The sequence below is a fragment of the Vicugna pacos genome, chromosome 13 (assembly GCF_048564905.1).
Source record: "Vicugna pacos chromosome 13, VicPac4, whole genome shotgun sequence".
NCBI lineage: Eukaryota > Metazoa > Chordata > Mammalia > Artiodactyla > Camelidae > Vicugna > Vicugna pacos.
In genome coordinates, this window is record NC_132999.1 from 47012793 (window position 1) to 47256585 (window position 243793).

At 49.8% G+C, this 243793-nt stretch overlaps 2 protein-coding genes, 1 long non-coding RNA gene and 1 other non-coding gene across 10 annotated transcripts; 3 read left to right on the forward strand and 1 right to left on the reverse strand.

The window, feature by feature from the left end:
* Positions 1–41203: 41203 nt before the first annotated feature.
* Positions 41204–44137, forward strand: LOC140700947 (uncharacterized). The gene is made up of 3 exons (XR_012079708.1): positions 41204–41351; positions 43114–43560; positions 43871–44137. It is a non-coding gene; the product is annotated as an uncharacterized lncRNA (long non-coding RNA).
* An 87575-nt stretch (positions 44138–131712) lies between these two features.
* On the reverse strand, positions 131713–210353 carry PTPRU (protein tyrosine phosphatase receptor type U). 4 transcript variants are annotated; one of them, XM_072974928.1, is made up of 31 exons: positions 210155–210353; positions 194750–194881; positions 191477–191748; positions 190856–190937; positions 190636–190751; positions 190057–190231; positions 189159–189452; positions 178592–178900; positions 174383–174492; positions 173839–174040; positions 173450–173552; positions 170722–170995; positions 169918–169954; positions 169067–169205; positions 165102–165131; positions 162064–162221; positions 151872–152062; positions 151097–151172; positions 150525–150601; positions 145341–145377; positions 144659–144747; positions 144451–144567; positions 143523–143677; positions 141337–141472; positions 140657–140806; positions 138945–139118; positions 137013–137153; positions 134783–134908; positions 134492–134649; positions 133172–133307; positions 131713–132925 (listed from the first exon to the last, which is right to left on the reverse strand). In XM_072974928.1, exons 1-31 carry the CDS (start codon positions 210225–210227, stop codon positions 132863–132865), a joined length of 4332 nt encoding a protein of 1443 aa, XP_072831029.1. In that variant the 5' UTR covers positions 210228–210353; the 3' UTR covers positions 131713–132862. The 4 variants fall into 4 exon arrangements, with proteins under 4 accessions (XP_072831029.1, XP_072831028.1, XP_072831031.1 ...); XM_072974927.1 differs by having other exon boundaries at positions 144650–144747; XM_072974930.1 differs by lacking the exon at positions 165102–165131.
* A 5332-nt stretch (positions 210354–215685) lies between these two features.
* MECR (mitochondrial trans-2-enoyl-CoA reductase) lies at positions 215686–243512 on the forward strand. 4 transcript variants are annotated; one of them, XM_072974931.1, is made up of 10 exons: positions 215686–215906; positions 227396–227493; positions 227947–228078; positions 234067–234210; positions 236815–236917; positions 237970–238072; positions 239220–239293; positions 241468–241528; positions 241690–241762; positions 243148–243512. In XM_072974931.1, exons 1-10 carry the CDS (start codon positions 215731–215733, stop codon positions 243303–243305), a joined length of 1122 nt encoding a protein of 373 aa, XP_072831032.1. In that variant the 5' UTR covers positions 215686–215730; the 3' UTR covers positions 243306–243512. The 4 variants fall into 4 exon arrangements, with proteins under 4 accessions (XP_072831032.1, XP_072831034.1, XP_072831033.1 ...); XM_072974932.1 differs by having other exon boundaries at positions 215710–215898; XM_072974934.1 differs by lacking the exon at positions 215686–215906 and adding an exon at positions 225991–226069.
* Positions 217163–217269, forward strand: LOC116282988 (U6 spliceosomal RNA). Its single transcript, XR_004192536.1, has one exon. It is a non-coding gene; the product is annotated as a U6 spliceosomal RNA (small nuclear RNA).
* Positions 243513–243793: the final 281 nt, after the last annotated feature.

Here is a 243793-nt window from a genome sequence, read left to right on the forward strand (position 1 = left end):
CACACTTGCTGTTATCATTATTCTCAGCTCTGCGGGACAGGTTGGGTGCAGTGGGGTGGGTCCAAACTGCCATCATCCATGGTTGGACCCCACCTAGGAGCAGCACCCCTAGCCCAACTTTGAGCTTACCATGTCCTCTTCATGCTCCTCTGTGCCCTCCCTGGGAATCTCAGGCTCCAGTCTCCGCCCCCTGCCTCACATTCTCCCCTCCTTTTCTGGGAACCACACATCTTCACCCAGTCTGCAAACCTAGAGGCCTGCCCGTGTAGAGATACCACCATCCCTGCCAGCAGGTGCCAGACTCCCTACGAGGAGATACATGTCACCTACATTGACCCTCAGAATAACTTCTCTGACATGGAAAGTTAGTTCCAGGGGTTGGACTTGTGTGCACGTGTGCGTACGTGCATCACACATGCAGGAGGGCGGCATTTGCATGCGTATGTGTGTATATGTGTGCCTGCATATGGATGTGTCTGTGACAGTACATGTTTGTGAAGGAACGAGGGGCATATGCAGTGTGTATATGTGTGTGTGTGTTGTGTGTGTATATGTGCATGTGTTGAGGAAATTCTCAATGCTGTGGGGGCCCCCATGTGCCAAGCGGGAAGGCCCCATCTGTGACCACAGCTGGAAGTACTAAGTTACAGTACCAGGAAGGACTTCAGACAGCAGGGGAGGTGGTGTCACAAAGCAGCAAAAAGTACAGGCTTTGAAGTTAGATAAATTGGAGGTTACACCCTGACTTGCCTTCTGAGATCTTTCGCAATTCACATGGCCTCTGTAAGCCTCAGTTTTCGCACCTATAAAATAAAGATAGTGGCATTTTACCCTCACTACAGCCCCAGGGTGTAGGCATATTATTATCCCATTTTATAGTCAGGTAAAACTGAGGCTGAGATACGGGAACTTATCTAAGGTCAGCAAGGAGGCTGAGTCCAGTCTCCAGGGCTCCATTCAAGCCCTGTTTGACCCTGCACAAGGAGAAGAGCTGAGCTCCACCCAGCCATGAAAGACCGTCAGACCAGGTGCTCTCTAGGGTCCTTGAGAAACACTGATTCCAGGAGGGGAGCAGCAGGCCCAGGAGACAGATGGCCTGGGTTTCTGCTCAATGTCAGTGTCGCTCACTCTCACAAAGTAAGCTTGGCCAAGATCTCGCTTTCTGGACTTTGATATCTCCATCCATGAGACAAAGCTGACAGTCCCAGCCAAGTGTCCCTCATGAGGCTGTTAAAAGACCCATATGCCTCATTCCTCCTCCTACTCCCGGGAGATACTAAACTCAGTCACCCCAGTGCTGGATGTGGAAGAGCAACATGGCCCTGCTGCCCCTGTGATAAAGACACAACATGGATGTCCGACCACTGCCTGCCCTTCCTTATCTCCACCAGTGGAGACCCCAACATCTACATCCATCTGACCTTGACTGATGTCAGGGCTGTGGGCAAAGCACATACTAGGAACCCCCAGCCTCATCTGGGAAAATCCCAGGGACTAAGGAAGTGGGGCTGAGGACTCCGGGGACATCCACTCTGTGCCCCTGTCCATCTCCCTTGGGAAGCAGCCTGTGAGGTGTCCCCTCCCCTCCACTGCTCTTCCATTCCGGGCCTCAAGGCCAGCTCCCCCTTAGAGGGCCCCTCTGCGCATGGGGGCCCTGCAGGTCTCTGAGCTGGGATGGGCAGGTCATGCTAGGGCTCCCTGGTGCTGGGTGGAGAAGCTGTTGGAGTCACCCAGCCCCTTCCTAAGGTCCTTGACCCCTGATCCCAGCCACATGGGATCAGCCCAGGAGCCAGGAGGGCCTGATTCTCAGACCACTTGTCAGCGAGGGGCCAGCTGGGGTCAATTTGGGATGGTCAAGTCTGCAGGGAATCCCATCGGGTGCCTGGGCCTGAGTTTTGGAGCCTGGCCTTCCCTGGCCTCGGGAAGCTGCCAATCAGCCTGCATCTGTGCCTGCAGAAAGTCTCGGAAAGGGGGAGCTGATAGGTTGGGGAGGGGCCTCTCATTTCTCTGCCCTATCCCTTACAGGATTACAAAGGGCCACTCAAGGTTTGGTCAAGGTGCAAATCCAGGTCAAGGGCAGAAGAAGCCAGACAAAGGCCAAGGCTCTGGGGGCCTGTGCCAGCCTCTTGGGTCAGGAGGAAGGTCAGGCCAAGGGATGCGGTTTTAGGAGAAAAGCATCAAGAAAGGGAGGGGGACATAGACGGGAGGGGCAAGGCAGGTCACCAGGAGGAGACGGGGGCTGGAGCACTGATGGGGAGAAAGCAGGATGCCAGCCCCCTCGAGGACAAGGTCAGGCGTGGGGAGCAGGCAGTGCCTGTCACTGTCTGGAAGCCTGGGCTGGGGTCCCAGATCTCCCCAGTCGTGGAGTTGGAAGGAATCCAAGAGATTTGTTCATTTATTTCAACATGTTTATTGAACCCCTGCCAGAGGCTAGGCACCGGGGACACTGAAATGAACAAGACAGGCAGAGCGCCCAGCTTTCCTCGACTTTACGTGGGGGATGGGCAATAAACAGGCACGTGTGGGATGGAGTGTCAGCAGCTGGGCAGTGCCTGAAAGAGCCATCAGGCAGGAGAAGTGCTCATGGGGCTCCCCCTCACCAGCTATGAGGCTCTGCATGAGTCAGCTGCCCTCTCTGGGCCTCTGTTTCTCATCTGTAAAATGGGGACAATCACATTAGGATTGTGATTAAGTGCCTTGCATGGTGCCAGGCGTGCTGAAGGGGCCCTGTTTACAAACATACAGTAGAGACCCTGAGTAATATGCCCCTGCTGGGGATAGTCGTCCAGTGCCCTGAGTCCAGCCCATTCCCGCCCCAGGCTTCCTCAGGGGATGGAGCCAGAGGAGGACAGGCTGGGTGGTAAGGACCCGAGTCACTCCTGGCTCTGTCACAGACTTGCTCTTTGGCCTTGGGCAAGACGATTCCTCTTTCTGGGGCTCAGTTTCTTCAATGAAGACTGGCTCTATTATGTATGGATTCCATACGCACACGGGCTGACTCTCTTTACCTCAGTTTCTCCCTTGGCCAGAGGATTTGATTTATTCTAATGACTTTAGGAAGCAACATCCTTTTATCTGAATTAAGAATCTATGGGAGAGTGTGAACCACCAGCTTGTTGCATTGACACCATCACTTCCCAGCAGCCCGTGATCCTGGCGTGCCCCTCTGGACCTCGCTCATGTCAGCTGCAGTCCCTGCCTCCCGGAGCCTTCCATCACACAGACCCGCAGCATCATTAGCAATCACCCCACTGGGGAGACGGGCTCTACAGGTTTGCAGATGACAGGCTCTTGGAAGAAAAGCAATCGTGTTGGATCACGGTGGGAAAGAAAATCCCTGCAGGTCAGAGCCACAGATTGAGACTCACACGATGGGATTTAATACGCGCAAATGAGTTAAGCATGCAGTACCAACTAAATCAACAGCTCAGGGACAGAGGAGGGAGACAGGCCTTGAAATGGAACTGTCCGTAGCTGTGTGAACCCACCAACTGACACGTCACTCGTGTCACCTGTTCCTTCATTGCTGTCCCCATCCACCCCACTCAACTCAGCCAGCCCAGTCTCAACCAAGGCTTTCCCATGAGATAGAAGGGCCCAAACCTGGTTCATTTAATAACAACAGTGGTAATCACTACCAGTCCCCAAATGCTTACTCACCCTGCACTCTGCGCTCACGTTCGCAGTTTCTCCCCTCACAAGATCGCAAGGTTGGTATTAATAACATTTTACACAAGAGAAAACTGGGGCTCAGAAAAGCTAAGTAATGCAGAGCTAGTCACTGGCAGCGCTGAGATTTGAGCCTCATTCTAGCTGACTCCAATTCAACATACATCTTGCAGCTTTTTAAGCCATGTAAATAGAGATATGGAGTCTAGAAAAATGGAGGAGAAATTTCAGTTCAACTGGGAGGCTCAGTCCCTTGTGCCATCTGAGTCACACCTCAAGTGGGTCATGAATAAGCTGAACTTTGACTAGATACAGGGCCTCCAGGCTTAGAATGGTATGGGATTAAGGTCACATTGATTAATTAATTAATTTAAGAAGTGCTTATTAAAATCCTACTAATTATTAAGCTCTCTTCTTAAAATAAAGATATAAAGGTGATGGAGATATAAAGGTGAAGGAGATGGACAAAGTCCCTGCTTTCCTGGAGCTATTCCAGTAGAGGAAACAGATAATAACCAAATAAATATATATTAGGAAGTGATAATTTCTGAAATAAAGGAAAAAAGTGAATGGAAAAAGACCAGAGATGAGGGAGCTGTATTAGAGAGGGTGATCAGAAAGGGCGTATTTGAGCAGAGACATAAATTCAGTGAAGGAATGAGCTTTGTGATAATTATCAAAAAAATGCTCTATTCATAGGGAGCAGCAGATGCAAAGGCCCTGAGACAGGAAGAAGTATGATGTGCTCAAGGACAGTGGAGAGGTCAGTGTGGCTGAAGCCCAGCAAGTGGGGGAAGTCAGGGAGGAGATAAGGTGTAAAAGATCAGCAGGAGGAAGATCATTCAGAGTCTATAGGCCATGGCAGAGTTCAGATTTTTATTTTTCGTGTTGAAGGAATTCGCTACAGAGCTTTGAGCAGGAGAGTGATGTGATTTGATTAGTTTTGAGAAATTCACTATAGCTGCTGGGCAGAAAAAAAGGCTGTCGGGGTGAGCATAGAAGCAGAAAGACCAGGGAGCAGAAACACAAGAGCCCAGGAGGACCCAGGCTGGGGAGGAAAGGGAGGTGGAGGGAGGAGCAACAAGAGGTAGTCATTCACATGTGGAGTTATTGAAGGAACAGAATGTTCATCCTAAAAAAGAAGAAACTCAGATGGACCCAAGAGCTGATCTCCAACTTCAGAAAGGCCATCACATGGACCAGAGGTTGAGCCCATTCTGCAGTCCCCAAATGTCAGAGCCAAGACCAATGGGTGAGGCCACAGGAAATCTGTCAGTGCTGACCAGAGATGGAGCAGCTTCCTGGCAAAGGCATGCTCCCCCCACTGGCAGTGCACAGCAGAGGTCAGCTCTCAGGGCTGCCAGATGGAGTGGACAGAGATCAGCTTTTGGAATTAGACAAATCTGAATTCAGATCATTTTCCCTCTTCTGCTTATTATCTGTGCTGCATTAGGCCACCTTACCTTTCTGAATTTCAGTTTCCTCATCTGTAAATTAGAACCAACACCTATCTTATTGGATTGTTCAGTAGAGAATGTAACGTACCCAGCACTGTGCCTGACACATAGAAGTGCTCAATAAGTGGCAGTGATGATGATGAAGATGGTGTTGATGGAGATGATGATGGCAATGATAAGAAGAGCAGTGGCAATAATGACGATGATGATGCTGGTGATGATGGTGGTGGTGATGGTGGTGTGATGATGGTGACTGTGTTGATGGAGATGATGATGGTAATGATAAAGAGAACAGTGATGGTGATGATGGTGATGGTGATGGATATGGTGATATTGGTGATGTTGATGATGGTGGTGAGAAGGAGGAGGAGGATGGTGATGACGACAAAGATGGTGATGAGGATGATGACAAGGTTGATGAGACTGTTACTGATGACAAAATTATGTTTTTGTTTGGTAGTGGTTTTTGTGGAAGGAATCCCAGCACCAAGCAGGGGATAGAATTAGAAGACCACTAAGGTTCTCTTCAAATAGTAAGATTTGATGAGAAAATGCTCTGCAAGGCAGCTCACTCCCCCTACTGACATCATCACATCCTCTGCTGATTGTCCCTCCCTGGGAGTGCTAGAGTAGGTTGGAGAGTGTTGTGCCACCAGAATCCCTGATCCAGCGGGGGGTTGACACTGTGCTGCCTATGTTCTGGGTGAGTTACATACCCCAGAGACAGACTGCTTGTCATCTCAGAAGGCAAGAGAGAGAGACGGCAAGGTGCGGGGTTGCTAGTTTTTATGGGCTCAGTAACTTCGTATGCTAACAAATGGGAGGATTATTCCAACTACTTTGGGGAAGGGGCAGGGATTCCCAGGAATTGAGCCAGAGCCCACTTTTTTACCTTTTATGGCTAGCCTCAGCGCTGTTATGGCGCCTGTGGGAGTGCCATTTACCATGCTAATATATTACAATGCACATATGATAAAGTTCAAGGTCTGCTGGAAGTCAAATCTCCCACCATCTTGACCTCAAGGTTTACTGAGAGTTGAATCTTTCACCATCTTGGTGCTAGTTGGTGCTAGTTGTCATTCCTTTAATGGTTGCATCCTGTCCATTCCCTCCTGTCTCAGGTTGATGACTGAGACTCCTGAAACATAACGCTGTTACCTCATCATCAACTAATCAGAAGAAAGTCCATGAGCTGATCAGGTATTCTAACACTGTCTTTAAAAAACGTTACCTAAAAGCCATTGGAGACTTTGGGGTTTCGAGCATGAGCTGCCTGTTCTCCTTGCTTGGTGCCCTACAGATAAATGCTGTACTTTCCTTCATCACATCCCAGTGTCAGTTGATTGGCTTTGCTGTGCATCCAGGAAGCAGAATCTGAGTTTGATACAGGAAAAACGGATGTGGGGCGTGAGAGGGGCTGTGTCCCAGGCTTCGGTTGAGCCCCTGCGATGTGCCCTGCCAAGTGTGGGTCCTTGGCTTCACGCAGGAAAGAATTCAAGAGCAAGCCACAGTTGAGTAAAGGTAGATTTATTTAGAGAGATACATTGAAAGGCAAGAGAAAGGCCACAAGGTGTGGGGGTTGGGTGCTCAGATTAGAGTAAAAGTAGGTACACACTCCATACACAGAGTGTGGGCCATCTCCGAATGGGAGAGAGAGAGAGGCCGTGAGGGGCAGTGTTGCCCATTTTTATGGGCTTTGGTAGCTTCATATGTAAATAAGTGGAAGGACCAGTCTAACTAGCCTGAGGAAGGGGCTGGGATTCCCAGGAAGTTGGCTATTTCCCATTCTTTGACCTTTTGTGGCTAGCCTTGGGACTGTCATGGCACCTGTAGGCATGTTAGTCACCATACTAATACATTACAATAAGCATATAATGAAGCTCAGGGTCTACTAGAAGTTGAATCTCCCATCATCTTGAGCCTCAAGGCCTACTGGGGGTTGAATCTTTTACCATTTTGATGTTAATTGCTGTAGCATTCCTTGAATGGCTGTGCCCTGCCCCCTTCCTGTCTCAAGTTCAGTTGGATAACAACTTTATCCTAAAGGTTACTTCATGGTTACCTGATGGCTGCTGGAGTTCCAGCCCATGAGAGTTGCATTCTAGGCAGGAAAAAAAAAAGAGGGGAAGAAGAAGGTAAAAGGGACTTCTTCCACCTGAATAAACTTCTACTGAGGAACTTCCCTGGAAGCAGCATCCATCACCTCCACTCCTATTTCAATGGCACCCCTATCTGCAAGGAAAACTTGGGACACAAAGCCATTCACAACAGTACTGGCCTCTTGTTACTAAAGGAGAAGGGGAGACTGGATCCCAGAGCAGACAAGGACCATCAGCTTCTCCTACAACTAGCAACCAAGACATTTAAATACAAAGAGAGCCTGAGATTGGAGCTCCAAGCCCAGAATCTCCTCCAGGAATTCCTCTGAGGGAAAGGAGAGAAGAATCCTTTCTCACTGAAATCTGCTCAAAAAATAGTTAAACATGATAAAATATATGAAAGCCATAGGGGCATCTTTTGCTATAATATTTACTTCTGTTCCTAGTTCCTGAAATAGCTCCAGATAAAAAAGGTAAAATGGGTGTCTTTTGTTATTCATAACAAGCCCCTTTCAACCACGCCTGAGTTTATGTTAGTGAGGTGACTTTTGGAAAGCCCCTAAGGATGGGGGCTGGTTGCCAGGGAAACCAGTCACATGACAAGAAGATTGGAACTTCAGCCTCCTGAAAGGGGAAAGAGGGTAGAGATTGACTTGAGCGCTAATGGCCAATAATTTAATCAATCATGCCTACATAATGAAGCCTCCATAAAAATCCCTGAACTACAGAGTTCTAAGAGTTCTGGGCTGGTTGGTGAATGCAAACACGTGCTGGGAGGTAGCTGCCCTAAACTCCACAGGGACAGACGTTCCTGTGCTTAAGACCCTAATAACCCTCAAACCTCGCCCTATGTCCTTCTTCGTCTGGCTGTGTAATTCATGTCCTTTGTAATAAACCAGTAATCTAATAAGTCAACTGTTTTCCTGAGTTCTGTGAGCTGCTCTCATACATTAGCCAAACCCAGGAGGCGGTCGTTGGAACCTCCAACTTATAGCCAGGCATCAGAAACACAAGTGACAACCTGAACTTGTGGCTGGCACGGGTCAGGGGACAGTTTTGTGGGACTGAGCCTTCAGCCTATAGGATCTGACAATATCTTTAGTAGACAGTGTCAGAATTGAGGGAAATTGTAGCTCACCCAGCTGGCGTTGCAGAATTGTTCTATGTGGGAAAAACCCACACTTCCACCGGGTGTCTGGACTAAAACAATGTTGCAGCAGAAAAAGGAGGGCCAAGGACCCGCACAGGATTGTGCTCCTCCTTTATGTTAAAAATTAATTGAAAAATGTGAGTATTCTTGCACACTTCCTCCCAGGATTTCTTTTTTTCTGGGTATGTTTAGAATATACTTTATATCCAAATCTATATATCACTTTTTCTCTCGCTCCGATTTTATGAGCATTTTCTCAACTGACTTGCTTTTTGATTGTCTCGTTTTTAACAGCTACATTCCCTCATGTGGTTGTTCCGTTACTGAGGTAGCTAATCCCCCAATGTTAGGTTCCCATCTAAATGTGTTTACTATAAATGGTGCTGAGATGACTGACTCCCCACGTAGATCTTTGTTACCATCTTATTGTTTCCTTACAATAGACTTGTGGATTTAGAACAATAAGAATGGATATTTTTAAGGCTTTGGAAATATTTTGCCCAACTGCTCTCCCAGAGGCTGGCCTGGGTCCCACTCCTTATCCTCAAATGGATTTCTGACGCCTCTCTCCCCATCTTTCAACATTGTCTGACTCCCACCTCAGCATCCTCTCCTTTGTTTCTTTCAGGAACACAATGGGAAAGTTTCTTTTCTGAAATATCTTATCATGTATTTATCTCTAAGTACTTTAAAAAGTCAACATGATTACTCTGATCCCATTAAGTTTAATTTGCAGCAAATTGTGCCTTTAGCGTGAAGTTGGGGTTCTTTGCTGGTTGGAGTGGAGCTAGGGTTTGGCTGTTTATAACAGGAGCCAGAGATAGGAGCACAGGTGGATAAACAGTGTCAGGTCCTTTCTTAGGAAGCTGTTATTCCCGGGGGGGGGGGGGGAGTCTCGGTGCCTTGGCTACCCCACCTCCCGTCCCCTGGGCCAGCTCTGCTCTCCCCTGCACCTGTGGTGGGCGGTTCCCATTGCGATGACCTCTGCCCCCGCAGGCCCTGCTTCCCTCTGCTTCTCCACCTGGTTCTCCAGTGTCCTGGGGGTTTGATCAGCCATGAGCAGGGCAGCCCAAAAGTGCCAGGAATTTAACACCCCGGGGTCTCAACCCAGAAGGGATGGGACAGGGTGGACAAAGAGATAAATAATCAGTTTCCCTCTTAGGGACACGTCTGAGGCACATCCTAACACTTCCTCAGAGGGGCCCCTGCAGGACTGCCCACAGTGTGACCTGCTCTCTGATTCAGCCTTTAGGGCTTTTCTCCCTCCTGCCCCTCCCCCCTCCTCACTGCGCCTTCTGGGACCGCCTCCCACAAATCCACCTGCACTCTTGGAGGAAACCAAACTCAGAGAGCACTGATCCCTCCAGGGCAGCAGCAGCGGGATGGATGGCTGTGGGTCTGTCCTCCCGTGCCCTCACTCCCATTCTGAGCAGCCCACACTTGCCTTCCCCCGAGGGCACATTATCCCTCCTAGTATCCGAGGCCCCTCTTCTCCATGCTCAGAGCTCCTCTAATTCCCAAGACTCTATCTGGGGCCCAGAGCCTGCTGGGAGGTCTGCCTGGTATCACCTGCCAGCGAGGTGGCTGGGCCAAGACAGCGGCCTCTACCTCACCGGTTCCACGGCCAGGCACCAGGTCATCCTGGGCAACCTTCTACCCCCTGCCCTTGCCTAGACTTTCCCTCTCCTGGTTTTAAGACCCCAGCCCCCATATCCTGCTGTGATGTTTAATTTTATGTGTCAACTTGGAGAGTGTTTGGGGGTGACATTAGGGTTTAAATCAATGAACTCTGAGTAAGCAGATTGCCTTCTATAATGAAGGTGGGCCTCATCCAATCAGGTGAAGGCTTGAATAGACCAAAAAGACTAAGAGGGAATTCTCCAGCAGACTGCTGGCCCACACTGCAGATTTTGGACTCACCAGCTTCCATAATTGCATGAGCCAATTCTTTGTAATAAATCACTTTTTGTATATGTGTACACATCTTACTAGCTTGTTTCTCCAGAGAAGCTTGAAAACACACTTGCCCAGACCGAGAGCCCAAGGTCCCAGGGCTATTGTGATATTGAGTGAGTAGTTTCCCAAAGCTGGTTGTCCTGTGGTCCAGAGACCACATCTTTGCTCAGCTCCTTCCCTTGTCCCAGCCTTCTCCTCCCACCCCCAATCCCTCAGTGAACCACTTTCTCAAGAATCTTTATCTCAGGCTCTGCTCCTAAGGAACCCAACCTCAGCTAACTGGTAGTGGAAATCGTCCTAGGAAGCAGGCTCTAAGACGAAAGAGTGGAGATGGCAGGGAGGACCCCATCACTGGGCATAAGAGAAGTAGAGACAGTTCCCAGCATGTAGTTAGTAACGCCATGGTTAAGGCCTTCACCCACAGGGAACAGGGAAGGATACAGGTGGGGATGGGGGGAGGTCACTGGCTGGTGCGGGGCACTAAGTAAGTAGTATGGGATGAAAAGTAAATACAAGGAAACTGGAATCAGGAGCTGTTCTCAAATGGTTCTGACACACCGAAGGCTGAAAATATAGACTCCATTACTCATGGCAATTGAAGCAAAATGTTCATCAGAAAAGCCACTTGGCAGCATACGAAGAGACATCCCTCCATCACAGCCAGAGACCAGATGCAAGCCCTCACTGTAAGAGGAGCAGAACTTCAGAGAAGGGCAAACTCTCTGTCTAGGAAAGCCTTCTGCAGCCAAGTCGAGGCCCCAAGAGTGACACAGGAAAATGAATATGGGGTGAGAGGATGGCCATGTCCCAGGTCTCAGTTGAGTCCCTGGGATGTGCCCTGCCCAGTGAGGGTCCTTGTCTTCATGCAGGAAAGAAATCAAGAGTGACCCACAGGTGAGTAAAGGCAGATTTATTCAGAGAGAGACATACTCCATAGACAGGGTGTAAGCTGTTTCAGAGGGCACTAGGAAGGCCACCAGGCGTGCTTAGTTTAAAGTAAAAGCAGATCCACACTCCACAGACAGAAGGCGGGCCGTCTCACGCAGAAGGGAGAGTGGCCACAGGTGTGGGGGTTGTTAGTTTTCGTGGACTCGGTAACTTCATATGCTAACAAGTGGGAAGGAGCTGGGATTCCCAGGGACTGGGCCGCCACCCACTTTGACCTTTCATGGTCAGCCTTAAAACTGTCACAGCGCCCGCGGGAGGCCCGTTTGCCATGCTAATGTATTACAATGAGCGTATAATGAAGCTCAAGGTCTGCTGGAAGTCAAATCTCCTGTTGTCTTGGGCCTCGAGGTCTCCTGGGAGTTGAACCTTCCGCCATCTTGGTGTTAATTGCTGAGTCATTCCTTGAATGGCTGTGCCCTGCCCCCTTCCTTCCTGTCTCAACAGGACAGAAATAAGTGCCTGAGTCTTGGGAAGAGGTTCTCTGGATGGATGGAACTTGAGAACCCAGATTCCCCAGAACCCCCAGGCCTGCAAAGTGACCCACTTCCCTTGTTGGAGGAGAAAAGCCCCCTTTCCTAGAAGATGCTGCGGAAGCCGCCTCAGTGAGGAGGTCTTGACAGAGAACACCTGACTTCTTCAGGGTCCGCCTCTATGTCCCCTTCTGGCCACCAGAGCCACAACCACCATAAACCAACTGCCGAAGCACTGGGTCTGCCAGGGGAGGAGAGAAATTGATTATATATATCCAAGGAGCTGCAGGACCCGGCTACAAGGGTCAGCAGGAACCAGGAAAATAGGCCTGGAAATGAATCCTGGAGGGGCCAGATCTAGGACAGGCTATACAGCTGGAGAGAGCAATGTGTCAACACCGGGGGACTGTCCTGTGACACTGGATTTAACACTCGGGGAAGGGCCTGGACCAAAGCAGGGTTCCCTGGCAGCTCTGGGGATGAAAGGATCCCGTAGTGGCAGATGGCATCACTATCGTCATGGGCAATAAGGTTGGAACAGCAGCCTCATTAAATCTAAAAAAATGTTAAGCTTCAAAAGACACTGGCAGAGATTGAAAAGACAAGCCACAGACTAAGAGAAAGATCTGAAGATCCTATATCTGATAAAGGACTTGTTTCCAGAATATATAAGGAACTCTCAAAACCTAATCAATGGAAAATAACCCAATTTTTCAAATGAGCAAAAGACTTGAGCAGATACAGATGGCAAATAAGTACATGAAAAGATGCTCGACATCTTTAGGTATTAGGAAAATTAAAACCACAGTGAGATACTTCTACATACCTGTTAGAATGAAGAAAGTTAGAGACTGATGATTCCAAATGTTGGGGAGGACATGGAACAACACAGCTCCCACACACTGAGGGGGGAGAACATGGTGGACAACAGTCTGGAAGTTTCTTCTTAAAAAGTTAAACATGCAACCTGCTGTCTGACCCAGCCATTCTACTGCTAGGAATCTACCCAAGAAAAATGGAAATACAAGTTCACTCAGAGACTCATACATAAACGTTTATGGTGGCTCTATTTCTAATGTCAAAAACCTGGAAAGAATCCAAGTGTCCATCACCAGATGAATGGATTAATGAACGGAGATACATCTATGTAATAGATTACTATTCAGCAATAAAAAGGAAGAAACTATACACACAACATGGATGAAACTAAAAATCATTTCTGAGTGAAAGAAACCAGACCAAAAGTGCAAGCTCTATAATTCTAGTGACATAAAATTCTAGAAAATGTAAGCTAATCTATAGTGACAGAAAGCAGGTCACTGATAGCCTAGAGAAAGAGGGGGCAGAGAAAGGGTGAAAAAGAGGAAAAGGTGGTGCTGGCCACGAAGGTAGATGGCTGTCAACTTGTGGTCCACTACGACTGGGAACTCTCTCTTGTGCTAAACAAAGCCCCAGCTTGTTTCAGTGTCTTTCCAGACTCTCCTCTCCTGAAGTGAGTGTCAGAGGGACCAGGCAGGATTTGCTAACGGCAGGAATGAGAAGACCCCTCCTCCACTTGGGCATGTCTCTGGGAAAGTGATTCCAGCTGCCAGCACAGACCATGCGGGGTAATGGATGGCCTCTCTTTCACGCACTCTGGGAGATGGGTCCCTCCTCAATCTGCCGCAGTGTCATTAAGAGAGAACACACTTGCTCCGTGGGGCTCCTGACAGCCTTTAAAAACTGCAACTTAAACACCAAACCCTTCCCAGCAAAGGCCAGGGCCTCGGCCAGATGAGTCTACAGATCACTGGCCTTGACTCCCAGGGAGCCCCTGGGTCCCCTTTCCAGGCTCTTCTCAGCCCAGTGAGCCAGTGGGTGTGAGGGCGGAGGGAGGATGAAGGGAGAAGAGGAATCCTTGATACCTGAATCACTCAGTTCAGGTGTTCATAGACAAGGGGCCCCTCCCCAGGCTGGTTAGCGAGCAGAGCACTGGTTAGAGAGCCCACGCTGGGGGCTGGGTGACTCTAGGATACTCTCTTAACCTCTTTATGTCAGGTTCCCTGGAGGGGCCTCCCTGGTCTGAGGTTCTAGGGTCTGTGTGTCAAGGCAAGTAGAGTCTGGCAGTCTTCCCTGAGAGGTGTGGTGTGTCCATGGTCTGCCTGCTTCCTGCACTGAAGCCTGTTCCTCCCTGTGACCATATATGATCAGGCAGGGAGGCCGCCTCTGGGGACAGAGGGTGACCTGGATGATCTGACAGAGGGTAGGGAGCCCCTGCTACCAAGCACCCTGTGGGAGCCCGGCATTGTGCCAGGACTCCCCCCCCCACACACACACACACACACAATAGCCTATGCCAGCTTCCAAACATTAGAGAGAGGTCTCACCTTGACCCCTCCCCTTCCCTCCTCACTGGTCCTGCACATGTAGTCTCCCCCTCCTAGCACCCCTTCCCTCCTTTATCCAAGTCCTACCCAGCCCAAGGCCTGCCTCCTCCAGGAAGTCCTCCCTGATGTCTGAGAGCCAAACTTCCAATGGTGCCATCTAGCCAGGCCTCTAGTCATTTGATTTCTTAACACCATTTTAGATTTTGATGCTATGAGGCCCAGATACAGACATCAGCTCATTTCATTATCTCACTAGGTTAATCGATACTTAGTGGGTGCTGGCTTGGAGCCAGGCAATGCAGAACCCACAGAGGGGACGGGAACAAGCACCCGCTGAGCTCCTGCAGATGCCCCCCACCCCGGTGCCAGTGGGAGCCCTTGCGGGGTCCCTGCAGGCCCTCCACCCATTGGAAGATGAGGTACCGGAGGCCCAGAGATGGGAGTGAGAGTGGGGGATGCTCAGTTCCTGCACTGAGTCAGTGGCAGGGATTCAAAACCAGGCCATATCCACCCCATCTCCCTTTATCTGCCCCTGGAATTTCTTAAATCTCCTCGACTGGGGGAGGATTGGTCCCATGGCCTGGAGCCTGCTGGTCACACAAGTGGGGCTCAGGTGGCCACAGCTGTGCAGAGAGGGGGACGGGACAGGGAGCAGTAAGGCAGGACCCCTAGGCAGGATTGGGGTGAGGCAAGTGAGGCACCAGGGGTGGGTGCAGACTTTGAAGGGGGCACTTGCTCTCAGGGCCATGCTAGTGCCAGCTCTGCTGACACCCTCACCTGCCAGCCACTCCACATCTGTGGTCCACCTGGGACTCCAGGCTCCCTGGCTGTACACTTGCCCATCCTCGTTCTCCAAACTCTCCCCAGGGCCCGTCTATAGCCACAGCACATGATTCATTTGCCTTTAAAATCCTGGCTCCAGATCTTCTGCTCTCTTGTCTTCCAGAGCTGGTCCCCTTTGCCGGCGAAATTCTCAGAGAAATATTAAAGGAACAGATGGTGGTCACTGATCCCAGGTGGTGGGAGGACAAGACCCAGCCCTGGGACCGGCATGGATGATAAATCCCATCACTTGGAGCTGGTAATGACTTTCTGGCAGATGTGTCTCGGCGTGGAGGCAGGCTGCGCGGGCATCTGCGCGTGTGCACGCGGGGCTACACCGCCCTCTCCGTTTGCCCAGGCCCTGGACTCTATCTCCGGCTCCGCCTGGGGCTGCTGGGGTAAATTCCCAGTTTGTTGATGGAGGCGGATAATGAATGTCAGCTTGTGACCCCACTCTGAGCCGCCCCTGGGTCAACTTCAAGTTGAGAGCAAGAAGAAAGAGAAAATTAAATCTCAAGATGCTAAAGCCAGGAGGGTCCCCCAAAATGAGTCTAACTCTCATTACAGATGGGGAAACCGAGGCTCTGAGAAGGTGCCAGAAGTTTACACATCTGGGCAGTGCTGGGACTGGCACGCAGGACTCCTGAGTGTCCGCCTCCATGTGAGATGGTTTGTGCGTGTGTGTATGTGCCCGTGTGGGTGTGGTGTGCACCCACTTGTCTGCCCTATGGCTGTGCATACAGGCTTTGTTAGGAAGTGTGAGTGATGATCTCAGGGCACACGTGTGAAGGTCACCAGGACAGACGTGTGCATTAGTCTCAGGGTGTGGGTGTGTATGAGCGTGACTGGGTGTGTGGGAGAGACGTGGAGTGGCCGTGCCTGAGGGTGAGGGTGGTGGTCTTGAGATACTGCAGCTCTTTCAGAGCAAGTGGGTGCCTGTTCAGCAGGACCCCCTAGGTTGGGAATTCAAGGACTATTTACAGAATGCAGGAGGCATCAGTGACAGTGTGCGCAAGGTGCCAGGCAACGAAGACAAAGCTCAGAGTCCAGGGTTTGGTGCTGAGCCCCAGGGAGTGAAATCAACCCCCGCCTACCCTCTGCTGCTACAGGTCAGGGCTGATCCAGGGCTCAGGTATTGAGCCTGCAAATGGGGCCAAGTGACCTCAGCTGTGGTCGAGGTGGAGGCCAGCCTGCCGAGGCTATGCAAGCTGTGGCTGGCATGGCTTGGAGGGTGACCTATATCCCTAGATGTAGATCACACATACCTGGGGTGAAAGGGGAGATGGGCCAGGTGCCTCCCAAGATCTCTGTCCACTCCTTGGCTAGTAACAACTCCACCACACGCCTCCTAAGGTCCTGGAATTTTACCATCTCTGGTTTCCTAGAATCACTCCCATATCCCCTTTTATGGTGAAAGGGCCTCCATGATTTAGAACACAGCTGGCGTCTCAATGAGAGAGGGACACAAGGAAGAGCTTGTCCAATGCGAGAAGCCACATCCTGACGCTGGCTTCTGAGGCCTCCCTGAGTCCCATGACCCTGGGAGGATGCAGCCCGTTGTCCCCATGCCCACGTTGGGAGGCGAGGGCACGTCGTCAAGGTGAGACCAATAGTGTGATGGTAAACGTCTGGGTTTTGGAATTGGGCCGACCTTGCTTGCGGTCTGACCTTGGGCAAGTCCCTCTCCCACTCAGAGGACAGATGTCTTTCTTATCTGGGCAAGCCCCACGCTGGGCTCTGGGACAGTGATACTGTTTCGAAGACAATTCATATTCCCAGAGAAAAGAAATTATTCTCCATCTAATTAATCTAATTAGCAGTAATCAAGTTACGGAGATCTGTGCAGCAGGGTGAGTGATTAGGAAAAATTACCTCCCTGCAGAGAGTTTAAATTTAATTTTTTTTTTTCTGTTCCATCATCTAAAAGCCAAAAAAAAAGAAGAGTGGGCTCTCTATCCCCACCCCCACTGGCCAAGAATTCCCTGAGATGGGGGCACAAGCCAGGAGACAGGGTCAGTCTATAACCAGATGGAAAGGGGGCACAGCCGACCTGCTAAGACAGGCACCTGTCAGGCCTCTCCCACACCCGGTCACGTGCATACACATACACATATCCTGAGACAAATGACACATCTATCTTTGAGTGTCAGAGTATTCTTATGTTTAGACCCTTAGACCCTCCCTCAAGAGAACCCAGGATTCCTGAGAGCCAGAGATGGTTATATCAAGTGTGTGTGTGTGTGTGTGTGTGTGTGTGTGTGTGTGTGTGTGTCCAGGGTGAGGAGCTACACTTACCTCACTGATCCTGTCCCTGCTGGCTTGGGCTTAAGTGGAACGGAGTGGGTTGGTAGGACTTTCAGTAGCCTTCATCAGAAGACGCTTGAGAAAGCTGCCTGAGAGATGACACCGGGGGAGGGCAATGCTTAATCCAGAGGGATGATTCTCTGAATAGTGTGCGGTGCCTTTAAGGATCCCTTAAACCACACCTCCTTCTCCTCCTTCACTAAGGAGTAAGTCCTAGGGTTACAGCGGGACTTGGGACCTGTTTACTGAGAGCGGTGACCTGCACAGGCCATCCATCAATTAGAGAAGGGCAGAGCCTGGAAACTGTTATTTTCAGCTGTGCTGAGTCAGGCAGACTGGCCCTTCCATTCACATCCTTTCTCAGTTTGTCCCCTAGTCTGCATGGAGCACCTCGTTAGGCCTGAGGACCTGGGAGAAGGAGGACACGGGAGAAGGAGGGAAGGGATGGGAGGAGGGGCCTCCCTTTACTGGCTGCCTGCTGGTGGGGGGCGGGAGACAATGTTCTTCCACGGAGCTGGGAGCTCCTTCGCTTTCTCAGCATTTGCTTTAGGGTTTGAAAAGGAATAAACAGGCCACAGCACTTAGAGCCATAAAGTCCACAACCCAGAATCCAGAATTATATAACTGAGGATCAAGAATCTAGAATCCTAGTCCCTAGAGCTAAGATCATAAAGCTTTGAATCATTGAACTTAGAAGTAAAGGTTCCAGAACCAAAGAATTCTACGCTTAAAAATTCAGAATCCAGAGTCACAGAATCCTGAGCCGTGGAATCTAGAAAGGAGCATAAGGGACCCTGAACTCAGAATTATAAGGCCTGGGGCCCAGAATCACGGGCCCTAGAAAGAACCCTAGAACCTAGGAACTTCTGTTCTCGCTGAAATGCCCTCTGCCTTCTGTGCCACCCCAAATCCTCCAGCCCGCAGCACAAATGCTTCTTCCCACAGGAAGCCTCCCTGGTGCCCTCACCTTTAGAGGGCGCTCCTTCTTTTGAGCCGTCCAGGCCGCTCCCGGATCCTGTGATGCCGTCCACACCTGTTCTGTCCCGCTGTTCACACTGGATTCCCACCTGCAGCCACAAGAATATGTGAGCTATTATGGTGGTTACTGTTCTCTCAAGATTTTACTAAGTAAGACAGGGATTCTTGGACCCAACTCCCATTCTTTAAAATGAGGCCATTTGTTATTATTAGACTTTTTTTAACCTGATAATGTATTTATATTATTTAGTCAATTACTTAAAATAAAACAAAATAAGGATATTGTACTAAGAATTGTTTATGTTCCATAACTGTCCCAAGGTCTTTGATTCAAGACTTCCCACGAGTGGAAAAAGAATTGAGCGTGAGGCATAATGAGGAGTGAGGTGATGGGGGACACCAATTTTAAAGAATTAGAAGTTCTTATCAATATTTTTAGCTTCTGTGTCATTCCTGTCCACTCTTTCCAATGTGAACTCAGGCTTCTTGGCACCCTGAGCCATGGCATCCAGACACGCACCACTCTCCCTCCACTCACCACCACACTCTTTCTCTCCCCTCTTCTTGACATGTGGATCATCATTCAGATCTCAGCTTGAGATGCACCTCTTCAGAAAAGACTGTCCTGACTCCTGAGCGTGAATCATGACCCTCTAATCCCTTTTCTTTACTTTTTAGCGCTTTTATATTCAAAGTTGGAATTTACTGAGTACTGTCAAAGAGAGAAAGCCAACACTAGTTAAAGCAGTAAAGACAGATTTTATTCGGAAACCATTGCAGTAGGGGAAGGAGACTTCAGTATTGAAGAATTAAGCACAATTCTAACTATAACAAGGACAAGTGGGGACTTATAACCAAGGAGCAGAATGAGAGGGTCCATGGAGACACCAACAGTAGAGGATTTTTGCTAAACTGACTGAGATTCTTAGTGAAGACAGGCCAGGGTGATCAGATATCAAGAGGGAGAGATTCTCTCTAAACCAACTTAGCAGGATTCTTGCTGACACAGACTTAGCAAGGACAGATGTGCAAGCCCAAGGTCAAGGTCTGGTCAAGAAGAGGGCTGGAGGAAACCGTCTAGAGTTTAGTCAAGGAGGGTCATTACGTACCAGGTACCAAGCACCATTCTAAGCAATTTGCACGTAATAATTAATCTAACGCTCTCAATTTCCTTATGAGATAGGTACTTTTATCTTCATTTTAGAAATGAGGAAACTGCGACCCAGAGAGATTAAGTAACTTAAGTTCCTACAGTCAGAACATGGCAGGTCTAGAATTCAAATCCAGGCAGGCATTCTTCAGAGCCCACTCTCTTAACCACTCTGCCACACTCCTTCTTCTAAACATGACCGTGCAAATAATCACAAGTCTACCCATACTTATGTGTTTTCTTGATGTGATTATTTACAAAATGCCTGTCTCCTCCACCAGACTCTAAAGCCCCTGGAGGCAGAGATCCTATCTGTCGTGTCCCTGGTTGGATCCTGTCGCGTCTAGTCTAGCACCCAACACAGTGTGTAGCATGTTGAAAGACATCGTGTCCTCCTCTTTCCAATGGGAGCAATGAACCAATCCAAAGTTGCCCTCCCTGCAAGGGGCGTTTAGAGTTAAATCCAAACCTGAGTCCCATCGCATCTCTTCCCCTTCCTCCTTCCCCCACCTTCTTCCCTCGTTCCCACCCTCCCTCATCCTCTCTGCCCCTCCCTGAACTCCTCTCTCCCTCACTCCCCTTCTCTCCCCTTTCTCTGTCTCAGCTCCATACAATCTCCTTCCTCTCCCCACACCATCCCTGCTAATTAAATGGCACTGTGGAATGCGTTTCGTTTGCATTTGGCTCAGTGGTTAAGGGGGGCTGGCAGCCCTGTGTTCATCAAACTATTTGGTGTAGAGAGATGTAATGAACATGTTTTATTACAATCTTGCCTCATCCTTTGAGACAATTACGTATTCATTGAGAGTGAAAAAAAAGAACCACAAACCTTAGCCACAAATGCTGAAGACTCGGGGGTGGGTGAGGGGAGAAGGGCCCAGCTCTGAATCCAGGAAGAGCCTGGGCTGCTGAGTACTCTGCCTGAATGGGGGAGCAGGGGAGGAGACAAAGCTGGACCCAGGGGACTCCTGGACTTCTCACAGCAGCGCTGTCATAGCTACACAGTCAGAAATCCCCCTTGGATTGACAAGCTCCAGGTCAGAGTGTGGTTATTAAACTCTGGGGTAACTGCTGCAAGGGGTCCTCAAGTCCGTCTGTTGCACACTCAGCACCTAAAGCACCAAGCATTGTGTGTACATGGAATAACTGGCTTAGCACATAACAGACCACTATTTCATTGTGTGTGTGTGTGTGTGCTGCTGCATTACAATGACAGAGGAATTCATCGAAAGCATTTCTGAGTTCCCGGTAGCTTTTGCCCATTGGGTATTTCCTCAGTCATTGGTGTTGAACAGTAGCAGTTGTCATAGTGGTATTACAGTGGCAGCCACCATCTAGTGAGCACCTAGTGATTTAGCAGACAACAACTCTGGGAGGAAGGTGGTTATTATTATTTGTCTTTTGCAGATAAGGAAACTGAGGCTCAGGAGTAAAGTGCCAAGACCAAAGACACTGATCATTAGACCCTGGACGTCAGTGATCTCTGAGAGAAAGGACACGGAAAGCTGAGATCAGTGATTTCCCAGCTTCCTGTTTTGAGAGAATTCCCAAGCCAAGATGCTGGGAGGAGGAGCCAGCTGGAGCTGAGTTAAAGGGATGGCGCTGAGAATAAAGACAAACAAGACAGAGTTCACGGGGACCAAGTACCAAGAGGAGAGAGGAAGAGAGAAAACTCGGAGGAACTGCAGAGGCTCCCTCCCAGGTATTCAGCGAAGTGCCCCTACTGGAGGAAACTTCAAACTCTGGGGAAAGAACTGAGGCAGGAAGCCCCATAAAAAGACCGGCAGGAATCCCAGGCAGGGCCACTACTCTCCTGCCAGCACCATCCGGTTCCCTGGCCCAGACGCTCTATCTCACTTTTTGCCTCTGAAACTGGCTTACTTACCCCTAAAATTCTATTGGTTCCCTGAGCTCACTCCTGATTGGTTATTTCCTTCACTCCTGATTGCTCCACTTCCCTCACTCCTGATTGGTTATTTCTCTCCCTCCTGATTGGCCCATTTCTACAAAGCTTATTCCTAATTAGTCAACTTTTGTTATACTTCATTTGCATATGATGTTGCAAAGTGTAAACTGGCAGCCTATAAAAGCCAGTGTAAAAGTCAGTGTTTAGAGCTTGGAATGTTAACTCCTTTGGGCCTGATGGTGAAATACACCTGAGTTCTCCAACTCTCCGCCCAGATCCAGGTTGCTGTCACAAGTGAGGTGTAACACATTTTTCCGCAACAGAACCACCCAAAAGGATGAGCGTAACAGTGCCAGCACTCACACAGGATTGGGATTAGCACCTGATCTCACTAGCAAGACTGGAAGACCTCGTGGTTCACAGGGAATTGAGAAAAGCACATAGACGGGTCTTGTCTAGATAGCGTGAAATAAATCACCCGAGATTAAGCACCAGTTCAGTTCCTCCTAACCATTCTTAAAGGCAAGACCTGAAAGGGTCACGCTATTAACAAGTAACTTAACTACACCCCAGAATACAGCTTGAGAAATTTTATAGACCTACAAAAATATCCAGCATCCAACAAGGTAGGATTCAAATCAATGCCTAGGATTCAAATAAAACTAGCAGGCATTGAAAGAAGCAGAAAATGCAGTCCATAATGAGATTAAATGAATCAATCAAAACGAACTCAGAATTGACACAGATGACAGAATCCACAGACAAGGACTTGAACAGTTATTGTAACTGTATTCCATATGTTCACAAAGTGAAACAGAGTCATGGAAGGTGTTTAAAAGATCAAATGGAACATTGAGAGGTGAAAACTACAATGTGTGAGATGAAATATACCTTTAATGGAATTGACAGAAGATTAGAAATTGCAGAAGAAAAGCTCAATAAACTTGACACCATGGTGATAGAAATGATTCAAACTGAAGCACAGAGAGAAAAAATAAATTTTTTTTAAGTGGACAGAGCAGCAGTGAGTTGTGGGACAAATTCAAACCTTCTAATGTACCTGCACAATTGGGGTCCCCAAAGGAGGGAGGGGCAAAATATTTGAAATAATAATAGCAAAATTCCCTAATTTAATGAAAACTATAATTCCGTAGATCAAAGGAGCACAACAAAACTTAAGCACAAGCATCATGAAGAAAACTATGTGCTTTTTTGTAGAAATTAATAAATTGATTCTAAAATTCATATGGAAACACAAAAATTCTACAGTAGCCAAAACGACCTTGAAGAAGAAGGACAAAGTTAGAGGACTAACACTTAATGATTTCAAGACTTATTATAAAACTATAGTAATTAAAACAGCGTCGTGTTGGCATAAAAAGAAACAAATAAATAGATCAGTGGAACAGAATAAAGTCCAGATATAGACCCACAAACACATAAAGGCAATTGATTTTTGACAAAAGTACAAAGGCAATTCATGGAGAATGGATAGTCTTTTCATCAAGTGGGGCTGGAACAACTCAATATACAAAAAAACTTCAATCCATACCTCATGCCATATGTAAAAATTAACTTTCGGGGAGGGTATAGCTCAGTGGCAGAGCCCTGCCTTTAATTCATTGAATGACAGTCAGCAAATTCAACATGCATAATATGAACATCGGGCACCGGCCTGGGCCAGGCTCTGTTCTTGGCACCGGGGGTACAGCAGTGGACGTGGCACAAGCAGTTTCTGCCCTGGACAGGTTGACATTCCAGGGTAGGGAGAGACGTGTCTGGGCCCTAGTTGGCCTCAGTTTACCCATCTGTACAGAGAGGTGGCTGGGGTCTCGTGCTGGGTCACAAGCTAAAACATCAGCAGAGACCATGCAGATGATGAGAATGACTCCTGTAGGCCAGCAGGGACTGTGGACATCCCGGGCTCCCAACCACAGGGGCAGCTGCACCTCCTTTCCTGCTGATTTGCTGTGAGAATGCTGACCCGGCGTGTCTACGCTTCTGACTTCCAGGACAGTTCACAGTCTGGACTTTTGTATGAAATCTTCAAATTATTAATTATTAACAACTAGTTCAAATTTAAAAAAAAAAAAACAACACTGTGAATCCCCTCCCCCTTAAGGACTGCGTGCTCTTGGCTGTCAGAGTCCAAGTTCACTGAAAAGATGAGGCAGCTGGAGAGGAGATGGGGCAGGAGAGCTGGCCCCACCAAGGCTGGTGCCCACAGTATGGTGAGGACAGTGCTCTGGCCGGGTAGGGAGAGGCCTCCTTGTACTTTGTCGATGGGAATGAACCTGGAACAGCCCTGGTCTCGAGTCACAAGGTCGAGGGGGCTGTGTGTGTGTGTGTGTGTGTGCACACTTACTCACCCATATATGCACACACTCTGCTAGGGCAGAGCAGACCCCAGAGGAAACCATGGAGGTCTTTAATAGCCTGTGGGACACAAATACAGCCTGTAGAGGTCTGAAGAGGCCGGGAAGAGAAAAGGCTGGACAGTGATCATTGTCAGAGCAGCAACAAAAACTTAACTTCGGGCTTATTTTGTGCCCAGCTCTGTTCTAAACACTTTACACTTATCATCTCATTTAATCCTCATAATGACCCTATGAGAGAAGTCCTACTATTACCCTGTTTTACAGATGAGGAAACTGAGGTTCAGAAAGGTTAGGTCACTGCCTCAAGTCACTGTGCTGGTACAGGCCAGGCAAGAATTGAGTTTGGGAGTTAGCCTTCCAAGACCCCCCGACCCAACTCCATCCCTCACGGAGACAGGATATGGTTCGTGTAATCACAGCCATCCTCCAGGGAGGACCCACTATAGGTGGGGGACTGGACAGGGGCTTTGCTTACATTACTTAACCCTCACCACCAAGCGAGGGAGCGATAACCAATCCCATTTTACAGATGAGAAGACTGAGGCTGAGGAGACAGAGGGCTGCTAAGAGCCCCTGGTGGCCCTGCTGTGTTCTGACTGGTCTGACTCCAGACCCTCCCTCCTTCCAACACTGTACCCAGCTGCCTGCAGTAGTAACTTTGAGAATGGAGGGGGTTGTTTTGGGGTCCCACCCTGAGGGGCCCAGGGAGCCCAGAGGTCCCTTCAGAGGGAGTGGCGCTGCCTCCCACCACTCCTTCCAGGGGCCCGACCCTGGGTCATCAGCCCAATGAGGCCAGTGCCCACCACTCTACTTCCTTGTTAGAAATCAGACAGATCAAAGAATTCTGCTGACCCTTTGGGTCGCAGCAGAACTTTGGGCCCTTTCCAGACAAGATGTGTTAACTCATTAGCAGGGAAGCAACCACACTGATAACAATACCCGGGCGTGTGAACCGTCTGTACCTGGTGTCCTGGCAGCTGGGCCCGTCCTGCCCATGAGACCCCATCCTTTCCTTCCTGAGCCACAGGGATGTGGAACCTGACAGGATCTGCTCTCCCCAAGGACAGAGGCAGGTGCAAGAGGGCACTTAGAGGAAATCTGGGAGAAGACCCGAAGGAGGTGATCTAACAGGGAAAGGGGGACCTCAAATGGGCTAGAGGGGAGAATTCGACTTTCCTGAGCACCTACTATGTGCCAGGCCTTTATACACACCCCCTCGTCTAAGCCTCACCACCTTGGGTGGGGCAGATGTTGTCACCAACTCCACTGTGTGATTAAACCCATTTTGCAGATGAGGAAATTGAGGCCCAGAGAGATTAACTGACTCTCCCAAGGTCACACAGCTTGGCCATGGTGGGCAGGGATTGAAACCTGGCACAGTGCTGGAATTGAAACCCAGGCCCCTGGTCACCCTCAAGTCCATCTTCTTTCTAACCACACTGTCTGGGCTTGCTCTTCACCACATGGGGGTCCCCGTGGCTCCTCCATCTCTGTTGGCCCCCACCCAAAGCCACCAGGTGGGTCCCTGGGAAAGGGAAGCCTCAGTAAATCTCAGTCTTCAGCCAGGAGGGGCCAAGACAACCCCTCTGGAGAAGCAAGCATTTCCCGGCAGAGTAAATCACCGGGTCTCTCAGTCACTGCAGGTGCAGACGCCGCCCTCCTTCCCCAGGAAGTTTGCAGATCAAACCTTAGCCCTGATTTGCAGAATCTGCTGGGGGATAAGTGAGGCAGGAAACAGGAGGCTTTTCTCCCTCCCTCCTTCCTCTCTCTTCTCCCCCAAGGCCACTGGTGCCTCACACATGCTGGCCTGAGATTTCCCACGAATGCCTGGAACCTTGTAAAACATGTGATTAATTGGCTAAATGCATGACAGCTCTGGCCATCTCCCTGTCTCTCCCCAAGATCCATGCTGCTCCCCCAGGCCCACCACTGACCCTCCTCTTCCTAAACCCTGCCCTACCCCCAGCTGTGTGACTTTGGGCAAGCACTTCACCTCTCTGAGCTTTATTCACCTTCCCTGTTAAATGGGATGAGAATGCCTACCTCATGGATTTGTCCTTACTATTTACACATCTCTGTCATCATTAAGCAAACATTTCCTGGGAGCCTCCTGTGTGCCAGGCCCTGGTGTGGACACTGAGGACACGGAGGTGGGCAGTGGAGGCCAGGTCTCTGCTCTCTTGAGCTTCCATCATAGTGGGTTGTTGGGTGGCTGCAGCGAGGAGCTGGCTCGGAAGGTGTCTGTAAGTGGCCAAGAGCCGAGGCAATGCGGGGTACGTGGGTGACACACTCAGAGTCAGGGGGTGGGTCTTCCACAGAGCCCAGGCCCAGAGGGCTGCAGAGTGAACACGTGACACCTCCTGTGACAAGACCCACCATGTGGATTTCCAAACCCCCATGTGAGGTCACCTTCTCATGCAGGGACGGCAGGTCCCAGGGCCAGGCTCAGCTCACGATAGAGGCTGAGACCTCCAGGCTCCCCTTGTCTCCTCAAGCCTACCCAAAGGCTCACAGGCCATACAGGGTCACCTGGGTGTCACCTGGGGGTCACCTGGCCATGTGTGTCCCCCTGGAAGAGTGGTTCTCAGCTGTCCCTTCCTGAACTCTCTATCACCCTTCCCACCAGCTCTAGAATGTCCAGCCCACTTCCCCGGGCACCTGCGAGGTTTAGGGCTGGAATTTTGTTACTAGAACCATCTGCTTTGCTCATCAACCCAGAGCCGGCGGTGCAGGCAGCACCTTCCTCCCCACCAATAACAGAATTTTTAATTATTATAATTATCCCTTGAAATATTGCATTACGGCCACTGATAAATACAACGAGATGTGGCTCCTCCTTGCCTGTCTCTCCCTTCAGCTTTAAATCTGATGACGAGTTTCAAAGCCCAGAAACAAGAGCCGGTAAGTCCCAGAGGGGGATCTTTGGGCAGGAAGGAGCTTAAAGTAGTGAGTGTGAGTGTGGACGCAGAAACACCTCTGGGTTGCGGCCCCCTCGTGTGTGCCTGGCTGTGCACGGTTGTGTGTGTGAGTGCGGCCTGCGCTTGCCTGTGTGTGCGGTGATGGGCGGGGGCGGGCGGCACCTCGCGGGGGGCGGGGCCCGGAGGTGAAGGCGCCTGGGGCTGGCTGACGGTGCGGAGGTGCGAGTCTGTCCCCAGGGGCTGACGGCCAGGCCTTGGAGGCCGGTGGACCCCTGTGCCTGCTCCTGGTTGTTTATGTCGCCTCTCCAAGCCTCTTTTTCCTCATCTCCAACGGGGCACAGTGACTATTCTTCCTGCACTGGACTGTTAGTTGTGAGAATTAAGTGGGATGGGCTGTGCGCTCAGGGAGAGTGAATCATGAGCATTTGAGGCAGGGTGCAGGGACCATGTGATGACCACAAAGGTGACAGGGCATGACTGTGGGTGATGAGCACTTAGAGCCTAGGGTCCAGGCAGCAGGCTTGCCCTGGCTGGGCCCCCAGAGGCCCTCTGCAGAGAGACCTGTCCATCCTCCCCAGAGGTAGTCTGTGGGCTATGGCCAGGCCAGCCTCTTCTCCCTCCCCCAGCGTCCCTCAGTGGGAGCTTAGGATCCCACAGAGGGGACCATCAGGTCCCAATGCTGGAGCCCAGCCTGCTGGAGCCTCCGCCGTGGGATGGGAAGACACAGCCATTCCTGAGCAGCAACTATAGTCTAACATCCTGTACCTGCCTCGGCTCCCAACCTCCCAACAAGCTCTGCCATTTTACAGAGGAGGAGAGTGAGGCTCAGAGCAGGTGAGTGACTGGCCCAGGACCACAAGCCCGAGTGGCAGGGGGACCATGAGCCTGGGTCTGCCAGAGAACAGGGCCCACTCCTCTCCCTCGGTCCCTCCAGTGACCACTCACTCGGGGTCCTGGGGTAAGTCCATGAGCCCCTTCTTCCACTAAAAGGTCAGAGTGGTGGAGAGAAGGACAGGGACCTCCTCCCTATAAGGGTGCAGATTCCACCTCGGGACTTTCTAGTGTGACCCTGGGTGGAGGGACCCATCCCTCCTCTTAGCCTTGGTCTCCTCACCTGTCAAATGAGGACAAGGACCACCACCCAGGGGGTCGGCCGGGTCTACACAGAGACAGTACAGTGCAGTGGTTATGCACAGGGTGCTGAACCCAACGGCCCGGGTTCAGATTTAAGTAAATTGCTTAACCACTTAACCAATTTTCTTATCCATAAAGTGGGAGGACCAGAATAAAATAATAGGTGTCTTGTGGAGGTGTCATGACGATTAGGGAGCAGTTCCAGCAGAGCCTGGTGCAAGGTAAATGCTCAATAAATGGGAGCATACTTCAACATGATGATGGGTAATTATGAAGATTAAGCATAATAATAATAGCTGACACTTATATAGCACTTTGAAAAAAGGACATGATGGTGGTGAGCATTTTATTCAAGACAAACTCAGAGCTGTCACTGTCCCCATCAGTCCCCACCCACCCCAAGCTGACCTCTCCCTGGGCCTTAGTGCAGCCCACCCACCAACCTCCTCTCACAGGCTCCCACCCACCCCCACCCCCACCCCCAGCCCCCAGTGCTCAGAGCTCTGCCCGCCTCCTCCCAGGACCCACACTGAATCTCAGAAACAAAGAGCAGTTTCAATCTAACCATTCGTCCAGCCTTGCTGCCGATCAGAGAATTACTCAGTTCTGCGGGGCTCCAGCAGCCTTCATCTGCAGCATCTCGGAGCCCAGTGGCCCGGCAGCTACACAGCTGTGCTTCCTCACCTGGGCTGACGTCTCTCCCACCTCAGGAGAGGGACGGCAGGGAGGAGACGGACTGGGGCAGGCCAGGCCTTGCAGGGAGTGGGTAGCAGCTTGGCTCCAAAAGGCAGAATGTTTGCTTTAGGAGGAAGCATTTAGCTGATGGAATTCTATCCTGCCCTCCCTTCTACTTTTCAGATGGCGAAACTGAGGTCCAGGCAGAGCAAAAAACTTCCCCCAGCGGAACACTATACACCTGTTAAAAGCAGGGATCAAAACTCAGTTTACCTCTCAAGCCAGGGCTCTTTAGAACCACACTGACTGGGGGATTAAAAGATGTGTTTAATGGATCAGTTTTCTGCTGTGTGGGAGAGGACTAGGAAGGGAGGCCCCTAATGCCAGGGTGAGGCAGTTGGACTTTGTTATCTAGGCAGTCGGGAGCCATAGATGGTTCTTGAGCAGGATAGCGACATGGTCCAAGCTTGCTATAGGAGGCATCACCTCACACTGGCCATCATCAAAGTCTACAAATAATAAATGCTGAAGAGGAATGTGGAGAAAAGGGAACCTTCCTACACTGTTAATGGGAATGTAGTTTGGTGCAGCCACAGCCACTATGGAAAACAGCATGGAGGTTCCTTAAAAAACTAAAAATAGAGTTACCATATGATCCAGCGATCCCATTCCAATTTGAAAAGATACATGCACCCCAGTGTTCATAGCAGCACTATTTACAATAGCCAAGACATGGAAGCAACCTAAGTGTCCATCAATAGATGAATGGATAAAGAAGACTGATGTATATATACAACAGACTATTACTCAGCCATAAAAAAGAATGAAATATTGCCATTTGCAGCAACATGGATGGACCTAGAGATTATCATACTAAGTGAAGTAAGTCAGACAAAGAAAGAGAATTATCATATGATATCACTTACATGTGGAATCTAAAAAAATGAGACAAATGAACTTATTTGCAAAACAGAAACAGACTCACAGATGTAAAAAACAACCTTATGGTTACCAAAGCGGAGAGCTGGAGGGGAGGAATAAATTAGGAATTTGGAATTAACAGATACACACTACTATGTACAAAATAGGTAAACAACAAGGACCTATTGTATAGCACAGGGAACTGTATTCAATATCTTGTAATAACCTAAAATGGAAAAGAATCTGAAAAAAATATATATATATAACTGAATCACTTTGCTATACACCTGAAACTTTGTAAATCAACAATGCTTCAATAATAATTTTTTAAAAGCTTGCTCTAGGGATCTATATCAGGAAGCAACATGGGGGCATGATTGGAGATGATGAATCTAGAAGCAGGGAGACAGGTGAAGAGTCTGGGGCTGTGATCCGGAGAGTAGTGACCAGGTATGACTATAAAATAGTGATGTAACCCTAGTGACCATAGAGTGAATACTTCCGGGCCCCAGGGACTTCACATGCTTCACTTTATTTAATCTTCAAAACTGTCCCAATAATAGTCCCATTTTTCAGGACTCTGAGGCTCAAAAAGGTTAAGTTACTCCCTGAGGGTCACACATAATTCAGGGGCAGACCTCAGGCTTGCATCCAGCACTGCCTGCTTCACACAGGGCTGACATGTCTGGATAGCAGCAGTGAGGATGGGGACGAGGGACACTCCCACAGAGATCTGCTCCAAGAGGACAAACTGACCAGGGAGGGAGTTGGCAGAGTTGGATGAGACTTGGAGAATCAGCCTAGCAGTCTGAGCTTCTGAGGGCATGGCTAGAGTACAGCCAGGGTTTGGGGGGAAGATGGTGAACCCATTGGGAAATGTGCAATAGGAGAAGAAACAGAAATGTGTAATAGAGAAGGCAAGGGGCATTGATCTCCCTACTCACATTCCCATTATCTTGGAATCTAAAAAATAATAATTAATAATAATAATAATAATAAATGTTTTAAATCAATCACTGTTGACTCCCAAAATTACAGGAGCACTTCTCTGGGTTCTTGACTGACTCTGAACTTTGTATCAGTCCAGTTAGGTGAGGTTAGGCTGTGGTAACAAACATGCCCCAAATCTCAGTGGCTTAAAACTACAACGGCTTCTTCCTCACTCGTGCCACCTGTCCTTCTTGGTTGGCTGGACCTTCTGATCAACGTGATCCTCTCTCTAAGACTCCAGCTGATGGGCCTGAATGGCACACTTCTGATCATTCCAGCAGAAAGAGGAAGGAGCAAGGAGAACTGTGCACAGATTCTTTAGCTCCCACCCAGTACATGTTACTTTCACTAACACTTCATTAAGTAAAGCAAGTCAATAGCCTCGTCCAAGTTCAAGTGGGCAGTGGAGTGCAATCCCACATGTCTGGGAGGAGAAAAGGAAAATTTGGTGCACAGTACAAGTGCCCATGGCATGTTTGAGATCCCCACGTGCATCCAGGAAGTAGCCCAAACTCAGCATATCCAAAAGAGAACTTCCTCTTCCTCACACCTACCCACCCCAAGCCTTCCCCCTGCCTGCAAACAACACCTCCATCCACCAGTTCAGTCTGAGAACTTCAGTGTTTCCCCTTTTCCCAGCACCCATATCAAATTAATCACCCAGTTCTGTTGATTCAGCCTCCATGATGTGTCTGAGCTCCATAGGCTCCTGTCCACCCGCTCTGCCTGCACCCTGGTCCAGGCCCCCAGCTCCCTCCTAGACACCTGCAGTAGCTCCTGCAAGGTGCCCCTGCTCCTTCCTGCCCTTCCACCTTCCTCTACCCACAGCAGCGAGTGCAGCCTTATAAAAACATACACGGCTGTGTCACTCTCCTGCTTAAAACCCTCCAGGGGCTTCTGCTGCTTCCAGAATAAACTCGAGTCCTCACTATAGCCACGAGGTTGCACATGATATGACAGCTGTCTCCAGCCACTCCCACGGCCTCATCCTGCCCCACAGTCCCTCGGGGACCACTGCTCGGCCACCCCAGCCTTCAGAGGACCCCTAGATGGGGCCGAGGTCTTCGTATTCACCATCCTCGACACCTGGGAAGCCCTGAAATCCACAGATCTCAGCCTGAAGTCTTAAAGCCTCCCCAGACCCGCTGGAGAAAGGACCCCCACCCCGGGCACTCTGCACCACGTCATCCTGCTTTATTTCCATCATGGCATTTAATGCTTTAGGAAACGTTCTTGCTTGTTTGTTCACTGGTGTATTTATTAATAGGTCCCCCACCTCCCCGCCCAAGGGGATGCAAGCTCCGTGGGACAGGGTCTTGTCTGTTCTGTGCTGCTGCATCCCCAGTGCCCTGCATGGTGCCACGCACAGAGCAGGTGCTCCAGAAACACTTGGTGAATGAATGAGTGAGCTGGGCTGGAACCCAGAGCTCCTGCCTCCAGTGCTGGGCTCTCCCTGCTCTACAGTTATCAGGAAGGAAGGGGTTTTAAGCCTGCTCAGGGGAATGGTCCTGTCCCCTCCTGGTACCTCCCAGCCTGGAGGACACAGTGGGAGCCTGTCCTCATGATCCCTGGGCCCCTGATCCTCCTGACAAGGACCTTCCCCTGTATCTAAGGAGTCTGAGAGTCAGCATGCAGCCTCCTCCCCATTTCCACCTTCCTGCTCATACCCCCTCCACACGCCTGCCCGGTCTGCACAGAACCAGCCTGACTGCTGGGACTTCAAAAGACTCCACCCTCCAGCGGCCTGTTAAGAGGAATGAAGGCAGGATGTCCAAGGTGGGTGGCTTGTCCACTACCTTCAGGGAGGCCTCAGGCTGGTGGGGGAGGAGCAGTCCTGACTTCAGGAACCCCCACTGAGGGAGAAGACACACATCTGCTCTAAGGAGCCACCAACCCGTGGAGAGATTCAAGGACCTGCCCCAAGAAGCCCCCAGTCTGCTGGAGGAGACAGTCCTGCCTTTAGAAACCTGCAGTCAGCTGGGGGGTCCTGGCCCTCCCTGGTCAGGAGCCCTCTGAGAGGGCCCAGGAACTGATAGGGAGACCCGGTCCCTGCAAATTCACAGAGACACGAGCTCACGCTGTCCCGACAGAGACCATCCATGAGGTGGGCCCTCTTATAGGTGGGTACCCCCTGCCCTGAGGCAGAGGGGCAGCTGTGGGGAGGTGGAGGCTACCCTCCTCAAATGAGTGGGCCCTAGGTCAGAGCTTCCAGAAGATCCTGGGAGGCCAGACCCCTGTCAGTATCCTCCCCTGGCCTGGCGGTGGGAGGAGGGAGCCTGGACCCCAGCTTCACTGTTCCCCCAGCATCCTGCGTCATCACAGATGGGCCCCTGTCCCTCTCAGGGCTGGGCGGGTGACAGTAATGCTGCCCCCACCTCCATGCTGGACTCTCTCCTCTCTCTCGCCTCCCGATCCTTTGTCCCCACCCCTCTCCCCCTATCACCCTTGGTTCTTGATCCTGCAATTGTGGAAACAAACTCGGCTAATTTCTTGGGCCCGTAAATTGCCCAATGGGGAGGCCAGGTGGGCGGCCCCCGCTTCACTCCATTACCCACCCTAATGCATCGTCTGACAGTTTCAATTTATTTTTCAATTCCTTTACCATCAGAAATGACAATTAAATTTCCAGAATAAATGCCGCTTTACCAAACTAAATTAATCACAGGTGAGGCAGGGCAGACAGGCCCCAGCAGCACCATTGGAGCATTTTGGATGTTAACCCTTCGCACCTCGCCGAGGCCCCACCGGCAGGGGATGCTCTGGGGGCCTCCCTGGAAGCCTCGGCTCAGAGCCTCACTAGGGTCACCTGACCCAGACCCCTTTGCCCTCTGGCAGCCGTTCTGCTGTGGGGGCTCTGAGAGAAGAGTCTTGCCCAAGGTCACCTCCCTATCAGGGCAGAGTCAGGGATGCCAGCCCCTCATCCCCCCACCTTCCTGACCCCACTCCACCCCCTCCAGGGGTGAGCACTCCATGGCCGAGAGAGGAAACGATGTGGGGAGAATCGGCATTTTCCAGGTCGTATATGGGGCTGGGGCTCCCACAGACATGAGGGTGGGGCCCCTGTGATTCCAGAACCTCGGCTGACAGGGGTCCTGGAGGGATGGGGGCAGCTTGCCGCCATTCCCTTGCCCTCAACGGTCGCCATCGTCCACCCCCTCCGCTTGTCGCTCTTCTCAATTCAACCAACTGCATTTGACGTGCCTCCCCCTTCTCCACCTCCCAACCCCAACCTCAGCCCAGTCCTCCTGCCTGTGTGACTCCCACGGTCTCCCCACTGGTCTCCCCACTTCCACGCCTGCCCCCACCCATTCCCCATCCTTCTAAAGAGTCACCCTCCCACAGTGTGAACATCGCCCCATCATTTCCTGGCTGGAGACCCTTCAGCCCTTCCCTCTGCTCTCAGATCAGGTCCCCACCCTTCATGCCCCTCTCCCGTCCCCCTCCCCGCTCTGGTGGTTCCTCCACCTGGAGGGCCCTCTGCCTTCCTGATGTCACATTAGATGCCATCTCCTCAGAGAATCTCTGACCACCGTTCCCCATCTATATGAGTTTTTACCCCCTAAGATTCTGTTTCTTTTCCTTCAGAACACATAACATGAATGGTAATCGTGTATTTATTTGTAGGTTTATTTGCTCAATAGGCCCTTCAGTTAAGGGATTTTTGTCTGACTCACTCGGCGCTGCACCTAGAAGCGGCCTGGAATGTAGCTCTGGGTGCAGACTTTCAGCCCACGATGATGGACCATCCCCCATCTCTGAGCTCCCAGGTTGGGGTGACTTCCCCAGGCTCAGACCCAGGGGAACACCAAGCAGAGACATGCCCTAAGGGAGGGGCGGAGAGGAGCTCCTGGAGCAAGTTCAGGAGGCTTCTTGAAGGAGGCCTCTGGCCTTCTGATCTTCTTGGTCTCCTCACCTGGCTCCTGTCCCATTTCTGTACCTGTCTCTGCCCTGCGAGAAGGGCACTCTGCCCTACTGCACCCCACTGTTCAGCCGGGCAGCCAGGCACAGCCGTGAGCAGGGAAGTTAGCAGTGGCCCTGCCACGGGGACTGGAAAGCAGCAAGGGTGTCTGTCTGCAGGAAGCCCGGGCTCCGGCCACCTTCCTGCCCTGACGACGGACCGTGGGAGGGGGCAGGCAGCTGGGCCGCAATGCACTGTGTCTCTGCAGGCGGGTGGCGGTCTTTCTGGAGGCCTCTGTCTCACCGCTTGAAAACCATGAAGAGCTTCTAAAAGGCACCCTCCCAGCCCACATCAGCCCCAGCTGCGCCCAGGTGGGTCCATTCCTTCCCCTAAGCCTCTCTTTCCTCATCTGTGAAATGGCTCAGTGATGCTTATTCTGAAGTTTGTAAAACATGAGTTGGCAGAGATAACACAATAGACACATTAATATAATATTAACGTTAACAGTGAAAGGGCTTTGTTAACTGGCAGGTGCTGTACCCACATCAAGGGCACATCGAGGGTGAGGAGGCAGGCGTGGAACTGGGAGACCTCATTCTGATCCCTTTTGGTTGCAGGGCAGCTGGATTAGTCAACCTCCTCTCTCTTATCTATTAATTCACCAACCCATTTAAAAATAATTTTTAAAGCACCTACTGTGTGCTGTGCTTTGTGGAAGGGATTAGGACACCATGGTGAGCAGGGATTAGCAGCACTCTGGCCTGTTTCCTCCTCTGTGAATTGGGAAACACCTGAATGGTCCAAGGGCCCCTCCAGCCTGGCCCAAGCCTTTCATCTGGAATCACTCCGTGCGGCCAGGCTGAGGATGCAGCCGGCATAGCCAGAGCCTGGCAGTCAGTGGGTTGAGAAGAGGCTGCAGCAGCAGAGTGGCAGGAAGGACAAGGAGGGGGATGTGGTCCCAGAGCCAGTTTCAGCCCTTGGACAATGAGAGCTTCCAGAGAAGACGGGAACACTCCCCATCTCCATCCCTCCTGCTCAGCCCGGTGACCTCTGGTCAGTGGCTGCTGTGACCTCGTCCTCCTCTGGGAGTCCTGGGCTGGGGGCAGATCCCTGGGCCCTGCCATGGACATGGAGCCTGACCCAGTGTCTGAGTGGAGAGCCCCCTCCCCACTCCACGCTCAGCTGGGGAAACTGAGGACAGAGGGGAGAGAGGCTTGCCCAGGTCACCCAGCAAATCAGTGGTAATTAGTCCACCCATGTGAGTGCTACTGAGGAAGAAACTGAAAATGATAATCATAATAATAACCAGTGCTGGGCACCTACTGTGTGCCAGGCACCTGCTGAGCGCTTTACAGGTAAGACTGCATTTCACCCTCACACCCTCCCCTTGGGGTGGATGTATGACTGGCCCCTTTTACAGATGAGGAAACTGAGGTGCAGAGAGAAAAGGGGCTCGCCCAAGGTTACTCCCACTGTGGTCCCGCCAATCCCTCACCACACTGTCCCTGTGGGCATTTATTTCTGTGTTGTGGGTGGTTATTAATCCACCTCTGTCCTTCCAGCTTATCTCTGACCTCCAGGACATCCGTGCCATGTCTGTTTCCCTCCCCACAAGACCCCAGCCCCCAACAGGTGCCCATCATGTGACAGGGGCTCAACAAAGACTTGTGAGAGAGGGGTAAAGTGAGAACTCTCAGGGAAACTGAGTCTCCCAGAGGAATTGTGCCCCGACCTTGCCCCCCTCCCCCGGCGGGCAGACCTGACTCCTGGCTCCTGCTGGCACTGCCTCTTCCGCTCCATTTGCCCACATTTGGTGCTGCTGAGACTGGCTGTCCCCGGAAGGAGTTAACAGCTCGAGTCTCAAGATTCTGGGCCTGCCTGGCTGGCTGTCCCGTGATTAAGCCCTGCAGAGGGGAGAGGGTTGCTGGCAGATGGGTGGCAGGTGTGCACAGGGGAGAGTCACAGTGAGCGCCTCCCCTCCTGGAACCCTGAGCGCTGAGCCCAGGCTCAAAGCTCCGCTGCATCCCTCACCTCCCTTCATCTTCAAAGCAGCCAGTGACGGGGGAGGGTGGGGGAAGCAGAACAGGTTGCTGTTTACTCATGAAGAAGAGGCCCTGGGGAAGGTGACAGGCCCAGGGTCACACGGTTGTTTGGTGGTAGAGCTGGGACCTGCTTCCCCTCCTCTGATTCGCACCGCATCCTTCCTCCTCCCCAGCTCTGTGGGGCGGTTGAACACCAGGTGCTGGGTTTCAAAGCCCCTGAGCGCTTCCCTGCCCTCCGGCCACGCTGCAGGGCATGCTGCCTGTCCACCAGTCTGCCTCTCAGATCGGGCAGCTCAGCCCCAGCAACTGCCCTGCCTCCCCCAGGTCTGCGAAGTGACTGAGATTACAGAAGATTCCCCTGGACGAGCTATCACCCTGGCAAAGCCCACAGAGAGGGTGCGTGAACTCATAGCCCAGTTCCTCTACCTTCCCTAATTCATTCACTCACCCACCCAGCCAGCCAGCCTCCCACTCGCCCATCCTTTGATGAGCTGCTACAATGGGTGCAGCACTGCTCTAGACACTGGGGTGCAGCAGTGAACAGAGAAACAGGCACATAGTAGGTGCTCAGCACACAAGACCTGTGAGATCGTTATCACTGTTACTGCCACATTTAGGTTATTATTATCTGAAGATACCGCCTGTTCTGAGGTCTCAGAAGCCATCAAGGAGGGGCGTGGGCTAAGCGCTGCCTCCCCACGATGGAGTTGCCCCCACAGAGCAGCATGAGGGTGGGGGCTGTGCCCAAGCATGGAGTCAATCCCTCCCCATCCCCCATCCTTGCTGCAGAGGCAGGTGCTCCTGCTGACAGACTGTGGTGCCAGGAATCTGGGGAAGGTCTAATTAATTATGACAATTGACACCTTCGCCAGATGTCCGCCGTGAGACGCCGGCTCTGATGATAAAATGTTCGGGTGATTCTGTTTGAACAGCACTTTCCAAGCAATATGTTTTTCATTTAGGTCACCAGAAACAGGGTTTATTTTCGAGGACACCGCCCAGGGAGGGCTGGCTGGGCGCTTGCTCCCCCTGCTGGAGGGTCGCGGAGGGTGCTGGGGCAGACAGGGCTGGGCAGCAGACCGGCCTGGCTCAGGGCACCACGCATGTCCCCTGGGCAAGCCACGTCCTCCCTGGGCCTCATGGCAATTCAACTCAGTAACGCTCTCACCACTGCCCTGTTTTTCTCAAGGTCTGCGTAGTCATGTAACTGTGGCTTGGGGGACTTCACAAGTTTACAAACCCCCCTTCCTTTCCTCCTGCCCCCATCACACACAGATCTTGGTCTGTTCGTTTCTGATGTGCCCCCAAGCTCCTGGACCAGTACCTGGCACATAGTAATTGCTCAATCAATGAGTGCAGCCTCACTAAGAACAGCGCACACACAGTGAGTGCTTACTGGGTGCCCGGCTCCCACAAGCTCTATTTAATGCCTGCTACAGTCCTAAGAGTGACAATGGGTGACAAGCACAGCTGGTGTCTGTTAGAGCTACGGGCCAGCACAGTTCTAAGCACTGCAAATGGATTAACTGCTTAATCCTCACATAGCCCCAGGAGACGGGGCACTATTATTAACTTCCCTTTACAGGTGGCTTAAGTCCCTTGACAGAGGCTGCTTGGCTACTGAGTGGCAGAGCTGAACCTTGGGTGTCCTCTGGAGTCTGACTCTGCCCCCCCCCCGATGCTGTGTTATCTCCCCATTTTACAGATGGAATCCCAGGCTCACCCAGGCGTTCTGGTTCTCTACCTCCGTGAGACAGACCTCTCTAAAAGTCAGTGGCTTAAAACAGCCACCGTTATATTTTGCTCACAATTTTCAGGGTCAGGAATTTGGCACACAGAGGACAGCTGGTGTCGCTGCAGTGGCGGGTCGCAGCCGGGTGGCCCGCAGGGCTATCAGTGTCGCAGGGCTCGATGGGGCTGTGTGTCTGGGCCTTGGTTCTGGTTGTCAGCCAGCTTCAGTTCTCCCTCTGTCATGCCTGCTGGGGCTGCAATGGCCCAGACTCCTTCTTCCCTCAAATGTGTGTCACCTGGGATGGCTCAGCAGTCAGACACCTAACACTGACCTCCGCCAGAGAGATCATTACAAGAGGCAGGAAGGGGAAGCTGCCTGGGCCCAGAAACCAGCCCAGCATCACTTCTACCATATCCTTTGGGTCAAAGCAGCCAAAGACCACCCCCATCCAGATTCAAGGGGACGACTCACACAGAACCACAGATGATCCATGAATTATGCGTGACCAACATCACCCAGAGCTGGGCCCCACCTGCCCCTAGTCTTGACCACCTGTCCTATCCCACAGCCTTTCCAATAAAGCTCTCTTCTCCCCATTCCATGAGCTCTGCTCTCACTTTCTCCCGTCACCTGCCGGATCCCTGGCCCACTCAGTGTCCTCCAATTCCAGTCCAAGCCCCAAGAAGACACCTCGGGGCCTCCAAAGTGTGGTCAGCAACCTTCTGAATCAGGGAGGGGCTTGTTAACATGCAGATTCCCAGGACCTCCCCAGACCCAGGACTCAGAATCTCTGGGATGGGGTGGGGCCAGAGTATCTGTATTTAACTCCTTCCCTGGGTGAGTCTGCCAACTTCCAATGTCTAGGAACCACTGTCCCAGTTAATTCACTCCTTTCCAACCTCCTCCCTGTCTTCCCCGTCGGTGCCAGGCCTGGCAGACCTCCGCCCTCACAGCAGCCTGAACCACTGCTGCCCTTTTCAGGGGTGTCAGGTGAGACTCAGAGCTGGGGTGACTTGTCCAGTCTCTGCCCTTTGCTTGGGCTCCACCCCACCCCACTCCATCCCCACCGTTCCTCCCCCTGGACCCCAAACCTGGGCCGAGAGCAGAGATGGGTGCCGCCCCTGGGGGTTCCTGGGTCGGGAGGGTCCTGCTGACTCGATTGCACTGGTTCCTCAGTGAGACTGAGGGGCTGGGCTGGGAGCCCCTGGCCTCAGGCCTCAGCTTTAGAGTCTGGGGGCCCCGGGGAGAAATCTGGAAGCCCTCGGTGTTTGTGGCTCCGCCCACCCAGCAGGGCTTCACCGCCGCATCCACATTCCCCTCTGTCCACGCCAGGCCTCGACCCGGCCACCGGGCCCACGTCCCCACAGACCCGAGGGAGCCCGGGTCAGTCAGGGCCAGAGCCAGTGGCTCCACTTTCTCCCAGTACAGTTCCTGGACCTCACCTCTAGGCTCCAGGTTCATGGTTCAGTGAGAGACAAAATTACTGCCGATATTTGCTTCCTAACTTTCCATCACCAGGAGATCAGGGACTGATGGAAGGTTCCAGAACCCCTGAGTTCCAGGTCCCTGGAAGCTGACGTGTGCCAGTCACACAGACCTCATCTGCATCCCCTCACGGAACCCTCACCCCAGCCACACGGGGTGTGTTACTCCCCCACGTCCTGGATGGGGACATTGCGGCCCGGAGGGGTCTGGTTCCAGCCACAACGCACGGGGCCACACCGGACAAAGCAGGCGGTGCACCCTGAGCCCCCCGCCCACAGGCAGCACCTCCCGCTCTACCCGGGCCCTGGGGCCACCAGGAGACCCTCAGGCGGGCTCTGTGGGCTCACCTGGGAGACAGAAAGCACGGCCCACCCGACGCCACGTGTCTGCGGGGAAGAGCCAGTGGACGTGGGTCCAGACAGAGCCCTGAGTCAGCCCCATGCGCTCCGTCCTGAGCCCTGTAACTTACTCCACAGATCGTGTTGTGCCTACTCTTCGCTCTGTAAATTTTGAAGTGGCCTTTGGCCAAAAGCAATAAAAATTCTGACCTAGAAAATTCAAAAGGCCTTTAAATTAGGAGCCTGGGGCACGGGCATGATGTGCAGACGAGGACAAGGTGGCTGAGGCAGCAGAAGGGAAAGCAAAGCGGAGCCGCCGTTCCCTCCCCACGGCTCCTCCAGGTTCACGCTGAGGTCTGTGCGTCCAGAGCCCCGACCTGGAGAGGAGAGGAGACGAGGGGGTGCTGTCGGGGAAGGGGGGGGCGCCCAGCACCAGGAGGGGCCCTCGCAGAGTCACATTGCCCTGACAGCCCCCAGCCCCTCCAGCTGGGAGCTCGGGAGCAAAGGGACAGCTGCCCACGTGCCAAGGCCAAGATGGTTCTCAATACTGTGGGTTCACAGCACCTGGAATTGGCAGTCCACCTGAAGGGCTCCCAATAATCCAGCCACGACGGCGAGGCCACGCGGTGCCACGTCCACGGTTTCTCTTGCCCTCCGCTCCGGGGCTTTCTGTGCGGCCTGTGCTCTCTCACAGCCTTTCTAGCTCAGGCTCAAAGCTTGGATGGGGCCTCCTCCCACCTTGCTCCTCTGTGAGTCCTGAGGCTCGTTTACCTGTAGGTGACCACAAGCAGGAAGGAAGTTCAAGAAGGGAGGGGGGCCATGGGGCCACACTTGCCATCTCTGACCTAACTCACCCAGCCAGGGGTATTTGGACAAAGTGGAAAAGGAGAGGTGAGTCCTGCCCACAGCTGCCCACCACACGGCAGTGGCAGAAAGCATAAGGAAAAGGCTATATGGGCTCCGGCCTTGCAGCACGTAACCCTGTCCCCCAGTGACCGTGGCTCTGATGACTCAGATGGGCAACCCCTCTTTCTCTGTGGGGTGGGTTGGCCAGGAAGGCAGAGGGAGGCGAGGCTGGAGAGGAAGGGGAAGACTCCCTCCCCCTCTGTGAATCACACACTCAGCAGATGCTGCCCGGGTCCCAGGCACCTCTCCTCAGCCCTCCACATCCCAGACCCCACCACTAGCATGCTCCGGCAGACACCCAGAAGTCTCCGTCTAAGGCTTCCTCTCGGCTTCCATGTCAGGCAGCCTTCCACCAACGAGGGGTGAGGACCTGCGGGACACACCCCCAGCGCCCTGGCCCACGTGGGATAGCTGGGGGGCTTGTTCTAGAATGTCTGCTCGCTCCCCACTGTGACTGAGCGCCAGCTACCCGCCATGGTAACTGTTCTAAAAGACACCTCGGCTGCTGACTTTGAACCCTTCCTGGCTGTGTGCCTCGCGTAGGTCACCTCATGGTCTGACTTCAGTGTTCTCCTCCGTGAGGATGCCCACCTGGCGGCGTGCTAGTGAGGTTTGCGGTCATGGATACCAAGTTCTTAAACCAGCATCTGTGGCGGGAGGTAACGCACCCAGCCTGTGCTCTCTAGCGGGCATCAGTTCTTTGCTGCCCCAGTACTCATGTCCTCTTATTCCAACAACAGTCCTAGATTTGGAGAGGGATCAAAGGTACCCCTCTCCTTCTACTCTCAGTCTGCGGTTCTGGGTGGCCCCAGCTGGTCAGGGATTTACATTAACTTGGCCTCAGTTAGTGGCTCAAAGATGGCCACGTGGCCTGATAAGAGCCAATGAGGTGCAGTGAAACGCTAACTGGGAATGCTGGGACTGAAGCACTTGCTCTCTCCCTCTGAAATTGAACCTGAGGGGACAGAAAGTCTGCTGCAGCATCTTGCCACCACACTCGGTCTGAGGATGGAGCCAATGGGACAGAACCAGAGCAGGGAAAAAAAGACTCAGACCTACTGCCATTGCTTGAGCTCTTGATCAGGCCATTCCTGAAACCCTCCTCTTTGAATTTTTAGTTATCAATGACAATACCTCCCTTTTGTGCTAAAGTCAGTTTGATGTGAATTTTCTTCTCATCGTATGTAACTGAAAGCAATGATACAGGCTTTTTATTATTATTATTACTATTTACCTCAATTTCCACATCTGCACAGGAACAGGTCGAACCTGATGGCACCTCAGAGTCCAGCTCTGACATGCTGGGATTCTAAAGAACCTGAAGGCTTGGAGCTCTCAGAGGCAGGGATGGGTTTTCCTTGCTCAGTCCACAGGGAGAATGGCAAACAGTTGGAGGAATATGGATAAGGACAAGTCAATCATAGCTTTGTCTTACTTGCCTCCTGAGGGATTTGGATCATGAAAAATGGCACCAGGGGAGGGAAGAAGAGCTTCTTGCTGAGCTCCAGGATTGCTCAACGGTGACAATGCTACCAGGCTCAGGATAATCCCTCTCACCTCTCAGCTGTGTAAAATGTGTCCTTATCCACTTGAACCTCCCCATGGCACCAGGCAGAAAGCAGAGCCCAGGAGAAAAGGGCAGCCCAGAGAGGTTAACTAGTTCACTAAATGTCACACAGCCATTACAAGGCAAAGCTAGGACTTGAACCATCTCCAAATACTCAGTCTCCAATCTTCCCAGTCAGCTTTGCTGTCCCAACTTGCATGGTCAGATGTGGCTGATGGTAGACACCTCTGGATGACCACACAGGGCTATCAGGTGGAATCTTCCAACTGTCACTATACGACCTCCCAGGACCTGGGTGGTGGGAGGAGAGTGCGTGCAGGGTGAGTGGAGTGGCCATAGCATCATGGCTAGGAATGAAGGTGTTGGGGCCACAGCAGCCTGGTCCAGATCTTCAGTGGGACCCAGAACTAGTGACTTAACCTCCCTGTACCTCAATTTCCTCACCTGTAAAATGGTCACTAGTAAGAGTTCCTACTTCCAGGTCTGAGATAAAGTTTGAGTCGGTTCATATTTATGAAGCTGTTCAGCACAGTAGGTGCGGCATAGGATTCATGTACCACACACTTGCAGAGAGAACACACTCCAGGAGAGATAAGTCCCGAGGGTCTCAACCCTTAACTAAAACCTTGGCCCTAACTCGAAGGCCCCTTCCCCAACCTCAGATATTTCATAGTCCAGACGGAAAACTGCCCTCCTTCCTCTTGGCATTTGTACCTGAGCTCACCTCCCCCCTCAGTTCTGAGCTCCTTTCTCTCTGGGCCTCATCCTTTCAGTCCTCCCAAGACAGCCTCTGAGGCTGCCTCTTTCAGGAAGCCCACCCTGATTCACACCTTAACCTTCATCTCTGTCTTCAGTTTTTCTCCAGTGCTCTTGGGCTCTGCGGCCAGGCCCCTACTCCTGCCTCCACCAACCCAGCAGTGGCTCCAGATGAGTGGCTTCCCCTCCCCAAGCCTCAGTTTCTTCATCTGACAAGTGGGCCTGACCATCCCTGCCTGACACACCTCACGGGGTCTGAGTGAAGAACAAATGAAGGGTGGTTGGGTGGGAACCGCTCTGAGATGCTGGGAACCATCTGAGGACCGTGGCTGCCGTGAGCGCTCATGTGGCTGATGGTCTTGCTCCGGCTGCTGGTCCTGGGGGCAGACGTGCCCCATGGTCAAGGCTGCGTGAGCCTCGGGGTGGGGGTCTGATGTGCATCCCAGCTCTGGCATGTGAGCTGTGAGGCCTTGGGCCAATCATCCCAGAGGAGGTCCAGTCCTCACCGGAGCGGTGGGGAGAGACTTCGCCGCCTCTCACAGAAGGTGCGGAGATGGGGGGCAGGAAATTGGATACAGTGGGGGTGGGGGGTTAGAGGGGTGGTGAGACAGGGAAGAGCGTGGGGCAGGGCAGTGGAGCAAAGGCATGGGGGAGTGTCTGACGTTCCTGCTGTCTGGTTGGCTGTAACCAGAGCTGTGGGAAGAGAAGCAGGGCCAGAGGGGTAGGTTTAAGTCTGAACAGCCCTGAGCATCAGGATAAAGCGTTGGAGTAGGGAGCAGGAAATGGGGAGCCTGGGAAGGCAGCTTTCTGGCACATTCTGCCCACACTCCATTCCTGTCCTCTCTCTCCCTCTAGGCAGGGGAGACCAAGCTGAGCTCACGGGTTCTTCAGATGCCAAAGACTGCCATTAAACTAGCCGTCTTGCAGCCCTGCAAAACGTCTGTGCAAACGTGACGTGCATGTTGAGGAGGTGATCCCAGGAGTGAAGAGGGCTGGGTGGGAATTAGGCTTGTGTTTCTCCAGGGTCCCCCAGCCCTGCCTCCCAGTGCAAGGCAACAGTAATTTCCATCTGCTAAAGCCTGGGGTGGAGGAGGGACCCGGACCCCGAGTTGCCAGCCCCAGGCGAGCCAAGAAGCAGAGTGGAAGACAGGAGGGTGTGGCAGAAACTGCCCCGCCTACAGGACCACAGCATCTCCACCCGCTTGGTTCCTCTTCCGCCTCCCACCCCTTCCTACACCAGGCAGTTCTAAAAAGTCAATCAGATCACATGCCTCCTGGCTTCCTATCCTCCAGTGGCTTCTTCCTGCTCTTAGAATAAAACCCAGCCTTCTCACCATGGCCCCCCCAGCTTCCAGTCTGTCCACAGTCTAGAGCGCTCTTCCCAGCTCTCCATCCCACAGGCTTCCCCTCATCTTTGAGATCTCAGTTGAAATGGATTCACCTCCACATTGCCACCTACTTATCCTCCATCCATGCCCCTGTGATCTGTCTCCCTGGCTGGCCGGCACCCTGGGAGGAATCCCCGGGGCTCACAACAGGGCCGAGAGGGTATTTGATAAAGGTTTACTGAATATGTGAGTAGAAGAATGGACTAGCTAATTAATGCACTAGAGCAATCCTGTGTTACAGAGGAGGACCTACTGGAGGTCACAGGACTGGGACTCAAATTCTTAACTCAGCACTACCAGGCCAGGCTTTTACTACCAACAGCTCTTAATTTCACTCTGAAGGTTGGGCGTTGGGAAGAGACAAGAGAAGAGGCCAAAGGAGAGACATCAACTCCATTTCTCTCTTCCTCAGTGAAGCCCCCACAGTCCAGGCTTCTCCAGTGGGAGAGAAGAGTTGGGGGCTATTGAATAGATGGGGTGGGAGACATGACAGTCTTGGGACCTTGGTCTCTGATACTAAGCCCATAGACTTTGGAGCCAGGTGGACCAGGTTCAAAGCCGTCATCTTCTGGTTACTAATTGTGTGACCTTGGGCATGTGACCCAACCTCTCTGTTGGGCTGAGAACAAGAGGAACCCAGGGAAGGGTTTCGGCATGTGAGGGGAGCTGGATGGTATAACTGAGTTGGCAGAGAAATGGATTGGAAGGAGCCAGCTTGGGTGTGAAGAGCCCAGTTGTCATCTGTAATTACAGTCCAGCCCCAGACGGGCTCCTATAGTCAATGTTAGTTAACCTGGAGTTTGTGGGTCCCGTCCCTTGTCCCATGCTTGGATGGCAAAGATGGAGGTGGATACCACGCTAGTCATGATGTCCAGGCAGCCCTGGGCCCTCCGTCCCCACCCTCCCCTCCAAACCGAACAGCTGCTACTCACCCAGAAGGCCCCCTCTTCACTCTTCCTTCCTGCAGCTGTCTGACAGCTTCCTGTATTTCCTGCAAAGATAACCCCCAACACCACACTGTTGTCAAAACACCAGCTTTGATTTCATTGAGCCAGGCACAATCTGCAATCTGAATGATGCTGCCCAAATCATTTGAAAATAATAAATCTGGATTTTATTTTTTAAATGACAACTGTATAGTATAAAACACTCAAACAATACTATAACCCCCCAAAAAGTTCCATGTTTAATGCATCTCATTCTAGGCATCTCCATGCACATAGGTAGCATAGATGGAAAGACAGACGAGGAAAAATCAAATTACGCATGCTAGTTTTCACAAAAGGCTATTAAATATCATTTTACTTAAATTTAACCAATGGATTAAAAATTGAGATTAAACGGAAATAAGTATTCACTTCAGATAAATGTTGCTTCACAAAAGATATTTTTGTCCCTAAAAATAATTTTACAGTTAAGAAGAAAGCTTGTGGGGAAAAAATACTAAGATGTTGTGGTCATGCTTTGAAAAAAAAAAAAACTTTATGTTTTGATTTCAGACTGAATATATTAACTCCTTAGTAATAAAGGTTAGGACATTAGCACACTTATACTGCTCTTTAAAACATTATTATTACCCTGTCAGGGTTTACAACGCTTTGTGCTGTTATGGAGGCAGCATTCTAGCAGCAACTGTGAGGCAGCTGTGCATTTAAATAGAGTCAGTTCTAAGCCCCCATCCTCCCCGCCCCGCTTCCCGTCTCTACCTTTCTTCCTTCTTTCTTACTTTTTAACTGTATCTTTGCCTTTCCTTTTTTCTTTAACTTCAATTTTCTGTTAATATATAGAATTTTTTTTCCCAGAAAGACTCATGAATATTGTTTCCTGAGCTCTGCACCCTTGAAAATGTCCCTGTTATCTTTTTACTTGAAAGAACAACTTGGCTGGGTATAAAATTAGGGAGATGGATTTTCTTCCCCTCAGAATTTATAGACCTTGTTCCACTGTTTTCTAGCATTACCGTGGAGATCTTTGTGCCAATCTTTCTCCTACATTGTGATTGGGTGAACAGATGAATCTTTTATTCCTAAAGCTCAATTATTTCATTCAGATTTGTCTTAAAGCTGCTGTGTCTTCAGATTCCTGGAAGACCATGTGCAGATTCATGACTTTATTTCCAGCTTTTATTTTAGTATCTCTTTGAATATTTTATACCATTTGTCCCATACAAGGTTTATTTGTTGGAGAACATTCGTCTGCCTTTTATGCCTCTCTTCACTCTAATCTTTGACCCCCTAAAGTTCTTCTTTTCTATTTAACGTTGCATGACTTTCCACAGCTTAGCTACAATATTTCTCGTTGGAGTTTACTCATATTGATTTTATTTGTTGGTATTTCTAACGTGGTTTAATCTCTTCTGTTTCTTTTTCTCTCTCTATTTCATTCCTGAGAACCGCCAGCTTGATTTTCATTATCTTACACGCACTTCTTTCCAGCCGCATATTTCTTATTTGAGATTTTAAGGAGACACAGTGTCATTTGAAATTGATTAAGACTCTAAAGAACAATTACTTTTCCCTGCTTCTTTGGGCAATTTCTCTTGTGGTGTGTTTTCTTCATCTGCCACGATTTATGTTCCTATTCTCCCTTTTTGCAGAGTCTATGCCCAGTTCCTGTGTTGGTTTCTTCCTAACTCAGTTTTGAACAGGGCCAGCTTTGTGGGAGGGGAGCGTGGGAAGGGGTTGGGGGGTGGCCTCGGGGAGACCACAGCTTCCGTTTGGGTTTGTCATCTGAGCCTGTTTTCACCACATCAGTTGTTTCCTTTGCGTGGGAACCCTGCTCAGTGTTTGACACCCAGCAGTCAGTGTGGCCCTTGCAAAGCCTCTGGTGAGGCTGAGATTGGATCCCAGGGCTCTAAGCCAAGGATTTTGGGATAAAGTTTTCAGGTTTGGGATGTATCCTACAAAGCCTCGGCTTTCCTATCCACAAAACATAAATAGTAGGGATGTTTGCATAGACTCTGCTTCCTCGTCTCTGATCTAGATTTCACAGTATCTGGGCAGAAAGGCTTCAGTGTTTGTGGTTTGGGGCTACAGCCATTTCTGACTTTCATAAAAATTCAGGGGAAACAATTCTCCTGTATTCCAACTTTGGTTGTTCTTGTCTTTAGTTGATTTGGGGAGACGATGGTGATTCAAATGTCATTTTGCCATCATTTTTACCTGGAAATGAAATGCTTTTTCATCCATTATCTCTTTTAATTGTAACACCAACCTTAAAAGGTGAACTGTGCTGTACACCATGGGATGGGTCATGGTGGCAGCAGGGCTGACAACTTGAGGATGCAGGGCCTGAGCGTAAAGCAAGAATGTGTGGTCATCTTAGGTAAGATCACCCTGCTCTACCTTAGGAACAAATCCTGATATGTCGGCCAAAATTCTCTCACACTTTGGGTTTTGGTATACACAAGACTTACAGGGCAAATGTATAGCACTCACACCACTGCTTCTGCGTTCACCACCCATGGCAGACATCACTAATCAACCACAGTGATCTTTTTTTTCCCCTGCATCTTTTGGACACTACCTTATAGGCAGACATTACCAACTAACATCAGCAAGTGAAATAAAGCTTATTTGCCACCCGAGTGTTAGAGATTCTTCAACTACATCAAAAAATAACAGAGGAGTCAGAAAAATCTGGATTGGATAAACAACGAGGTCCTACAGTATATAGCACAGGGAACTATATTCAATACCTTGGAATTGCCTATACTGAAGAAGAATATGAAAAGGTGTGTGTGTGTGTGTGTGTGTGTGTATAAATGAATCACTATGCTGTACACCAAAACTAACACAACATTGTCAATCAACTATACTTCAATTTTTTAAAAATCTGGGTTGAATTTTAGCTCTATGATTACTAGTAGGATGACTTCAAGCAAGTCTTTACTTCTTTGAGCCTCAACTTTCCCATCTGCAAAATGGGGATTATTGTTATCACATGAAATTCTTAAAGGGAACACATTAGTCGTTCATATCAGTTCATATTAGATAGTGCATATTAGTCGTGGTTGCACTTTAAAAAAACCTCCAAATTTTACATCTTAGAACAGAAAGCACTTATTTAGTTCATGAGTCTGCAACACAGGGGTTCTTTTGGTCTAAACAGGCTTGGCTGATCTCACTTGGACTTACACACCTCTCTGTGGTCAGCTGGCAGGTCAGCTGGCAGGTCAGCTGGCAGGTCAGCTGGAGCTGGCTAGTCCTCGGTGGCCTTACTCAAGTGAATGACAGTCATCCGGCTGGCATCTGGGGCGATGAGGGTGATGAGGTCAGGGGGTCTGTCATCTAGCAGGGTAGCCCAGGCTTGTTCTCACAGCAGCAGCAGGATGCTGAGGGACTGGGTAGAAGAATGCAGGCTCTCCTGGGGCTCAGGCTCTGAAATGTCACACTGTCATTTCCATCTCAGTCTGTTGGACAAAGGAAGCCATAAAGCCAGCCCAGGTACAAGGCGAGAGAAGATCACCTCCACCACTTGGTGCGAGAGCTGCAAAGCTATATTGTAAAGGGCTTGATTACAGGGAGAGGCGGAGAATCAGGGCCATTCTTGCAGTAAAGTGAACCTACCATAGCACTTCACGCACTAACGGCCACAGCTGACGCTCAGTAGCGGGTTTTAGAAAAAAAAATTAAAAGTCACAAATCGCCCAGTTTTTCTCTTGGTTGATGGAGCTTATAAAGACTGGATATGGCAAATAGCTTTTATCTCATGAGTTAACTCCAATATTGGATAAGACTGTGAGATCCACACTTAGTGGGAACGGTACTGAAATCCATCAACCTGTCTGCCGTCGTATGTGGTGGGAGGTGGTGATAAGCGTGCCACCGTGTATATGCTGGGCAGTGGGACTCGAGCTGAGAGGAGGCAGTCTGTGCTTTATTATGCCCTCCCCACTGTGTCTGGCAGATCACAGGTGCGTGAAAAGAAGTCTTCTTTTGACAATGTGACATTTTTTGCTAACCTGATGACAGTCTGGTAGCCCACGTTTTTTCACCAAAGCTGATGGGGACCAGGATGAATTGGTACATTGGGAAGGTCATTGGACGTAGCATCAGAAAGTCTGTATTCTGGTTACAGTTTCCACGGACCAGCTGTGTGATGTCAGTGGGAGTTTTTTCCTTCCCGAGGATAGAGGATGGTAGGAAAGGGATGGTGGAACAGGAGGAATGTTGTCTGACCTGAAAAATGGGGTGAGCCCAGGTGAACTCTGAGATGTGCAATGAATCAATCTGTTAAGGAGGCACTGCCACCAAATCACCCCAACCCTGACTCCCTCCCCTATCCCACATCCCTATCTCCTAAACAAACCCTAGAAGGTCACTGTTTGTCCCCATGGAGTTAATGGTCAGGAACTTGCCTCCTAATTTAATGCAAATCCCAACCCACCTTATTTTGTGGGAGTTTCAGTTCATTTGTACTTTCCTGGTGACACAATCCATCTCTGTCTCCAGTAGAGTCTCTAATCCCTGCAATTTCCATGGTGCTAGTAATTAGGGGGGGAAAGTCTGAAGCACAGAAATTCTGCACCCTGTCTATGAGATTATACACTTTGATGGAGTTTATTAAATTTATTTTACAGGTACTGAGGAAATTAAACTCACTGTGTGGCTCCAGAGAGCAAAGCAAGGATCAGTTGGTAGAAACTTCCAGGAGGCAGGTTGAAATTGAAAGGAAGAAGCACTTTCTGATCAGCAGAGCTGGTTGGCCCCAAGTGAGCTGTCCCAGGAGGCCAGGGGTGAGGCCAGCAGGGTCCAGAGTCTGGTGTGGTTGCTGTGTGGGGCAGTGAAGAGCATAGACCATGGGCCACACCTGGGTCCACTTCCCGACTCCCACTTCTCAGGAGTTTGGAAGAGTGAGTTAACTTTCTAAGCCTCTGTTTTCCCATTTCCTCCTCTGTAAGAGGGTGACAGCCCTGCTTAGCACAGAGCAATGCTCAGTGAGTGGTCACACTATTATTTTATTATTTGGAGTTGGAGGAGGCTTCCTCCTCCATCCAGTTTCCCTGTTAACCGTGTAGAAACTGAGGCAGGGAGAGGTTAGGCAAGCCACCAAAGGTCACACAGCCATTAAGTGATGGAAGAGGGATTTGAACCAGGGAACTCAGGTTCTAGAGCCCACTACACTGTTCCTCAACAGCAGAGGGATGGAGTGGTTTTGCCTTTAGAAAGAGTCCTCAGTGGCCAGTCTAGGTGATTGATTCAGGGACACAACACTTGAGCCAGTGACAGGTTTAGAAGCACATGACCATTGTCCAGTGAACAAAGGCACTGGTCACATCGACTGGATGGGGGCCAGCTATGGAGCATTCGCATGGCACCCTTGCTGGGTTCAAACATTGACTTGTCAAATTCCCATGTTGGCCTTAGATCAAACTTCTGGGGAAACTGTCATGGGAAGCCCCCAAGCCACTGGTTAGTGGCCAACATGTCACAGAAGGCAAATGTGCTCATTGGGACTGCTGTCAACAAAGACACAGATTTGGGGCAAATACTGGAAAGGCCTGTGTGACACCTGAAGACAGAGCAGTATGAGCAGGAATAGCTTGGACTCTCAGACTTGAGGACCCATAGAACCCAAGCCAGCCAAGAAGAAAGAGAGGAACCGAGAGATCTTTGTTGGAGCCACACCTGGATGAAGAGTTTTCACTGGTTGCCTAGGGAACAAACATTGGAAAGTCAAACAGAGACATCCATCCTTCATTCACCGGAGACTTGTTTAGCAGCTTTACGTGCTTGTTATGTACTGGTGCCAAAGAGGTGAATAAGACAGACGGGGTCCTGCCCACGTGGAGCCTGTATTCTCCGGGAACCCAGTCAGTCGGGATACTGAATGCTGACCAGCACTGTAGACACACCCCCAAATCTCAATGGTTTAGTAAAAATGTCCTTTGAATCCACATCACAGTCTGATGTGGCTCTGTTGGCTCTTCTCCACCTTGGAGCTTTGCTGTCTGGAACAGGTGGCCCCTGAGGGCACCCTGAATGGGAAGAGAGGGATGGAGGAGTCACGTTACTTCTTGGCCACCTCAGTCTGGAAGAGACACATGACTTCTGCTCACAGTCCATTGGTCAGAACAAGTCACATGGTGTGGACTGAGCTGCAGGGGGGCTGGGAAATGCAGGGCAGCACCTGAATTTCAGCAGATCCAGAGCTAGGAAGACATTGTCATTATCAGAAGCATTGCCAGGTACTGGGAAAAGGGCCACCAGCAGTGAAAATCAGAACTCCACATCTACCAGAGTGAGACCCAGAGCAACCTCTGGGATGCCGTCAGTATTTTGCCATTCTGGCCAAACAGGGTTGGTAACAACAGCTCGGCAATGACTTGGCCACAGGCTCCACTGAGTATTATTCAAAGTTGCATTGAGTTTTAAATTACCTATCTGGTGAATTGTCAACAGTCTTCCTGTCAAGGGTTGACCTGTCTTTCTCAAGGAATCGTCCAGTCAGCGTCCTAAAGCTCTGAGTCTGGGAGGCCTGCGGGTCAGGCCATGCACAGCCCGATGAAGGGGTCAGAACTACAGGACCACAGAAAGGGCCACCCCACAAAGACTGCCCCTAGAGACTGTCACATCAGCAAAGCTTCACTTATCCTCTGGCTGGCAGACATAGCAAGGCTCTGCTGCAGGAACAAACAGGAAAGGGCAATGAACAAAACCAACCAAATCCTTGTCCTTACCAAGCTTGCATTTTTCTGTAGAACACAGACAATAACCAGGTAAACAAATGTACGTATGATCCAATGATGTCAGAGCAGGTCACAGGTGATAGAGAAGAAAGCAGGGGGTGGAGGGAGCGATGGGGTGTTCAGAGAAGTCTCTCTGGTGGGGGGACATCTGAGCAGAGACATGAGTGGGATGAGTCCTGTGGATCCACGGTGGATGAGCACCTGGGGCAGAGGGAAGAGCACGTGTGTGCCAAGGCTCTGGGATTGGAATGTACTGGATGTGGTCTCAGGATGGCCAGGAAGGCCAGGGGGGCTGAAGCAGAGTGATGGGGAGAGGGAGGGAGAAGAAGTCAGAAGGGATGGGGACTGGATCAGGCCAAGGCCTTGGAGGCCTCGGGAAGGGACTTAGACTTCATTCTGGGTGTGAAGTGACCTGGGGTGGGGTGGGGGATGGTAAGCCAGGTGTGGGGGGACCTTGACAGTATAATTTTAGCACCAAGCAATTCTGCTCCCAGATCCTGGCTCCGCCACTCCCCAGCTGGGAGAACTTGAGCAAGGGTGTCTCAGGTTCCTCATCCTCAGGGATGTCCCCACACCTACTTCAGGTGACATATGATTGGGGGAGAGCATGTAAATGACTCAGCTCAGGCCCCACACACTGCTGAGGCCACCTCTCACAATCCCATTGTGTCTTATTAGCTGTTCCTGACCATGTTTTCCCATCCCCCTCAAGGATGCCTGCCCTGACTTGTCACCATCGGGTGACATTCTCCCCACGAGGGGCTCCTGGAGGTGTCTTCCCAGTTACCCTCCCCCTCCCCACTGCCCCCGTCTAGCAATGGGACCCCACAGCCAGAAACATTCTGGGCATGACCCTGCTCCCCTGCACAGGCTGCTGGACCAAGAGTGGTCACGTGACCCGAGCAGGGCCAGGCAGGAGTTTGGTATTAGAACCATGAGTCAATTCTTGCCTTGGCTAGACCTGTAACATGTAAACAGCATAAACTCAAGGGGTCTGTGGTGGGGTTCTGCCATGTGGCTGGACAAGGAGGATGGGATGGGAGGCGGCAGGGCGAAGGGGGCCAAGGATCATGCTGAGTGAGAGGAACAGAGACTCAGGACCATGAGAGGGACCTCCAGCTCTGCCCACCTCCCGGCTCTCTGTTCTGGGATCAACTCACACTCTTGTCCTTGGATATGGGGGGCCGTCCTGTGTCCTGGACCCCTCTCTGTGTATAAGTTAGTCCAAGTGGGCTTCTGATTCCTGCTACCAAGAGAACTTCATTCACACCCCTCTTTCAAGGCCCCATTCACCTGCAGCGATCCCCAACTATGGAGCCCAACCTGACCCTCCCCTTGGTGGGCATCTCCCACCACCTCTGACCACAACACCTTGAACCTTCTTATGATCCTCTCATTCAACAGTGGTATTCATCTATATAGTTCATCATTTCTGCTGGACTGTCTCCTCCCAGGGGATGGTGAGTCCCATTTGCTGAATCAAACCCCCAGGCCCCAAGCCCCAGCCCAAGCCTCACATACGGCATGTGGTCAGTGCGAGTTTATTGAACTCAAAGTGAATCAGAGTAAAGGTCACTTCCCTGGGCACTGCCCCTGTGCGAGGCATCTGTACTTCCCGCCTCCATTGTCCCATTTAGTCCTCAGGCCAGCTGCCCTAGGTTCAAGTCTCAGCTCTGCCACTAACTAGCTGTGTGACCGTAGACAAGTTGTAGAATCTCTGTGTGCCTCAATGAGTCATCTGTAAAATGGGGGTGATAACAGTGCTTCCCTCATGAGGTCACCATGAGGATTAAGTGAGTTAATGCAGGGAAGGTGCTTAGACTTGTACGTGTCACCAATAGGTGTCAAGCAAACATCAGCTCTTTTCACGTTGACACAGATAAGAAGCCTGAGGCCCTAGGTTACTAAACAGAACAGCATAGACCCTGCCTAGGAGGATGTGGGGACATAGAGTCCACTGCCCCTGTCACTGGCACCTCGCTAATGTCCATCTACAGGGCTGGTGGCCCGTGGGGTCAGGCCGTTCTGAACAGTGGCACACACGTGTTGATAAAAACCTAAGGAGAAAGTGCACAGAAGCTTGAGGATGCTACTGTAGCCGTGTGCAGATGCTGACCCTGGAGAACAAGGTGGGTGGTCTGGGCAGAGCAGCAGTCAGAGGGAATGTTCACCTGAACACACCAGAGCAACCAAAGCAGTGGGTAAAAATGCAGAAATGTGTCTTTATTGGTGCCAGTTGCCATCCTGAGTATCCCATGTGCTCTCATCCCAGCCCCTCTCCAGGTGCCCTCCCACCTCTTCACCACCCAGCAACTAAAGAGTTAGCATCCAGCCCAGCAGGGGGGCCTCTGGGGCCCCGCCCATCTCTGGCAGCCTCCAACCCTATTGGTCAGTGCCCTGGGTCTACTGGCTGGTAAATATTTTCAAACTCACCCCTGCCCAAGAGCCTGTTTTTACCTGTTTGAAACCCACTCCCTCTTTCTCTGGAGTACCACCTCCTCCATTTTTTTCTTTGGTGACCCACTGCCACCACTTCCTAGGTCCTTCGTGATTTAGGTTCTAGGAGATGAGCACATAACTTCAGCCTGGCCGATGAGTCATTGAAAATACCACACACAACCTCTGGCCATAGCAATTAGCTTAGGGATGGGCACATTCCTTAAGACTGACCAGTAAAATTCTACCCTAAGACTTTCTTGGAATTAATGGGCTAGTGAAGCTCTCCTCTCTGCTGGAAATTCTTGGGGCCTCCAGGAAGAGCGAGGTTGTGTGGTACAGAGATGAAAAGGAGACAAACAAGAGTCAAATTACAGGGAGAGATGGATTCCTGAAGATTTCATCTGATCACCTGGATCAAGGCACATCTGAAATTCCCCTGGACTTCTCACTTAATAAGCCTGTTGTTCCTCTTCTGCATTTCTTTCCCTTATAATCAAGAGTCCTGACTGATGCAGTTATCTTCCCCATGAAGTATTGTCCCTGTGCAGCAAGTTATCTGCAGTCACACACCTGGTCATGCACAGATTCAAGCCCAAATCCAGCTGTCTGCAGTGGTGATGTTCTTTGAGGAAAGCTTTAAGAGTTGGACTGAGGGAGGCAAAGTAACAGGCTCTGCTCAAGATGCAATTTTCAGAATCTGAAGTCACTCAGCAAGATAATCTGATTTGAGGACTCCCAAATTGCAGGCAATCTCCACAATTTCCTGGAATCCTCACTGCTCACCTCCCAGGGCCAGACTGTCCATGGACCCTGACAGTTCTGTTATCAGGCTTGGCAGGACACAAGCTATTTTTGTGACTGCCAGTCCAAATAGGTGGTGAGGTGCAGTAGAAGGTAATTTTCCTTCTCTCGCTTCCCGGGGAGCAGCTCCGCGGCAGCCATCCAGATGGCCTGGCAGTGGATGGGAGAGTCTCCAGGAGGCCAAGGGCTCAGATGAACCTTGACAGGTAATCATTCCCCAGAGAACAGGTAAGTCGTGATTAGCGCTCCCAAGGAGAGAAAGAGGTGGACTTGTCTCTAGGACACCAGCCTGGAAGTTGCTGGAACCAGTGCAGATGAGGGGAGACCTCTTGATGCTGTGTCATCATCCTTCTGTTACAGCCCAGAATCCACCACCAAAAGACTCTTCTAGATTGGTCTCTCCTTGGGGACTTGGGTTTAAAAGTCAGAGACCACGATATATGAACAGTCCCATCACCTGTCTCTCCTTCTATATGATGATCCCTTTGAAGATGAAAAGGGTCTTAACCCACTATTGGCTCCTGAAGGCCTAGCACAGTGCTGGCACCTGGGAGAGCCTTGTTATGTAATTGTTAAATGATTGAATAAATGGAAAAACAACTGAACTGAGAGGCCCTCCCTTCATAGGCAGGGAAACGGAGACCTACAGACAACTCACAGCTCACTTGCAGCCACCACCAGCTATAAAACAAATGGGTAAGGGACATACACCCGACTTTGCCCAGGACAGTCCAGTGTATGCCTCCTGCCCCAGTTAATCATAAATAGTGCTTCTGCCCACTCTCAAAACTTTCCTCATTTGGATAATTTTTCAAGGTCATTGACAGGAGTGGTGGTCTCTTGAGGAGGGCAACCAGCACTGACTGGTCACCAAGAAATACCTGTGGTTCATCTTCCTTCATTGAATCCTCACAACCACCCTCCACTCTCTGTGGCTTTTCCACACCTTGAGATTTCAGGTATTCGTTCAAAGATACTCTGTTACAAAGATATTCTGTGTCCAGGTAAGTTGTGGAAAAGCTGAGCTCAACCCCATAGGCTGACTTCCTCCCCGCAGCGTTTCTCAGTGCCCTTCCTACACCAATACAAGCAGCAGGAAGAAAGAAGACACTCCCCAGCACCACAATGCCAGAAGGGAGTTGGTGTAGGGTAAGTCTTTACGCTATTCCCCTTTAGTTTATGTCTTTACCCAGACAGGTAGTTTCCTGCACCTCAGAACATTATTGAGTTAACAGGAAGGGGGAAAACACACGCAAGCATTTTATGAGGCTAAAGAGAAGCACAGAATAAATGGTTTTTTGCTCAGTCAAGCAAGACAAGGGTTTTAGATTATGCAAACATGAGCCCTAAGTTTAGTGTGGGGTGGAGGTGGAGAGAGGAGAACAGACATGGGAAGAAGATGGATAAAATTGTAAACCAGGAGAAGCAGTAATCAGCAGACCCAAAGCCCGGGGAGTTTGTAGGCCTCTTGGGTCTACTCAGAGACTGAGATGTGGTTCAAGACAGTTCACAAGACATTAAAAGAAAGGTGGCACCAGTGATCTGGAGGACTGGGAGCACCCCAGCTGAGCTATCTCAGGTCTGGGTGTTCTGTGATTCTGAGTCTCAGTGTTACCATGGTAGGTTGGATTTTTGTTTCCCACCTTTCACTCCCTTCCTGCCTCTGCCACATGGATTAGTAGAGCCCTAGCACAGGCAGGCTGTGCTTGCCTGCCTCATGATCATGGCTTGGTCATATGACTTGCTTTGGCCAATGGAATGTGGATGCAAGTGATCGTGGTACTTCCAAAAGTATCTTGGGAATCAGAAAGTGGGAGAAATGCATGGGGAAAGGGGAGCTTGAGAAAACCATCCAGTAATGTTGTGTATGAAGTCCTGGAAACAGGCTGGGAATGTATGGAACTGACCCAAAACTACATACTAAAGGCTTTGAGAATTGAATTATGATGTAGTGTGTCCTGGGGTTGGGGGAGAGAGAACACACAAGGGGAATAATCTAATAGTATTGCAAAGTCTTTGAAAATTTAACTGAAGTTGAAACTGAAGCCCACAGAAGGTGGGTGAGGATTTGTGGCCCACACTTTCCCAGGCTGCCTGCCTGCTTAAAAAAAAAAACCAAAGTTCTCCACAAAATTTTATAAGAACCCAAAGTTTCAAAATGTCCAGGATATACTCCAAAACTACTTAATATACAAAGAATCATGGAGGAGAGTATAGCTCAGTGATAAAGTGCCTATTTAGCAGGCATGATGTCCTGGATTCAATTCCCAATACCTCCATTTAAAAATAAATTTAAAAATAAACCTAATTACCTCCTAACCCCCCCAAATTTTTTAAGATGTTAATCAAAAAAAAAAGTCAGAAAAATCTCAACAGCTTGGAAAGAAAAAGACTATCAATAGGAGCCAATTCCAAGATGACAGAAATGTTGAAATTATCAGACAAAGATTTTTAAAGTAGCTATGATAACAATGTTCCATGAAATTAGGGGAAATGCTCTTAAAACAGATGGAAAGATAGAAATTCTCAGCAGAGAAATAGAAGATAAAAAAGAACCAAATGGTATTATTCAGCCTTAATAAAGAAGAAAATTCTGGCAAATACAGCAACGCAGAGGAAACTGAGGACATTATGCTAAGTGAAATAAACCAGTCACAAAAAGACAAATGCTGTATGATTCTGCTTATATAAGGTACTTGGCGTAGTCAATATCATAGAGACAAAAGTAGTATGATGGTTGCCAGTGGCTGGAGAGAGAGAGAAAAGAAGAGTTATTACGTAGTGGGTATAAAGTTTTACAAGATGTAAAGAGTTACGAAGATGGATGGTGGTGATGGTTGCACAACATTATGAATGTATTTAATACTACTGAACTATACATTGAAAAATGTTATGTTCTGTGTACATTACCACAACTATTAAAATGGAAAAATAAATAACAAAATGAAATTTTAGATCTGAAAAAAATAATACCTGAAATTTAGAATTTAATTGGATAGGCTCCACAAAGGAATGGATATGACAGAGGAGTGAGTCAGTTAACCTAAGGGTAGATCAATAGAAATTATCTAATATAAATAACAGATGGGGGGGCAGAGAATGACAAAATGATGAACAAAGCCTCAGGAACTGTGAGACAATATCAAAAGTTCTAACATTTGTGTCTTTGCTGTGTTTCCAGAAGAACAGAAGTAAGAGATAAGTGCAGAAAAAGTATTTGAAGAAATAACAAATAGAAATATCTCAAATTTGTAGAAAGAATTTTACGGATTCAAGAAGTTTGGCAAATCCCAAATGGATAAACTCAAAGAAAATCATGCCTTGGTGTCTCATAATCAAATTACTGAAGACCAAAGATAGAGAAAAAATCTTGAAAGCAACCGTAGAAAAACAACATGTTACATGTAGAGAAAAAATCACACAAATGACTGTGGATTTCTAACCAGAATTCTAGAGCCAGAAGACAGTGGAATATTTTTAAAGTATTAAAATAAAACAACTGTCAACCCAGTACTCTATAGCTAGTAAAAAAAAAAATCCTTCAGGAATGAAAGCAAAATGAAGACATTCTCAGATGAAAGAAAATTAAGAGACTTTGTCACCAGACAACCTTCTCTAAAAGAAATGCTAAAAGGAGTTCAGATAGAAAGGAAATGGTACCAGTGAGAACCTTGGAACTTCAGGAATGAAACTGAACAACCAAATTGGCAAACACCTAAGTGAAAATAATATACTGTTTTTCTCCCTTGAGTTCTTCAAACTACGTACGGTAGTTGAAAACAAAAATTATAACATTATCTGATGGGATTTTCAGTGTATATACATGGAAAACATATGACAACTGTAATACAAAGGTTGGAGAGTAAAAGAAATAATGGATTGTAAAGTTTCTAAATTTCTCTTGAAGTGGTAAGATATTAATTTTAAGTAGACTGTTCAGTATGTATATTGCATTTTAAGTGTATATATTGTAAAACCTAGAGAACCACACACACATGAAAACCTGTACAAAGAGATGTAGTAAAAAGACCAAGACATAAAGTAAAATGTTCAAATAATCCAAAAGAAGTCAGGAAAGGGAAAATGAAGGAACAAAAATAAGTGATAAACAAGTAAAATGTCAGTCTTAAATCCAACCATATCAATAATTACATTAAATGCAAATGGTCTAGACACTTCAATTAAAAGATAGAGATTGCTAGATTGGATTTCTTTTAAAGATCCAACATGCTGTCTACAAGAAAATCACTTTTTATGTAAAGATATAAATAGGTTAAAAGTAAAAAGCTGGTAAAAAGACATACCATGCAAACACTAATCAAGAGACACTTGGAGTGACTATTAACACCAGAAAAAACTAGATTTCAGAAAAAGGAAAGTTATCAGAGATAGAGCAAGACATTACATAATGACAAAAGGGTCAATTTACCATGAAGAGATAGCAATCCTAAATATGTATGGAGCTAACAAAAGAGCTTCAAAATACAGTGTAAGGGGAAACTGACAAATCTACCATTATAGTTAGAGACTTAAACATTCTTCTCTGTAACTTATAGAAAAAATTAACAGAAAATCAGTAAAGGGAGACCTCAGCCATGTGACCAAGTTAACCTAATTGTGATTTTTAAAACACCACAGTCAACAGCAGAAAACATATTCTTTTGAAGTGCACATGGAACATTCACCAAGATAGACAATATTCGGGGTCATAAAATAAAGGAAAAAATTTAAAAGAACTGAAATCTTATGAAGTATGCTACTGGCCATAATGAGAATAAATTGTAAATCAATAGCAGAAATATACCTGGAGATTCCCAAACACTTGGAAGTTTAACAACACACTTCTCATAATCTATAGGTCAAAAAATGTCTAAATGTAAATCGAAAAATATTTTGAGCTAAATGAAAATCTGTGAGATGTAGCTAAAACTGTGCTGGTAGGAAATTTTATGTTAAATGTTTATATTAAGGGAAAAAAGAACTATCTCAAGCCGATAATCTAAGCTTTCATATTAAGAAAGTAGAAAAAGAAGAGCAAAATTAAAAAGAAGGGAGGAAATAGTAAAGATAAAAGCAGAAATCAATGAAAATGGAAAACAAAAACAGTAGAGAAAGACAACAAAGTCAAAAATTGGTTGATTTTAAAAAATCAATAAAATTGATAAAACTTGGTCAGACTGATCAAGAAAGAAAGGGAGGACACAAACTACCAACATCATAAATGGAAGCAGGGAATTCACTATGGGCCTCACAGACATTAATACGAAAATGAGCAAATACTATGAATAACTCTACACCCATAAATTTAACAACCTAGATGAAATGCACCAATTCCTTGAAAGATACAAACTACTATCTCACTCAAGAAGAAACTGATGATCTTAGTAGCCCTACGTCTATTAAGAAATTAAAATTGTAGTTAGAAAAACTTCCAAAAAAAGAAATCTGAGGTACAGATGGTTTCACTGTCAAATTCTATCAACATTTAAGGAACATAGGATACCAGTTGTACACAATCTCTTCCAAAACGTAGAAAAGGAGGGAACACTTCCCAACACACTTTATGAGGTCAGCATCACCGTGATAACAAAACCAGACAAAGACCATATAGAAAAAGAAAACTAAAGATTCATATTCTTTGTGAACACAGATGCCAAAATCTTCAATAAAATATTAGCAAATCAAATCCAAGAATATGTAATAAGAATAATACATCATGGCCACTTTTGTTTATTCCAGGAATGAAGACTGATTGAAATTTGAGAATCAATGTTATCCACCATATCAACAAACTAAAAGAAAATAAATATATATACATACACACATATAAAATCATATCAATGGATGCAGAAAATGTTTTGACACTTGACAAAATTTAATATATGCTTATGATTTTTAAAAAATCTCTCAACAAACTGGGAATAAAAAGAAACTTCCCTAACCTGGTAAAGGGCATCTACAGAAAATTTACAGCTAACATCATACTTGATGGTGAAACACTAAAGGCATTTCTGCTAAGACAGGGAACAAGGCAACCCCATCCACTCTCACTGCTCTTATTCATCATTGTGTTAAAAGTCCTAACCAGTGTAATAAGGGGGAAAAAAGACATTCAGACTGAATTCTTTCACAACATATACATATATCAAAACTTCAAGCAGTGCACTTTAAAATACACAATTTTTTGTTTGTCAATTAAACCTCAGTAAAGCTGGAAAAGAAATAAAACTATCACTACTATAACTCAATTAAAAAATTTTTTTAAAAAAATAAAAGAAAGGAAGGAAGGAAACTATCCCTATTCTCAAGTGACACAACTGTATAGAAAATTCCGAAGAATCTATTAAAAAGGAAATTTTCCTAGAACTAAGAAGTTCTAGCAAGGCTGTAAGATACAAAGTTAATAAAAATCTCTATGTACTACAATATACAACTAGAAATCAAACATTTAAAAACAGTACCATTTACAATTGCTCTAAAAAATTAGAAATACTTAGGTATAAATGTAACAAAATAGGTACAGTATCTATATGCTGACAACTACCAAAAGAAAAAAAAACTGATGAAACAAATCAAAGACGACCCAAAGAAATGAAGAGCTATATCATATTCATGGATTGGAAGACTCACGACTATTAACATGCCAGCTCTCTCCAAATTATTCTATAGATTTAACACAACAACAATCAGAATTGTAACAAATTATTTTGTCAGATATAGACAAGCCAATTCCAAAACTTATATGAAAAGACAAAGGAATTGGATTAGTCAAAACAATTTGCTAAAATAAGAACAAAATTCTTAAGGACTCAACCTTCCTAATTTTAAGACTTACCGTATTCATTTTCATATTCTTTTTCACCAAAAGTTTACTACAAGATATTGGATATAGTTCCCCGTGGTATACAGTATAAACTTGTTGTTTATTACAGAAATTGACACAACAATGTAAACTGACTACACTTTAATAAATATATATATACAAAACATAAAAAATTATCTAGCAAAATAAATAATAAATTAATAAATAGAAAACAAAACAAAAAAAGGCTTACTATAAAGTCGTAATTAAGACAGTGTGATTAGTAAGAGGACAAATATATAGATGAGTGGAATAGAACAGAGAGCCCAAAAATAGACTCACAAGAATATGGTCAATTGATTTTTTTTTGATTGAAGTATAGCCAGTTTACAATGTTGTATCAGTTTCTGGTGTACAGCATAATAGTTCAGTTATACATATAAATACATACTCATTTTCATATTCTTTTTCATTATAGGTTACTGCAAGATACTAATTACAGTTTCCTGTGCTAGATAGTATAAACTTGTTCTTTGTCTGTTTTATATATAGTGACTTTTGTCAAAGGAGCAAAGGCGCAAAGGCAATTCAATAGCTAAGGGATCATCTTTTTAACAAATGATGGTGGAATCTATGCGCAAAAAAACTGAACCTCAAAACATACTTTACACTTAACACAAAAATTAATTCTAAGTGGATTGGGGACTCAAATGTAAAATGTAAGCCTATAAACTTTAGAAGAAAACAGGAGAAAATTCTTGTGAACTTGAGCTAGGCAGCGCTCTTAGATCTAACATCAAAAGCATAATCCATCAAAGAAAAAATTGATAAATTGGACTTCATCAAAATCTTAAAAATTTAGTCTCTGAAAGACACTGGTAATAGAAAGAAAAGACAAGCTACAGATTAGAGGAAAATACTGCACATTCACATACCCAGCAAAAAACTTGTATTCAGTATATAAAGAACTCTCAAAAACACAATACAAAAAATATGTATAGCACAGAGGACTATATTCAATATTTTCTAATAACCTTTAATGAAAATGAATATACATATATATATATATATATATATATATATATATATATATGCATGACTGGGACATTATGCTGTACACCAGAAACTGACACATTGTAACTGACTATACTTTAATTTTAAAAACGCAAAAAATGAACAATTCATTGAAAACATAGACAAAAGATTTGAAGACCAAAAGATTCTTTACCAAAGAAGGCATGTAAATGGAATATGAGCACATGAAAAGATGTTCAACATCACTAGTCATTAGGGAAATTTAAGATAAAACCGTAATAAGGCACCACTACACATCTACTAGAATGGCTATTAATTTATTTTAAATTGGCAATAGCAGATGCTGACGGGGATGCAGGGCTGCTGGTCAGAATGCAAAATGATACAATGCCTTTGGAAAAACAGCATGCAGTTTCTTATGAAGTTGAACATGCACTTACCATATGACCCAGGCATACTATTGCTCTGTACTTACACTAGAAAAAATAAAACTTAGCTTCACACAAAAACCTGTATATGAATGTTTAAAGCAGCATCATTTACCATTGCCCCAAACTGAAAACAAGCCAGGTTCCTCAACAGGTGAATGAACAAAAACCCCAGTAAAGTCAGCCCTCCAGATGCCTGGTTTCCACATCCATGGATTCAATACTGGTCAAAAACATTCAGAAAAAAATGTTTTCCAGAATGTTCCAAAAAGCAAAACTTGAATTTGCTGTGCACCAGCAACTTCTTACATAGCATTTACGTTGCGTTAGGTGTTATAAGTAACCTAGAGATGATAAAGAATACAGGAGGATGTGTATAGGTTCCATGCAAATATGACACCATTTTATACAAGGGACCTGAGAGTCTCAGATTTTGATATCCACAGGGGGTCCTGGAGCTGATCCACCTTGGATAACAAAGGAGGCTTGCACATGGAGTGGTTCCAGGACTTGTCACATGTAAGCCATGATCTCCTCCACTGCTCAGAGCAGCCTCATGAGGCAAGTGTCAGGTTGGGGTTCAGGGCAGGCTACCCCAAAATATGCCAATGTGGTATATTCATGGGTTTGCATTAAAGACTTGAGGAACCACCAGTGCAAGATGAACGCTCTTGCCTCCTCTTTGTCCCCTGAAGGCAGAAAGTAAATCTCCCACATGAAAGGTGCCCTCCCTGCACCAGGAAGTAGAGAAACACCCTTATCGAGCCAAGAAGGCTGTGTAAACACACTCCGCATAGATCCTTCACTAATTAGTACCCAAGCCAAAGTTTCTTTGTCTTGTCAGTTCTTCACAAATTTATTGTTTCTTTGTCTAAAAGATGTAAAAGCTGTCTGCTATGGTCATTTCTTTGAGTTTCACATTTCTATAAACTCTCTTATTACATAATTAAAATTTGATTTTCTCCTGTTAATCTATATGTCGATTTAATTACTAGACCAGCTAGAAGGGCCTAGAAAAGGAGAGGAAATTTTTTTTCCTCCTCAACTGTTGACGTAGTCAATAGGATAAACTTTCCTGGCTGGACGCTGCTCGCTCTGAACCTGCTGCAGCTAAGAGATGCTGGGACCTCTGACAAGTGCCGGCAGAAGGTTAAGAATTGCTAGCAGGCCCACCTCCTGCCTGCAGGAGCTGCTGCAAGTGAGAGTGATGAGAGTCCTGTTCTTTTTCTCAATTTAGATTATCAGGAGAAAATATTTGAGGTACTAGTTCCTTGCAACATAGCAACTCATAAAAACTTGGTAATGAGTGCCCTTGATTTTTATTGATCTTTCTCCTCCCAGAAATGGCGACAGGTTTTCTTTATCTCGGTTGTGTTGTTTGTCATAAGTCCTATGGCAGAAGGTGACATAGACCCTATAAGCTACTTACAGACTGGCGAGCCCAGAGTTCTCATCAAACTGGGGTCTGTTTAGCCAAACTCTGCTGTTTATCTAAAACAACCCCTACGTAAAAACTGAATGAGGTTTTTCTTTTCTTCTCGTTCTGTGTCCTGAGATTTGCTTTGTGACCAGTGGGAATATTCTTTCTGGTCTCTGCCATCTAAATAGACTGAGATTTCAAGACCTGAAGGCACAAGCAGCACTCTCTTGGTCCAGCTGTGCCAGGTGTCAGGGGGGTTTGTCATAAGGGCTCCCAGTCCATAAGAAGCTTTTGTCATCTCAACTTGTGTGACTTTGTTAGTGCTGGAAAAATCTCATTCCAGTAGCACCTGCCCAGTGTCACAGATGAGTGGGTTTGTAGCTAAAGACATATCAAGTTTCCAGGAGAGACAGGAGACACCATTTTCACTACACCATCCTTACCATCTGTGCAATGAGGGCCTTTGCCTTCTAAGACTATCTTTGAGAGTGAATTTTCTGGATCTTGAGAGGGCTGCACTTTCTTATGGGACTGCTCTTGCGTCCTTGCTTAAGCTAAAAAGGCTTATCAGTCTGAGTTGCTAATAAGATCCTCCTTGTCGATGGCCAGATGATGGATCCTTTACACTGAAAACCTAAATTTAAAAAAGAAAAAAGAGACAATTGATACGTGTGGAAAGACCAAATTATAAAGTATAATGACCAAAAAACCAAACAAACAAAAAATAAAGGCTAGCCTTAGGGACTCCCTAACAAGATGAAAGAACAGAGATTAAATTTAGAACAAAATTAAAGTTCACATGCCACATAAATTCCCTCTCTTAAAATCCAGCCCCATCTCCTCAACAAATTCCCTTAACTCCCCAAACTGCACCTTCCCCAGAAAATCCTTTAAACACCAGCTGCTTGTTTTAACTTCCCTTCCTCTGCAAGATTTACTAAGAGTACTTCAGCCTAATCTCCAGGCCTAGAGTACACAGGTTACTCATGGAAATGCTGAACTCCAGGAAATAAATTTAACAGGAGCATCCAGGACAGACATTAAGGCTTGTTCTGCTGGCCTCCATAATCGGGCTTTGCCGGCTCCAGGCCTTCCTATGCAAAGTCTTTTGTGTATGTTTCCCAGTACCCCACACAAAAAAATCATGTCCCCTGGGCCATAGAAGTAAGAAATCTTTTTATTTCCATCTTAGATGGAAAATTTCTCCCTTATATAAAAAGACAAATTCAGAATAATGTGATGGAGTGGGCAAACCAACTTCTAAGCACCATAGTGGAAATGGCTACGCAATTCTTTGAAGGTAGCTTGAAGAAATGCAAACAAAAAAAGTTTAAATCAATAACTCTTAATTTACAACTTGACTCTTTAAAAAAGCAAAAATATAACTCTGACAACAACTCAAAATCTACTCAGACCTTTTCTTATTTGCCTTCAGACACCTGCAGATACTATGAAAAATCAGGACAGTGAAAGTACAGTTGTCCTGCACTTAAGAAAAAAAAAGGAAATTTTTTAATAATAATGATCCTAGGATTCTAATAATAGATAAATATACCCCAAAACTCTTAGAAAAAAAAAAAGCTTGCATTCTTTCTCTGTCCCTTGAAGTTATATACCTTATCATGTCTTTGAAATGTAAACACAGCTCACAATCGCCTGAGACTAAAGGGAAGAAAAAGAAAACAGAAAACTTTTTAAAATAAAACCTGCCAAAAGTCTCTCTTGTTCAAACTCTAGACCACAGCTTCCTCAAGATTACTTCCAGAGACAAAAACAAATCTTGAAAGTCTCCTCCACAAATAATAAAAGACTTTAGCCATCTGAGCAAGTAAACTTAATTTATTCCAACTGTTATTTATAAGCTAGTGAGTTTTATATTGTTTTAAAAACAGAAGCTGTAAGATTTTCTGTTTGATGTATGTCTGTATGTGATAGATACAGTATTCTTCTACCTCCAGGTGGTATTGTCAAAATTAATTTGTGTAAGAGCTCTACTTAACTGACTTATATATATTCAGTATTTCTAAACTCTCAAAAATATAGAAACTAGCCCAAATGCTTTCAAGTTCACGTAATCTGAAAAAAAAAAATCCTTGGTAAATAGAAAACCAGTGTAAGTTTGTTGGTATAATTAATACAGACATTAAATATAATATTTTTATTCTACCTAGGTTTATTAAAAGTCAGGTAAGCATCTGTAATCTGTGTTACAAAATTTGTCAGCAGGAAAAATAGTTTTGAATGATGGTTGACTTTGTCTAATATCTCATGAAGTTTTCATGAGTAGTCTAAATGTAAGTGTTGAAAGCAAGTCATTTAAATAATGTAAAAGGGGTAAGAGTTTTTAGTTGGAATTTGTAACGATAATTAAGTTTTATTGTATGTATGTATCTTCCGAAATCTTTTTGGTACCTTAAAACTTTAGCGCTTTGTTAAATTAAATGATAGAAATTCACTGAATGTTCAGCTCATTTCCAAATAAGATAAAATACTGAAACAGTAATTGCTAAACAAATCTAAGTTTACCTACTTTTGATGCCTCATTACAGAGAATATAGATGTTTGGGTTTATGAATAAACATGCTTTGAGCCACACTGAAAGAAATGTGCTATGAGGAAATGTATGTTTCTGGAAATTATAAAATGTATTCATGAATTTGCCCATCTAAAAAGATGCTGGTGTAACAGTTCACAGTTGCTTACTTCTTAGTTTTCACTAACATCTGTAAGATTAAGAAATCTAATTAATACATGTAAGTAAAGCTACTAAAACTATAAGGATGAAAGAAATGACTAAGTATGAAAAACAGGATGTATGTTTTCAGTAAAAGAAGGTATGCAGAATGGAAATACATTTTTATTGAGGAAAATAAATATAACTTTGTCCTAAAGTAAAAGATTGTTCCAGAACAAATTAAAAAAAAAAACACTTCAATGGACATAGAAAGTTATAGAAGGTTTGTGAGGAAGGAATTTTATACATGGTCAGGACTGGCTAAGATTGGAATTAATGAGTTTTAATATCAAAAGTAAGCTGGTACAAAATTAGAATTGTGTTTTCTCTCTGTTAAAAGGATGGATTTTTATTGGACTTTTGATAACAGATTATGAAAGCTTTTTTACCGTTTAAGTATTATGCCTAGAAAATCCAGATTTTGTGTTTTGTCAAAATCATTTTCTGTGTTTGTTTTTATCAGACCTTTAATTACCTAGGAAAACTGAGTCTTCCTCATATTAAAAGAGCTAAGTCTTGTTCACAACTGTGTAACCATTTGTATCTGTCTTTTATCATCACTTTGGTCAGAAAGATAATTGAGTATTATTTCATATTGCTCTATAATCCTATTTAGTCAAGAGTCCAAATCTCTTGATACGTTTTTCAAACTTCTCAAAATCAAATTCTAAATGAGTTTTTTTTAAACCTCAAAGTAACTTTGAAATGTTCCAGAGGGTCCCTGGAACATTTCAAAAGATTTGTTCTCTCTCCTTATAAAAAGGGAGAGAGCAAACTAATGAGGTTTATTTGTCATGTTAGATGACATGGGAAGCATTGTCATATAAGACATGATATGAAGTCTTCTTTATGTTGTGTACATAGATATATATATATAAGTGTTATAAACATTATATAAAATTCCTAAAATCCTGATACGTCCTAGTACGTTATCAGTTATAATCCCATTTATTATCTTTAAATGTTTTATGTTACAGAAATAACCAAATTTCCATGTCAATTCTATTATAATGAACTTTCATCATATCTTTAATAATGTATGTTTTAAAGTCTTTTATCATTTACAGGCAGTACTGTTTTACTCAGATGCTTTTACTAAAGCTTCCTGCAAATGTGTTTCATCTTTGGAAAAATTCATGGAAAAGAATCTAACAAGTAATCTAGAATACAAGCTTCTAATAACTTTCAAATCATGCTACTGAACTGGGTAAGAACTGACAGAACCCTAATGAAGAAACTTATGGCTTCAGAAAACTTCTAACAAAAGATTAAGCAGAACAATAATTAATTACATGGGATTGAATAAACTGATAAAGATGATCAAAATTTTTATGACTTTTTATTTAAAATATTACTAATTCTTTAACCTGTTATTTTCCAGATGTAAGGAAACCTTTGTTCTTAAGCTAAATATGACTTAGAGCAATTTGGCAAATTGTGCTTTTATAAGCAGAATTGAAACATATATCTTCTTCTCCCTATTGGATCCCTCCAGAATTCAGAAATTCTCAATGAGTATTCTTATTTTCTTGGAAATATAGCTATTTGCATAAATTCAGTAAGAATCTGTTCTCCAAATAATAGGAGACAATCGGAAATATTGGTTATATTACCAAGACTTTGAGTGGAATGTCATATTGAGAGAAATATGTATAAACTCAGATATGATCAGACAGCTTTAAGAAATTAAGATTGACTTTATGGAGCCAATAAAATGCCTTGGAAAAACAGATTGGTACCTTGCTTATAGGGTTCCCAGCAGCCAGGTGAGTACGGGAGATCACTTCCTGGCAGATACAAAAACATCAGGATATTTGAGGAATGTTAAGAAAAGAGAAATTCACCCAAAACTACAAGTTTGGCAGACAAGTCTAATGGCAAGTATTTGACTTGCCTTCCTGGCCTCAAGTGGCATTTGAAACTTCAATCTGAGACTCCTTGCCAGAAGTTCAAGCAAAGCAGACTTAAAACAGCCTATTCCGTCACTCACTGTTCTTACTGTACTTATGGAAATAATCCAGCTACGTCCATTAAAACTGGACTCATTTTGCGAACCGATTAGTTTTAATGTGGTTGTCTTTGGTAAACACGGGGGTAACTTTAGACAGAAAAATTATGTTTCAATAATACACCTTGGTGGATATCAATTCTGATTCTGTTAATTGTCTTTGAGGTTTGTTATCTATTTGTAAACGGAACTGGCCCTAACTTCTTCTAGGTTCCTCCAATATCTGGCTGCAGCTCTCTAAAGCTTCCAGTTTTTCTCCCACATCTCTAACTCAAAATCACTGGGAACTGAAACTGCTCTTTTTCTGAAACCATGTAAACTAAAGTCAGACAGCTTAATATAAACTTCAGAGAAATCACCACAACTGCTCATGTACAGATAATCTTAGTGCCTGTTGCCGTATGGCCACTCAGAAAAGAAAAGAAAACATCACTGGAGACATTCAAACTATGAACTAACAGAATCTAATAGATGACCACAGCTTGCCCTCACTCCCATCAAAAGATGCTTCAAGTCTTACATTTAGAAATTTTGTTGACTGATTACCCTCTGAACTCAAATACTGGCTTATAACTTGCTCTGATAGTGAACCATTGTTCTTCTTTTGTTTCCATAGAAATGGGTCTTATTAAGTACCTAACTGCGTATGCAATAAAGCATACATCTAACTTTGGGAGCCCACCTTGACCACTACGTCCTGAAACGAGTCTAACTAAACTGAACTATTCTCAGGACTGGGAAACTGGTTCAGTGAGGTACGGAACGATCTACCACTCAGCTACTAACCTGATTCTTCTCTCCACAACCCCCAGCTCAGCTTTTAACATGTAAAACTTCCAGGGAGGTTTTAGAGGAGGCAACTGTTGGGAAGGAACGACCATCCCAAAATCTGCCAAAGTGGCATATTTATTAGTTTGAATTAGAGCTACTCAAGGAACAGCCAGCGCAAGACCCTGACCACTTCTTTGTCTCCTAAAGACAGAAAGTAAATCTCCCATGTGAAAGGTACCCTCCCTGCACCAGAAGGTAGACAGACATCCTTATCACCAGAGATAGGGAATTCGGAGCCGAGAAGGCTGTGTAAACACACTCTGCTTAGATCCTTCACTAATTAGTACCCAAGCCCAAGTTTCTTTGTCTTGTCAGCTCTCCACAAATGTATTGTTTCTTTGTTTAAAAGGTATAAAAGCTGCCTGCTTTGGTCACTTCTTTGAGTCTCACATTTCTGTAAACACCCGTATGTACAAAATTAAAATTTGATTTTCTTCTGTTAATCTATCTCATGTCATAATTTCTAGACCAGCTAGAAGAACCTAAAAAGGGAGAAGAAACATTTTCCCTCCCCAATAATCACATGTGGGGAAACTGAGGCTCCGAGGGGGAAGTCCATGTACAGGATTTGAGTTGAGTGTTTGCCTCCAAGTCTTGGCCCTTTAAATAGAAATCCCAAACTCTTTCCACTGGCCTCGATATGGCAAGTTGATGGCCTCAGGCAGAATCTTGCTTCCAGATGGAATTTGTTTGACACCGCCAGTATAATAAAAATCTGGAAATTTCCTAGAAAAACACAAGATCTCTGATTTCTCTTGAAAAAGCAGGGAATTGAGTGGGGGAGGGTGTAGCTCAGTGATCGAGCCCCTGCTTAGCGTGTGCAAGGTCCTGGGTTCCATCCCCAGTACCGCCATCGCCAGTGCCCGGAAATAGAGAGAATGGTCTGAAAGGGGCAGAGACCCTGGAGGACCGATCACTGTCCTGGGGTGACATCAATGTGACCATGAGGACAGGCACAACGCCTCCCACGTCTTCACACCGGGGGCTTCTCCAGGCTCTGTTGCTCTCCATACATGATGCAAGGGCTTCTCTGAGCTCCCACTGGGCTCTCCAAGCCAGGAGGGGAAAAGGACCCCTGCTCCACTATCCTGAAAAACATCCAACAAAACGGTATGAATGATCCATCAACTTCCATGAACACTGTCAGTGGAGCCAAGCAGGGAGTCTGGGTGAGCTTCGAGGGAGAGAGAAAGATTGATTTTCAGATTATCTCCCAATCCATAACTGTCAAAAAAGAAAAAAGACCTGAACAATCGTAAAATTAAATCAAACGACTTTCTGGATGCTGAACCGTTTCTCTCCCGCCCACGGACACCTTCCACTCGTCCCTAGGGAGGGGATGATGAACGAGCTTTGTATGTGTTTATTCCCTCACTGGTCTCTCTGACCATCCCTGCATCTCCACAACCAGGAGGGATTGACTGCTCCTACTGTGTGCCCGGCCCTGTGCTTGGTGCCAATAATCTGGGGGTGAATGGGCAAACACCATTTCTTCCTCATGGATCCACTGACCAGGGAGCAGCACGTGGCAGTGAATAATCAGTTCACGGTCAGAAACATTCCCTCTCCTCCTGAGAGTCTTCCCTCCCACGTCTCTTCAGTGAGCCCACCCTGACCACCCCACTTAAAACTGCAGCCCCCCAGTTCTTCCAACCCCTCTTTCTGCTCTTACCATCTTCAAACATACCGTATAATTTATTTATTCATTGTGCTTATTGTTTGTTGTCCGTAATACACACACACACACACACACACACACACACACACACACATACACAAGTCTAAGCTCGATCAGCAAGGACTTTGTTGTGATTTTGATCCATCACTGGCATCTGCAATGATCCATGGCACATAGCAGGTGCTCAGTAAATATTTGTTGAATGAATGAATGATCATCGACCTAGTCACCATCATCATCACCCATCAGAACTGTGACAGTCCCGGGACCAGTGCCTGAGGTCAGCCCCAAAGTCGGCATTCCCTTTCTCAGCTGTCACTGCAGGGTCAGTGCTAGAAGGCGGTTGCAGCTCCAGGAGGGAGGGGACTGCTGAGGAGGTGGCTTTAGGGCTTGAGAGGCAATTGGAGGGAAGTGTTGGTTTGGAGGAAGAGGGGTGAGTTTCAAAGAGTGCACCCGAGGTGGGGGGGGGAGCTGTGAACACGTGTGTAGCTTGATGGTGGGATGGATCCGCGGAGGTGTGAGGTCTAAACAAGGCCCAGCTTGGTTCCAGGCCAGGCCAGAGGTGGGGCCAGGAGAGCCAGCAGGAAACCCTGTGCCCCTGTGGGGTCCTCACTCACCCTGTGCCAGAACGTCGGGTAAAGGTGTTGCTGAAGCACGGCCTCCGTACCCCGCTCACCAAACTGAGACTCAAGGACAGAGTTTTGGGCGAAGTAGAAAAGGCAGCTTTATTTTTTTTTTTTTTTTTTGCCAGGCAAAGAAGGTCACAGTGGGCTAATACCTCTAATTGTGAGCTTGCTGGGGAGAGAAGGCAGAGGATTTTATAGTAAAAGTGCAGGAGCTGAAGGGGCAGAGCTAGTTTTCATGGAGTAACAGGGTAACAGGGTAACAAACTGTCACAAAGTTGTCCTTGTTTTTGCAGACGCAGTGGTCCCCTTCCCTCTGCTGGGTATGAAGTTCACCTCCAGCTTTGGGACTCTCTTAATATTCTTGTACCTGGAACAAAGGATGCATAGAAAGGGGCTCCATGGAAAAGAGCTCTAGAGCAATACTTGTGCAGCTTAAAGTCAAGTTGATAAATGCTTTAAGCCTTTTAAGCAGGCTGAGGCCTGCAGCTCCAACAACAGGATACAAGGAAACCGCAAGGGGTCAAGAGGAGGGCACTGGGGACAGGAGCAGGGCGCTGGGGTCAGGAGCAGGGCGCTGGGGTCAGGAGTAGGGCGCTGGAGGTAAAAGCAGGGCACTGAGCATGATCCCTGCAAGCAGCACCACTACAGGCGGTTGGGTAGACCACCCAAACCTCCCTTTTTTCCAGCAAAAGCGTGAGAAAAGCCCTCTAAACTATTACAGTTAAGCAGTTAACAAACACTGTTACAGATACCGGATGGTCACCGATGACGGTAGGGTCCTTCTTGGTTACAAAGGACTGCCCCCAGTCCTACACAGGGTCTGTGGCTCTGGCACAGCCCTTCTTCCTGCCCCTCCCCTCCCTTTCTGTCACCTGCCTCACTTGACCCTGGTCTGGTCTTGAGGGCCAACTGAGGGCAGTGCATGCATCACCTACCTTCAGACTCCCAAACTGTTCAGAGCAGCCAGGCCTTTGGGAAACCCTGCTCTACCCGACACTGCACCCAAGGGGAAGCCGAGGCCCAGAAAGGGCGAGGGGAACCTGGGTTGTTTTCCTCCCTTTCACTTTTCCTGCCTCTCAAGAGAGGACAGGCCCTGGATAAGAGGCCAGGAGGCCTAGACACTCTTCCTACTGCCTACCCCCTGTCCCCCTTCCCCTGTGCCATTGGGCAAGTCATGATGCTACCTCAACTTCCCCATCTCGAAACTGAGCCCAAGAGGCAATGTCTTCCTTGCTTTGAGCCTGCACAAAGCTGCATGCTCCAACTCCTGCTCACACTGGACAATAACTCATCTTTTGAACTGAACAGAACAAACCTCCTGTTTCTCCTTTGCTGGAGGGGTGGGGAACTCAGAGTTATTGAGCAGCTCCTGCATGCCAGGCTCATTCCTGTATGTTCTCTTACCCAGTACTCCCAACAGTCCTGGGATGGTCTCCCATTTTACAGATAGAGAAACTGGGGCTCAGGGATATGAAGCAACTTACCCAACAACCCAAAGCCAGCAGGTGGCAGGATGGAGTGAGACTGAGCTTACTGTCCTCTGCATCCACTGCCTCTGATCTCCTGTTCCCACCTCCATCCCTGCTTGGGGGACAGGCTGCCTCCTTTCCTGCACCCCTCAAGCAAAAGTGAAGGAGTTTAACACTTCCCCAACAGGCTCACCCTGGCTCAGTCCACTCCTTGCTGTGGTGAGCATTTCCTTCCTCTGACTGCGTCCCCAGGGCTTGCAGAGTCTTTACAAACAGAACTTAGAAATTTGTAACTTAGGATTTACTTGCTTTGAACTCCATTCATTCATCTGATCAACACTGCCATGGTGCATCCTATGAGAGAGACACCATACTCTGCCCTCCCACCCAGGGTCTCCCCCAAATTGGTGGGTGGCCCTGATTTAGAGACAAAAGGGAAGGAGGGAGCCCCAATTTGAGAGTTTCAATCCTGCCTCCAGCAGGACGTTGCTGAAATGGCATAGGCTTCACGCTAAAAGCAGGACCCTGATTACTAGGAAAACACGGCAGATCTGCCTTGATCTTCAACCCTCTGACAGTCACTCCCCTGGCCTCTGCTCTAGCTTACAGCTGCTGCCCCAGGAATGGACAGTTCTGGAGCCAGGAGAGAAGTGGCTTGGGCTGGAGGGGCCATTTGGTGCAGTGGCTACATGCTTGGGCTTGGAGCCAGCTGGGCCCACACTCAAGTCACAGTGGTGCCATTTGCTGAGTGCTCTCAGATGAAGTATTTGTTTTATACAGTATTTATATTATACAGTAAAATTTCCTTTTTGGCATCCAACTTGATGAATTTTAGCACATGTGTAAATGTACATAACCACCCCTACCATCAGGATACAAAACAGTTTCACAACCCCAGCAACATCCCTCACGCCATTGCCTCTTAGTCACACCCTCTCCCCAACCCTAGCCTCTAGCAACAACTGATCTGTTCTCCATCACTATAATTTTGTCTTCTCGAGAACGTCATATAAAAGAAACCATACAGTAATGTTTGAAACTGGCTTTTTTCACTCAGTATAATGCCTTTGAGAGTCATCCAAGTTGTTGCAAGGATAAATAATGCATTCCTTTTTACAGCTGAGTAGTATTCCATTGTGTGGATGGACAAACATTTGTTTATCCAGTCAAACAAACATTTGAATTGAAGGACATCTGAGTTGTTCTCTCTGATGATTATGAACGGAGCTGCTGTGAACATTCCTGAGGAGTAGAAGGATTCATCAAGAGTGGAATTGCTGGATCTTATGATGAGTACACAGTTAATGTTTAAGAAGCTACCAAAGTGTTTTCCACCATACTGTTTTGCATTTCTGTCAGCGAATGTGTGAGTTGTTCATGCATCCTTTCCAGTTGTTCCACATCTTTGTCAACACTTACAATTGTCAGTATTTTTATTTTAATCATTCTAATAGGAAGGCAGTGGTATCCCACTGTGGCTTTAATTTGCATTTCTGTTATGGCTAATGGGACAGAACAGCTTTTCATGTGCTTTTAATCCACCTATATATCCTCTTTGGTGTCTGCTCAAGTCTTTTGTCCATTTTCTAATTGTGCTTTCTTTTTTTAAAATCCTTTTTTAAAGTGGTGAAGGGGCACCCATTTTTACAATTTTATTTATTTTTATTATTTTTTTTTAGGAGAGGAGGTAATTAGGCTTATTTATTTATTTATGTTTAGAAGGAGTACTGGGGATTGAACCCAGGGCCCTGTGCATGCTAAGCATGCACTCTACCACTTAAGCTATACCCTTCCCCTACTAACTGTGTTTTCTACTGTTGAGTTTTGTGAGTTTTTCATGTATTCTAGATACAGATCTTTTGTTGGCTATGTGACTTGAGATATTTTCTCTCAGTCTGTGGGCTGTCTTTTCATTCTTTTAAGAATGCTTCTTGTATAGCAATTTTTTCATTTTGATAAACTCATTTATCACCTTTTTATTTTATGGATCATGATATGGTGCCATGTGTAAAAACACTTTGCCTAAACCCAAGGCATGAAGATTTTCTCCTATGTTTTCTTTTAAAAGTTGCATGCCATATGATCCAGCAATTTGAAAAGATACATACACCCCAATGTTCATAGCAGCACTATTTACAATAGCCAGGACATGGAAGCAGCCTAAATGTCCATCAACAGACGACTGGATAAAGAAGTTGTGGTATATTTATACAATGGAATATTACTCAGCCATAGAAAAGAATAAAATAATGCCATTTGCAGTAACATGGATGGACCTGAAGATCGTCAATCTAAATGAAGTAAGCCAAAAAGAGAAAGAAAAATATCACTCATATGTGAAATCCAAAAGAAAAAAAGAAAGAAAGAAAAGAGAGGACACAAATAAACTTACCTACGAAACAGAAACAGACTCACAGACATAATAAACAATCTTATGGTTACGGAAGGGATAAATTTGGGTGTTTGAGATTTGCAAATGTTAACTGCTATATATAAAAATAGATAAAAAACAAATTGCTTTTGTATAGCATCAGGAACTATATTCAATATCTTGTAATAACCTTTAATGAAAAAGAATATGAAAACAAATATATGTGTGTGTGTGTATATATATATATATACATATACATATATATATATATACATGACTGGGACATTATGCTGTACACCAAAAACTGACACACTGTAACTGAATATACTTCAATTTTTTTTTAAAGTTACATGATTTATTTTACATTTAGATCCATGCTCCATCTTGAGTTAATTTTCTATAAAGTGTGACATTTAGATGGAGGTTTACTTATTCGCACATGGATGTCTGCGTATTCCAGCATCATTTGTTGATAAGACTCAGGCAAAGTCTTTAATCTCTTTAAGCCTCAGGCTCCTCCTCTGTAGGATGGGGTTGGTAACAATAGCACCTGCTTCACAGGGTACCTATGTCATAATTGTCCCCTATTCCCTCCTGACTAGTAAAGAAACCTGGTTCTGGATATGTTAGGATTTTTTATGTTTTTCACGCTGTTTACTTCACAACTTCACATTAAGTCTATGATCAATAAAAGATGGTGTTTATTAACAAGTTCCTGGTATACAGTAGATGTGCAAAATATAGGAAGTGGCTGTAGCCAGACAGCCGAGGTTCAAATCCCAGCTCTGCTAATCTCTGGCTGTGTGACTTTAGGGAAGCTATTTAACCTCTCTGGGCCTCAGTTCGCTCACGTGCAGAATAGGAATGAGGACAGTAGCACCTACGTAGAGTGTCTGCGATAGGGCCGGGCACCCAGTGTGGATGACACGTGCTCAGGGTCAATTAGAGTTTCCAGACCCTCCTACCTGTGGCCAGTCCCTTGGATGCCAAACTCATTTCCTGCCCACATTTGAGTAATGCAAACACTTATGAAAAAAGTGAAAGGAAAAAAGGATTTAAATTTGTACGTGCAGGATGAAACTTGTTAAATACACAAACGGGTACTAACACGTACACGTGTCTGCGCATGCGCCCACAGGCCCACACACGGGCAGCAGCTGGACGCCTGGGTACTGCGCGGAAGGATAACCAGCTGTGACTATGTAAATAACTCCCTGCTGCTGCGGCTCATCTGCGTGGGGTTGCCAGGAGAGAAGCAGCTGATCACGAATCAGCGCACCTGCCCCTGTGACTTCATTGGGGGTGGGTGGCAGAGACGTGGGCGGAGCGGGGAAGGCAGGATGGAGAGAAAGGCAGAGGAGGGAGCGTGTGTGAAGAGTCCGCATCTGGGTGCCTGAGGCAGGCCCTCCTTCTCTGAGGTGTCCCCGGTGAATTTGGAGGTGACCTTACTGCTTTTAAGTCAGACCATCCAAATGAAGCCTCCACATTTGGTGAAAACCTTCAGAGCCATTTTCATCCACTGGGGTAACAGACAGAAATTTAATTTGATTTATAGTGAGACATAAAAGGAAACTTGCAGTATGCCATAATACAGTGATCACCTCTGAGCAGTGGGATTATGCGTAATCACTACTTTCTTCCTTACATCTTTTGGGTGTTTTCCTCAAGATTCTTTCAGAATCATCTCCAAGCAAACAATATTAGTTAAAAGCCTGCTCTGCTGGGTTTCCTCCACGAAGTCACGTGTTCATCCTCAGCAGGCAATCAGAAACAGGTGTGGTGGGTAATTCATCACTGTAGAGCGGTCAGGACTGGGTCGGTATCAAGATTGGTACCCGGGTCAGGAATTTTCCAAAAAGGCAGGTGTTACCTGCATCTTCGCAGCCTTGCTGCTGGCCTCTGCACATAAACTCCCCAGTTCCTGCCCAGAGGGCTCTAGGTGGGCCCTGGAGGAGAGGGGGTGGCAGCAGCCAAGGCCACCATGGCTGTAACAGGCCACCTTCTGCCAGGCCTTCGACAGACATTATCTCATTGCACCCTACAATAACCCTGTGAAGAGGACAGTGCTGGTCTCCTTTGTCAGGTGAGGAAGTGAAGGATCACAGAGGTGAAATGACACAGCTGAGGTTACACAACTAGGACATGGTGGGGTCAGGATGCCAACCAGTGGCGACCAAGACCTGATTTAAGGCTCAGAGCACCCCAGTAATCTCCATCAGCCCCCACAAGCCTTCTTAAATTATTGTGAAAGATTAAGTGTAGCTTTAAGGCAAGAGCTCTGCCCTTCTAAATCCCACCCCATGTCAGAATCCTGGAGCAGCCCAGGGCTCAGGTCAGGGGTGCCCTGCTCCAAAGCCCAGCTGCCTCCGTCCCCTCCAGATGCCTTCTCAAATTCAACCTTTGTGGGCAGAGGGCCCAGAACCTGGCTGTCCAGGACTTAATCCAACTTAGGTGAGGATGAGTGTGTATCCAGCTGTGGCTTCTCTGAGCTGTTCCCTCTTTGCCCCTCCAAAGACCACCTTAGGGAAAACAGGCAGCCCACCTCAGTCATCTGTCTTGTTTCCACCCTGGAGAGCAGAGCTGGGGTCCTGGCACTTCCAGTGAACTCTGTCCCCATCCCTTCTCCACGGCCAGAGAGCAGAGAACGTGAGAACACAGACCATCAGATTCCCAGTCCTCAGGGCTGGGGTCAGGCTGGGAAGTGGAGGAGACAGGTCTCCATCATCCCTTCATTATGGGACATTGATTGAAAATGAGGCCAAGTGCAACTCACTCAGGTGCTGGGCCACTGTAACCAAATCAGAGGCTGCTGTTTCTGTTCATCTGTGGTTTCTGCCCTAGCTTCACTTCCCACCCTGCTCTCACTGATTTGGGAGAAGCAGAGAAAAAAATCCTATCCTGACTCAATGGGTGCATCAGTGAAAACTCTGGAGTGAGAGTCACCTGTGGGTTTTGGATGTCCCTGGAGATCTTAGAAACTAGAGGGATGGGAGGTTTATGTTACCCGTGCTCTTGTACCTGCTGTCTCATTAAACCTCACCATGACCAGGGTGTGGTAGGGATTATTATCTTGCAGCTCTATCTTAAGGATGAGGAGCCTGAGGCTCCGAAGGGATGAGACCATGTCCGGTCACATCAACAGCAACAGAGCCAGCACTGGACCTTGGGTCAGAGTGACTCTGGTGCCTCCCTTGTTACCAGAGGCCATCTGCAGCCACCATCACCTTTATGTTCTCATGTGTCCTAAAAAATAGGTGGTGTGGGGACTGGGATCCCCATTATGCAGACAGGAAAACTGAGATAAGACAGCGTGGCTGATCTGTCCAAGGTCCTGCAGCTTGTTTGCTGCTGGACTTATTCTAGAGCACAGAACTCCAGCTCTTCAGCTGAAGATGCGTGCACTGAAGATGCATGTGATTCTCCAGTTGGCACTGCCCAGAGACTCTAAATAGAATCCCTTTTTGCCACAGATACTTCAGTATTATGGGATCTGTTGTATCATAAAGCCAAAGGGATAGAGTGGTTTGCACTACACCCTGGAGTTACTGCAGAGACTTCTCTTCCTAGGTTCCCACTCAAAACTGGCAACTTTATAGATGATCTCGCTGTTGGGTGGAAGTGGATCCGTGTGATGCTTTGTGAAATGTTAAGACAGCCAAGACTGCATTATGAGCCAGAGCAGATTTGCCATACCCTTAGGCAAGATTCTGACAGTAGACTGTTGGCCCTGCCAGGTCAAAGAAAACTGCTTCTGGTTGTCCTTCCAAAACTGGGATAGAGAAAAACGCATCAGCCAAGTCTATCATTGTATTGCAATTGTCAGAGGCCATGTTGATCTGCTCCAGCAAAAATAATACATCTGGGAAAACAGCTGCAGTTGGAGTAACAGCCTGACTACGTTTATAACAATGCACAGTCATTCTCCAAGATCTGTCTAACTTCTGAACCAGATAATCACTCCTCCCACTCCTCCACTCCTATATTGTCCCTCCCCGCTCTACTGGTAACCACTAATTTGTTCTTGTATCTGTGAGTCTACTTCTTTTTGTTATATTCACTAGTTTGTTGCATTTTTTATTCCACATTTAATGATATTACACAATATTTGTCTCTCTCTGTCTGACTCATTTCACTTAGCATAATGCCCTCCAAGTCCATCCATGTTGCTGCAAATGGCAAAATTTTGTTCTTTTTTATGGCTGAGTAGTATTCCATTGTATACACATAGTACATCTTCTTTATCCATTTATCTTTTGATGGACACTTAGGTAGTTTCCATATCTTGGCAATTGTAAATAACACTGCTATGACCATTGGAGTGCATGTATCTTTTTGATGAAGGTTTCTGGGGTTTTTTTGATGATGGTGTTAATCCTTGCAGTCTGCACCACCACCACCCTGCCCCCTACAGGGAACATTATCACTTAGGGCTTACTACCTTTCTAGGGAGGGAATGTTCCAGGACTTCTTCTTAACCCTTCCTGGGCCACAGAGCCAAAGTGGGAATCCTACCAATTGCAATATATGTCCATTCCAATGACATTTTCAGAAACTAGGGAAATAACAGACTTGGCCCATTGTGAGATGAACTTGAAGTAAGACCCCATCTATCACCTGGCCATTGTAGATCTCCACACTGACTAGTAGACCACAGTGGCATGTTGAGTCTCCAGGATTTAGCATCAATTCATAGTCAGTATCTGAAAATCCATTAAACGTCTGCATTAGTCCTTTTCTCCAGGGCACAGTCACTCCAGTACATTGATTGGCAAGCTATGTCCTGTGTGCCAAGTCTGGCCCACGGCCCATCTTTATATGGCCCATGAGCTAAAAATAGGTTTTACATTTTTAAATGATTGTTTAATAAAATATCATCTTTGCTGGTCTATATCCTGGGACCTGTTCCAGTCCCAGTAATGTATCAGTCGGGATCTAGACAGAAAATAGGATCATGTAATTTTATCAGGAGAAGTTAACATAAAGAATCATTGGCTAGTAATGGGATTAACTACTAAGAAGAGAACTCCGAATTAAACAGAAATGCCCACCTATGGAGTCGAGGCAGGGTGCTCAGGAATAACCAAATTTGAAAGAACCACTCCCCTTCAGTGCTGTGATACAGACCTCATTGGAGAGGATGTGACTGGAGCCACTGAAGTTTGGTGAAAAGTTTTTGAGGCCCCACAGGCTGAGTCTGGAAAGCCAGAAACAGCCCAATGCAGGGTGGAATCAACTCGCCAGGCATCTGCTCTCTGCTCTCTGAGGTGCCACCAAACCTCGCTGAGAAACCCACCCCCTCTGCAAGATGGGGATAAAGACAGAACAGACAGGGCTGTTGTAAGGATTCAGCAGTTCCACACATGGGAAAGGCTTCGAGCAAATGGTGTTTCTTGGAGTGTAGTGAGCCCTCGATAAATGTTAGTTATCACTGCTGTCATCATCATCGCCGTCATCACCTTTATTACCCCAATCCCCATGGGGAGAAAACTGCGCCTGGGAGAAGTGACCTGCCTAAGGCCACTCCAGGACACAGCAATGCTGGACTCTAAGCCCCAGCCCATCTGGTGCCAAAAACCATGCTCTTTTCATTTGCATCAGCGAGAAGCCCTTGGTCCAGTCTCTGCATAGATAAACAGGGAATCTGAGGTCCAGAGGGTGGAAGGAATATGCCTGGAGTTACATAGCAAGAGGGGCCAGAATTGAGCCCAGGTCTCCCTCTCAGCAGAAGCCTGGAAGCAACAGTAATCCTGCTCACCTGTGCGACTCTGGACCCACTGGGCTAACATCGCCCACAACTCCCGCTCCCCCCTCTCCTCCTTGTCTAATGTTGATTTAACCTGTGGTTTTATGGGTAATCATCTCGTAGTAAATCTCCATTTTAATCTCCCACTTGGCCACCCAGGCCGTCTTTTTATTAGAGAATAAAACAGCACAGGCACTTTGTGCCACACCGTGGCCAGCGCGGGCAGCTCGGCCGTGGGAGGGGAGGCCACAGACCCTGAAGGAGCCTTGAGGCCCTGGAGACAAATCGAGGTCTGAGAAGAATTCCCAGACTATGGGTGTGTGGGCGTGGTTTGTGCAAGACACAAAAGCTGTAATAAAATCTGTTTTGGCTCCAAAGCTCTAGGTGAGGTTTTAAAGGAAAGGATCAGCTTAGGGATCTGAGCTCAGAGACGAGAGCTCTTGACTGAAGTCCCTGCACTGCTGCTTCTGTGCTGTGCTATCTGACGCTAGCCAGGCCCTCTCTGGGCCTCCTGGAACCTGGGGAGGGGGGTTTGGGAACTGTCACTCAGGGGTGACCCACCCACTCAGAGTGGTGAGAAAGGCCAAGAGTCAGCTCAGAAGGAAGCTCCTTCACCACCTCTGAGAGCCCTGGGGGGTCGGTCCTGTCCCCACCCCCACCCCCAGCTTCCTCTCTCCCTGGCTGAAGACAAAGAGCACTGGACAGGGAGTCAGGAAACCTGAGGCCCGTCAACCAAAAAAATGCAGAAGGCCGCAAATAAGAAAAGAGTTTATTTGGGCTCTTAAGAACTGTAATTTGAAAAACAGAGATTCAGTTAAATCTGAAAGAGTGTTCTGGGGAAGACAAAGAGTTAAGGGCTTATTAAGGAAAATGCCACAAGGCTGTACTCTGACACAAGAGAAGAAATACCTGTCTTTAAGTGATGGCCGGCATGGTTGATTCAGGGTAGGGGCCCCATAATTATCCTGAGTTTCCTGCAGATGTGCTGGAGGTCTTCTGTCTCCGTTAGGACAGTAAAGCGTTCAGAAGGCCAGGTTCCATCCAGGCTGAGACGTGCATAAGTCACTGGTCCTCAGTGGCCCCCCGGCTCCATTTTAGAGATTTCTCTTAGCGATACTGACTGTATTTTGATTTTCCTTTCACAGGCCTCAGCCCAGCCTGTACAACGATTTGCTGTGTGACCTCTCTGGGGCCTGCGATATTGTGATTCAAAAGAAATATATATTTGGTCTTCACCCACTGTTCCTGGCACAGTTCCTAAAACCCTTGGAATTTCCTAAGCATTGAGAGCAATAAAGGTGTCTTTTGTTGTATGAATGAGGTGACTTTGGAAATCACCTAGATTGACCTCAGGATGGGGACTCGTTGCCAGGGGAACAAACCCAATGATTGAAGAGTTAGAACTTTCAGTCCCTCCCCTCATCCATCCCCCACCAAACTCCAGGGAGGGGAGAGAGGTTAGAAATTCAGTTCAATCGCCAATGGCCAACAATTTAATCAATTGTTCCTACGGAATGAAGCCTCTTCCCACACACCTTCGCCCTAGGCGTCTCTTCCATCTGGGCGTTCCCGAGTTACATCCTTTTATAATGAACCAGTAATCTAGGAAGTAAAATGTTTGTCTGGGTCCTGTGAGCCGCTCTAGCAAATTAATCAAACCTGGGGAGGGGTCTTGGGACTCTCCCATCTATAGGTGGTTGGTCAGGAGCACAGGCGACAACCCGGACTCGCATCTGAAGTGAGAGGGGCAGGGAGTCAGTCTCACAGGACTGACCCCTCGACCTGTGGGATCTGACACTATTTCCAGGTAGGTAGTGTCAGCATTGAGTTAATTGCTTGGTGGTGTGGGAAAAGCACTCACATTGGATGCCTCATCTGGAAAATGAGGACCTGCTGGACCCCAGTGTTCTTTCCAGTGATGCAGGTTCTGGGATCTGCTGCAGGCTGGTCCACTCAGTGGGAGGAAGTTGTGGGGACTGGACAGGACCTCTCTGCCCAGCTGCCTGTCCCCTCCACTCCCTCATCCCTGGGGGCGCCATGTGGTACCGTCCTCATTCCCACTCCCTAGACGCAATGGAGGTATTTCAGCGCAGCTCAGTCAGAAGCAGAGAATTGAGTCTCTCCCTCCATATGGTGATGTCCTCTCCTGCGCCACACCCAAATCTCAGACGTGTTCGGGATGAAAACCAGAAGCTCTAACTGCACCTTCCTGTAGCTGTCGTCCTGCACCCTGTGCTTCATAAAGTGGTGCCAGAGAAGAATCGGAAGCGGGTCTGGAAGAGCTCTCTGCACGCCCAACGCAGCCTTACTCATGACAGCTGAACCGCGGAAGCAGCCCAACTGGCCACCGGCAGATGAACAGACGAGCAAAATGTGGTCTGTACATACGATAGGATATACCAGTCAGCCTTAAAAAGGGAGGAAATTCTGACACATGCTACAATATGGATGAGCCTTGAGGACATTATGCCAAGAAACATAAGCCAGTCACAGAAAGACAAATACTGTTTGATTCCACTTAGATGACATAGAGTAGTCAAAATCATAGAGACAGAAAGTGGAACGGGGCAGGGGTCACCAGCCGCTGTGGGGAGGGAGGAAAGAGAGATGTGTAATGGGCATAGGTTTTCAGTAATACAAGATAAAGAGTTATGAGGGTGGTGGTGGTTGCACAACATTAAAAATGCATTAATATCACGGAACTATACACTTGAAAATGATTAAGATGGTCCATTTTATGTTATGTGTATTTTACCACAATAAAAAGAATTCAAAGATTAAAAAAACAGTACCAAATAACAACTCTGCTTAGTGCACACTGACCACCTAAGGACTGGGCACTGCTTTAAGCAATTCATCTGCAGGAATTTATTTACTGCTCACAACAAGCCTATGAGAAAGAAATTATTAGGCGCATTTTACAGATGAGGAAACCGAGGCAGAAAGAAGGTAGGTAATTTGTTGAAGGTCACGTGGCTGGTAATAGTCAAGCAGAACTGGACTAGACATTCAGGCTCTCGAATCCTCATAATGGCCCACATGACAGGCCTGTTAGCCCCAATTTCCTGGACTTTTCGTGGATTAGCCCAACAAGACCCCAGAGGAAGGCTCGGGGGAAGGTGGGAGTGAATAGATGTTGATTCCACAGGAGGACGAGGACCGTCCCCCATCAGCCCCTTCCCCACAGCCCCCCCAGAGCCTCCCAGGACATCCCTCGGGAGAGTGAACCACACTCAGCCCGGCTTCATGGAGCCTGCATCCTGCAGCGCAGGGAGCAGAAAGCACCTGGCACTGGGGAGTCTGGTGGCTGCTAGGCTCACCCGTGGGTGGGAAAGTGGGTTCTGCATCAAGTAGGGCTGGACCAGGAGCAGCGTGGAGACTCCATGACCCCGGAGAAGGAAAGTCACTGAGAGACTCAGAGACCTCCTGCTCTTAGTAAAGGGAGAGGCCAGAGCTTTCTGGGTAAGAGAAAGTTCTGGAGTTTGATCCCTTTCCAGGAGGCTGGAGGCAGCTCTGGCTGAGCCCAGGGAAGGCAGGTGTCAGCTCTTTATCTTGCCTCTCATCCTCAGGAAGGTCATCAACCCAGATGCTAGTCACCACCGCCTTCGAGAAGTGACCGCAGCAGGAAACCGCTTCCTTCCCTGTGCCCAGCCATCCCCACCCTCGCTCCAACCCAGACCTCCCCAACCTGCTCTGCAGGTCATTACTATCTTAAAAAAAAATCAAAACACACAGAGCTGATTTCAGAGCTGTCATGGGATAAGAAAAGGTGGGGCTGAGGTCAGTCTTGGTCACTTTCTAGTGTAATGAACTTGTGGCTTCAAACAATTCATGTCCCACCTCTGAGCCTTCGTTCCTTTGGCTGTGAATGGGAATAATGATCCGACCTCATAGGCCATGCGAGGACTGAATGTGATCACAGCCAGTGGGGGTTGACACACTGTTTGATCACCTCCTTGCTCTTGATGGAATGTCTTTTCATGACCTGGCAAGGGAGGAGTTACCAGCTGGTGAAAAGGGACAAGGAAACATTTAAGAGTAAAACATTCAGCACGCCTCAGCTTGGAAAAACCAAGCCTTCCCCCCAGGTTCAGGCCAGGACCCTCTTGCCGGGTCCTGGCTCTCTGCCCCCTTCTCCCCACACTCAAGGGTTTCTGCTTTGCTTCTGCACCTGGACCAGAGCCAGACAGATACCTGGAGCCCCGCCAGCCACTGAGCCACTGCCCAGAGAAGGGCCAGGCGCCCAGGCAGCGGGAAGGAGCCGGGAGAGAGGCCAGAAGCCAGCGGGGAAGGTGGTGTGCACGGGAGTGTGTGTCTGTGTGTGTGCATGCGTGCACATATGTGCGCATGAGACAGAGACAGAGGCAGAACGATGGAAAAGGGAAAGTAACAGAGAAGAAAGAGAAATCCGCACAGACAGAGATGAAGTGAGAAAGAGACAAAGAAGGAAAATAAACTGTGAATCCCTGTCTTGGCCTGGGGTCCCCCTCCTCCCTGACCTCCTTTCTGCCCCAGCCTCACTGAACCTCCCACTGCACCCCCACCCCCTAGCTCTGGTAGAAATTCTCAGTTTGTGGCAGCTGTTGGCATTATTATTCCCTGCCCCCCCTCCACGTTCACCCCTTCACCCTGGTGCAGGCTCCCTCTCATCTCTGTCCTTTCCTCCCCCATCCTCTGCCTGAAGTGTACCCCCACCCTGCCTGTCCCCATCCATCTGGCTCACTGCTCACTTCCTCTGATTCAAGACCTTCAGGGGCCCCCACTGCAAGGTTGTAACCTGGCACTCAAGGCTCTTCCTCTTGGCCCCACCAGCCACCGCCTGCGCTGCGCCGCGGTTTCTATCACTTCCTTTCACCACTGGTGACCTGTGCGCCAGGCAAACCAAGCTTGTCCTCCAAGGATCCCTGACGGAGATGCCCCATTGCCAGCCCTTTGCTCAGACTGTCCCTGGAGCTGAGCGTGCCTTGTGTTTATCTCCACATCTCCATACCCCACCCCAACGGCAAGACCCAGCTTGAGTCTGCTCTGATTTCTTTTTTTTTTCATTTTTTTTTTTTAAGTGGAGGCACTGGGGATTGAACCCAGGACCTCGTGCCTGCTAAGCAAGCATGGGCTCTACCACTGAGCTCTATCTTCCCCATGAGTCTGCTCTGAGTTCTTACTTTACTCCTGAACCCTGGGTAAGAATTCTTCCTCTGTTTCCCCATCACAACTTCCAGGACAGTTCCCTGGTCTTTCCTCCTTTACAGCACTCATCACATCTATTCAAATGCTCAGTTTACACACACACTAGGGTCTCTGCTTCAAATACCCTTTGACCAAGAAGTGGGCACTATGTCCCCTCCCCTCCAGTGTGGACTGGCCTGGCCCTGCTTTGACCACTTGAATTTGGCGGAGGTGACATTGTGCCAGCTCTGAGCCAAGCCTTTAAGGGTCTGACAGTCTTTGCCTTGGTCTCTCGGAGCCCTGAGCCTCCATGTAAGAACTTCACCTCTCAGGAAGCTGCCATCCTGTGAGGAAGCCCAGGGCACGCGGAGGGCTTCTGGAGGAGGAGATGCCGCCAAGACAGAGAAAGAGCCTGGAGCACCAGGAGGCCAGAACTGAAGTGAAGGCAGGAAGAGGCCATCTCGGAAGCATTGCCCCCCACCCTGAGGTCACCCCAGGCGGTCCCGCTGAGCCCTTCCCAAATGCCTGACTCACCAAATGTGAGCAAAATAAAATGGTTGCTTTAAGCCACCAAGTTTTATGGTGGTTGGCTGTGCAGCAATAAATGGCTAGGGCAGAATCACCGTCCCCACCTGAGCAGACCTTGACTCCTTCTCATCCTTCCCATTCTCAGCCCCAACGCCACCGCCTCAGAGAAGCCCACCTTGACCTCCAGGTGGGGTCAGACGCAGGGCTCTTCATCGCAGTCTGTGCTCCTCCATCACCATGTGCGTTCGCCCACGTGTCCCGCGGGTGTTGAATCTCCTCCGTCTCCCCTCTGGACCGAGCTCCCCTGCTGCGCTGCCAGCCCAGCACGTATCAGGGCGCAGTCAACACCTGGGAAGGGAGTGAGCCCGTCCATCTGAAAGGTGGTGCCGCCTGTCCCAGCCCCACATGCTGGGGCGGGGTTGGGGGGGCAGATTGGCGACCCCAGCCCGCTTCCCAGCACCAGGCCCTATTTCCTTCTGATGACGGGTTGGATCCAAGGGGCTTGGTCACTCTGTCAGCCCTGAGGCCTGATCCCTGGCTCCTATCTGCATGAAGCCCCTGGAGGTAGCCTTCCCTGGGGAGGGGACTGGGAGTACTGGAGGGTGTGGGAGGGAGATTCCCAGAGCCAGGCCAGGGAGACACCAGCTTGAACCTCCTGCTGCCCTCCTCTCACAGCACCCAATACCTGGCAGCCCATCTCGTCACCGCCCCCAGGAAGCCTCTGCAGCTTCTTTGTAACCACCAGCAGCTTCTCTGTCCAGTGTCCACCTGTGGGCCTGAGGTCACCCCAGGGCAGCCTTTGAGTCTTGAGTTATCCTCTATTTGTTGTGCTCCCTCCACTGTGCATTGGTTCTACAACAGCCCCATTTTACTAATAAGGAAACCGAGGGTCAGAGAGGCTGAGCAACTTGCCCAAGGTCACACAGGAAGTGGGAGAGGCAGGACTTGTGCTTTGATTCTCTGAGTCCAGTGCTTTCCCCACTACATCTGGACAAGGGGACTCAGGGCCCCTGTCGGATCTGCAACACATTCCTTCCCTGAGAATCAGCTGAGAGCTTCCTGCCTGCCAAAAACTGATTTCTCCTTCCTTGGAACTTGAAACCCTCAGGTCTGAGACCCAGATCCCCATGTTGGTATCAGCAACAAAATACAGCTGGGAGGAGTGAGCAAGTCAGAGAGAGAGAAATCAACGGATTAATTGAAAAATCACGACAGAGATATCGAGCAGCCTTTATGAAACACAGACACCAGGCTCACACACACATAAACACACACACACTCTCTCACATGAGAGCAAAGAGAGAAACGTACACAATGTGAGAGATGGGATGTGTGGCAATGAGGGAATAGATATAAAGAGGACAGAGAAGGGGGAAGAGAAAGAGGAAAAAGCAGATTCAGGCAAGGAAGGGAAAACAAAGAATAAGAAATATGCAGAGGAAGATAACGATAGAAACAGAAACAGGTTGAAAGGTACAAAAACACACAAACGTGGACACAAAGACACAGTTGCCGGTGAAGAGAGCGCACCATTGTGAGAGGATGCGAAACTTAGAGAGAGACAGAGGCTGGGAGAGACTAGAGACACACAGCCAGGTACAGGTGGACAGACAGACAACCATACGGAGAGACAGAGGCGAGTCACAATAGATGCAAGCAGAGGGATAGAGAACCGGATCAGGGAGACAGGAAAGGCCAAGGTGAGGCTGAGGAGAGATGGAGAAGAGGATAATAAACAGAGAGAGAGAGAGTGATGGGGAGAGGCTGGGGGAGAAAGCTGGAGGGGAGGGAGCTGGAGGGAGGCGGGAACTAGCAGCACCCAGAGCACCAGATGCTCGGCGCTCACCCCCTCTCCTCCCTGGCCCGAACTCCCCTTTCCTCCGCCGCCTCCTGACTTGGTTCCCAGGGGCCTGAAATGTCAGCAGGAGTGGAGACCTTAACCCTCCCAGGTCCAGCCGCCTAGACGTGCTCTCATCCCGCCCTGAGCCCTAACAACAAATTGTGTCATGGGATCCTCTGCATTGAGCAGGGCTTTCTGCTTCCCTCTTCACCTTGAACTAGACTCAGCATTTGCTCCCCAAGCCCAGGGCTCAGGGCCACTGGGTTCTCCCTGCTGGCTTCTGGACCACAAGGACTGGACATGGGCACAACTCCCCCCCCCCCCGCAGCAAACCTCTTCCAGGCGCCTACAGTGGGCAAGACGAGCCAGGGACCGCCGACCTGGGAGGCAGGCAGCCCAGCACATATGCCCCTCGCTGGCTGTGTGACTGTGATTTCACCTGACCTCTCAAAGCCTCAATGTCCACCTCTGTGAAATGGGGATAAGGGCCTAACAAGAAAGTCTGAGGTGGGTGCTGGGGAATCACCTGACACAAAATCTGGCATAAATAGCTGCTCAATAAACACTGGCTTTCTCTCATTGGGAAATAGAGATAAAGGCAGAAAGGGAGGCATAGCCAACAAGAGTGAGGGGGTCCTGGGAAGGGAGAGGTCATTCTAGTTAGGTGAAGGTAGACTTTGGTGGCATTTGAGCCAGGCCTTGGAGTATAGGAAGTATTTAAAAGCGAGAGACAGAGATGAGTCGGGAGCAGTGAGCATACACCTTCTAAGGAGGGTGGACGCTGATAAACTTCACTCTCCTGACCACCTGGCTAGGTTTGGATCTACACAGATTGGGTAGGAGCAGAGAGCTGGATTGCTCTGCAGGAGTAAGAGAGAAGAACTGAGAGCTCCCAGAGGCCACCACTGAAGGAAAGTGAGGGAAGGGAACAGTGATGGGAGGGGAATGCCACCATTGTCACAAATCAGGTCACTGAGTGTGAAATTGGCAGACTTGAGCCAATGAGTCCTAGATCTGAGAAAGACAAAAAGACCCCCAGAAGCTAGCTTAAATTTTATAATTATATACAAATGTACATTTTCTTAGAAAGAAGATGTCTAGTTTTTATCAGATTCTCAAAGGGGTCTGTATTAGTCAGGACAGGCCAGAATCATGCTTAGTAACAAACAGCCCCAGTATTCTCTGGCTGGGAGTTTATCTCTATCTCTTTATCTCTCACAAACTCCACTGTGGAGCAGGTGACTCTCCAGGGCTACCGTCCCGAGATGTTTGGGCTGTGATCTAGGCTGCTTTGAGCTTATAACCTTACCATCTCAACATGCTGCTTCCAGGATCTTCAACAAAGAAGAAAGAGCTAGAACATCTTCCAGGGGGCTTCTTACTGCTGCAGCCTGGATATGACACACATCACTTCCACTCTCTGTTCCTTGGCTACAACTAGTCACATGGTGCACATCACTGCAAGGGAAGCTGGGAAGACTTCCATGCACCCAGGAAGGGGAGGATAACTGGATACTGATGAGCTTCAGTTATGTTGGGGACCCTCAGAAAGTTAGGAATATCAGGGTTAGAGCAGTGAGTCCCAAACTCTAATTTATAGACCACCTGGATCAGAGAGTATCCTGAAAGCGCTGGGGAAATGCAGATCCCAGGCTGTGGTCTTAAAGAGTTATGTGCCAAGGTCCAGGAATCTGTATTTTTAACACATTCACAGGGAAATGTGCAGGTCAGGTTTGGCAACCCCTGGTGTGGAAGGTCCTCTGATCACAGGGCTAGGAGTTGCCTCAGAGGTCATCCTGGGTTAGAATCTTTGGGAAAAAACACCAACTGGCTTGCTCTCCCCTCTCTACATCTTCATACTGCTGGGGTGAAATCACAAAGCCCGCTGCCAAGGTTGATGCCAGCCATCACTCAGAATTCCAGAACCTGGGCCTGTGCCTCTCCTACCAACACTAGGATTGGGCCCATTTTACTGATGGGATAACTGAGGCAGAGAATACTATACTGGACCTGGGATTGCTGATCCATATCCATGTCTGGTATAAGGAAAAGCCAATGTCTGACCCCCCAAAAATGCCCCAAATTCCATTCCCAGTAGAGATAGTTACCTGGTATTTTCCAGGGCAAGTGGGCCTTTAAGACATAGGGTGGTTAAAAGTGTTCAAAAGCCCCCATCATGGCCAGTTCTCTCTTTGCCACTATTGTTTAATTCCCCCTGAAGAACAAGATTGGAAAGACAGTGCTAATTTAATTTGCCAGAATGAATAAAGATAAGACAGTAACCGAGGTGATGAAGCGCTGGGAGCACATAATTCACATCCCCAAAACCCGGGTTCCTTCCATCACCGCCGCCTTCCCCACACTGGAGCTGATTAAGCCAGAACGATGGCAGTTAATTATCTTCCTCCGGAGCTGAGGAAGGCGGGCTCCCCCAGCCGGGCGGTGGACGTGAGGGGGTTTATAAATGGGCAAATGAGATCAGGGGAAGGAAGGAAGGAAGGAGCAGAGGTTCGTGGATCCCTCCAGGGTCAGCACTACGTGGGAGAGCAGTTGGAGGACAAGTTCATTAGTCAGTGGTGCACCACTCGCCCCCAGGGCTTGGAGTTTGGTACTCCTGGAAGCTGTTGACTGGTTGACCTGAAAGTGGGGTCATCACTGAGCCCAACGATGGGCTGGATCCAGAACACAGGCAGCAGCATCCGCTGTGTTCACGGACGGCACCACTAGTGCTCATGTGGCAGTCACCTCCCTGTGCATGAAGAGGCTTTTCATGGATGCACACAGAAATGCTGCCCATCAGCAAAGCAATGAGTATTTTCCTGGTACATGTTGGGGTATGCATTGGCGTGAGGGCACGTGGGGATACTGGGGGGCTGGTTCAGCACTGCACACATGGTGTGATGTAGAAGCATTCGTATTCAGACAGCCCTGGAGATAACTATCTGCCCCACTGCTAAACTAGTTGCATGAACTTGGCAAAGTTTCTTCTCTAAGACTCAGTGTCTCCATCTGAGGAATGGGGACCATCATAGCACCCCCCATCTAGAGTTCCAGGGAGAACTGAGAGATGGTGCTTGGAAAGAACCTGGCTCAGCACCCAGCCCACAAGAAGGGTTCTGTGATCACGAGTTACCATCAGTGTCATTACCATGAGGATCACGTGGCTCCTTCCCAGGTGAACGTGGAGCACATACAGTTCACCTGTGAACGTCGGGGGAGGACACCACTGCGCTGGTTCACAGACCTCATGGGCAGTGGCATTTAAGACCATAGGGAGATACCTTTGTGTCACCTCCAAGGTGTCATGCCACCTTCCTTTGTGGCTCAGACAGGACTTGGTGCCTGGCCGAGAGGGAGGGAAAGCAGGTGGAACGTCTTCCTCCAGGACCCAGGAGTTTGGACGTTCTGCAAAGCCCGAGACCTACTTTGCTGGAAGCGAAAACAATTTGCAGCAACACAAAAGGAGGCATTAGAGAGAGAGCCAGGAGCCCCTGCAAAGAAAGGGAGGAACTGACTGTGGAAGAGCAATTTAAATGCAGCCAAAGCCTGAACACGTCTGCCTGGGACCCAAGCTTCTGTTCACAGGGAAGGAAGGATCCACGTGCAGGTGCCTTGGCTTCTAGCAGGGGGAGGGGGAAGTAACCCTCCCCTCCCTACCACAACCCCCACCCCGCCAGATTCGGAGACTCCAAGGGCTGAGTTTTAATCTCCTTTTGTGCGGAGCCTAAAATGAAGACAGCTGGTCTTGGGGCTTGGGATGGGGCGATCCTGGGACCTAGGTCAGATAAGGCTGGTATTTTTCTAGGGGGTGAGGGAGAGGGCAGAGTCACAATCAAAAGAGTCACAATCAAAGATGAAAGGAATCTGGGGCTGAGAAGGCTGTACCAGGCACGGTTCAAGGAGTGAACCTGGCTGTGAGTGGAAGGGGGTGCAGGTTGCGGGGAGCAGGAGTAGCTAGGACTGAGCAGAGCTGGGAGGCTCGGAGCACAAGGCTCAGGATAAGAGTGTGAACAGGGAATCGGTGGGATGTGGTGTCAGCTGTGCAAGGGGTCCAAGAGATTAAAGGAACAGGAGCCTGGCTCTTAGACCCCCACCCAACCCCAGCTTACTGTTAGGTCCTATGACTCCTGGGGAGCCTGGGGAGCCCTGGGTTGAGGAAATGGAAAAAAAAAAAACCTGTTATTGCAGGGTGTCAACCAGGAAAACACAGAAGGCCTCAAATATGAAAAAGTTTATTTAGGGGTCTTAGGAACTGCAATTCGGGAGACACAGATTCAGGTAAAACCAAAAGACTATTTCCAGGGAAGAGAAAGAGTCAGGGGTTTATAAAGGCAAAGCCACAAGGTTGAGTTGTCTGGCAAGAATTATGATTGACCTTGAAACAGGAAAGGAACTATCTGTCCTTCAAGGACAGGCTGTCATGAGTTATTTTAGGGTAAGGATCCGATAAGTATCTTGAGTTTCCGGAACTTTGGGCAGATGTTCCGGATGCCGACCGTAAGACAATAAGTGGTCAAAAGGTTGGAGTCCATCTAAACTGGGCCGTATGTAAGTCTCACTCCCTCGGTGGCCTCCCAGCTCCATTAAGAGAGCTCTCTTAGCAGTACTGACTCCATTTTGATTTTCCTTTCATAGAAAGTTGGGGATGGGAAAGCCCATGGAAATACCCCAACCCCATAACCAGACGTGAGAGACTCCCCGGTCTAGGGATGAGGAGTCACTTGCCCAACGTCTCTGTAGCCATTTGGATTCTTTTCAGCAAATATCCGGGGCCCTCTCCCTCGAAGCAGAGTGAATTTTTCTACCCTACTGATGCAGAACTGGCCATGTGACTTGTTTGGGCCAAGAGAATGTCAGTGGATGTGACAGGTGGCCATTCTGAGCCAAGTCCTTAAGGAGGGTCCCGTGTTTCTGCTCAGCCTCTTGTGCTTGTGCCATTTTTGATGAGCAGGACACGTCTTCAGGAGTCACTAATCCACAGGGGTTTGTCACAGGGCCCAGCAGTAAGGGCAGGTGGGAATCATGGGACTGGAGATACACAAAACGGGAGCCAATACTCAATTCACGAAGCCTTCATTCATTGCACACAATTAGCACACGACACAGGTTAGTCAAAGCAGGGTCACAAGCCACTCCCAGGAGACATCCGGGATGGAGGTGTCTCAGCCAAAATAGCCGGGGGTTTCATGACAGGTGTGAGTGGGAGCCGCCTTCTGCTCCAACAGGGCCTCCGGCAGCATCCATTTGAAAAGCTCTCAGCAGCGTGGAGTCGGGTCCTCCAGCGGAGAGCCTTCAAGTCACTCTGCTTGGTGGTCTCTCTTTGAAGGAGCGATGGTTACCCTGGGAGAGGGGGTCTTGGCTCGCTCTATCAGCTGCTCCGTCTGTTTGAGTGACGTACACGGCCCCTCAGACTTTATCTAAAGTAATACTCTTAGTTATCACTCTGAGACACTCGCAGTCCTACAGCAGACATTCCAAAACCACTAATATGGAAGTTCACACTGGCCACTGCGACTCCATTTTGAACTACTTAATGTTGCTTAACGTAGTGTAAGTCCTATAAATTTCACACAAGATGGGTAGGAGTCATAGCACATAAGAAATCACGTCAGAATGACAGGATGAGAGACACGTGGAACAGAACAAACCCAGCCCAAGACCTGGAGCCAAGCGTATCCAACTCACAACCTGGGACAGGCTGCCCAGCCGGTCCACAGACCCATGAACAGAAAAGCAAGTGCCCACGGCTGTAAGTCTACCCTTCGGGGGGCTTACACAGCATTAGGATGGCAGTGGCCATGTGAGATTGTAATTTTTAATGAGAAATACCTGTTTCTGGCACAGAGCTCCTAAAAATCCTTGGAATTTCATAAGTAATCAGAGTGATAAGGGGATCTTTTATTATGTTAATGAGGCAAGTTTTGGTCCTCACCCAAGGATGGGGACTGGTTGCCCCACAGAAACAAACATGTGATTGGAGGGTTAGAGTTCACCCCACCCAACCTCCCTAGAGGGAGAAAGGCTGGAGATTGAATCAATCAGCAATGGCCAATGATTTAATCAATTTAATCAATCCTGCCTACATAATGAGACCTCCAAAAAAACCCAGAAGGACAGGGTTGGGAGAGTTTCCAAGTTGGTGAACAGGTCGGGGTGCTGGGAGGGTGGCACGCTTAGAGAGGGCATGGAAGCTCTATGCCCCTTCCCACATACCTTGCCCTAAGCATTCCTTCCATCTGACTGTTCCTGTGCTGTATCCTTTAATAATAAACTAGTGATCTAGCGAGTAAACAGGTTTCTGAGTTCTGTGAGCAGCTTTAGCAAGTTAATTGAACCTGAGGACGGTGTCGTGAGAACCTCTGATGTTGAGCCAATAGGTTAGAAGGGACACCGGTAACAACCTGGACTTGCCAAGACGTTGGAGGTGTGGCTGTGTGGTTGGGGAGGGGTGCAGCCCTGTGGGACGGAGCTTTTACTCTGTGGGATCTGGTGCTATCTCTAGGTAGACAGTGTCAGAATTGACTTGAACTGTAGGGCACCTGGCTGGTGTTGGTAAATTGCTTGGTGTAGGGAAAAACCACACACACATTGGAATTGGGAGCAGAAGTAGAAGCTGACAGCCAGCCAGCCACACAGCAAGTCAAGGGCTGAGCTGGGCCAATTCGAGGCAGCCCGCAGAGAATAAAGGACTTGTTCTCCACCAGCTGTGTCCCCTCAGGGCATCACGCCTCTGACGACTTGAAAGCCCAGGTCTCACTCTTGAGAGGCGGTGTTTGGACACTCCCGCTGGGTGTGCCCTCCCCGGGAGGCCCTTGGTAAAGGCTTGGGCTGCCTGGACAGGATGTGCAGCCCCTCTCCCTCTCCCGGAAGCAGGGTCCCTCTCAGACCAGGCAGTGAGTGACATGGCAGGGTCAGCAGGTGGCTGTGAGGCAGAGGAGGAGGGCTGGGCAGCAGCCCCAGAGGTGCCCAGGGCTGAGTTGGTCACAGGAGGGAGGCACAGGGTTCCAAGTGGGCGCTGCATCACAGGGACCACTGTCCCGCCGGGACGAGCTCTTGCGTGCAGAGTGAGCAGACGGGACTGCGCCCTGCTCCACACGCACTTCTCTGGGACCCTGGGCCAGTGGCCTCGCTGCTCTGGGCAGGGAAATGGGGATAATAACACCCCCAGGACTGCAGGGCAGAGTAACAGACCCTGAAATATGCAGCAGGTTCAGCCCAGAGACTGGCAGGTGGATGGTCCCTGACAGACAGGCTCCCTCCACTCCCACCCAGCCCCCATGCTACCCCAGGCAGGGACATGGCTCCACCCTCACGCTTCTGGGACTTGTGTCGGCTCCCCTTCCTCCTGGCTGTAAGACCCTGGGCAAGCCCCTCCCCCTCTCTGAGCCTCAGTTTCCTCATCTGCAAAATGAGGATAATGATAGCACTGCCCTCAAAGTCGAGGTGAAGACCCAGTGAGATAATCCTCCCTCGTCACGGGCTGGCACCGGGACTACACAGAAGTCACCCTCCATCCAAGGCAGCCGGTGTCTCCCCAAGCTGGGGGCTCTGCAGGGGCCTTTTGGACGGTGAAGCCCTGGACCCACAGGAGGGGCGCTGTCCCCACAGGAGCCATCTGCTCCAGATGTTTTTCCAGAATGACCATGGCAGGTCGTGGCTGTCCCTCTCCTGCCCCTGGCACACCCTCTCTCCCTCTCCATCTAGCTTTGACAGAGCCGGTCCAGCTCTATGTGGAACAGGATTCTCTGTTCACGTGAAAATTTCCAGGGAAACAACGTTATCTTCTACCTGATTGATGACAAGAGCAAAACCACACTGGCTCTCTTGCATTCTGTCTCTATGAACAACAAGCTGTCCCCATGTGTGAGGGACTCAGTAAAAACTATTCAGGGGCACATGGTTCCTTCTTTTAAGCCATGTTATGCTAAAAGCAGTTTCCTCCCCACTGCACATTACCTTTTCTCCTTTATTTTCTTTGAAGTGAGAACAACCCTTGTTCGTGACTATGGACGGAATTATGTCCTGCCCACAGTGTGCATGTTGACGGGCTAACCCCCAGGGGGATGGCATGAAGATGCGGGGCCTCTCGGAGGTGATAAAGGTTAGACAAGGTCATGAGGGTGGCGCCCCTGTGATGGGCTTAGTGCCCCTGTAAGAAGAGACCCTAGACCACTTACTCACAAACTGTCTCTCCCCCTCACATCCTGTGAGGACACAGCCAGAAGGCAGGTTTCTGCAAGCCTCGCCAGAGCCCAACCACGTCGGCACCCTGATCCCGGATCTCCAGCCTCCAGAGCCATGAGAAATAAATTTCTGCTGTTTAAGCCCCCATTTGTTACTGCAGCCAAGTTAAGACATCCATTCTGGTGAATGATCCGCTAAGGGAGATGAATCTAGGAAATTCACGAATGGCTGGAAAGATACGGTTCTTTAAAAAAGCCTTCATTTGTGGCGTAAACTACAGCTGAGTGAGAAAGTGTAAATGCAGACGAGGTCCACGGGCCACTACGGCACAGGCTGAATAGTTCTGCTGTGGCCCTTCCTGAATCACCTGCTCCTAACTGGTGCTCATGGCTTCGGTTTCTAGTCATGACCTTCAGGGAGCTGGGAGAGATCTGGTGGGGTCTGTCGGCCCTGTAAGCCAGCCAGTAGGCCCCTCTCACCTGTACAGCTCCGTTGAGCCCAGGCCCTTTCTCTGGTTGACGCCACCTTGGGGCTCCAGGCCCGGTGGTCCTGTCTCAGGACCTTTGTCCGAGGCCTTGGTGTGGGGGTCTATGAGTCTCACTCTCCCTAATGGCTTGATCACCCCACACTGTCTCATCTACTCGTCACAGTTAGCCTGCGAGGGGGTAGGATCATCCTTCCCATTTGCAGGTGAAGGCACCCACCTGTCCCAGGTCACACAGTCAGCCTAGGCGCCCCCACCCTCTAACTGTCAGACCAGGGCCCATTCAGCAGTCATCAGAGTGTCAAGATAAGTGCCCAGAGCAGGAGCTAGGGGTGAGCAAGAGCTGGGGACAGCCGAGGGAGGTCTCAGCCACTCCTGTCTCCACCCCCAGGACCTTAGGGCCCAGCACAGGCATGGCACAGGGAGAGAATCCCTTGAGACATGAAGTTGGTGAAGGAGTGACAGCTGTGAGACCAGGGTAGGCAGGCTCCCCCAGATTCCCTCAGCCTGGTCTCTCCTGTTTCCCCAGCTTCCTTTAGTCACTGGCTTCCCCACTCTGTTCCCTCTGCCTTCGAGCATTTAGGGCCTCCTCTCAGTCTCCCAGAATGCACCAGGCTCTCACCCACCACAGGGCCTTTACACATGCCTTTCTCTCTGCCTAGATCACCCTCCTGGCCCCCCTGGCTCTTCCTCACCTTCCCTGAGCACATCAAGTCCTTATTATCATGTCTCTTTCACAGCATCAAAGCCCTTTCCTCCTGGCACCTGCCCCGGGTGTGATGAATTAATGATGTGGGCAGTAACTCATTCAGGGTGTCTCTCCTCCACTGGCTGCAGACTCCACGAGGGCAACCACCTGTCTCTCCAGCATCATAGCTTATGCATAAGAAATACAGAATGGATGACTGAATGGATGAACAAATGGAGGAGATGAGATCTGGGCTGAGCCCTGTGACTGCAGCATGGAACCTCCCCTAGTCCCACCCCGTCAACCTTCTCCCATCCCCAGATTCGACCTGAAGTCCTCCTCTGGGTTCCCACCCCAAGTCCACCCCTCATTGGAGCCCTTATCATTGTGCTTGGTAGATGGTCCTGGGTCTCCACCTGCCTCCCATCCAGACCAGAGACTCTGAGGGTGAAATCCCCTCTAGGGCCCCAGTGTCCACCCAGGGCAGGACCAGGGTGGGGACAATGAGCGTTTGTTGAATGAATGAAGGAGGGGCTCTCAAGAGAAGGGAGGCAAGTGGCTCTACCCAGAGGCAAAGGCTCTGGCCCTGCACTCTACAGACTGAGCTGAGGTACCGATTCTCCCCAACTCACACACACACTCACACACATACACACACTCACACACTCACATACACGTCTATGGCACAGATTTGGCTGCAGCCCTCAGAGGTCCCGGGGGAGATACAGGACACAGGATGGCGCCCTGAAGCTGGGGGGCGGGGAGCGGGGCTGTCAGGGTAAAAGCGTCAGTGAGCTGGGTCCTCCTCTCCCTCTGAGAAGCAGCAGGCATTGGCATGCCTGAGGCTGCTGTCTGTGCTGTCTGGGGTCTGGCCTCTGCCGTGGCTGTGGAATTGGCAGTATCTGAGAGGCACTGGTGGAGTGATGGCTTCTAACTCATCCCCACCCGCTGAGATCTGACATCTTAAAATTCATGGAATCACAGCATCTCAGGGCTGCAGGGACTCTCCCAGGCACTTACTGATAACCTGCTGTGGCAGGAGCGGGATTTATTATCGTGTGCGTATTTGCAACCATTTACACACACGCGCGCATACACACACGCATGCACACACATACAGGAGAATTATCTTTGCCCATCCAGCTTCTCCCCTTCCCCTGCTCTCTAAACGAGAACGTTATCTTTGCAAGATGGTTTTGCGCTCCCGCTTACGCGGCAGAGCCAGGAGAATCAGCAATGGGGAGAAAAACAAAGAAGAAACCAAGACTGAGGTGAGGGTTCCACACGATGCAATGGGGGAGGGAAGGAGAGAGGACACAGAACAGCTCTGCCGGCTGTGGGCTGGGAAGATCAGGAAGCTTCGGCTTGCGAGAGGCCCTGCAGTTCCCCGCAGGTGAGGAATGGGGCCTTGAGAAGGTGTTGCAGAGGGTACGAATTGTAGCCTTTTGGTTTTCTTCAGGAAGTGGAAGTAAAATAGGGATTCCTTTTAAATGACGGTTGGTTACTGGACTGTTTCTTTGGCTACAACGCCGAGTTGAGTCTGGGCTTCACAGAACCCCAGTTAGAATCAGGTCACACCATCGTGAAGGATGCAGGCGTTTCTCCAGGACCTGCCCTGGGCAGGGGAGACACTTCATAAACAAGCACTGAACCAGTGAAGAAAGCGGAACAAGAAAGAGTCCACTAGTAGGAGTTGAGTTTATAGTCAGAGAGTTTGGGAATAAAAGTAGTGAACAAAAGAGCATCTTTAGGGGGATGATCAAGGCAGCATTTATCAGGCACCTCATTGAGAGTCGGGCGACAGTCTGGTCCGTGGATGTCACCTCTCTCATCCCACGGAAGAGGAAATAGGCTCAGAGAGGGGAAGAGGCTTGCCCAAGTTCACACAGCCGAGCAGTGGGGAGCTGGGTGCAAACCTCACCTGCTTGGCTCTCCCTCCATACTCTTTCTTCTCACCACCCCCAGCAGAGGAGGGGAAAGCAATGTGCGATTTTAGGGGATCTGGGCAAGAGCCGGGGAGCAGTGGAAGTCACATGTGAGCTGGAGTTTGAAAGAGGCTAAGGGTTCTGTCGGACAGAGGGGATAGGGCGTGGGTCACAGGCGAGGGAGAGGCGTTCTAGGCAGAAGCAGCAGCCAGGAAGTGGGGAAGCCCAGAGCATCTCTGGGGCACAGAGACACGTGGGATTTGATAGGACCAGCAAGGGGAGATGCAACAGGAAAGGCAAGGTGAGCCTTCCCTGGGAAGTCCATCCAAGGTCACAGCTTTGCACAAATCTCCCAGCCCACAGGAGTCAAATGTGTGGACTCACTTTGAAAGTGAAGGCTGAGACCTATGTGTTCAGCTTCCCAACTCCAGTGATTTCCCTGGTCTACCAGGAGCCAGCGGCCAGCCCTCCCTGGCACCCTGACCTCTCCTCTGGACCCAGCTCTGCACATCCATGTTCAACAGACCCTTCAGACTCCACCTGCCCGGCCCTGAGCCTCACCCAGCCGCCTCGTCCCCGACTGCCCTGAGCTGAGTCACACCAGAGGTCGGGGACGAGGGTGGCTATTTGAGGTGCTCACCCCTCCAGCCTGTTGTCCAGATTAAAGCCACATCTTCCTAAAGCAGCATCAGAATGAGTCACTCCCTGGCTTGTCATTCCAATGTCCGTGGCCATTAAAGCCACATGTGCCCCTGCCACCTCCCAACACCGCCACATCTGTCCTATTACTTTCACTGTAGAAGGAAGTTATTTTTCAGGTTGTGCAGCTATTTAGTGACCACTCGTAAGCTACCCACCAGCCCCTGCCCTGGGGCACAGGCCAAGGCTGCAAACACTGCCTTGCCTGATCACCCCCTGGGCTTTCCATCTTCTGCGCTCCCCCAGACACACCCCCAGTGTCCCTATGTTTGTGGCCTCTGCTCGCAACTGGGAATCGAGCCTTGTGCTTTCCTTTAGAGCATCTGCTGGGGAGAGGCCCCGTTCAATCTCTGGGGGCCCAGCACAAGGTACTCCACCTCTGTCTGTGCCCAAATCGGGAAGAGTGTTGCCATCAGCTCAGGGGCCACACTCAGCATCTCTGGGAGGAGGGGGGTTCCTGGCTGGTCAGAGCTACCACCTGCCAGACGCCTGGGTTCCCACCATGATCGCAGTGAGCCAATGGGGAGGCACTGCACTTGCAGAAACCTGTTTCTGAAATGCAGATTCCCCGTGAAAGGAAACACACCAGTTCTGTTTCCCTCCCAACCAATGACCTGGGGTGCTGAGCCCTGGGGTCAGGCATTGTCGCTGGGGTCAAGGGCTGATGTCACCAACAGCACAGGGGCCAGATTCAGAGGGACCTGAGTTAGAGTCCTGTCTCCATCACTTGTGCCCTGGGTGACCTGGAGCATGCTCTTGATCACTCTGGACCTCAGCTTCTTATCTGTTTTGGGGGCAAAAATACAGAGCCTCGTGCCTGCATGTAGGAGGAGCTCAGCAAGTGTTGTCATTGTCGCTGTTACAGCAGCAGCAGGGCGGGATGGTGACAGGGTAGGCACCAGGAGTCAGCCTGGTTGGGTGTGCACCTGAGCTCCACCCTTTCCCTGTGTGTGACCCAGGTAAGCTACTTAACCGTGTTGGGCCTCAGTTTTTGCATCTACTAAATGGCGAGGGGGTGGTACCTTCTTCACAGGGTTGTTGTGAGGCTTCAGTGCGTTCACGTATGTAATGCCCTTGGCTCCAGGAACGGCATCTGAACCCTCCCCAGCATGTTCACAGTGGCTGCTTCTGGGCCTGTCAGCTTCACCCAACCCCAAGCTCCCTGAGGGCAGGACCAGTATCTCCATTCAGGTGACCAGCTCATCCCCTTCCACCTGGAACTGTCCCAGTCTCAGCACTGAAAGTCCTGTATCCCAGGAAACCCCTCAGAACCCCACAAACCAGGATGGCTGGTCACCCTCATTGCCATTTGTGCACCACTCCCCACCCTGCTGTCCCAGGTTTGTCCATCCGATTGCAGCTCACATGTCACCTCCTCAGAGAGGCTGGGCCTGACGAGCCACCCAAGCACATACGTCCCACTCTGGGTCCCTCTGTCACTCATCACATTAATGTCTCTACTTGTTTCTCACCCTCCTCCCCAACTCTGGAAGGGAAGTTCTCCAGGAGCAGGGGTCCTGTTCCCACCCCTTCCCAGGATCCCAATTGAAGTCTGGCATACAGCTGGTGCTCAGTACATAAATAAATGTCATTCATATATTAAGCACCTTCTATGTGCCAGGCCCTGTCCTAGGCACTGGAGACACAGTTCTGAGCAGGACAGATTCAACACTCAGGAATGCGGGCACCGGCAGTGGGCAGAGCGGGATGGACAGGAGCCTTTCTGGAGGAAGTGGTGTCAGCTGGGGTCAGGAGGATGAGCAGGGATACTCAGGCCACTGGAGGGGATGAGGCTCCTGGCAGAGCCATCAGCCGAACAAAGGCTGGGAGGCAGAGGAGGTGAGAGGGTCCAGCAGTGTCACTGAAAATTCCAGGAATGAGCCACCCAAAAGTTGTGCATGGCCAGAGCCATTTTACCCAGGAGGGATTCAGGCCTGGAGAGATTCACGGGAGTTGGCAATGGGATCACTGGACTGGAAGCCCATTACCCAAAGCCCCTGGCAGGCCTCTTTGGCCTCGGGTCTTTCTCTGCATCCCTGTCCACCCCAGCCACTGTCACGTGGATCTTTTCTCCTCTTCTCCAGCAAATCCTCTTTCACCTTGCACTGGTGGCTGAGACAATTCCTCAATGTCCAGCCAAAGAGGTAATACTTGTTGGTTGTGATTTAAGTAATAAAACATTTGCTGACCCAGCCACTCGGGTCAGAGAGCTGGGAACAGCGAGGCCTGGCTGCAGACACGTGCATCAATCTTGCTGCCTTCTCAAAATGAGACCTCAGAGGTGCTGACTGGGGGCTTTGGGGCCAGTGGCCCCTTTATTTGCAGGGTGTGGGAGCCTGGGTACATCTCTTCACCTCTGGGAGCCTCAGCTCGCTCCTGTGTAAAGGGAGGCAGCACCGTGCACCGTGCATCATGCACCGTGCACCCGCAGGAGTTGTTGTGAAGACTAGGGATGCTGAGAAGCCTGAGGATGGTGTGCAAATTGCCATCTTCAAAGAGCCCCAGGAGTTCCGAGCCCCAACAGGCAGGAGCACTGTGGCTGCAGCTGTCTTGATCCTGCCTGTTCCGCAGACAGAGCGCTCACTGCCTCCCTGTGCAAACTAGCACCTCTCACGGTGGTTCTGTGTGGAAACAGATCAGCACACCAGTCCAAGTTCTCCAGGCCCCAAGACAGGCCCTGCCATCCTCTGAGCCCCTGCCCTGCATGTGGGGAGGACGAGGCACTGGGCAGAGGCTCAGGTTCAAGTCCTGGCCCTGCATCCCTGCCCCCACCCCCACCACGCCCCAGGAGCCACCTCCGCCTCAGGTCTCAGCCTCCTCATTGTGCAACGGAGTCATTGCCCCTGTGTCTCAGGCCTTTTGGGGGAGCCGGACACACAAAGGAGTCTCGTGCCCCCAGTGCTCTGCCGCCCTGTGTCCCGTGAGTGCCGTCATCTTTGTAGGTTTTTCCCCACCGTCTCCTCTGCAGCTTCTATCGGAGCCAGGAGCTCATCCTCAGGGAGCCAGTCCTGTTCTCAAAATCCTCCCCTGTCTGGACTCTGAGTCTCCCTCAACAAGATTTAATCCCCTTTTCCAGCCCGAGGTTCATTTTTCTCTATTTATTATTCAGTCTGAAGCAGCACTCACCTTAGAGACCATCTGGTCCAATTCCACAGTTGTCCGATGGGGAAACAGAGTCCCGGGAGGTCACTCGGGGCTCAGAAGTAAGAGTAGAGCCTGGGACACCCAGTGCCGAGTCCAGAGCTGTCTCCCTCTCCAGGCAGCCCCCTTTTGGTGCACCTTCCTCTGAGACCCACACCTGGATTGGGGCGGAGGAGCTCGACACGCAGCCTCTCCCAGACCAGGAGAGGGCAGGTCGACTCCGGAGCCTCCTGGTTTCTCCATCTGTGAAGCGGTCCAAATAACCCCTCTCAGACATGCTGGGAGAGGATGCTTGCTTGGAATCATCCCAGTCAGTCCTCCCATGGCTGGATATGGAAATTTCGAGCATGGGTTGAGGGGGGCAGCGCATGGTATCTTCGAGGGAGCTAATACATAATTCACAACTCATGCAGAGGTATTAGAGGCTCATCCATCTTCACTGGACTGATGTTTCTCTCTGACTTTCCCTCCCTCCAGCAGCGGGTGCAGGTGAGGGATAAATATATAGCAGCGTCCTCCCCACCATATACACACATCGGCCTCAGTGCAGACATCACCCATCAGGGTGGCAGGGCCAGAATGAGGAACCCAAGCCAGCCTCCTCTCTGGGATCAGCCACAACCCTAATACCAACAGCGACTGTTTACTGAGCACCTACTGTGTGCCAGGCACCATGATAAGTACTTTCCAGATATCATCTTATTTCCGTCTCACAAGAAGACAGAGAGTTAACCTCTATAATTAGCCTCAATTTACAGAACGGGAAGAAGGCCAGACCGCAGCGCAGAGGAGAAAAGACGGGCTCTGTGGTCAAACTGACAAGAGTATGAGTTCCAGCTCCAGCACTTGAGCAAGTTATTCAGCCTCTCAGAGCTTAAGTTTCCCCATCTCTAAAATGGGGAGTGACAATCTTGCTGGGCTCTTTTGAGGATCCCATGAACAGGTGGGTCAGGGTCTGGTATGTAGTCATTATTCAGCAAATGGTGGCCTTGGTTATTCACATTATCATTGCCGTTTGAGCATTGGTCCTACCTTGTTTCTTTCCCCTGTGCCACCCTGGCTGCCTGTGCTGGGAGAATGGGGGGGCTGAAATCAACCGGAAAAAGAGCATGAACTTCAAGTGGCTACAGAGAGCTCAGAGTTCCCTGCTGGGCATACCCCCCCCCCCACACACACACACACACTTTCCCTCCAGCAAGAAGAGGCAAGGTGGGGACTCCTTCCCCACGGCAGCTCCTGGCGCTCTGCAGCTCCCGGTGGTTGCTGGCTCCTGGTGTGTTGCCCTGTCTGAGCAGGAACCCTATTGCTGGCACTAAGAGGAAGGTAGGTGAAGCCTGGGCAGGAAGGGGACTCTAATGAGGCTCTGCCTCTTGCGATCCTTCTCCCACTCCTGCTTTAAGAGAATCTCTTCTTGACCTGCAGAATTGTCTCAGCACCCAGCAGAGAGCCTGGCACAAAGGGGAGAACATTCAGAAAATAATCATTGAATGAATGAACAAATTCTAAGAGTATATAATTCTAGGTGTCTGACTCTGATTCTAAGATTCTATGGTTCCGTGATACAAGAATCTTAAACTGTTAGTACTTTTAACCAAGGATCCCAGTCTCAAATGCCAACAGGAGCCAGGCAGGGAATGGAATGGGCCAGGTGGAAGTGCAAACACACACACTGTGTGGGAGGGGCAGGCTGGGAGGGTGTAGGGACACCAGTACCTTCATGGCTATAGCCTACTGTGAGCCCAGTGTGGCCAGATCTTCCAGTTTTTCAGGGCAAGGCAGATAGCTGGATTTTTTTTTTCTTTCTCTCTCTCTCTCTTTTTGTTGTTGTTGTTGTTGAATAGCCTCATTTTTTTAACTGCCATGTTTTTAAAAATAATAATAGGAGAAATTGGGTGTGGAGCTTATGGGAACTCTCTGGACCTTCTTTGCAAATCTAAATCTATTCTAAAATAAAAATTTTTATTAAAAAAGAACAAAAAGACCAGGAGGGCCAAAAGGAATAGATCTGTGAGCTGAATCAGCCCCATGGGTGACTGTTTGTAAACTCTGTTCTCAGTAGCGGTAAAACCAGGCACTAAGCACGGAGTCGATGCCCAGGCTGTGAACAGCTCCCACGCTCCCACTTCCCAGTCAGGCTGGGGGAGGCGAGGCCCACACCTAGACACTGAGGCTGGGGGGGACGGGGAGAGGCAGAGAAGATCAGACGAGCTGCGGTGCGGGGCTGCAGTGGGCAGTGCTGGGCAGACACTAAGTTGAAAGGCCTAGTGAATGTGGAGAAAAGGGAACCCTCGTGCCCTGTTGCTGGGAATGTCAACTGGTACAGCCATTTTAGAAAACAGTATGGCGCCTCCTCAAAAAGTTGAAAATAGAGCTACCATGTGATCTAGTGATTTTATTTCAGGGCTTAGATCCAGGTTCAAATCCTGACTCTGCTCCTTACTAGCCGAGTGACCTCAGAAAAGTCACTTCCCCTCTTGAGGCCTCAGTTTCCTGATCTTTAACATGAAGGTAATGATGACCTGGCCTCAACTCTTATCCCCAGAAGCTACACAGTCCAGCACGTCAGGACAGAAGGCACAGTCCCTCAGGCCCAGTGGAGCAGTCTGGGCTGCCGGCCAGGCCTCTGCCGCCAGCCCCACTGACGGCTGGCCGCCCTCACCGGTGACATGGCCCAGGGTTCCCGGCATCTCAGCTCTGTGGCTTCTCTCCTCCAGGCCTTGCTTCCCTTTCAGAGTTGGGTTCTGCTCACTGATTGCAGAGAACTTTTTATCGGGAGGGGCAGAGCACAAAGAATTAAAGCAAAATGTATAAGGACTTAGTGACCCACATAACTGGGACATACAGGGCCTGGATCCTGCTTCACAGGGACCGCTGGAGGCAAAGGCTGTACCTCCGCCCTCCCTTCTCTTGGCTCGGCTTCCCTCAGGGTCAATGCCCTTCTCCTAACAGAGGGGAAGATGGCCACAAGTGACTCCCGACCCTCATGGTCCTTACAGTTTGTGACCCCAGAGGAAGAGGGCCCATCTCCCTCCCAGCTTCCCATCAGAGGATTCTGTTAATAAAAGAGAAGGGAAGAGCCTGGACAAACACCACAGAGGTCCTGCAGATGACCTGATGCACCCTTCATGTCACAGGACTTGGGGAGAGGGAGGGTCTGTCTTCCTGATGTGACTGTATCTCCCACCCCCCAGCCCAAGAAGGTGAGCTATGAGGTCCACAAAGACAGGTGTGGGGAGGGGGGCGGGGGTGCTGGCTCTTTCAAAGGGCTCAGAAGACAGTGCAAAATTCAGAAAGGTCGGAATCTGCTCCAGGGCTCTCTGATGGGAAACAGGAAGAGAAGGGAAGATTGGAGGAACTGGAGACCAGGACTTGACCTCCCGCCACAGTGCTCTGGGGCCCTGGAGGCGGTAATGCCCCTGGCCTTCTCCTGGGCTCTGGGCCTGGCCAGGCTGCCTCCCACAGCTGGGGGCAAATGAATGAGCAATAGGAAGGAGGATGCCTTAGAATAACCCAGGCCTGGGGAAGAAGTTATCAGCAGCCAATCACAAGAGGAACCAATCAGCAGGGACCTCCAGCCAGCTGGACCAATGAGATGAATTCATTTGTTCAGCCAATCACATGTTCAGTGCTGCCATGAGCTCCTAATAAGGGGCGGAGGGCTGGCATTGGTGCAGCCTCCGGATGCCTAATGACCTTGGGCCTCCGAGGGTCTCTCCACCTCCCCCACCAGAGGGCATATACTACCCAACAGGCAAAGGGCTTCCCTCGGCTGGGAGACTTTCAAGGCATGCGGGGAGCAGGGGCGCCTGCCTGATACTTCAGCAGTGCATTGAAACACTCATGTCTCAGGACCCTGATGATGTCAAAATGTTATGACTTTCCGGGGAGAAGTAATGGGCATCCGAGTGGAGAGGCTGGCTGCTGAGTGTGTAGCCATGGTGACAGCATCCTTGCTGACTCCTCACCCACCAAACACAGACACAGGCGTTGGGAGAGAAGGGTCCTGTTGGACCCTTCTGGGGACATCACCCCTGAATCTCCATCTCATTCAGGAGACTGAGGACCATCAACTTTGTTCATTGGTTCCCTCTCTCATTCCATATATTTTGTTCTGAACATCACAGGATGTTCCCTGTCCTCAGAGATCATACAGTCTAGCTGAGGAGGGAGACATAAATAGATAAACAAATGAATATAATTTGAAACTGAGATGCTTTTTGTGACAGGAGAAAATAAAACAACATAAGAGAGAAGGAAATGAGTGCTTAATTTAGGGGATCTAGGAGGGTGTCCCTGAGGGAACATTTGAACTGAGACCAGAAGGTCAGGAGTCAGACAAACAAGAAATGGAAGAGCTTTTCTGGTGGCAGGAACTGCCTATGCAAAAGCCCTGAGGCAGGAAGGGGCTTGGAGCATCCCGGGAACAGAGGCCACCAGTGTTGTTAGAACAAGGCTGGAAACCAACACGGACCAAGGTCAGGTGGGACGACGTGCACTGCGCCAAGGTCTATTAGGGGTCATAGGAGAGCTTTAGGCTGGGTTATAATGCCACCAGGCTCCTGTTTTTAAAGCTCTTTTGTCTGCACTGTAGACAGTGGACTCGGGGAGGGAAGGGGAGAGAGAGGAGTGTTCCAGGAAGAGGGTGCAGCTCGCAGGCAGATCAGGCCTAAAAGAGCAAGACATGATCCAGGAACTGCCAGGAGCAGGTGGGAGCATGGAAGGAGAGGGAGATGCTTAGATGAGGCTGGAGATTTGGGTAGGGCCCTGGCTCTGTCCTTCTCTGCTGTGTGGCCTTGGGTGAGCTCCTGAATCTGTCTGAGCTTCATCTCCTTCCTCAGGAAACAGGAACGGAGACTCCTCACTCCTTAGGGCTTCCCTGAGGGCCTGACAAGTTCATGTGTGTGACTCAGTCCTCGGTGCTGTCATCCATGTCACATCACAAGTCCATCTCCACCCGGGGGAGGGGGCAACACAACACCCTTGGGAGGCAGAAGGGCCAGGGATGTCACTCCCATTTTCCAGATGAGAAAATTGAGATCCAGGGAGGGAAAGTGATTCGCCCAAGGGTGGTAGTTGGCAGGTGGTAGGCAGCGCCCTGGAGACAGAGGCTGGGGACGGTAGTCAGTTAGAGTTGGTGTTCTCTGGAGCCTGATGGACGAGAGTTCAAATTCCATCTCTCATCACTGGTTGGGTACCCTGGACAGGTGGCCCAACCCCTAGGGGCCTCAGTCACCTCTTCCCCAGCATGGCAGAGGCTCAGACTGACCAAGACCGCCCCAGGTGCAGAGGCTGGGACTGGGGAGAAGCTTCTTCAACTGGCCAAAGGGAAGAGCATCTGGGAGGGACAGTGACACTGCCTGGGAGACTCACTCTCCCCTCCTGGGGAGCAGCTGCCCCGATTCCCCCCACACTAGAACTAGCCTTCTCCCACTCGGCCTTGGCAGGAGCCACTGTCACTTCTCCAAAGAGGTAACAGTAACGATCATTACACTAGTCCCGACTCTCAGATTCTCCCTCCCAGCAGCACTTCGCCCCGCACTCCACCCACCGCCCCAGAGAGAGGGGCACTGAAGGCAATCTTAGGGCAGGACATCCAACGCCAACACACCGCGTACTCTGCACAGGACCTTTCTCATTTTTCCCATCTGCACAAAACATGCATTGAACTAGACGCTTAGAGAGGTGGGAAGAGTCCGTCTCATTGGACCACTAAGTTCTGAGGATGTTCAGGGGTTGCATGTGCATCGACCCCTCTGACCCCACTCCCCTCCCCTCTCCCCAGCTCTTGAAGCAGCAGCCACCAGGATCTCCTGCCATTCCTCAAACAGGCAATGCCTGTTCCAGCCTCGAGGCCTCTGCATTTGCTGTCCCCTCTGCTTCTGCTTCCCTCAGATGTAACCAGATTTGTCCCTTCCTATCAATCAGGTCTCAGCTCAGACATTTCCTAAATCATCACCCACCCCAGCCTATCACCCCCTCACCTCCTAATTCATGTGTTCAGCTCTAACCCCCAGTACCTCAGAATGTGACTGTGTTTAGAGATAATGCCTCTAAAGAGGTGATTGAAAATGAGGCCATTAGTGTGGGCCCTAAGCCAATCTGACTCATGTCCTTGTAGGAAGAAGAGATTAGGACACACAGAGAGACACCAGGGATGTGTGTACACAGAGGAAAGAGCATGTGAAAACACAGCAAGAAAGTGACTCCCTGCAAGCCAACGAGTGAGGTCTCAAAGAAACCAGACCTGCTAACACCTTGATTGCCTTCCGGCCTGTGAAAGATTCCTGTTTAAGCCACCCCATCGGTGGTGTTCTGTTAAGTTAGCCCCAGCAAACTAATGCAGCCCCTACCCTATTTTATTTTTCTCTATAGCTCTTATCAAGTCTGACATTATTTACATATGTTTTCATTTATTTTTGTCCCCTCCCCCACCATACAACAGGCGATCCATGAAGGCACGGACTTGGCCTGTTTTGTTTCTTCAGCCCACAGGACAGCACCTGGCACATAGTAGGTCCTCAGTAAGTGAAGAAGTTGGAACCAGACAACCTTTTCTGCTGGACATGGAAAATCAGGCTTGGCTTCTGACCTACTTGTGCTCTCGGTTTAGCTGGGGAGACAGACCTGGGCATCGGCATTGCAGGGCCATGAGCAGGGACAGAAATAGGCTCTGGGGGAGGGCTTCACAGAGAAAGGAGAGTTGGGGCTGGGTCTTGAGGAGTGAGTAAGAGCTTGCAGGGCCAACAGGGAGGGGAAGGCACCCAGGCAGAGTAAAGGGTGGGTGCAAAAGAAGGGGCGGGTGTTTGCCTGGTATGTACCTGGCTAGTGTCCCTGCCTCTGCGTGGCCAGTGCAGGGTCAAAGAGTTTGGATCATGATCCAAGGACACCATGGATTCAGCAGGAGGGACCCAGTCAACTTTGTGCTGCAGAGGACCACTCTGGGGAAGAGCTGAGAATGGGCTGGAGGGGATGTGCTTGAGTGCAGAGACACTGTCAGTGCATAGAGCTGGGGCATGAGCAGGGCTCGGTCAGAGGACCAGGGAGAGGCCCAGGGGTGAGGACTACCCCAGGTCAGCTCTGGAGAAGTAGACAGGCCCATGGGCTTGACGTGGAAGTGTCTGAGCTGCAGAATGGGTCTCCCCCGTCAGGCAAAGCTGGGCTGACACGTAGGGCTGGGTGGCTGAAGGGTCAGAGAACTCAAGAGGGTCATTCGGGGCCTTATCTTCACAATTCATAGGACATCAGGAAGGAACATTCTGTCAGCCAGAACCAGAGCAGGAAACTTGACAGGACTAAAGAAGTTTCCTTCCACAAGAAAGCCAAAGGGAAATACATTTGTTTCCATGACACATGTTTTCAAGAGAGCATGTGATTGTTTTTGCACTGGAAAGCCACGAATGGAAAATTCCACCTGCTGAGACAGACAGTTCCTCCTCCAGGCACTAAACAACAGAGGAAGCTTCTGTCCCAAGTCTACTGGTGCTTGAAATTCTACCCTTGGAACCTGATTCCTAAAGCTTCAGGCTTTGTCCTTTGTTAAAATACAAACAACTTCACAGAAGTTGTGCCTTCAACACAGACTTGTTTTCATTAATTCAGCAAATATTTATCAACTTCTTGCTCTGAACCAGGCAGTACCTAGAGGCTGGGAATAAAGAGATTAATTAAGACTTGTTCAGGTCCATACTTTTGTTTTAAAATGATTAAAGACATTTTAGGTGATACAAACTTTATTTAACACTTCATGAAGCAAGAAGTCTCTGTTCCCAAGGGTCCAGAGAACTGCACAATGGGGCAGAAGGCAGGAAGCATTTATAAGATAAAGAAAAAGCAACGAGGAAAGAAAAACAGAAAATGAATATAGAACAAGGAAGAGAAAATAAATAAGGAACAACGAAAAATCTTAGAGCCCAAAGCTGGCTTGGCGTTTGGGGATTGGCTGACTAGATACACTGAATTCCTGGTCAAGTGGAGCATTTACAGGGACACAAAAGTTATCTAAGTTTAGTTATGCCTATGTGGCGTCCAGGGAGGAGCAGCTCCATCTTGGGCCTAGAAGACTTATTTCAACACCTTCAAGGAACTGGCAAGCTCTGTGTGTATGGAGGTGGGCAGGGGACAATAGGAAACCTGACCATAAAGGTGCAGCAGATGGTGGCAGGTGCTGTGGGAGCCCCCAGCCGAGGTGACTCATTTCGTAGTTGCAAAAGGTGAACCTTGACCTGCGATCTAATGGGTGAAGGGGCTTGGGATAGGGATGGAGAATCCAGCTGGGGGGCACAGCCAGGATGAGTGACTGGTGTCATGAGCCATTGTAGGGGCATGGGACTCCATGCCTCTCAGCAGCCTTGGACACAAGGCACGACCTGTGAGAGGCGGCTGGAGCGGCAGGGAAGGCTTCCCACTGATAGAATCTCAGGTGGTGGCGTCTGTCCCAGTCTTCGCTGCCTCCCCAGCTTCCACCTCACCTCCTCTCACCAAGTTCCCCAGACTCTCCTCTGGGGAACTGCCTGGTCGTCTTACTGTCAGTCACATTGTATGAATCCTTGGCTCCAGAGGTGGGACCTGATTGGCTTAAGACATCAGCTACCCCATCCTGCTGGTTCATGATTGGTTCAGGGAAAGGTGCATGCCCCAGCTCAGGCCAATGAGACAAGGTGTTTGCCCAGGTTTCTGGGGAAAAGATCCTCCCCTCTCCTCCGAGGGAGCTCCTGGGAAGGGACTCGCACTTTCCTTCTGGCTCCATGGAGTGAGGGAGTGAGGGCAGGGAATGAAGGCAGCACTGGAAGAGAGAATGTCAGAGAAACGGAGCCTGGCTGGACCTACCTATGCAGACCTCATTTCTCTGAGCCAGCAAATTCCACATTGTTTAACCTGTTCTTTGTTACTTTTAAGTGAAAAGTTCCTAACTAGGGCAGGGTATTTCTGAAGGACAGAATTGGATAGAGCCAGAAAAGCAGCAGCCAGCGATGCCTGGACCTGGTGTGAGGTAGGGTTGGCCAAGCCCTTTCTTTTGGTTTCATTTCCATGTTATTATGAGACAAGTTCTTTCCCCAGAAATCATCCATTTGACCCCCTAACACTGCCCTGGCTCCTGGATAGCAAGTCCTGCTTAGGCAGCCCAGGTGTCAGGAGTCCTGGGTTCTATCCTAATCCAGCCTGCTGCCTGACTGTGGGGGTCGGGGTGAGTCACACCCCCTCTCTGGGCCTCCATTTGTGATTCACCCACCAGCCCCCAGACTGAGCTCTCCGAGAGCAGGGGCAGTGTCCAAGTAGCCTCAGAGCTCAGGGCAGTCCTGGCACAGAATAGTTGTCAATTGGATTGCTGACCAGTGTGGGAGCTGCACCTTCCAGCTCTAACCTCCTATGGTCAGGGAGCAGCTACTCTTCCTCTATTTACCCAGAATGCCTCCTGGAGACCCCAGCCCCATGTTAGAGCAGCAGGAAAACAATTCACAGGAAGAGACTTAGCATGCAGGCTGCATGGTTCAGCTCACACAGAATCTATAGTGCTACTGAAGGCTCACTGAACCACAATTAGTCTGTAGGGTGAGAAAAAAGAAATCCCTCAAAAGCTCAGCCCTTTACTTTCCAGCTGCAGCTGACCTGGGCAGTCAAGCTCTAAGACTCCGTCCTCGGTCTGCTCACTGCAGGCAATGATGAGGAGCCCATGACTGGGGACAAGACTCAAAGAGTGAAATATATCAATGGGGGTCAGCCTAGGTTTATTCCTTAAAAACAGCAGAGCCACAGCTCTGCTCTGCTCAGTGGCATGGGTTGCATCTCAGCGTTTAGGACATGTGTCTATATTCACAGACAGGAGCAGAGAAGGCCGGGGTGGAAGGTCCCACCTTCTCCCATGAAGAAAAGAGCACCAAGGAGTGAGTCAGAGGCTCAATGGGATCCTATGTATGTGTGGCATGTGTGTGTGGTGTGTTGCTGGTTTCGCTCATGCATAAGATGTGAGGGTGGGACAGCAGTGGAAGTGGTGGAAGAAAAGGAGGTTGCAGTGGATGATGATATGAATTCCAAGGTAGGGATCTTGAACTTTACCCTGTGAGTACTGTACCGCATCACACACACACAAACACACACTTGCTGTAGGCATTTTGGCAGTGTGGCCAGCAGCACAAGACACCATAAAATAGGCATGGGAAATCCTTCCTCCGTGTCAATTTTACTCTAACATGGAAAATGGCTACCGTTTTGTATTTTATATTGAAAAAATCATGTGTTAGGTATCTAGATTGTGGTGGTGGTTTCATAAGTGTATACATCTATCAAATTCATCAAATTGTACATCTGAAATATGTGTAGTTTACTGTACAAGAATTACACCCTAATAAGGTTGTTTACAAAAAGACAATCACGGATATAACATAGAAGGCAAAATATGCATAGATTCGAAACATTAAATTGGAGAATTCAGGGAACCTGTGAGCTTGTGGCTTGGTGTCTAGGTGAAGAACTGTCTGCATGCAGACCTTTAGGTAACCTGAGTGTTCCCATGTCCTGATACCATTAGCCAAAAACTCCCAGTTTCTCCTTCCTAAACTTGTCAAAATCGAATCTCAGCCTCCTTCTAGAGTGAAGGACTCTGTCCATGGTGCTGACATAAAATTAAATCGTTTCAACAGGTGAGTTCAGACCTTAAAGTTTCTGGTCTATCTCCATCTCTCAGAAAGGGATGAAGAGGGCAGGCTCAAAGAAGACCCTCAAGAAATTGAGCAACCTTGAAGGCCAGGGAGTGAATATTCCTTACTACTTACCCTTCAGTTCAGAGGACAGAGTCCTCAGGGCAAGATAGGGATGGAGGTTAAGGAGGAAAGTTGGAGGAACAACATTAGGGCAGTTATTATGTATGGTATTCACAGATTCCAGGGAAAATATTTTCTTGAAATTGGAGACTTTTTTCACTTCCTAATAGCCATGTAGGTTTCTTGAAGAAGGAAAACGCCCAAAGACTTCTGTGTGTGTGTGTGTGTGTGTTGTGTGTGTGAACACATGGTATGTATCTGACAGACTGCAGAAAATAGATTCTCTATGTGATGATACATCTCTCATATTAAACAATTGGCATCTCATAATTCAGTTACTCAAGAAAGAAAATCTAGGACAAATATTTAGCTGGCATTTTATCCCAATTCAAACGTGTACATTCTGTGATCATTTTGAAATGTAGAGAAATAACAAACCACTATGCAGTAAATAGGAGCTAGCATAGTGTTGTACATCAATTATACTTCAAAAACAAACAGAACAAACAGACTTATAGAAAAAGAGATCAAATTTGTGCTACCAAAGGGAGGGGGTAGGGTTAGAGGAAATTGGATGAAGTTAGTCAAAAGGTACAAACATCCAGCTATAAGATGAATAAGTACTAGGGATGTAATGTACAACATGCTAAATATAATTAATACTGCTATAGGTTACATTTGAAAGTTGTTAAGAATTTTTTTAAAAAATAAAGTTATTAAGAGAGTAAATCCTAAGAGTTCTCATCACAAGGAAACTTTTTTCCATTTCTTTAATTTTGTATCTATAAGGGATGATGAATGTTCCTTAAGCTTATTGTGACAACCATTTCATGATGTATATACGTCAAGTCATTATGCTGTACATCTTAAACTTATACAGTGCTGTATGTCAATTATATTTCAGTAATACTGGAAGAAAAAATTAATTAAAATTAATTAATTAATTATAAAAATGTATACATCCTGAGTTTTTTTCAACTCTACCCATAGCTTTGTGATCATAACTACCAGGAGCTCTGTTAAGAAGAGAAATCTCTAGCATTCCTCTCTTGGTGGTGGATGCTGATGGGAAAGCCTCCAAGGATTACACAATCCAGGGAGCTGGAAAGGCCACGGCTTGGTGCATCTGTCCTTTTGGCCTCGCAAACTTAGTCCCTAGTTATACTTCCTGTCCAGCCCATCAGGACTGCAGGGAAGGTCCCCTCACCCCAGCCTTCTATATCCCTCAGTCTCTGGCTGCTCTGTCCCCTGATCTGGCTGCAAAGCCTGAGAAGCTCCAGTCTGAAGATGTGATGCTAGCCAACGTTGAAGGGCAGTCAGAGCCTTAGCTTCAGACACTTGGTTGGAGTCTGGACTCCACTCACTCACCATGGGATTTAGGGGATGGCGTTTTACCTGCTGCACCTGATTTGATGTCAATACCAAACCCAGTGAGTGCCCAAGGTAAGTGCCCCATCTCATCTCTCTAATGTCACACCCATTGTTTATACACGTGACAGTCACGTGGTCATGGCTGGCATTGGCATTTCTTCCTGATTGATCTAGTGACATGAAATTTGCCTTCTTATGATTTTAATCAATTTAGCCATGAATTGTTATCCTCACTAATATAACTGCTTTCACTTGATAAGAATAATTCCTGCTATAATCAATGCAATAAAAAAGTGATGTGGATTTCTTTGCATGTGTAATCTGGGTTTCTGGGCCTCTTTATGCTTCTGTCTACTTAGACAACCCACCTGCTCCTCCACATGGACAAGCCCTCTTGCCTTCCTGTATCCACACTTAGTGGGATGGATTCTACATCCCCTTCCTGAAGAATACACTAATTTTTAGCTTTACCACCGTTTTCTCTGTTTATGTGGTCACTGTGTTACTGTGTATTGAGAACTTACTCTGGGCCAGGCATAGTGCTTTTCCAAGATTATCTCTAAGAAAGAGGAACCATTCTTAGCCCCACTTTACTGATATGGAAACAGGTTTAGAACAGGTGAATGATTAGCCCAAAGTTCCCCATGTGATGAGTGAATGAGCCAACCTTTGATCTCAGGTCTCTCTAATCCTACAGCCTATACTTTCTGCTTGCATTCTGCACCACTGAATGGAGATAGTCAACCCCCTCCAGATGTTTCTTCTCCTGTTCTTTGTCCTCGCTCTTCTTTTCTTCCTCCTGACCCCTTGTAAATCACCTCTTTTGCCCTTTCCTTTCCTCAGCTCTTGCCCACAGCCCAGCACTGCCAAGGCCACTTTGGACAGACAGCCTGAGATCTGACATTTCATGTCACTTGCTGGGACAGCAAGAGGGAAATGGCTTCATAGACACCCTCACCCTATGGGAGGAACTCCAGACTTAAGCTCATCCTGAAACCCCTCCTCTGGCTCCAGAGCCACTTGGCTGGGAGATGACATATTGATTTCCCTTTACTCCTAGCAGCTCAGATGTGAAACTAGCTCTTCCCTCCGCATCACCCTGCTGCAGACATGTGAGTGATGATAGCACTGTTCCTAGGGTTACTTCCACACAATTGTGCCAAGGAGCTTCTTCTGGACCTCACATCCTAAGAAGAATCTTACATACTCATTGAATGGGGAAACTGAAGCTCAGAGTGATTTTTGAAGCTGAAGAACTCTAGGGATCATTAATCTTCTGTTTTACAGATAAATGAACTGAAACCCAGATTGTGGTCACCCAGCAAGTTAGGAGAAGAACCAGCATCAGATCCCAGGGTCCCTAATTCTCAGGCCAGTGTCTGTAACACCCTATCTGCTCTTCTGAGAAGCTGGGGAGGGTGGGGGGCAGATCTGTTTGTATTCAGAGTCCCAAGTCTGCCACTGACTCACTGTATGTGAACTTGGGCGGCTTCTCCTTTGCTTCCACACACACCTCAGATTTCTTATCTGTAAATGACCTTTCACAGGACCAGGTCACTGAGTTCAAGTCCCCCAGCATTCTGGACATGCTCAGAGAGTCCCATTTCCCCAGGGGTTTCAAAACTGGATGTGGTCTCCATGACTTCTTGGCTTGGCAGCAGCTGCTCCACTCCCCCGAGCAATGATTTTATTTCCTCCTGCTGGAAACTCGGCCCCATGTACTTGGGCTGAATAAGTTGATTTGGAGAAATTATCATTTCCTGGGGCTGCTCACATCAGAAGAAGCAGGTGGTTGTTCTGAGTGCTTCTGAATGAGTCCCAGAGTCCAGCTGGGACAAATCCATCCCTCCAAAGCGACATCTGCTGGACGTGACATTGAATTATGTCACATTGTAATAGCATCTCACCGGTTTCCTGTAACCTTTATTTAACTGAAATCGGAATCTCCTGCCAAGAGACCTCCTTCCTTGTCTTGGGGCTTTTCCTGACAGGAGGCATCCTGGGAGCTGACTGCATCAAAAAGGACAGAATGGGTGTCAATGACAGAGTGAGGAGCCTCAGGACCTGGTGGGGTCTGGGGGCAGGGATAAGACCTCTGATGGGAGAGAAGAGGCTGGGACTGACAGGGCCACATTGATGGGATAATTCACTTCACGGAGTCTGTCACCCAGTGTCGGTGCCCCTGGAGATCTGTTTCATCATTTGTCTGCTCACTGCCTCACTCCCTCACTCAGCAACACTTCTTGGCCAGTGATGGGCCAGGCGAGGGGGACACAGGGGTGATGAAGAGCTTGGCTTTATCCTCGAGGTGCTCACGGTCTGGCACAAAAGACACAAGCCCTACCCCAAGAAGTGTGATAAGAGACCCCAAGAAGTAGAAAGAAGGAGCAGGGAACTCCCTCGCGGGGCAAGTGGGGCAGGTATGAGTCTTGGAGTGGAGCCCCAGAAGCAGACCCTGAGACAAGGGTCCTGGTGCTGGCAGTTCATCTGGAAGGTGAGCTGAGGGGCGAGGACACGAAGAGACTGAGCAGGGCGAGGAGGAAAGCCAGCCAAGCATGGATTCCTGAGTGGGTTACAGTGATGGGCCACTGGGCTCAGTCCTGCTGGGGACCTGCTGAGGAAAGAAGAAAAGAAATGCAGGCACTTGAGGTGGGAAGCTGTCAGCAGGCCTGAAACTTTCTGTCCCCGCAGGAGAACTCAGAAAGTTGAGGGGGGATAAGGGAGGAATCCGCAGCATCTGCTATCACATCTTAAAAAGCTGACATTTGAGCTGGTTGAAACGTGAGTAGGAGTTCTGCAGCTGGAGCAGGCATGGGGAGTGGCTAATTCAGGCGGCTGGAACAGTATATAGATGAGAGGGGAAGAAATCAAAGTAGCTCAAAGGGCCAGAGGAGTTCAAGAAAATAACTTACGTTCAAACTAACTATAGGGGAGACCTGAGCAGCCTTTATGCAAGAAAGCTTTAGGTAGTAGAGTTGGGAGAGTTGACAAATGGGCAAGTGAGAGGCAGAGAATATTCAGTAAGGACAACCCCCATGCAAAGGCAGAAAGGAATGGATCCAGAGGACAGGAAGAGATTGGCTTTCTACCAGGAGCACAAAAATTCTGTTTCTGAGCTCGCTAGGAGTAGGGTTAGCTGTAAGAAAGAGGGCTGGATTCAAGAAAGTCAGTTACCTGTTGGGTGTGAAGGAATTGATGGTTGGCGATGGGAAAGGACTTGGGAAAGTGGAGGACTTAAGCAGTCCTTGGAGGTAAGGGAGTGGAGCAGACTACAGGAAGGCCAGAAGAAGGATGGGCGAGCAGCGTCATTGGCACTTACTCCCTGGCCATGTTGCCAGTCTTCATGGAGTACAGCTTTCCTGGCAGCTCAGAGCAGGAGTTGAGAAAGCAGATGGTGGCATTGGGAAATGCCCGGGGTTTGGCAGAGGAGAGAAGAGGAGAATGCCAGCCTTCTGCAGGTGTGGTATCCCTGGAGGCAGGACTCACTGGCTTCCTATCTCCTTTTCTATCCCTCCATCAAGAAGAAGAATGGGTGATAGGGAGGGTTGAAAAGACCCCAGCTGGGAGTTAGGGGATCTGGGCCATCATTTAAATTCAGCCACCCATTTTCTGTGTGACCATAGGCAAGACTTTTCCCCTCTATGGACCTCCATTTCCATATCTATTCTTTGAAGGCTTCTCAACCTCAGCACTATGGACATTTTAGGCCAGATAATTCCTTGCTGTGGGGAGCTGTCCTGTGCATTATAGGATGTTTATCAGCATCCCTGGCCTCTGTCCACTAAATGCCAGTGGCACAAACACACACCCATTGTTGCAACCAGGTGTCCTCTAAGAAGCAAAATTGCCCCAACTGAGGACCACTGTAATAATTGGAAGAAGAAGAAGACCTATCCAGCCAAACCATGTGAAAAGGGGTTCTCACGAGGAACACATAAAATAATGGGGGCTGAGGCTGGGAGAAAACGTTTGACAGCTGATTAGAGAGGCTTGTATGATTGGTTATTTATCACAACTTCTGCTCCATTTTCTACCTTTGAAATACATGGTTTAGAGGCTGAGCTGGATCTAGAATCCAGGCACCCTGCTTCCAGGTCCAGGATCTTTCTATACTACCAGCTTTGTAAAATTCCACCTTTTTACAAGCCATCCTTGGAGGATACCACATCCTTGTCCTTACACATCAACTGGATGTTCCCAAGAGGGATCTGAAAAAGGCTGAAGTGAGGAGAAAAAAACAAGATGATAAGAGGCCAGGAGACGGAGCCCAAATCTTCCAAGGACTGACATGGAGACAGCAAAGGAGATCAGATGATGGTGTAGAGAGTATTTGACTCAGGGTCTATTCAGGAGACAAAGAGCAATCAGTAATTTGAACATGGAAAATTTACTGTAAGCAAGTGTTAATTAGTAAAAGTGGGTTAACTAGGGAAATGAGTAAAAAGGGATACAAAAGAACACAGGAATAGCACATTTAGGGAAATGTTACTACCTCCAGCAATGGCTGAGGGTGTGGCTGAAGCTGGCCTGTAACAGTGGCTGGGAGGTGAGGAGGGCATAGCTGGAAGGGGCCGTGAAGCTTGTCCCTGGTGGCTGCAGAGGTGAGTGCCACTGGGCAGCTCCCACGCTGAAGGAGATCCAACACCAGAAAAAAAGGGCCTTCTGGTGCCAACACCTTGCAATATCCCTCCAGTGTCCTCTATTGACAGACATTAACATTGCATTAGCTGGCAAAGGAGAAACGTCTACAGGGTCCAGCTCCAGTATCACAAAGCAGGGCAAAGAAGGGTAGGAAGCTGAGACACAATAAAGCAACAGCTGTCACAGTCCTCACCTTGGGCTAATTGGGTTCCACATACACTTTCTATCCACTTTTGAACTTCCATTCACAACACAGCAACTCTGCTTTCACCTAACAAGATGCAATCATCTTTTGTACAAATCAAGAAGATCTGGCCCTTGCCTCAAAATGAGGAGATATGTAGTTCCAATGTCATTGTACCCATTTGCTGGCTATATGAATGACTTCTCAAATTCGATAAAGTTACAGTTCTCAAACTTGATAGTGTAAATACTCTGTTTCCTAAAGACTAAATTGTAAAGTTAACCTCCAATAACTCATATGTAGATAATAACCAGAAGAAGGGGAGAGGAGAAGAAAATGGTTAACATATAGACATAAATTTATAAACACAACAAGCAAAACTACTATAGTCCTGATTTCTGTGATTGGTCCAAGCCATCATTTTATCTATGGCTTCCTTCTTCCCTAACCGATGTCACATTTCCTCCATCCTCAACTAGAATCTTGGCTGGTTTGAGTTTTTTACCAGGAAGAGTGAAGCAAAACTGCATTCCTGAATGGTATGAGTCCTCAATTATTCTGCTTCTGGGGGGTGCTGAAGTTTTCAGGAACATTACAGTTGATCATGGGAGTATTAAGAAGTGCCCCAGAGAAACCTCTGAGTTCCATACTTGGTCCTCTGTGCCCCCATCATGTAGCAGCAACCTGATTTCTCCTTGCTAATTAGGATCGATCATTCTATCCAGTAGATCAGTCATTCTATCTAATCTTTTTTTGGCTTCAGTGTTTAGTGACACAGGGATCTCAAATGTCTACATGGTGGTCCCATCCTTCCGTTCACTAGAACCATTGTTGTGTCTCTGTTATGTCCTTTCAGGAACAAAGATCTCCAAACCAGCAGAGCTCAAATTTGCTATGACAAGAAGCAACAATTCTGCAAGTGGGTGATTAAGAATGATGTGAGAAGTACCAGCAGTCATTTATTGCTTCTTTGCTCCAAATCCACCCTGCAGGGCCTGCTTGTGGTACTAGAACATTTTCCCTTACAAGCATGATGTTAATCTTTGTCAATAGATGGCACTGGCAGGATGCTGGACACGCTATCTGATTCCAGTGCACTTTGCTTCTTCTTGCTCCTGCAGGACCGGATTTTGTGTGGGAGACTCAGCAGAGCACACCCCTAGTGGGATCAGCAGCAACTCCACAGCTGGCTTCCCAAAGGCAAGATTGATGGGAGCCCCAGCTCATTTCCAAGAATCTTCCCAATGATGGCTCCCTATTCCCTGTCCACACCCACCCCCAACTCTGTGGGAAAATTCTTGGCAGCCAGTGCCCCAGGTGGCTCCACAGCAAGTTCAACAGCAATCCCCACAGGCAGCTTCTGAATTTCATCTGCACCTTAACAGGTAGTTCTCTGCACACTAACCCTGGTCCACCAATAGACCATCTCTGTTCTGGACAACCCAGTGAACTTTTCTGCTGTCCAAAGGGCTACATCCACATTCTGTCCAATGGTCTGAATTCCAGCTGTGGGGAAGAGCCTCACTCCTTCCCAAGCTTTATCCCTTGCAATTGAAAGCCTACCTCATCTTTCAAGACAAGTAGTATAAATTGCAACAACTTGACTTCCCCCTTGGAGAGGATATCTCAACATGTTCTATACTACTGAACCCTCAGAAACTTCACTGAGATATTAGACCTCTGAAATTTTGTGACATTTATTTCCCACCCTCTCATTCACATACGTTGTTCTCGATACCTCCTGTTCTCCAAACGCAATAAGCTTGTCATCAGTGTAGCGCACCAGTGCGATGCTCTGGGGAATGTCAGGATGATCATATCATCTGTGGACTATATAATGGCAGAATGCAAGAGAATTAACTTAGCTCTGAAGTGAGGCTGTGAAGCTGTATTATTGCCCTTTCCAGGGAAAGAGAAACTGGTTTTGGTGGTCCTGACAAATTAGTATGAAGAAAAAGGCAGTATCTAGGTCAATGGCTACATACCAAGTGCTACACTGAGCTGTTCCAGTAAAGACGTCATATCTGGGATAGCTTCTGCAGTTGGAGTCACCACTCAATGAAGTAGATGAATAATCTAGTCAACCTCCAAGTCGTCAAATGTCTGCACAGGCCAACAGGCAAGTTAAATGGGAATGGGATGGGAGTATATTTCAGCCTTCATCAATCTCTGATATTTCCCCAGGGATAGAGAATTGCTTCCAATTTACTATCGTGGTAGAGAGAGGAAGTTCCAGGAACTTCCATTTAGTCCTTCTTTCTTCAGTTGCCCTCACCTCATGAGTCAGAGACCCAAAGTGGGGATTTTTCCAGGTTCCAAGCATGTCTATTCAATTTCACATTCAGGAACTGGGGAAGTAACCCACCAGATGCACTTGAAATAAGTCTCTATCACATGATACTTAAGTTGTCACTTTGACTGGTAGGCCTTGTTGGCATTCTGCTTCCCCAGGAATTACCATAAATTCAGAGCAGTGTCTAATAATCTCCAAAGATCCAAGCACCTTCTTTTCCCATGTGCAGTCATCTAGTAAATGGTCACAGGTCCCTTTGTTGAAGACTTGGAGGAAGATTTATGGTACATGATCATACCCCTGCTACAGGAAGTTTCTTCGAGGGGCCTGGCTTCCTCTTCAGTCAAGGGGCTCCGATCTGTCTCAAAACTGAGAAGAGGCCACAACTCTCCAATTGCAGTAAGTCAACTCGGGTTTTGGCCACCAGTTTAAGAGGTTGACTCGTTGGTTTTTCTGTTATGTACATTAAGCAATACTCCAGTAGGCGGTCCATCTATTTCCTTCCTGTGGATACACTGATCAATTAGTCACCACCAACGATCTCTATTGGCCAAGGCATTCTGATCACTGGTACACCCTTGCTGCCATTTATGGTAAATTCACTCCCCTTGTCTTTGGCTATTAAGTACAGCCACTTAGCCTCTACCACTCCAGGATCCTATCATCCCCATGGATCAGGGAGCCCATCTGAATGACAGCATACTCTCTGCTAACACCTGGCCTGCAAATGTGAACATCCACAGAGTATCTTAAGGATGTAGATTCTCACCTCACTAATATGTTTTTCAAAGCCTTTCATGGAAGATAGTTTGGGGGTGGCTGTGCAGGTCACACACGATAAATCCACTCCAACATCCTCTACCCTTAAAGCTTTGGAGTCCTTCTTCCACATTACTCCATGGAAATGCTAGCATCTCCACTTGCTAAATGTAGGCCACTTTCAAGTCCAAGTTTCAATCAACCAACTAAAATGTTAGAGCCACCTTCAGCTGCACAAGCTAACACATTAAATCCCAAATCCACATCCATGAATTCAGAATGATTTAGTATCATCTTCCACCCTTAGTAACAACCCCTGTCTATACTCCCCCGGATTATGTCAAATCTTGCCATTCTTCTGTTGTGTAATTAGTCTCCTCCTGGATTACAGTGTGCACCTGGCCCCACGGAGCATGCTGAGATTCAGCCTTCATTATGGATCTAATGGCAACAAAGGCTGCTTGTGTTATGTCTTAAGGAGAATGCTCAGCCCTTTCAAGTAATCTGGCCCACATCACAGGGTTTTCAAACAAAGAAAAACTAGTCTCTCCAGAGACAAGAGGGCAAGTTCTTTCCACGGGTAAAGGGAGCCTCGGAGTGGCTCTCCATTTCATCTGAGTCCAACCAGATGTCTCTACCAGATGTTGCAGGAGCCCATTCTTTCCTAACTTATGCCCAAACACTCATGTGAGAAACTTGGCAATGCTGTAAATTTAACTGACGTTTAAACTTCGTGACTCACACCATTAAATTTTACATTTTATTTTCAGCAATATCAGCCCTGTGGCTACACGAAATAAGATCCTTTTAAAGATGCCATGAAAGCTATATGGTTCTCAAACCATGATTGGAGCTGAGAATTAAATGACCTGAACTCATCATTTTCTTTCAAGCAAGTGCTCCGGTGCAGTCAAGGATCCGTCTCACACTCCAGTCTTTGCGGTCATAATTACCCATGTAACGGTCAAGTGCAGTAGTCAGCTGGGCTCCCCAGACACTTGCTTCCATCGGCATTGCATCAATGTCCCTCACAGGTGATAGTGTAATGACAACGCCAGTCTCCTGTGGATTCCTAGCATCCCATGTCCCAACGGCAAGGGGCTCAGCACTGAGCGCAAGCCCAAGGGCACAATGAAACCAACCAAAATGCCACCTTTGAGGGTCTGTCTCCTAGGATTATCCTTGCCCCCAATTCTATATCAACTAGAATCCAGTCGGGAGGCAGAGTAATATAATTGAACATGTTCCATAATTTGAACGTGGAAATTTCAATATAAAGAGTAGTTAACTTGCAAAGGGTAGCTAATTACCAACAGGGGTAAAAGAGGATTCTAAGGGATCGGGAAGCAGCAAGAAAAAGACACTTAGAAGAAAAGGTGGCCTGCGAAAATTTAAAAAGCAGCTAATATGTCTAGGCTGAGAGAGAGTGAACAATGATGGAGCTGAAAGACTGAGGAGAAAGTCCTCCCCCAAGACTGAGATTCAGACCTCTTCAGTGAGGGTGAGAGGACCACAAGAACATGCAGCCTCTAGTGGCTAAGAAACTTGCCAGGGGATGTGGGCTAGCACCCGTCTGTAGAAGCGGCCCTCCGGAGAGTGAAGCCTGAGGGTACACTCAGAGCTGGTCCACAGGGGCCACTGAGGTCGTGGCTCCTGTGCTGAGAAAGAAAAAAAATAAAATAAAAGGATTGGTGGGGGATCAGAGTCTGGAATAGCAGCACACGTCTGTAATCACCTGACAGTGTCCCTCTAGTGCCCCCTACTGACAAAGCCTAACATTGCTCCAGCTGGCAAAAGAACTGATTACAGGGTCCAGCTCCAGTATCTCAAAGCAGGGCAAAGAAGGATATACTTCAAGCTCAGAGACAAAAAAAAAAAAAAAAGATAACTGATCTCAGGGGAGCAAGAGACATGGAAGAGAGCAAAGGGTCTATCAGGAAAGAGGCTGGGGGGCAAAGGTTTCTCTGCCTTTGGCAGGGGAGGGGCAGGCAGGGACTGGAGCCCTGGAGAGTGAACTCTGTCCCCAGTGCTCTTCAAAAAGAATGCAATCATATAATAAACACAGTTCAAGAAAGCCACATTGTTCAGCTTTCAAATGAACAGAAAATACAATTCCTGGACGAGTTCTCTCTTCCCACCCCAGGCAGTTAGTAGGGAGTTGATATGCATTTCATTTTTCTTGAAAGGCCTTCTCATCTCCTTGGCTCCTGCTGACTCTGGCCACCCCCACCATATGCAGATTCAACACTCAAACATTCATTCAGCAGCATTATCAGCGGGCCTACTGGGTGCCAAGCACTGAGTCTGGGAGGCTGTTTGACTGTGGGCCTCAGTTAAGCCTGTCTACAGATGTCTGTGGCTGAGCCTGGCTTGAGTGAGTGTTGAGAGGGAAAACTGACCCATGGACAAGAGAAACTGCAAGTAGGTAATGTGTTCCGGTTCTGCTTTGCCAGTATTTCTGTGATGATCGCAAGAGCAAGGGCTTTGGAGTCAAGTGACATGGGTTCTAATTCGGTCTTGGTTCTTCAGTAGCTGTGTGACCTTAAGCAAATTGCCTCTCCTCTCTGAGCCTGCTTCCTCCTATGTCAAACGGTTTTAATATCTACCTCAGGGCTGCTGGGAAGGGATAATGTCTGTATTAAATACAACCCAAGAACCTGCCAGGGTAGGTGCTCAGGCCCATCAGACCAAAGCCCAAACCACGCCCAAGGTATCACCAGACTCAGAGAGCAAATGCTTACACCAGTGGCCTGACACTGCCACCAAGCAATGCCAGCCCCATTGTCACCAATGTTGGACCAATGGTGCCTTACCTGGTTCCCCCTCCTCACTGGACAGGTCAGGAGACTGAGCTCCAGAGAATGCAGGTGACTACTCAAAGCCACACAGCGTGATGCTAGCCAAGCCAGCTCTGGAACCAGATCTCAGATGGCATCAAGCCTTTGAACCATCTGGAAAACTAAAAGTAATGTGCTTCTGAGTATGGGCTTCGGACCAAGACAGGCTTGAGTTTGAGTCTCGGCTTTGCAACTTTCATTCATTCAGCAAATATTCACTGAGTGTCTGGCACATGGCAGGCACCATGCACCTGCAGGGGACACAGGAAGAGGGGTGCAGTGAACAAATAACCAATGAAGAAGCCAGCTCATCACCCACTGCGGGAAAGCAATGAGGGACACACAAGGGTGGGGCCCTGAGCAGGCAGGACGGCAGGGCAGGGGCCCCTCAGGGCAGTCAGGGAGGGCTTCTCGGGGCAGGGGGCATCTGAGTGGACCTGGCCACCAAGAAGGATCAGCCACACAGAGACAGGCGGAGGGCATCCAGGCAGAGAGCTGGGAGCCATGAGGAGAAGTCAGGCCCGAGAGAGCAGAGCAGCAGAGGAGGGACATGGCAGAGGGAGGGCAGAGCCCATCAGGCGGGGCCTTGGAGGTCACGGCCAGGAGCTCAGCTTCGCTCACCGAGCGGTGGGAGGTCACTGAGGGTCTGAGCAGGCCAGTGAGGGGACCTGGCATATTTTCTCAAACAATGACTCTGGCCGCTGTTGTCTGTCAGTCACTCAATGGCTCTGTGACCTGGGGCAAGTCGCTGAAGCTCCCTGGGCCTCCATCTCCTCACCTGTAAAATGAGGAGGATGAGGGTCCCTGCCTCACGGGCTTCCTGCGAGGCCAACAGGACCACCCACACAGAGCACTTAGCAGCGGGGCTGGGGACTTGCGCCACGCGTGCCAGGTCACCTAGTCCAAAGCCCTCAGCCTCCGCCGACAGGACAGAGCTTGGCCTGAACCTGTTGAAACCATAGGTCCCTCCAATCCCATCAACACCTCCAGCCTCCCGCTGCCCTGGGAGCCCCACGGCCCGTGTTTCTTCTCCCATTTCTTGGACGAGGCCTGGAGGCTCACTGAGGGTCAGTGAGCCTCAGTGCCCCTGCGAGGAGGAAGCCCTCGGACAAGGGCCTTGGACGCCAGAGTCCTGCTCTCACCAGCACATCACGGGGTAGGTTCTGCCCATTTAACGGCACCGTTACTTCTGCACGGCCCTCGGCCATGGCGGTGTCTGTTAAGCCCCTGTCCAGCAGAGGTCAGTGGGAGGAGGTCAGCGGGAGCCCAGAGACAGGGAGCAGCCAGGCCCCGCTCTCAGTTAGGGCCTTGCCAATGGCCTTAGCCCCCATCAGCGTCACGGCTCCATCTCCCGGGTGCCCAGGATATATAACACGTCCCGATCAGGGGCCGGCAGAGAGGTGGTGAGAAGTAATAATTGCCTTGGCAGGTTCCTGCAGCCAGATTTATTATGACATAAAGAAAAAAAAGTAGCTCCTGGCAGTTAATAGGCAGCTGGCCTGTCTACACTTATAGAAACCCTATTTACTGGGGTGGAGCAGGCGGGGGCTTCCACCCCACATTTGCTCTGCCCAAGGCCGTGGGCAGGGCCATCTGCCCCATCCATCTTCTTGTGCTCCAGGCCCCCTGGTCTGAGAGGCCACCTCCTCAGACAAATGTCACATTTGAAAATCAGTGCCCAGGCCACAGATGCCCATTTGGTGTTATATCAAGGGGTCCCCTGGCTTTCAGTGTCACCCAGACAGGCCACAGAACAGAGCAGTTAGACCCAGGCTTTGGAGTCAGCCTGGCGTGGGTTCAGGTCCGGGCTCTGCCATGCAATGGCTGTGACTCTGGGTAAGGAAACTGCCTCCCTGAGCCTCCATCTCTTCATCTGTATAGTGAAGGGTAGCGGCCCCTGCGGTGAAGGGCTGTTGTGCGGGTTAAGAGATAAAGGTTGTAGGTGCTTAAGGAAAGGTAATGGGACTCCAGGGACTTCAGCATTGTGACAGGAGGTGGCATTTATTGAGGGACAATGATGTCCCTGGGAACTCTGCTTGTTCTTTTTAAACGCTTCATCTCTAGACTTCACAACTGATCCCACAAGTAGGCATCATTACGTTTATTTTCTAGATTAGGAAGCTGAGCCTGGGGTGGTTTAGGGACTTAAGCAAGGCCAGCAGCTGGGGGGATGTAGAGCTGGGGGCGGGAGCTGGGCTTATTGATTCCAGAGCTGGCGCCCCTCCTAATACACAGCCCACCCTCCCAGCTCCTCTGAAAGGCCACACAAGGTCAGACAGACGGGGAGAACCACAACCCCCTCTTCCCTCCTCCCTCCCTCACGCCAACACTTCCTGAGCACCAGCTCTGAGACCAGCCCTGTGCTGGGCAATGGATACGATCAGATGAACACAGAAACACTTCCTGCCCCTGAGGCACTCAGCACCTGATGGGGTGAGGGGCAGGGCCACTGACCCACTGCACAGAACACATAGGTATCAGTTAGGTTTGCTTCATAAGAAACAATCCCTTAATTTATTGGTTTAAAAGAAAGAACAATTTATTATCTCTTCCAGTTCTGGGAGTTGGTTGGGCAGTTTCTGTTACGCTTAATCATGTAGGTACACTCACCTGACAGGTCAGCGGGGCTGGAAGACCCAAGATGGCCTCAATCACCACACGTTGGTTCTTCTCCACGTGCCCTCAAATCTCCCAGTAGGCAAGACAGGCTTCATTACATGGCAGAGTGCCAAAGAGGCAAAAGCAAAAGCTGCAATGCTCCTCAAGGTCTAGAAGCCAGAGCTCACCTGATGTCAATTCTGCCACATTCTGTTGGTCAAAGCAAGTCACCTTCTATTGCTTGGCCAGTATCTGTGACATACATTTATGGCCCATCAGGTAAGACTTAGTGGTCAGTTCAGAATGAGTGTGAGGGGGTCAGATTATGTCCTAGCTAAGTAGGATCCTAACTATCTAAATTTTTAAAATTCAGATTAAAGGATGTGGAATTGTGAGGTCATGAGAATGGATCATATCCTTTGAGCAGTGAAGAAACTGAGGCCCAGAAGTGGGAAGTGTCTTGCCCAAGTCAGACAGCAAGTTTGGGACTGAGCCAGAAGTGACTCAGGTCCTGGCCAGCCAGCCCATTCCTCCCACTCCTCCCAGAGAAAGCCTGAGGCTATGAATGGCTGGACTCGGGTAGCTGGATAATCCTGCCCAGAAGACATGTGTCTGCTCTGTCCTGTCTCTGCTGTGTTTTAGAAGGAGCTCTTCCAGCACACCTGGAACCACATAGGCACTTAATCACTGCCTCCTCTGGTCCTAATAGAATTGACCCCATTCTATAGATGGGAAACCAAGGCCGGGAGAGGCAGCTGATTTGCTCAGAGCCTCGCAGCTGGTGGGGACCAACTGCCTGACACCAAAGCTTGAACTTCCTACCCTGGCCCAGAAAGAGCTCAATCTGGATCCAGGCCCCCAGGGGGTTGAGAGGCAGCTCTGTGGGCCTCAGAGGTCTCAGGACAAAGGCCCCTGTCTAAGTGCTTCAGAGGCCTAGGTGAAGGTAGTAACAGCCAAGGTCCCCCGGAACCAGCTCTGCAAGTGGAAGGCCCCTTAGTGATGCTCTGGTCCATGCCCCCCAGCCCCCTTTTATGGATGGAAAACCTGAAGCCAGACCAAGACCCTCCCACTGCACTGGGTTGATGGGGCCCGTGAGCAAGCTCCAGCCAGGCTGGTTGGACAAACACAAGGCTGCTCTGTGGCATTCAGAGAGCACATTTATTTACAAAGCGCTTTACAAACATTAGCTTATGCCTCCCCACAGCCCCCTGCGAGGTAGGTCAGTAGTCATATCTACAGTTTACAGATGGGGAAATTGAGGCACGGAATGGGGGTGTGGCCTACCCCATTTGAAAGAGACCTTCCCACCCCTCCATCAAAAAATAACAAATTAAACAAAAAAGCATTGATCCTCCATCCCAAAACATACTTTCTTCTTCCAAACCCTAGGGGTGGTGAGCACCCCTGGTTTAACAGTGCCCCTTCCCCAGGGGGCGGCCTGATCAGGAGCCACAGGGACCTCAACCCCAGGGGCTGTCGTTCAGCCTTGCAGATTGTCACTGGCCCAGGCTGAGCAGGACCCAGCCAGTGAGGCCTGAGTTACAGGCAGAGGGGGCTGAGGTGAGTTCATTCTGCAGACATTGGGTCAAGCAGGGAAGGGACCCCACACAGGACAGGGTAGGGATGGGCAGATCCTGGTTCAGGAAGCTCAGAGCACATTCAGGGAAGCAGAAATGGGGGGATCATGAGCAAAATATCCCTGGGGCTGCAGGAAGGCAGCGAGTGGAGGAGGGAGCGGTAGTTCCCCCTCGGGGGACCGGTCTGATGTGCCTGCTGGCAAATCAGGGCAGAGCCCAGTCTCCCTGAGACCCTCAGGGGCTGCGCCAGATGGGATTCTAGATGCCAAGCCCCTGTGCACGCTCTACCTATGTCAAGCCAAGCTGGGTGGAAACCTCGGCCTGGCACGTGCTCTACCGGGCCTCACTCATCTCTGCCAAGGGCTGGGATATAGTCCAGGGGCCTGGGCCTGGGTCCCCTAGAGCCGGCAGTTCTGAGCCTGTCACCCTGCCAGGTAGTACCAGGCCTCTCAACACAGGCCTGCAGGACCCTGTGGAGACGGACTGAGCTGCAGCCTTGCTAAACTCCTCCTTGGCCCGCAGCCTGCCACTGACATGGTGAGAGGCCCTACCCACAGTGGAAGGGGTGCGAAGATGGCCCAGCGCCCACTCCAGTGCTTTCCCCGAGGGGGCTGCAGCTGAGCAGAGTTGAGGGCGCAGGTCTTCCTTGTCAGTCCAGGATGGTGGGCCTGGCCCTGAGTGTGCCATGGGTGCCCCCAGCCAGGGGCCCCTGCTATCTTGACTCCAGCCCCTCCAGGTACTCCAGGGCCACATCGTAGCAAAAGTGGTACTGATCCTGCGGAGAGGGGGAGGAGGAATCACCAGCCTGGTCCCTCTCTCGTTCTGGGGGAGAGGGGGCAAGCCTGAGTCATGACCCATCATTGGGGAGAAGGGGGGAAGTCGGGGTAACATTTTGACACCACAGGACTAGAACCCAAGGCCCAACTGTGGGGACCAGATATGGGAGAGGGGTGCTGAGGAGCCTGGCTGGGCATGGACAGGGAAGTTGGAAGTGGCTAAGCACAGGGTGCATGGCCCTCACCAGGGTCTCCACCATATTGGGTTTGTAGTTCCTAAGCGTTTTGGCAGCAAAGAAAACATCCACCAGGTTGTGGCAGCGGATCATCTCCAGGACCGTGGCGCAGGCGCAGAAGGTGCCGCTGCGGCCGCCCCCATTTCTAAAGATTTGGAGAGACACAAAAGATTTGGGGTGGGGCTGGGGGGCAAATCGGACTCAAAGGTGAAGGGCAGGGCCAGAGAACCCAGAAGGAAAGGGTCAGGGGACCCAGAGGGAGGGGCAGGGCCAGGGAACCCAAAAGGAAAGGGTGAGGGAGCCCAGAGGGTGGGGCGGGGCCAGGGAACCCAGTAGGGAAGGGTCAGGGGCAGTGAGATGAGCAGCCAGATGAGAAGGTTAAGGGGCGGAGTCAGAGGATAAGACCAACATCCAAAGTGGCAGGTATCTAGGAACAGAGAGCCTCCAGAAGAAACAGCAGAGTCTGAGAGAAAGCAAGCCAGACACACTCCAAGAGAAAGACTGAGACAAAGCCAGCTACAGAGGACAGCTGCAGAGCAACAAGCAAAAATCCAGAGAACAGAATGGAAAACAAACACTGAGAACACCAGTCACTCCCAGTAACACAGCTGCAAACACACAGATACACTCCCAGTCAAATCCACAGCCTCTCACACAGAGACCCTCCCATTACCCCCACCCCTACCCCCTGTTCCCTGTGACCCAGGCTGTGGGGTTTCCTTTTGGGAAATGAGGGACAGAGTAGGCCCTAAGCCCCGTTCTCAAAGGATCTCTCCTACTAGAACCAAAAGGCCTTGAGGATCAAGCCCTGCCTGATTCAGCTCCCTGTCCCTGCGACCCGTGTACCCAGCCTGGCACTGGGAAGGATCAGTAAGTGCAGAAAGCATGAAAAAGTGGGGGGCAAAGGAGTGATTGTACCCAGACATGAGTGAATAAATAAGGCATGTGAAGGAATGAATGAATGAATAAAAGAAAAAGTTACACACATGCAGGTATGAACAAAAACCAGAATTCTATTGGCTTAAAGAATATACTATCATATGGGCTAAACAGTTCTGATAGGACTCTCTCTAATTAAACTGTCAAAGTCAAACATCACACAGAGGGTGCTGGGCAGGTGTTCAGGATTGAGTCCACATCCTGGAAAGTGGCTGGGTTCCTCCAGGGAAGGCAGGGCCAACCTCGCCTGACTGGGCAGAGTCTAGGTTGTGCTGTCTGGGAGCCCAGAGTTTTGGTGTCAGCCCTGAGGCCCTCTCTCACACTGGACCTCTGCCCCTGGCCCCGTGGCGCCCCGACCCCTCCTTCTGCCCGACGGAGGCCGGTACTCACAGGCAGTGCACGACGGTGCGCCCGTCCCCGCTCTCCGCCTGCCACTTGTCCACCGCAGCCAGCAGATGCAGGAAGGCCTTCTTGGAGTCAGGCGTGTCCCGGTACGCGGACCAGCGAAGGAACTGGAAGTGTCGCACCAGGAGATGCCCCTCCTGCAGCTAGGGGTGCGAGCAATCAGCCAGGGAACGTGAGTACCAGGGGTTACGTGGCCCCCTGAGGATCTCAAGGGGGTCATTCAAGGCTGCCCAGCCACCATCCAGGTTCTCACCCTGGGGCTCCCAGACCACTCACCCGAGAGATGTTCTGCACCCGGAAAACACGGGCCACCAAGTCCTCATCCGCTGTGCCCGACACAAACTCCACCTCCATGAGGCCATACTGCTGCCGGCCTGGCTCAGGCCAGTACTGCAGGCACGGCTGGGAGCACGGGCCAGAGAGGAGAGCTGAGCAGAGCCGGCGGGCCGCTGCCGCTCATCCCCATCCCACATCTCCCCGCTTGCCCTGGGGCTTCCACGCACCCTGGCCCACCAGCACTCCAGGCCCAGCTTCAGTTCCCATGCACTCTACCACTCACCCATCAGACTGCAGGGCACGCCCGCCCCAGTGCGTTTTGTACTGAAGTACTCAGGTCAGCCGAGACAAACTGCCATGCTGCTAGCCAGCTACACCTAACACGCTCACAAGCACACATACCTACACACCACTGTCTTCTTCCAGGGAAAGGCCCCAGATCACCCCTACCCACCCTGAGCCCTTCTCTCTCGCCGCCTCTGCCCTCCAGCATCAGCTTACAGAGGTGGGGTGTCCCTGATGCTGGGACACAGCTCAGCACCCCAACTCTTGCCTCAGGACCCCTCCCTGGAGTCAGGGTCCTAAATCTACCCCCCCCCAGGCTTCAGGCTCAAGACAATGGAGGGACAAAGGAGGCACAGCCCCCCACACACATGCCTACATGGGTCCTCTGGGAAGTTAGTCTGAGGCCCCAGCCTCTACTAGCATTTTAGCAAGACTCCTCCTTTCTCTGAGCCTCCATTTCTCCATCTGTGAAATGGTCGCCAGGCTCCTCCCAGACAACACCATGCTCCATCTGCCTCCCTCTCTGACCAAGCCCCAGGAAGAGAGGATACTATCTTCCTCTTTTGCCTGGGGTCCTGGCAACTCCTTGCATTCAGGCCTTTGCACATGCAGCTCCTTCTCCATGGATCACTCATCCCCCATCTCTTCCCCTACTTAACTCTACCCTTCAGCTCAGATATTGCCTCTTCCAGGAAGCCCTCCCTGATACATCATCCTCCCAGGCTCTTCTGTGTCCCTATGCCAGCTCCATGGTAGCCCTCTCCCTCTGCTGTCATGATCAGTTTTTGTACCTGCTTCCCCTGGAATGTGAGCTCTGGGAGGGGCTGTGTGTTCTCTTTCTGCCTCCCCATCAGGCTGCAGGGCCTGACAGGGAGTGGTTCATGGGGAAAGGTGGTTGAATGAATGTGCAAATGAGTGACCAGTGAATGACATCTGTCTGACCCTCCCTCTGGGTCTCTCCCCTCCATCTTAGCAAGGGCAGGTTCTTGCCAAGTGGGATCCCCCTAGATCCCTGCCCGGGTGCTGGAGCCCATTACCCTGCAGTCTGAGGTCCTTTATAGCAAGTGCCTGGCTTGCAAAGAACCTAGTTAACCATCTTCTCCAGGCAGCCATTAAGAAGCTGTCATGCTCTTTTTTTTACAGCAAATCATCCTGGCCTCTTGGGACAGGGAGCTGGGGAAGGGGGAACCCAGAGATCAAGAGGAAATGGTCATGTGGAGCTGGAAGACTGGGCATCTGGACCTCCCAGAAGTTCCAGCCTTGGGAGCCCCAAAAGGAAACAGAGGTAGCTAACCCTAGGCTGAGATCACAGAGCCAGTGCCTGAACCAACCTCAGAAGCAACTGTCACCCTCATCATCTTCATCCCTGCCATGCACATGCTAAGCATCCTATGTACATGGTCCTGACAATAACCCCATGAGAAAACAGGTGCTGTGACAGTCCCCATTTTACAGAGAAGGAAACTGAGGCTCCAAGAGGTAAATTAACTCACCTCAGATCAAACAGTCAGAAAGTAAGGAGACTGGAATTTTACTCTGCCCCAAAGGCCCCTATGATGGGCAGCTGAGTGGCTGAAAAAGCAGAGGTTCTGGAAGGAGGTGCCCCGGGTAGGGGGTACAGCTCTGCCACTTTCCAGCTATGTGATCTTGGGAAGTCACTTCACCTCTCTGGGTCTTAATTTTCTCACCTGAAGCCCATAAGTGCAAAGCAGAGTCCCAGGCATACAGCAGGTGCTCAGTAAAGAGCAGTTATTTTTCTCCAGTCTGAGCCTCACTTTACAGATGAGGAAACCGAGGCTCTGGGAGGGAGAGTGACAAATCTAAGATCACTCAGCAAGGAGGTGGCAGAGCTGGGATCCAACCCCTGCCTTTTGAGATGTGCCCTTGAATACACGGAGGTCCGGGGCAGCAGGCAAGCAGCCTGCCCGGCCAGCAGGACCCTCACCCAGGCGGAGTTGGACTGGTGCAGCTGGTTGAGCATGACGATGGAGGTGCACCCGTAGTCGTAGACCAGCCGCCAGAAGTCGGGCGTGGTGCTCTGCAGCGGGTGCAGGGTCACGATGAAGGCTGCGCTCCGCGTGTAGCTCTGCAGGGAAACCAGGACTCAGCGGGGCCTGTTCACCATCCCTGGCACTGCCGAGCCTTTGCCACAGGCTATCCTCCCGCCCCCCCCCACCACAGCTCCGCCCCACAGGACCAGGCTGCCTCCAGGGGCCCAAAGTGAAAGTTGGCCAGCACACTGAGGCCTGAGTTGATAGAGTGAGCCCCCAGGCCTCTAACGCCCAAGCCCACAGCCCCCAGGTGCTAAATAGCAAAAGGTTCTCAATGGGCGGCATCGGGAGCTTGGGCATGGTAGGAGGCCGGCCAAGCTTGCTTCCCGCCTCAGGGCCTTTGCACCTGCTATTCCCACTGCCCGGAACAAATTTCCCAAGTGTTTACAAGGCACTCTCCCTCATTTCTCTCGTCTTTGCATAACTGTCACCTCCTCAAAGAGGTCCTCCTTACCAACTCATCAAAAATAGCCACACACACACACACATCGCCCCCAAAAACCTACATTAAATTCTGGTTGTTTTTGGTAGAAATTACCATTGACTGACATTCCATTGTATACTCAATCAGAGATTTTAGGGGGTGGCCTGTGTCCAGCACTTTGTAGAGGTTCAATAAATATTTTTGAATAAATAAATCTCTAGGTCCCTTCCAACTCCATGGATGAAGAGTCTAAGGCCCCAGCCCAGGACCGCAGACCAGTGACCAGCACTGACTCTGCTCCCTGCTCCCGACTCGCCCTGCCTGATGGGCTGCCACCAGGCTACCCCTTTCAGTGCTCCAACCCCAAGTCTCCCCTGGTGCCCTGCCTCATCCCACCTGTGCCATGTCCCCCTCCCTCTCCTGACGCTCTTCTCTCACAAGCCCCTCCCCAGGACTCACTGAAGGCTCCTGACAGCCAGACTCCAAAGTTCAGGCCTGGGCACCCAATGGGGCTCCCTGAAGATTTAACCACCCAAAGCAGACCCCAGCAGGCCCCCAGACAAGCTCGCTACAGTCCAAGAATTGGAGCCTCCTGGATCCTGCGCCTCCTGGTTCGTGAGCTAACAGGCTGCGCCTGGCTGGGATCAAATGTGTGAGGTATCACAGCCCCAGGGAAGCTTCCCCACATGGCAGGCCATTCCTCCCCCAGAGCCAGGGAGGCCCAGTGCGACCCCCTCTAGCTCAGAGACTCTCAGGACCTCAGAGAGCCCCCTTTCCATCCCCACCATGTGCGGATGGGCACACTGAGGCCAAAGAGGAAGCTGAGAGGGAGGTCATCTCCCTGCCACATGTAAAAGCCTGTCCCTGATGGGGAGGAGGTGGCCTGTGTCCAGGAGGACAGCTCTGCCCACCTGAGGCATGAAGGAGTAGCCCATCTATCCAGCCACAGTTAAAGTCACATTCTCCAGTGTCACTGTTTTCTTAAAAAGGTAACTCTGTCTTTAAAAGGTCAAGCTCTGGCTCGACCACCCCAAGACAGGCTCCCCTGGTTCCAGATATCAAATCTCAAGTCCCAACCCAAACTCTTTAAGCCTCCCCAGTCAAAGCCCCTGAATCACTCATCCTACCCCAGGCTGTGCTGGGTCTGATCCTGGAGACAGCCCTGCCTGAACTCCACCACCCAGACCCCTACTCAGGCCCAGGGTAATACCTGAGGAAGAGCACTGGCTTGAGTGCCTTGAATGGAAGATCCTTGAGAGGAGAGGGTCCCATGGGCCTGGTCCCTAGAAAGGTAGAGGGTCTCCCCAACCAGAGCCCTCAGCTCCATTCCCCTGGCTCCTTGACCTTCCCAGATGCTGCTGGGTGAGGGAGTCCCAGAGCCCACCCCAGCCCCGTGCCTCACATCAGTCAGGGCCGCGTTGATGTAGTTGTTGGGGTCCCCGTCAGTTGAGATGAGGAAGGGCAGGCAGCGGTCAGGAGGCAGGACGTCCATGCTGCGGTTCTTGTCCCGGTTCCGGGGCAGCAGGGCGATACTGCACTCCTCCACGTCGAGCGGTGGTGTGACCGAATTCAGTGTCTACAAGGAGTGGGGAGAGGAAAGTGAGGTGATGTCCCATGTTTGCCCTGTGAAGGAGACCGGGCTGGGTTACTAGCGCCATTTTATGGATGGAAAGACAGAGGTCCAGAGAGAAGGGAGAGAGGTCAGGGACCCAGGCTCCCTGTCTCCAGGCTGTACAGGGCTTGGCAGAGCTCTGGAGCCTGGGGTCTGCCTCCCCTCCACCTGTGTAACTTTAGACAAGCTACTGTATCTGTCAGCCTCATTTTTCCTCAACTGTAAAATGAGGTAATACTATGCCTACCTCAAAGAGCTGTTGGGAGGCTAACGTGAGATAAGGTCAAGCCTGGCACATGCACAGCCTTCAGTACACAGACGGCACCAAGAGAATCAGCACCAGATGCTTTCAAAGAGCTCAGCCCTGAAACCCCACATTGTCCACAGAGCGGATTCCAGGGACTTGGTAGAGGTGGTCACCTTCCTTGGTCATGGCCCTGTCAAGAACACCTGGCATAACAGCAAGCCAGGGACTCGGTCATCTCCCCTACCCTCCTGCCTTCGGGCCTCGTGCATCCCAATTCACTGGGTCTCAGTTTCTTTCTCTTGCTCTCCGAGTTCCCTAACAGGGAGCCCCAGTCTCTCATGATCCCCAGAACTCGACATCCTTCTCCAGGAATTACAGGCAGCATTTCCCGTGTCATCAATCTGTGCCGATTCTACAGCACCAAGTACCTGGCATGTGCCATCCTACTGAACCCCAAAAGGAACCCTGGAGTGGAGAGGACATCTGGAGTCTCTACCTGCTCTGTGCCCATGCTCAGACTTCACCCAACTCAGTCATGTGAGACCAGCCCTGCCCCCAGAACCAGGCCTGGGCCAATCAATGTGCTCCATCTCTCTGTGACCAGCTCAGAAATGGGCACATGAGAGTCTGGTCTAGGCCTTATGTTGGGACTGTTGGGAACAGGAAGTGCCTTCTTCCAGAGTCTCCTGAAGGCAAAGATGATATAAACCTGGCACTGTGGGGAGCCAGGGTGTGGCTCTGAGAGTGAAGCCAAAAGTAGAGGAGAGCAGAACCAAAAATGGACAGAGACTAAATCTTGGCATCTTTATTTGAGCCCCTGGATCCAGCCTTAACTGAAGCTGCACCATCCTCAGACTTTCCAGCTACAAGAGCCATTGAGTTGTATTTTCGTCACTTGCAACCAAAAGAATCTTAATGAATACTAACACTCCAAGGGCAATACCAAACATCTTTCTTTTCAGGATAAGAAAGCTGAGGCTTAGAGAGGTAAAGTGACTGATTCAAGGTTACTCACAGCTCTTAACTAGGTAAGTCAGGATTTGATCCCAGGTTTATCTGATTTCAAAGCCTGGGCTCTTAACTCTTAGATGCACCACCTCCTCCACTGTCTCTAAGTCCTTCCTAGTAGCCCAACTCTCCATCCTGCTTGGCCCTCAGTGACCTCTACAGCACTGAGGGCCTCCCAATATGCCACACACACGCACGCGCTCACTCACTCATGAACCACAATCATACACACACGCTCACGTCCCACCTGGAACTCCTCCCGCAGCTGGGAGGAATTACTCTGAGGGTCAATGCGGATCATTTCTTTGTAGGTGGCCTTGAATTCGCTAACAGGGATGGTGGTCTCCCCACACAGGCAGGCCTCCAGGATTGCATCATGGATGAAGATGTACTGCTCCTGGAACCAGAGTCAAGAATATGAGGAAGCAAGAGGGGAACAGAAGCTAGAGATTTTGGGGGGGTGGTGGGGGCGGGGGACGGGGGAGCGAGCTCAAGGTTGAGGCCAGGGTGCTCTGAGGTGGAGTCCAACCACATGTTACTACAGGTTGGACCCACCATACTTGAAGCAACCTTCCTGGAAGTGTTTGTTCACTTATCTCATATTTCACCTCTGTAATGACCCCATGAGAAGCTCTGAAGGCGAGGGGACAGCCCTGGGTCACACATCTAATGAGAAGACAAGCCTGGTACCTGGTATGTCTTATCTGCAGAACCTATGACCTTGGCCCAGTGCTGTCTGATCTCACCCAACTGAACACAGTGGAGCTGAGTCTAGGAGACCCTAAGAGGCTGGCAGACCCAGTTCAGGGATGGGAAAGAACAGGGAGAAATCCTAGGACCCCCTTCTGACACACTCCACCGTGGTGACCTTTGTATAGACGGGAACTGTGTCCTGGAGGGGCAGTTGGGAGAGGGCTGCACCCCCACCTCAGTCTGGATCATGTTGACGCGCCGGGAGCAGAGGGTCTTCACACAGTTGTAAATGTCCACGACGCCCTCACACTCTGCCATGTCCAGCATCACATCCAGAACGATGTAGCAACCTGTGCGGCCAGTGCCCGCGCTAGGGAGAGAACGGCCCGGGCCAAGTCAGGGCCCTGGGGAGGGAGCCCGGGACCAAGCAGAAGAGAAGAGGGCGCCTGGGGCCCCTGGCCATATCTACACCACACAGGGGAGGGGGGACACAGGAGCAGCCCGGGAGAAGGCTGATGGAAGTGTTCCAGTGAGATGTGATAGAGGACAGAGCTGGGGCTGGGCCTTGGGGAAGGAGAGGGAAAAAAGGGGAGGGAGACTGGGGAGGAGAAACCAGTCCAACTCAGCAACTTTGACTGGGGGAGAGGAAGAAAGGTGATGCTCAGAGCTTAATCCCAGAATGTTCTGGCCTCCTGGCTGTCCCCAAATCTCCTACACATCCTTCAAAGCCCCACACACTCATCCCCACTCACATACTTGGTGGAGCTTGCTGCAGATGCCATTCTTTTGAGTTCCCAGAGCAGTTTGGGTGGGCTCTTACCAAAACCCTCTTCCTGCTCCATGGTTCCTGTTTATGTGGCTGTTTCCCTATCTGACTGGGAGCTCCTCTAGAGCTGGGCTGGGTCAGACCCACCTCTGGGATCCTCACGTTCAGCACCAGGTTGAACAGAGTTGAGAGGTGGGGAAGAGAACAAAGATGACACCAAGATTTCAAGCTTGAAAATGACAGTAGCGAAGTGTTGGCCAGGACACACAGCCACTGGGTCTCTCATACACCACTGCTGGGGGCTTGAATTAGTGCAGCCACTTTGGAAAACTGTCTTGCAGTGTCTAGTGAGGCTGAACATTTACACACAGCAATTCCACTCCTGTGTACATTCCTCCCAGGAATGCATGTGTGTGTTGGCCAAAAAACACGTAATCGAGCATCTTTAGCAGCACTATTCACAATAGCTCAAATCTGGAAACTACCCAAATGCCTATTAGCAGCAGAATGGATAAATACATTGTGAATTATTCACCCAGTGGAATACAACACAATATGGATGAAACTTACAAACGTGAGGTTGAGGGAAAGTCAGGCTCCAAAGGCACCTGCTGTATGATTGCATTTATACAAAGTTCAAAAACATGCAAAACGAATCTATGGTTTAGAAGTCAGGCTAGTGATCGCGCTGGGAGGCAAGAGGCGGGTACAGACCGGAAGGGGGCTCCAGGGGCTTCTGGGCGCTGTTAATGTTCTGTTTCTTGATCCGGGGACTGCTGGGCACTTCACGGGTGTGTGCTTAATGAATTTTTGTGCAAATACATGAAGTTATATCTGCACTTATTATTTATGTACTTTGCTTTAAGTATATTTTACATCAATAAAGTTTTATTCTAAAAAGATTACCTTACAGAGGCCTCAAGGAATCAAAGAGAAGCTGGTTTGGGGGTGACAGGGCAGGGAGAGGAACGAGCCTGCCATGTGGCATTTGGGGATCTGATAAGAACCCAAGCCGAGGAGCCAGGACAAGAAACAGAGGCCAAGGACTTGTGGCCCAGGGGACCCCCCCCCAAAAGAAAGCCACAGGGTCAGAGGTTAAGTTCTTCCGCGGGAGCTGGGGCAGAAACAGGAGAGGGCACTGGGCTCCCACTTAAGAGGCAAGAGGAAGATGCGGAGCCAGGAAGGATGCAGAGGAGAGAGAGGAAGGCTAAGTGGGGTCATGGAGCCAACCAAGGCAGGAGCAGGAAAGGAAGGAGCGAAGGTCAAAGCTGCAGAGGGTGTGAAGACCGAGGGGTGAAGAGAGAAGGAGCGGCACTTCCCTGCACTTGGGCCAAACCCAACATGCCGGGGCGCAGCGCATACTCGCTGAATGCAAGCAAATGGAACTCAGCCCTGCCGAGCACCTCGTCAACACTTCAGCCCTTCCACGTCTCCAGTGCCTCCTTGGCATCTGGACGAGGGGCCTCCACTGGTCTTGAGGAGCACATGAGGGTGCCAACCTCAGAGCCGAAGCTCAAAGGGCAAAGGGCCCCTGGGTCTCATTCTCTCCCGTCCTCTGTCTCTGAGCAGGATGGACCCAAACCCAGGCTCCTTTCAGGACCCTGAGCCACCCCACTCCCAGCCCGTCTTCTCCCTGGGATTCCCAGCGCCCCACCTGCAGTGGATGACAATGGGCCCCGCATCAGGCGGGGTGGAGGCCTTCACACGCCGGATGAAGGCCAGCAGCCCCGTGGCGTGGTAGGGGACGCCGTGCTCCGGCCACGCTGTGAAGTGGAACTGGCGGACCTCGTGGCGGGCAGAGTAGCCTCTCTGGGGAGACAACAGTAGTAACAGTCAGAGGTGCTGCTGGCGTCTATTAGACACCTGCTGTGTGCCAGACTCTGCAGCCAGCAGCTCGCCACAGGAACGGTATTAATGACTCCTTGTCCGAGCGAGAAAACTAGGGCCCCACGAGGAGAAACTGCCTGCCCAACATCAGACAGGACGGATATCATGCAGGAGTGGGGCCAGGATCAGCCTGAGGCCAAGCCCGCGCTATTAAACACCCAACTCTGCCACCTCTATTACACAGCAGCCCGAAGAGATCCTTTTGACTCTCTGGGTCTTAGTCAAAGGGGGAAAACTGCCTCTCCTCTGGGGATTCTACTGAGGATCAAATGGGACCACAGTCAGGAGGACTTGGCCATCCCTGGACCTGTGTATTCTCATGAGTGATGTAACCACTCTAAGCCTCACTTTCCTTATCTGTAAAATGGGGCACATGGTAAAGGCCTAATCTCACCAAGCTTTCCAGGGCTAAAACAGTATGTGTAACAGGCTTAGCACAGCACCCAGCACAGAACAGGACCAACCCCTGGCAGCCATCCTCATCCTCATCCTCACCATCTCCACTCCCTCTTGGAGCTGCCTGCAAAGATGCTACCTTTCCATCTTTCCATCGTGCTCCCAGCAGTTACCGAGTAACTGCCTTGCTGTGGATGCAGTGGTGCCCTCCCCACCCTCTGCTCCTGGGCTGGGGGAGGTGGGCTCTGCCCTGCCTCTCAGGCACCTCTGGAGGGTCCAGGTGACGCCAGGAGACTCACCCGCTCCAGGGCAAAGCTGCGCACCACATACTCGGCTAGAGTCTCCGTCTTCACCAGTGTGATTTTGATGTCCCCGTACATGTCTGAGTCCTCCGGCCAGTACCGCGAGCATTTCACCTGGAGTCCCCACAGGGCAGGCTCAGTGGGCTCTTCACTGCCCCCTGGCCTGCCATGCCCCCTCCCCCACGGCCCCGCTTACCCTGCCCACCTCCACCAGCTTGGTGATCATGACAATGCTGGAACAGTGCTCCTGCCACACCATGCGCCAGAAGTCATAGACCATCTCGGGTTTCGGCCCTGGGGGCGCAGAGGGCATTCGTCCCTGAGGCCAGGTCTCTGCCGAGGGCCAGCACACCAGCTCCCTGCACCACCACCCCAAGCCAGGAGGGCTTCATGCTCACCCCACAAATATTCCGCCAAAGCCAACTCATGCCTGTTGAGCCCTAGGGGTGGACATTATCATAGAGGCCCTGCTTGGAGACCCTGGTTATCCTGAGTGGAACCCAGAGGGCAGAGATGGAGGGCCGGGGCACAGGCAGGAGAGACAGATGGACAGTCAGGGGGGAAAAACACAGCCAGAGAGACCCGGGCAGCCCCCAGACCAAGAGGCACAGTCTGCCCCAGTGAGGACCAAGCCTGGCTGGCCCTTTTGCACGCAGACAGACAGCTGGACCAGGAGCCACAAGTGGACTGCACACATCAGGGAGACACAGACACAAAGAGGGGGCGGAGACTGATGGCTGGATCCCAGAAGACCAGCCAGAGAGCAGGGCTCAGACAGAGACAGCTGGGAGGCAGACAGGGAGTCAGGCAGATCAGCAGGGAAGGCAGGGAAGCAGGCAGAGGGCACTCAGCACACTGGGGGGCGCAGCAGCAGCGGTGCCAGGTACCTTGAGTGGCTATGAAGTGGTTTGACCTGTGGTAACCCTGGAACAGGAGAAGAGGGCATGTTAAGACCCCAGAGGGCAGCCCCTCACTTGCTTAGGCCTCTCTGCCCTCCTCTCCCAGCAGCTGCACACCCCTCCCTCCCTCCCCAGGGAACTGCACCCTACTCCTGACCAGGGTGACCCTGTCCTCCCAGTGCCCAAGTAAGGATGGAAGCACAGCTTGGACACCAGGGTCTTGGGTTTAAGCCCATCTGTGCTCTGTGACCCTAGGGAGGACACTTTATGGGCCAAGAGGGTCTCTCCATCCATAAGTTGGAGATGATTATCCACAATCTGCTTACAACCTGGCTGCTGTTTGGAGACAAATAAACTGCAGGGGGACCCTGCCCTGTTCCCAAAGCCCCGGAGACCCTAAGCAACCCCACACCCCCGGCTGGGTCTTGTCAGCTGTCCCAGCCCCATCAGGACAACCAGAATGGGCACCGCCCCCACCACTACTTCAGCCCCCCAGAGCGTGGGGTAGCCAGATGAAGGCTTCAGGTTAGGAGCCAGTGAGCACAGGAGTTACCCATGGCCCTTAGAGAAAATGCCTTTTAAATCTTTAAAATCAGTAATGATAATAATAACAGGAATAAATCATTAAAATAATCATGTATTAAAATAATAATAAATCTTTTCAGGCCCTATTATGGTCACGTACTGTGCTAAGCACTTTACCGGCGTCATTTCTCACAAAAGAGCTGTCAAGAGCTACTTCCCCCTCCATCCCCAGGGCTCTCAGGCTGAGAAGAGGAACCAGCCAGACTCCACCCCGGCCCTGGGGACCTAGTGCCCAAGAGGTCCTGGCAAATCCCTTTACCTCTCTATGCCTGTATTTTCACATCTATGAAATGGAAATAACTATAGTATTTCCCTCTGAGGGCTGTTGTGAGGAGTAAATAAAGTAACATACACCCAGGGCCTGGCACTGGGGCAAACACACAGTCAGTACTTAACAGTAGCCAGTATTATCACTATCACTTTAAAGGTCGACGAGTATCCCTGAAGATCCAAATGGTGTAGATTCAAGAATTCCTAGGCAGACAGTGGTGGACCACAGGGGTTAAGAATCTGAGTCTTAGGGTCAAGTTGACCTGGGCCCCTCCTGCAGCTCCACCAAGTAGTAGCTGTGTGACCCTGGGCACTCAGCGGGCACTTCTCAGCCTCTCACACACACACAAATCTCCCTGGAGATTTTGTTAAAAGGCAGATTCTGATTCAGAAGGCCTAGGGCGGGGCCCAGGATCATGCATTTCCAACCAGAGCCCAGGCGGTGCTGAGACTGGGCCTCAAAACACACTGCGTAGCCAGACTCTCCACCTCCCTGAGCCTCTGTTCTCTGGAATATGAGGATAATTGCAAGACATGCTCCTCAAAGAGGCTGTTGGAGACCCAAATCCCATTCCCGTGAAAATGACCAAAGCATAGTCAGAGTTACCAGCGGGGGGAACGCCTCGCGGAGTCACTAGCCCTCACTGCTGGGACCTCTCCGGGTCTCGCCTAATTCCTTCCCGCTGTCTCCCCAGCCACTGTCTCTGCTCAAGTCCTCAGCAGAGCTGCTGGGCATCTGGGATGAGAGGGGGGCCCAGCAGAGGTGCTGGCAGTGCTGCCCTCCATCCCCAGCGTCGGTCAGGCTGGGAAAGGGCTACTCCACCTAAAGCCAGCGTGCCTGAGAATCCCACATGGGAGCCAGGGTCTCTTCTGACCCATTCATCTCTGTCCCTCTGGTACCCAGCCTAGTGCCAGCACCCAATCACTAGTCAGTCCCTACAGTAAATAGCTGAACAGGTTTCTAAATAGTTAGCCCTCAATATCCGCAAATTAACTTTTTAATTGCATGTGTGCATTATTGCACACTTATAACATACAGAGGGCAGTGAAATGGAAAGTTTTAAATGATCAGATGTTAAAGCAGAATAAGGAGACCACCCTGAGCACACCCACTTTACAGACCAGCATTAGCAATCACAGGTCCTCATACTCCGGGCCATCAGTGTGTCCCGGGACCCCTCCCTGGAGCCTCTGAGTGGGTGGAGCTGGGGGACTGACCACTTGCACGGTGACCCGATGCCCTCAAAGGGAGAGATCCACAGTCTCATATAAGGGTGGAGGGTTCAGGCTGGGCCTGAGGCTGAGCTCTGCCAATCCAGAGCCAGAGGGCCATGAGCTAGCCACTTAACCCTTCCGAGCCTGTTTTCTCATCTGCCACATGCAGGTCCCGACCTCACAGAGTGTGGTAAAGGTGACACGAGGTGCCTAGCACAGAGTGGGTGCTCGGCCAGCGATGCTCTTGTTAACAGGCATTTGAAGATGCATTAAACCAAGTCTCCTTAGGGCATTTCATAAGACTCTGACAATAACCAAATGAGTGGGGTAGTGTGTTGTATCGAGATTGAGATGTACAAAAATTGTAAGGAACCTATATGATCACCTCCTAATGAGGGTGCTAGGGCTGAGTACATCCACCACATTCTGTAGACCTAATATTCCATTTAAATTTGAGAACTTTACAAATCAACTGTTAAAACAAACTAGGAGCGTATCTGGGACACCTGTCATCTCCAGCAGATGCAACATTATATATTCAGTGTCTCTGTGTCTCTGTGTTGTCTGAGAGGCTAATAATGAACTGTATTTTTGCAATCTTAAAAAAGCAAGAAACGTATTTGTAAAAGAAAAAAGGCAGTAAAACAGAAAAGGTACCCACAAATGGCAAACAAGCCCACCAGGCATCAACTATTATGAAAATAATTTATATTAAAAATCAAGCCAGAGGATTGCTAGATGAATTAGGGTCTTTTTAAAAACATTCTCAAAGTCCCAAACACGACACAATTTTTGAAAACAGAACACCCAAACTGCTCCCTCAAAATACAACATTCAAATTAGGGCTAAATTGAGGACAAAGTGGTAAGGGTTGAGTTTCAAGAAAACTGACCACAAAGGGATTTGAACACCAGGGAAACCATTATTAAGAGGACTAGCCGGGGCCATCCTGGCTTCCTTGAAGACCCCAACCTCCAAGCAGCGGAGACAGGGCACCCAGGGCAGATCCCCTGCCCCACCCCTCCCAGGACCACAGAAAGTGTGGCTAGTGAGGACTCTCAGGCATGGGGAGCTGGAGACAAAGGTGACAGAGGTGGTGGCCAGTGGGGGACAGGGCCTGGGGAGGCACCCAGAACTGCCACCCCATCTCAGGGCAGAGGAGGGCGGAAGGAATTCTTTACTATAGAGGGCGTGTGGAATCTTCAACCCTGGGTGGCCCCTAGCCAGGGTGCTGAAATGAACCGTTGGTGTTGGGTGCCGGAGTGGAGGGGAGGGAGGACAGAGACAGAGAGAGAGACAGCCAGAGACTGTGAGAGAGTCTGAGATACAGCTGGTCAGACAGACAGGAGGAGGAGGAGGAGACGGGGAGAGAGATACTTACTTCACGGTTTATCCGAATCTTAATGATTCCAGTGAGGGAACAGTACAAAGCAAAAGAGACAGATATTAGGCCAGAGGCAGATGGAGGTGGACGGAGCACAGGAGTGGCCAGAATGGGCGATGGGAGCAGGGGAGGCAGAGCAGAGACCACTGGGCCAGGCTGGGCCGGAGAGAGCGGGGAGGGGCAGGTCCCTGCCGGGGTCCCAGGGAGAAGCCAACTGGACCTTGAGGAGACCCAGGGAGGGCCCCTGTCACCAAAGCTGCCCAAGTCTGAGAAGCCAGGCCCAGCCCATGCCCAGCCAGGGGAGAGGATGGGAGGTGGGGGAAAAGGTAAGGAATTCTGGAGAATATGGGCTAGCACATCTGGCCCCCAGGAGGAGGTAAAGAAGAAGCAGAGGAAAGCTCACCTCTCGAGTCCCTGGCTACCCCGCCTCCCAGATACACGCCTCCTCCTCCTCCACCTCAGGCTTTTGCTCATGCTGCTCCCTACCCTGGATGTCCTTCCTCCCTCTCCAGCCACCCAAAGCCAGCTCAAGCCCTCTGCCTCCAGGCAGCCTGCCACAGTTAACCCTGGCACTACTGCCAGCTTGCTGTGCATCCCTGAGACAGCCACTCCTCTTTTCCAGTCTCTGCCTTCCCGTCTAACCTAAATCCACTTCACCTGCATGTTTCTGTGCCTCCCCCACTAGCACCTCCATGCTCAAGGGAAGCAGGGACTATGTCTGTCTTCACTGCTATATCACTGGTGCCCAGCACACAGTAGATGCTCAAAATATACCTGATAAATGAATGACTCTATGCCAAATTTAGCTTGTGCTGGGCTGAAGAGCAGTCTGACCAGGGTCCCTGGGCCTGTCCTGTCTCACCATCACCCACACTTGGGGACCAGACTCACCACCTCTTCTTCATATCCAAGCCAAGAACTCCTGGCTACCTGCCCTGTCTCTGGCCCCTCCCCTCAAGTCCAGCATGACCCAGTTGCTGCTGTGGATGGCAGGAGAGCCTCGTGGTTAGCAGCAAAGGCTTTGGACACCCTGACAGGCTGAGATTTGAGTCCCTACTTAACCACTTACTTGCTGTGTGACCTCAGAGAAGTAGCTTCACCTCTCTGAGCTCCAGTTTCCTCATCTGTAAAGTGAGGCCAGGATGCTAACTACCACATAGGATGGTTGTAGGGCTTATACAAAATTAAATATTTGGTATAAAGTGCTTAGCACAGTGCTTGGCACACAGTACATGCTCAATAAACCTGAATAAGTATTCTTAAAATACCACTCTGATCACGGTCAAATACTTTTAACAACTCCCTGGTGCCCCTAGGAAAAAGCCCAAACTCCTCAGCCTGACATTTGAGGCCTTCACAGTCCAGCCCCTGCCTGCCTTTGGCCTCACCGTGTGTCACGGGAATCCCACCTCCGAGCTTCTCGGCCCCTCGTCGAGGGGGATCCTTCCTCACGTCTAGGCCTCGCTGCCTGCCTTCGTCCCTTCATCCTGCCTCACCAAAGGCCCCATCTCTCAGGTCAACCCCAGCTTGCCAGAGGCCTTCCTGACAGCTGCTACCCACACTGTCCTCCCGTCTTCTGAGCTCCCTGGCACTGACTGCAAGGAGTGGGGCTCTCAGAACCCAGCCGTGCGAACTTCTTGACAGATTCCCGCCCTGCCTGGACAGTGAGCCTGGAGCGGGTAGGGCCAGCGGAGGGATGGCGGGGGCAAGGCACTCACATCTATGTAGTTGGCGTTGATGTAGTCGGCGTCAGGGTCTCCCAGCATCGGGTGGAGTTTCACTCGGTGTCGATCATCTGGAAACACAGAGCAGGTGGCCATGGAGTGGGCAGAGGCTGAACTGGGGAGCCCAGAGTTGGGGCAGTTGAGGGAGGCTTTCCTGGAGGCCAGAGGTGGGGCACAAGCAGGGTAGCCAGGGAACCTAAAGGCTCAGGGTCGACCAGTAGGCCCCGGGCACCCCCCAGAAGGCAGGCCAGGCCAGTAGTTAAGAGCCTGGGCTACAGCATCAAGCAGGCCCGAGGTAATGTGCTGCTCAGGCAAGTATTAGCTGTGTGAGCTTGGGCAGGAGGCTTAATCTCCCAAACCTCAGTTTCCTTATCTGTCAAGTGGGGGTTATAATCCATCCCACTTCACAGGGTGACTGAGGACTAAATGAGACAATGGGTGTGATGCTCTCAGCACATGGCTTGGCATGTGATAGGCCCTTGATAGATGACTCACTCTGGCTGTTTGCCCCCTTCCCTATCCTTCCCACCCACTGCCCCAGACCCAGGCTCTTCCCCAAGACTCACAGGCAGGCATGGGCTCCTGCCGGCCGCCCTTGACTTTGTCTTTCTTCTTTGTAGCATCCCAGCCTTCAAAGAAGCTCTGCCAGAAGGGAAAGTGGTAGTCAGTGGGGGAGGGAAGTCCCTTCCTTCATAAGACCCCTATCCCCTCAACAGGATAGGGGTGGGACCACAATAAGGGCCAAGTTCAGGGTTAAACTTGGGACCTGAGATAAAGTCACTGTATATCCCTTTATCTGTGAGGGACTAAGTTTAAAACCAAGCAGTGCAGGGGAAGTGTGAAGAGGGAAAAAGAGGGTTAGAGTTCAGAGACATTTTAGAATGAGGGTCAGGTTTAGGGCAAATCCAGGTTTGAGTTGGGAAGGAGGTAAAGGTGAGGATCAAATTAAGTTCAGATGGAGGTAGGACAGTATTCAAGTCAGAGTTCAAATGGAGCTTAGGGGGAAAATCAGGGTCAAAGTCAGACTGGGTTTAGGTTAGAGGCCAGGGTCAATGTTGGTGGTCAGGTTCATTTAGGGTATAGGATAGGGATCCTAGCAGGGTCCAGATGGAGACAGATGGGATTGAAGGTCAGACTTAAAGTCAGGGTTAGGATGAGAGAGACCAGGTCAGTCTTAGATTATGATCAAAGTCAAGGTCAAAAAATTTAGGTTGAGTTGAGGACTGTCAGAGCATGGGTCCATCTGGGGCTGGGCTGAGGGTTGCCAGGGTCAAGGTCCACAGTGAAGCGAAACCAGACAAGGCCTTGGCAAGGAGTCCTGGCTGGACTGGGGCCATGCACCTCGTACTCCTGCTTGAAGCCGTAGCCCTCAGCCGTCTTCATCTGGTTGATGTGCTGCAGGAGGTCGGCCACACGCACTGCAGGATGCAGCTGCCCCGTGTGGTACGGGGAGCCTTTCCGGCCACATGGACGTCGCGGGGAGCCCCCCAGGAGGCTGCTGGCCTCAGTGACCCCACTGCTGCGCTGGTCTCCTGCAGTCAGAGAAAGGGAAAGGGTTCCTCACACACACACAAGCCTCAGTCTGGGGAACCCTAGATGGACTGGGGGTGCCAAGGGAGAGAAGGGAGCACAGTCATCATGGAAGATGCCTAAGCTGTTTGCTGGAGACAAGCAGCCTGGCTGGGCCCAACTTGTGTGACCCTGGGCAAGTCCCTTCCCTTCTGCGTTTTGGTTTTCCCATCTGTAAAATGAGCGATTAGATCACGTGACCTCTGGCCCAGCCCTGCTGGCTGGGATCCTGTGGTCCCCTCACTGTCCTGGGCTCCCCAGCTGGGCCCACCCCTCTGTGACTTCACCTGCTGCCCACAGGGGACAGCGCTCAGCAGAGCCCATGGCAGTCCCCCCTGCCTCCCCCTCTTCCAGGGAACAATCTGGAACATTGACAACTCCCAGCAATTACCCTATTCAAAGACAAGCCAATCCTGAAGTTAGCTGCCACCGCCACCCCCTCTGCAAACTGACTTGAATAGAGGCATTTCTCCTGCGCTGGCATTTCCATTGTCAGGAACAGGTGGAGAGGTTCACAGTGCCCCACACATCCTGGGAAAACTATCCCCTACCCCCAGACCACCTACTCCCCGGCTCTCCTGGTCAGTATCCTCCAGGACATCCCACCCTGGTCCCAGAGATCAGGTCCTAGGACTGAGCAAACAGCTCAGCCACACACTCACTCTCACGCTTTAACACTCATTCCCTCCTTCAGGCCAAGGTGAGCGGCAGGGGCTTTTCCAAGGCCAGCCCTCCACGCGTCTCACAGCTGTTCTCTGCCCAGCTCTGAGCCGGCAGGGGCAGGTGGAGAACAGCCAGCGGGGCCTAGATGCCAGGCCCCTCCCTTCCCTGTGCCTTCGCACACACTCTCTGCTTTGAACACTCCCCAACCGACCCCCACCCCCCAGCCTTTATGCCTGGTGAACTCATATCCATCCTTCTGGCCTCAGCCAAATGACCCTCCGTGGGGAGTCTTCTTGGGTGCCTGGCCTCTAATTCCTAGTCACGACTAATGGACAGCAGGAGTGTAGGAGCACCAGCCGGACACCACCACCACCCCCACCACCACTTCCCACCCTCTGATCTCTGCCTCTTCAAATCCAGGAGACCGCAGGCTCTGCTCAGGTTCTACCTCCTAAGCCTTGGGGTTTGAAAGCTGCCTCCAGGTAGAAAGTCAGTGTGAGGCTGGGCTCACCTCATTTTGTTTCTCTTCTCGCAGGAATCACAGCCGCAAGCTGTCTGGCACCCAATGTCTGAAAAACGACTGTTTCACGTATTTTGTACTAATTTCTAGTTGCTTATGTAGCTGGAGGGCAAGTCACGTGCAAGTTACACCATCGTGGTCAGATGCCCCAAACCCTTCATTTTTCAGATGGGGAAACTGGTCCAAAGAGCAGAGACTTGCCTAACGTAGTGGTTGCCAAAGTGTGTTCCAGAAAATACTGGGCATGCCAGATGACTAAGTGGTATTCCATTCAAAAGAAGAGGAGGAGGAAGAGAAGGGGTTCTATGTTTTAAAGGAGTCTGCGAAATACTCATTTAAGAAGAAATAAGTAGGTTTTTTTCCCCTGTGAGACATCTCAGGGCTTCTAACATGTTAGTGTGTATTTTAAATCTCCAAGAGATGGGTAAAAATAGCAGCGTTTCACCTCTGTCTTTCACCACAAAACAAAAAAGCTCTTTTTGTTTGTTTCATGAAACATCCTAAGGGGAACACAGTGTAACATGGTGATTGAGAGACAGGCTCTAGAGAAACACAGGCCTCAGATCAAATCCCAGCTCCGCATGTGACCTTAGGGATGGTACTCTCTGGAAATTTCCCTTTTTGCATGACAAAGGAAAATTAAGCCTGTTACTCTCCAGTACAATGATGTTAAATATTAAATAAGTGCGTGTAAAGCACCCAGCCCAGTGCCTGGTACACAGATGGGGCCGTTGACATGATCAGTGCTTCTAGGAAAGGGAGGAACCCCTTGAGTCCCAGAAAACTAGGGCAGTTGGTTGACTAGAGGTGGCCTTTCTGTCCTGGTACTTCTGCCCTGTAGGATCTTGGTCCAGGGCCTGACCATTCTAAAGAGCATCCACAATAAACACACAAGAGAAGCACAAAGATTTCAAGAGAAAAAGACCTCTGGTGGCTCCAAGAACTTGGAAACAGAAGGGTCCTAAGTTTTTTTGTGGAAACCATGCTGATAGCTCCATAGAGAGCTCTCCAGGTGGAGAGTCTAACAGCTCATCCCAGAGACCCTGAAGCCCTGGTACAGCCTCAAGAGTAAGCATGGAATCATCTTCCAATGGCCAAAGGCAAGCAAAAAACCCCACCCGGCTGAGGTCCAAACAGGAAGCCAGAGCCAAATCTGGACGGCTTGCAGCTAAGCATGTGCACAACACAAGACGTTCTACAAATAAGACCATCAGGAGACAAAGGATGATGAATGAGGATGTTGCCAAGAGGAGCCTCCATTCCTGGGCCCAGAGAAGACAGTTCCCTACTCTTCTCACTCATGAATTACCATGGGATTTTACACACACAAACACACAAACACACACACACACACACACTTCCCCATACACACCTCAAGAACCAGCCTGCCCACAGCTGGCAGCCCCTGAAAGGGAAAAGGAGAGGAAGGAAAGTGAGAGCCAGGCCTCGGCTCCAAGGTCACCACCCAGGGGCTCTCCCAGGCTTCTCCCCAGCTCCATCATGATTGTGCGACATCTTTTGGGAGTAACCACTGGACAACTGATGTCTTGGAGGGATAGCTAAGGCCCAGAGGAAAGAACGCTGGGCCTGGAGTCAGAGAAACCTGAATCTGAATACTGACTCAAGTCACGTGACTTCTCTGGACCTCAGTTTCCTCCTTTGAAAATGAGGATCCTCAGTCCTTATGTTTAGAGATACATACAGAAACATATGCACATGATGTCTGTGGTTTGCCTCAAAATAACCTTGGTAGAGGGGCCTGGGTTGGGGTGTGGATGCAATATAATTGGTTACAGATGGCCAATTATTTTATCTGGGTGATAGGGACTTGTGACTCTAGGATAAATTCAGTAATGGAATTGCTCTAAAAATTAGATTTTTTTCAGAAATTAACACAACATTGTAAACTGACTATACTTCAGTGAAAGAAAGAAAGAAAGAAAGAAAGAAAGAAAGAAAGAAAGAAAGAAAGAAAGAAAGAAAGAAAGAAAGATAGATGAAGATCCTCAGACTGTCCTCAGAAATGGGCACTTTCCCCGATTCCCACCCACCCTGAGACGAAGACAGGCCACCAGTTATACAATCCAGCAGCACTCCATACTTTTCCTTCACTGTTTGCAATTAGCAAATAACTTTAAAGAAACACAGCCTGTAATAATGGCTAACAATATCTAACACACTGAGTGCTTTCATACGTCTGCTGTGATTCTTAAATCATTCAGTCCTAAGATGTCGGCACTACTATTATCCCCCTATTAAACGAGAAACGGAGGCCCAGAAGGGTTAAGTTACCTGCTCATTAAGTGGCAGCATCAGGATTCAAACCCAGGTCCATCTGACTCAGATCCTTCTGTCTTTCTCTGTTTTATTCGTTCTGATAAAGGGGCCCTTGGGATGATGATAGAACCTGGCACTTACTTGGCCAGAACCCACTGGTTCCCAGATGGGTCAAGAGCTCCAGATGGACAGTACCCAGTGTTTTCAGAGGCAGGATCAGAGCCGATGGGGGCACATTCCAACATCTTGGGAACAACCCAGCTCAACATTTACTCAGCATGGTAAGTCCCTATTTAAAATTTCCACATTGAGGCTGCATCAAAATCAACATGGTTTTCTGTTCAAAACCACAAAAATCTGGCCTCCACTGTTTGGAAAAGAAAAGAAGGAAGTGGCGGCTAGACCAGCGTGGGGCGTAAAGAAAGGGAGAGAAAGCCTTGAGACTCAGCTCCAGACTCCTGAACACACCTTGAGCTTCCCAGCCATCACACCTTCCCCCAGGGCCTGCATCCTGCCTTCAGTGCCCACGCCTCTGGGCCATCAGTCAAATCTTCTCCATCTCAGCCAAAACCCTGACTTCCCCTGCCCAAAAGTGTATCTTCTCAAAACTGTGGCAGCACCAATTATCCCCACCATTCCCTAGCAATCAGCCTGGTGTGGGTCAGTCTCATCTCCCCAGGTAGTCAGTGAGTTCCTGAGGAGCAGAGCCCATGTTTCCAGCCTCTCTGTATCTCTCCATAGGACTCAGAAGCAAGGCAGGTGCTCACACCACCCTCACCTCCCACTGTCCCCAACACCCACTTGAGTTTTCAGCCCAAGCAGGCCTCTCCATGTTGTCCTCCCGTGCCCACCTCCATCCATTTACACATGTTCTGCATCCACAAATGCCTTTTCTTTCCCACCTCTGCTGGTCCAAATCCTACCCGTTCCTCCAGGTCTAGCACAATACGGTAGAAATAGCAATTGGCAATTCAGAAAAACCTGCATTTAAATCCTGACTCTGCCATTTTCTGGCTCTTTGACCCAGACAAGTGCTTCTCCTCTCTGGGCCTCTGTTTTCCTCATTTGTAAAATGAAGGGTTGGTAACAGCTACTATGCAGGATGGTGTATAAATTTAATCAGAGAGGTCACAAAGAGAACGTGATGAATAAGTGCATGTCAATGAATTTGAAAACATAAATTAAATGGACAAATTCTTAGACAACTATAACTTCTTAAAAGTGTCTTGAAAAACACAGAAAGCTTGAATACCCTTTAGTTCCTTAAATAAATTGAATGAAAAGTTTTAAATGTTTCCGTAGAGAAAACAACAGAAAAAGATGTTTTCACAGGTGAATTCCACCAAACCTTCAAGGAGCCAATTACCCCAATCCCCCATGATAAGGAAAAAAGAGAAAAGACTTCAATCCATTTCATAAGACTAACAGCATGTTGATACCAGAAACCAGACAAAGATAACACAAAAAAGAAAAATTATGGGGCAATCCTACTTGGGGAATACAGCTTTAAAATCTTAAACAATATTATCATTATGCTTAATCCAAAATTCATTAAAAAAATTATGCATCATGACCAAGTTGAATTTATCCCAAAAATTGAAGGTTATTTTAACACTAGAAAATCTAAAAATGTCACCCACCTGACAAACTAAAGGAGAAAGATATGATAACACGGTAAGTCCAGAAAAAAAGCATTTGGTAAGTTTAACTCTCATTTAAAATAAAAACCTCTTAGGAAACTAAAAACTGAAAGGAATTTAGTTAATCTGATAAGACATTTCTTCCAAAAACCTACAGCAAACTTCATTCTCAGTGTTTTAATGTTAGAAGCATTTTTTTAAAACCAGGAAAACAAGACAATGATTTCGCCTGTAACCACTTCCATTCAACATAGTATTTGAGGCTCCAGCCAGTGCCATGCAGAAAGTCAAGGGGAAAGGACAAGAAACAAGGAAGAAACAGAACTGTTAAAATTCACAGATCCTTTGTACTCAGAAAATGTGAATGATTCTACAGACAAGTTAGAATTAATTAGAAAGTTTAGACGCTGAATAGCCAAAGCAATCTTGAGAAAGAAAAACAAAGCTGGAGGAATCAAGTACCCTGGCTTCACAATACATGACAAAGCTATAGTAATCAAAACACTATGGTACTGGCACAAAAACAGATATATAGATCAGTGGAACAGAATAGACAGCCCAGAAATAAAGCCAAACACATATGGTCTATTAATCTATGAAAGAGACAAGAATATACAATGGGGAAAAGACAGTTTCTTCAATAAATTGTGCTGGGAAAACAGGACAGCTACAGGTGAAAGAATGAAACGACCATTTTTTCATACAATATTCAAAAACAAACTCAAAATGCATTAAAGACTTAAACATTTTTCCAAGAAGACATGTGCCAATAGGCACATAAAAAGATGCTCAGCATCACTAATCATCAAGGAAATGCAAATCAAAACCACAGTAAGATATCATCTCACACCTGTCAGAACGTCTACCCTCAAAAAGACAAAAAATAACAAGTGTTGGTGAGGATGTGGAGAAAAGAGAATCCTCCTGTACTGCTGGTGGGAATGTAAACTGGTACAGTCACTATGCAAAACATTACAGAGGTTTCTCAAAAACCTTAAAATAGAACTGCCATATGATCCAGCAATTCTACTTCTGAGTATTCACTAAAAGAAAATGAAAACACTACTTCAAAAAGATAATGCACTTCAATATTCTCTGCAGCATTATTTACAACAGCCAAGATATAGAAGCAACCTAAGTGTCCGCTGACAGATGAATGGATAAATAAGATGTAGTTTACACATACAATGGAATATTATTCAGCCATAAAAAAAGAATGAACTCTTGACTGGGACATTGTGCTGTGTACCAAAAACTGACATATTGTAACTGACTATATGCCAATTAAGAAAAAAAAGAATGAAATCTTGCCATTTGCAGCAACATGGATGGACCTAGAGATTCTCACACTGAGTGAAGTAAGTCACACAAAGAAAGACAAATATGGTATCACTTATATGTGGAATCTAAAAAATGATGCAAATGAACTTACTTGTTAACAAACTGACAGACACAGGAAACAAACTTACGGTTACCAAAAGGGAAAAGAGGAGGAGGGATAAATTAGGATTAACACTAGTATATATAAACACTATATATAAAATAGATAAACAACAAAGATTTACTATATAACACAGAGAAATATATTCAATATTTTGTAATAATCTATAATGGAAAAGAATCTAAAATACACACACACACAGACACACACACATATATGTATAATTGAATCACTCTGCTGTACATCTGAAACTGACACAACATTGTAAATCAACTATACTTCAAATTCAAAAATATTGTAAAAAATAAAATCAAATAAAAATCCACTTTTGTCTTAAAAACTTTTTTTAACATTTTGTGCATCAAAAGACACTACCCACAGAGTAGAAAGGCAACCCACAGAATAAGAAAAAACATTTGCAAATCATTTGTCTGATAAGGGATTAATACCCAGAATATATATGTGTGTGCGTATGTGTGTGTGTGTGCGCGCATGCGTGCGTGTATAAAACTCCTAAAACATCATTCATCGTTAGGGAAATGCAAATCAATGAGATACTGCCTCACATCCATTAGGATAGCTGCTATAAAAAAAATTTTTAACAGAAAACAAGAAGATGTAGGGAAAACTGGAATCCTTGCACACTATTGGTGGGAATGTAAAACAGTACAGCCACTGTGGAAAACAGCATGGCAGTTCCTCAAAAAATTAAAAACAGAACTACATGATCCAGCAATTCCACTCTGGGTCTACACTCAAAAGAATTAAAAGCAGGACTCAAAGAGATATCTGTGTACTCTTATGTTCGTGGACGCACTATTCACAATAGCTAAAACATGGAAGCAACCCAAGAGCCCATCAACAGACAGATGGATAAGAAAACTGTGGAGTATACATACGATGGAATATTATTCAGCCTTTAAAATAAGGCAATTCTGAAAGAAGCTACAATATGGATGAACCTTGAGGTCATTATGCTAACTGAAATAGGGCAGTCCCTAAAGACAAATACCATATGATCCCACTTGAATGAGAGTAATCACCGTCATAGAGACAGAAAGTAGAATGGTGGTTGCCAAGGGCTAATGGGGGAACGGGCAGTTATTGTTTAACGAGTACAGAGTTTCAGTGATACAAGATGAAAATTGATCTATAGATTCAATACAAATCCATCCCACAAAGTTTCCCCAGGAACCTAAAAAAATAATCCTAAAATTTACAAGAAAGGGAACGAAGGCAAATATAGCCAAGACATCCCTAATGAAGAACAAAGCTGGGAGGGCTTGATGTTTCAGATATCAAGAAAGATTTGGTACTGGCACAGGAATCGCCAACCTGGCCAATGAAAGGGAACAGGGAGCCAAAACACAATCCACATATAGATGGAAATGTGATGTATGAGAAGGATGGCACTGCAAATCAGTGGTGAAAGTATGAACTAAAATAACTGATGCTGGGGCGGGGGGAGTTACAGCTCAGTGGTAGAATGCCTGCTTAGCATGCGTGAGGTCCTGGATTCAATCCCCGGTACCTCCATTAAAAAAATAAATTAATCCTCCACCCCCCACGAAAAAAAAAAAACTAACCAATGCTGGGACAGTTGGTTTTCCCTATAGAAAAAAATAAAATAAAATCCTCAATTCATATCACATACAAAAGTCACCTACAGATGGACAAAGATTTAAATGTGAAATGCAAAATATTAAGTTTTAGAAAGAAGTAAAAAATGCCTTATGACCTTGCATAAGGAAGAATTCTTTAAGAAAACACACGCCAAAAAAAATAGAAAACAGAAAGGAAAAGATTGATGAAGCTGACTAAATTGAAATAAAAAATCTGTTCATCCAAAGACACTATAAATAACCAGCAAAGATGAGCCACAAATTGGGAGAAGATATTTGCAATTCATAAGGGATAAATGATCCTCATCCTAAATATATAAAGAACTCCTAAAAACCACTAAGAAAGCAACCGAAAACCCAATAGAAAATTAGGTAAAAGACATGAACAGGCATTTTATGGCAGAAGAAACCTGAATGGCCAATGATGACTCGAAAATATGTTCAACCTCATTAGTAATCAGAGAAATGCAAATTAAGACTATAGAGAATTACCATCTTATAGAAACTAGTTTGGCAAAAGTGAAGAAGTCTGGCGAATTTTGATACTGATGGAGAGCAATGGAGACTCTTATACCCTGCTGCTAGGAGTGAACACAGGCAAAGACACTTTGGAAAACAATTTGGCGCTATCTCATAAAGCAGAACAAGCACATACTTTATAACCCAGCAGTTCTAAAATCTGCTGTGCAGGTGCATCTGGAGATTCATTTAAGAATGTTCACAGCAGCCTCGTTTGTAATAACAGGGAAACTAGGAACAAATCAAATGCCCATGGATGGCAGAATGGAGAAATAAATTGTGATATATTCATACAATGGAAAGCTATACATCAGAGAAAATAAATGAACCAAAGCAAAACATCCACCTGGGTAAATATGAGAAACATGATGCTGAGTTGAACAATGGAGAGTGATTTCATTTCTATAAAGCTCAAAAATAAGCAAAATTATATAATGCACTGTTTGGAGACACATGCACACATGGCAACACTTTCTGCCCAAAGGCAAGGAAGTTAGAAACACAAATTTCAGGGGAATATTTATGTTTAAGAAGGAGGTAGGAGATATGGGAGGAGCACCCTGATGATGTTCAAAGTCAACAGTGGGATTCACCAGTGTTGGTTATGTTATTATGACTTTATGATTTTCATAAATATTATATCTGCTTTTGTACGAATCAGCACTAAGCAGAATAAAAGGATGTGTGATGAAGCGACTTGTGACAAGCTCCCAGCATATACAGCTGATTCACTGTACCCTTCCTGCAGGCCAGGCACAGCCCTCAATGATGCACACACATTCTCTCATTTTGTCTTCCAGCAGCCCTACCAGCAGAGATGATCTTCACCCTCATTTCACACATGAGGAAGCAGACATCCAGAGAGGTTAGGCTACTTGCCCCAGGTCACAGAGCTCAAGGGGTCTGAGATGCAAACTGAGGTCTGTTTGAGAGCACTTCCTCCTAGGCACTGGTCTGCCTCTCACACAGCCAGAAAGAGATGCTCTGATCCCAGAGCGGCGCTCCCTCCCCTGAGTTCCTGGAACACTTCACACAATTAATACTTGAACCTGTGCTCCTCTTACATGAATCTTAAGTCCTCAATTTTCCTAAGCTCTTCCAGTACAAAGGTAATACCTGTGCTTTCTCTGAATTGCGGTGCCCATGCTGGTAACTCAGCAGCAGCACAGGAGATGCTTCCATTTCAGTTCAGGATGTTACAGAACTATCTGACGCAGGGCTCTGTGCCGTTGGCTCTGGGGGAGGAGTGCCTGGGGGCCACAGGGAAGGGGCAGGCACTCACCCCGGGGGCTGTAGCCATGGGCATCCATGAAGGAGAGGCCCAGCCGCTCATCCTCTTGCAGGGTGCTCTGGTCTGTGAAGCTGCGGTCCACGGCGCTCATCATGTGGGTCTTCTCCTGGCGGTAGTTGACCGTGGCCTTGGTCATGTTCACTGGCTTCCTGCAGAGAGAGGTTGATGGGCGATGTGGGTGCTAAGTGCAGCAGGACAGCACCCAGAGGTAGATGAGGAGTCCGGGCAGTCAGGGGGCCTTGAGGCCGGGAGCCAGTCTAGAAGCAGCTCTGGATGCTGAGGGGGCTCTGCCTCCATCCTTCGCTCACCAGACCCAGGGAGCCGCTGCCTCCCCAGGCAGGACTGGGCAGGGTCCCTGCCTTGGGGACCTTTACTGTGGACAAGGGATGGAGCAGCAGTGACTTCAGGCTGGGATCTGTCTCCTAACTCTCCCTGGCCCCAGGGGCTCAGGAACCAGGAAGGAAAAATCACTCTGGGCCTATTTTGGTGTTACAGCAGACAGTCACCCCACCCCGACCCAGGAAGATGGCTGCCCCAGCTCCAGCCCCGCATGCCCCATGTGTTACCTTCCTTCCTCCGTCCTCACCAGACAGCTGCCCTGGGAACTTGTCCTCCTGCAGGGGGGATGGCCTACACTCCTTCATGGTTGGGGGTCTAGCTAGTGCTCAGCCAGACTCAGGAGTCTCCCCAGGCACAGAATGAACTCCAGCCATGACTTTCTCTTACCCTCAGAACCCCCGGGATGGTCCCACCAAACACCACACACCACACTAGACTTGTAAAGAAATTCACGCAGAGTCCATATTCCCAAGAGCAGCAGAGGGAGAAGGGGAGAGGCCCTGGTCCCTCCCTAAGAGAGCAGACATTCTAGAGAGGACCCTGGGCAAGGGCTCGGCACCACCCAGGCCTCCAACCCAGCTTTATAGATGAGTTTGGCAGTTTGCGACCCCAGAGAACTTGGAGGAAAGTGGGTGGGAGAACAGGGGCTGGGGAGGCAGGAGCCACAGCTCTGTGGCTGATGGGCTGAGCAACAGGCAAAGCGGAGATGACTGGGACCTGCGCTAACTGGAGAAGAGCTGGGGCTGATCAAGGGAAGGCTCAAGATGAGCAAGCCATTCACCTGCTGGGCCCAAAGCATGCAGGGTGTAGGGTAGACCTGGGGGAGGACTTCCAGGTTAGGCGGGCTCAGGGACACTGATCGTCCATGGAGATGAAGAGGTCAGTGAAGCAGTCCTCCCAGGCAACCTCCACAGGCCCTGTCCTGCCTCAAGAGCTGCCCGGGGTGGGGGTTGGGGCACAGGATGTCCTCTGGGTGCCCCTCCTGCCAGGACCACTGTGTTCTTTCTGTGCTAAGATGATGGCTCTGTGTCTACGCTGGGGACCAGGCCACTGTGCATGGAGGTGGGCAAGGCCTTCCCAGTCTGCACGAGAAACGGCTCAGCAAGCCCAGGCCTCCTACCCCCAGCCCTACTCGCAGGCTCTGGGCATCACCCTCACTGTGGCCCAAGTCAGAGCCAAAGACCCTTTTGGGGAAGGTGAGAAGAAGCCTCTGTGGCTGTGACCTTGACCATGAACATAAGAGAGAAGGTGGAGCAGGGAGGGAGGTGAGGAGGGAGAAGAGACGAGGCAAGGGAATTAGGAGGATACAGAGAAGGAGGCGGGGGTGGAGGAGGAGACACCAAAGGAACAATGACAAGGAGAGGGAGAGAGACGGGGAGGGGATGGGGGGTGGGGGGGAGGGACAGGTCAGACACCAGCAAGCCTCAGGGAGACAGACAGAGGACGGCTAGTCAGGCTGACTGAACAGTGGTGCCACGAATGGACAGTGGCCGAGAAGGAGGTCTCCAGCGGTTTGCCACAGGGCTCTGCTCCCGCCCAGCCTCCCGTCTACTTGGAAGAAGAACCACAAACACCACCCACCCAGATCCACAAAGACAAGACCAGGAGAGACACTCGCATGGCGGCCTCCACCTGACCTCAGGGTGAGATCAAGCAGATGCGGTGTAATAAGGACGCTCTAAAAAGTTCTGCATTTAGGTTCAGAATTAACTGAGAAGTCGAGGGGGAGGGAGAGCTGCCTTGTCAGCATTTCCTGTAAAAGCCGAGCTGGAGGCTCCACGTGAGTTGACGAGGGTGTGGTTGCTGGAAAAGCCAGTGTGACTGTGGGTGACATTGATGCAAGTCTAAGGCCCGGGGAGGAGGTGAGAGACCACTGTCCCCTGGGCTGGCCTGGGGCCACCTGAGCCTGCTGTGCAAGGAGGGAACAAGCACAGGGGCAGGGGAATGTTCTGGAAGGTTTGCAGAGGCAGAGAACACCAGGCAGAACACAGAGCAGCGTCAGCAGGTTGTGGAGTCAGACGGGGGCCTGGGCTGTAACCCCAGCTCTGCACGTCCCGTGACCTCTGACAAGTTTCTTCATCCCCCTGAGCCTCAGTGTCCTCATCAGTAAAATGGGGTGATCATCGTGCCTCTTCTCAGGGCTGTTGTCAAGGTTCTGTGGGAAGGACTGAGCCCAGAGGAGGCACCCAGGAAACAGTGGGTCTAAGGAGCTGGGCCCCTGCTGGAGAAGGGCTGGCCGGGCCCTGGGAGCTGCCTGCCCTGAGGGGAGGGCTGCCGGGGGTCTGCGCCCCACACGCACACACATGCACACAGCTGTGGACCCCAGCGCGGGAGCTGGTGAGGACTTCCTGGACGTGGACTGTGGTCTGACGTCAGGAGGTCCTGACCAGCAGGAGTGGCTCAAGAACACAAGGGGCTGCCTCCAGGGACAAGAGGACAGGAGGCTCAGGAAGGTTAAGTGACTTGCCTGGGGTGACTCAGCAGAGCCGGGTCTGAACCTGAGACTGACCACAAAGCCAGCGCTCGTGACCTCCACACAGGAGGACGACAGGGAGAGGAGACACAGAGCAGAGGAGGGACATTCAGAGACAGGGTACCCATGGAGGAGGGGCTGACCCCGGGCCAGGCAGGGGTGGGGGAGCCCAAGCCCAGCGGGAGGGGCAGGGCCCCGAGGCGGGTGAGCTACTTACGGGTAGTAGGAGTAGGCATAGTGGTCCCTCCTGGCAGCGTGCAAAGAGAACAGCACAGGTGGGCCGCGGTCCTCCCACCAGGCCGGGCCCAGGGCCGCAGCACCAGCGGGGAGGGGCCTGGTGCTTTCCTGCTGGGGAGGGGGCTGGCCAGGGGCTGAGAGGTCAGAAGGGCCCTCCTTGTCCCAAGGGCTGGCTTGGCTCAGTCATTGAGGACCAGGACCTGAGGCCCCTTCCAGAACCTTCCCCAAGCCTGACGCTGGAGGAGGAGGAGGTGAGGAAAGGGCCTGGGGGTAAGTAGAGCTTTCACTCACAGTCACACACACATGCGTTCACAAAGAGAAATACACCGCATGTTCACACACACGCAGACACACTCATATGAATACACACTTGTACACATAGAAACACACTGACACACTCATATGCACTTAGAGATACACATGCATGCAGATACTCATACACATGTATTCAAACACTTATTAACATACACAGATACACAGACGTATTCACAAACACACACTCCCACGCTCAAGGTAACAGCTGCACTCACCCCTGCAAACAGCCCCCACCTTGGTCCCCGTGCCCCTCACCCCTGCAGGCCCCCCTGCCCCTGAAAGGACTGCCCTCTGCAAGCACCTGTTCCTGGAAGGGGACAAGTAGCCAGGCAGGGAGGGGCTGGGCAGAGGGGACACAGACTGGACTCCAGGGCAAACTGGGGCCACTCTCCTGTCCTCCAGACTGCCCCTGGGTATGGGGTCCATTAAAGGACCCAGATTGCCCCCTCACAGGACACGCAGAGCACAGTTGGGCCAGTTGCCCTTATGGGACCTCAAGGCACCTGCAGTGAGGAGGTGGGGAAACCGGGTCCCCGAGAGTCATGATCTGCCCAGGGCCTGCTGGGGGTCAGTGAGAGTCCAGAGCAGGCCTAGGACCCTGACCCCAGAGCCAGTTCCCTCCTGAGGCCCCATCCAGGCCCCTCCAGGGTCCTCCATTAACCAGCCACCAAGACACTCCGTCCAAGTCAGCAGGGAGGGAAGGGAAGGAGAGGGGAGGGGAAGACAAGCCCAGCCAGGGCAGGAGATTGGCTCCAGGTCACACAGCACATCATCCATTCCAGGGACAGAGGGGGTGTCCAGGGCCTGTGGCTGGTCACAGAGGTCCTAAGGGGCTGGGGGTGGGCTGAAGGAGTGGCATTCTTCTGGTCTCAGTTGAAGTGTCATGACTTCAAAAGGGCCTTCCCTAAAGACTCCCTCACAATCACCAACTACATTATGTCCCCTTTTAGCCTCTCTGACCACCCCCCTGCCGACACTTGTGCTTTTTCTAGCCCCCCACTTACAGCCACAAAGCACAAGGGGGTAGCATCCTGGCCTTTTTTACCCACTGCTGGATCCCCAGGGCCCAGGACAGTGCCCAGCACATTATAAAGCCTCGATAAATATTTTGTTGAATTGAGCAATCAGTAAATGAGGGAAAACAAATAAAAGAATTCCGCCTCTGTGAGCTTCTATTTCATCCTCTAAACAAGCGAGGTTAATAATAATCCCCCTCAGCCCTTCTCTACCCCCTCTGCCTGCTGGGTTGGGGGTGGGGTTCAGGAAGACCCAAGTCCCCGTGCCAGACCCCGGGGACACACAGCCAACAAGACAGAGCTTCCTCCGCCCTTGTGCAGATCTCAGTCCAGCAGGGAAGAGAAACACTGAGCAAAGCGCTGCAAGTATGTGAACAAAGCACAGGGGGAGGGAGGTGCTGCAAAAGGAAGGAGGTGGGGGGGTGGTCTCTGGAAACAGAAGCATGGGATCCAGCCAGCCTGGAGCACCCCGGGGTCCCCCAGGGGCAGGTGCAGCCAGCCTCACTATCCACCTGCCCCCAGATGTCTCCCGTAATCCCCCCACCCCAGGTGCCTCCTTCCTCCAACAAGGACCTTCCCTCAGCAACCTCCTAATCTGTCCATTACATCCGCACCCCAAGTTGATCTGAACACCCCTATCCCTGCCAGAGCTGCTCAGTCCCACAGCACCCCCAGTGCAGACTCAGGGAGGCCTCAGGAGCACAGGGGACTCTGAAGGCCAGGTAGGATCCGTGGGGAGGCAGTGAGGTGCTACAGAATGGGACTGAATGACTTTAAGAGAAATCCTAGAGGCTTCCAGTAGCAGCTGTGTAAAGTGGAGGGTTTCCTAGTGGCAGCACCTCTGACCCATCCTCTCCTGGGCCCAGCACTCTCTTTGCAGGGGTGGGTGACATCCCCTACTCTGCCAATCTTCTCTCAAGGATAGACTTCTAGGGCCTCCAATACCACATGCACCCCCCCAAAATCTAATCCCTTCTTTACAGCCCTCTCTATCTTCCCTACTCCCCAGGCCCACCAGGGCCTTGCCACTTACAAGAACCTACTGTGCACCTGCTGTCGGGAGGCCCTTCACATGCCGGGCTGTGAGGAGGACGGGCTTTGCAGTCAGGCCTCGGTTCAGTCAGGCCCTGCCACTTATCAGCCGAGTGACGTGGGCAAGTCGCTTAATTATAGTTTCCTCAGGGACTCAGACCTGCTTCATGGGGAAGGATCTGAGAAGGGAAAATTCTGGTGGGTCCCAACTGGTACACAGTAGGTGCTCAATAACTGCTGTTCTAATGGGTGATGTGTGCAGAGCTCTTGGCACAGAGTAATATACATTAAATGACAGTTTAAAATATTTCATCTCAGGAAGCTGTGCAGGGACTAAGGGAAGGGAAAAAGCAGAGCCTAACACCCGGGACAGGTCGCCCCCAGCCCCGTGCCACCCCACGGCTGGCAAGTCCCACCATCAGACTCTCTGAAAGAGTCTCTCTTCTGCTGGTGCCTGGCCTCAGGCAATGGGGCCCTGGCCAGTTTTCCCTCATCTCCCTGGATCCTGCTTATCTCTTCTGGCAGCCCAGAGACCCAGAGCCAACCTGCCCACGTGTGCCCAGCCTGGCAGCAGCCAGGGCTACAGAAGCCAGAGCCCAGGTGGGGAGCGGATGGCGCAGGCTCTGCCTCGGGCTCCCTGGGTGAGCTTAGGCAGGTCCATTCCCTCTCCAGGCCTCAGTATCTCCATCCCCGACTCGGCTCCAACCCAAGGCTCAGCCTCCAGCTGCTCCATGCACTGGGCTCTCAGGAGAGGTGTATCTGGTGTTTCACACACAGGTTCTGCTGCTTAGAAGGACTGGAAGACCACTAGACTAGATGTCTTTGAACTACCTGGCAACTCCCAGCTTCTAGGCTCAGAACCTCTACAATTCCAAATTCTGAGATTCCTAGAATCTCAAATCCTGTATTTCTAAAACCCCAAAATTCTAAATTCTGGATTCTAAGATGTGCTGGGATTCACGCCACCTACTGCAAAATGCACTAAGAAATGCATCCGTCACAAACACAAGACTGGACTTTTGAGGCCTAGGGGATGGCAGGGGCAGGAGGGAGGCCTCTGAGTCATGGGCCAGGAGGACTCCTCAGAGATCAACTGTAACAGAGTTCAGGGCAAGCTGAGCCCAAGAGAGGGTGGGGCCCGGGAAGAGCCACGGCTCAGGGTCACCACCACAACCCAGTGTTTAGGGCAGACAAGTTGGCAGAAGGTCTGCAGGGGGCTGAGGATTCAAAGTTGGGTCATCTCCACACTATCCCCATCAGAACAGCCCAGCAGGCACAGGAGGATGGTGCCCATTTTCAGGAGGGCTCCTTGACAGGAGGCATTGAGCACCCTTCTCTGGATAGTGGCACCTGGCACCAGCCAGACCTGGGCTCCAGCCAAGCCGCTCTGGGGGAGCTCCATTTGCAGAGTCTCTGGCTTCCCACTGCCCAGCTTGGGTCCATCCACAGGCCTGATGCCCAGGCTGGCAGCCCTCCACATGCCCGCGAGGCGGCTGCCCTACCAGCCCGCAGCCTCCTCTCTGCCCACCAGGCCTCGCACGGGCAGGAGTCTCGGGTGGGCCAGGGCACCGGCCTCACTCACCCCTTCCGGATGATAATAATGATGGCCCCCAGGAGGAGGATGAGGACGGCAAGACCCCCTGCACAGATGCCCAGGATGAGCCCCATCTCCTCCGATCTCTGGGACACCTCCAGAGGCTGCTTGCTTTCCTTGCAGGCAGCTGGGGAGAACAAAGCAGGACAAAGGGTCAGAGGGGAGACAGGGACCGCCTTCCCCCTGTCTGCAGGGGTCTAAGCTGCACAAACATGTATGCACAAAGACAGCTGCCCCTTCTCCTCAGCACAGGTCCATCTCAGCACAGGTCCAACCAGATCCATCCTCCTCACCATCCTTCCTACCTTCCGCATTCCTGTGTCAGAGATTACTTGCCATGTGCGTCAAATTGTCCCCACCCTTCAGTGGATGGGGGTGGAGGATGCCTAGGCCCTTCAGAGGCAATGAGGGGAGAGAATTATGTACCTAGGGCTGGTTAGGGCCTCTCAGGATGGGTAACCAGCCACATTTTCCCTCTGGGAGCAAGGGCAATCCCTACACCACAGGGCCCACGTGGTCCCCCTCTCTCCCCCACCACAGGAAACAGGGCATATACAGACCCCAGAACCAGCGCCCAGTACCCACCACTCCCGTGGCCCAGCCATAATGGCTCACCTTCCTCCAGGCACCAGCCAAGGCCCCTTGGGTGACCATGGCAGGGTAGGGGTTTGTCCCCACTGCCCAGTCTGGGAGAAGGAGCCCTTGAGGTGGGCATAGGGACTCCAGGCCTGCCAGATCACCCTCCTCTGCTCCCACAGCCCTGAGTGCCCAGGGTCCCCATCCCCAGAGCCCAGCAAGTAAGAGCCAGCTGCCAAAGGACTGAATCCCGGGGGACTTACCTTTCCTGGCGATCCGGATGCAATTCAGACGGGTCTCCTGGAAGCACAGACGGAGGTCTCAGCACCGCTGAAGCCCGGACCTGACCCTCCCCAGAGGGACCCTCAGACAGCGTGTCTTGGACCTGGTCAGGGCTTTTCTGGTGTAGACTGTAACTAAAGACACCCTACCTGGCAGGAGGGCCTGGGGGAGCCAGGGAGGGAGGGGCCAAGAAGGGGAGGAGCCTGAAAATACACAAAGCCTTAGAAAAGGGGAATGAGATGGGCAGGAACAGGGACAGAAACCCCAGGGGACGAGGGACAGGGCCTCAGAAATGAGGGAAGGGCTACGTCTAGGGGTCTGCTTCGGAAGGGGGAAGCCTGGGAAGGAGAGATCCGAGGAGGGAGGACCCTGGAGGAGGGCAGGGCTTCAGGGACGAGGCGGGGCCTAGGCCTCAAGGTCTGGTGAAAGCGGGAACCTGAGATGGACTCCTCTGGGGAGAGAGGAGCCTGAGATAGAAGACCAGAGCCTTGGGAGGGGGCAGAGACTAGACAAGGGGCTTGGAGAGGGAAGAGTCTGAGGAAGAGGCTCAGGAAGGAAGTAGTAGCAGCTGGAGAGAAGGGGTCTAGACTCAGGAGGGCGGGTCTCAGATGGGTGGGCGGGGCTGGGAGGTGGGAGGAGCTACAGGCGCTCAAGACTCAACTAGGGGGCGGGATCAGGACGGTGGTGGGGCCTGGGGAGGTCTCTGCTCTCTGCAGCAGCCTGCTCCAAGGTTTCCCCAGCCTGCCCCTCAACCGCCCCCACCACGATCCCAGCCGAACCCTCACCCCCTTCAGGTGGCTCGTCGCCTGGAAGTAGATGAGGTAGGCCTTCCTGGGCTCCAGCGGTGGGTTCCAGAAGCCACGATAGGTTTGGTTGTCACCCACAGTGAAAGGCATGGCCTCAGGCAGGCTGCTGGCGGCCAGTTCGGCCCCGAAGTAGTGCACCAGGCCGCGGGCCAGCGCTGCGTCAAAGGTCAGCGGCACTGGGAAGCAGTCCTGAGCGCCGGGCTCCCGCCGGAGTCTCCGCGGCCGCTCCTCCTCCACAATCACCTGGTACACACTGGACATGGGGAGTGGAGAGCGCAGTGATCACGGGCCGGAGGACAGGGACAGCCTCCGGTGGCTAAGGGCTTGGGCTTGGGTCAGGCCCAGGTGAGGACTCATCTCGGCGCTGCCTCTTACTAGCTGGGCAAGTCATTTAACCTCCCTGGGCCTTGGTTTCCTCCTCTGTAAAATGGGAGTGATTACAGGACCGTTCTACCAGGTAGAGGTGAGGAAGGAGGCAAGTTCAGCAAGCAGCCAGTGCCTGTCAGCTGTTATCACTGTAACAAGGCCGAAAGAATGAGGACCTGCTCAAGGGTACCAAGGCCTAAAGCTCTACCCTGACTCCTCAGTGAGTCCCCCAGGGCCTGGGAATCCCAAGCCTCAGGCTCCATCCTGCTTCCCCATGGCTCCTCCTGGGCCTCAGCAAATTCAAGTTAGACACAATGCATTCACTCACTCAGAAAGTGTTCACTGCACTCAGGCATGGGCCCTGTGCTGAGCAACTGGGGATCTGGGCTTCCCAGAACTGTCCTCCAGTGGGGGAGCTGGTCACTGAGCAGGTAAATGAGGTCACACTAATCCTACATCTTAGTACCCTCCCAACTCTGCGACTCTGAGCCTGCCACCTCCCAGTCCTGACGGCTGATTGGTGTTCCCTGGTCTGTATTCCCTCTAATTTGTGTCCCCTGATCCCGACTTGTGTGTTTCTATTTATTTTCATCACTTTTCTGAATGGCCTTTTGCTGTGAGCGCCTCCAAATCCTCTGTGGAACAAAGCCGAGAGTGAATAAATGAATGCTGACAAATTTAAATATTTCCAGTCCCAGCCTCGGTCACGCCTTGGCATGTGACACCTCATACCAACAGCCTGCACTCTGGGAAAGCAGAAATGCCTTTTCCTTGCTCGCCAGCTGTTTCTTTTGAGCTTCCAAGTTGGGAGGGAATCACCCAGCACCCTTGGATTGGGGCCAGACAGGTTCATTCTACCACTAGCCAGCCCAGGCCTCCATTTCCCAGGCTGAGGTCAGGCCTCCCCTGGCCCAGGTCCCACCAGCAGAGGATGACAATCATTAGCTGTGAACAAAGCACATCTTGATATGGGATGATCCTCGTTATGCACCTAAGGAAAGGGAAGCTCAGAGAGGTGAAGGGACATGCCCAAGTTTGCACAGCCATCAGGCCTCTCCCCTCTCTCAAGTTCTGCTCCCGGCCTCCACCCAGCCTTGCCATCATCATCCCTGAGGGACACTGACTGGGCCTGCTCACAGGATCCCTCAAGAGGACAAGGAAAAGAGAAGGTGCCACTGAGCTTCCCAACTCCCCCCAGATTTGGCGGCACCAGCACCCTGAGCCTCTTGCAGAACACCAAATGCTCCTGAGATGCCCCGGTTTTTTCCTGGGTCTCCCTGAGGGTCTGGGAATCAGCCCAGGACAAGCTTTGCAGGGACAAATACAGGGGAGGAGGCAAAGCGGGAGAAAAGGGCAGGAGGGAGGAGTGAGGAAGTGAGGGAGAGTCGAGAGCACCTGGGCAACGCACCACCTTCTTGAGGGGCTTAGTAGGACCCTCCCATGTCCAAATGTTTGCTGTCACCCTCTCCAGTGCATGAATCTTTGTGGAAGGAGCGGGTGGACTAGAGGGGCAGGGAGGCTCTGTGACTTCAAGAAAAGGTACAGGTTTTGCAGACAGACCTGGGTTCCAAATCCCAGTGCTACCACTTATTAGCTACGTGGCCTTGGGGGCAAGTTATTCAGGCTCCCTGAGCCTGTTTCCCGATGTGTAAAATAAAGGTACTAGTACCCACCCTACAGGCTGCTGTGAGGAGAAAACGACTCTTGCAGGTGAAGTCCCTAACACAATGTCTGGCTGACAACAAGTATGTGCACATATTCCACAAACACACTCATGCTTTCTCACACCTCCACCCCACACGTCTCTCTCACACATACACACACACATCATCTTGTCTCCAGCATCTTCTCCCCAACAGAGGCAGCCACCATGGCATCAGCAGCCCCTGCTTTCCCTGAAGAGAAGGAACTGGAAAAGCCAAGCTCTTGGCCACTCCAGAGAGATGGCCCTATCTGGCCGGCTGCCCTAGCCTTCTAAAGAGCTCATTCCTACGTCTCCCTGGATGGGATACTCCAGGGGAAAAGCTGAGAAGAAATAAGGCCCCAGAGTTCACTTCTCCAAGGTCTCTGAAAGAAAGCCCTCTGGAGAGTCCTCCAGGCTGGACACTGTCCAGAGATCTCATGACAGTCACCATGAGACAGCCATTGCCTCAGAGGGGAGTGACTACAGGCTTTCTGCCTGCCCATGATCACAGAACATCGTCCTCCTGACACTCTGAACTCTGTGTGCGAGATCGACGGAGGATAAGGGTAAGCTGGCCTGGGTGGGGAGCTCTGGGTCAGATAAGGAACCTCTTCCTTTCGGCCCTGACCTCCCACCACTCCATGCAGGCATCCCCACCTGATGGGCGCACCGCGGCCCTGCGCCGGCCTCAGCAGCACGGTGATGGTGTTCTCAGACTCGCCCAGGGGCGACGGCATGTCGGCATAATCAAAGCTGGGAGCTGGGGAAGGGGACAGGGACATAAGCATGGAGCCTAGTCACTGGACCAAGAAGGCCAGGCTTCTAGTCTCCTTGACGCCCATCCTCAAGTCTCTTCCCTTCAGCCTTAGCCTCCTTGTTTCCTCTGAATTGAGCTTCCCTGACTGCTGACCTCAACCTCTAAATGGCACATTTAACTCAGCAGGAGCCCTCCATCACCACCTGCAGGAAGCCCCATCCCCTACCCGTGGAACCCTGGGATTCTGGGCCTCCTCCAAAGGGGCCAGGCCAGGGCAGGTGGGGCTCACCTGAGATGTTGGTGGTGATCTCGGTGAGCGCCGCCTGGCCGAAGCCTTTGCCCGTGCGGGCCCGCACAGAGAACAGGTAGGTAGTGCCTGGGTGCAGGTTGGAGAAGACGTGGTAGGTCTCATTGCGGAGCTTGGAGATGGTACGTCGTGGGCCCGGCACGTTCACCGCCGGGTCTGACGACTCGATGCTCTGGTAGCTGATCTGGGGACAGGATGGGTAGGCAAGTGGGCACGGAGATGGGGAAGGGCGTCACTGGTCCCGCAGCCTCCCACCCATCATGGTTCAGGTGAGCTAGGATTAAGGTTGAGCAAAGGGGAGAGGCTTGAGGGGATGATAGATGCCCCTTAGCCCAGGCCTCTGGGCACCTTCACCTCTCCCTTCTTCCTTCAGGGCCCCATTGCCGTAACCCACAGGGCAAGGACCTGGTCACAGATGAAGGAATCCCAGTGATCACCTCTGTCCCCTCACCCCATGTGCCTCCCTCTCCAACCTGTGGCCCCACCTTCCTCCAAGGGCCCCAGTCGTAATAGGGCCCAAAACTACCTCATACTGAGTGATGAGGCCATTGGGTTCCTGGGGCTCCTCCCACTTGAGGAAGATCATGTCCTCCAGTGGAGTGAATGTCAGGGACTCAGCCGCAATCCCGCCAGGCACTGCGAGGGAAAGGCGACACAGGGCAGGGGAAAGCAAGCTTTGGAACCAGATACCTGGGTCCAAATTCCAGCTTTGCTACTTCCTAGCTGGTATACTTGGACTACTCAGCCTCTCTGAGCCTTGGCTTCTTCATCTGTGAAATGGGATAATAACCCCTCCCTCATCAGAATTAAAGGATGTGATGTACATCAGGCCCCGAGGCTAATATCAGCACTCTCATATGGTTCAGCCTACTCCTGAGTCCTCGAAAAGGGCAGCTGGCATTTTCATCGCTGTGCAGGTTGCGTTCAGCACAGAAGAATGATTGCTCCTATTTTGTTCCAGTTAAGTGGTTTTCAGAAAATACAGACATTTGCCAGAAAAATGAAAACAACTGCATTAGGGTGGCAGGATTATGGGTGGAGATGTTTTCTTGTCTAAAAATTACTAATTACACAAACAATATGTTCAATGTAGAAAATCAAAAGAAGCATAAAGAAAATTAATGGCACCTATAATTCCATCACCCAGAGATAAATGCTGTTAACATTTCAGCAGAAACCTTCTCATGTATGGTTTGGTTTGGCTTGGTTTGGCTTTTGTTTTAAAATATCATCTTAATAGCAGGCTCGAGGAATTTCTTCTGGGAAAAGAATCATCTTCATTTGGGAAAACACCTTGATAAACCGTTGTGGGGAAGCTGAACTTGTAAGGCAGGGGAAAGCAGAAACCAAGATAACAATCAATGACAGCTCAAGTGCCTGGTGTCAAAATGAACAGTTAACAAGGCGACACCACTATCCAGCCACCAAAATGATAAAATGACAAAGACAATTCCAAGTGTTGCCGAGGATGCAGAGCAACCAAGATATTCACACACTGCCAGTGCGAGTGTGGACTGACACAACCACTTGAGAAAACTGGGTACATCTACTTATCATGAGTACATATCCTGTAACCCAGCGGCTCGGCTTCTAGGCATAAAAGCAGGAGAAATGTGTGTATCTACCAACAACAACAAAAAGGAATCTACAAGGATTTTGTTGCAGCACAATTTGAAATAATTGAAAACTAGAAATAGCCCAAATGCCCAACAACATTCAACAGGATAAATAAATATGGTATATTCCACAATGAGAATGAATTCTCTAGAACTGTACACACAACAGGCTGAATTTCTCAAGCATAAAGCTGAGAGACAGAAACCAGTCATAAAAAGAATACACACTGTATGACTCCACTGATGTAACATTTCAAAACGAAGCAGAAATTAATCTATGGCATTGCAGGTCAGGATAATGGTTATCCTTGGGGGTTTGTGAGTGGGAGGCCGCATTAAGGAGGGCTTCTGAGCTGCTGGAGATGCTTTTTCTTGGTCTGGGGGTGGGTTATCCTGACATGTGCAGTCTGTGAGACTGCACTGAGCTGACCACTTAAGATAAGCACCCTTCCCATATTATACTAAGACTTAGGTGAAAAGTAAAAAAAATGCTAAATAATAAGCAGTCATTGGAGCAAGGGGGAGAAAAGAGGGACAGAGAAGGAAGAAAGAAAGCCAATTGGCCCAAATGGCGCCTGGCCAGGGCGAGGGGTGTAGGGGTGGGGTGAAGCGGCCACAACAACATACCCCGCGGTGGGAGAGGGGAAAACCAACAGATTTTAAGAATGGAGTGGTCTGAGGTTCAACTTGAGGTTCCTTGTGAAGGGTAGCAGAATACGCCACCCCAAAATATGCCACTTGGTGTAAGTATTATTTTGAGCTGAACTGAGAAGGCAATGTAGGAGCATACACAAGAAAAAATTTCTCTGCCCTCCCTTTACTTGCCTAAAAGTAGGACATAAGTTTGTAAAGATGCCCGCCTCCCCTCTTGACCAGGAAGGACAGAAGTTAATCACTGAGACAACTCTAGACCCTCATTAGCCCAGAGGAATCCATATAACAAACTTTACTAACTACCATTAGTTTCCCCATACATTTGACTTCCCCTAATTTGCTACCCCTAGAAGCTCAAAGTCTTTTTCCTTTGTCTTGTCACTTCTTTAAAAATTCATTGTTCTTTTGTTAAGACGCTATAGAAGCCCAAGCTCTAACCACCCCTCTGAGTTACTCATTACTGAGTACTCCCCTGTGTATGTGCAATGCACATGTTAATAGACTTGTTTCCTATAACAGGGCATAGCTCAAGCGGTAGAGCGCATGCTTAGCATACACAAGGTCCTGGGTTCAACCCCGAATACCTCTTCTAAAAATAAATAAATAAGTAAACCTAATGATTTCCCCCCCCAAAAAAATACAATTTTAAAAATTAAAAATTAAAAAAATAAATAAACTCCTGTTTCCTATAATGGAAAATAATCTTCAAAAATTATTATCTGAATTATCTGAATCACTCTGCTGTATACCTGAAATTAACACAATATTGTAAATCAACTCTACTTCTATTTTAAATTTTTTTAAATAAAATAAATAAAAATGAACTCCTGTTTTTCTCTTGCAAATCTGTCTTTTCTCAATCTAATTCATAGGGAATCTGTATAAATCTAAGATGGGTAGAAGAAAGAAAGTTAAGTTTTTCCTTGCCTCCATTTGCAATGATTCAGGGTAAACCCCTCCGGTCCTCACTCCCACCCCCAGCAAATCCTCAGTGCATCAGTGCAGGGCATAGGGCATACACGCTCCCTCAGATGAGTGGGGTTTTCTGGAAATCAAGGAAGGAGTTGAATTTTGTGTCTGAGCCACTGCTATCCAGGACAGAATATTGCACATATGGAGAAGCAAAAACAAAAAACAAAAAACTATTAACCACGGAGCTTAAGGATACCTGGGGATTTACAGCCATCTGGGGGAAGGCTTTGGACCTGTGCTAGCATTAGAATGTAGCTGTTAAAAAGAACAACTCTCAAACAGATGGCCAGGTTTGAAACCCAGCTCTGCCACCCACCTATGCTATGTGACTTCACCTGTAAAATGGGAATAGTAATAGTAAATAACCACATGGGGTTGTCATGAGGATTATATGCATTAATATATGAAAAGCGTTCAGAATAATGCTTGACATGCAGTAAGTGCATAATGAATATTAGCTTTACATAAGTAGAACAGTGCACCCCATAATGACAGAATGTATATTTTTTTCAAGTAGATATGGAACATTAACCAAAATTTAACCAATGCTAGGCCATAAAGCAAGGATCAAATTTCAAAAGACTACTGACCACAGTGAGAAGTAGCTAGAAATCAATAACAAAATGGTAATTAGAAAAATCCCAATTGCTTAGAAATCAAATAAAGTAATTCTAAACAACTCTTGGGTCAAAGAAGAAAGCATAACAGAAACTAGAAAATGTCTTAAACTGAATGATACTGAAGATAGGATATAGCAAAATCTGTGGGATACAGGTAAAGCAGGGCTTAGAGGGAAATTTATAGCTTTCAAATGTATCTATTAGCAATGAAGAAAGGCTCAAAAGCAATGATCTAATAAGCTTCCATCTCAAAAAGCTAAGCAAACTGCTGATCAAATCCAAAGAATTTTTTTAAAAAGAAATAAAGAATAGAAAATAAATACACAATAAAGAAAATAAACGAGGCCAAAAGTTGGCTCTTTGGAAAGACTAATAAAATTTATACACCCCTACCAAGAATGAACATGAAAACAGAGAGAAGACACAAATTACCCATATCAGGAATGAAAAAGGGGTTAGCACTATAGATCCTACAGATGTTAGATATAATAAGAGAATATTATAACCAACTTTATGTCAAGAAATTTGACAATTTAATCTCTTAAATCTCTTAAAAATGCAATACATCAAAACTGATACAAGAATAGAAAATCTGAATTTTCCAGTATCTATTTTAAAAATTAAAACTGTTATTCAAAAACTCTGCCACAAAGAAAATTCCAGGCCCAAATGGCTTCACTGTTAAATGCTCCCAAACATTTAAGGAAGAAATTTTACCAATCCAAACCAAGGTCTTCCAGAGAATAAATACTAGTATCATTACTTTATTGTTACACAGTTGGTTTAATCCTAAGCAAAAAAATGTCCCATAGAAACTTTATGTAGTGTCTGTGGGAGGCCCTGAGGGCACTGGGGATTAGAGGGGACTCTTACCGTCCTCGTCCGTCTGGAAGGTAACCTCCTTGCCCTCCTTGCGCCCCTCGGGGTTAGTGAGGACGAGCCGCACGTGGACGTTCCGGTAAGGCAGTAGGTTCTTGATGGTGTAGCGGCTGACACCTCGCTCCATCTTCACGCACTCCCGGACAGTCTGGTTGTGGCTGCTGCCCAGGGTGTAGTGGTAGCACAGGGACACGGTGTAGGTGTGGCAACGCGTCACATTGTAGCCCAGCGGTTCCCACTGCAGGGTCAGCTGGCGCGCCTGGATCTCAGCAAAAGCCAGGCCTTTGGGGGCCCTCATGGGCTCTGGGGAAACCAGGAAGCAGAGAGAAAATTAGAGGAAATAGGAGGAGAAGGATGGGAGAGAAAACATCAGTCAACTGACTGAAATCAACCCTCCTTTGCCCCCAAGAGCCCAAGGGGCCTCTTAGAACAGTGAACAGGGAATAAAAGTGTATTTGGAGTCAGGCAGGACCATGTCTGAAACCTGACTCTGCTGCTTGTAGCTGGCAACCACTGGCTAAGCCACTTTACCTCTCTGAGCCTTAGTTTTCTCAACCGCAAAATGGGATAATAGGCCCTATCTCATAGGATGGCTGTGAGTTTTAAGGTAATGCATGCAAAGCATGTGCAACAATGTCTAATACTCAAAAGGCCCTCAAGAATATTAGCTAGAATTTTTTTAATAATATAGTTCACCTCCTGTATCAAGGTCCTCCTGGAGAACATCAAGACAGTTTGAATCAACCAACCGCTGTATTCTTCTTGATTTATTAATTCCAAACTTGTTCTAAAACAGCTTACAGTAACATATATGAAACAATAATATATAGAAATCAGTATGATGGGGTAAATGAGAGCAAAATAGTGAAATAATGGCAGAGAATGTTAGGAGAATAGAAATGCATGCCATTAGGTCCTATGTGGAGCTAAAGGTAAGGTTCAAATTAGGTGGTAAGTTCCCTGGCTGCCAAAGCAAAAAGGGAAATACAATCTGTTACATGATGATGATGTTGATAATGGCTGTTAACATGTATTCAGGGCCTTGTGCCAGGCATTATTCTAGAAGCTTTAAAATCCTTTATCTCATTTAATCCTCTCTGTAATCCAACAGACAGGTGCTATTATTAGCCCTGTCATATGGATATAGAAATGGAGGCACAGAGGAGCGATTAAGTTGCCCACAGTCACACAGATAGAAAGTGGTGAAGCTGGGAGCCAAACCTGGACAGGCTGGCTTCAGAATCCACACTCAAGCACCACTACCCAGTGAATCCCATAAGAAATTCACTGTCCAAAAAAATAAAATATAGATAAAACAGTAAATCGTGCTACTGCCTCAGGAGAGACAGCTACCCCAGCACACAGGTGGTGCATATTACTGTGCTTTACAGCCTCTTGATGACTCCATAGGACCAGAAAGTTATCCCCATTTTATATGTAAAGAAATCGAAGCTTCTGAAACAAAGCCTGGATGGAGCCCAGGGGCTTGGGTTAGTCCTACATCTGCACTGACCAGCTGTGTGATCCTAAGCAAATCCCTGGGCCTCAATTTCCTCATCTGCAAAATGCTGGAAGAAGCCGAGATTACTCATGATCCTTTTCCCTCTTGCACCCTGACTCTGTGAAATACAGTTTCATTACCCTCCGGTTCTGCGACACCTACAGAGCGTCCCCAGTTAGAGGAGTTCCAGGTGCACCTTAATGAACAGGAGAGAAAGTACTGCTACTTGGCCTCTTAAGATGATTAAGTATGACATTATTATCATTTTTGTATGATTAATTTGCCCAGGATGGTCTTTACAAAGAAGATGCAAAGAGAAACATCAGGCCGCTCTTTACTTGGGAGTGCATCGGTAGCACAGCTTTAGATGCTGGCCCCAAGGAGGTCACAATGCAAGTTTTTGTTTCTACCTGGGAGCTTTTTCATTCCCTGGACCATAGGCAAGCAGCAGTCTCCAGTCATATATCAGACCACCAAAGAGACATGTTAGTACCTGCAAGGAGCAAGGCCCACCTCTCGACTTCTTACAGAGTCTGCCTCCCTTCTCCCCACCAATGAAGCAGACCCAATCCCCACCCAACAAAAACACTGAAGGGCTGGCTCCCTGCTCACTGCAACCTGAGGGCTGCTGGCTGCAAGCCCACTAACCACACGTATGTTTTCTCTCCCATTCCTGGCCCACAGAGGTTTTCCTAATGTTTTTCTTTGTATGTTTCTTTTTTTTTTTTTAATGGAGGTACTGGGGACTGAACCCAGGGCCTTGTGCATGCTAAGCACGCGCTCTACTACTGAGCTATATCTACCCACTCCGCCCCGCAATGTAGTTTTGTTTTAACCCATCATTCTTAAGTGTTTGGAGAGGAGCAGGCAGATTCTGTGTGTACTCTCTCAGTCATTTTGCTCAAAGGTCCTCGCTTTATTCCCTGACTCTCTGGCTCTGGTCCTGGCCGCCCCATGTGAACTGTCCCAAAGTGTCTGCGGAAGCCCAAGTACCAGGGCTTTATTTGCACTAATGAGAGCAGATCTTTGTTCACTGTAGCTCTGCTCACAAATCCCCACCCCCAGAAACACATGCCCCACGTTCTGGTCCATCCTTCCAGGTTTGGCCCAAGCACATTTCTTCCTCACCCTCCTGCAGCATTTAGAGAAGGGCACAAAAAGTTAAATGTAAACTGGTGACACAGGCTGGGCTGGGACCATGACAAACAAGACAGTAAGTGTCCCATCCAAAAGGGGCAGCCGCCACTCAGCTCCAGGCGATGCCGTCATGCAGGACGACAGGGTGAGAGTTGCCAGATTCTCCCATTTTTTAAGAGAAGCCAGAAATTCAGATTTTAGTGTGAAATCTCCAGATTTTTAAATGCTGGCAACCTACTCAGGATTTTTAAAACCACTTTGCAGGGCACAAAATAGCAACCTGTAACTTGGAGGATGAAACTTCCGCCCTCGTGCTTGGGTACCTCATTCTCCAACAGCTGTGTGAGCCCCCGTCCACCCCGCTAGGCGGAGGGGTCTTTGAAAAGAAAGCTCATTTTCCTCTTCTCTCCCCACCCTGAACAAATCTGGGCAGATCCAGGGACTCAAATAGTTTGTTGACTACAGGCTGATATGTTGATTGAGGGGTGTGAATTCATGAGTCTCTCTGTGTTTCCAAAAACCATCTGGCACCCAGACACACTCTCTTCAGCTGCCAGCACACACTGGCAAAACAGAACTCGGGGACCTCAAAGCCCTCTCCCTCTAAATTCCATAGGGCTGTAGGCCTCTCGGAGGTCAAAGGTCAAAATGCACATTAAAACAAGAAGGCTAACAGTTAACATCTGTCAAATTAGACCAAAAGGTGTTGATTTTAATCATGCTAAGGGAGGAATCAACAACCCTGAAACAATCGTTTCTTGAGGAGGGGGCTCTGGAGTGGAGGGGATGGGATGCACCAGAGTTCAAATCCTACCTCCACCTCTCATTAGTTCTGTGATTTCAGGCAAGTGACTTAACCCCGCCTTTAGACATCAGGTTCCTTGACTAAAAACTGAAGCTGTAATAACACCTAATTTGAAAAGCAAGTGTGGAGTTACATGAGATGATGTGAGTCTAACCTATAGTTATTAATTAATGAACTAATATGTGTGTGCTAAGGGTGAGATTCACCCTCATATACAGCAGCACGCTTTTCAGTAGCAGTATAAATTACCGCAACCATTTTTTAAAGCAGTATCTGTCAAAGCCCTTTCTTAAACCACCCCTGAGTCTTTATCCTAAAGAAATAACTCACAGAGGAAATAAAACATGGTAAGCACTAAGTTTTTCAATAGAGTATTATTTACAATAACAGGAATCTAGAGACAAATAGTCCAGCAATATGGAGACACTCAGTGGCCTTCTACAGCCAACAAACATAATTACAAACAACATAACATATGTAATGACATCAAGCAAAGGAAGCACAATACAGAATGCTTTCTACATCTGATGACAAGGGTGTGAAATGTGTCCTGTAGGCATATGGGCAGGGATTTGAGGAAGGCAGGAAAAACTAAAACAGCTGTTGGGCTGGGATGATGAGCTTGAGGGTGATTTTTTTTTTTGAATGCCTTCTTCTGACGTTGTATTGTTGTTTTTACAGTAAATAATATTGTAGCAGGGGAGTTTCTTGGGGCCAGAGGAGATGACAACACAGCTGGCCAACAGCAAAACAACCACAGGCCAAGGCACTAAGCAAGGAGAGGGTGGTGATGCCAATGAAGAGAAGCATGGAATTAAGAGGGGCAGAGCGAGTTGTCTGGATCCCGTCTGTCTGGTCCCTGCCGCAGCTTCCGTCCTGGCCAGCCTAGGTAAAGTGCTCAGCAGTGCCTGGCACAAAGCGGGCACTCAGCCCATGAGGGCAGCTGTGCTGCTGTTCCTGGTGGTGGTGGTGGTGGTGGTTTCAAACCCTAGATTAGAAATCAGGATGTTCAAGCTTTGATTCTGACTCTGCTATGGACTCACTTTGTAGATTTGGACAAGTGACTAAATCTCTAAATCTCAGTTTACTTATCTGTAAAATGGGAACAATCAACCGCTGGTACCATGAAGTCCTGGGTTCTTAACCCATTGTATAATCACAGGCAAGTGCCTGCCCCTCTCTGGGTTTCAGTGCCCCCATCTGGGCACTAAGGGAAGTGGAACAGAGATTCTCTGTGGACCCCCTGGCTCTGGTTTCTTTTACTCTAAGTACCTGACCAGAACAGGCTTTGAAGAGTTAAAAACACCATCACAATGATAGTTGTCATTTACAGAGTGCTTACTGTGTGTTAAGCACTATGCCTCACGTGCATTTAATGCATTTACATGCAATTACCTGCATTTAACCCAAAATATTGGAGTGGCCCAGGTTCATGCGTCACAACTTGTCTTTTCCGTCTAAACGTATTCCCTAAAATCTAAGGACTAAATCACAGGTTCTCAGCCTCAGTATTATTGGCATTTTGGACTAGATAATTCCTTGTTGAGGAGGCTGTTTATACATTGTAGGATGTTTACCAGCTTCTCTGGCTTCCTCTACTCCTTAGATGCCATTAGCACCCTGCCCGAAGTTGTGACAACCAATACATCTCCAGACACTGCAGATGTCTCCTGGGAGACAAAATCATCCCACCAGTTGAGAACCACCAGCATAAAAGATCTCATCTAGTCTCATGACTTTAAATACCATCTACACCATGTCTATACTGACAACTCCCAAATTTATATCTGCAGCCCGAACCTCTTCCCTGAACTCCACACTCGTAAATCCATCTGCCTGATGGATGTCTCCACTTGAACGTCTAATAGGCATCTCAAAGTCAGCACTTCCAACACAGAACTCCTGATCTACAACACCCCATTACACCTGCTCCTACCACAGTCTGCTCCCTCGCAGTAAATGATAACTCCCTCCTTCCAGCTGCTCAAGCAAAACACCTTGGAGCCATCCTTGACTTCTATCTCCCTCTCTCACTGCATATCCAATCCATCAGCAAAAGCAGTTAGCTCTACCTTCAAAATAAACCTGAAATCTAACCACTTTTCACCATCGCCACCACTTCCTCCCAGCTCCCAGCCTCCACCACCTCCCAGTTGAACTGTGGCAGTAGCCTCCTCACTGGTCTCTCCTCTGGCCCTCTTGCCCTCCTAGAATCTATTCTCCACAAAAGAACCCAAATGTGATCCTTTGAAACATCGTAAGCAATGTCACTCATCTCTTCAAACCCATAAGGGCGCCCCAGCCCACTCAGCGTAAAATGGCTCCAAGTCCCACATCCCCAGCGTGACTTTGACCTCCTCTCCTGCCAGCTCCCCCACAGTCACTAGACCACAGTTATACCGGTCTCCATGCTGCTCCTCACACAGGCCAAGCACGCTGCAGCCTCCAGGCCTTTGAGCTTGCAGTTTGGTCTGCCTGGAACGCCCACTCCCCCAGCAATTCCTCCAGCTTCCTGCCTGGCTCCATCTATCACCTCCTTCAGGTCTCTGCTCAAATGTCACCTTCTCAGTAAGACGGTCCCTGAGCCTTTTCAAAATAACAATCATTCTACCCCCCATATCCCAACCCTTTCCTGCTTTATTCTTCACAGCCCTGACCATCATCTGACAAACTATGTATTTCATTTGTTTACTGTCTCCTCCCACTAGAATAGGAGTTCCATCCTGAGAATCTCACACACTAGCGGTCTTGGTCTGTCTTGGTCACAGCCTTATATCCCCAGCAACTAAATAGTACCTGACACATAATAGGTACTCAATAAACATTTGTTGAATGAATCTTCACAATTACTCTGTAGGGTGAAGATTATTATTATTATTCTCATTTTAAAAAACAAGATGACTAAAGCTCAGAGAGGTTAAGTAACCCGACTCAGATCCCTCAGCAAGAAAGTAATTTCCACTAGACTACCTACCAACCCAGGGTCTCTCCAAATGAGGCATTAAACTGTATTTTAGATGATTCCCAGATTGGTTTTTTTAAACATTTAAGAATATTGACTGCCAAAATAAATAAATAAACCTCTACCTACATCTTGTAACTTACCCAAAAATTAACTCAAAATGGATCATGGACTTAAATGTAAAATGTAAAACTATAACACTTTACCAAAAAAAAAAAAAGAGAGAAAATTTTTGGGATCTAACGCAAGTCAAGGAGTTCTCAAATTTGACAACGAAAGTACAATTCATAAAAGGAAATTTTGATAAATTGGCCCTCATCAAAATTAAAAATGGTTGCTCTGTGAAAGCCTAGGTGAAGAGGATACAAAGGCAAGCTAAAAGCCGGGGGAAACTATCTACAAACTACATACCCAACACAGGACCAGTATGTGGAATATGTAAAGAACTCCCAAACCTCAACAATATAGAATGAATAATCCAATTAGAAAATAGGCAAAGACATGAATAATTCACCAAAGAGGATATACAGATGGCAAATAGCATATGAAAAAGTGTTCAACATCACTAGGCATTAAAGAAATGCAAATTAAGACCAAGACGGGATATGACTACATACCTATCAGAATGGCTAAAATTAAAAAATAAATAAATAGTTACTACACCAATAAACAAGGACAAATGCTGGCAAAGCTGCAGAAAACTGGATGACATATACTGCTGGTGAGAATGTAAAACAACACCGCCCCCTGGCAGTTTCCGATCAAACTAAATATGTAGTTACCATATGACCCATCAATTGCACCCTCAAGCATTTATCCCAGAAAAAAATAAAAAATTATGTTCATGCAAAAACCTGTACATTAGTGCTCATAGCAGCTTTACTTGTAATAGCCCAAAACTGGGACCAGTTCAGACATCCTTCAACAGAAGAATGGTTAAACAAACTCTGGTATAGCCACACCGTGGAATACTACTCAGCATTAAAAAGGAATTAACTATTGATATACACAAGAAACCCTGAATGAATCTCCAGGGAATTACACTAAGCAAAAATCCAATCTCAGTGTCAAGACAATTCAATGGGAAAATAAGAATCTTTTCGATAAATGGTGCTGGGACAACTGGACATCCACAAGCAAAAGAATGAGATTTGACCCCTACCTCACACCATATACAAAAATTAACTTAAAATGGATCAAGGACCTAAATGTAAGAGCTAAAACTGTGAAACTCTTGGGGAAAAAAATAAGGGTAAATCTTCATGATTTTGGATTAGGCAATGTTTTTTGGATATGATACTGAAAGCACAAACAACAGAAGAAAAAAAGAGATAAATCATGCTTCATCAAAATTAAAAACCTTTACTACTCAGCCATAAAAAATAATAAAAGAATGCCATTTGCTGCAACATGGATGGCCCTGGAGAATGTCATTCTAAGTGAAGTAAGACAGAAAGAGAAAGAAAAATACCATATGATATCATTTATATGTGGAATCTAAAAAAAAAAAAAGACAAATGAACTTATTTATAAAACAGAAACAGACTCACAGACATAGAAAATAAACTTATGGTTACCAGGGGAGAAGGGAGTGGGAAGGGATAAATTGGGAGTTCGAGACTTGCAGATACTGACTAGTATATATAAAATAGATAAACAAGTTTATACTGTATAGCACAGGGAACTATTTTTGGTATCTTGTAGTAGCTTATGGAAAAAAAGAATATGAAAATGAATATATGTATATTCATGTAAGACTGAAGCACTGTGCTATACACCAGAAATTGACACAACATTGTAAACTGACTATACTTCAATAAAAAAGTAAAAATAAAAAAAATTAGAAACCTTTGTGCTTCAAAGGACACCATCAAGAAAATTAAAAGACAATCCAAAGAATGACAGAAAATATTTGCACATACATCTGATAAGGGTCTAGTATCCAGAATATATAAAAAACTTTTACAACTCAATAACAAAAAGATAAAAACCCAACTCAAAAATGAATAAAAGATCTGACTTGACATTTCTACAGAGAAGACATACAAATGGCTAAGAAGCACATGAAAAAATGTTCAATATCATTAACCATCAGGGAAATGCAAATCAAAACCACAATGAGACCAGGAAATGTTTGACTTTACTCCCTCTTCTTTTAGAGTAAAAGAAGCATGAATTCTAACTCAGGCAAGATGGTTCTCTAGGACATTAGTCCACCATCTTCTCAGTCTGCTGACTTTCCAAATAAAGTCACTATTCATTGTCTCAACAACAAAAACCCACAATGAGACACCACTTCATTCCCATTAGGAAGGTTATAATCAGAAGACACGATAACAAATATTGGTGAAAATGTAGAGAAATTGGAACCCCCATACACTGTTGATGAGGATGTAAAGTTGTATGGCTGCTTTGAGAAACAATCCAGCAGTTCCTCAAATGGTTGAACATACTTACTACATGATATATATGCTATATACCCAGGAGAAATGAAAACATATGTCCACACAAAAACTTGCACCTTAATATTCACATCAATACTGTTTATAATAACCAAAAAGGATAAACAACCCAAATATCTATCAACTGATGGATGAATGAATAAATTATGGTATGTCTACACAATAGAATATTATTTGGCAATAAAAAAGGAATAAAGTACTAATGCATACCACAACATGGATAAACCTTGAAAGATTATGCTAAGTGGATGAAGCCAGTCACAAAAGACCATGTATTATTTGATTCCATTTATATGAAATGTCCACAAAGAGGCAAATCTATAGAGATACAAAAAGTAAATTAGTGGCTACCTAGGGATGGGGGTGTTAAGGGGAAATGAGGAGGGGGTGGACTGCTAAAGGAGACAAAGTTTCCTTGTGGGGTAATGAAAATGTTCTAAAATTGATCATGGTGATGGCTGCACAACTCTGTGGATATACTAAAAACCACTGAATTATATACTCTAATGAGTGAACTGAATGAGATGTAAATTATACCTCTATAAAGCTGCGACCAGATTAAAAAGCCAATTCCAAAAGGTTATATATTGTATGATTTCATTATTTATATAACATTTTTGAAATGACAAAATTTTAGAAATGAAGGACAGATTAGTGGTTACCAGGGGTTGATGGTGGAGGAAGGGACAGAAATGAATGTGGATATAAAACAGCAACAGGAAGGATCCTTAGGTTGACCAAACAGTTCAGTATCTTAACCATGGTGGTAAATACACAAAGCGACACATGTGATAAACTATATAGAACTAAATACACAGACACACAGTCAAATGAGGACAAGTGAAACTAAGGAAGTCTGAATGTGGATTGTATCAATGTCAGTATCTTGAGTGTGGTAGTATGCCACAGTTTTGGAAAATGTTACCATTGCAGGAAACCAGGTAAAGTGTATAAGGAAATTTCTCTGTATTTTTTCTTACAACTGCATATGAATCTTTTATATCAATAAAAATTCAACAACAACAACAATCCACTGAAATCACAGAGTAAGAAAATTACTCTGTTCTCAATTTCTCTTCTGATTAAACAAACAAACAAGGAGTCTCCCCTGCTGCAGGTGTGCCATTGCTCCTAACAGCTGCTTTATCCTTTTAAACAAGGGAAAGCAGACCTCAGGCTCAAATGCCCAAGAAAATCCAGCTAGACTATAATAACACACTTTTATTTTATGGTATTTAGTTGTTTGTTTATTATATGGAAATAAAAATACTGATTCTAGAGCCAGCCAGTCAAGGGTTCCAATCCCTTACTGCTCTGTTACTTACTAGCTGTGTGACTTTCAGCCAGTCACTTAACATCTCTGTACCTCAGTCACCTCATCTGTAAAATGGGTCTGACAAGAATAACTAGGCCATGGTGTTGTTCTACGTTTTGAATCAGTAAGTGTGTGTGTGTGTGTGTGTGTGTGTGTGTGTGTGCGCGCGCGCGCTATAAGTGTCAATCACAAAGTAAAGTGTTAACCGTCATTATTTTCTTTACCATAACAGGGAATGAGGGGAAATCACAATGTTTTAGAAAGTTTTAGAAGCACAGATCCAGGCCACACTACCATTTGGAATGTGCCCTTCGCCCCTGGTTGCCCTGAGTCCATACCCAGGTATCCCTAGGAGGGAGTGGAGCCAGGAGGCACCCACCTGCGCACTTGGTTCTGCTGACGAGGGGTGGCCCAGGGCGGCCGGTGCCGCCGTCACCCGGGCGCGTGAGCAGGACGCTGATCTCATACTCCGTGTCAGGGTCCAGGTGCCACAGCTTGTAGGTTTGCAGGCTGACGGCGTGCACCTCAGCCCACGGGCCGCGAGCCATGCGGTACTCAATCTCCTTGCGCACGATCGGCCCGTCGCCAATGATGGAGTTGGTGTTGAGCTGGATGATGAGGTAGGTGGGACCAGCGCGGAGCAGCTGCGGAGGCGCAATGGGGGTAGGGGGCTCTGCAAGGAGATGGGGGAGAGGCGGAGCCAATGGATGCCGCCGTGAATTCCTAGCCCTCAGCTCCTCATCCCACCACACCCAAATCCCCAAGAGCCCTTCCGGTACCCCCAGGCTCCTCATGTAGCCCCTCAAACCCTCGACTAGACTGCCTCTCCCCACTAAATCCCCAGGCCCTAAGAAGCCCCCTAATCCAAGAGCCGACCCCGCCCTAACCTCTCAGCCTACATCCTTTCTCTCATTCCCCTCCGAATCCCCAAGTCCTCGCCTCCGAAGGCTGACTGCTTGCCCGCTCAGGTCAGCCCTTGGGCCCCACAGCCAGATCCCGCCTCGCCGGGCTCAGATCTTGACTCATTCCCCACGCAGGCGCCCCTATCAGTCAGAGCCCCTACCTTGGATCCGACCCGAACTCGGGTGGGATATTGCCCCCTCCGCAAGCCCCGCCCCAAGTCAGACAGTGCCCTAGGTCAGACCCTGCCTTCCCCGCCCGCCATGAACCACGCCCCCACAAGACTCCGCCCCCTGATACACCCTGCAGCACTTGTCCGCCCGCCCCGCCCCTCGGAGGGTGCAGGTCCGGTCCTTTGCAAGCGTTCCGGCGCTCACCCTTGACGATCAGCTCTGCAAAGTTGGAGACGCCCGCGCCACGCGGGGCCTGGGACACGCAGCGGTACAGGTCCTGCTCCGCGCGGCCCACGGCGGCCAGCGGGAAGGTGGCCAGGAAGCGTCGGTGGCTGATGTGCCGCACGCCGGCCGCAGGCACCAGTGCCCCGCTCTGCCGCTGCGCCGGAATAGGGGCCACAGGGTCAGGGGCGCGGGAGAGGGAGGGTCCCGATCTCGCTCTGACCCGGGCGAAGGGAGTGGTAAATGTCCTGGTCCCATTTAGCCGTCCCTACTACAAAAGGGATATGTGGGGTTCTTGGAACCAGCTCTGCCACAGGAAGGTGTGGGGCTGATTAAAAGAATGTAGTCGCTCTGCCTTTGATGGAGGGTGTGGTTGGGGGATCCTGTAGCCGCGCTCTGTCCTCGGGGGATGGGGCACCCAAGAGCGCAGAGCAGAGCCTAGGGAGAGTCTGGACACTTATGTATGGGTGCCGGAGAAGGAAGGACTCAGCACTCCGCAAGGGAGCCAGAAGTTCTCGTAAGTTGGCCAAGGTCCCCCCCTTATCCCTAACCCCCTCTCACCTGCAGAAAGAAGCGCTCAGACTCCGCTGCTCTGCCTGCTGCCATACACTGGAACGAGGCGTTCTGGCCCGCGTTGACCTCCACGTCGCCCAGGCGAGAGAAGTGCGGGGCCTTTGCTGCGGGAATAGAGCCGCGACGTGATCTGGGCCTGCGCCCCCTGTCGGCAGGAGCCTCGGCCGCCCGCATCCCTGACCCTGCACCCTAGTGGGCTGGGACTCACCACAGGGGTAGCTGAGAAGCAGGATGTCATCTAGGCCCATGTAGCCCCTGCGGTCTGGGGAGATGAGGGCTTCAAATAGCACCTGGGAGAGACAGGAGGTTCCTTGTCATGCTGATATTCCTCCAGCCCTGGCTGGGGAGGTGCCCACAAGAGCCCCCTTTCAGCCCTGCCCCAGCCCCACCCTCCTCAACAAGCAGAGGTCGGCCCAGCTCACAATTACCCTCCATACTAAGCCAGCTGGTTGTGGGAGGGGCTGTCAGCACCTAGAACTAACAAGGTCAAGGCCAGAGTTTCCATCCCAATCCTGGACAGTTACCTTCAAGCAGCAAAACATTTCCCAGCCAGACAGGGTTTCTAAGTCAGCACTATTGCAACTCACCCCAACCCCAGCCATAAACCATTCCTATTAATGATGACCTCTGCTGCTGAACCCAGACTGTACCATCACTGAATAACCCCATGTTGACCACAGACTGGCCACTGACCTTGACCACAGACTGACTCCTGATGCTGAACACACACTAATTCCAACCTTGGCCACCTGCTTACTCTGACCTCAAGCTGACACCCCTCTACCCACACCTGCATGCACAAGCTGACTGCAGACTGAACTCAGCCCACCTGATATTCATTGGGCCAGAAGGTGCTGACAGCCAGCTCAGCTTGGTGCCACTGACGGCCATGGGATCCAGTCATATTCCAGACAGCACTGCCCAGGGGACCCCCATTGACACGCACATAGATGCCCAAGGTGCCTGGGCTGTGCCCATCTCGGCTGTACAGGAAATAGCTGAACTGCACACAGTGGGTGTCATTCTCACTCAGGCTCTGGAAGATGACATGGGCCCGCTGACCTGGAGCATGCTGGGAAGCATTGACCACCAAGTAGGAGCCTGGAAAGAGAGGGGGAAGAGGCAGAAGCTGAGGAGAACTTGGGGGAGGACCAGGGTCAGGTGGGCACAGAGGAGGAAGCAGAAACAAAGGACTCCAGGCATTGGGACCCATCTGGAGTCAGGGCACCTGAGTTCTGGTCCCAGATCTGACTCACTAAGTCCCTTCATTTCCCCGCAATTGTTTCCCACCAGAGAGAGTTGGAGCAGCAAAATACACAAATCTGGCTTGTCAAAACCCTTTAGGGCCACTCACCACCTGTGATGACCACAGTCCAGGCTCATGCTGATCCACCACTTTTCCCATGTTCTGAGCTGTGCTTGGAGGTAGGGACTAGGACATCCATCTCAGAAGTCAAGATTCTGGCACAAGACAGGCCCTCAAAGGCCACCTCTCCTGAAGCCTTCCCTCTCCATCCCTCTATGGGTGTCTCCCCTGGCCCTTGCATCATTAATAAAGTGTGTATCTCTCTCCCACCACTCCAGCGCCTCATGCTTGGCACTCCACTGTGTCCCCAGCACAGGTCTAAACCCAAGGTGAATGAACATGCAGAACAGAGATTGACTGGAAGGATCCTAACTTTCCTTCCAGCCCCTACCCAGAGTCTAAATTCCTGAGATATAATTATTTTGATTTCAAACCTGGAGAAAGGCAGCCCTCCCCTTTCCCAAAGATCCAGGCTGTGTGCTGGGAGTGGGGAGGGGGAGGGAGAGGGGCTGGACTCCTCAGGACCTGCCTGGGGGATTGTGGCTTCCCTTCTGTGGGGAGAAGGCCCCAGCAGCTGCCAAGGGGGTGCCCGCAGCCACCCAGGGCTGCCTCCTCCCAGGCTTGGCCGCCAGCCAACACAAGCTCATTCAGATCCCAAACCACGAGGCTCCCTGCTCCGGGAGGGCTCCTCAGGGACTCCCCTGGAGGGAGTCTCATTCATCTCTGGGAGCCAGAAGCCTGTGGAGAAGTAGGCTCCGGCATCAGTCCTGGAAGGGTAGTAAACAAAACTTCATGTCCCCAGCCCTACCCAGGAGAGGTACATCCCAGCCCCCACCACAGTCTCCCTTGGCCCACGCCTCCATCCCCCTCTCTCCTCTCCCTGTGCGCAGCTGTGTGTGTGTCTCTCTCTCCCTTTCAATCTGACACTTTGTTCTTGCCTCTTCCTCCTGCTCCCTCTGCCTCGCTCTCTTTTTCCCTAGTTTTTTTTCACTCTGCATCCCTCCCCTTCTCTTTCATTTACTCCCTTCAGCCCTGTCACCCCTCCCTTCTCCTCTCTTCTGCTCTGTCCCTGAGCATAAATCTCCCTCCTTCCTTCTCTTTCCACTGCCAGCTCCCTTCCCTAGAATATGAGCACCAAGAGAGCAGGGACTCGGTCCACCGGCTACCGCTGCCTCCCCAGGATCCCGCCCAAGGCCCACACTGCATAGGAAATTTCTCTCCCCCTTTTCTTACTGGGGATGTCTCTGCCTGCGTAGGGGAGAGAGAGAAGCAGAGCCCACACAGTGTGGTCAAGACTGTAAGAGGGGAATTCAGATCAGCTGCCTTGTACCAGAATGCCAACCTGTACCAGGCAGAGGCTGGGCCCTCCTGGGGAGTGTGGAGTTGGCCCACTCAGGGTCCCTGCCAGGGTGGGCACTTTGACAGATCATTGGCACACAGGTCAGACTTTGATACCTGCCAGTACAGAGGTCATACAAGTTGCTGAGAGACCTATGAGGCAGAGATGAATGCCCCAGGGAGGGCCCAGGGTGAGCAAATGCATGGAAGGCAGGGGCAGGGGACCTCCAGGAGGCGAGGCGAGGGGTAGGAGGCCAGGCTGCAGAGGCTGCCTGTGCCAGGCCATGGAGGGCCTCTCTCCTGTTGGATTCAAGTTCTGGCCCTGCAGTGAGAACCTCTGCTGCCTCTCCCACACGCTTTTGCCAGTGGGTGTGATCTCGACCGTGCTGGGAGCTGAGTGGCAAAGGCCCCGGCCCACTACTGTGGCAGGGCCAAGGGGAGGGGCTGCAGGTATCCAACTCTGGGCTCCCTCAGCAAGCCCACTTGGTTCTCCCCCTACACTCCGTCTTCCCACCCAGCCTTTATGGAATAATTTGGCCTCCATCTGTCTTATCCTTTTCTTAATTCCCGGTTGATTCTGCACCTAATGAAGAGAGGTGCCAGTTATCTGGGCCCTCTCACATGTCTCCAACAATAGCAACTAAACATTAATTGAGCCCCTACATGCCACCACCATGTTATGGACTTAATAGACATTATCTAGTAACCCTATGAAATGGATTTTTGTGTTCTCCAATTCATAGTTAAGGAAATGGAAGCTCAGAGAAGTTAAGTGACTTGCCCAAAGTCACACAGCTGGTAAAGTGACAAAGCCAGGATCTGAACCCCAGTCTTCATGACTCTGGAACCAGGGCACTACAGGCCATCATCAGTTTAGAAGGCCAGAACTAGAATCCCCATAATCAGTCTCCTGACTCCCAGTCTAGTGTCCACAATGCCAGAAATGCCCCATCCCGAAATAGGGGCAGGGCAAGGTAGAAACTGGGAAAGATCTGGGACTTCCAGGAAGAAAAGGGCAAAGAAGCCAGGCTTTACATACATCTAGCCCCCAATGTTACTGCTCTGTCAGCATCTTCAAGTCCTGGGAGGCCAGGATTCAGAGGCTCACAGGGAGAAGGGAGCCTTCCTGAAGGTGGAGGATTTAGGAAGACCTGGCAGGAGTAAGGTGGATCCTGAGCTAATCACCTATAGGAGTAATGGGAGGTGGGCTTTAACTTACAGCTTGCAAGGTTCTTTGATTACTTGAACCTGCACCCATTTCATAGGTGAAACTACCTGATGTACCCAACTGGTCAGGGTCCAGACTGCTCCACATCCACATTGTCATATATGTCATTAAAGATGCCATAGCAGATGAGGCCCAGAGAGGTTAAGCAATGTTCCCAGGGTAACACAGCAGGTAGGTAGCACGCTCCTGGAAGGAGACGAAGGGGTACTGGTGATTGAGATCAGGCTCACCGTGGGGCAGATCCGCAGGAGCCCGGGTACCAGGGTGGATCCGCACTTGCTCCCACTGGAAGTCGTCGTACTGGGCCTGGCTGTACTCACAGGGCACTGCTGGGTCACTCGCCTCCTCGAAGGTGCAGCCAGCTGTGAGGGCAGGGCCTGGTTAGTCCAGCCTAGAGAAGGGCTGCTGGCCAGAAGGGCTCATGGGGCTGCCCTCCCATCCCCTCCTCCCCAGGTCCAGCCTCCCCCCTTCCCTCTCCTCAAGCCCTCCCCTCATTGTTTCCTCCCTCTACCAAGGCGCTCCATCCTCAACCCTCTCCACCTACCAAGGCCCTCTTTTCATTGTCTCCTTCCGTTGCCCACTCCCCCTGAACACCCCAGGATCCCCCACTGCTCAACTGCTCATCAAAGTCTCTCCTCAACAAAAGTTATTTCTCATTTTTACTCTACCATGAGAGGCTCACAACAACTCATGAGACCAAGACTAGAATTACCCCCATTTTACAGATGAGGAAGCTGAGGCCCAAAGAGGCTGAGGGACTTCCTTAAGATTACACAGCTAGTCAGTGACACAGATGGGGTTTGCACCAAGATCCCCTGACTGCTGGTCAGTGTCCGTCATCAGCCCCTCCATCTTCTCAGAGAGGACCGACTATGGGCCCCAGGACTGGCAGGGTCATGGATGCCATAAGCCCACCTTGATGGTACCTCCTTAAAACTAACAACAAAGTCCACTGATCACATCAGGCTTATGACAAGCCCAGCACAGTGCTAAATGCTTTAGATGCGGAGTCTCCCTTAGGCCTTCCCTTCTGAGGCAGGTACCATTATTGTATTGTTCCTACTCGACAGATGGGCTAAGGGGATGCAGTCATGACCCAGAGTCACCCAATTGAGATCTCTGCCTGCAGGGAAGTGACATGCAAAAGCACAGTCCTGTGTGGACTGGGCACAGAGTACTAGAGGGAGCAAATTCTCATGATTTGGAACCAGTATGCCCTGTTTAAATAAGGAGAAAGGGAGGCAGGAAGAGAGGGTTGAAATGGATGTGAGTCCTTTGGTTGGTAATGAGGTCCATATATCTTAGCTAGCTCATCAAAGCTCTGAGTTGGACCTAATAAACTTGAGAACACCACTGTTCAGAAAGTAATTGCAAACTAGCCCCCACGCTCACTAGAGAATCTTAGTGTTTGGAGTCCCATTGGTGAACTAAGGCATCTGAGACCTGGGGAAATGCCTGGACAGGTGGCAAGGAGGCAGGCATAAATTGTGCCAGGCCCCATCCTGGGTGCCTGCCAGCCACTGGAACTTCTCCCCACTTGACAGGTGAGATGCCTGAGGCTCTGAGGGGTGCAGGGGTTCGTCCATGGTATAGGTGGTAGGTGAGTGAGTGGGCATCAGACAGACTTGGGATTGAATCTTGACTCCAATTTGCCGGCCATGTGACCGTGACCCTTTCTCATCCTCAGTTTCCCCGTCCACACATGGGCTTGTTGAGGATTCAACGTGGGGGTCCACTTAGCACAATGTCTAGCAAATGCCAGCAGGAAATAGCAGCTCTCCGCCCTTCCACTTGAGTCACATGAGAAACAGAAGCAGGATTTGAATCCATGGTGGTCAGACGCTGAAGTCCACATTTTCCACTAGAAAAGCCTTCACTCATGAGCAAGAGCAAATTCAAGCTGCTCCCCAGCCTCAAGAAGAGGAGGGATGAGAAACAGACAGTAACTGGGCAGTGAGTGCCACATGTGCCATGCACCAGGCACAGCGGCTGGCACCTGCACGCCCAGCCCTGACCTCACTTTTAGGGGCTCTGCTGTTTCATCTACAGTAGGGACTTCTCCAGATCATCAGGGATCATGTGAAGCAGCGCAGCCGGGCACAAAGGGGCTCACCATTGTTGGAGGGGGGCAGTTTCCCCTTCCTTTTCTTGGACCCCATCAGAGTATAAAATGTGGGCACGAGGCTGGCACTGAGTAGATGAGAAGAAATAACAGAAGCCTCTCTCCAGAGTTGGGGCGGGACCCTTGCTGAGCTCTTTGCCTCTTTGTTTGTGGAGCCCTGGTCAGCATGAGCCCTGTGGGAGGTGGGTTTTAACCCCATCTGTGCTGGGGAGGCCACAGCATTCCTTCTGGAAAATGATCCACAGCATAGCACAGAGAGAAGACATGGCCAGTACGGATGGTCAGGGAAGGCTTCCTGGAGGAAGGGACAGCTGACTTCATTCAGCCCGAGCTGAGTCGCTATCTGAAGGTCTTAGCCAAGATCTCCCTGAGCCACACAAATTGCAAGAAAGGGAACCCCAGGATCTGGAGTCCTGCTGGGGCTCAGGTCCTTCCTGTTGCTTCACAAGTAACAAATTGCTGTCCCTGATGTTTCACCCATGGCCCTGGGGTGAGCCTGGGAGGGCCAGCTCCTTGGCTTTTTCCTGTCCACTCTGAGCCAGACCACATGAGCTGCCAGACTCTCAGCCTGACTGACCTGGTCAGAGTGACTGCCAGACCATCTGATCTTGGCCAGAATGATCACAAGACTGACTGACTGATCCCAGACCAGCTGGCCATGGCCAGAGTGACCCCTGACCTCTGCCAAATAACTCCAACAACTGACCCGAGCCATGAAGATCTCCCCAGCTGACCATTCCCATTCAGAGCACCCCCTTCCAGAAGTAGAATGACTCCCTCTCCCTGATCCATGTCCATCCCTGGCCCCTAAGTCTCTGGGCCAGGTCCATTCCAGCCACAGCACTTGGGAGGGTAACGTTTCAGGAGCCAAGCCCTCCAGGGAGAGCCCCACCCCCACCAACTCCCCAGTTCACCCTGGGATGGGAAAAATCAGCACTCCCAGATCCTGGGAAAAGCCCCATCAGCTCCAGTCTGGATGGCTCGGGAGCTAGGAGCCCCAAAGCCCAAGTCCCAGCTTCTGCTAGAGACCCAACTCCTGCTGGGCCCACCAGCTCAGGGGGAAAAATAGATCAGACTTTGGGTCGAAAGCAAGAACAGCCAGGGACTCCCTCTGGACTCCATCAGACCTGGGCACAGATATGCACACACACATCAGCACCACCACAAGGGAGCTGCCGCTTACCACCACGACCCCCTGTGCCACCAATCCCTCACAGTAACTCACAAGGTAGATATTATTATTATTCCTATTTTACAGAAGAAAACTGAGGCACAAAGGGATGAGGTGGCTTGCCCAAGGCCATATCTTAAGTTCCAGAAGCTGGGATTTAAATGACCTATCTTCATTCAAGGACACTAGGCACAAACAGAGTAAGGCCCTGGGATTCTGCTAGCCACATGGGTGTATTCAGTACCATTCACAGGACATTGTTCACTGACAACACAAAACAGGCCCCAGGTTGGCAACAGTAGGGGAGCCAGGATGGTTAAGGCTCTGCTCTGCTCTCAAGGACCTCCTAGTCTGAGTGGAGGTGAGGGAACAAGACAAAGCAGAGAAGGGTCAAGGCCACAGGGGCAGTCCAGGGGAGGAGGGTGCGTGCAGGGGAAAGGCTTCCCAAAGGTAGGTACATCTGAGCAGAGCCCGGAAGGATGGGGATCAATCTGGCCAGCAGAGCTGGGGCATTTGAGCCAAAGAGCCCAGCAAGAGTGAAGGAAGTTGGTGAGTAATAAACACAGTTCGTCCAGGGCACAGAGAGGAGCCCAGACTGGCCAAAGCAATGCAATGGGAGATGAGACTGGATCGTCTGGGAGGGAGGCCGAGGCTGAGGCTACACCACGGAGAGCCAAGGGCCAGGGTGAGAAGCCTGGCCTCGTTTTGAGAGGGGAAACCACAAGTGGTGTTTGAGCAGGGAAGTGCCTGGATTCAGACGAGACAAGTAACACTTCCTATAAGCCTGAAGAGGGCAGGTGGCTTCTCCAGAGGGCACTATAGGATCAGAAGTGGGACAACCCACCAAGGGGTCCGGAATCAGACATCAGGAACTAGTGAGGAAGGGGCCCCATGTCCCCATCCTGGATGCAAACGGCACACACTCCAATCACACTGACAGAGATGCACAAAATACACACACATACACTCAAATGTTCACATGAACACACTCTCTTCCCCCAGCCTTGTCCAAGCCTTGGGGACACAGTCACAGCTGGGCTGGGGACAGGGAGAAAACCAGACCCAAGGTGGGGTACACCACCTCTGCCAGGACCTCCCTGAGAGGGTGAGCTGAATCAACCCCAGACCCCCAACAGCTCCCCCAGCCTCAGCTCAAACTGGCCCAGCTACATTCCTCAGCTAATCTCCCCAATCTGGCAGGCGGTTGCCTGAGCAACCGTCAGCCACAATTTGGGAAGGCAGGATGATGGTTTATCCACATCCGGCTGGGCTCTGGATGGGGTGATGTAAGGGGCACAGCAACCTCCACAGGGGGAGCCAGAATATGGGAGGGGGTCTCCCTGCGGCAAGGGTCTCCACCCCTCCATGTGTGTGTATTTCCATATGTGGACGTGTGTGTGCACGCATGCACATGTGCACATGGCTATGTGAGTGATAGCCTGGTACTGGCTTGTACTCAACTGGGAGGCAGGAGGCCTGGATCTAATTCCTGCTGAGCCTCTAACTCCCTGTGTGACCTTGGGCAGGTGGCTTGCCCTCTCTGAAATGAGAATGGGGACCTAGGTGACCCTCTAAGGCTTTTCCACCTCTAGAATTCTGATTCCATTTGTGTGAGTAAGAATAACTTGACGGCGGAGAGAGAGACTATGGGGGAGAGGAATGTGAGGGTAAGCATGAGTGTCTCAAAGTGTGGGTTCCCCAGCATTGTGCTGTGAAGTTGTGGGTGTGGAGGTGTACATTTATGTGCAGAGATACATGAACATATTCAGCAATAAGCATGTTGAATTCTAACAGAGGGAGGTGAGTGTATGCAGAAGGAAGTTGTGCATGTGTGTACGTGTGTGTGTGCGTGCACGTGAACACCCCAGGCACGTGAGCACCAGACTTTCCTCCCTACCAGACAGGGAATGGTGTTCTGTGCCAACTACGGCTGCCAGCCACCATCAGTGTTTTCTGAAGACCCTAGGTAAACAGAGTCTGTTTGCAATGAGATTTTTGTTCCCTTTGGTTTGTCAATAGAACATTCAGTTCCCCAGGGATGGCCCCAGGAGAAACAAAACTTCTCCCAACAAATTACAAATTTAGGGCTGGGTAAATCACCCCAAACCCTGGCTTGGGGAACCCAGATACAACCCCAATGACAACACAGGTCTATTTCATCATCTGAAGCCATGCGCCTTATCAAGGTACCTCCAACCAACCTTGGAACCAACACAAACTTCCCCTTGGACATTCTTGTCCAATCTAGCCCTCTCCCAAGTTCTCCATCCCAACAACAGCTCTATCTCAAGCCTGTATAAACTCTACCCCCTCCCTTCTAGAGGTCAGAGACTGTCTCTTATGCCTTTGAACCCCATCCCGAAGCCCTGTGTATAATAGAATGCCAACAGTGGCTGGACCTATTGACCCCATAATTCCAGCTAGTCTGATTCTGACCAACCCCACCCAGGCTCAAGGACCATGACTCCAGCCCAGAGACCTGGCCCAGCCCACTTCACTGCTCCCTTGCCCAGATCAACACAACCAGACCTTGGCCGGCGCTCCCTGGAGCTGCCCTCCAGAGCCTCGAATAATTGATGGGCAATTAATCAAGGGCAGGGCTGGCAGTAATACGCCCACCTTCTAATCACCCAGGGTTTAGCTTAGCTACAGCCAAGAAGATCACCCAGCGCCAGGCCACAGCGAGAGACAACTGACCTGGTACCCACTACAGGAGCCATCACAGAACCCAGCGATGCCAACATCCTTCCATCTCCACTGAGGAGAGAAGGAAGCCAACTACAGCAGGGGAAACTTAGGCAAGACCCACTCCCTATCTCCCAGATCAATACACACAGCAAATCCCAAAGTTAACAGCAGGGCTGCCATGTTGGTAGTATAAGAGGAAAGCATAAGGTGGGGCCAGACTCCGTGCAGAGGCAAAGGACTGAACAGAGGGCTATTCTGTGCAGAGGTACAGTGGGCAAAGAGTACACAGAGCCCTGGAGTGCAGACACCCTGTGTTAGACAAAAGCAGTGCAGAGGAGAGAAGCAGAGGGCTGTGCACAACACGTGCATTTCTAAGCTCTGTACTTCCCAATGGTCCCATGGAGAGAGGGCTGGAGTGAGCACACAGCGTGCACAGACCCCAGTATGACACCTGGAACCACACAGCAGTACCGGAGAGGGCCATGATGCAGTGGAGAGGTGTGACGTCCATCGTGGGCACGACCCAGAGCTGCACAGAGGCACGGCGCACCGGGGAGCACCTAGCAGTACACTGGGCTGGCACTCAGCGCCACGGGATAGCTGTGTGGAGGAATGCCAAGGTGGGACGTCCAAGCCTTCCTCGTTCTTCTCCCTCTCCAGACACTAGCACGGGGCCAGGCAGATCATTGGCGCTCCATGAAATCTTACTGAAAAGATGTGTGTTGTGGAGGCAGACAGAACAGTACCGAGATACAGGAAAGAGAAGGATATGGTACAGGGCAGGAGGAACTTCTGGGAGTGGAAACTCAGTCCAGAATGCAAGCTTAATATGGTCCCAAGGAGTAGAGCAGGTATAGACTTGAGAGCAGGGGTTAGGAGGAGGTGGAGGCAGAAATTGGCACCAGAATGGAATGGAGTCAAGATGTCATATGGAACAGGGAACTCAGTGCAAGCGCTCTGGGACTTGAAATCCAGGAAAGAACACACAACCCAACTGTGAACAGGTACAGTGGAGGATGGAGGCCCAGGATGGTAGTCTTGTGCAGTGCACAGATGCAAGGCCAGGTACTTTCAAAGGTAATGCCTACAAAAACCCATGCCAGTTCCAAGCCTCAAACTGCGTGTAGGTACCGACTCTTTGAGCAGTGTGCAGAGGGGGCCACAGGTGCACTGAAGTGAGACCGCTGGCAGCAAAGTCGTTGCTCAACTGGGGCTGCCAACAGAAACCTGGGAACAGAGGCCAGCTCAGTGGTTACAAAGGGAAAGGCCAAGATAACATCAGGGGCAGCGGTACAGCAGCAGTGGTGCAGTGTGATGGGCGGGGCCAGGAGAAGGCACATCTCCAGTGCCGTGCAGTGGAGCAGGGGGACAGAAGTGTTATGCCAGGCAAAGGTGGACAGTCTTGGTACAGTGCAACAATGGAATGCAGACAGGCTGTGCCCAGCCAGACCCGATGCAGTGCAGATGCCCACTGCAACAATGCAGTGCAGTACAGAGAGGCCATGTGACGCAGGTACAGCATCGTGGTAGCGCCATCTGTTGGCACACTGCAGTGGTACATTGCCAGGATCTACGCCCAATCCCAGGAGAGTCCACAAGCCCAAAGCAACAGTGACATTCAGTAGACTCATACAATACAGACATGCAGGAGGGTCCACACAGCCAGTGCAATGCATAATCCCAGAGCAATCATGCAGTGTAGAACTGAGATGCCATGCAGTGCATGGATGCAATGCAGGGGCCCAGTCCTGAGTTGATGGGTCCGAAAATCCCAGACTGTACACACCCAGGACAATCTGGAGCTGTGATGCAGAGCAGTTCTTAGTGTGAGGCAAAGAGGTGGCACGTGCCTCCCTGTGATGCACTGGACAGTAGGGGAGCCCAGCCCCCCAGAAACCCTTGCACCTACAGCTCTGCCAGGCTGGGCTGGCTAGCCCAAGGGTTGAGGGCTGAGGCCTCATCTGCCCTATGGGCTTCCCCTCATCCCATCTCCCAGCCCCAGCATCTTCCACCCCAGTGACTCTCCAAGGGCACAGGATGAAGCCACTGCCGCCCGTGGGGAAAGCAGCCAGGACTGAGCACATTGTCCAGGTATTTATATCTGAGCAGGGCCCCAGCATGCTGGCAGGAGAACAATGAATTCAGATTCTGCTGAAAAGCTTTTGGACAATTAAAGCACATCCCCTGGCCTCCAGCCCAGGGCAGGGCAGTGGGCAGGGCAGGACCGGAGAGAGACAGAGAGAGGGACCTATTGAATTAGGCCTTGGCACAGGGTGGGTGGGAAGTGGGATGAACCGGGGGAGGGTGTGAGAGGCGAACCAGACCCAGTGAACCTGGATAGTCACTCCAGCACTCCCCACCACCACCGCCCCTCCCAGGCCTGGATTTCATCAGAAGCCTAGAACAAACTTTTCTGAGCCCATAGAGTGCTGCACACACACAAACACACTTAATAATAGCTTAGCACATACAGTGCTTGCTACATGCCAGAACCTGTTCTAAACTACACATGTATGTACATAAAACATACCCTCATGGCAACCCCATGCATGTGTTCCATTATTATCCCCATCTCACAGGTGAGAACACTAAAGGCCCAGAGAGGTCAAGTAACTTGCCCAAGGGTTACATGGCTAACAGTAGCAGAGCCAGGATTAGAACCCACATGGTGTGGCCCCCAAGCCCACGCTGTTAACCACCACACTCTAGGTACAAACACATATTTACACATATGGGCAACCACAAGGCTGTACACATACACACATGGAAACACATACACATGTACACACATCCTGAGCAATGTATTTCCCACTCTGTCAGCGGAGGCCCACCTGTCCTGTCCAGATAGGTTTCTGACACCTCCCAGTTGTCACCTCTTGCCCCCCAGCTGTCCCATATCCCCCTTCTAGCCATCCCTCATCTGTCCCCCAACCCTCAGTTGCTCCCCCAACACCACCTGTCCCCTCATTCTCAGCTGTCCCCATCCCCCAGATATATCTTCATTGACAGCTATCTCCCCTGCCCCCACTGTCCCCCAACCCCCAGCTGAAACTCCACCCTGGCTGTGATCTTGCCCGTCAAATATATCCAGCAACACCCCTTTCCAATTTCCCCATCCCAATCCTTCCCCCATTTCTATACTCAACTCCAAAGCCTCAGGGACACGTCTACCCCTCTAAGCCCCCAATTTCCTCATCCTTTCTGATTCACCACCAAGTCCTGGGGTCTGCACCCTGGGAATCTGCTCAGGACCTCCTGAGTCATCCAATAACAGTTGTCTTCTGAGTTCTCCACCCCAGAGGTCCTCCCTGTCACTCTTCAGGCAATGAGAGCCCTGCCCAGGGCCAGCCAAGGGGGAGTACCAGCCCCCAACTATGATTGCCCTCCAGAGCCCCAGCGCCTTCCCTGTGTACCCAGAGGGTCACATCAGTGCAAGCACTGAGTGGGCACATGCCATGTACAAGTCCTGGGGACAGGAGATGACAAAGACCCAGCCCAGCCCTTCCCCCAGCCCAGTGGGGAAGGAGACAGAAAACACTGTAGCTCACTGACCCACGTGCATCATGGGAGAGACCTGATCAACTGTGCTAAGAGAAGTCTGGGAAGGCTTCCCTGGGGAAGTGACACTGGGGTTAGACTGAAGGCTGAACAAGTAGGCAGGCGTCCGGGAAGTGAGAAGGGTGGGAGGGATGTTCTCGGCTGAAGGTACAGCACATGCAAAGGTAGAGAGGTGCGAAAGGGCCCAGCAGGTTCTGGGATCAGCACTGGCCAGGTGAGGCTGGATCATAAGGTGGACAGGGAGGAGTGGGCTCAGGGGAGGAGAGGCATAAACATGAAGCTGTCAGGGAATGTGGGGGCAGGGCCATGCAGGGCCTTGTCTGCCACGTTAGGTTTGGGTTTTATCCCCCAGGTGCTGATAAGCCTTGAGCTTAGGGCAAGTGAGAGGCAGCATTCTGTGTCTGCCTGAGAGAGGTCACTCAGATCACGGGGTGCAAGAAGCATTGGACGGCTGATGGCAAAACGGAGACCAAGGAGGGGGCTACTGTACAGTCCAAGCAAGAAACGATGGGGCTGGAGAGAAGGGGCCATGGATTCAGCAAAACCTTCTTCAGTGGCCACTGAGTGCCGGCCCATCCACTCCCCATGGTGTCCAGCCGCACTAAAGGTACACTTGTAGACCAGCATGGTCCACAGAATCGTTCGCCACAATGGAAATGCTCTCCACTTGCGCTGACTGACCAGCACGAGAGCCACTAGCAACATGCAACTCTTGAGAACTCAAAATCTGGCTGGTGAGACTGAGGGACTAAATTTTTATCTTAGTGAATTTTAACTAATTTAAATCTGTTAGCCACATGTGCGTAAACAGCCACCATATTAGAAAGAGCAGGAAGAGAACATTTCCATCATTTTACAAAGTCTGTTGGGTAACACAGCTTTAGAGTGACGAGCCACAGAGAAGCAGAACCACTGGGGCCTCCTCCAGAGGGTCCTGGCATTGGGGTCTGAAGGGAGATCAGGAGGCAAGCCCCAGGGCAGGCGGTGTCACAGGCTGAGCTGGCACAGCACCAATCCCTGGTCCACAGTTGGGCACAGTCACCAGGACACTCCCTACCCAAACATACACACCCCTTTCCTAGAGACACAGAAACCCAAACCTACGGGGCACCCCACAGCCAAACCCACAAACACCTGGGTACCCCATCGCTGGATACACAGGTGCCCCACAGCCAGGCACAGAGGCACCTGGACAGCCACACATCTGGGCACGACACAGGCACACTTCCATGCTTGAACACCCATTACCCTGAGGACTCCCAGACAACTGGATACACCCACCTCCAGATCCAGAGACACTGGGATATTCTTATGTTGGTGCATCCTGATCCTCCCACATCCTGGTACTGGGACACCCACACCCAGATCCTGCGACACCACCCACTCCAGGAATTTGACAGTTTGATACCCAGACACCCCAGCATCAGGCTCCTTAGGGATCAAAGCAGCTGCTCACCTCCCTACTCTGCACTCAGATCTGTCCACACAGGGTAACCAGATGGCTAGATGCCCTGAGAAGCCACCCATATGTCCTGGGCCCCAGGCTACAATCATACACTCACAACCATACACATTCACACACCCCACTCTGACAGCCCAGATGTCAGGATCACACCTGCACACACCTCAGCCAGCCTCCCCCAACCCCGCCTGCAGGGGTCACCACAGGGAGCAGCTCTTCTCCCTTCCTGGGCTCACAGGCGACCAGGACAGAGGCTGCGACCCCACCTGCCCATCCCAGGATGTGGGGCAGAGGGCTGAGGGAGAGTCCACCCTTCTGCTGCAGGGCCCTCCCCACTTCTCCCCTGACGCTCAGACTGACGGTTGGGACTCTATGCCTCTCACCAACTGCCGAGCCTCTAGCACAAAGGGCTGAGACCAGGGGCCGGAGAGGCCCTGCCAGCAGCTGGGGGGCAAGGGCAGGGGGAGTGGAGAAGGGGGATTGATTGGAGGACAGTGGCTGGGGGGAGGGGCCAGCAGGCAGAGAGACCTGCTCCCTTCAGTCTCGGCCAGAGAGTTGACCTCCCCAGCTCACGGCTCCCAGATGACACTCTGCATGGCCTTTTCACAGACAACACCATCCCCCAGCAGAATTTTCCAGATTCCTGGAGGGAAACCTAGTTCTTTAATCTCTACTTTCAGTGGAGTCAGTGCGCCCCCATCTGGCATCTCCAGCTCAGAACTTGACCCACTGGACATCACTCATTCTTTCACACGGGACGTATTTATGCAGCAGGAGTGGGCCAGGCCTCGTACCTGGCACTAAGGATTCAGAGGTGAACTAAATACCTAGTCCCCATCTCCACAGAGCTCACAGTCTGTAAGGGAAAAAGGACCAATAAACTGTAATTACAATAATTACAGTGCTATGGGAAAATCCAATCAATGCTCACCCTCCCTTCTTGGGCTAGAAGAGGAAGTAAACAAGGAAGGTTTCACAGAGGAGATGATGTCTAAGCTGAAACCTGAAGGAGGAGCAGGGGATCACCTGGAAAAGAGGTGGAGTTAGAGAGTTCTAGGGAGAAAACACAGCTTGTGCAAAGGCCCAGAGAGGAGACGGCAGGCAGTGGGCATTTAGAGAGTATTGGTAAGTGGGTTAGACTGGCCAGAGCATAAGGTGCAAGGGACAAGTGGCACAAAACCAGGTGGGGCTGGACAGGCAGGCGAGGTCTAGAGGGCTGAGGGGGAGGGACTTAACCCTGGAGGCAGTGGGGAGCAATGGGGAGCCTTAAAAGGGTTTCAAACTGGGGTTTCAAATGTGTTTTGGGAAGATCCCTGGCACCACAGAGGGATGGATGGAGGGAAGAGGCTGGAGCCTTCCTGCATGTGAAAGATGAAGGGATGGAGAGAAGGGGACAGATGAGAGAGCTCCTGAGAGGGTATAAGGGCAGGATGTATCAGAATGCAGAGAGAGGAGCAGCTTGGAGGAGGGAAGAGGGGCTGAAGAAGGGGGGAGGGCACAAGGCATCCCCAGCAACTCTAGCTTCTCAGCCATGCGTGAAAAGCCACCCCACTCCCTGACCTAGCTTAGCTGACGAAAGTGTGGAAGGATGGCGGCATGCCTGGAGCAAGCAGAGTATCCACCCTGGATTTTCCCTGACACCAGAGCTGGGCAGGAGGCCGCCCAGGAGCTCAGCACCCCCAACTCTGGCCACTCTCATGTCTTCCTGCTGAGTCCTTCTCCCACCCCCAGGGAGAAGGGCCAGCTGCCCAGACAAGCCTTTATTGCCCAACCTGAAACCACTGGGCAGCCTCTCCCTCATTCCTGCTGTCCACAACTCCAGCAACCAAAAGGACAAAATGAGCTAGAACACAGCAGAATAAATTACTGCCAGATTTGCACAGCTCAGACACATCACCACCCACCCTTTGGAGGAGGGGGACTCAGGATGCATTCAGGGAGCTGGGCTGACTCTATCAGCTTGGGGGCAAGGAGAGATCACACCCCTTCTACTAAGGGCTTCTGAATTAAGCTCTAACAGTAATAGCTACAGGTGCCAGGAGCCATAGAAGTGAAGCAACTTGCCCAAGGTCACAAGGACAGCGAGTGACGGAAGCAAACTTGAACTCAGGTCCCCTTGGCTTCAAATCACAGCCGCCGGGGCTCTGTAGCAGTCCTCAAAACCGTCTTTTGTTCCCTGGCACTCACAGATAAAACCTTACTTTACAATCTACCAAGTACCATACACCTTTATTATGAAGCCCATGGAACAGATGGGAAACTGAGACCCCAAGAGTGGAAGCAACTTGCTCAAGGTCTCACTCCCAAATCTCAGGTCTTGACACTCCCCCCTGTTGGCAGAAGCTGGGGCACTTGAGGTTCCCGGGATCAAGGTGATGGTGATAGGGATGGGGGAGCATGTAGTGCCCCTCAGTTTGATCTCAGGGTGGGGGAGGGGCCAAAGTTGCTGAGGAACAGGAGGAGGGGCTGGGGAAGGATAAGGAGGGAGGTCGGTCGCTTTGGGGGTCCTCTCAGGCACCAAGGGGTCAAAACTAAAGCTATGCGTGATGGCCCCAGGGCCGCAGGGCCAGCCCCAGTTCGGAGTCAGGGGAAGGAGCAGCCACAGCTGCCGGCGGAGCTCCACCCGAGAGAGGCCGGAGAGGGGCGGTGAGGGCAGCGAACACGATCCCGGAGGGCAGTTCTCGGAGGCCAGTTCTTGGAGGCCGGCGGCCCGAAGTGACCCTGCGTGTGACTCGGCTCGGATACTGGTCCGGGGCATCTCTCCATTACTCCCGAGGCGTCTCCCCGTTACTCGGCGCTCCAGGTACCAGGCTGGAGCCGCCCAACCGGGATGCCAGGCTGAGGCTGCCCGGGAGGAGACCAACCACCCCAGCCCCAAGGCAGGCGTCGGGTGCAACTCCGTTGGAGAGGGACACAGACCGGGATCCCAGGCCTCAGAGGGGATGGAGGCTTGGCCGGGGGGGGGGGGGGGGCGGCGGACAGACACACCGACACACACACAGCCGACACACAGGACACAGCACACACGGATATACAGACACAGTTCTGAATATACATGTTCAGAAACGCGATCACACGTACAACTACACACACATACACACACACACACATACACACATACACACACCAAAAGACGCCAGACTCCAAAACACACCCAGAGACAGCGCGGTCACCCAGCAGACAGAAGCACGAACACACACGCTCACACACGTACACGCTCGCACACATACGGCCGTCCCGGCCGACCAGGAGGCCACACAAAGTTGCGGAGTCGATGGAGGGAGTGTCCCGGGAGACCCTGGCGTCCTCGGCGCCTCCCGAGCGCAACGGGAGGGGGCGCCGTCCCGCGGCCCAGAGCCAGGCCGGGCCCCGCGCGCGGACGTCGCAGCCCCGCCCGGACTCAGCCCCCGCCCGGCCGCCCCCGGTGCGGCCGCGGCCCGGCCCCCGCAGGAGCGCCCCGAGGCCCGGCCCCTCCCGCCCCGCGGCCCCTCGCGTCCGCCTCCCGCGCCGGGCCCTCCCCGCCACCGGCCCGGGCGCCCCGCAGCCCCGGCGCCGCCTCGGATCCGCCGCCCGCCAGCGCCGCGCTGAACTTGCGAAACAACAAACAGCCCGACATGTCGGAGTCGGCGGCCGCCGGGCCCCCATCCCTCCCTCTGGAGCCTCAGGCCGGGTCCGACCCGGGAGGAGAGGGGAGGGGAGGGGGCGCCGCCGCGACAACTTGTTCCGGGCCCGCGCGCCACACACGCACACCCATGGGACACACATATATACACACACACACACATCCTGCCACCGCCCCCTTGGGTGGCCCCGGGCCCGGGGCACACACTCAGCCACGGCCCAGGAGCGCACCACACTCGCAACATTCCTGGACACGCAGCCAGTACGCACGGACACACTCACATCCGCTCCAGACACGCTCCTACACACGCATTCCCGGCACACTTGGCATTCACTCGGACCCACGCAGCCCCCGGCGGCGCACACCACCAACCCCAGACACTCCCACACGTACACATCGCGCACACGGCACACGGACACACACGTTCCGGACCCGTTCCCACGCCTTCACACACATACACGGCTCTCACAAGCACACACACTGCACACGCGTTCCCCGCTCCACGCGCGGTCAGAATCCACAGAGCACCCCTGGCCACACGCAGAACACAAACACGCAACCCCTTCTCGTGCACACAACAAACAGCACTCCGGGCTAGGGCACACAAAATGCCAACAAATGCAACACATCAGCCGATACAACTCCTGCCACACAACCGAACTCAGATGCACATACAACAGACACACAAACCCACTTGGCCTCAAATACACTACACACTGGCAGGCACACAAGACATTCGGCGCACACCCCCTGCCTCGATGCATACAACATTCACCCCAACATACTCGTGGACACAACACACACAGAACCTTTCCTTGCACACATAACTCACGGACACACAACATTCGCAGGCACACAACACCCTAAACATACGATCGTACATCCAACACTCAGACATACAGGGAGCAGGCTCGTAATGCCCGGTCACCCAACACTCCCACTTTCTTCCGAGCTGCGCCACGGGCCCCGGGGGCTCCACGGGGCAAGCTGGGTCCGACCGACGCGCACTTACCTGCCGGAGTCTCGGTCTCGGGCGCGCAGAGCTGGAAGGTGAGCGCCAGGACGAGAGCCTGGGCACGGGCCATGGTGCGCCGCCGCCTGCCCCGGGGCCCGGCGCGGGGGGCGCCGCCGCCGGAGCCCGAGCCGAGCCCGAGGCGAGCCAGAGCCGGAGCGAAGCGGCGCGGCGCGGAGCGGGACTGGCGCCGAGTCCAGAGCGGGAGCCCAAGCAAGCGGGGAGCTGACGTCAGGCCGGGCAGCGCGTTCCTCGGTCTCGCGGCGCCCCCTGCTGGCAGCCACGCGCGCCGCTGCCGGGCCTAGTCGCCCGCTCCCCTGTCGTGCCCCTCCCCCACTCCTGAACCCCACCCCACCCCCACACACACACCTGGAGATCCCGGGCTGGGACTGGACGCCCATCAGCCTCTGTGCCCATGTGGCACTGTCATTCTTGGTAAGCAGGCCCACGTCTCTGCTCACTGCCCACACCTAGTTCCCACGAAGCTCTCTGGGACAGAGACCCAGGGACACCCCGCCTCCCTGTTCCATCCAATGCTTGAAACTTCTCTATCTAGGTCCCTTCAAATTGCATCCATACCATACCCTCCAAGGACAGGGCCCTGTCAAGAGTGGGTGGATGGGTCTTTGGAAATGCTAGCTTTTAGAATTGTTCATAGTATTCCTTTATCATCCTTGAAATATCCATCGGATCTGTAGTGATGTCCTCCTTTTCATTTCTGATATTAGTAACTGGCATCCTCGCTCTTCCTTTCTTAGTCTGGCTAGACATTCATCGATTTATTGATCTTTGCAAAGAACCAGCTTCTGGTGTGGTTGATTTTTCTCTGTTGATTTCCTATTTTCCATTTCACTGATTCCAGCTCTAGTTTTTATTATTTTTGCTTCCTTTGGGTTTAATTTGTTCTTCTTTTTCTAGTTTCCTAAGGCAGAAGTTTAGATGGTTGATTTTAGATCTTTCTTCTTTTCTCATATATGCATTTAGTGCTATAAATTTCCCTCTAAGCACTGCTTTTGCTTCATCCCACACATTTTGATAAGTTTTCTTTTCATCTTCATTTAGTTTCCATTTCATTCAAAATTTTGATATTTTTCTTGAGATTTCTCCTTTGACCCATATGCTACTTAGAAGTGTGTTATTTCACCTCCAAATATTTTGGAATTTTTCAGCTTTCTTTCTGTTATTGATTCCTAGTTTAATTCCATTGTGGTCTGAGAGCAATCACTATACGAGTTCTATTCTTTTAAATTTGTTAAGGTGTGTTTATGGCCTAGAAGTTGGTCTATCTTGGTGAATATTCTATTTGAGCTTGGGAAGAACATGTATTCTGCTGTTGTTGGATAAAGTAGTCTTTAGATGACCTTTATGTTCAGTTGATTGATGGTGTTGTAGAGTTCAACCATGTCCTTACCGATTTTCTGCCTGGTGAATTTGTGCATTTCTGACAGAGGGGTGTTGAAGTCTCCAACTGTAATGGTGGATTCAGCTATTTTTCCGTGCAATGCTAGATTTTAAAAAGTTCTTCCTCTTCATGCCATGAAATCTGCCTTCCTTGCTGACTCTCATTGGTTCTAGTCTATTCCCTGGCTACACGGGGTAAGTCTATTTCAGCCTCTACCCAGGATAAGCCCTTGTACAATTATCAGAAACTAGTCGTCCCTGGCGAGTCACCTTCTAAGTGCTTTACCCACATGGACTCATTTAATCCTCACCATTGTTATTCCCATTACACAGTTGACAAAACTGAGGTACAGAGAGAGAAAGTGACTTTTCCAAGATGATGCGTCATGTGTGGCAGCGCCAAGATTTGAAATAAGGTCATCTGGTTTGAACTGAATAGGAGCTGAGATCTGTCTTCCATTTGGAACAAATCAACAAACACTGAATACTGATTAATTTGTTCAATAATTGCTCTAAGCCAAAGTGGAGATACAAAACAGACAAAAACCCCTTCCCTTATGAAGCTTATATTCCAGTGGAAAGACAAGAACAATAAACAACTAAAAAAAGCAAATTCTCTGGTATATGAGACAGTAATATACTAGAGAAGCCGGGGAGAAAAACGGTGGGGGTAGAGGGGGTCATCACAGGTTTAAACAGAGTACCTACTATATGATGTATTCATTATGTGTCTTCACCTCTAGCACATGAGCTCTAAGGCAAGGACTCTGTCTGATATTCCACTGCTTGGTATCTGGTATGCAGTCAGTACTCAGTAAATATTGAATGGGTGAATGAATGAATGCAGACATGGTTCTTGCCTTCACGAAGTTTGCATTTTAGAGGGAGAGAGCAATAGCAAATACGCAGAGAAGAGACAGAAAGGACCACCCAGAAAAGGAAACTCAAGAAGAAAAATCTAGTGAAAAAAAGAAACCATCAAGGATGCTGCTATTTGTGGAAGACTCTTGCAGGGGCCTCATGGCAAGAGTTTACCATTGGTCCCATTTTGGGGATGTGGAAACTGAGGCTCAGAGCATAAGGCTCTTGTCCAAGGTCACACAGCTAGTAAATGGTGGGCCCAGGGCGCAGACCTAGACCAGACTGATTGTACACCCCTCTGCTCTTTGTGCAGGGGAAGATTACAGGACACAGACTGTGATGGAGGGGAAAAAGAGCACAAGCAACAGGTGGACAGATGAAAAGAGAACATTCTGGTCCACTTGACCACAAACTCCTACAATCCTTGAAAGAAGAGGGAAGGGGAAAGGACAGTCCTGGCCTGGAGTGGCTGGCCCAAATCTAGGGAAAAGAAGGTGACACTACAGATAGGGCCAGGCCATTGGGGAAACTCAATTACTTTCAACTCATGGAATATTCATGATACCTACCCTGTGCCAGGCCCCATATTGGGTGCTGGTGTCATGGAGATGCAATAAACATGGCCCCACTCTTGCCCGGAGGGGGAAATGGGCACATAAATAAATAAAAGACTATGTTCTAAAGGCCATAACACCAGTCCAAAGAAAACACAAAGGCAGCAGGGGCTGACTCAGCCTGGGGGTTGGGAAACAACATTAAAGAAGTAATGTCTGAACCTGGATCTTCCTGGATAGACAAGGGAGGGGAGAGCATTTCAGGCAGAAGGAGCAGCCTTAATAAAGACACGAGACATCAAAGTACTAGGAAAGGTGGGTATCAGGCATGGTTGGATCATAGGCTGTGCACAGTCCAACAACAGGTGATAAAGACAACATGGAAGTCAGAGTGAAAATGGTCTTGAATGCAAGGCTGGGACAACTGGACCCGTGGTCAATCAGTTGTTCTCAAACTGTACCTCTGAGGGAACCCAGGCATTCCTCAAGGTCCTGCTGTTGAATTAAAACCACAGTCATATTTTTCTAATTTGCAAGAAGATAGATTAATTACAATGAGTAGAAATTTTGTTGTTGTTTTAAACTTTTTCCTCCATACATTTTCCTGAAGACATTAGAATGTGTCACTAGTGTGAGAGAATGATAGAATTAGCACAGAATCATAGTTTTGTTTTGTTTACAGGTTTAATATATCAATAGTTCATGGTGTTCTACAAAGAACAGTAGCTTCTGGTTCTCCCTGAGTATGGGGAGTCACAGAAAGACTTTAAGCACGGGAAAGACAAAATCTGGTCTTCTTGTTGGGGAAAGAAAATCATTCTGGAAGCCTGAGAAAAAGGGCTTGGGGAGGGAGAGAGAAGAAGGAGGTCTCAGTTAGAAGAGGGCTGTTGACACAGTTCAAATAAGAGCTGATGCCCTGGACCAAAAATGAGTGCTGTCAGGATGGACAGGGGACTAAGTCCAGCCCCATAGAGGAAGGCCTGCTGGATAATTCTCCAGGCTTCCTGGCTGAGCTGTCCAGGGAATTCAGAGGAAACTACTCAGTAGAGAAGATAATGTCAATAGCTCAGTGTCACCTAGGGAGTCTTCCAACAGAAGTAGGACTGTGTATCACTGTGAAAATAGAAGGTAGGCAAGACTGGGTGTGTGTGTGTGTGTGTGTGTGTGTGACCAAGTCTTTTCCCCACCATGGGCCAACTTTCTCTAGTAATAAAAATAAATGCAAACACTTTTTGAGCATGTACTATGAGCCATTCTGGGTGTTTTACATGTGATATTCCTCATTTAATCTTTACAATAACCCTGAATAACATTTACCAAATACTTTCATGTGCCAAACATTGTGCTAAATGCTTCACGTGAATAATATCTTAGAACAGCCTTGAATCAGATACTATTATTTCCTTCATTTTAAGGATAAGGAAATGGAGACACAGAGAGGCCAGGTGACCTGTCCAAAATCAAATGGCTGGACAGTGGCAGAGCCAGAACTCAAAGCCAGGTTTGCCAGTACCTGCACCTTTCTTCACAATACTTTCTTTTCTTCTTCAGAGGAAAGGCTCTAAGTTGGCAAGTTTGGGGTCAATAAAATCCAATGAAATTCTTCCTTATCCTTCAAAGCACAAAAGTTCAGTATTTCTCAATGTTTGTTTCCCAGGCCACCTACATCAGAATATTCTTGAGACCTTACAATAAATGTAGATTCCTGGACCCCTCCCCAAGATTCTAATGCAGGAGGTCTGAGATGAGATCTCAGATGGTTTTTATACATATTAAAGATTTTGAGTCACAGGACTGGCTCCAACAGCACCCCCTCCATGAGCTCCCACCCTCACCCCCATCCCAGAACATTGTCTTCTTCAGACTCCAGCAGTGTCCTCTGTCATGCCCTAACATGCAGCTGGGGTTTTAGTTCTGCTCATATCTTCCTTCCACTAAAAATATGATGTAGCAACTCTTCTGGCTACACCTTTTTATAAGGCACTTCCATTGTCCCATTCAATCCCTTACTACCCTGTGAGCATTTTGAGAGGGCGCCCTCCCTCTTGTGATCACTCCCTTATATCTGAGCACACTTAGCATTTTACAGTGTGCTATCCAGTCCACGACAACAGTATTCCATCGTTTTATCCAATCCTTACAATAATCTTGAAGGAGGTCTATTAGCCCCATCCTACCGAGGACAAAGCTGACTCAGTTTCTGTCACTTGCCCGAGGTGGACAAGCTAAGAAGTGGCAGATCTAGGATTTGAACCTTAATCTTCTAAAACCCCAAACCCAGTACTCTTGCCTCCACATTGGCTTACATCTACCCTCCTTCGTGTAGGGAGTAAGCTTTGCCACCCTATGCTGTTAGAAGGCAGCGGAGATTAAATGAGATAATGCCTTAAAGGGCCTGACACAGTGAGAGCTCAAACGGTGAGGAGGAGAAACTGAGGTCGAGAGAGGGGAAATGTCTTCCCCAAAATCAAACACCAAATCGCAGGCTGTAGACACAGCTTTAAGGCAGTCTCAGACGGTCCTTGTTAGGAGTTCAACTCGGGCAGGCTCAGAATCTCCGCGACTCCCTTACATCCCTCTTTCGCTCCCTCGGCAGTGTCACCAAGCGCCACCCCGCGGGTCACGAAGGAAGGGGACGGCTCTTTAAAAGGATGAGGGCGTGGTCAAGCCGTGGGGCGGGGCGAGAGGCGGGGCTCAGGGGAGCGGTCGCTGGAAGATGACGTACCCGGAGCGACCGATTCTGAGTTGACTGGAGGGAGCATGTGGGTCTGCAGCGCGCTCTCAGGGGCGCGAACCCCGGCCCAGTTGAGGCGGGTGCTGCTTCTGGCTTCCCGGCGCTGCGGGCCTGCCGCCGCCTCCTTCTCCGCATCTGCCGAGCCCTCCCGGGTCCGGGCGCTGGTCTATGGGCATCACGGGGACCCAGCCAAGGTCGTCGAGTAAGACACGGCGCCGAAATGGGGCAGGGGGACTAGGGTTCCTGAAGGGTTTTTAAGACAGGCTGTGGCGAAGGGGGACTAGAAAGAGAGGGACAGGGCCTGAGGAGGAAGGCAGAGAATAATAGAACGGAAACTGAAGCCCAGGGCGCGTGTGGTAGCTCAGAAGGTCCGTGCTTGGAAGAAGTTGAAAACCGGAGAGGCACAGCTATAGTGGTAACAGTGGCTGACGTTTATTAATCGTGTACTGTGTGTCAGGCAATCGCTTTGTAAATGGATGCGCTCATTTAATCGTCACAGCAGCCTTTTGGGGTAGATATTTGATTTAGCCCCATTTTGCAGATGAGAAAATCGAGGCCTAAGAGAGGTAAAATTATTTGTCCAAGGTCACGGGAGCCAGTAAGTGGCAGAATCGGAATTTTTGAACTCAAGTCTGTTTGACTGGTCTACGTGAGTTCCTACATTCTATTATATTATAGAAGGGATTTTCAGAATACTTTTACATCATGTGGACCTTCACTTCTCAGAAAGTAGGTCAGAGATCATTGTTTCCATTTCACAGATGGCAAGGACTTGTCCAAAATGATATAGCTAATAAAGATTGGAACAGAGACAGGAATCCATGGCTTCTAAGTCCTACGTCGTGTGATTTCCTCTCCACTGCGCTGTGTATGTGCCTTTAACTAGTTAAAAAGAGCCCCTGTTTTGGAGGCATACAGACCTAAGGTCAAATATAGGCTTAGCCTCTTAGTAGCTGTTTGACCTTGGACAAGTCACTCAGCCCGTCTGAGCCCTTGTTCCGTTTATTGATTATGTCCTAAAATTCTATTGGATCTTAATCCATGATTTTTGCATATGGCTGATAAAACAGTAGGTGAGTTTTCAATGATTTTAAATCTGCACATAAGTGATTATACTCATTCAAAGGGGCTGGTGGGGTCACTAAGGTGGTGCTAGGGCAAAAGCATGGGTCTAGAAATCAGAAGATCTGGGGTCAAATCCTTGCCCTCCCTGTCCTAGCTGTGTGTGTTTGGCAAGTTACTGAGGTTTTTTAGGCCTCTGTTTCATCATCTTTTAAAATGCAGACAATATAGTCATAGTGCTAATCAGCTGCATTAAATCAAATGCTCTCCACCCGAAAGCACCTGCATACTTTCTTGCAGTCCCTTGTTTACAACTCTTTGATTCCCAGCAAATGGTTTGTTTTCCAAAGGACAGGCAAACAAGGGATTATTTTCATGATTAAAATACAGGCAAGAGTGCTCATTTCAGCAGCATATATACTAAAATTGGAACGATACAGAGAAGATTAGCATGATCCCTGTGCAAGGACGACATGCAAATTTGTGAAGTATTCTGTATTTTTACTTAAAAATAATACAAGCTAGGTTTTTGATAGCTGAAGGGGTAAGCCTCAGATAATTTTATGGTCATGCACTCAACCTAGCTACATCCACCATTAGAACAATTGAAAAGGATATTGAGAAGACACCTCAGTCAATAAACCTCAAATTGTATGCTGATCACAGATAATAAATCACCTTGTCAGGGAGACAGCTCCCTGAGGACTGTGCTGTAATGAGCTGGTAAAGCTCTGATGAACATTCTTTTTCCAGGAATGCACCCCAAACGGAAACAGTGTAGTGCCTGTCTCACAGGCTCATAATTTATGCGTCTGATGCAGGACCTGCCACAAAATAGGAGCTCCAAAAATGTTAGTTGAATCTGAATCTGGTTTCTGTAATAAGTGCGCCTTTTATTGAGTTTTGTGGTGATGAGGGAGGCGTCTCCAGTGTTTAGGGACCCTGAGAAAAGGCCTGGGAAGGTTAGGCAGAGGAGTGCAGCTGCCCCCTGATTGATTCCCTCCTCGTGGGGAGCCGGGAAAGCCGAACAGACTGGTCTGGTTGCAGATGCCAGTTAGGATAGAAAGACAGCTTCTCGTCTCCTTGTGCAGAACCCTGATACTTTCCCAGAAGTTCAAAACAGGATACTTCCACGAAGCATTGTATTCAACCTTGGCTTCACATATCAATCACTTGGATACTTATGGAAACTATACATTCCCAGGTGCCACTCCTGAGGTACTTCGAAGGTCTGGAATGGCCCTGGACATCTGTGTTTTTAAAGCTTTCCAAGTGACTCTGATGCCCCAGCCAGGGTTGAGAACCATTGCCCTGTGGATACAGACTGTCAGGCAGGTAGTAATTCTCTCTGACCCCTGAAGGGCAGCTTTCCCTTCTGATCCAGATTCAGGCAACCTGACTTGTTCGTGTATGGACTGGGGCCAGAGGCTGGGATTCTCTTCTTTGTAGTCATGTCTTAGGTGGTTTAGGGTAACCGCACTGTCACAGAAAGAATCAAGTGTCCTTTAAACACCCCAGTAACTGGACGTGTGGTCACGTTACACCAGGTGGGGTCATGGTGTCTAAGCAGAGTATTTCCCGAACTGGTGTGCTTTGGGATGCCTGCAGTGTGAGCTGGCGCTCTAGGGTCAGCAGGGCAGGAACGAGACACAGTCTGCTCAGATCTGAAGGGTTGCAGAACTCAAAATGAAGCCCCCAGGGACCTCCTCTTCTCCCATCAACATTCTGAATGTCCCTCTCTTCACTCTTGTTGGCCCCAAACATTCCAGCTGTTCTTTCCCTTACTAAGCCTCTGGTCTCTTAGTTTCTTTCTTTTACCCCCAAAATGAATCCCCTTAAATAAGCACTTGGACCTTTTTCATGTAAAGGATTGAACTGCTGATCAAAATGAAGTAAGACCAGGAGAAAATGACAAAAAAAGGAGAATTACGAATGTTCTAGAAATTTCAGAGGTCCCCATGGCTATCGCCTCCTCGAGCAGAGTTCTGGATTCTCTATCAGATAACCAGAAACTCCATGTCCTTTTTCCTTTTGTTCCTGGAAATCCCCTTTTAGAACTTGCCATTCTCTGGATCTTATGGTAAAAGCAGCTCTCATTTATCCTGTACCTACTCTGTGGCAGGCATTGGGCTAAGTTCTCCACATATATTATGGAATTTAAAAAGCACAGTTTGATCATGATCACCATTTTACAGGTAAGGGAACTGAGGCTCAAGAAACTTGAAAGTCACTTGCCCAAGATCATACCACTTGGATGTCCTTTCTTTGTTAAAAGTCCGCGATACAGACATAAGCCTGAAGAAACAATGACAGTCATCTCGAATGTTTTTTGAGCATGAGATGGAATATAAAATTGGGAATAAGATAGGTTAGAAGACAAGGTGAAGTTATAGGTCATTCAGGTGACTCCAAGCCTCTACTCTCATAGGAAGGGTAGGCCCCCCTCCCCCAGCCCCCGGGAAAGATGCTCTCCTCTGTCTCTTCCCCTTTTCAGGATCCTGAAGCTTTCAAAAACAGCATCCTAGTCATCATACTTCCTCACCTGCCTGCTGCTAGCACAAAATGCAATGAAGCTGCGAAACACTTGGACAAACACCCATTCTGTCTTAGCCAGATGGAATTTGGGGGAGCAGGTGTTGGGGACCCAGGCTGTGTAGGTAGTGAGTTCTCACTGTAGGGCACTGTTTACTCTCAGGGGATTCCTTCTTTTTACAGTTGATGTCAGTGTTTAAATTGAAATTCTATGCAAGTGACTTGGTTTTTAAACCAGAATTACAGTACTTTGAAAAAAAAATTAGCAATGTGGTTTCACACTGTGTGAGAACTGGGATTTCGTTTGCTTGTCTGTCTCCTGGAGCTCTTTACTGTGGTCGTGAATGAAGGAGGAGGGAACAGAATTCATTATACACCTACCATGTGAGCTAGCATTTCTTCTTTGAGGGCCTGCTAAGTGCAGGGTACTGAGGGTCCCTGGATGAATAATCTGTGGCCTTTGCCCTCAAGGAACTCACTCTAGTCTGGGAGATGGCTGACCATGGTCCAGGGGTAAGAGCTGTAATAGCTGTGTTTAGAGTCTGTGGACACCCAGAAGAGGGGCACCCGACCCCCCTCAGGGTGGTAGAGGGCTTTCTCTGAGGACACAAGGTCAAAGTTGCAACCCCCAGAAAATCGGCTGGGCCATATATGTGGAGAAAAAGCATAGAAGAACCTGCATGGGCAGAAGCCCAGAGGGAAGAGAAAATGTGGTGTATCTGACTAATGATATGTATTGAGTGCCTACTGTGGGCACAGTACGTGATCCTTGAGGGAGGTATCTACGGAAACAGTCTCAGAAGGGACTAGCCTGAGGTCACAGGATTCGGACTTAGGCTGGATTCCACATGCTGTACACTCCTAAATCACCTTCGCACTCAGTGGCCAGGTTTAGGGTCAAGCCCTTCTACCTTGCTTCCTCATTCTTGCTTCTGATGGTGAAACTTGGCTGCATGCCTCCAAGGAATCACACAATAGACGCGGGTTTCCCAATGTCCAGAGTGTCTGGGAGGAATGCCGCCACCCAGGGCGGCGCCCAGTTGTTATTGTCTGGCCCTCTCTTAGCAGCTGCAACATACTGGTGTGGTTCCAGGCCTTTCCCATCCTGGATGGAAAAGCAAGGATAGCATGAAGTTAATCGGTGGCTCGAGGTGTGTCCTTGGGGACCTCCCACAAGAGCACTGGCCTCGGTTCTAGTCCCCATTCTGCCACTCGTTATTAGAGTGCAGAAATCACTCCAGTTTCCATTCTTTTCAGTTATTTTTTGTTAAAAGAAAGGGGTTGAGCTGGGTCAGCGGCAGTAAACATGGGCATGCCTGCTGTACCTCCCCATCACGTCCCCATCTTCTGTGCCAGTGACAGACCTTCACAGCTCCCTTTTCTGTCTACCTCAAACCCTTTACATACCCTTTGCCTCACTCTCCCGAAACAACACGTTTTCTTGCCAAGACAAGATGAGGCCTCAACATAATACTGCAGCCATGCAAATGGTTATGTGGCACAAGTCCTCTGATCCAGCAGTACTTCAGCTGCGAAGAGTCTCTGAAGCTGAAGCAAGCATCAGACTGTCTGCTCACCAGTGTTTGCTCCAGCAGCCTCCAGGGAGCAACAGGGTGGCTTAAAATCTGGGGTCTTGGGCACCAGATTCCACCAAGGGCCCCCTTTGCCATTGGTTAGTTACACTGTCAGCAGCCCGCCAGGCAAGGGCTGCGTGGTCATCTTTGTACCCATCAGAGACAAAAGCAGCAGCAAGCAGGGACTCTGGCCCCTGCAGTGGCCTGGTCGTGCTCTCTGGGGCACCAAGGGGAGTCAGGCCTCAGCAAACTGAGCAAAAGACTCTGCAGCTCCCTTCCAGCAAGTCTCCGGCTGTTAGCAGGTGTGGAACAATATGGGGCTTCCACGCTTTCTGGTAATCTTAATCGAGAAGTAGGAGATTGAGAAGATATGGAGAGGGTTTCTTTGCCATTCCTGGGTAGAAACTTCCTGAAGTTGCCCCAAGTGTTTCTGATTCCCTTCTGTTTAAAGTGATTATGCTAAGAACAAGAAGTCCTAAATGGTGAGCGGGCGGGATGACGTTGAGGCAGGGAAGCCGGAAGGGGCATGGGGAATCGAGTGGGCGTGCCAATACCCCAAGAAGGAACAGATGAGCTTTGTTCAGGGAAGGGTACTTTTCCCTGAGAGCCCAGGACTCCATTAGAACCACCCTAGCTGCGGCTGCCAACATCCCCTGCGGGGGGGCGAGCTGTTACCTACGGGCTGTGAGCTGGAGAACTTCATTCCTCTATAGTTTCCCAATTGTGCCCTGCCTAGTAATTCATCAGATCCCAGAACAATGTACCCGGCATGCTGGGCATTTCACTAAATCACAGAAGGTGGCTTGTGTGACCATGGGGATTGCCGACAGACCAGGGGGAGCCACCAAAGACATCAGCCTTCACCCAGTGCCCTGTGACGGCACACACATCCTTAGCTCTCAGTAATGAGCAGAGGGGAAAGTCTCTGGGCCCGTGACAACTCTCCCTACTCAAAATCACAGTGACCAGTTTGAGGTGACTGAGGGGGAGTTGCAAGATAAGTACAAATGGTTGCTAATTAAATGCAGAAGGCGGGAAAGATATCTTAGCAGGGCTGGCTGATGCCTGCCTTACCCAGCAAGTATAACTGAGCTGGCCCCCTGAGTACTGGCCTCTTTTCCCCCCTCTCAAAAGGCTCTTTCTTCTGCCTGCTTTTGTCTCCGTTGTAGTTCATATGGCATCACAGGTGTACAGCCTTGGCCTCAAAGGAGCCATTGTGACCTTATCCAGTCTGGGATCTGTTGTGGGAAGACAGCGGCATCCCTCCGAGTTTGCACGGCGCCGTTTTACTCACAGGGAAGGAACTGAACAGTCTTGGGAAAGAGATTCAAGGTCTAGCCAGGTGATTATTTGGGTGCCTTGTTTGCACTCCATAACACAGCCACCAGTTCCTTTGGTGAGTTTTAAAAAAAAAAAAAAAAAACCTCACAATGAATAATTGCAATCATTACGCCTGAGGTCCAGCTCCTAGAATTCAGACTCGGCCCCATTTTCCTCCTGTCTTGGCAGAATGGTATCCTTGACGACGCCGTTAGAACTGCCGGCAGGAACAGCGGTGTCTGTGGTATTGATGGCATTCCACGGGGCAGGCTGGAGCCGGTCTCCCTGGTGAGACGCAGCTGGACCAACACACCTCGCCCTAGGCGATCAGCCTGTGTCAGGCCTGGCCCCCGCCCTCACCCACCTTGTTTGCAGCTTCAACTTTCCACCTCCTGCCCCACTCTCCTTCCTTCCCACTCCTGTGAACTTCACTGGCACAGAGCAGCCAGGCTCCTAGAAGACAAGGACGAGAACTGGGAGTGGGTTGCAGCCCAGGGCAGCACTTTTCAAACTGCTGTTTGGGGGCAGGCAGTGACTCAGTGGGCTGTGAGAATAGCATTCCTGGCTGAGTTAACTCTGGAAGCTCTGGATTATACAAAGCCACGTGGGTTTCTTTACTGGAGGACTTCTCAAAGCCTTTATGACTCTCATGTGCAATCTGAATCTTATAAAGGGGGTTTAATAGGCTGAGTTTCCCCAAAGGTATTGGGAACCCCAGGGGACACCTAATAATATCTCCCAGGACAAAAATTCCACAAACTCAGTGTAGGGGATGCCGGCTGAGTGTTCAACAGGCTGAGCTTTGGAGTCTAGCTGAAGATCATGTCTTGCCACTGACTAACAGTTTAACCTTGGGCAAGTTATTTCTCTGAGCTTCAGTTCCCATCTGAAAGCTGGGGTGATAACACCCTCCAGATAGATATTTTGAGGACCAGACAACATCTTGTATATAAAATGCAAAGCACAATGCCTGGAGTTTAGTAAGCTGTTAACATTTGTTGTCATTTTATTGTCAGGTGACATGGCCCAGAATAAGTTTATGTGCTACCCTGGACTCCACCTACACACGGCTCCGCATTCTTACTCAGAGTGCCCTCTGTACCACACTGCAGGCCACCTGGTTCAAGCTTCAGATGTAACACCTTCCTCCCCACTCCAAGTAACTCTTCCTTCCTCCTTATCTCAACATCTGAATGCCCAAACCAGAAGCCTGAGAGTCATCAAAGACTCCCCACCCCTCCCCCTCCATGAAGTCTGTCACCAAATGACATCAATGCACTTCTTATTTAAGAGGTTCCAGGTTATCAGATCTCCATTCCCACGGCTCCAATCCATTCTGCACCTGTGCCTGGCCTACATCAGGTCAGATTCTTTGCCACTTCTTCTGCCAGGAAATCCTTCCTTCCTCTCCGTCCACCCCATAAACTCTGTTTATCCTTCAAGCTTCAACCCAGCATCACGCCTTCTGAAGTCCCTTTGCTCTCCCTCCGGCCAGCCAGACACTCTCCCGGCTCTAGCAGCACAAGCCTCGTCCCAGAGTTGCCACCATCAAGCTCCCAGGCAGGAAATGCTGGTTTTTTTCATCTTTAAAGCCCATGCACCGTACCTGGCACTTAACAGGACTGTCAGGAATTTGTTGAGTTAAATTTACTTGAATTTTCCAAAAAGTTGCTACCTTCCTTTCAGTGATTCTGTGATTTTTTCTTTCCAGAGGTATAGCCAGGAATATCCAGGTTTCCTTGGATATTCCTACTACCGATAACAGCTTCCACTTCTCCAGCATCTACTGTGTATCTAGCAAGTGCTCTGTGTCCATTAACTCCTCTAATCTCATGAGCTGACTCACAGTGTCCTCCCATCCCACAGATGAGTTTTGTGAGGTTCAGCTAGCTGGCAAATGACCAAGGTAGGATTCCAACCCAGGGCTGCCTGTTTCACTCCAAATCCATGCTCTCCCCTTCATCCGTGATCTGAGATCTACCTATATTCTCGTCTTGAGCATGGTCATCGAGATTTTTTGAGAACTACAATCTTACTGCAGAGTTGCTCTGCACTTTCCTGTGAGGAAAAGAGACATGAGTGTTTGCTTAGGTTGAACTCTTTCAAGGAAAATACCCATTTTTATTTGCACCCATCCTTCAGGGGTATTTTCCTAAACAGCCCAGAACCAGAGAAAGCAAGTACCAGTCTCAGTAGCTAAGTCCCTGGGGTTTGAGCCCCTCCCCTGATTCCCTAAGTGATTGTCGCTAACGAGGAAAATGGGGTGATTTCTTTGAGAAGCATACTCACGTGCTGTTTTGGTCCCAGACACTGCGCTAAACAGTGAAAACTAAAAGTTCTCTGCCCTCCGTGAGTTCAGTCTAACAGGGAGACAACACACATTCTGACTACAAAACAGTGGTGAGGAAAAAGAACCCTGAACTGAGTCTAAAAGACCTGGATTCAAATCCACATTTGTATCTGCATTCTAAAAATCCAGAAAGCTCTGAAAACTGACAGTTTTGTTTTTTCATAACTTGTTTGGAGGCAAAACCTGATCAAAAGTGAAGTTTTTGTACAGTCACTATTTAATGTACTTAGTGTGAATATTCCTGTATTTTCATGCAGAAACCATGTGTCTGATCGGAGTGCTGCCCCAGCCCCCAGGGAGAAGGGTAGATGACACATGGTCCTGAACTCTGGCAGACATCTGGCCCCAAGAATTGGAAAAGGAATGTGAACTTAGGCCTTGTGATCAACTGAAGAAAATGTATAAAACGACTTCATAAACTAAAAAGCAATAAACTTGTGTAAGATGGTCTTAAATGATACAGTCACTCCACCTGTGTAATGGGAGCATTGAGGGTGGAGCAGGTGATTTTTTTTCAGAACCAAGAAGAAGATCAAAAGATGTCTCAGGGGAAGTAAAATTTCAGCCGGGTCTTAAAGGGTGAGTTGAATTTCTCACTTCACGGAGAAGCTGTGGGAAAGGAATTCAGGTCTGAGGGAAGAGCCTGAAGAAAACCTGCAGAAAAAAATGTCTTTAAGTAGCTTGAGCACATGAACTCTGTCAGCTTACAGAAAAACTCTGATTATCTGTCAAAATGCAAGAGAGAAGCAGTATGGATGTTATAAAGGGGCAAGCTAGTCCACAATCCATTTGCTCTGGGCAGGGTTTTTCTCTGGAATGCAGACTTAGACGTGCTTTCCCAGAGAAATGGCACTGTCCTGGCTGACGCCTCCCTGCTTATCCTGGTGGGGAGGGTGTAGAGCTGATCCCCCTGCCACCCCTATCTCCCCAGGTGGGCCCAGGAAGGGTCAAGGCCTCGCAGCGCTCCAGGCTGGTGCTCATCTTGCTGCCCTCTGCTTGGTCAGCCCTGCACCAGCTGGCATCTCTAGCATCAGACTGCCAGGTTCAAATCAGATCAGCCACTTATTACTCTGGGTGGCCTTAAACAAGTTATTTACCTCTTTTGTGCCTTTTGTTGCTCAGCTGTTAAAATCAGAATAACAGTATGAAAGCTGGCACAGAAAGCACTTAGCTGAGTGCCTGACTGGTACACATTCACACAGTAGTTACTATTATTACAAGATCTCCTCCTCCTCCAGCTATTCATAAATACACAGCCCTTAATACTTCACCTACAAGGAAAAAAAAAAAGCCTTTTCTTTATTCTTTCTGTCCTGCTCATCAATTCCTTCCTAGTTAACCATTTTCTGCCGAGAGTGTTTCTGTGTCGGCTTTTTGCAGCTGTTTCTCTGTCACAGTAAAGCATGGCCTTCCTCCCTTTGTTCATAGATAATCCAGTACAGGGATTCCCAGGTTGGGTCCCCGGTGATCCTCGTGGACAGGCAGAGGGATTCCCACACTGATTTCAGGATGCCGATACAGAGCAAGGTCAGTACAAGTACTGGCTCTGAGAGGGGATCAGCCCTGCCACTGACCCGTTGCCTTACCTACATTTCATCATCTCCAGGAGCCCCAATTCCTACTTGATAGAAGGGGAATATTCATACTTTCCTCACAGGAGTGTCGCATCTCAGATGAGATCACATGTTTAAAGCCCTTAGCACAGGACCTGGAGTATAATAAACACCTCGCAAATACCTGCCACCATTATTACTATTAGTACAAGACACTTCTTGGAAATCACACTTTTACTGCAAGTGGAGCCTCAGGTATAATTAAAAGGTCAGATTTCTGCGGGAAATGGGTGGAATTACATCAGCTCAGTGCAGCGACACTGTTGCCTAATGCTGAGAACCTCTGGTTGGCAGTTATATCTGCCTTTGGAAAGTAAAAATAAGGAGAATTATTAACAAGTACGTTTGGGCAGAGAAAAGCATTGCAAACATGAAGTCTCGGGGGTGTGGAGAGAGAAAGGCATCCCTGGTAATTAATAAGTCTCCAGGACCCACTGGTCTAGTACACTGATCAGTGCTTTCTGGTTGGAAGGTCTCCTGCTGTAAAAAACAAAACTAGCACATGGGCATTGCCACTGGGCAGGTTTTACCCATTAGCCAACGTTCCCGTGAGTAAAAGCTTCCAGGGCGCACCATAAACAAAGGGAGTTACCACGTAGACTGGAAATGGGGAGAGCTCTTGGAAGTGATCAAGTGCAAATGGGGGTGATGGTGGCATCAGGGAGTTCTTTCCCAACTCCATGGCCAGCTCTCTATTTCCCTTACCTGCTCTGCAACCAACGGAATGTCGCCTCTCCTGTATGTGTGTTGGGGCCAAAAAAAAAAAAAAAAGAAATTGGAGAACTAATGAGCTGACCCAGGGTTTCCTGGTTGTGCCTGTTCCTAAGAACTATTTGAGGTGTCCCTTATCTGGAGATTCTGATTCAGCAAGTCAGAGCTGGGGCCTAAGAATCTATCATATTAATAAGCATACCAGGTGATTCTTATAATCAAGCAAGTTTTGGAAAACACAAGGCTAATCCATGCCAGTAGGAGTTTTAACTGTTTTCTGTCCTAGAATGGGCGGTGGGGTTGAGAGGTCACCAGAGATTGTCCACTTGCAGTTAGTGAAAGAGTTAACCTGTATCCTAGGCTAATTCCTTACAGCACCTCTCTTTGTTCTAAGGGAACCCTAATTCCAGGGCACACAATGGCAGCTCAAAAATGTTGCTGCCTGACCTACTTTGAGGAGATGATTTGAGCAAAAGACTCCCTGTCTAGCCTGGGTGACATGAACATCTCTCTTTGGCTTTGTGCTTAGACTGAAGAACCTGGAGCTGCCTGCTGTGGGCGGATCAGACGTCCATGTGAAGATGCTGGCGGCCCCTATCAATCCATCTGACATCAATATGATCCAAGGTAACCTTGGTTTCTGTGGCTTATGTTAATTGGCTTTTTTGCTTAGCCGCCGCCACCTCATTTTCATTCCTCCTCAGGTGTGGGTGTGAAATTCCTGTGATTAGCAGCAGCTGTTCTCCAGATGAGCCGGCTGCAGGCTGTGTGAGCCCTCTCTGGCCTCCCCTGTCTGGAATGTGAGGCTTTTAGAGAGTTAGGAAGATTGCAGTGGGAGCAAACCAACCATTGTGAAGTGCCCACGATGTGCTGGGCTCGTTTCCTCCGTTATCTTATCTAATCCTCATAATAACCATGAAGCTGAAGAGTATTAGCCCCCTTTACAGATGAGAGGTTGGTTAGTTACACAGCTGGTCAGAGGCAGAGGCCAGATCAGGCTGAGATCTGTCTGACTCTAACGTCTATGCTCTTTCACTACCCAAGCTTCATGGGATGACCCCCTCTGCTCTTCTCCCTTAGGAAATTACGGCCTCCTTCCCAAGCTGCCTGCTGTTGGAGGGAACGAAGGCGTTGGACAGGTGGTAGCAGTGGGCAGCAGTGTGACAGGTGTGAAGCCAGGAGACTGGGTGATCCCAGCGAATGCTGGTTTGGGTGAGTTTCTCCAGGCGTCTGCAGCCTTGTGTTCCAGATCCTTCTTCACCTGCATGGTACACGTGTGCTCATTGTAAGTAAGCAGCGCAGGGTTTATTATGAAGTCCATAGACCTGCCTCCAGTGGGGATGGGCGCTGGACGAGCAGAGCAGTGGTTCTGTTTCTTTTGTTCAGGAGGGGATGGACCTGCTCTCATCACCATGGGCCCGTGTTGATCAGAGCGGTGATTCTCCGAAGCTCTACATCCCCAGATAACTGCTGTCAAATGCAATGGGGTATCAAATAAGATAGCCCCTGCCCTCCAGGAGGTTAAAATCGAATTGAAAAAAATCTCCAAACCAACAACCTCTGTAAGGGAGTGCTGCAAGTTCACAGGAAACAGAGGGCACTTCTGGCTCCTCTGTGCAAGAGAGAGGCACGGTCTTAGGGAAGGATCAGGGCTTCATGGAGGAGGCTTCATTGGAAGGGACCTTTGATGGATGGGTTTTGGTAGGTGGAGGTGAGCCCCAAAGTGTAGCATTTGGAGGAAACAAATTGAGCAAAGACAAAGGGGAGTCTGGGAAGTGGAGGAAAATCCAGTGCGGCCTCAGCAGAGGATGTGCACGTGGGAGAGGACTGCAGATGTGAGGAGGGAGTTTACAAAGCAGGTGGGGCCACCTGGGGAAGGCCCTGCAGAACCCACGCTGAGAGTCAGGGTTTTCTTTCCTGTGTGGTAAGGAGCCACTGGTGAGTTTTGCTTTTTAGCACTTGATGGTTTTTGAGGCACAAACATTATACAGATGGATCCTGACAGCAGCCGTGAGAGGGAAGCAGGGCTAACATTCACCCCATTGGACGTATGAGGAACTGAAACCCAAGAAGAAGCCCTTGCCCAAACTCAAACAGCAAACTGAAACGAGGGCCCCTTGAGAGGAACTCTGGTCTCCTCTGTTTTTGTCACTGCACTCCAATGTGAAGACCCTTTGGGTTGTAACTTACAGAGAGTCAACTCAAACTTGTTTTTACCAAAAAAGAGGTTAGTTGGTTTGTGAAACTGGGAAGTACAAGAGATGGAAAGCTTCAGGCACAGCTGGATCCAGAAACCCCAAGGCTATGAGAGCTCTTTCTCTTGTTCTCACTAGCTCTCCCATGGGATCTCCCCACACAGTGATACAGGGATAGCAACAAATATGTGTTGACTCCTGTCCCAGACACTGTTGTAAGCGCTTTACCTGTATTAACTCAGTCCTTCCCATAACTGTTATTGTTCCCATTTCGTAGATGAGACAACAGTAAATGTAAAGGATTAAGCAACTTGCCCAAGGTCACCCAGCCAGTAAGTGGTGGAGCTAAGATTCAAACCCACTCTGATACATACCTTTCATAGATGGTCACCAGCAGCCTGAGGTTTATCATTCTGAGAACAAACAAATGAGCACACCCTCCACAGTCCATCTAGCACAACCATAGCCATCCCCCAGAGGGCTCTGGCCAGCCCTGCCTGGGTCTTTGCCCATCCATGAACCTGTCACCAGGGGGTGGGGGTGGGCCGCTCCAATTGCCCTGGTTGGGTCTCTTGCCCAGCTCTGTGGTACAGAGGGTGGGGCCTTGCGGTTGACAGCCCCAGGGATTAGGAAGGAGCAGTCTGGAAAGAAAAAGGTACCAAGTAGGGAGAAAAAAAAAACAAAAAAAAGTACCAGGAATCTACTAGAATCTCTTCTCTGGAAAAAAAAAAAAAAAAGAATGTCTTCTCTGAGATCAGGGAAGCTGCCAAGAACCGCCCCACCCTCTGCTCCAGCCCCCTGGCAGTGCAGGAACCTAGCCGGGTGAGCAAATTGAGAGCTGCAAGGATTCACTAGATGCTGACTGCTGCTTTGGGCCTGCCCCCATGTGGAGTGAAGGGTGCACAGCATGGTCAGGCACAGCCTCTGCCCTCAAAGTGCTCTTAGCTGGGAGTGGGAAAACAGCACTTAATACAATGCGGTGTAATGAGCGCTGTGATCACAGGATGAACAGAGGCGAGAGTCCCTATCTTGGGAAGCATTAGGAAAGGCTCCCAGAAAAGCGATGCTTGAACTCAGTCTAGAAGACTGAGCGGAAGCGCAGCCGGTGGGCTGGGGGAGGATGGGCTCTCCTGGCAGGGAGTGCAGCCAGGCAAGGGGGTGGTGATGGGAGAAGGCCCTGCACCGTCAGAACTGCAGGTGGGCCGGCATGGCTGGGTCGTGGGTGGGGCAGGGGAGAAATGAGATGAGGTTGGAGAAGTCGGCCGGGGCCTGGTCATGGAGGACTCCCATCCACGGTCAGAGGGGGCCTGATGAAGAGGAAAAAGAGGAACGATTTGATCAGATTTGTGCAGTGCAGAGAATGCTCTGGAAGGGCAGAGGGTGGAGGCAGGAGGCCAGTCAGAAAGTGGCTGAGCACTTCAGGCTTCAGATGGTGAGAGTCTGAACAAACAGCGCTGCAGGACTGGAGAAACGGGCAGATTCAGGAGCTAACGTAAAAAGACTTGGTAATTAGATTGGTGAGAAGAATAAAAGGCGTGTGCCAGGTGTGTGGGTAATTGCACATGTGGTGGTGGTGGCGGCAGCCAGAACAGGGGTTTCTCCCTGGAGGAAAGGTGATTCTTTTAAACCAGGTGCCAGTTGGAGAGGATGAGGATTTCATCATTGTCAGGACGATAATTAACTCAGTTTATTCTGTAAACATTTTGTGAGCATCTGCAGTGTGCCAGGCTCTAGCACAGAGCGGTGAACAAACATGGTCCTTCTAGTGAAGACTGCAGTTTAGCAGAGTGGCAATCATTAACCAGATAAGCCTTCAGCCAGCCAGATCGTGGTCATTTTTCATGTACTGAGCTGCTCAGCTGTTGCTCTGCCTGTAGCCAGCTTTTTCCCACATGCATCCAGTCCCAGAGGACGTGTGAACTGACTTTCTCATTGGAAACACCAAGGCAGCGCAGGGCAGAGCGAGCACTGGCCTCAGAATCAGATGCAGCAGGCCCTCCTTCCACCTCCCCAGTCGGACCTCATTTAAGTCACAACTACTTTGAGCCTTGGTTTCCTTATCTTTAAAATGGAGCTAATAGTCGTTGCCTTATATCTCTCAGCTGAGGGATTACACGCCATGATCTTTGCAAACGCAAAATTTCCTCATATTTAGATCAGAGGTTGGCACATTTTTTTTTCTTAAAGGGCCAATTAGTAAATATATTAGGCTTTGCAGGCCATCCCACCTCTACTCAACTCAGCGCTTGTAAATAGGCATAAACAGGACATAATGGTGGGCTGGGTCCCAATGAAACTTTATTTATGAAAACAGGTGGTGAGCCAGTGTTGGCCCATGGGCCATAGTTTAGTGACTCGCATGTTAGGTGACAGAGATGTTGAAAGGTCAGGTGCACATGAGTGAGGAATGGGGGTCCTCAGACCTCGGGCATGGAGATTAGGATCAGAAAAGGAAACCAAGTGGTGTTACACACCTACTTTGTACTAGGTACAGTGACAGCCTGTACAAATGTTATGACTTACTCGTCACACTGTGACAGGAGTGATGCAGAGAATAACACTTCGTAGGTCAGAAAAACTGCAACTCAAAAAGGGTGATAACCAAAGTCACACAACTAGTGAGTGGCAGAGCCACGGTTTTAAGCTTAGGTTCTCCAACTCCAAAGTCTAAGGGTTTCTACTTTAAAACCCTGAAAGCCCTGGAGGCTGATATGGGCGCTGCCACATCCCACCCCAGTTCTCTTGAGAAGAGGACTAGAGACTGCCAAGCCGCAGAAATCCGTGTCAAGGGCTGGATTTCCATTGTCCTGCTGTTAAGGAGAATTAAAAAACACCTTTGATTTCATGCATAGAGAGCTGTACACTAAGCTTCTGGCACAGAGTAGAGCACAATAAATGTTGACTAAGATGAATGGGGGTGTTGTTTATAAAGACGACAATGAAGATTTGCAAACCAGGCCACGTGAAGCCTGGGGGAAGACAAGGCACCTCCCGGACTCCAAAGGAATCCTTCTGTTTTTCAGCCTCTTATTTTCTCAGCCAGAGATCTACTCTGGGATTGGCACAGCCTTTAATAAAGAGTGTTCCTGCCTCTGCCTCCTGTCCCCAGTCCCTGGTCCCTAAAGCGGACGTTGTATCTCCTGCGGCACAATTAGCAGTCTAGGCTGCCCCCACTCCCCTGTTAGGTCCCAGCCACTGGGTAGTGAGTGCACAGAAGGGGAGGCCGAGGGTCCCCGGGACATCACAGCCATGATACACCAACCAACAAGGCTTTTAAGTCGTTTCCCTAAGGTGACCCAGCAAGTACGCGGCGAGCCAGGGCTTGCAATCGGCATCTGTCTGACTCCAAGAGCTGTCCTCTTCACCTCTGCTTTATGCAGGATCCTGTCTGCATAGGTGGGGACCTGTCACCCCTCACCCAATACTCATCAAGTCCCTTGATTCTGTCTTCAAAACATAACTCAAACGTGTCTGCTTTTCTTCATCCCCGCTGCTAAAGTCTGGGTCTAGGCAATCGTCATCTTGCATCTTGACCCCTCCAGAAGCCCCCTGACTGGCCCCCCATTTCCACTCTGCCCCACCCATCCCACAGTTTTCCATACAGCAACAAAGCGATCCTAAAGCATAAACCCACTCACCTCAGACTTCTCTTAAAGCTCATTAGAAGCATCCTAGTCGCTAAAATAAAATCCATTCTCTGTGCCATGACCCTGAGCCCTGTGTTTATTAATTAAAATCAGTCAGAATAGAATAGAAAATAACAGAGTGCATCACAGGGTAAATATTGTTCCATGAAACTTTGGCTCCTGTTAAATATATGTGTATGTACATATTTATACGTTCACATACGTACACGTACTGAGTCGGGACGTAACAGTTACCATGGGTCAAGATCATGGAAGCTGCATGATGTCCATGCAGCCTGGGCCACATCCCCCACGGCGCCGGCCCCTCTACCCATCTTTGTCTCCCATCCAGTGTGTATCCGTTCCCATATGTATCCTGCCTCAGAGTCTCTGCGCATGCTTCTTCCTCTGCTTCAATGTTCTTTGAGGACTCTGAGTGGCTGCATCTCTGTCCTTTAACTCAGCCTGTCACCTCCTCAGGGAAGCTGTCCTTGACTCCATTTAAAGTAATTCTCTTTACTGTTACTCTCTATAATGATCATACTTGCTTGTTTGTGTCTCATCTACTCTGCTCCACCAGAGGGAGAGCCCCGTGAAAGTAAGGCACGCATTTGCGTTCCCGGGCCTGGCTCACAGCAGGTGCCAGGGAAGTATCTGCAGACTGACAGGGCAGCCTCGGGGAGCCAGGCGACTCTGGGCAAGTCACGTCATCAGTTTCCTGCCCTGCCAAGCAAGGAGTTTAAACTCGAAGTTTTACTGTTTTGTTTGGAACTGGAATGTGGGCTGAAGGTTAAAGAAGCAGTGTTTTCCAATTTACAGGACTTTTTCATTTCTCATGTCTCATTTGGTCTGTGTAGCTGCTCCTGGGGGAGCCAGTCAGCCCCTTCTTGCCAGTGCCATCTATACATTAGAGTAACTAAGACTCGATGACTTAGGAATTTGCTCAAACTAGCAGACAGGCAAAACCGGGTCCCACACCTGGACCTTCAATTTCTACTTTCACACCTTTTCCCATCATAGCCCCTGAGTCCCCTGCCATAGGTGAGAATGGGGGCCGAGCGGGAAATGGGGCTCTCTCTAAGCTTCTCTTCTCCCGGCGATGATGCTGCACGTAACCCTCAGGGTCCGGGACTCTGAGATCCGTAGCCCCGGCTGTGTGACACCAGTGAAATCTAGTGGTAGCTAGCACGGGAATAGCACAACCTCCCTTACACAATTATGATGAGGACTCAAAAGACATTCAAAAAGACTTCAGGATTTTCTTGTCTTCTCTAGGCATTACTTGAAGTCTTTTGTTTTAGATGCCCATCTGCCCAGGAGGAGGAAGAGGTTGGGCGTGGAGGGGGTCCTTCCTTACTCCCCTGGCCTCCCCCATGCAGGAACCTGGCGGACCGAGGCTGTGTTCAGCGAGGAAGCGCTCGTCGGGGTTCCAAAGGACATCCCTCTTCCGAGTGCCGCCACCCTGGGCGTCAATCCCTGCACAGCCTACAGGATGCTGGTGGACTTTGAGCAGCTGCAGCCAGGTAGGAACCGCAGTGGGCGAGCAGGCCCGGCTCTCCCAACCCCGAGGCCTGGGCACTTACAGGTGAGGGCCTGCAAGGAAGACGGCCCCAACCTGGGTGAGTGTGTTGTTGTGGCTTCACTTGGAAAGATGGGAGCCTGGGTCGTGGAAAACATGCTGAAACCCCATGAGGAGTACACCCTGGAAAACCGCTGAAGGGTCACATTCCCTTGAGCTTGGGATGGAATCCTGTCATTCAGCAAAAACGTACGGAGCTGTGCTGAGCTCTGGGGCTACAGAGCCAGACAAGATAGACACAGTCCCTGTGTTTTCGGTAAAATGCTGAACTTAGCGTTGGTAATTCCACTCAGCATTGCCGGAGCACTTTCCAGCCCACATGCGTGCCTTTCCGTGCGCTGCCCTAGTGCACCGGGTCGGCAGAATGGAGCAGTGAGGTCAGAGGCACGGGTTAAGAGCTCAAGCCGTGGGCAAACAGCCTGGGTCTGAACCCCAGTTTCGCCTCACTGACTGGGAACTGACCTCTCAAATCATCAGTCTTTTCATCTGTAAATTGGAGAATAAAGTGTTCCAGGGGTAACAGGGACGGGCAGTGTCCCCCGGCGTGGGCCTGGGGTCCACTGTAGTAGATGTGCACTGCTGTGACTCTTTCTTTTGTAAATGAGGACACTGCGGTCCAGAGCAGTGGATTATTCATGTGAGGTCACTCAGCAAGGAAATGGCAGAGCCAGGTGTTTTATTTGGAATTCTCCTGAAAGCGGAACCTAATTCAAGGACTGGGGGCAGCCAGTTCACTGGGGAGGTAACCCGAGGAAGCAGGAGTCAGGGGGCAGGGATAGGGAAGGAGAAAAAGCCAGTGAAGGCTGGTTCCTGCCATTGGCGACCAGGGCCCAGTCTTGCTGGGGATGCTCCACAGACCCTCCCAGAACCCTCCCCAGAATTAACCTCCAGCTGGCAGGAGTTTGGGCCAAGTCACCCACCAGCTCCCATCCCCCAAGGCGGAGGGTTACCCAGCACACCATGCACATCCGTGAGCTGGCATGGGCGGCAGACATCACCCAGACCCAGAGACTTCTGCATGTGATCAGCTTAGGGGGCGGCTCTGCTCAAGGCTGGCAAAAAAACAGCCCCAGCTCCCCACACAGAGTGATGCGGGTTCTCACAGCTGTGGCGGGGCGGTCCCAGGGGTCTTTGGTGGAGAAAGCCAGCAGCTGGGCTCAGGGACCTTTGCCCAAGTCCTAGTGCAGCAGATGCTTTGGTCACCTGTGTCCCATGCCCTCATGCCCCCTCTGGTTTGGGCTGCAGCTGTGGCCATCACATCAGGCCATTCTGACACCACCCACCTGAAGTACCCACAGCGCATCTCTCCACTTTCCTGCTCCAGAGCTGGTGTGACATGTGTGATTTTCACATGTGATCTTGAAAGAATTACACTTTACATTGTAACCCTGTACACAGATGTATTTGAATATATATGTAATGGAAGCCAAAATTTCATGGAACAGTGTTTACCCTCACTATGTGTAATGCACTCCACTTTTTTTTATTCTATTTTCCTTAATTTTAATTAAAAAAAAAAAGCTTGCAGCCCACTAGGTTGGTTTCATAACCCACTGATGAGTGACAATCTGTAGGTTGACCCCAGCTAAGGAGAATGGTCTTCTTCTTCCAGAAAGTCCTCTGTTTCTAGCACAAGATCCCTGCTGCCTCTCAAAACTCAGGTAGCATTTCAGGAGAAAAGAGCGCCTTCCTGGACACGAGGGTCCTTGACTCTAATCAGGAGCATCTCGATTGGTGTTCCTAGGACCCCTGTTTTATGCGGGAGAAACTGAGGTTCAAAGAAGTCATGACTTGCCCCACCTTATTCAGTTCCAGTGGTGACCTGGGACTCACACTCGGTTACATCTTATCCCAGAGCCCGTGCTCCTCCCAGCACACCCTGCTGCCTCCCCAGCTGGCTAATTCCAAAGCTGAGCCTCAGCTTTGACCACTGTCTGCAGGACCCTGTTTCAGTGCCTGCCAGTTTCTCCAGCACAGCTCTAATCCCATGTGGAGGCAGCACACCTTCCCCTCAAGAAGCTGCAAGCTGTTGATAGAAACAGACTTAGACACAACCAAGTGTAAGTTGAGGCTGACCTTGAGCACGAATGGAGAAGGCCTCAGAGTGCTGTGGGAGTGCATGGGGGAGGATCTGGGAAGGCTTCATGAAGGAAGCTGTACTTGGGCTATGCTTCATAGGATACATAGGACTTCAAAAGGAAGGGAGAGAGAAAGGAAAACATTACAAACCAAAGAAACAACCTAAGCAGAGACGTGAGGACATGAAAATTAGGAGGATGAGGAAGGATACAAAAATCACAGAGCAGGGCCTAAGTTGCGTCCAGTGAACTCTGAGTTGCCGAATCCTGGCACATTGTGGGTGTTGTAGAGGTTCAGGGGGCACTGGGAGGAAAGCGAGCAACACTCCAAGGACTGAGAAGGCTCAGCAGCCAGGTCTTGGACCCCTTTAGAGCCCTAGGACTCCACCTCTTGCTCTATAATAGGATCCCAGGCTGGAAGCCCTTGACCAATCCCAGGTCTCGACCTGAGTCTCTTTCTGGCTCCACAGGGGACTGTGTCATCCAGAATGCGTCCAACAGTGGAGTGGGGCAAGCAGTCATCCAGATCGCCGCAGCCCTGGGTCTGAGGACCATCAACGTGGTCCGAGACAGGTGCGTGGAAGGCCTAATCTCAAACCGCCACTTGGGCCTTTCCGCCTCACACCCTGCGGGTGTCCGCGTGTCCACCAGGTGGCGCCCTCGCATAAGCAGTCGTCCTCGGCAGGCCACCAGCTAACTGCTGCTGACTCAGCCGCCAGCGCTGAAGTCCAGGCGGCTTTTGGATATAGGATGAAACTGAAATGTAAAGGGAGGGCAGGAGCGAAGCGGAGAAGGCCCCTAAGAACTTAAGAGTTTTTGAGAATCCTGACCTGTGATAACCCCATGTTTTCAAAACCACAGTTCACATTTGGGAAGGTTTTAAGCTGTGTTATTCTTTCTGTGAACTAACTCAGGGCCTTATTCTCCCTTGCATTTGTGTGATCCTTTGAAGTTCACTAAATACAGATGTAAAGGAGATGGGGCAGGCTTGTCATTTCTATTTTACAGAAGAGGAAACTGAAGTTTCAGGGGGAGGAAGCCACTTGCTCAGGAAGACACAGCAAATCAGTGACAGACTTAGTTTCCTGACTTGTATGATAATCCAGTTTCCTCAAGCCTCACTGTCCACAAATGTGTCTGTGTCTCTCAGGGAAGTCCAGGCCTAGTAGAACTGATACCCGCTGCAGTCCCCCATCCCCTCAGTTGTGCCAACAAAAAATATTCTGTTTGCCTCAGTAAAGAGGCCCAGAGCCACTCCTGGGCTGGAGTGTGTTTGCACAACTCTGAAGAGCCCCTTGAAAAGAGTGGGGGGAAAGGAAGCAGAGTTTGTCATTTCAGCAGAAGAAATCAGGAAGTGAAATGACTTCTCGCTGGGCACAGATGGTTTCTAGCATCCTCGAGCTGGCCGGAGCAGTAGAACCCACCCAGCCTTGCTCTCTCACTCAGTGAGAACACTGAGGCCACAGGATGGAGGGGGATAGCGTGATGACATTGGGTGGCCAGCCCCAGCTTCCCACAAAGAGAAACTCGGGTTCTCATAGCTGTGGCGGAGGGGGTCCTAGGAGCCTTCGGTGGAGAAAGAGAACAGATATGACCAAGGACCTTGGATTGTGTTTGGTTTCCAGACCTGACATCCAGAAGCTGACCGAGAGGCTGAGGAACCTGGGGGCTGATCATGTTATCACAGAAGAGGAACTAAGAAAGCATGAGATGAAAAATTTCCTTAAGGTACCAGAGATGAGGAACACTGAACCTCCATTCCAGGCCCATCTCCCTGGGGAAAGAAATGTGCTTGAATTAGAAAAGCTGGGCACTGGCCCCGTTGCTCTTCTCCAGAATCCTTCCTTCACCTCTTTATGGAAGGACAAAGCCCACTCTCGCAGCCGGGGGACAGCATACATTAAGTGCCCAAGCGCTGTGTCTGTCTCTCCTAGACAAAGTTTAGGAAGCCCTGAATGATTTGTAGTTTTGAATGTTTGTGCTGGCCTGTATCAGCCCACACAGCCAATGTGAGTCTGAGAGCTGGGAGAGGAGCCAAGGAAACTGAGGCATAGGAGGGACAAGAAAGAAAAGAATTCACATTTCCGAAGCACCTGCCATATATTTTATCCAGTAATCCCCACAAAAGCTCTACAGAGTAGGTGCTGTCTGTCTCAGAGGTGAGAAAACGAAGACTCGGGGGGAAAACAAGGACTTCACCAGACCACATAGTCATAAGTGGTGGAGTCAGGACTGACCCCGGGGCTCCTTGAACTCAAAACCCCTTAACCTTCCCAGCACACCTAGTAAGCGACCAAACCGCATCTCAGCCTCTTGTCACTGAACCCTGGAGGGACCAGATACACACCCATTGGAGAACACACACTTCTGGAGAACATTTCTGAAGCAGTAGGTATAATATAATATAATATAATCTGAGTTGTCAGTACTGAGAAGAGCAGGAAATGAAGTCCATCAAATCAGAATGTAGAGGGGAGGGCATAGCTCAGTGGTAGACCGCGTGCTTAGCATGCACGAGGTCCTGGATTCGATCCCCAGCACCTCCACTAAAAAAAAATGTTTTTTTAAATAAATAAACCTAATTACCTCCCTCCGCAATTTGAAAACAAAACAAAACAAAAAACAGGATGTAGATGCCCTTTGTCTGTTCTTTCCCAAAGGAGGTGAGCTTTGAACAAAATCCTAAAATGGGTAACAGGATGAAGCTGGTAAAGAAGAGGCCCTACCATGGGCAGAGTGCAAAGGCATAAACGTCCCCTTTTTATCGCTCCCTCCTCTGACACAGCGCCTGGGCCATGGAAGTGCTGTTTGTAGCAGGCTTCAGACCCCGGGCTCAGAGGGGTTGCTCGCTCACTACAGGTCCCTTATTTTCCAGGACGTGCCCCAGCCACGGCTTGCTCTCAACTGCGTCGGCGGGAAAAGCTCCACAGAGCTGCTGCGACACTTGGCGTAAGTCCCTCAGCCTCGCGGGCACAGTGCGCTGGTGCTCTCCCGGCCTTTATCTGGGAGGACCACCATGTGACCAAGTCCCGGTGGCCAATGTGAGCCAAGGGCAGTCAGCACAACCCCTAGTAGGAAGATGGGACCCCAGTCATGTCCTAGATATCTGGGCACATCTTTTCTCAGCCTCCTCCTTGAAGATGCCTGAGAGACCCACCCGGCTTTGTTTTTCCAGGTTCCCGCCCCTAGCTAGACATCCAGGAGACTGCTGGACTGTCTGTGAAAGGGAACGATTATGGATTCATAACCTAGGGGCATCTGAAAAAGCCACTTAATCCTAGCTTATTAGCTTAAAATTTTTATTAGCTTTTACAAAGAGATTCTGATTTTAGGGGTAACATCATGCTATTACAAAATATCTTGGAAACATGTAAAAGGACAATTAAGCACAAAACTTACCTATAATCCCACCACGGAGGGGGATAAGCCCTGATGACACTGTTGACAGTGCATGTCCCTCCATTCCTCGTTCCTTTAAGATAAACTTCTCGAACTAAAGGGTGCCTGAAAGGACACTTCCCAACTAAAGCAGCAACATTCATTGACTCATATTTGCCAGCACTCACTAGCCACAGGGTGCAGAGGTAGCTGAGACACTGAGGAAACCCTCTAGAACTCATGGGCTGGATGGGAAGATGGTTATGTGATCAAAGAGCTTTGGTAACAATCATGGAGCGTTTACCGTGCACCAGACTGTGCAGGGTGCTTGACATCCCCCTCCCCCAGCCCACAACCTCCTGGACGAGGAGTGCTCCTCCCACCCCCACGCATACAAAGCCCAGAGCGGGCAGTTAGCCTGCCCCGGTTACTGTGACTCCCGAGCACAGCTCTGCACCCTACTCTGGGCAGCCTCCAAGGCCAGCTGCAGTCCCCACACTGCCCACTGTAGGAGGAAGCCTTGCTCAGTAGTTACAGCGTAGGCCTTGGAGTCAGAAAGGCTGGCTTTGAGTCCCAGCTCTGCTGCTTACCAGCTGTGGACCTGTGAAAAGTTAGATGAAAGTTACATAAAAAACAACTCAAGCCTCAGTCTCTTTGTCAGTAAAATGGGGGGATAAGGAGGAGGCCACCTTTCTGCCTCAGAAGGTGAGTCTCAGCAGCACTGAGGTCTGCACAAATCACTGCACGAATGAGAGGCAGGCCTCAGCTTTCTCATCTGCAAAATAGGAGTCGTAAAAGTCCTCCCTTGGAGTCACTGTGAGCATTCGCTGGCCAGTATATGTAGAATGCCCAGACCTGTGCCTGGCACGCAGTAAACACCTAGTAAACAGTAGCTGTTCTGGTTAGACCAAGTGCAGTGGGGGTCCAGACAGGGAGGGTTGATCCCCCCAGGAGCTGCCTTCCAGAGCAGGTGGTAGCTGAAGGGAGCTTAAGACCAGACTTCCCGCCAGCCTCAGGGACAAAGAGTTACCAGCCTCTCATGACAGCTTCTTCCATTTTGTAGTTTAGAGTCTTTCATGTGTTGTCCCAAAATGTACCTCAGGTCATCCTTGATCAACAGACTCTTAAAAGAGCCAGGGGAGCAGGGACAGAAACACAGGTTAAGTCAGGCATGTGAAGTCCTAGCTTACTCATTTTAGAAATTATGTGAGCCTCTCCTGTCCGACCGCTGGGCCGGGTGTGGGTGTCAGATAGCAGGTCCCAACAGTCACCATCACCCTCCGCACCATCCACACCATTCCATAGCTGCATAGCTACTTCATCTCACTGGGCCTTTGAATGAGCATGTGCAGAAGAGAGGCAGTGTGGCCGCTGTGGACACACTGCCAAGGTCACACACTTACAGTGGAGTAGAGCCCAACTGAACTTGGGTTGTGAGCTTTGCTCAGTGGAGCACATGTCTCTACAACTCTTCATCAGAGCCTGGTGGGTGCTTAGATCAGTGGGTTCCTGCCCCTGGCTAGATATTCAGGTCACCAGAAGGGGTGTCTGTTTGTTTCTAATATAGATCCTTGCCTCCTGATTCATTAGGTCTGGGTCGGGCCTAGAAATCTGTATTCTTCAACCCTTCTTGGGAATTCTGAGAACAAGGTTTAGGAGCCAGGGTTGGAATAGAAGTGTTGTAACCCCAAGAAGGGCTCTGTCCTCTCCACCTGTGACCACCCTGTTCTCTCTGGACTCTCCAGGCCTGGAGGAACCATGGTGACCTATGGGGGCATGGCCAAGCAGCCCGTCATTGCCTCTGTGGTAAGCTGGCGGGGGACACAGGCCTTGAGACAGGCCTGGATACCACAGCCGTCTAAGCTCAGGCAGAGCCCCGGCCCCGGGCAGTGGGGGGAGCCTGTACCTTCAGCAGTGCCTGAAGCTCTTGCCCTCCGAGCCCCGGTATGTCCTTCCTGTGTCCACAGGGCCTGCTCATTTTTAAGGACCTCAAACTCCGGGGCTTTTGGTTATCCCAGTGGAAGAAGGACCACAGTCCAGGTAAGTGGATGATGGCCCCATTGCCAACGGTCACGAGAGGGCAGTGCCTACTGCAGAAGCGATCAGTCACTTTGAGCCCTGGAGAGGTGATCAGGTCCCCAACCCCATGACAGGATAAAGGAGAACAGTCTCTAACTATGGCTACAGTCAGTGGATAGTTACTGGACTAAAGTGGGCTAGTCCTTGAGGGTACAGCATGGAGCAAGGTGGTCCCTGCCGCCATCCTGAGGAGCGGACAGTGGGAAACGCTGCGTGGAAGACAGCCAGGTGAAGAGAGCAAACTCTGGAACCAGCCTGCTTGGGCTCAAATCCTGCTTCCCCCGTTACTGTTGATGGGTTCTGCCAGCCGAGCTGTGGGACCTTGGGCAAGTGAGTTAACTTCTGTTATGACTGTTTGAACTATTGTGAGTCCTGTTTGACAGAAGAGGAAACTGAGGTTCAAAGTGGTTAAGTAGCTTCTCCCACATCACCCCCATCTAAAGAGTGTGCAGCCAGAATATAAACAGCCAGTCTTTCTGACTCTAGAACCCAAGCCAGGACACTTCTCCCCTGGAGAACTGGCTCCCAAGTATGACACCCCTCTAGGCTGCGACTGAAGAATGACATGGAGTCATCCCAGTGAGGGGAGGAAACCAGTGGTGTGAACGAGCGTTTCAGGCAGAAAAAATAGTATATTCAAAGGCCTGTCACAGAGAGTAGGGTGCTGGACAGATAGGCTGTGATCAGATTATGGAAGGCCTTAATAATCCTTTTTAAGGAGCTCAGACTCTATCTTAAAGGGAAACGGGAAGCCCCTGAAGTGTTTTTAGCAGGGGATATGATTTGATTTGAATGTTGAACGAATCCATGTCTATGACAAAGCACTTCTCAGCCAAGGCCTTCCCTTCTCATCCTCCTCTACCACAGAGGGTCCTTGGTGGGAGGTAGGCAGGCCCTAGGAGGGGATGCTGGAGGCCTCAGCGTGTGGGGTTCCAATGGAGTCCTGGGCTGTCAGGGAAAGCACCTTTCCCTGAGCAAAGTTCATCTGTTCTACATCAGCTGGTGTGCCAGGCACCACCCACCAGCTTCCCTGCCTCAAAGGGACCCTGCCCTCCCACCATTCAGGATTCATGGTTCCACCCAGTCAGGTTCTGTGGGTCTGAGCCATCCAGCCATGACTCTGCCTGCCCGCCAGCTTCTGGGGCTGCTCCCATGCTTCTGTCCCCACCCCGGCCCTCACTGTCCTGAACACAGGCGGGGACCAGCCTGCCTCGACAGCCACCCTGTCCATGGCCAAGCGCTCCTCAGGGCTCAGTGCCAGCTCCTCCTGGCAGGAGAGGCCCAGGTGTCATCACCCCCGAGCCCTGCAGCTGCTCCCCCGGCTGACTTCCTCCACCCTCCCACAGACCAGTTCAAGGAGCTGATCCTCACGCTGTGCGACCTCATCCGCCGAGGCCAGCTCACGGCCCCCGCCTGCTCCCAGGTCCCACTGCAGGACTACCAGCGTGCCTTGGAGGCCTCCACGCAGCCCTTCGTGTCCTCAAAGCAGATTCTTACCATGTGATAAGCCCAGAGGAGCCGGAGCGAAGTGGGAGGGGAGATGGATCAGCAGGACTGATTCTGGGCCTCCCAGATGGGGCCCTCAGTCTTCCTAGGCTGCCTCTCTCCTCACTGTCACTTCTGACTGGGAGAACTGGGAGAACTCTCCCCACTCCAGCCTCCGGGCACCTAATAAAGTCTGAACTTCCTAAGAACAAACAAACAGACAAACCCTGATAGAAGTCATCCCTGTCAAGAAGGACCCTCACACTGCACCTGCACCTGCCACCGCCAGCACTAGGGAGCCCCGTGCCCACCCCCTGCCTGGCCTGAAAGCAAAGTCTGGCTGGGGCTGGCAGGTACAGAGGGCGGTAAGACACAGTCTCTGCCCTCCAGCCCTCCAAGCCCACCGCCGAGACTCTTCTAAAAAGGAAAGTTGGACTCATTCTCAGGTGGTCTGCAGCTCAGTCTGGGGCGGTGGGAGGATCAGCTCCACAGAGGAGTGAGTGTCAG

Bases quoted from the DNA above. Each gene is read 5' to 3' on its own strand.
- PTPRU (XM_072974927.1), bottom strand. From the start codon at position 210,227: ATGGCCCGTGCCCAGGCTCTCGTCCTGGCGCTCACCTTCCAGCTCTGC. The intron at 165,132-169,066 runs GTGAGTGAGGCC...GCACGCTGCCAG, and splicing joins ATTATTATCATCCGGAAGGG to GAGGGACCACTATGCCTACT. The intron at 137,154-138,944 runs GTGAGGCACGGG...GTTTCCCTGCAG, and splicing joins TCAACGCGGCCCTGACTGAT to AGCTACACGCGGAGCGCAGC.
- MECR (XM_072974931.1), top strand. From the start codon at position 215,731: ATGTGGGTCTGCAGCGCGCTCTCAGGGGCGCGAACCCCGGCCCAGTTG. The intron at 234,211-236,814 runs GTAGGAACCGCA...CTGGCTCCACAG, and splicing joins CTTTGAGCAGCTGCAGCCAG to GGGACTGTGTCATCCAGAAT. The intron at 238,073-239,219 runs GTACCAGAGATG...CTTATTTTCCAG, and splicing joins AGATGAAAAATTTCCTTAAG to GACGTGCCCCAGCCACGGCT.